Source organism: Dendronephthya gigantea, unplaced genomic scaffold, assembly GCF_004324835.1.
Source record: "Dendronephthya gigantea isolate DGI-Jeju-01 unplaced genomic scaffold, DenGig_1.0 000254F, whole genome shotgun sequence".
NCBI classification, from domain to species: Eukaryota; Metazoa; Cnidaria; class Anthozoa; order Malacalcyonacea; family Nephtheidae; genus Dendronephthya; species Dendronephthya gigantea.
In genome coordinates, this window is record NW_021163264.1 from 1 (window position 1) to 205,096 (window position 205,096).

Consider the following 205,096-nt stretch of genomic DNA (forward strand, 5'->3'; position numbering starts at 1 on the left):
ATAACGTTGCAAAGACTTCGCAACCAGCAAAGGTGGATAGTAACAAACATCTAATGATCTAACAACTCAGTATTCAACATCAGTACATCAGTAAAGCACGTTTACATCGTCGCTGCGACCACTGACTAGGAACCTAGGCATATTGTTGCACTATTTCTGGATCACACCGTCTCCGAAATACATATTGATATTAGTTGAAGGTGAAGTTACTCACCAGGAGTGCTTTGCAACTTTTTTTATACTTGGTCGGGCCGCTGGGTCCATGCTAAATAATTTTCTCATTAGGTCTTGCAAATCTACAGATAAAAAATTCGAATACAAAATCCTGGATGGCTTTGTCGTATATATGAGAAAAACGAAAAAACAACAAGCAAGATTTAAATGAATTTAGCAACAACGGTTGGTGTGATTGATATGCATTCCAACTTCAAAAGGGAATTCGGGAATATATGTATGAATGCTGATCTCTATATTTTCCGGCTTTCTCTAACCTGTTATAATTTCATGAATTTAACTCACCTTCAGATAAATCATCCAGTTTTGGCGGTCCTGATATAACATCTGCAAATGTTGTGTAATCCGTAAAAGCTGGTTCGCCGTGCAACATTTCATATATCATGACTCCAATAGACCGCACAGCTTCCTTGCAAGGATCATACAATTCATGCAGAATGTATTCTGGAGGCATATTGTATGGAGTGCCTGAGGGAATAAAACATGTACAATGCAATTAACCAGTCTTTTTGAATGGAATAAAACTACTAAGCAATGACCGGAAAAGTTGAAATTTAAGAAAATGAGAAATATTACTGGGGTTGATAGTTTTACAACAGATTAAACCTGACTAAAATTAAAGCCAGTATTATGAAACCTGAAAAAGTAAATTCTCACAGGTTCGATCAAGGATTTTTAACAATGTAGATGATGAATTGCTACCTTGGAAGAGAAATTGGAAAGACAAATTTGTTTTATGATAACAAAATCTCACGCTAAAGGTGCATGGGAACGGAATTTGGTGATTAAAACTCAGACAACAGAGATAACAACCTCGTACCCAGGGTCTTTTTACCTCCGCTCCAAGGTCCACGCTGGTACAAGGTTGCAGAGGTAAATTATTCATGACATTCCAGGAAAGTTTACTCACCACAGAAAGCGTCAACTAGGTTGCCAGGTTTATTATAGCCTGCAAATCCAAAATCAAGCAACTTGATTTCACCAGTATCAAAATCATAAAGGATGTTCTCCAATTTCAGATCACGATGAACGATGTTCTTCTTGGACATCGCCAATACAACGTTGACCAACTTCTTCATGCATTGTTGAGTTTCATCCTCGGTGAAGAAACCTCCAACGTCCCACATGAGGCTTCGGAGATCTTTGCAATGAGTCGGTCTTTCGCAAATGATCACAAATTCCTCAGATGATAAAAACTGATAATGATAGAACTTGATGACATTTGGATGATCTTTCATCTTCTTCAGGAAATACACTTCACTTGGTACATCACCGAGGTCTTTATCCTGTTAAAGAACAATTGTAGGAGAATTCGATACCGTTGTTTAGCAAACGAAGGACAATTGTTCGATAGGGTGTCCTAGTACAGTACCCGCTTCTGTCCGCTGTTTCAAAAGTGGAGGTGCACAATGCGAAAATGATTACTTTTCTTCATGCTACACAAATCTTTGATACGATCAAAGAACCATTGCTGATTTCACGAAATTTTAGGTAACTTAATTTAATTTTGAAATTCAGACTGGAAATTAGATACCTCTTTGATTCAAAATGGTAATTCAACGTCGTCATGAGTGGAAACGGCTAACAAAATTAATCATTTAATATGTTTGCAACACTCAATTTTCACGGACTGTAAGCTATATCATCTCCTATGCTCAAAACTTCAACCTCGTGGAGTTTCTACGACCTTACTGTAACTCACCTTGCGATACTCACGAACCGTTTTATAATCTATAAATTTCAGGGCGACCTAAAAGAAGAAAAAAATTAACCACTTACATCGATGGTTTTCCTGAAAAATTCAACGGTATGGCTGACAACTAGTAAGATTTGGGCATTTTACTTCATCTCAGAAGCATGGAGGGCAATATGGCAAATAATGCCGAGGAATGTTTGTTTTAGGAAGGAGAGACATTTTGTAAGAATTACCGGTGTTTTTTTGGTTCCTTTTATGGCATAACCCTTGAAAACTCCACCAAATCCACCTTCGCCAATCAAGCCATTTTCGATATAGTAGTATGTCACACCTGAAAGTCAAAAGCAATTGCTTGTTAATACAACTAAATAACTAAAGAAATATGTAAAGTAAAATGGATTTTAGAATAAAAAAACAAATGCTAAAAAAATAGGTTCGTGATTTCTATAACGTTAGAATCGACTTGCCTTTTGACTTGCAAACTTCAACAAGGTTTTCCCCATCGACAACTCTAGTGACGCGTGGCACATTTGAAGGTTGGGAAGGTTTGACTTGGCTTTCTTTCATGATTTTCCACTTGATGAGTTTTTCTTTCAAAATGTTACGCTTTCTCTTCACGTCATAGATGCTTGGAAATATAAATTGAAAAATTTTTTGTGTGTAATGGGAATATTTTAACAAATACAGCTGTTGTTAACTTGTTTGTTTACTTTACGGACTGCATGTAGCTACACCATCTTAAATTATCAATAAATACCGCGCCTACCTTTCATTTGTGCTATCTGGAACTGCAGATGAGCAAGATTGAAGCTATAAACATAAAGAATATCGTTATGAGTTAGTGAGTTGACTTGTGCTTATTGTGTTTCTATTTAATTGCATTAATATCAAAATGTTATTGAACAAAAATTTGTTAGAATCAAAAGTACTGAAGTTTGCCGATCTTTCATTGTTATTTTTGAGATAAATTTAATCTTCAAAAAGAGTTTTGGAATGTAAGCTGCTCATTTCTTACCATTTGTTGAGACGATTGTGAGATTTGGAAGAGTTCACCGGCAGAATGTTGGTTTCCACTGTGTATTAATGAAAATGAAGAATGTTTAGTTAAAGAATGAAAGATGAAGAATATCGCATTTAGAAATTGCTGCCCTATTTTTTACTACCTAATTTTTCGGTACAAACATGAAGCTAAATATTTGTCGACGTATATAATAGAGGGTGCCCAGAAATATTGCGCTAAGTTAAAGATAGGCGCAAACAGGGGCGTGTTTTAAATTTTGATCGAGGCTGGCGCACACTTAGCAATTTTCCGCGGCCCTTGGATGACCCCACTAAATCCGCCTTAGAAAACGCATCATAAAACCCTCAAACTATAGCACTTTGAAAGACTGAAATCTTAGATAAATAAAATCTTACCAATCCCAGGAATACTCCATGTCAAAGAAGCGTAAAAACTGAAATAGTAAATAGTAAAAAGTCTGGTTAAGTGGAGAGTTGAACTGACTTCTCAAACTCAAACAGCAAAGACGCGCCTTTGAAATAATAACATGTGTTATTTCAATATCTCATAACCATACTACTTCCTAGAATATTTATGCACGGATTTTACAACATCAACTAGAGTAATTTCCTTTGTTTCAAATCATGAATTATATCAGGAAAAATTAGAATACAACCTAAAATTATGCAACTGTTTAGGTGATCAATATACGTGATAAAAAAGCAAACTTATTTTTCAATTTATAATAAAAAGTTCTTTACCTCAGAATACTCCGAGATTTGAGACGCGTTTACGTAATCAAATGAACACTGGACACTACCAGCACTAAAAATGATATTTTGTATTAATGTAGGGGACTTGAAGTGGTAAAAGTCTGTAACCTCACCAAATAAAAGAACAGGTTTATATATTCAGAAGGTAAATCAATTACGTTTATTTACGTCTTATATTACGTAATATATTAAGTTTTACTCATGCATCCCAAATTCAAGCCAGGAATAGTCGAGAAAAAAGTTGTCATACGTTGCCTTGTTAGAATTCAAACCTACGCCTTTGCGTGCCGACATTACCATCGTAAATAACACTAACACGTTGCTCCTATGAGCTACATCAGCTATGAGAAAGATCATTGCAAAGGCATCATAAAGGAGAAGGTTTGATTTCTGCGGAAGGCCACTTCTCACAGGCATCGGAAAGTTTGCTAAATTTTTTCTCCTACTGACACTAGAACAAGTTCAGCATAAACTTAACATCTCCCCCTTGCGTTGAAAAATGAGGGTAGCTAAATGGGTAAGAAGCGCTTGTATGGTTTGTCGTGACGCAAGGAATACCTTTTTATTATTATACTTTATAATAAAATATTACGTATTATTATCATCCTTATTTTTTCGTATCACAGATTAATAATATTTCCCCAAAATGAAGACAAACACGTGTCAATATAATAAAACATCCTTATGTTATAGCTAGACGCAATGTAAATAAAGATCATACCTCAGAGATCTCTCAAACGTTTCTTCTTCAAACGAAAATACTGATTCCTCCTGTGAAAATTAGAACGTTTATAAGCTTATTAAAGTACTGCTTTAATTCCCGATTACAATTCATTCTTACACAGAACCGTCCACAAAAGAAAAACACTAATTCATACCTTATAGGAGATCCGAGAATCATTAGAATTCATATTCCTGGACAGAGGGGAAAGAAAAAATGCGTGAATAATGTTAAAAAGTTTTAAACAAAAATTCCCTTAAAGATCGAAGCGCAGTCTTAAACGTTTAGAGAGTGAGAAACACGCAGAACGCAATTCTAGGCCATTCATACGCCTAAATGTAAAAATGTTATACAAAAATTCTTATTACAAAGCCGTATATATACAAGATGTATGAGAGTATTTTTAAACTTTGGCTTATTCATGCACCGTTTAAGCTAAACGCCTTTCGAACAACCGCTACCAGAAAGTTTGCCAAATTTTTTGTCCTACTGACACAAAAAAAATTCCATCTAACATCTCCCCTTGCGTTGAAAGATGAGGGTAGCTAAATGAGTAAGAAGCACTTGTATGGTTTGTCGTGACGCAAGGAATACCTTTTTATTATTATACTTTATAATAAAATATTACGTATTATTATCATCGTTATTTTTTCGTATCACAGATGAATAATATTTGCCCAAAATGAAGACAAACACGTGTCAATATAATAAAACATCCTTATGTTATAGCTAGACGCAATGTAAATAAAGATCATACCTCAGAGATCTCTCAAACGTTTCTTCTTCAAACGAAAATACTGATTCCTCATGTGAAAATTAGAACGTTTATATAAGCTTATTAAAGTACTGCTTTAATTCCCGATTTCCAATTCATCCCTAAAATCACAGAACCGTCCACAAAAGAAAATAACTAATTCATACCTTATAGGAGATCCGAGAATCATTAGAATTGATATTCCTGGACAGAGGGGAAAGAAAAAATGCATGAATAATGTTAAAAGTTTTAAACGTTTAGAGAGTGAGGCCCCAAAACACGCAGAACCCAATTCTAGGCCATTCATACGCCTAAATGTAAAGATGTTACACAAAAATTCTTATTACAAAGCCGTGAATTGACGTGGAACGGGCGTTTGGATTTACGCGCGCGTTTTTATTTGCGCGTGCATTTACTTTGTTCGTTCCGCTGAACTGCCGTGTTTAAGTATAATTTTGATTTCCATTTTTTAAATCTCAAAACCAGTTTACGTTGTCGATTTCGACGGTGAACTAAATTCTCTTCCTTCCGAAACACAAGCGGAACTGTGTAAACACTTCTCTCTCCTTATATTTTATAAATTAAGCCACTTAATAATACGCAAAATGAATTAAAACAAAAAATATATGCGAACCACAATTATTTTTACACTAAACAATAAAATCTTAAATATACTTACATATTTTCTCGATAATTTCAATCTAGAATATTGAACAGCAATATAACAACGCTTTTGAAAACAATTTGCAACGAACTAACTTCGCGAAATGTGAACCTCTCGAAAAATTTCGACAAGTGAGCGGTCCTTTGTTGACGTAGATAATTAATACTTTTGCGCCCACGAGTTTTGGTGAGCAAGCGAGACATTGAGTCAGCGTTCGCGATTACGTCGTAATATGGAAAATGTTATAGTATAAATAAGTACATATAATTATTCTATGTAAGTACATATTTATGCTGAAGTATGCAATCTACAATCTTGTGGTAATGTACAACGATTTCTTAAGCCTCGTTGACTCTCATTTACACCAGAGCGTTCGAAAAGTGCCTATAACATACTCAGTGATTCCCTCTTCAAAGGCGAGTTATTTTGAGCCATTTAAGCCGAACATCAGATTTACAGTCCTGTTCGTCGTTTTACATTAGGCCAAGAGTTGTTAAATTCAAAATTATAATGTATCTTCAGAATGTGTGCAAGGAAGAAGTTCTGTTTTAAAACATTCGGCGGGTTAATTGAACTTACTCAAGAAACCTTTTGCTCAGATTTCATATTTTTAGCTTTAGGAACCATCTACAGGTCTGTACTAATTGTGGTATTTTCTTCCGAAGAAAATGGGCTTTAAAAGCAGTCAAATCGAAGAGTTGAGTCAAATACCTTTGCAACAATTAAATAATTGTACGGCATGAATACAATGTCAGCGTTTTTCCTTTGTTTTCGTGACATGAAATAAGGACAGCGACTATAAAAATAATAAATATATAAAAACGATCAGGCTCAAAACGACTTAACAAAACGCATGCAACAAAATGCAGGCCCGTTCCAGACGTCGCACTTTTTATTTTGCGAATTGAAAGCAAAAACAGACTATAAGACTCTAGGTTCCGAATATGAATAGTTTGACGTCTGCGTACGGGCCTTATTATAGTTAATTAAAAGAAGACGGGTGTGATATTAAGCGCCTTTCTTGACTTATTCTTGGACCATATAAATTCATCACTCTACTTAGATTGACAGGACACAAGTTAGTGGGGAAAGCCCGTAAATTTAAAGTGTCTATTTGCAAGGGAATACCAAACAATCTCTGACGATACTGTATACGCCAATGGCAATGGCCGAATAACCAAATAAAACATTTTTAGTGGTAGTACCTCGTTCAAGCATATTATAGTAATGACACGTCTTTGATAACACTTTAGTACGGCACAAATGCCTCTGGAAATAGTAAAAAGAATGGGGATTACTACCTTATTTTAGGGCGGTTATACCAACTATGCACCCTTACTGTAGATAGTAAATTACTCAGTTTATCGACCGTGCAAGAAAATGGGTACATGGTATGTATTTGAGCCACATAACTCCAACGAAGTCATTTACACTTGCCTTTGCCGTGTGCGTTTCTTGTTCAAGAACCTGGGGATGAATGCACAGCTGGTCACGTGAACCTAGCACGCATACTTTGGGTCTGAAACAAAAATCAACAGAAAACGTCAATTTGAAATTTTCCTCACAGTTAAATCTTAGTTTCCCAGTTGAACTCAGCACTCAGGGCTTCATGTTTAATCGTGTGACCCTGCGTTGTTTTTGCGCTGGGGTTTTACAGTAAACTGACTGATTTCAATCAGGTTAAAATTTCAGGCTGTGAATGCCGGGCTGAATTCAACCGCAAGCCAGTTGAAATTTGAAAATGTTTTATATAATATGAGCGGCGTATATAATTAACTTACTTGTAAACCGTATTCTTCAGCTCATTTACGACTTGTGTAAGTTGTGAATGGGTTCTTGATGTGTAGATGATTTTTGGTACTGAATACTCGGGAGCTTATAAAGAGAAAAGTGATACAGTAGGAAGCTTCTCTAACATTTAATTAAGACGGTTAGAATATTTAGCTGAATGTGAGCTAGATAAGCAGGATATGCTCACATCCAAATAATCAAAGAAACAATAGCTACGCGTTTTTTATTACAGGACCAAATTATAAGCGCTGTAAAACACAATTGCTCATACTACATCATTTCTGTTGCTTGGTCATGTGATGAAAAAACGTGCAGCAATTGGTTCTTTGATTATTTATAGTATCTAGCTCGCATTCTGATTGGTTCCTGAGTTCGCTAGAGTTGCTCCATTTTGGCGCGAAATCGTAACATTCGCATTGTAGAACCGCCGTTGAGAAGTATATCTGGAAAATGTTTACTATTTTTCGCTTGGTAAGAAATATAATATCAATATTACAGTTTCAACTGGGTTCGCTATTTTTACATTTTTTAGCCCGTTGTTTTATTGAAAATGTGGAATATTCCTAAACAGGTTAAAAATTCTAATTATTGAAAATGGCAACAAAATCTAAAAGCAACACATACGCCATTTTTCAGGTAAACATAATTTCATCAGATTATATGAAGATTCATGAAGATGTTGTTTTGAAATTGTGTTTTTTCTAACCTTTTACAGTAAGTTGTGTCTTGTTATTAAGGGCAAAAATCACAATGTAAACAAAGTTATACGAAAGTTGAATGACTTCAGAAACCTGTTGCGCTTGGAATTTTCGTTAAAAATCGTTCCGTGTATCAATTTCGAGACTTATTATGGGCTGTACAGAAAAATACCTGAACTATAGTTCCCGCTACTTTATTTTCATAAAAACTAGACTAAATGCCCTTATGGACTTTATGCCCAGATAATAGGCAATATATATGCGTTCAAATCAGACTCACATTTTACAATAGTTTACCTTCACTTCACTTTACATTTACGGATTTTACCTTCACTTTCTTCTGACATCCAGCAGCAGCATGCCCAAGTTTCTTCTAAATCATCACAAACTGGCCACTTGCTTTATTTTCTTGAACCTTATACTCAGTTGCAAGCGAGCCACAAATGTGCTCCAGGCCAGTGTGCACAAAGTAAACATAATGTCTTTCCAGTTCCTGTTGGTGATTCTAAGATACCATTTTTACCCTGAAAAGGTAGGAGTTATTGGGAGAAAGCTGGCTATTGTGTATAAGTATGGGGTGTATGGTGGGGTGAGCCACATATAAACCCACCTAGTTGTAAATATTACAACACCTAAAAGAAAAAAATCCACAGGTTTTTTAGTAATTGTTGATATCCCTTAACACCTGATGATATTGATCATTAATTATATTTTAGCAACATTTAGACACAAAACTTGATGCAAATAAAAATCATTATATTTCGGGGAATTAATCGCCAGATAATGTGCTGCTATAATTTTCAATTTTTCATTCTTGCGGCAACTGTCAGGTAAAATTCTTTTGTTTGTACCAAAGTTGAAATGATAGAAATTAGAGACCTGGATGTACAAGACATTAAGGGGCTGTTTACATGAGCCCTACAGGAAGGGAGGGCTAGCCAACCTGTAGGGCTGTTTTTCACCTCTGTTTACATGCAAAATTCTAACCCCACATCTACGGCTGAGTCTGGACGGCACATTTTGGCACCAAAAACAAAATGGCTGGCACCAAAAAAAACACAAAATTGTTATTTCACTATTTATTTAAAATATCTTTACTTTCCTAATGATTTTTCAACAGTACCCTGTTATGCCTCGAAAATTAATGAAGAAAGCTGGAACCGTCAAATAGTGTCATCGCTGACGTCAAATCTTTGCTAGCTGCCCTGTTACGTTTACATGGAAAATTTCTAGCCTACCAGGGTGAGATCTCGCCTGGTAGGGTTGGCCTCCTCTAATGAAAACAAAATTTTTCTTAGTATGGATTCATAGTAGCATGAGCTATCGCGTTGGTAGGGCTAGCTAGCCTTCCCTATAGGGCTCATGTAAAAGCCCTCAAGTGATTTTTAAAAATATACATTGGCTGGTAATCTGAAGATTTTTGTGTGAGTTAGTGCACAGGAAAAAATTGAAATGCATTTTAAGATTTTGGTGCTTTCTTTCTAATTGATTAATGATTAACAAAGACTAAATTTATTGCAAAAATATTCTGGAATGGATCGAGATTAATAATAGCTGATATTCATGGAAATTTTGATCATCTTCTGCAACTGTTCACGCTATACCCTTTTTAAAATGCAGGAACAAAACGTGTTATTTGTGACTTTATATCACCAAGAGTACTGTACTGTCTGTACTACATAAACATTGAGTCAAAATGCATTAATCAAGAGTCAAGAGATTAAAGAGAATAGGAATGCATCAGTGTCGATGTGTCAGCGATCAAAGACTAACAAGAATCGTACCGACTCATAATCATCTGAGACAAGGTCTATGTTATTAAACACTATCAAAATTCAAAACAAAATAATTATAAAATGTAGGCGAACCAACCTCTTGCAAACATTCAATAACTTTGCTCATGTAGTTTACTTGCAGTCGTAAGGCTTGTATGGGAAATCAATTTCGACTCCCGTACCTTGAATCACTGCATGGTTGAACGGTGATCTAAAATACTACATTTTGTGCAAAAGTATCGCCTTAAAATTCTACAAAGTAACAAAAGCAAACGATCAGAGCAAATGCTTATTTTTTTCACAATTGCGCCATTTGTCTTCGTTAGTACTCAGTCTCTCAGGACGGCACTGAACTCATGCTTAACAGGTTGGTTGAATAACTTGTAAATAGCGGTAAAGTCTGTAATCTAAGAGCTAAAAGCTAGCTAAACTCCACTGAACTGAAATAGATCTTATGCATAATGGCGTATCAAGCCAGCAGAGAATTCTGTTTTAGTAGTCACTGCGAAAATTCAAACTTACAATGCTATCATATAATGATATATATCATAATTTCAGCACTTAACAACTATTTACAATGATGTTTGCAATTGATCTTATACAAACATTTGCACAGCCTGTTCTCTAAACTAGTTTAATAATGCTCCTTTACTCTCCTGCAATCACAGTCACCATTGGTCTATAATGGCCTAGAGACTTTCAGCAGATACTCTAGACGATACATAGGTTATTGTCGACACTTTCTGGTTGATCAAGCAGCTCTCGCCAGTGGCTGCCACGTGGTATGTTAACTTTTCCGGAATGGTGCAGGTCAGGTGAATTTCCAACTTCGATTGATCGACCATTGAAGGAGGAGAGTACAAAAAGAGCAATTGGACTAGCATGATTGACCAATTACCGAGAAACATGAATAAGTCATAGCTGTATAAGTTCAGAGCATTAGCTAGTTCTTCAACACTGCTTGCAAATATGTTCTTCCTACTGGCCACCATGAGATGTCTTATTTGATGGAGAATGGTAACAGGAATATTAGCTTGGCGTCGTGGCTCCGGGTTCGCGAAAACGGAGCTGGCTCCGAGTTCGCGAAACCGTTTCATACAAACCGATGTGGCCGCTCGCTTTTATAGAAATGTTAAGAACATGGCCGAAATGAGAAGTTTTATTCATTTAGTTTGCTCGCAATAGCTCCGTAAAGTTGGCTAATTTTTGCACAAAGTTGATGGTCAGCGGCATGGGCGACGGCAAGGCTTTAAAAAGTTCGATTTACTAGCTTAGTTTTGTAAAAACCAAAAGATGGATTCGAGAGAAAGCTTATGAGAATATCTCTAGCTGCGAAATCACGACAGCAACTTGTTTAAAGTCTAGCATTTGATCATGCACGTACCCGTGATATAAATGTAATCCCTTCGCGAAGGCAACTAACCCGGTTGCAAATTTTGTTTTTCCACATAGGTTTTTCCACATATGATCAATGTCAATGTAAATGTCATATGATCAATATAACATTTGATCATATGACATTTACATTGACAATTGATCATATGACATTTACAGTTCAAAAACCTATGTGGAAAAACGCAGTAACCGGGCTAGTTGCCTTCGCGAAGGGATCCGGATTAAAATTTATGTCACGGGTGCGTGCATGAAATCAGACGGCTACAGAAGTTGCCTGTCGTGTTTTCGCAAGCTAGAAGGTTAGAAGTATAAGGATATTCTCATAAGCTGTCTCTCGAATGGCCATCTTTGAGTTTTTACAAAACTCGTCGTAAAGCTAGTAAATCGAACTTTTATAAAGCTGCCGCTGACCAGTCAACTTTGCGCCAACTTTAAAAAAAGCCAACTTTACGGAGCTACTAAATAAGACTCTCATTTTCGGCCATGTTCTTAAGAATATATATAAAAAAGAAAAATTAAGGCCTTTTTAAATTTTTCGATTTCCAAAGCGAAGCGGCCACATCGGCTTGTATGAAAACTAACCACTCCAGCTCCGTTTTCGCGAACCCGGAGCCACAAGCCTGGAGCTGAATATCCTGTCATCAGAATGGTAACTACTGGTCGCAATGGCTGGCCGGCTCATCGACAGTGATCGGCCATTCCTGTAATTTTCTTCCATAGACGTCTCCAACAATTCCTGACTGTTTATCTGGGATTGGTTCGATGACTGGCCAACAGATGACTGGCCACTGATTGTTGGCGATTTGCTTCCAGCTCTTTGGTGAAGAGCCTGGAATGACGTTTGTTTGGCCATGGCGACGGCAGAGACGTCGTACGAACCACGACGTCTGTGGAAAATACGACGGAAAAAGGATGACAGTCGTTCAGTAAATGAACGCTTTACTCGCAACCTTAAAGAGAAAAAACATAATTTCTATAATTGTTGCTATAGACCCCTAATCCTGATGATTTGAAGAATATTGTCATGCTAATAGACACAGCAAAACAACTTTCACAACAACACAGCCTTGTTTCAAAGCGTAAACGATTAGACAGAATTTATACAGAATTCAATATCTCATAAAGCGTAAACGATTAGACAGAAATAACGTTGCAAAGACTTCGCAACCAGCAAAGGTGGATAGTAACAAACATCTAATGATCTAACAACTCAGTATTCAACATCAGTACATCAGTAAAGCACGTTTACATCGTCGCTGCGACCACTGACTAGGAACCTAGGCATATTGTTGCACTATTTCGGATCACACCGTCTCCGAAATACATATTGATTAGTTAAAGGTGAAGTTACTCACCAGGAGTGCTTTGCAACTTTCTTTATACTTGGTCGGGCCGCTGGGTCCATGCTAAATAATTTTCTCATTAGGTCTTGCAAATCTACAAATAAAAAATTGGAATACAAATCCTGGATGGCCTTGTCATATATATGAGAAAAACGAAAAAACAACAAGCAAGATTTAAATATTCTTAGCAACAACGTTTGTGTGATTGATAAGCATTCCAACTTCAAAAGGGAATTCGGGAATATATGTATGAATGCTGATCTCTATATTTTCCGGCTTTCTCTAACCTGTTATTATTTCATGAATTTAACTCACCTTCAGATAAATCATCCAGTTTTGGCGGTCCTGAGATAACATCTGCAAATGTTGTGTAATCCGTAAAAGCTGGTTCGCCGTGCAACATTTCATATATCATGACTCCAATAGACCGCACAGCTTCCTTGCAAGGATCATACAATTCATGCAGAATGTATTCTGGAGGCATATTGTATGGAGTGCCTGAGGGAATAAAACATGTACAATGCAATTAACCAGTCTTTTTGAATGGAATAAAACTACTAAGCAATGACCGGAAAAGTTGAAATTTAAGAAAATGAGAAATATTACTGGGGTTGATAGTTTTACAACAGATTAAACCTGACTAAAATTAAAGCCAGTATTTTGAAACCTGAAAAAGTAAATTCTCACAGGTTCGATCAAGGATTTTAACAATGTAGCTGATGAATTGCTACTTTGGAAGAGAAATTGGAAAGACAAATTTTTTTATGATAACAAAATCTCACGCTAAAGGTGCATGGGAACGTAATTTGGTGATTAAAACTCAGACAACAGAGATAACAACCTCGTACCCAGGGTCTTTTTACCTCCGCTCCAAGGCCCACGCTGGTACGAGGTTGCAGAGGTAAATTATTCATGACATTCCAGGAAAGTTTACTCACCACAGAATGCGTCAACTAGGTTGCCAGGTTTATTATAGCCTGCAAATCCAAAATCAAGCAACTTGATTTCACCAGTATCAAAATCATAAAGGATGTTCTCCAATTTCAGATCACGATGAACGATGTTCTTCTTGGACATCGCCAATACAACGTTGACCAACTTCTTCATGCATTGTTGAGTTTCATCCTCGGTGAAGAAACCTCCAACGTCCCACATGAGGCTTCGGAGATCTTTGCAATGAGTCGGTCTTTCGCAAATGATCACAAATTCCTCAGATGATAAAGACTGATAATGATAGAACTTGATGACATTTGGATGATCTTTCATCTTCTTCAGGAAATACACTTCACTTGGTACATCACCGAGGTCTTTATCCTGTTAAAGAACAATTGTAGGAGAATTCGATATCGTTGTTTAGCAAACGAATGACAATTGTTCGATAGGGTGTCCTAGTACAGTACCCGCTTCTATCCGCTGTCTCAAAAGTGGAGGTGCACAATGCGAAAATGATTACTTTTCTTAATTCATGCTACACAAATCTTTGATACGATCAAAGAACCATTGCTGATTTCACGAAATTTTAGGTAACTTAATTTAATTTTGAAATTCAGACTGGAAATAAGATACCTCTTTGATTCAAAATGGCAATTCAACGTCGTCATGAGTGCAAACGGCTAACAAAATTAATCATTTAATATGTTTGCAACACTCAATTTTCACGGACTGTAAGCTATATCATCTCCTATCCCAAAACTTCAACCTCGTGGAGTTTCACGACCTTACTTTACTCACCTTGCTATACTCACGAACCGTTTTATACTTTACAAATTTCAGGGCGACCTAAGAGTAGAAAAAAATTAACCGCTTACATCGATGGTTTTCCTGAAAAATTCAACGGTATGGCTAACAACTAGTAAGATTTGGGCATTTTACTTCATCTCAGAAGCATGGAGGGCAATATGGCAAATAATGCCGAGGAATGTTTGTTTTAGGAAGGAGAGACATTTTGTAAGAATTACCGGTGTTTTTTTGGTTCCTTTTATGGCATAACCCTTGAAAACTCCACCAAATCCACCTTCGCCAATCAAGCCATTTTCGATATAGTATGTCACACCTGAAAGTCAAAAGCAATTGCTTGTTAATACAACTAAATAACTAAAGAAATATGTAAAGTAAAATGGATTTTAGAATAAAAAAACAAATGCTAAAAAAATAGGTTCGTGATTTCTATAACGTTAGAATCGACTTGCCTTTTGACTTGCAAACTTCAACAAGGTTTTCCCCATCGACAACTCTAGTGACGCGTGGCACATTTGAAGGTTGGGAAGGTTTGACTTGGCTTTCTTTCATGATTTTCCACTTGATGAGTTTTTCTTTCAAAATGTTACGCTTTCTCTTCACGTCATAGATGCTTGGGAATATAAATTGAAAATTTTTTTAATAGATCTAAATTGAGGAGTGTAATGGGAATATTTTAATAAATACAGCTGTTGTTAACTTGTTTGTTTACTTTACGGACTGCATGTAGCTACACCATCTTAAATTATCAATAAATACCGCGCCTACCTTTCATTTGTGCTATCAGGAAACTGGCAGTTGAGCAAGATTGAAGCTATAAACATAAAGAATATCGTTATGGGTTAGTGAGTTGACTTGTGCTTATTGTGTTTCTATTTTATTGCATTAATATCAAAATATTATTGAACAAAAATTTGTTAGAATCAAAAGTACTGAAGTTTGCCGATCTTTCATTGTTATTTTTGAGATAAATTTAATCTTCAAAAAGAGTTTTGGATTGTAAGCTGCTCATTTCTTACCATTTGTTGAGACGACTGTGAGATTTGGAAGAGTTCACCGGCAGAATGTTGGTTTCCACTGTGTATTAATGAAAATGAAGAATATTTAGTTAAAGAATGAAAGATGAAGAATATCGCATTTAGAAATTGCTGCCCTATTTTTTACCACCTAATTGTCGGTACAAACATGAAGCTAAATATTTGTCGACGTATATAATAGAGGGTGCCCAGAAATATTGCGCTAAGTTAAAGATAGGCGCAAACAGGGGCGTGTTTTAAATTTTGGTCGAGGCTGGCGCACACTTAGCAATTTTCCGCGGCCCTTGGATGACCCCACTAAATTCGGCTTAGAAAACGCATCATAAAACCCTCAAACTATAGCACTTTGAAAGACTGAAATCTTAGATAAATAAAATCTTACCAATCCCAGGAATACTCCATGTCAAAGAAGCGTAAAAACTGAAATAGTAAATAGTAAAAAGTCTGGTTAAGTGGAGAGTTGAACTGACTTCTCAAACTCAAACAGCAAAGACGCACCTTTGAAATAATAACATGTGTTATTGCAATATCTCATAACCATACTACTTCCTAGAATATTTATGCACGGATTTTACAACATCAACTAGAGTAATTTCCTTTGTTTCAAATCATGAATTATATCAGGAAAAATTAGAATACAACCTAAAATTATGCAACTGTTTAGGAGATCAATATACACGTGATAAAAAAGCAAACTTATTTTTCAATTGATAATAAAAAATTCTTTACCTCAGAATACTCCGAGATTTGAGACGCGTTTACGTAATCAAATGAACACTGGACACTACCAGCACTAAAAACGATATTTTGTATTAATGTAGGGGACTTGAAGTGGTAAAAGTCTGTAACCTCACCAAATAAAAGAACAGGTTTATATATTCAGAAGGTAAATCAATTACGTTTACTTAGGTCTTATATTACGTAATATGTTAAGTTTTACTCATGCATCCCAAATTCAAGCCAGGAATAGTCGAGAAAAAAGTTGTCAGGTATCGTTGCCTTGTTAGAATTCAAACCTACGCCTTTGCGATGCCGACATTACCATCGTAAATACACACTAACAACGCTCGCTCCTATGAGCTACCCGTGTAGCTTAAAAAAAAGATCATTGCACCGGCATCATAAAGGAGAAGGTTTGATTTCTGCGGAAGGCCACTTCTCAAAGGCATCGGAAAGTTTGCTAAATTTTTTCTCCTACTGACACTAGAATAAGTTCAGCATAAACTTAACATCTCCCCCTTGCGTTGAAAGATGAGGGTAGCTAAATGGGTGAGAAGCGCTTGTATGGTTTGTCGTGACGCAAGGAATACCTTTTTATTATTGTACTTTATAATAAAATATTACGTATTATTATCATCGTTATTTTTTCGTATCACAGATGAATAATATTTGCCCAAAATGAAGACAAACACGTGTCAATATAATAAAACATCCTTATGTTATAGCTAGACGCAATGTAAATAAAGATCTTACCTCAAAGATCTCTCAAACGTTTCTTCTTCAAACGAAAATACTGATTCCTCCTGTGAAAATTAGAACGTTTATAAGCTTATTAAAGTACTGCTTTAATTCCCGATTTCCAATTCATTCTTAAAATCACAGAACCGTCCACAAAAGAAAAACACTAATTCATACCTTATAGGAGATCCGAGAATCATTAGAATTCATATTCCTGGACAGAGGGGAAAGAAAAAATGCGTGAATAATGTTAAAAAGTTTTAAACAAAAATTCCCTTGAAGATCGAAGCGCAGTCTTAAACATTTAGAGAGCGAGAAACACGCAGAACCCAATTCTAGGCCATTCATACGCCTAAATGTAAAAATGTTATACAAAAATTTTTATTACAAAGCCGTATACAAGATGTATGAGAGTATTTTTAAACTTTGGCTTATTCATGCACCGTTTGAGCTAAACGCCTTTCGAACAACCGCTCCCAGAAAGTTTGCTAAATTTTTTGTCCTACTGACAGAAAAAAAATTCCATATAAACTTAACATCTCCCCTTGCGTTGAAAGATGAGGGTAGCTAAATGAGTAAGAAGCGCTTGTATGGTTTGTCGTGACGCAAGGAATACCTTTTTATTATTATACTTTTTAATAAAATATTACGTATTATTATCATCGTTATTTTTTCGTATCACAGATGAATAATATTTGCCCAAAATGAAGACAAACACGTGTCAATATAATAAAACATCCTTATGTTATAGCTAGACGCAATGTAAATAAAGATCATACCTCAGAGATCTCTCAAACGTTTCTTCTTCAAACGAAAATACTGATTCCTCCTGTGAAAATTAGAACGTTTATAAGCTTATTAAAGTACTGCTTTAATTCCCGATTTCCAATTCATTCTTAAAATCACAGAACCGTCCACAAAAGAAAATAACTAATTCATACCTTATAGGAAATCCGAGAATCATTAGAATTCATATTCCTGGACAGAGGGGAAAGAAAAAATGCGTGAATAATGTTAAAAAGTTTTAAACAAAAATTCCCTTAAAGATCGAAGCGCAGTCTTAAACATTTAGAGAGCGAGAAACACGCAGAACCCAATTCTAGGCCATTCATACGCCTAAATTTTAAAAATGTTATACAAAAATTCTTATTACAAAGCCGTATACAAGATGTATGAGAGTATTTTTAAACTTGGCTTATTCATGCACCGTTTAAGCTAAACGGCTTTCGAACAACCGCTCCCAGAAAGTTTGCTAAATTTTTTGTCCTACTGACACAAAAAAAATTCCACATAAACTTAACATCTCCCCCTTGCGTTGTAAGATGAGGGTAGCTAAATGAGTAAGAAGCGCCTGTATGGTTTGTCATGACACAAGGAATACCTTTTTATTATTATACTTTTTAATAAAATATTACGTATTATTCTCATCGTTATTTTTTCGTATCACAGATGAATAATATTCGCCCAAAATGAAGACAAACACGTGTAAATATAATAAAACATCCTTATGTTATAGCTAGACGCCATGTAAATAAAAATCACACCTCAGAGATCTCTCAAACGTTTCTTCCTCAAACGAAAATACTGATTCCTCCTGTGAAAATTAGAACGTTTATAAGCTTATTAAAGTACTGCTTTAATTCCCGATTTCCAATTCATTCTTAAAATCACAGAACCGTCCACAATAGAAAATAACTAATTCATACCTTATAGGAGATCCGAGAATCATTAGAATTCATATTCCTGGACAGAGGGGAAAGAAAAAATGCGTGAATAATGTTAAAAAGTTTTAAACAAAAATTCCCTTAAAGATCGAAGCGCAGTCTTAAACGTTTAGAGAGTGAGAAACACGCAGAACCCAATTCTAGGCCATTCATACGCCTAAATGTAAAAATGTTATACAAAAATTCTTATTACAAAGCCGTATACAAGATGTATGAGAGTATTTTTAAACTTTGGCTTATTCATGCACCGTTTAAGCTAAACGCCTTTCGAACAACCGCTACCAGAAAGTTTGCCAAATTTTTTGTCCTACTGACACAAAAAAATTCCATGTAAACTTAACATCTCCCCCTTGCGTTGAAAGATGAGGTTAGCTAAATGAGTAAGAAGCGCTTGTATGGTTTGTCGTGACGCAAGGAATACCTTTTTATTATTATACTTTATAATAAAATATTACGTATTATTATCATCGTTAATTTTCGTATCACAGATGAATAATATTTCCCCAAAATGAAGACAAACACGTGTCAATATAATAAAACATCCTTATGCTATAGCTAGACGCCATGTAAATAAAGATCATACCTCAGAGATCTCTCAAACGTTTCTTCTTCAAACGAAAATACTGATTCCTCCTGTGAAAATTAGAACGTTTACAAGCTTATTAAAGTACTGCTTTAATTCCCGATTACCAATTCATTCTTAAAATCACAGAGCCGTCCACAAGAGAAAAACACTAATTCATACCTTATAGGAGATCCGAGAATCATTAGAATTGATATTCCTGGACAGAGGGGAAAGAAAAAATGCATGAATAATGTTGAAAGTTTTAAACGTTTAGAGAGTGAGGCCCCCAAAACACGCAGAACCCAATTCTAGGCCATTCATACGCTAAATGTAAAGATGTTACACAAAAATTCTTATTACAAAGCCGTGAATTGACGTGGAACGGGCGTTTGGATTTACGCGCGCGTTTTTATTTGCGCGTGCATTTACTTTGTTCGTTCCGCTGAACTGCGGTGTTTAAGTATAATTTTGATTTCCATTTCTTAAATCAAATCTCAAAACCAGTTTACTTTGTCGATTTCGACGGTGAACTAAATTCTCTTCCTTCCGAAACACAAGCGGAACTGTGTAAACACTTTTCTCTCTTTATATTTTATAAATTAAGCCACTTAATAATACGCAAAATGAATTAAAACAAAAAATATATGCGAACCACAATTATTTTTACACTAAACAATAAAATCTTAAATATACTTACATATTTTCTCGATAATTTCAATGTAGAATATTGAACAGCAATATAACAACGCCTTTGAAAACAATTTGCAACGAACTAACTTCGCGAAATGTGAACCTCTCGAAAAATTTCGACAAGTGAGCGGTCCTTTGTTGACGTAGATAATTAATACTTTTGCGCCCGCGAGTTTTAATGAGCAAGCGAGACACTGAGTCAGCGTTCGCGATTATTTCGTAATATGGAAAATGTATAGTATAAATAAGTACCTATAATTATTTTATGTAAGTACATATTTATGCTGAAGTATGCAATCTACAATCTTGTGGTAATGTACAACGATTTCTTAAGCCTCGTTGACTCTCATTTACACCAGAGTGTTCAAAAAGTGCCTATAATATACGTAGTGATTCTTTCTTCAAAGGTGATTTATCTTGAGCCATTTTAGCCGAACATCAGATTTACAGTCCTGTTCGTCGTTTTACATTACGCCACGAGTTGTTAAATTCAAAATTATAATGTATCTTCAGAATGTGTGCAAGGAAAAAGTTCTGTTTTAAAACATTCGGCGGTTTAATTGAACTTACTCAAGAAACCTTTTGCTCAGATTTCATATTTTTAGCTTTAGGAACCTATCTACAGGTCTGTACCAATTGTGGCATCATTGCGATTTTTGGCTGTGCTCTTTTTCCGGAAGAACTTTAGCAGTTGTTGTCTTGTAGAAGCGAGGTCTGCAAGGTTGCTTGCTACAATCATGCAACAACTAAGTCTTCCATACTCAAAAGATCCACAGAAAATTTCTGTGTGATGATCTTTGAAAGGAGGTATTTTATTCTTTATACATAAAGAACATCCCCTTACAATATTGTGTGCTTCGTCGAAGATGATAATACTCTTTGAAATATCAATGTCGTTTGATTGTCATGACTATATTAAAGAGGAAAACTTTGTTGGATATATTTAATATATCTTGACCAATTCAGCTGAATGAGCTATCCCTACAGATACAGGCTCGATGCTAGGGGGGAGGGGATGGTAGGTATACGAAGATACTGATCTCTTACGTTCAAAAGAATGCATGCAGGCTTATGGATTCAAAAATACATACCAAGCAACTCGCGGTAAATATTTAAAACCGCTTCTTTTCACGAGAGTGAATTTTTTTAGGCGGAAAATCGGCTTTAAAAGCAGTCAAATCGAAGAGTCGAGTCAAATACCTTTGTATCGATTAAATAATTGTACGGCATGAATACAATGTCAGCATTTTTCACAAATGGAATTTTTCACAGATGAAATAAGGACAGCGACTATAAAAATAATAAATATATCAAAACGATCAGGCTCAAAATGACTTACACGAACTTGTCGCATTTATTGTCACCTTTCTTTCTTCCCAAGTCGAACAAGATCCTCAATATCCAAAATCTCCGATGCCAACTCTTTTGTACAGGAATCATCTACAACAAGAGATACAGAAATTAACAATAAGTTCCTGTTTAAATGAGCTTGTTAGGCATGCAATAAAATGCAGGCCCGTTCTAGACGTCGGACTTTTTATGTGCCGAATTGAATGCAAAAACAGACTAAAGACTCTAGGTTCCGAACATGAATGGACCATATAAATTCATCACTCTAGTTAGATTGACAGGGGAAAGCCCTCAAATTTAAAGTGTCTATTTGCAAGGGAAATACCAAACAATCTCTGACGATACTGTATTCGCCAATGGCAATGGCCGAATAGCCAAATAAAAACACTTCTTAGTGGTAGTACCTTGTTCAAGCATATTATAGTAATGACACGTCTTTGATAACACTTTCGTACGGCAAAAATGCCTGTAAAAATAGTAAAAACAACCTTCATGAACTGTGGGGATTATTTTAAGGGCAAAATATCCCGAGCGTGGTTATACTACACCTATGCACCTATACTGTAGATAGTGAATTATTCAGTTTATCGACCTGGCAAGAAAATGGGTATATGGTATGTATTTCAGCTACAAGCCTGTTTACCAACGAAGTCATTTATACTTGCCTTGGCCGTGTGTGTTTCTTGTTCAGGAACCTGGGGATGAATGCACAGCTGGTCACGTGATCCTAGCACGCATACTTTCGGTCTGAAACAAAAATAAATAGAAAACGTCAATTTCAAATTTTCCTCACAGTTAAATCTTAGTTTCCCGGTTGAACTCAGCACTCAGGGCTTCATGTTAATCGTGTTACCCTGCGTTGTTTTTGCGCTCGGGTTTGAGGCTGTGAATGCCGGGCTTAATTCAACCTCAAGCCAGTTGAAATTTGAAAATGCCTTATATCATATGAGCCGCGAGTATAATTAACTTACTTGTAAACTGTACTCTTCAGTTCATTTACGACTTGTGTAAGTTGTGAATGAGTTCTTGATGTGTAGATGATTTTTGGGATTAAATATTCGGGAGATTAATAGAGAAAAAATATATCAGGAAGCTTCTCGGTTAGAATATTTAGCTGAATGTGAGCTAGATAAGCAGGATATGCTCACATCCAAATAATCAAAGAAACAATAGCTATACGCGTTTATAAATATATTATTATAAATATGGCGGTGAATATATTATTGTGAAGTGATAAAAAATATTATAAACGAGTACATTTTAGAAGACAAACATGTTGACCTATGGCAAAATTATCTTGTTTATTTGACGTCAGATCGTTTGATAAAAGGCTATATAAAGGCTCATTGCAGAAATCTTAAAGAATATAAAGCAAACAAGTAAGAAAATCTTTGAAATTACATTGTACTTTCTGAGCGCATGTAAAACGCAATTGCTCATACTACATCATTTCTGTTGTTTGGTCATGCGATGAAAAAACGTGCAGCTATTGGTTCTTTGATTAATTATAGCGTCTAGCCCGCATTCTGATTGGTTCCTGAGGTCGCTACAGTTTCTCCATTTTGGCGCGAAATCGTAACATTCGCATTTTAGATCCGCCGTTGAGAAGTATATCAGCAAAATGTTTACTATTTTTCGCTTGGTAAGAAATATAATATCAATATTACAATTTCATCTGGGTTCCTCTTCACCATTTTTACATTTTTTAGCCCTTTGTTTCATTGAAAATGTGGAATATTCCTAAACAAGTTCGAAATTCTAATTATTGAAAATGGCAACAAAATCTAAAAGCAACACATACGCCATTTTTCAGGTAAACATAATTTCATCAGATTATATGAAGATTCATGAAGATGTTTTTTTGAAATTGTGTTTTTCCTAACCTTTTACAGTAAGTTGTGGCGTGTTATTAAGGGCAAAAATCACAATGTAAACAAAGTTATACGAAAGTTGAATGACTTCAGAAACCTGTTGCGCTTGGAATTTTCGCTAAAAATCGTTCCGTGTGTCAATTTCGACTGTATATTATAGGCTGTACAGTAGGGTACCTGAACTATAGATCTCGCTACTTTACTTTCATAAAAACTTGACCAAATGCCCTTATGGACTTTATGCCCAGATAATAGGCAATATATATGCGTTCAAATCAGACTCAGATTTTACAATAGTTAAACTTCACTTCACTTTACATTTACCTTCACTTTCTTCTGACATCCAGCCATCAGCAGCTTGCCCAAGGTTTCTTTCTAAATCATCACAAAACTGGCCACTTGCTTTATTTTCTTGAACCTTCATACTCAATTGCAAGCGAGCCACAAATGTGTCTCTCCAGGCCAGTGTTGCACAAAGTAAACATAATGTCTTTCCAGTTCCTGTTGGTGATTCTAAGATACCATTTTTACCCTAAAAATGCTAAGATGTTATTGTCTGCAGAAAGCTGGCTATTTATGTTATAATGTATGGGGGTGGTATGGTGGGGGTGAGCTACACATAACACCTCCCCACCTAGTCGTTTTAGTAATTGTTGATAACTTGACTCATATATTTTAAATGACAAACCCAAAAATAATTTACATTAAGCAAACAAACCCTTAACACCTGATGATATATTGATCATTAATTATACTTTAGCAACATTTAGTACAATTTGTACAAAACTTTAAAGATGGACGAGCAAAGGTAAGATATAACAAAAGACAAATAAAATAGTAGACACAAAACTTGATACAAATAAAAATCAATATATTTAGGTGAATTGCCAGATAATGGGTTGCTATAATTTTCAAGTTTTCATTCTTGTGGCTAACTGTCAGGTAAAATTCTTTTGTTTGTACCAAAGTCGAAATGATGGAGATTAGCGATGAGATTAGCTAATGATTTTTCAACAACATACCCTGTTGTTGCTTCGAAAAATAATGAAGAAAGCTGGAACCGTCAAATAGTGTCATCGCTGACATCAAATCTTTAGCTAGCTGGCCCTGTTAGGTTTACATGGAAAATTTCTAGCCCTACCAGGTGAGATCTTGGGTAGGCAATAGCAAGATCTAGCCTGGTAGGGTTGGCCCTCCTCTAATGTAAACAAAATTGTTCTTTAGTATGGATTCATAGTAGCATGAGCTATCTCGCTTGGTAGGGCTAGCTAGCCCTCCCTATAGCGCTCATGTAAACAGCCCTCAAGTGATTTTTTAAAAATTTACATTGGCTGGTAAATCTCAAGATTTTTGTGTGAGTTAGTGCACCAGGAAGCAAAGTTGTGCAATGCAGACATTTTAAGATCTTGGTCCTTTCTTTTCTAATTAATTAATGATTAACAAAGACTAAATTTATTGTAAAAATATTTCTGGAATGGATCCAGATTAATAATAGCTGATATTGATGGAAATTTTTTGATCATCTTCTGCAACTGTTCACGCTATACCCTTTTTAAAAATGCAGGAACAAAACGTGTTATTTGAGAGTTTATATCACCAAGAGTACTGTACTACATAAACATTGAATCAAAATGCAAATCAACATATAAGAGAATAGGAATGCATCAGTGTCGATGTGTCAGCGATCAGAGACTAACAAGAATCGTACCGACTCTCATAATCATCTCAGACAAGGTCTATGTTATTAAACACCATCAAAATTCAAAACAAAATAATTATAAAATGTAGGCAAACCAACCTCTTGCAAACATTCAATAACTTTGCTCATGTAGTTTACTTGGCAGTCGTAAGGCTTGTATGGGAAATCAATTTCGACTCCCCGTACCTTGATCACTGGCATGGTTGAACGGTGAATCTAAAATACTACATTTTGTTGCAAAAGTATTCGCCTTAATTAAATTCTACAAAGTAACAAAAGCAAACGATCATGAGCAAATGCTTATTTTTTTCACAATTTGCGCCATTTGTCTTCGTTAGTACTCAGTCTTCTCAGGACGGGCACTGAACTCATGCTTAACCAGGATGGTTGAATTTAGAGCTAAAAGCTAGCTGAAACTCGAGTAAACCTGAAATAGATCTTATGCATAATAACGTATCAAGCCGTGACGCCTGCACAGAATTCTTGTTTTAAGTAGTCACTGCGAAAAATTCAAACTTACAATTTCATTCAAACTTCATATAATGATATATATTCATAACTTCATGCACTTGACAACTATTTACAATGATGTTTGCAATTGATCTTATACAAACATTTGCACAGCCTGTTCTCTAAACCAGTTTAATAATGCTCCTTTACTCTCCTGCAATCACAGTCAGACCATTGGTCTTATAATGGCCTAGAGACTTCTCAGCAGAATACTCTCAGACGATTCATAGGTAATTGTCGACACTTTCTGGTTGATCAAAGCAGCTCTCTGCCAGTGACTGTCACAATCATGGTGATGTTAACTTTCTCCGGAATGGTGCAGGTCAGGTGAATTTCCAACTTCGATTGATCGACCACTGAAGGAGGAGAGTACCAAAACGAACAATTGGCACTAGGATGATTGACCAATTACCGAGAACATGAATAAGTTCATAGCTGTATAAGTTCAGAGCATTAGCTTAGTTCGTCAACACTGCTCGCAAATATGTTCTTCCTACTGGCCACCAATGAGATGTTTTATTTGATGGCAGAATGGTATGACAGGATATTCAGCTTGGCGTTCGTGGCTCCGGGTTAGCGAAAACGGAGCTGGCTCCGGGTTCGCGAACCGGTTTCATACAAACCGATGTGGCCGCTTCGCTTTCAATGGTAATCGAAAAATTTAAAAAGGCTATTTTTCTTTGTTATATTGTTAAGAACATGGCCGAAAATGAGAGTTTTATTTCATTTAGTTTGCTCGCAATAGCTCCGTAAAGTTGGCTAATTTTTGCACAAAGTTGACTGGTCAGCGGCATGGGCGACGGCAAGGCTTTATAAAAGTTCGATTTACTAGCTTAGTTTTTGTAAAAACCAAAAGATGGCGATTCGAGAGAAAGCTTATGAGAATATCTTCTAGCTTGCGAAATCACGACAAGCAACTTGTTTAAAGTCTAGCAATTTGATTTCATGCACGTACCCGTGATATAAATGTAATCCCTTCGCGAAGGCAACTAACCCGGTTTCTGCAAATTTTTGTTTTTCCACATAGGTTTTTCCACATATGATCAATGTCAATGTAAATGTCATATGATCAATATAACATTTGATCATATGACATTTACATTGACATTGATCATATGACATTTACAGTTCAATAAACCTATGTGGAAAAACGCAGTAACCGGGCTAGTTGCCTTCGCGAAGGGATCCGGATTAAAATTTATGTCACGGGTGCGTGCATGAAATCAGACGGCTACAGAAGTTGCCTGTCGTGTTTTCGCAAGCTAGAAGGTTAGAAGTATAAGGATTCTCATAAGCTGTCTCTCGAATGGCCATCTTTGAGTTTTTACAAAAACTCGTCGTAAAGCTAGTAAATCGAACTTTTATAAAGCAGCCGCTGACCAGTCAACTTTGCGCCAGCTTTAAAAAAAGCCAACTTTACGGAGCTACTAAATAAGACTCTCATTTTCGGCCATGTTCTTAAGAATATATATAAAAAAGAAAAATTAAGGCCTTTTTAAATTTTTCGATTTCCAAAGCGAAGCGGCCACATCGGCTTGTATGAAAACTAATCACTCCAGCTCCGTTTTCGCGAACCCGGAGCCACAAGCCTGGAGCTGAATATCCTGTCATCAGAATGGTAACTACTGGTCGCAATGGCTGGCCGGCTCATCGACAGTGAACGGCCATTCCTGGTAATTTTCTTCCATGGACGTCTCCAACAATTCCTGACTGTTTATCTGGGATTGGTTCGATGACTGGCCAACAGATGACTGGCCAACAGATGACTGGCCACTGATTGTTGGCGATTTGCTTCCAGCTGTTTGGTGAAGAGCCTGGAATGACGTTTGTTTGGCCATGGCCACGGCAGAGACGTCGTACGAACCACGACGTCTGTGGAAAATACGACGGAAAAAGGATGACAGTCGTTCAGTATATGAACGCTTTACTCGCAACCTTAAAGAGAAAAAAACATAATTTCTATAATTGTTGCCATAGACCCCTAATCCTGATGATTTGAAGAATATTGTCATGCTAATAGACACAGCAAAACAACTTTCACAACTACACAGCCTTGTTTCAAAATGTAAACGATTAGACAGAATTAGAAATAACGTTGCAAAGGCTTCGCAACCAGCAAAGGTGGATAGTAACCAACATCAAATGCATGATTTAACAACTCAGTATTCAACATCAGTACATCAGTAAAGCACGTTTACATCGTCGCTGCGACCACTGACTAGGAACCTAGGCATATTGTTGCACTATTTCGGGATCACACCGTCTCCGAAATACATATTGATATTAGTTGAAGGTGAAGTTACTCACCAGGAGTGCTTTGCAACTTTTTTTATACTTGGTCGGGCCGCTGGGTCCATGCTAAATAATTTTCTCATTAGGTCTTGCAAATCTACAGATAAAAAATTCGAATACAAAATCCTGGATGGCCTTGTCGTATATATGAGAAAAACGAAAAAACAACAAGCAAGATTTAAATATTCTTAGCAACAACGGTTGGTGTAATTGATATGCATTCCAACTTCAAAAGGGAATTCGGGAATATATGTATGAATGCTGATCTCTATATTTTCCGGCTTTCTCTAACCTGTTATAATTTCATGAATTTAACTCACCTTCAGATAAATCATCCAGTTTTGGCGGTCCTGAGATAACATCTGCAAATGTTGTGTAATCCGTAAAAGCTGGTTCGCCGTGCAACATTTCATATATCATGACTCCAATAGACCGCACAGCTTCCTTGCAAGGATCATACAATTCATGCAGAATGTATTCTGGAGGCATATTGTATGGAGTGCCTGAGGGAATAAAACATGTACAATGAAATTAACCAGTCTTTGAATGGAATAAAACTACTAAGCAATGACAAACGACGGAAAAGTTGAAATTTAAGAAAATGAGAAATATTACTGGGGTTGATAGTTTTACAACAGATTAAACCTGACTAAAATTAAAGCCAGTATTTTGAAACCTGAGAAAGTAAATTCTCACAGGTTTGATCAAGGATTTTTAACAATGTAGCTGATGAATTGCTACTTTGGAAGAGAAATTCGAAAGACAAATTTGTTTTATGATAACAAAATCTCACGCTAAAGGTGCATGGGAACGGAATTTGGTGATTAAAACTCAGACAACAGAGATAACAACCTCGTACCCAGGGCCTTTTTACCTCCGCTCCAAGGCCCACGCTGGTACGAGGTTGCAGAGGTAAATTATTCATGACATTCCAGGAAAGTTTACTCACCACAGAATGCGTCAACTAGGTTGCCAGGTTTATGATACCCTGCAAATCCAAAATCAAGCAACTTGATTTCACCAGTATCAAAATCATAAAGGATGTTCTCCAATTTCAGATCACGATGAACGATGTTCTTCTTGGACATCGCCAATACAACGTTGACCAACTTCTTCATGCATTGTTGAGTTTCATCCTCGGTGAAGAAACCTCCAACGTCCCACATGAGGCTTCGGAGATCTTTGCAATGAGTCGGTCTTTCGCAAATGATCACAAATTCCTCAGATGATAAAAACTGATAATGATAGAACTTGATGACATTTGGATGATCTTTCATCTTCTTCAGGAAATACACTTCACTTGGTACATCACCGAGGTCTTTATCCTGTTAAAGAACAATTGTAGGAGAATTCGATATCGTTGTTTAGCAAACGAATGACAACTGTTCGATAGGGTGTCCTAGTACAGTACCCGCTTCTGTCCGCTGTTTCAAAAGTGATGGTGGACAATGCGAAAATGATTACTTTTCTTCATGCTACACAAATCTTTGATACAATCAAAGAACCATTGCTGATTTCACGAAATTTTAGGTAACTTAAATTAATTTTGAAATTCAGCCTGGAAATTAGATACCTCTTTGATTCAAAATGGTAATTCAATATCGTCATGAGTGGAAACGGCTAACAAAATTAATCATTTAATATGTTTGCAACACTCAATTTTCACGGACTGTAAGCTATATCATCTCCTATGCCCATAACGTCAACCTCGCGGAGTTTCAACGACCTTACTGTTACTCACCTTGCGATACTCACGAACCGTTTTATACTTTACAAATTTCAGGGCGACCTAAGAGTAGAAAAAAATTAACCGCTTACATCGATGGTTTTCCTGAAAAATTCAACGGTATGGCTGACAACTAGTAAGATTTGGGCATTTTACTTCATCTCAGAAGCATGGAGGGCATAATGGCAAATAATGCCGAGGATTGTTTGCTTTTGGAAGGAGAGACATTTTGTAAGAATTACCGGTGTTTTTTTGGTTCCTTTTATGGCATAACCCTTGAAAACTCCACCAAATCCACCTTCGCCAATCAAGCCATTTTCGATAAAGTAGTATGTCACACCTGAAAGTCAAAAGCAATTGCTTGTTAATACAACTAAATAACTAAAGAAATATGTAAAGTAAAATGGATTTTAGAATAAAAAAACAAATGCTAAAAAAATAGGTTCGTGATTTCTATAACGTTAGAATCGACTTGCCTTTTGACTTGCAAACTTCAACAAGGTTTTCCCCATCGACAACTCTAGTGACGCGTGGCACATTTGAAGGTTGGGAAGGTTTGACTTGGCTTTCTTTCATGATTTTCCACTTGATGAGTTTTTCTTTCAAAATGTTACGCTTTCTCTTCACGTCATAGATGCTTGGGAATATAAATTGAAAATTTTTTTAATATATCTAAATTGAGGAGTGTAATGGGAATATTTTAATAAATACAGCTGTTGTTAACTTGTTTGTTTACTTTACGGACTGCATGTAGCTACACCATCTTAAATTATCAATAAATACCGCGCCTACCTTTCATTTGTGCTATCTGGAAATGCAGTTGAGCAAGATTGAAGCTATAAACATAAAGAATATCGTTATGGATTAGTGAGTTGACTTGTGCTTATTGTGTTTCTATTTAATTGCATTAATATCAAAATATTATTGAACAAAAACTTTTTAGAATCAAAAGTACTGAAGTTTGCCGATCTTTCATTGTTATTTTGAGATAAATTTAATCTTCAAAAAGAGTTTTGGATTGTAAGTGCTCATTTCTTACCATTTGTTGAGACGACTGTGAGATTTGGAAGAGTTCACCGGCAGAATGTTGGTTTCCACTGTGCATTAATGAAAATAAAGAATATTTAGTTAAAAATGAAAGATGAAGAATATCGCATTTAGAAATTGCTGCCCTATTTTTTACCACCTAATTGTCGGTACAAACATGAAGCTACATATTTGTCGACGTATATAATAGAGGGTGCCCAGAAATATTGCGCTAAGTTAAGATAGGCGCAAACAGGGGCGTGTTTTAAATTTTGGTCGAGGCTGGCGCACACTTAGCAATTTTCCGCGGCCCTTGGATGACCCCACTAAATTCGGCTTAGAAAACGCATCATAAAACCCTCAAACTATAGCACTTTGAAAGACTGAAATCTTAGATAAATAAAATCTTACCAATCCCAGGAATACTCCATGTCAAAGAAGCGTAAAAACTGAAATAGTAAATAGTAAAAAGTCTGGTTAAGTGGAGAGTTGAACTGACTTCTCAAACTCAAACAGCAAAGACGCGCCTTTGAAATAATAACATGTGTTATTTCAATATCTCATAACCATACTACTTCCTAGAATATTTATGCACGGATTTTACAACATCAACTAGAGTAATTTCCTTTGTTTCAAATCATGAATTATATCAGGAAAAATTAGAATACAACCTAAAATTATGCAACTGTTTAGGAGATCAATATACACGTGATAAAAAAGCAAACTTATTTTTCAATTGATAATAAAAAATTCTTTACCTCAGAATACTCCGAGATTTGAGACGCGTTTACGTAATCAAATGAACACTGGACACTACCAGCACTAAAAACGATATTTTGTATTAATGTAGGGGACTTGAAGTGGTAAAAGTCTGTAACCTCACCAAATAAAAGAACAGGTTTATATATTCGGAAGGTAAATCAATTACGTTTATTTAAGTCTTATATTACGTAATATATTAAGTTTTACTAATGCATCCCAAATTCAAGCCAGGAATAGTCGAGGAAAAAGTTGTCAGGTATCGTTGCCTTGTTAGAATTCAAACCTACGCCTTTGCGATGCCGACATTATTATTATCATCGTTATTTTTTCGTATCACAGATGAATAATATTTCCCCAAAATAAAGACAAACACGTGTCAATATAATAAAACATCCTTATGTTATAGCTAGACGCAATGTAAATAAAGATCACACCTCAGAGATCTCTCAAACGTTTCTTCTTCAAACGAAAATACTGATTCCTCCTGTGAAAATTAGAACGTTTATAAGCTTAATAAAGTATTGCTTTAATTCCCGATTTCCAATTCATTCTTAAAATCACAGAGCCGTCCACAAAAGAAAAACACTAATTCATACCTTATAGGAGATCCGAGAATCATTAGAATTGATATTCCTGGACAGAGGGGAAAGAAAAAATGCATTAATAATGTTAAAAGTTTTAAACAAAAATTCCCTTAAAGATCGAAGCGCAGTCTTAAACATTTAGACAGCGAGAAACACGCAGAATCCAATTCTAGGCCATTCATACGCCTAAATGTAAAAATGTTATACAAAATTCTTATTACAAAGCCGTATACAAGATGTATGAGAGTATTTTTAAACTTTGGCTTATTCATGCACCGTTTGAGCTAAACGCCTTTCGAACAACCGCTCCCAGAAAGTTTGCTAAATTTTTGTCCTACTGACAGAAAAAAAATTCCATATAAACTAAACATCTCCCCCTTGCGTTGAAAGATGAGGGTAGCTAAATGAGTAAGAAGCACTTGTATGGTTTGTCGTGACGCAAGGAATACCTTTTTATTATTATACTTTATAATAATATTACGTATTATTATCATCGTTATTTTTTCGTATCACAGATGAATAATATTTGCCCAAAATGAAGACAAACACGTGTTAATATAATAAAACATCCTTATGTTATAGCTAGACGCAATGTAAATAAAGATCATACCTGAGGGATCTCTCAAACGTTTCTTCAAACGAAAATACTGATTCCTCCTGTGAAAATTAGAACGTTTATAAGCTTAATAAAGTATTGCTTTAATTCCCGATTTCCAAATCATTCTTAAAATCACAGAACCGTCCACAAAAGAAAAACACTAATTCATACCTTATAGGAGATCCGAGAATCATTAGAATTGATATTCCTGGACAGAGGGAAAGAAAAAATGCATGAATAATGTTAAAAGTTTTAAACAAAAATTCCCTTAAAGATCGAAGCGCAGTCTTAAACATTTAGAGAGCGAGAAACACGCAGAATCCAATTCTAGGCCATTCATACGCCTAAATGTAAAAATGTTATACAAAAATTCTTATTACAAAGCCGTATACAAGATGTATGAGAGTATTTTTAAACTTTGGCTTATTCATGCACCGTTTGAGCTAAACGCCTTTCGAACAACCGCTCCCAGAAAGTTTGCTAAATTTTTTGTCCTACTGACAGAAAAAAAAATTCCATATAAACTAAACATCTCCCCCTTGCGTTGAAAGATGAGGGTAGCTAAATGAGTAAGAAGCACTTGTATGGTTTGTCGTGACGCAAGGAATACCTTTTTTATTATACTTTATAATAAAATATTACGTATTATTATCATCGTTAATTTTCGTATCACAGATGAATAATATTTCCCCAAAATGAAGACAAACACGTGTCAGTATAATAAAACATCCTTATGCTATAGCTAGACGCCATGTAAATAAAGATCATACCTCAGAGATCTCTCAAACGTTTCTTCTTCAAACGAAAATACTGATTCCTCCTGTGAAAATTAGAACGTTTATAAGCTTATTAAAGTACTGCTTTAATTCCCGATTTCCAATTCATTCTTAAAATCACAGAGCCACAAAAGAAAACTAATTCATACCTTATAGGAGATCCGAGAATCATTAGAATTGATATTCCTGGACAGAGGGGAAAGAAAAAATGCATGAATAATGTTGAAAGTTTTAAACGTTTAGAGAGTGAGGCCCCCAAAACACGCAGAACCCAATTCTAGGCCATTCATACGCAAATGTAAAGATGTTACACAAAAATTCTTATTACAAAGCCGTGAATTGACGTGGAACGGGCGTTTGGATTTACGCGCGCGTTTTTATTTGCGCGTGCATTTACTTTGTTCGTTCCGCTGAACTGCGGTGTTTAAGTATAATTTTGATTTCCATTTCTTAAATCAAATCTCAAAACCAGTTTACGTTGTCGATTTCGACGGTGAACTAAATTCTTTCCTTCCGAAACACAAGCGGAACTGTGTAAACACTTTCTCTCTTTATATTTATAAATTAAGCTTAATAATACGCAAAATGAATTAAAACAAAAAATATATGTAACCACAATTATTTTTACACTAAACAATAAAATCTTAAATATACTTACATATTTTCTCGATAATTTCAATGTAGAATATTGAACAGCAATATAACAACGCCTTTGAAAACAATTTGCAACGAACTAACTTCGCGAAATGTGAACCTCTCGAAAAATTTCGACAAGTGAGCGGTCCTTTGTTGACGTAGATAATTAATACTTTTGCGCCCGCGAGTTTTGGTGAGCAAGCGAGACACTGAGTCAGCGTTCGCGATTACCTCGTAATATGGAAAATGTATAGTATAAATAAGTACCTATAATTATTTTATGTAAGTACATATTTATGCTGAAGTATGCAATCTACAATCTTGTGGTAATGTACAACGATTTCTTAAGCCTCGTTGACTCTCATTTACACCAGAGTGTTCAAAAAGTGCCTATAATATACGTAGTGATTCTTTCTTCAAAGGTGATTTATCTTGAGCCATTTTAGCCGAACATCAGATTTACAGTCCTGTTCGTCGTTTTACATTACGCCACGAGTTGTTAAATTCAAAATTATAATGTATCTTCAGAATGTGTGCAAGGAAAAAGTTCTGTTTTAAAACATTCGGCGGTTTAATTGAACTTACTCAAGAAACCTTTGCTCAGATTTCATATTTTTAGCTTTAGGAACCTATCTACAGGTCTGTACCAATTGTGGCATCATTGCGATTTTTGGCTGTGCTCTTTTTCCGGAAGAACTTTAGCAGTTGTTGTCTTGTAGAAGCGAGGTCTGCAAGGTTGCTTGCTACAATCATGCAACAACTAAGTCTTCCATACTCAAAAGATCCACAGAAAATTTCTGTGTGATGATCTTTGAAAGGAGGTATTTTATTCTTTATACATAAAGAACATCCCCTTACAATATTGTGTGCTTCGTCGAAGATGATAATACTCTTTGAAATATCAATGTCGTTTGATTGCATGACTATATTAAAGAGGAAAACTTTGTTGGATATATTTAATATATCTTGACCAATTCAGCTGAATGAGCTATCCCTACAGATACAGGCTCGATGCTAGGGGGGAGGGGATGGTAGGTATACGAAGATACTGATCTCTTACGTTCAAAAGAATGCATGCAGGCTTATGGATTCAAAAATACATACCAAGCAACTCGCGGTAAATATTTAAAAACCGCTTCTTTTCACGAGAGTGAATTTTTTTAGGCGGAAAATCGGCTTTAAAAGCAGTCAAATCGAAGAGTCGAGTCAAATACCTTTGTATCGATTAAATAATTGTACGGCATGAATACAATGTCAGCATTTTTCACAAATGGAATTTTTCACAGATGAAATAAGGACAGCGACTATAAAAATAATAAATATATCAAAACGATCAGGCTCAAAATGACTTACACGAACTTGTCGCATTTATTGTCACCTTTCTTTCTTCCCAAGTCGAACAAGATCCTCAATATCCAAAATCTCCGATGCCAACTCTTACAGGAATCATCTACACACAAGAGATACAGAAATTAACAATAAGTTCCTGTTTAAATGAGCTTGTTAGGCATGCAATAAAATGCAGGCCCGTTCTAGACGTCGGACTTTTTATGTGCCGAATTGAATGCAAAAACAGACTAAAGACTCTAGGTTCCGAACATGAATGGACCATATAAATTCATCACTCTAGTTAGATTGACAGGGGAAAGCCCTCAAATTTAAAGTGTCTATTTGCAAGGGAAATACCAAACAATCTCTGACGATACTGTATTCGCCAATGGCAATGGCCGAATAGCCAAATAAAAACACTTCTTAGTGGTAGTACCTTGTTCAAGCATATTATAGTAATGACACGTCTTTGATAACACTTTCGTACGGCAAAAATGCCTGTAAAAATAAAAAAACCTTCATGAACTGTGGGGATTATTTTAAGGGCAAAATATCCCGAGCGTGGTTATACTACTACCTATGCACCTATACTGTAGATAGTGAATTATTCAGTTTATCGACCTGGCAAGAAAATGGGTATATGGTATGTATTTCAGCTACAAGCCTGTTTACCAACGAAGTCATTTATACTTGCCTTGGCCGTGTGTGTTTCTTGTTCAGGAACCTGGGGATGAATGCACAGCTGGTCACGTGATCCTAGCACGCATACTTTCGGTCTGAAACAAAAATAAATAGAAAACGTCAATTTCAAATTTTCCTCACAGTTAAATCTTAGTTTCCCGGTTGAACTCAGCACTCAGGGCTTCATGTTAATCGTGTTACCCTGCGTTGTTTTTGCGCTCGGGTTTGAGGCTGTGAATGCCGGGCTTAATTCAACCTCAAGCCAGTTGAAATTTGAAAATGCCTTATATCATATGAGCCGCGAGTATAATTAACTTACTTGTAAACTGTACTCTTCAGTTCATTTACGACTTGTGTAAGTTGTGAATGAGTTCTTGATGTGTAGATGATTTTTGGGATTAAATATTCGGGAGATTAATAGAGAAAAAATATATCAGGAAGCTTCTCGGTTAGAATATTTAGCTGAATGTGAGCTAGATAAGCAGGATATGCTCACATCCAAATAATCAAAGAAACAATAGCTATACGCGTTTATAAATATATTATTATAAATATGGCGGTGAATATATTATTGTGAAGTGATAAAAAATATTATGAACGAGTACATTTTAAAAGACAAACAGGTTGACCTATGGCAAAATTATCTTGTTTATTTGACGTCAGATCGTTTGATAAAAGGCTATATAAAGGCTCATTGCAGAAATCTTAAAGAATATAAAGCAAACAAGTAAGAAAATCTTTGAAATTGTACTTTCTGAGCGCATGTAAAACACAATTGCTTTACTACATCATTTCTGTTGTTTGGTCATGCGATGAAAAAACGTGCAGCTATTGGTTCTTTGATTAATTATAGCGTCTAGCCCGCATTCTGATTGGTTCCTGAGGTCGCTACAGTTTCTCCATTTTGGCGCGAAATCGTAACATTCGCATTTTAGATCCGCCGTTGAGAAGTATATCAGCAAAATGTTTACTATTTTTCGCTTGGTAAGAAATATAATATCAATATTACAGTTTCAACCGGGTTCCTCTTCACCATTTTTACATTTTAGCCCTTTGTTTTATTGAAAATGTGGAATATTCCTAAACAAGTTCGAAATTCTAATTATTGAAAATGGCAACAAAATCTAAAAGCAACACATACGCCATTTTTCAGGTAAACATAATTTCATCAGATTATATGAAGATTCATGAAGATGTTGTTTTGAAATTGTGTTTTTTCTAACCTTTTACAGTAAGTTGTGTCTTGTTATTAAGGGCAAAAATCACAATGTAAACAAAGTTATACGAAAGTTGAATGACTTCAGAAACCTGTTGCGCTTGGAATTTTCGTTAAAAATCGTTCCGTGTATCAATTTCGAGACTTAATTATAGGCTGACAGAAGATACCTGAACTATAGATCTCGCTACTTTATTTTCATAAAAACTAGACTAAATGCCCTTATGGACTTTATGCCCAGATAATAGGCAATATATATGCGTTCAAATCAGACTCACATTTTACAATAGTTTACCTTCACTTCACTTTACATTTACGGATTTTACCTTCACTTTCTTCTGACATCCAGCCATCAGCAGCATGCCCAAGGTTTCTTTCTAAATCATCACAAAACTGGCCACTTGCTTTATTTTCTTGAACCTTCATACTCAGTTGCAAGCGAGCTACAAATGTGTCTCTCCAGGCCAGTGTTGCACAAAGTAAACATAATGTTTTTCCAGTTCCTGTTGGTGATTCTAAGATACCATTTTTACCCTAAAAATGCTAGGATGTTATTGTCTGCAGAAAGCTGGCTATTTGTGTTATAATGTATGGGGTGTATGGTGGGGTGAGCCACAATTAGGCAGGGTGGGGGTGAGACATATATAACACTAAAAGAAAAAAATACACAGCTTTTTAGTAATTGTTGATAACTTGACTCATATATTAATGACAAACCCAAAAATAATTTACATTAATGCAAACCAACCCTTAACACCTAATTATATTTTAGCAACATTTAGTACAAAACTTTGAACTTTAAAGATGGAGGAGCAAAGGTAAGATATTATAACACAAAACAAATAAAATAGTTAAATAGTAGACACAAAAATTGATACAAATAAAAATCATATTTGTGTGAATTAATTGCCAGATAATGTGCTGCTACAATTTTCAAGTTTTCATTCTTGTGGCTAACTGTCAGGTAAAATTCTTTTGTTTGTACCAAAGTCGAAATGATGGAAATTAAAGACATTAAAGGGCTGTTTACCTGAGCCCTAGCGGAAGGGAAGGCTAGCCCAACCTGTAGGGCTGTTTTTCACCTCTGTTTACATGAAAAATTTTAGCCCCACATCTAGGGCTGAGTCTGGATGGCACATTTTGGCACTAAAAACCAAAATGGCTGGCAAAAAAAACACAAAATTATTATTTTCATTATTTCATTTAAAATATCTTTACTTTTCCTGATGATTTTTCAACAGTATACTCTGTTATTGCTTCGAAAAATTAATGAAGAAAGCTGGAACCGTCAAATAGTGTCATCGCTGATGTCAAATCTTTAGCTATAGCTGGCCCTGTTACGTTTACATGGAAAATTTCCAGCCCTACCAGGCAAGATCTCGGGTAGTCAATAACGAGATCTCGCCTGGTAGGGCGCTGGCCCTCCTCTAATGAAAACAAAATTTTTCTTTAGTATGGATTCATAGTAGCACGAGCTATCTCGCTTGGTAGGGCTAGCTAGCCTTCCCTATAGGGCTCATGTAAACAGCCCTCAAGTGATTTTTTAAAAATATACATTGGCTGGTAAATCTGAAGATTTTTGTGTGGGTTAGTGCGCCAGGAAGCAAAATTGTGAAATGCAGACATTTTAAGATTTTGGTCCTTTCTTTTCTAATTGATTAATGATTAACAAAGACTAAATTTATTGTAAAAATATTTCTGGAATGGATCCAGATTAATAATAGCTGATATTGATGGAAATTTTTTGATAATCTTCTGCAACTGTTCATGCTATACCCTTTTTAAAATACAGGAACAAAACGTGTTATTTGTGAGTTTATATCACCAAGAGTACTGTACTAGTACTACATAAACATTGAGTTAAAATGCAAATCAACAGATAAGAGAATAGGAATGCATCAGAGCCGATGTCTCAGCAATCAGAGACTAACAAGAATTGTACACAAGACTCTCATAATCATCTCAGACAAGGACTATGTTAAACACCATCAAAATTCGAAACAAAATAAAATGTAAGCCAAGTACCAACCTCTTGCAAACATTCAATCACTTTGCTCATATAGTTTACTTGGCAGTCGTAAGGCTTGTATGGGAAATCAATTTCGACTCCCCGTACCTTGATCACTGGCATGGTTGAACGGTGAGTCTAAAATACTACATTTTGTTGCAAAAGTATTCGCCTTTAAATTCTACAAAGTAACAAAAGCAAACGATCATGAGCAAATGCTTATTTTTTTCACAATTTGCGCCATTTGTCTTCGTTAGTCCTCAGTCTTCTCAGGACGGGCACTGAACTCATGCTTAACCTGGATGGTTGAATAACTTGGCAGCTTAAACTCGAGTAAACCTGAAATAGATCTTATGCATAATGACGTAACAAGCCGTGACGCCTGCAGAGAATTCTTGTTTTAGTAGTCACTGCGAAAAATTCAAACTTACATGTATCTACTGATATATATTCATAATTTCATGCACTTAACAACTATTTACAATGATGTTTGCAATTGATCTTATACAAACATTTGCACAGCCTGTTCTCTAAACTAGTTTAATAATGCTCCTTTACTCTCCTGCAATCACAGTCAGACCATTGGTCTTATAATGGCCGAGAGTTCTCAGCAGAATACTCTCAGACGGTTCATAGGTAATTGTCGACACTTGCCGTAACTTTCTGGTTGATCAAAGCAGCTCTCTGCCAGTGGCTTCCACATGGTGATGTTAACTTTCTCCGGAATGGTGCAGGTCAGGTGAATTTCTAACTTCGATTGATCATTGAAGAGGAGAGTACCAAAAAGAGCAATTGGCACTAGGATGATTGACCAATTACCGAGAACATGAATAAGTTCATAGCTGTATAAGTTCAGAGCATTAGCTTAGTTCGTCAACACTGCTCGCAAATATGTTCTTCCTACTGGCCACCAATGAGATGTCTTATTTGATGGCAGAATGGTATGACAGGATATTCAGCTTGGCGTTCGTGGCTCCGGGTTCGCGAAAACGGAGCTGGCTCCGAGTTCGCGAACCGGTTTCATACAAACCGATGTGGCCGCTTCGCTTTTAATACAATATTGTTAAGAACATGGCCGAAAATGAGAGTTTTATTTCATTTAGTTTGCTCGCAATAGCTCCGTAAAGTTGGCTAATTTTTGCACAAAGTTGACTGGTCAGCGGCATGGGCGACGGCAAGGGTTTATAAAAGTTCGATTTACTAGCTTAGTTTTTGTAAAAACCAAAAGATGGCGATTCGAGAGAAAGCTTATGAGAATATCTTCTAGCTTGCGAAATCACGACAGGCAACTTGTTTAAAGTCTAGCAATTTGATTTCATGCACGTACCCGTAATATAATTGTAATCCCTTCGCGAAGGCAACTAACCCGGTTTCTGCAAATTCTTGTTTTTCCACATAGGTTTTTCCACATATGATCAATGTCAATGTAAATGTCATATGATCAATATAACATTTGATCATATGACATTTACATTGACATTGATCATATGACATTTACAGTTCAATAAACCTTTGTGGAAAAACGCAGTAACCGGGCTAGTTGCCTTCGCGAAGGGATCCGGATTAATTTTATGTCACGGGTGCGTGCATGAAATCAGACTTTACAGAAGTTGCCTGTCGTGTTTTCGCAAGCTTGAAGGTTAGAAGTATTAGGATATTCTCATAAGCTGTCTCTCGAATGGCCATCTTTGAGTTTTTACAAAAACTCGTCGTAAAGCTAGTAAATCGAACTTTTATAAAGCTGCCGCTGACCAGTCAACTTTGCACCAACTTTAAAAAAAGCCAACTTTACGGAGCTACTAAATAAGACTCTCATTTTCGGCCATGTTCTTAAGAATATATATAAAAAAGAAAAATTAAGGCCTTTTTAAATTTTTTCGATTTCCAAAGCGAAGCGGCCACATCGGCTTGTATGAAAACTAACCACTCCAGCTCCGTTTTCGCGAACCCGGAGCCACAAACCTGGAGCTGAATATCCTGTCATCAGAATGGTAACTACTGGTCGCAATGGCTGGCCGGCTCATCGACAGTGATCGGCCATTCCTGGTAATTTTCTTCCATAGACGTCTCCAACAATTCCTGACTGTTCATCTGGGATTGGTTTGATGACTGGCCAACAGATGACTGGCCACTGATTGTTGGTGATTTGCTTCCAGGTGATTGGTGAAGAGCCTGGAATGACGTTTGTTTTGCCATCACCACGGCAGAGACGTCGTACGAACCACAACGTCTGTGGAAAATACGACGGAAAAAGGATGACAGTCGTTCAGTGAATGAACGCTTTACTCGCAACCTTGAAGAGATAAACATTTCTTAATTGTTGCTATAGAGGCCTAATCCTGATGATTTGAAGAATATAGTCATGCTAATAGACACAGCAAAAAAACTTTCACAACTACACAGCCTTGTTTCAAAATGTAAACGATTAGACAGAATTAGAAATAACGTTGCAAAGGCTTTGCAACCAGCAAAGGTTGATAGTAACAACATCAAATGATTCAACAACTCAGTACTCAACATTAGTAAAGCACGTTTACATCGTCGCAGGGACCACTGACCAGGAACCTAGGCGTATTGTTGCACTATTTCGGGATAACACCGTCTCCGAAATACATATTGATATTAGTTGAAGGTGAAGTTACTCACCAGGAGTGCTTTGCAACCTTTTTTATACTTGGTCGGGCCGCTGGGTCCATGCTAAATAATTTTCTCATTAGGTCTTGCAAATCTACAGATAAAAAATTCGAATACAAAATCCTGGATGGCCTTGTCATATATATGAGAAAAACGAAAAACAACAAGCAAGATTTAAATATTCTTAGCAACAACGGTTGGTGTGATTGATATGCATTCCAACTTCAAAAGGGAATTCGGGAATATATGTATGAATGCTGATCTCTATTTTTCCGGCTTTCTCTAACCTGTTATAATTTCATGAATTTAACTCACCTTCAGATAAATCATCCAGTTTTGGCGGTCCTGATATAACATCTGCAAATGTTGTGTAATCCGTAAAAGCTGGTTCGCCGTGCAACATTTCATATATCATGACTCCAATAGACCGCACAGCTTCCTTGCAAGGATCATACAATTCATGCAGAATATATTCCGGAGGCATATTGTATGGAGTGCCTGAAGGAATATACATGTACAATGAAATTAACCAGTCTTTTTGAATGGAATAAAACTACTAAGCAATGACCGGAAAAGTTGAAATTTAAGAAAATGAGAAATATTACTGGGGTTGATAGTTTTACAACAGATTAAACCTGACTAAAATTAAAGCCAGTATTTTGAAACCTGAAAAAGTAAATTCTCACAGGTTCGATCAAGGATTTTTAACAATGTAGCTGATGAATTGCTACTTTGGAAGAGAAATTGGAAAGACAAATTTGTTTTATGATAACAAAATCTCACGCTAAAGGTGCATGGGAACGGAATTTGGTGATTAAAACTCAGACAACAGAGATAACAACCTCGTACCCAGGGTCTTTTTACCTCCGCTCCAAGGCCCACGCTGGTACGAGGTTGCAGAGGTAAATTATTCATGACATTCCAGGAAAGTTTACTCACCACAGAAAGTGTCAACTAGGTTGCCAGGTTTATTATAGCCCGCAAATCCAAAATCAAGCAACTTGATTTCACCAGTATCGAAATCATAAAGGATGTTCTCCAATTTCAGATCACGATGAACGATGTTCTTCTTGGACATCGCCAATACAACGTTGACCAACTTCTTCATGCATTGTTGAGTTTCATCCTCGGTGAAGAAACCTCCTACGTCCCACATGAGGCTTCGGAGATCTTTGCAATGAGTCGGTCTTTCGCAAATGATCACAAATTCCTCAGATGATAAAGACTGATAATGATAGAACTTGATGACATTTGGATGATCTTTCATCTTCTTCAGGAAATACACTTCACTTGGTACATCACCGAGGTCTTTATCCTGTTAAAGAACAATTGTAGGAGAATTCGATACCGTTGTTTAGCAAACGAAGGACAACTGTTCGATAGGGTGTCCTAGTACAGTACCCGTTTCTGTCCGCTGTTTCAAAAGTGGAGGTGGACAATGCGAAAATGATTACTTTTCTTCATGCTACACAAATCTTTGATACAATCAAAGAACCATTGCTGATTTCACGAAATTTTAGGTAACTTAAATTAATTTTGAAATTCAGCCTGGAAATTAGATACCTCTTTGATTCAAAATGGTAATTCAACGTCGTCATGAGTGGAAACGGCTAACAAAATTAATCATTTAATATGTTTGCAACACTCAATTTTCACGGACTGTTGCTATATCATCTCCTATGCCCAAAACTTCAACCTCGTGGAGTTTCAACGACCTTACTGTTACTCACCTTGCGATACTCACGAACCGTTTTATACTTTACAAATTTCAGGGCGACCTAAGAGAAGAAAAAAATTAACCGCTTACATCGATGGTTTTCCTGAAAAATTCAACGGTATGGCTGACAACTAGTAAGATTTGGGCATTTTACTTCATCTCAGAAGCATGGAGGGCAATATGGCAAATAATGCCGAGGAATGTTTGTTTTAGGAAGGAGAGACATTTTGTAAGAATTACCGGTGTTTTTTTGGTTCCTTTTATGGCATAACCCTTGAAAACTCCACCAAATCCACCTTCGCCAATCAAGCCATTTTCGATATAGTAGTATGTCACACCTGAAAGTCAAAAGCAATTGCTTGTTAATACAACTAAATAACTAAAGAAATATGTAAAGTAAAATGGATTTTAGAATAAAAAAACAAATGCTAAAAAAATAGGTTCGTGATTTCTATAACGTTAGAATCGACTTGCCTTTTGACTTGCAAACTTCAACAAGGTTTTCCCCATCGACAACTCTAGTGACGCGTGGCACATTTGAAGGTTGGGAAGGTTTGACTTGGCTTTCTTTCATGATTTTCCACTTGATGAGTTTTTCTTTCAAAATGTTACGCTTTCTCTTCACGTCATAGATGCTTGGGAATATAAATTGAAAATTTTTTTAATAGATCTAAATTGAGGAGTGTAATGGGAATATTTTAATAAATACAGCTGTTGTTAACTTGTTTGTTTACTTTACGGACTGCATGTAGCTACACCATCTTAAATTATCAATAAATACCGCGCCTACCTTTCATTTGTGCTATCTGGAACTGCAGTTGAGCAAGATTGAAGCTATAAACATAAAGAATATCGTTATGGGTTAGTGAGTTGACTTGTGCTTATTGTGTTTCTATTTAATTGCATTAATATCAAAATATTATTGAACAAAAATTTGTTAGAATCAAAAGTACTGAAGTTTGCCGATCTTTCATTGTTATTTTTGAGATAAATTTAATCTTCAAAAAGAGTTTTGGATTGTAAGCTGCTCATTTCTTACCATTTGTTGAGACGATTGTGAGATTTGGAAGAGTTCACCGGCAGAATGTTGGTTTCCACTGTGTATTAATGAAAATGAAGAATATTTAGTTAAAGAATGAAAGATGAAGAATATCGCATTTAGAAATTGCTGCCTATTTTTTACCACCTAATTGTCGGTACAAACATGAAGCTAAATATTTGTCGACGTATATAATAGAGGGTGCCCAGAAATATTGCGCTAAGTTAAAGATAGGCGCAAACAGGGGCGTGTTTTAAATTTTGGTCGAGGCTGTTTTCAGCAATTTTCCGCGGCCCTTGGATGACCCCACTAAATTCGGCTTAGAAAACGCATCATAAAACCCTCAAACTATAGCACTTTGAAAGACTGAAATCTTAGATAAATAAAATCTTACCAATCCCAGGAATACTCCATGTCAAAGAAGCGTAAAAACTGAAATAGTAAATAGTAAAAAGTCTGGTTAAGTGGAGAGTTGAACTGACTTCTCAAACTCAAACAGCAAAGACGCGCCTTTGAAATAATAACATGTGTCATTTCAATATCTCATAACCATACTACTTCCTAGAATATTTATGCACGGATTTTACAACATCAACTAGAGTAATTTCCTTTGTTTCAAATCATGAATTATATTAGGAAAAATTAGAATACAACCTACAATTATGCAACTGTTTAGGAGATCAATATACATGAAAAAAGCAAACTTATTTTTCAATTGATAATAAAAAATTCTTTACCTCAGAATACTCCGAGATTTGAGACGCGTTTACGTAATCAAATGAACACTGGACACTACCAGCACTAAAAACGATATTTTGTATTAATGTAGGGGACTTGAAGTGGTAAAAGTCTGTAACCTCACCAAATAAAAGAACAGGTTTATATATTCGGAAGGTAAATCAATTACGTTTATTTAAGTCTTATATTACGTAATATATTAAGTTTTACTAATGCATCCCAAATTCAAGCCAGGAATAGTCGAGGAAAAAGTTGTCAGGTATCGTTGCCTTGTTAGAATTCAAACCTACGCCTTTGCGATGCCGACATTATTATTATCATCGTTATTTTTTCGTATCACAGATGAATAATATTTCCCCAAAATAAAGACAAACACGTGTCAATATAATAAAACATCCTTATGTTATAGCTAGACGCAATGTAAATAAAGATCACACCTCAGAGATCTCTCAAACGTTTCTTCTTCAAACGAAATACTGATTCCTCCTGTGAAAATTAGAACGTTTATAAGCTTAATAAAGTATTGCTTTAATTCCCGATTTCCAATTCATTCTTAAAATCACAGAGCCGTCCACAAAAGAAAAACACTAATTCATACCTTATAGGAGATCCGAGAATCATTAGAATTGATATTCCTGGACAGAGGGGAAAGAAAAAATGCATTAATAATGTTAAAAGTTTTAAACAAAAATTCCCTTAAAGATCGAAGCGCAGTCTTAAACATTTAGAGAGCGAGAAACACGCAGAATCCAATTCTAGGCCATTCATACGCCTAAATGTAAAAATGTTATACAAAAATTCTTATTACAAAGCCGTATACAAGATGTATGAGAGTATTTTTAAACTTTGGCTTATTCATGCACCGTTTGAGCTAAACGCCTTTCGAACAACCGCTCCCAGAAAGTTTGCTAAATTTTTTGTCCTACTGACAGAAAAAAAATTCCATATAAACTAAACATCTCCCCCTTGCGTTGAAAGATGAGGGTAGCTAAATGAGTAAGAAGCACTTGTATGGTTTGTCGTGACGCAAGGAATACCTTTTTATTATTATACTTTATAATAAAATATTACGTATTATTATCATCGTTATTTTTTCGTATCACAGATGAATAATATTTGCCCAAAATGAAGACAAACACGTGTTAATATAATAAAACATCCTTATGTTATAGCTAGACGCAATGTAAATAAAGATCATACCTGAGGGATCTCTCAAACGTTTCTTCTTCAAACGAAAATACTGATTCCTCCTGTGAAAATTAGAACGTTTATAAGCTTAATAAAGTATTGCTTTAATTCCCGATTTCCAAATCATTCTTAAAATCACAGAACCGTCCACAAAAGAAAAACACTAATTCATACCTTATAGGAGATCCGAGAATCATTAGAATTGATATTCCTGGACAGAGGGGAAAGAAAAAATGCATGAATAATGTTAAAAGTTTTAAACAAAAATTCCCTTAAAGATCGAAGCGCAGTCTTAAACATTTAGAGAGCGAGAAACACGCAGAATCCAATTCTAGGCCATTCATACGCCTAAATGTAAAAATGTTATACAAAAATTCTTATTACAAAGCCGTATACAAGATGTATGAGAGTATTTTTAAACTTTGGCTTATTCATGCACCGTTTGAGCTAAACGCCTTTCGAACAACCGCTCCCAGAAAGTTTGCTAAATTTTTTGTCCTACTGACAGAAAAAAAAATTCCATATAAACTAAACATCTCCCCCTTGCGTTGAAAGATGAGGGTAGCTAAATGAGTAAGAAGCACTTGTATGGTTTGTCGTGACGCAAGGAATACCTTTTTATTATTATACTTTATAATAAAATATTACGTATTATTATCATCGTTAATTTTCGTATCACAGATGAATAATATTTCCCCAAAATGAAGACAAACACGTGTCAGTATAATAAAACATCCTTATGCTATAGCTAGACGCCATGTAAATAAAGATCATACCTCAGAGATCTCTCAAACGTTTCTTCTTCAAACGAAAATACTGATTCCTCCTGTGAAAATTAGAACGTTTATAAGCTTAATAAAGTACTGCTTTAATTCCCGATTTCCAATTCATTCTTAAAATCACAGAGCCGTCCACAAAAGAAAACTAATTCATACCTTATAGGAGATCCGAGAATCATTAGAATTGATATTCCTGGACAGAGGGGAAAGAAAAAATGCATGAATAATGTTGAAAGTTTTAAACGTTTAGAGAGTGAGGCCCCCAAAACACGCAGAACCCAATTCTAGGCCATTCATACGCCAAAATGTAAAGATGTTACACAAAAATTCTATTACAAAGCCGTGAATTGACGTGGAACGGGCGTTTGGATTTACGCGCGCGTTTTTATTTGCGCGTGCATTTACTTTGTTCGTTCCGCTGAACTGCGGTGTTTAAGTATAATTTTGATTTCCATTTCTTAAATCAAATCTCAAAACCAGTTTACGTTGTCGATTTCGACGGTGAACTAAATTCTCTTCCTTCCGAAACACAAGCGGAACTGTGTAAACACTTTTCTCTCTTTATATTTTATAAATTAAGCCACTTAATAATACGAAAAATAAATTAAAACAAAAAATGTATGTAAACCACAATTATTTTTACACTAAACAATAAAATCTTAAATATACTTACATATTTTCTCGATAATTTCAATGTAGAATATTGAACAGCAATATAACAACGCCTTTGAAAACAATTTGCAACGAACTAACTTCGCGAAATGTGAACCTCTCGAAAAATTTCGACAAGTGAGCGGTCCTTTGTTGACGTAGATAATTAATACTTTTGCGCCCGCGAGTTTTGGTGAGCAAGCGAGACACTGAGTCAGCGTTCGCGATTACCTCGTAATATGGAAAATGTATAGTATAAATAAGTACCTATAATTATTTTATGTAAGTACATATTTATGCTGAAGTATGCAATCTACAATCTTGTGGTAATGTACAACGATTTCTTAAGCCTCGTTGACTCTCATTTACACCAGAGTGTTCAAAAAGTGCCTATAATATACGTAGTGATTCTTTCTTCAAAGGTGATTTATCTTGAGCCATTTTAGCCGAACATCAGATTTACAGTCCTGTTCGTCGTTTTACATTACGCCACGAGTTGTTAAATTCAAAATTATAATGTATCTTCAGAATGTGTGCAAGGAAAAAGTTCTGTTTTAAAACATTCGGCGGTTTAATTGAACTTACTCAAGAAACCTTTTGCTCAGATTTCATATTTTTAGCTTTAGGAACCTATCTACAGGTCTGTACCAATTGTGGCATCATTGCGATTTTTGGCTGTGCTCTTTTTCCGGAAGAACTTTAGCAGTTGTTGTCTTGTAGAAGCGAGGTCTGCAAGGTTGCTTGCTACAATCATGCAACAACTAAGTCTTCCATACTCAAAAGATCCACAGAAAATTTCTGTGTGATGATCTTTGAAAGGAGGTATTTTATTCTTTATACATAAAGAACATCCCCTTACAATATTGTGTGCTTCGTCGAAGATGATAATACTCTTTGAAATATCAATGTCGTTTGATTGTCATGACTATATTAAAGAGGAAAACTTTGTTGGATATATTTAATATATCTTGACCAATTCAGCTGAATGAGCTATCCCTACAGATACAGGCTCGATGCTAGGGGGGGGGGATGGTAGGTATACGAAGATACTGATCTCTTACGTTCAAAAGAATGCATGCAGGCTTATGGATTCAAAAATACATACCAAGCAACTCGCGGTAAATATTTAAAACCGCTTCTTTTCACGAGAGTGAATTTTTTTAGGCGGAAAATCGGCTTTAAAAGCAGTCAAATCGAAGAGTCGAGTCAAATACCTTTGTATCGATTAAATAATTGTACGGCATGAATACAATGTCAGCATTTTTCACAAATGGAATTTTTCACAGATGAAATAAGGACAGCGACTATAAAAATAATAAATATATCAAAACGATCAGGCTCAAAATGACTTACACGAACTTGTCGCATTTATTGTCACCTTTCTTTCTTCCCAAGTCGAACAAGATCCTCAATATCCAAAATCTCCGATGCCAACTCTTTTGTACAGGAATCATCTACAACAAGAGATACAGAAATTAACAATAAGTTCCTGTTTAAATGAGCTTGTTAGGCATGCAATAAAATGCAGGCCCGTTCTAGACGTCGGACTTTTTATGTGCCGAATTGAATGCAAAAACAGACTAAAGACTCTAGGTTCCGAACATGAATGGACCATATAAATTCATCACTCTAGTTAGATTGACAGGGGAAAGCCCTCAAATTTAAAGTGTCTATTTGCAAGGGAAATACCAAACAATCTCTGACGATACTGTATTCGCCAATGGCAATGGCCGAATAGCCAAATAAAAACACTTCTTAGTGGTAGTACCTTGTTCAAGCATATTATAGTAATGACACGTCTTTGATAACACTTTCGTACGGCAAAAATGCCTGTAAAAATAGTAAAAACAACCTTCATGAACTGTGGGGATTATTTTAAGGGCAAAATATCCCGAGCGTGGTTATACTACTACCTATGCACCTATACTGTAGATAGTGAATTATTCAGTTTATCGACCTGGCAAGAAAATGGGTATATGGTATGTATTTCAGCTACAAGCCTGTTTACCAACGAAGTCATTTATACTTGCCTTGGCCGTGTGTGTTTCTTGTTCAGGAACCTGGGGATGAATGCACAGCTGGTCACGTGATCCTAGCACGCATACTTTCGGTCTGAAACAAAAATAAATAGAAAACGTCAATTTCAAATTTTCCTCACAGTTAAATCTTAGTTTCCCGGTTGAACTCAGCACTCAGGGCTTCATGTTAATCGTGTTACCCTGCGTTGTTTTTGCGCTCGGGTTTGAGGCTGTGAATGCCGGGCTTAATTCAACCTCAAGCCAGTTGAAATTTGAAAATGCCTTATATCATATGAGCCGCGAGTATAATTAACTTACTTGTAAACTGTACTCTTCAGTTCATTTACGACTTGTGTAAGTTGTGAATGAGTTCTTGATGTGTAGATGATTTTTGGGATTAAATATTCGGGAGATTAATAGAGAAAAAATATATCAGGAAGCTTCTCGGTTAGAATATTTAGCTGAATGTGAGCTAGATAAGCAGGATATGCTCACATCCAAATAATCAAAGAAACAATAGCTATACGCGTTTATAAATATATTATTATAAATATGGCGGTGAATATATTATTGTGAAGTGATAAAAAATATTATGAACGAGTACATTTTAAAAGACAAACAGGTTGACCTATGGCAAAATTATCTTGTTTATTTGACGTCAGATCGTTTGATAAAAGGCTATATAAAGGCTCATTGCAGAAATCTTAAAGAATATAAAGAAAACAAGTAAGAAAATCTTTGAAATTACATTGTACTTTCTGAGCGCATGTAAAACACAATTGCTCATACTACATCATTTCTGTTGTTTGGTCATGCGATGAAAAAACGTGCAGCTATTGGTTCTTTGATTAATTATAGCGTCTAGCCCGCATTCTGATTGGTTCCTGAGGTCGCTACAGTTTCTCCATTTTGGCGCGAAATCGTAACATTCGCATTTTAGATCCGCCGTTGAGAAGTATATCAGCAAAATGTTTACTATTTTTCGCTTAGTAAGAAATATAATATCAATATTACAGTTTCAACCGGGTTCCTCTTCACCATTTTTACATTTTTTAGCCCTTTGTTTTATTGAAAATGTGGAATATTCCTAAACAAGTTCGAAATTCTAATTATTGAAAATGGCAACAAAATCTAAAAGCAACACATACGCCATTTTTCAGGTAAACATAATTTCATCAGATTATATGAAGATTCATGAAGATGTTGTTTTGAAATTGTGTTTTTTCTAACCTTTTACAGTAAGTTGTGTCTTGTTATTAAGGGCAAAAATCACAATGTAAACAAAGTTATACGAAAGTTGAATGACTTCAGAAACCTGTTGCGCTTGGAATTTTCGTTAAAAATCGTTCCGTGTATCAATTTCGAGACTTATTATGGGCTGTACAGAAGGATACCTGAACTATAGTTCCCGCTACTTTATTTTCATAAAAACTAGACTAAATGCCCTTATGGACTTTATGCCCAGATAATAGGCAATATATATGCGTTCAAATCAGACTCACATTTTACAATAGTTTACCTTCACTTCACTTTACATTTACGGATTTTACCTTCACTTTCTTCTGACATCCAGCCATCAGCAGCATGCCCAAGGTTTCTTTCTAAATCATCACAAAACTGGCCACTTGCTTTATTTTCTTGAACCTTCATACTCAGTTGCAAGCGAGCCACAAATGTGTCTCTCCAGGCCAGTGTTGCACAAAGTAAACATAATGTCTTTCCAGTTCCTGTTGGTGATTCTAAGATACCATTTTTACCCTAAAAATGCTAGGATGTTATTGTCTGCAGAAAGCTGGCTATTTGTGTTATAATGTATGGCGGTGTATGGTGGGGTGAGCCACAATTAGGCAGGGTGTGAGACATATATAACACTAAAAGAAAAAAATACACAGCTTTTTAGTAATTGTTGATAACTTGACTCATATATTAATGACAAACCCAAAAATAATTTACATTAATACAAACCAACCCTTAACACCTAATTATATTTAGCAACATTTAGTACAATTTGAACTTTAAAGATGGAGAGCAAAGGTAAGATATAAAAAAAACAAATAAAATAGTAGAGTACACAAAACTTGATACAAATAAAAATCATATTTGGTGAATTGCCAGATAATGTGCTGCTAATTTTCAAGTTTTCATTCTTGTGGCTAACTGTCAGGTAAAATTCTTTTGTTTGTACCAAAGTCGAAATGATGGAAATTAAAGACATTAAAGGGCTGTTTACCTGAGCCCTACGGAGGGAGGCTAGCCCAACCTGTAGGGCTGTTTTTCACCTCTGTTTACATGCAAAATTCTAGCCCCACATCTACGGCTGAGTCTGGATGGCACAATTTGGCACTAAAAACCAAAATGGCTGGCAAAAAAACCCCACAAAATTGTTATTTTCATTATTTCATTTAAAATATCTTTACTTTTCCTGATGATTTTTCAACAGTATACCTGTTATTGCTTCGAAAAATTAATGAAGAAAGCTGGAACCGTCAAATAGTGTCATCGCTGATGTCAAATCTTTAGCTAGCTGGCCCTGTTACGTTTACATGGAAAATTTCCAGCCCTACCAGGCAGATCTCGGTAGTCAATAACAGATCTCGCCTGGTAGGGCTGGCCCTCCTCTAATGAAAACAAAATTTTTCTTTAGTATGGATTTATAGTAGCACGAGCTATCTTGCTTGGTAGGGCTAGCTAGCCTTCCCTATAGGGCTCATGTAAACAGCCCTCAGGTGATTTTTTAAAAATATACATTGGCTGGTAAATCTGAAGATTTTGGTGTGGGTTAGTGCACCAGGAAGCAAAGTTGTAGAATGCAGACATTTTAAGATTTTGGTCCTTTCTTTTCTAATTGATTAATGGTTAACAAAGACTAAATTTATTGTAAAAATATTTCTGGAATGGATCCAGATTAATAATAGCTGATATTGATGGAAATTTTTTGATATCTTCTGCAACTGTTCATGCTATACCCTTTTTAAAATGCAGGAACAAAACGTGTTATTTGTGAGTTTATATCACCAAGAGTACTGTACTAGTACTACATAAACATTGAGTTAAAATGCAAATCAACAGATAAGAGAATAGGAATGCATCAGAGCGATGTCTCAGCATCAGAGACTAACAAGAATTGTACACAAGACTCTCATAATCATCTCAGACAAGGACTATGTTAAACACCATCAAAATTCGAAACAAAATAAAATGTAGGCGACCAACCTCTTGCAAACATTCAATCACTTTGCTCATATAGTTTACTTGGCAGTCGTAAGGCTTGTATGGGAAATCAATTTCGACTCCCCGTACCTTGATCACTGGCATGGTTGAACGGTGAGTCTAAAATACTACATTTTGTTGCAAAAGTATTCGCCTTTAAATTCTACAAAGTAACAAAAGCAAACGATCATGAGCAAATGCTTATTTTTTTCACAATTTGCGCCATTTGTCTTCGTTAGTCCTCAGTCTTCTCAGGACGGGCACTGAACTCATGCTTAACCTGGATGGTTGAATAACTTGGCAGCTTAAACTCGAGTAAACCTGAAATAGATCTTATGCATAATGACGTAACAAGCCGTGACGCCTGCAGAGAATTCTTGTTTTAGTAGTCACTGCGAAAAATTCAAACTTACAATGCTATCATATACTGATATATATTCATAATTTCATGCACTTAACAACTATTTACAATGATGTTTGCAATTGATCTTATACAAACATTTGCACAGCCTGTTCTCTAAACTAGTTTAATAATGCTCCTTTACTCTCCTGCAATCACAGTCAGACCATTGGTCTTATAATGGCCGAGAGACTTCTCAGCAGAATACTCTCAGACGGTTCATAGGTAATTGTCGACACTTGCCGTAACTTTCTGGTTGATCAAAGCAGCTCTCTGCCAGTGGCTTCCACATGGTGATGTTAACTTTCTCCGGAATGGTGCAGGTCAGGTGAATTTCTAACTTCGATTGATCGACCATTGAAGGAGGAGAGTACCAAAAAGAGCAATTGGCACTAGGATGATTGACCAATTACCGAGAACATGAATAAGTTCATAGCTGTATAAGTTCAGAGCATTAGCTTAGTTCGTCAACACTGCTCGCAAATATGTTCTTCCTACTGGCCACCAATGAGATGTCTTATTTGATGGCAGAATGGTATGACAGGATATTCAGCTTGGCGTTCGTGGCTCCGGGTTCGCGAAAACGGAGCTGGCTCCGAGTTCGCGAACCGGTTTCATACAAACCGATGTGGCCGCTTCGCTTTTAATACAATATTGTTAAGAACATGGCCGAAAATGAGAGTTTTATTTCATTTAGTTTGCTCGCAATAGCTCCGTAAAGTTGGCTAATTTTTGCACAAAGTTGACTGGTCAGCGGCATGGGCGACGGCAAGGGTTTATAAAAGTTCGATTTACTAGCTTAGTTTTTGTAAAAACCAAAAGATGGCGATTCGAGAGAAAGCTTATGAGAATATCTTCTAGCTTGCGAAATCACGACAAGCAACTTGTTTAAAGTCTAGCAATTTGATTTCATGCACGTACCCGTATATAATTGTAATCCCTTCGCGAAGGCAACTAACCCGGTTTCTGCAAATTCTTGTTTTTCCACATAGGTTTTTCCACATATGATCAATGTCAATGTAAATGTCATATGATCAATATAACATTTGATCATATGACATTTACATTGACATTCATCATATGACATTTACAGTTCAATAAACCTATGTGGAAAAACGCAGTAACCGGGCTAGTTGCCTTCGCGAAGGGATCCGGATTAAATTTATGTCACGGGTGCGTGCATGAAATCAGACTTTACAGAAGTTGCCTGTCGTGTTTTCGCAAGCTTGAAGGTTAGAAGTATAAGGATATTCTCATAAGCTGTCTCTCGAATGCCCATCTTTGAGTTTTTACAAAAACTCGTCGTAAAGCTAGTAAATCGAACTTTTATATAGCTGCCGCTGACCAGTCAACTTTGCGCCAACTTTAAAAAAAGCCAACTTTACGGAGCTACTAAATAAGACTCTCATTTTCGGCCATGTTCTTAAGAATATATATAAAAAAGAAAAATTAAGGCCTTTTTAAATTTTTCGATTTCCAAAGCGAAGCGGCCACATCGGCTTGTATGAAAACTAACCACTCCAGCTCCGTTTTCGCGAACCCGGAGCCACAAGCCTGGAGCTGAATATCCTGTCATCAGAATGGTAACTACTGGTCGCAATGGCTGGCCGGCTCATCGACAGTGATCGGCCATTCCTGGTAATTTTCTTCCATAGACGTCTCCAACAATTCCTGACTGTTCATCTGGGATTGGTTTGATGACTGGCCAACAGATGACTGGCCACTGATTGTTGGTGATTTGCTTCCAGGTGATTGGTGAAGAGCCTGGAATGACGTTTGTTTTGCCATCACGGCAGAGACGTCGTACGAACCACAACGTCTGTGGAAAATACGACGGAAAAAGGATGACAGTCGTTCAGTGAATGAACGCTTTACTCGCAACCTTGAAGAGAATAAAACATAATTTCTTAATTGTTGCTATAGAGGCCTAATCCTGATGATTTGAAGAATATAGTCATGCTAATAGACACAGCAAAAAAACTTTCACAACTACACAGCCTTGTTTCAAAATGTAAACGATTAGACAGAATTAGAAATAACGTTGCAAAGGCTTTGCAACCAGCAAAGGTTGGATAGTAACAACATCAAATGATTCAACAACTCAGTACTCAACATTAGTAAAGCACGTTTACATCGTCGCAGGGACCACTGACCAGGAACCTAGGCGTATTGTTGCACTATTTCGGGATAACACCGTCTCCGAAATACATATTGATATTAGTTGAAGGTGAAGTTACTCACCAGGAGTGCTTTGCAACCTTTTTTATACTTGGTCGGGCCGCTGGGTCCATGCTAAATAATTTTCTCATTAGGTTTTGCAAATCTACAGATAAAAAATTCGAATACAAAATCCTGGATGGCCTTGTCATATATAGGAAAAACGAAAAAAACAAGCAAGATTTAAATATTCTTAGCAACAACGGTTGGTGTGATTGATATGCATTCCAACTTCAAAAGGGAATTCGGGAATATATGTATGAATGCTGATCTCTATATTTTTCGGCTTTCTCTAACCTGTTATAATTTCATGAATTTAACTCACCTTCAGATAAATCATCCAGTTTTGGCGGTCCTGATATAACATCTGCAAATGTTGTGTAATCCGTAAAAGCTGGTTCGCCGTGCAACATTTCATATATCATGACTCCAATAGACCGCACAGCTTCCTTGCAAGGATCATACAATTCATGCAGAATGTATTCTGGAGGCATATTGTATGGAGTGCCTGAGGGAATAAAACATGTACAATGCAATTAACCAGTCTTTTTGAATGGAATAAAACTACTAAGCAATGACCGGAAAAGTTGAAATTTAAGAAAATGAGAAATATTACTGGGGTTGATAGTTTTACAACAGATTAAACCTGACTAAAATTAAAGCCAGTATTTTGAAACCTGAAAAAGTAAATTCTCACAGGTTCGATCAAGGATTTTTAACAATGTAGCTGATGAATTGCTACTTTGGAAGAGAAATTGGAAAGACAAATTTGTTTTATGATAACAAAATCTCACGCTAAAGGTGCATGGGAACGGAATTTGGTGATTAAAACTCAGACAACAGAGATAACAACCTCGTACCCAGGGTCTTTTTACCTCCGCTCCAAGGCCCACGCTGGTACGAGGTTGCAGAGGTAAATTATTCATGACATTCCAGGAAAGTTTACTCACCACAGAAAGTGTCAACTAGGTTGCCAGGTTTATTATAGCCCGCAAATCCAAAATCAAGCAACTTGATTTCACCAGTATCAAAATCATAAAGGATGTTCTCCAATTTCAGATCACGATGAACGATGTTCTTCTTGGACATCGCCAATACAACGTTGACCAACTTCTTCATGCATTGTTGAGTTTCATCCTCGGTGAAGAAACCTCCTACGTCCCACATGAGGCTTCGGAGATCTTTGCAATGAGTCGGTCTTTCGCAAATGATCACAAATTCCTCAGATGATAAAGACTGATAATGATAGAACTTGATGACATTTGGATGATCTTTCATCTTCTTCAGGAAATACACTTCACTTGGTACATCACCGAGGTCTTTATCCTGTTAAAGAACAATTGTAGGAGAATTCGATATCGTTGTTTAGCAAACGAATGACAACTGTTCGATAGGGTGTCCTAGTACAGTACCCGCTTCTGTCCGCTGTTTCAAAAGTGGGGTGGACAATGTGAAAATGATTACTTTTCTTCAGGCTACACAAATCTTTGATACAATCAAAGAACCATTGCTGATTTCACGAAATTTTAGGTAACTTAAATTAATTTTGAAATTCAGCCTGGAAATTAGATACCTCTTTGATTCAAAATGGTAATTCAACGTCGTCATGAGTGGAAACGGCTAACAAAATTAATCATTTAATATGTTTGCAACACTCAATTTTCACGGACTGTATGCTATATCATCTCCTATGCCCAAAACTTCAACCTCGCGGAGTTTCAACGTCTTTACTGTTACTCACCTTGCGATACTCACGAACCGTTTTATACTTTACAAATTTCAGGGCGACCTAAGAGAAGAAAAAAATTAACCGCTTACATCGATGGTTTTCCTGAAAAATTCAACGGTATGGATGACAACTAGTAAGATTTGGGCATTTTACTTCATCTCAGAAGCATGGAGGGCAATATGGCAAATAATGCCGAGGAATGTTTGTTTTTAGAAGGACAGACATTGTGTGAGAATTACCGGTGTTTTTTTAGTTCCTTTTATGGCATAACCCTTGAAAACTCCACCAAATCCACCTTCGCCAATCAAGCCATTTTCGATATAGTAGTATGTCACACCTGAAAGTCAAAAGCAATTGCTTGTTAATACAACTAAATAACTAAAGAAATATGTAAAGTAAAATGGATTTTAGAATAAAAAAACAAATGCTAAAAAAATAGGTTCGTGATTTCTATAACGTTAGAATCGACTTGCCTTTTGACTTGCAAACTTCAACAAGGTTTTCCCCATCGACAACTCTAGTGACGCGTGGCACATTTGAAGGTTGGGAAGGTTTGACTTGGCTTTCTTTCATGATTTTCCACTTGATGAGTTTTTCTTTCAAAATGTTACGCTTTCTCTTCACGTCATAGATGCTTGGGAATATAAATTGAAAATTTTTTTAATAGATCTAAAATTGAAGAGTGTAATGGGAATATTTTAATAAATACAGCTGTTGTTAACTTGTTTGTTTACTTTACGGACTGCATGTAGCTACACCATCTTAAATTATCAATAAATACCGCGCCTACCTTTCATTTGTGCTATCAGGAACTGCAGTTGAGCAAGATTGAAGCTATAAACATAAGGAATATCGTTATGGGTTAGTGAGTTGACTTGTGCTTATTGTGTTTCTATTTAATTGTATTAATATCAAAATATTATTGAACAAAAATTTGTTAGAATCAAAAGTACTGAAGTTTGCCGATCTTTCATTGTTATTTTTGAGATAAATTTAATCTTCAAAAAGAGTTTTGGATTGTAAGCTGCTCATTTCTTACCATTTGTTGAGACGACTGTGAGATTTGGAAGAGTTCACCGGCAGAATGTTGGTTTCCACTGTGTATTAATGAAAATGAAGAATATTTAGTTAAAGAATGAAAGATGAAGAATATCGCATTTAGAAATTGCTGCCCTATTTTTTACCACCTAATTGTCGGTACAAACATGAAGCTAAATATTTGTCGACGTATATAATAGAGGGTGCCCAGAAATATTGCGCTAAGTTAAAGATAGGCGCAAACAGGGGCGTGTTTTAAATTTTGGTCGAGGCTGGCGCACACTTAGCAATTTTCCGCGGCCCTTGGATGACCCCACTAAATTCGGCTTAGAAAACGCATCATAAAACCCTCAAACTATAGCACTTTGAAAGACTGAAATCTTAGATAAATAAAATCTTACCAATCCCAGGAATACTCCATGTCAAAGAAGCGTAAAAACTGAAATAGTAAATAGTAAAAAGTCTGGTTAAGTGGAGAGTTGAACTGACTTCTCAAACTCAAACAGCAAAGACGCGCCTTTGAAATAATAACATGTGTTATTTCAATATCTCATAACCATACTACTTCCTAGAATATTTATGCACGGATTTTACAACATCAACTAGAGTAATTTCCTTTGTTTCAAATCATGAATTATATCAGGAAAAATTAGAATACCACCTAAAATTATGCAACCGTTTAGGAGATCAATATACACGTGATAAAAAAGCAAACTTATTTTTCAATTGATAATAAAAAATTCTTTACCTCAGAATACTCCGAGATTTGAGACGCGTTTACGTAATCAAATGAACACTGGACACTACCAGCACTAAAAACGATATTTTGTATTAATGTAGGGGACTTGAAGTGGTAAAAGTCTGTAACCTCACCAAATAAAAGAACAGGTTTATATATTCGGAAGGTAAATTAATTACGTTTATTTACGTCTTATATTACGTAATATATTAAGTTTTACTCATGCATCCCAAATTCAAGCCAGGAATAGTCGAGGAAAAAGTTGTCAGGTATCGTTGCCTTGTTAGAATTCAAACCTACGCCTTTGCGATGCCGACATTTATTATCATCGTTATTTTTTCGTATCACAGATGAATAATATTTCCCCAAAATAAAGACAAACACGTGTCAATATAATAAACATCCTTATGTTATAGCTAGACGCAATGTAAATAAAGATCACACCTCAGAGATCTCTCAAACGTTTCTTCTTCAAACGAAAATACTGATTCCTCCTGTGAAAATTAGAACGTTTATAAGCTTAATAAAGTATTGCTTTAATTCCCGATTTCCAATTCATTCTTAAAATCACAGAGCCGTCCACAAAAGAAAAACACTAATTCATACCTTATAGGAGATCTGAGAATCATTAGAATTGATATTCCTGGACAGAGGGGAAAGAAAAAATGCATTAATAATGTTAAAAGTTTTAAACAAAAATTCCCTTAAAGATCGAAGCGCAGTCTTAAACATTTAGAGAGCGAGAAACACGCAGAATCCAATTCTAGGCCATTCATACGCCTAAATGTAAAAATGTTATACAAAATTCTTATTACAAAGCCGTATACAAGATGTATGAGAGTATTTTTAAACTTTGGCTTATTCATGCACCGTTTGAGCTAAACGCCTTTCGAACAACCGCTCCCAGAAAGTTTGCTAAATTTTTGTCCTACTGACAGAAAAAAAATTCCATATAAACTAAACATCTCCCCCTTGCGTTGAAAGATGAGGGTAGCTAAATGAGTAAGAAGCACTTGTATGGTTTGTCGTGACGCAAGGAATACCTTTTTATTATTATACTTTATAATAAAATATTACGTATTATTATCATCGTTATTTTTTCGTATCACAGATGAATAATATTTGCCCAAAATGAAGACAAACACGTGTTATATAATAAAACATCCTTATGTTATAGCTAGACGCAATGTAAATAAAGATCATACCTGAGGGATCTCTCAAACGTTTCTTCTTCAAACGAAAATACTGATTCCTCCTGTGAAAATTAGAACGTTTATAAGCTTAATAAAGTATTGCTTTAATTCCCGATTTCCAAATCATTCTTAAAATCACAGAACCGTCCACAAAAGAAAAACACTAATTCATACCTTATAGGAGATCCGAGAATCATTAGAATTGATATTCCTGGACAGAGGGGAAAGAAAAAATGCATGAATAATGTTAAAAGTTTTAAACAAAAATTCCCTTAAAGATCGAAGCGCAGTCTTAAACATTTAGAGAGCGAGAAACACGCAGAATCCAATTCTAGGCCATTCATACGCCTAAATGTAAAAATGTTACACAAAAATTCTTATTACAAAGCCGTATACAAGATGTATGAGAGTATTTTTAAACTTTGGCTTATTCATGCACCGTTTGAGCTAAACGCCTTTCGAACAACCGCTCCCAGAAAGTTTGCTAAATTTTTTGTCCTACTGACAGAAAAAAAAATTCCATATAAACTAAACATCTCCCCCTTGCGTTGAAAGATGAGGGTAGCTAAATGAGTAAGAAGCACTTGTATGGTTTGTCGTGACGCAAGGAATACCTTTTTATTATTATACTTTATAATAAAATATTACGTATTATTATCATCGTTAATTTTCGTATCACAGATGAATAATATTTCCCCAAAATGAAGACAAACACGTGTCAGTATAATAAAACATCCTTATGCTATAGCTAGACGCCATGTAAATAAAGATCATACCTCAGAGATCTCTCAAACGTTTCTTCTTCAAACGAAAATACTGATTCCTCCTGTGAAAATTAGAACGTTTATAAGCTTATAAAGTACTGCTTTAATTCCCGATTTCCAATTCATTCTTAAAATCACAGAAGCCGTCCACAAAAGAAAATAACTAATTCATACCTTATAGGAGATCCGAGAATCATTAGAATTGATATTCCTGGACAGAGGGGAAAGAAAAAATGCATGAATAATGTTGAAAGTTTTAAACGTTTAGAGAGTGAGGCCCCCAAAACACGCAGAACCCAATTCTAGGCCATTCATACGCCAAAATGTAAAGATGTTACACAAAAATTCTTATTACAAAGCCGTGAATTGACGTGGAACGGGCGTTTGGATTTACGCGCGCGTTTTTATTTGCGCGTGCATTTACTTTGTTCGTTCCGCTGAACTGCGGTGTTTAAGTATAATTTTGATTTCCATTTCTTAAATCAAATCTCAAAACCAGTTTACGTTGTCGATTTCGACGGTGAACTAAATTCTCTTCCTTCCGAAAGACAAGTGGAACTGTGTAAACACTTCTCTCTCTTTATATTTTATAAATTAAGCCACTTAATAATACGCAAAATGAATTAAAACAAAAAATGTATGTAAACCACAATTATTTTTACACTAAACAATAAAATCTTAAATATACTTACATATTTTCTCGATAATTTCAATGTAGAATATTGAACAGCAATATAACAACGCTTTTGAAAACAATTTGCAACGAACTAACTTCGCGAAATGTGAACCTCTCGAAAAATTTCGACAAGTGAGCGGTCCTTTGTTGACGTAGATAATTAATACTTTTGCGCCCGCGAGTTTTGGTGAGCAAGCGAGACACTGAGTCAGCGTTCGCGATTACCTCGTAATATGGAAAATGTTATAGTATAAATAAGTACCTATAATTATTTTATGTAAGTACATATTTATGCTGAAGTGCAATCTACAATCTTGTGGTAATGTACAACGATTTCTTAAGCCTCGTTGACTCTCATTTACACCAGAGTGTTCAAAAAGTGCCTATAATATACGTAGTGATTCTTTCTTCAAAGGTGATTTATCTTGAGCCATTTTAGCCGAACATCAGATTTAAAGTCCTGTTCGTCGTTTTACATTACGCCACGAGTTGTTAAATTTAAAATTATAATGTATCTTCAGAATGTGTGCAAGGAAAAAGTTCTGTTTTAAAACATTCGGCGGTTTAATTGAACTTACTCAAAAAACCTTTTGCTCAGATTTCATATTTTTAGCTTTAGGAACCTATCTACAGGTCTGTACTAATTGTGGCATCATTGCGATTTTTGGCTGTGCTCTTTTTCCGGAAGAACTTTAGCAGTTGTTGTCTTGTAGAAGCGAGGTCTGCAAGGTTGCTTGCTACAATCATGCAACAACTAAGTCTTCCATACTCAAAAGATCCACAGAAAATTTCTGTGTGATGATCTTTGAAAGGAGGTATTTTATTCTTTATACATAAAGAACATCCCCTTACAATATTGTGTGCTTCGTCGAAGATGATAATACTCTTTGAAATATCAATGTCGTTTGATTGTCATGACTATATTAAAGAGGAAAACTTTGTTGGATATATTTAATATATCTTGACCAATTCAGCTGAATGAGCTATCCCTACAGATACAGGCTTGATGCTAGGGGGGAGGGGATGGTAGGTATACGAAGATACTGATCTCTTACGTTCAAAAGAATGCATGCAGGCTTATGGATTCAAAAATACATACCAAGCAACTCGCGGTAAATATTTAAAACCGCTTCTTTTCACGAGAGTGAATTTTTTTAGGCGGAAAATCGGCTTTAAAAGCAGTCAAATCGAAGAGTCGAGTCAAATACCTTTGTATCGATTAAATAATTGTACGGCATGAATACAATGTCAGCATTTTTCACAAATGGAATTTTTCACAGATGAAATAAGGACAGCGACTATAAAAATAATAAATATATCAAAACGATCAGGCTCAAAATGACTTACACGAACTTGTCGCATTTATTGTCACCTTTCTTTCTTCCCAAGTCGAACAAGATCCTCAATATCCAAAATCTCCGATGCCAACTCTTTTGTACAGGAATCATCTACAACAAGAGATACAGAAATTAACAATAAGTTCCTGTTTAAATGAGCTTGTTAGGCATGCAATAAAATGCAGGCCCGTTCTAGACGTCGGACTTTTTATGTGCCGAATTGAATGCAAAAACAGACTAAAGACTCTAGGTTCCGAACATGAATGGACCATATAAATTCATCACTCTAGTTAGATTGACAGGGGAAAGCCCTCAAATTTAAAGTGTCTATTTGCAAGGGAAATACCAAACAATCTCTGACGATACTGTATTCGCCAATGGCAATGGCCGAATAGCCAAATAAAAACACTTCTTAGTGGTAGTACCTTGTTCAAGCATATTATAGTAATGACACGTCTTTGATAACACTTTCGTACGGCAAAAATGCCTGTAAAAATAGTAAAAACAACCTTCATGAACTGTGGGGATTATTTTAAGGGCAAAATATCCCGAGCGTGGTTATACTACTACCTATGCACCTATACTGTAGATAGTGAATTATTCAGTTTATCGACCTGGCAAGAAAATGGGTATATGGTATGTATTTCAGCTACAAGCCTGTTTACCAACGAAGTCATTTATACTTGCCTTGGCCGTGTGTGTTTCTTGTTCAGGAACCTGGGGATGAATGCACAGCTGGTCACGTGATCCTAGCACGCATACTTTCGGTCTGAAACAAAAATAAATAGAAAACGCCAATTTCAAATTTTCCTCACAGTTAAATCTTAGTTTCCCGGTTGAACTCAGCACTCAGGGCTTCATGTTAATCGTGTTACCCTGCGTTGTTTTTGCGCTCGGGTTTGAGGCTGTGAATGCCGGGCTTAATTCAACCTCAAGCCAGTTGAAATTTGAAAATGCCTTATATCATATGAGCCGCGAGTATAATTAACTTACTTGTAAACTGTACTCTTCAGTTCATTTACGACTTGTGTAAGTTGTGAATGAGTTCTTGATGTGTAGATGATTTTTGGGATTAAATATTCGGGAGATTAATAGAGAAAAAATATATCAGGAAGCTTCTCGGTTAGAATATTTAGCTGAATGTGAGCTAGATAAGCAGGATATGCTCACATCCAAATAATCAAAGAAACAATAGCTACGCGTTTATAAATATATTATTATAAATATGGCGGTGAATATATTATTGTGAAGTGATAAAAAATATTATGAACGAGTACATTTTAAAAGACAAACAGGTTGACCTATGGCAAAATTATCTTGTTTATTTGACGTCAGATCGTTTGATAAAAGGCTATATAAAGGCTCATTGCAGAAATCTTAAAGAATATAAAGCAAACAAGTAAGAAAATCTTTGAAATTACATTGTACTTTCTGAGCGCATGTAAAACACAATTGCTCATACTACATCATTTCTGTTGTTTGGTCATGTGATGAAAAAACGCGGAACTATTGGTTCTTTTGATTAATTATAGTGTCTAGCTCGCATTCTGATTGGTTCCTGAGGTCGCTACAGTTTCTCCATTTTGGCGCGAAATCGTAACATTCGCATTTTAGATCCGCCGTTGAGAAGTATATCAGCAAAATGTTTACTATTTTTCGCTTGGTAAGAAATATAATATCAATATTACAATTTCATCTGGGTTCCTTCGCCATTTTTACATTTTTTAGCCCGTTGTTTTATTGAAAATGTGGAATATTCCTAAACAAGTTCGAAATTCTAATTATTGAAAATGGCAACAAAATCTAAAAGCAACACATACGCCATTTTTCAGGTAAACATAATTTCATCAGATTATATGAAGATTCATGAAGATGTTGTTTTGAAATTGTGTTTTTTCTAACCTTTTACAGTAAGTTGTGTCTTGTTATTAAGGGCAAAAATCACAATGTAAACAAAGTTATACGAAAGTTAAATGACTTCAGAAACCCGTTGCGCTTGCAATTTTCGTTAAAAATCGTTCCGTGTATCAATTTCGAGACTTAAATTATAGGCTGAACAGAAGAATACCTGAACTATAGATCTCGCTACTTTATTTTCATAAAAAACTTGACCAAATGCCCTTATGGACTTTATGCCCAGATAATAGGCAATATATATGCGTTCAAATCAGACTCACATTTTACAATAGTTTACCTTCACTTCACTTTACATTTACGGATTTTACCTTCACTTTCTTCTGACATCCAGCCATCAGCAGCATGGTTTCTTTCTAAATCATCACAAAACTGGCCACTTGCTTTATTTTCTTGAACCTTCATACTCAGTTGCAAGCGAGCCACAAATGTGTCTCTCCAGGCCAGTGTTGCACAAAGTAAACATAATGTCTTTCCAGTTCCTGTTGGTGATTCTAAGATACCATTTTTACCCTGAAAATGGTAGGATGTTATTGTCTGGAGAAAGCTGGCTATTGGTGTTATAATGTATGGGGGTGGTATGGTGGGGGTGAGCCACATATAACACCTCCCCACCTAGTTGTAAATATTACAACACCTAAAAGAAAAAAATCCACAGGTTTTTTAGTAATTGTTGATATCCCTTAACACCTGATGATATTGATCATTAATTATATTTTAGCAACATTTAGTACAAAACTTTGAACTTTAAAGATGGAGGAGCAAAGGTAAGATATTATAACACAAGACAAATAAAATAGTAGACACAAAACTTGATACAAATAAAAATCATTATATTTCGGGGAATTAATCGCCAGATAATGTGCTGCTATAATTTTCAATTTTTCATTCTTGCGGCAACTGTCAGGTAAAATTCTTTTGTTTGTACCAAAGTCGAAATGATAGAAATTAGAGACCTGGATGTACAAGACATTAAGGGGCTGTTTACATGAGCCCTACAGGAAGGGAGGGCTAGCCCAACCTGTAGGGCTGTTTTTCACCTCTGTTTACATGCAAAATTCTAACCCCACATCTACGGCTGAGTCTGGACGGCACATTTTGGCACCAAAAACAAAATGGCTGGCACCAAAAAAAACACAAAATTGTTATTTTCACTATTTCATTTAAAATATCTTTACTTTTCCTAATGATTTTTCAACAGTATACCCTGTTATTGCCTCGAAAAATTAATGAAGAAAGCTGGAACCGTCAAATAGTGTCATCGCTGACGTCAAATCTTTTGCTAGCTGGCCTTGTTACGTTTACATAGAAAATTTCTAGCCCTACCAGGTGAGATCTCACCTGGTAGGGTTGGCCCTCCTCTAATGAAAACAACATTTTTCTTTAGTATGGATTCATAGTAGCATGAGCTATCGCGCTTGGTAGGGCTAGCTAGCCTTCCCTATAGGGCTCATGTAAACAGCCCTCAAGTGATTTTTTAAAAATATACATTGGCTGGTAAATCTGAAGATTTTTGTGTGGGTTAGTGCACCAGGAAGCAAAATTGTGAAATGCAGACATTTTAAGATTTTGGTCCTTTCTTTTCTAATTGATTAATGATTAACAAAGCCTAAATTTATTGTAAAAATATTTCTGGAATGGATCCAGATTAATAATAGCTGATATTGATGGAAATTTTTTGATCATCTTCTGCAACTGTTCATGCTATACCCTTTTTAAAATGCAGCAACAAAACGTGTTAATTGTGAGTTTATATCACCAGAACTACTGAACTACATAAACATTGAGTTAAAATGCAAATCAACAGATAAGAGAATAGGAATGCATCAGAGCCGATGTCTCAGCAAATTATCAGAGACTAACAAGAATTGTACACAAGACTCTCATAATCATCTCAGACAAGGTCTATGTTAAACACCATCAAAATTCGAAACAAAATAAAATGTAAGCCAAGTACCAACCTCTTGCAAACATTCAATCACTTTGCTCATGTAGTTTACTTGGCAGTCGTAAGGCTTGTATGGGAAATCAATTTCGACTCCCCGTACCTTGATCACTGGCATGGTTGAACGGTGAATCTAAAATACTACATTTTGTTGGAAAAGTATTCGACTTTAAATTCTACAAAGTAACAAAAGCAAACGACCATGAGCAAATGCTTATTTTTTCACAATTTGCGCCATTTGTCTTCGTTAGTACTCAGTCTTCTCAGGACGGGCACTGAACTCATGCTTAACCAGGATGGTTGAATAACTTGTAAAATAGCGGTAAAGTCTGTAATCTAAGAGCTAAAAGCTAGCTGAAACTCGAGTAAACCTGAAATAGATCTTATGCATAATAACGTATCAAGCCGTGACGCCTGCACAGAATTCTTGTTTTAAGTAGTCACTGCGAAAAATTCAAACTTACAATTTCATTCAAACTTCATATAATGATATATATTCATAACTTCATGCACTTGACAACTATTTACAATGATGTTTGCAATTGATCTTATACAAACATTTGCACAGCCTGTTCTCTAAACCAGTTTAATAATGCTCCTTTACTCTCCTGCAATTACAGTCAGACCATTGGTCTTATAATGGCCGAGAGACTTCTCAGCAGAATACTCTCAGACGATTCATAGGTAATTGTCGACACTTTCTGGTTGATCAAAGCAGCTCTCTGCCAGTGGCTGCCACAATCATGGTGATGTTAACTTTCTCCGGAATGGTGCAGGTCAGGTGAATTTCCAACTTCGATTGATCGACCATTGAAGGAGGAGAGTACCAAAAAGAACAATTGGCACTAGGATGATTGACCAATTACCGAGAACATGAATAAGTTCATAGCTGTATAAGTTCAGAGCATTAGCTTAGTTCGTCAACACTGCTCGCAAATATGTTCTTCCTACTGGCCACCAATGAGATGTCTTATTTGATGGCAGAATGGTATGACAGGATATTCAGCTTGGCGTTCGTGGCTCCGGGTTCGCGAAAACGGAGCTGGCTCCGAGTTCGCGAACCGGTTTCATACAAACCGATGTGGCCGCTTCGCTTTTAATGGAATATTGTTAAGAACATGGCCGAAAATGAGAGTTTTATTTCATTTAGTTTGCTCGCAATAGCTCCGTAAAGTTGGCTAATTTTTGCACAAAGTTGACTGGTCAGCGGCATGGGCGACGGCAAGGCTTTATAAAAGTTCGATTTACTAGCTTAGTTTTTGTAAAAACCAAAAGATGGCGATTCGAGAGAAAGCTTATGAGAATATCTTCTAGCTTGCGAAATCACGACAAGCAACTTGTTTAAAGTCTAGCAATTTGATTTCATGCACGTACCCGTGATATAAATGTAATCCCTTCGCGAAGGCAACTAACCCGGTTTCTGCAAATTTTTGTTTTTCCACATAGGTTTTTCCACATATGATCAATGTCAATGTAAATGTCATATGATCAATATAACATTTGATCATATGACATTTACATTGACATTGATCATATGACATTTACAGTTCAATAAACCTATGTGGAAAAACGCAGTAACCGGGCTAGTTGCCTTCGCGAAGGGATCCGGATTAAAATTTATGTCACGGGTGCGTGCATGAAATCAGACGGCCACAGAAGTTGCCTGTCGTGTTTTCGCAAGCTAGAAGGTTAGAAGTATAAGGATATTCTCATAAGCTGTCTCTCGAATGGCCATCTTTGAGTTTTTACAAAAACTCGTCGTAAAGCTAGTAAATCGAACTTTTATAAAGCTGCCGCTGACCAGTCAACTTTGCGCCAACTTTAAAAAAAGCCAACTTTACGGAGCTACTAAATAAGACTCTCATTTTCGGCCATGTTCTTAAGAATATATAAAAAAGAAAAATTAAGGCCTTTTTAAATTTTTCGATTTCCAAAGCGAAGCGGCCACATCGGCTTGTATGAAAACTAACCACTCCAGCTCCATTTTCGCGAACCCGGAGCCACAAGCCTGGAGCTGAATATCCTGTCATCAGAATGTTAACTACTGGTCGCAATGGCTGGCCAGCTCATCGACAGTGATCGGCCATTCCTGGTAATTTTCTTCCATAGACGTCTCCAACAATTCCTGACTGTTTATCTGGGATTGGTTCGATGACTGGCCAACAGATGACTGGCCACTGATTGTTGGCGATTTGCTTCCAGCTGTTTGGTGAAGAGCCTGGAATGACGTTTGTTTGGCCATGGCCACGGCAGAGACGTCGTACGAACCACGACGTCTGTGGAAAATACGACGGAAAAAGGATGACAGTCGTTCAGTAAATGAACGCTTTACTCGCAACCTTAAAGAGAAAAACATAATTTCTATAATTGTTGCTATAGACCCCTAATCCTGATGATTTGAAGAATAGTCATGCTATCTAATAGACACAGCAAAACAACTTTCACAACAACACAGCCTTGTTTCAAAGCGTAAACGATTAGACAGAATTTATACAGAATTCAATATCTCATAAAGCGTAAACGATTAGACAGAAATAACGTTGGTGGATAGTAACAAACATCTAATGATCTAACAACTCAGTATTCAACATCAGTACATCAGTAAAGCACGTTTACATCGTCGCTGCGACCACTGACTAGGAACCTAGGCATATTGTTGCACTATTTCGGGATCACACCGTCTCCGAAATACATATTGATATTAGTTGAAGGTGAAGTTACTCACCAGGAGTGCTTTGCAACTTTTTTTATACTTGGTCGGGCCGCTGGGTCCATGCTAAATAATTTTCTCATTAGGTCTTGCAAATCTACAGATAAAAAATTCGAATACAAAATCCTGGATGGCCTTGTCGTATATATGAGAAAAACGAAAAAACAACAAGCAAGATTTAAATATTCTTAGCAACAACGGTTGGTGTGATTGATATGCATTCCAACTTCAAAAGGGAATTCGGGAATATATGTATGAATGCTGATCTCTATATTTTCCGGCTTTCTCTAACCTGTTATAATTTCATGAATTTAACTCACCTTCAGATAAATCATCCAGTTTTGGCGGTCCTGATATAACATCTGCAAATGTTGTGTAATCCGTAAAAGCTGGTTCGCCGTGCAACATTTCATATATCATGACTCCAATAGACCGCACAGCTTCCTTGCAAGGATCATACAATTCATGCAGAATGTATTCTGGAGGCATATTGTATGGAGTGCCTGAGGGAATAAAACATGTACAATGCAATTAACCAGTGTTTTTTTGAATGGAATAAAACTACTAAGCAATGACAGGAAAAGTTGAAATTTAAGAAAATGAGAAATATTACTGGGGTTGATAGTTTTACAACAGATTAAACCTGACTAAAATTAAAGCCAGTATTTTGAAACCTGAAAAAGTAAATTCTCACAGGTTCGATCAAGGATTTTTAACAATGTAGCTGATGAATTGCTACTTTGGAAGAGAAATTAAAAAAATTTGTTTTATGATAACAAAATCTCACGCTAAAGGTGCATGGGAACGGAATTTGGTGATTAAAACTCAGACAACAGAGATAACAACCTCGTACCCAGGGTCTTTTTACCTCCGCTCCAAGGCCCACGCTGGTACGAGGTTGCAGAGGTAAATTATTCATGACATTCCAGGAAAGTTTACTCACCACAGAAAGCGTCAACTAGGTTGCCAGGTTTATTATAGCTCGCAAATCCAAAATCAAGCAACTTGATTTCACCAGTATCAAAATCATAAAGGATGTTCTCCAATTTCAGATCACGATGAACGATGTTCTTCTTGGACATCGCCAATACAACGTTGACCAACTTCTTCATGCATTGTTGAGTTTCATCCTCGGTGAAGAAACCTCCTACGTCCCACATGAGGCTTCGGAGATCTTTGCAATGAGTCGGTCTTTCGCAAATGATCACAAATTCCTCAGATGATAAAGACTGATAATGATAGAACTTGATGACATTTGGATGATCTTTCATCTTCTTCAGGAAATACACTTCACTTGGTACATCACCGAGGTCTTTATCCTGTTAAAGAACAATTGTAGGAGAATTCGATATCGTTGTTTAGCAAACGAATGACAATTGTTCGATAGGGTGTCCTAGTACAGTACCCGCTTCTATCCGCTGTTTCAAAAGTGGAGGTGCACAATGCGAAAATGATTACTTTTCTTCATGCTACACAAATCTTTGATACGATCAAAGAACCATTGCTGATTTCACGAAATTTTAGGTAACTTAATTTAATTTTGAAATTCAGACTGGAAATTAGATACCTCTTTGATTCAAAATGGCAATTCAACGTCGTCATGAGTGCAAACGGCTAACAAAATTAATCATTTAATATGTTTGCAACACTCAATTTTCACGGACTGTAAGCTATATCATCTCCTATGCCCAAAACTTCAACCTCGTGGAGTTTCAACGACCTTACTGTTACTCACCTTGCGATACTCACGAACCGTTTTATACTTTACAAATTTCAGGGCGACCTAAGAGTAGAAAAAAATTAACCGCTTACATCGATGGTTTTCCTGAAAAATTCAACGGTATGGCTGACAACTAGTAAGATTTGGGCATTTTACTTCATCTCAGAAGCATGGAGGGCAATATGGCAAAAATGCCGAGGAATGTTTGTTTTGGAAGGAGAGACATTTTGTAAGAATTACCGGTGTTTTTTTGGTTCCTTTTATGGCATAACCCTTGAAAACTCCACCAAATCCACCTTCGCCAATCAAGCCATTTTCGATATAGTAGTATGTCACACCTGAAAGTCAAAAGCAATTGCTTGTTAATACAACTAAATAACTAAAGAAATATGTAAAGTAAAATGGATTTTAGAATAAAAAAACAAATGCTAAAAAAATAGGTTCGTGATTTCTATAACGTTAGAATCGACTTGCCTTTTGACTTGCAAACTTCAACAAGGTTTTCCCCATCGACAACTCTAGTGACGCGTGGCACATTTGAAGGTTGGGAAGGTTTGACTTGGCTTTCTTTCATGATTTTCCACTTGATGAGTTTTTCTTTCAAAATGTTACGCTTTCTCTTCACGTCATAGATGCTTGGGAATATAAATTGAAAATTTTTTTAATAGATCTAATTGAGTGTAATGGGAATATTTTAATAAATACAGCTGTTGTTAACTTGTTTGTTTACTTTACGGACTGCATGTAGCTACACCATCTAAATTATCAATAAATACCGCGCCTACCTTTCATTTGTGCTATCTGGAAATGCAGTTGAGCAAGATTGAAGCTATAAACATAAAGAATATCGTTATGGGTTAGTGAGTTGACTTGTGCTTATTGTGTTTCTATTTAATTGCATTAATATCAAAATATTATTGAACAAAAATTTGTTAGAATCAAAAGTACTGAAGTTTGCCGATCTTTCATTTTATTTTTGAGATAAATTTAATCTTCAAAAAGAGTTTTGGATTGTAAGCTGCTCATTTCTTACCATTTGTTGAGACGACTGTGAGATTTGGAAGAGTTCACCGGCAGAATGTTGGTTTCCACTGTGTATTAATGAAAATGAAGAATATTTAGTTAAAGAATGAAAGATGAAGAATATCGCATTTAGAAATTGCTGCCCTATTTTTTACACCTAATTGTCGGTACAAACATGAAGCTAAATATTTGTCGACGTATATAATAGAGGGTGCCCAGAAATATTGCGCTAAGTTAAAGATAGGCGCAAACAGGGGCGTGTTTTAAATTTTGGTCGAGGCTGGCGCGCACACTTAGCAATTTTCCGCGGCCCTTGGATGACCCCACTAAATTCGGCTTAGAAAACGCATCATAAAACCCTCAAACTATAGCACTTTGAAAGACTGAAATCTTAGATAAATAAAATCTTACCAATCCCAGGAATACTCCATGTCAAAGAAGCGTAAAAACTGAAATAGTAAATAGTAAAAAGTCTGGTTAAGTGGAGAGTTGAACTGACTTCTCAAACTCAAACAGCAAAGACGCGCCTTTGAAATAATAACATGTGTTATTTCAATATCTCATAACCATACTACTTCCTAGAATATTTATGCACGGATTTTACAACATCAACTAGAGTAATTTCCTTTGTTTCAAATCATGAATTATATCAGGAAAAATTAGAATACAACCTAAAATTATGCAACTGTTTAGGAGATCAATATACACGTGATAAAAAAGCAAACTTATTTTTCAATTGATAATAAAAAATTCTTTACCTCAGAATACTCCGAGATTTGAGACGCGTTTACGTAATCAAATGAACACTGGACACTACCAGCACTAAAAACGATATTTTGTATTAATGTAGGGGACTTGAAGTGGTAAAAGTCTGTAACCTCACCAAATAAAAGAACAGGTTTATATATTCAGAAGGTAAATCAATTACGTTTATTTAGTCTTATATTACGTAATATATTAAGTTTTACTCATGCATCCCAAATTCAAGCCAGGAATAGTCGAGAAAAAGTTGTCAGGTATCGTTGCCTTGTTAGAATTCAAACCTACGCCTTTGCGATGCCGACATTACCATCGTAAATACACACTAACAACGCTCGCTCCTATGAGCTACCCGTGTAGCTAAAAGATCATTGCAGGCATCATAAAGGAGAAGGTTTGATTTCTGCGGAAGGCCACTTCTCAAGGCATCGGAAAGTTTGTTTTTTCTCCTACTGACACTAGAACAAGTTCAGCATAAACTTAACATCTCCCCCTTGCGTTGAAAGATGAGGTAGCTAAATGAGTAAGAAGCGCTTGTATGGTTTGTCGTGACGCAAGGAATACCTTTTTATTATTATACTTTATAATAAAATATTACGTATTATTATCATCTTATTTTTTCGTATCACAGATTAATAATATTTCCCCAAAATGAAGACAAACACGTGTCAATATAATAAAACATCCTTATGTTATAGCTAGACGCAATGTAAATAAATATCATACCTCAGAGATCTCTCAAACGTTTCTTCTTCAAACGAAAATACTGATTCCTCCTGTGAAAATTAGAACGTTTATAAGCTTATTAAAGTACTGCTTTAATTCCCGATTTCCAATTCATTCTTAAAATCACAGAACCGTCCACAAAAGAAAAACACTAATTCATACCTTATAGGAGATCCGAGAATCATTAGAATTCATATTCCTGGACAGAGGGGAAAGAAAAAATGCATGAATAATGTTAAAAAGTTTTAAACAAAAATTCCCTTAAAAATCGAAGCGCAGTCTTAAACGTTTAGAGAGTGAGAAACATGCAGAACGCAATTCTAGGCCATTCATACGCCTAAATATGAAGATTTTACACAAAAATTCTTATTACAAAGCCGTATACAAGATGTATGAGAGAATTTTTAAACTTTGGCTTATTCATGCACCGTTTAAGCTAAACGCCTTTCGAACAACCGCTACCAGAAAGTTTGCTAAATTTTTTGTCCTACTGACACAAAAAAAAATTCCATGTAAACTTAACATCTCCCCTTGCGTTGAAAGATGAGGGTAGCTAAATGAGTAAGAAGCGCTTGTATGGTTTGTCGTGACGCAAGGAATACCTTTTTATTATTATACTTTATAATAAAATATTACGTATTATTATCATCGTTATTTTTTCGTATCACAGATGAATAATATTTGCCCAAAATGAAGACAAACACGTGTCAATATAATAAAACATCCTTATGTTATAGCTAGACGCAATGTAAATAAAGATCATACCTCAGAGATCTCTGAAACGTTTCTTCTTCAAACGAAAATACTGATTCCTCCTGTGAAAATTAGAACGTTTATAAGCTTATTAAAGCACTGCTTTAATTCCCGATTTCCAATTCATTCTTAAAATCACAGAGCCGTCCACAAAAGAAAATAACTAATTCATACCTTATAGGAGATCCGAGAATCATTAGAATTGATATTCCTGGATAGAAGGGAAAGAAAAAATGCATGATTAATGTTAAAAAGTTTTAAACAAAAATTCCCTTAAATATCGAAGCGCAGTCTTAAACGTTTAGAGAGTGAGAAACACGCAGAACCCAATTCTAGGTCATTCATACGCCTAAATGTGAAGATGTTACTTAAAAATTCTTATTGCAAAGCCATGAATTGACGTGGAACGGGCGTTTGGATTTGCGCGCGCGTTTTATTTGCGCATGCATTTACTTTGTTCGTTGCGCTGAGCTGCCGTATTTTAGTATAATCTTGATTTCCAGTTCTCAAATCAAATCTCAAAACCAGTTTACGTCGTCGCTTTCGACGGTGAACTAAATTCTCTTCCTTCCGAAACTCAAGCGGAACTGTGTAAACACTTCTCTCTGTTTATATTTTATAAATTAAGCCACTTAATAATACGCAAAATGAATTAAAACAAAAAATGTATGTAAACCACAATTATTTTTACACTAAACAATATAATCTTTAATATACTTACATATTTTCTCGATAATTTCAATGTAGAATATTGAACAGCAATATAACAACGCCTTTGAAAACAATTTGCAACGAACTAACTTCGCGAAATGTGAACCTCTCGAAAAATTTCGACAAGTGAGCGGTCCTTTGTTGACGTAGATAATTAATACTTTTGCGCCCGCGAGTTTTGGTGAGCAAGCGAGACATCGAGTCAGCGTTCGTGAATATTGAGAATGTATATTGAAAATGTTATAATATAAATAAGTAGGCTACATGTAATTATGTTGTGTAATTAGGTACATGCTAAAGTATGCAACTTAAAATCTTGCGGTAATGTACAACGATTTCTTAAGCCTTGTTGACTCTTATTTACACCAGAGCGTTCGAAAAGTGCCTATAACATACTCAGTGATTCCCTCTTCAAAGGCGAGTTATCTTGACCCGTTTTAGCCGAACATCAGATTTAAAGTCTTGTTCGTCGTTTCACATTAGGCCAAGTTAAAATGATTTAAAAATTTAGAGCTATAGAGTTGTTAAATTCAAAATTATAATGCATCTTCAGAATGTGTGCTAGGAAGAAGTTCTGTTTTAAAACATTCGGCGGGTTATATAAACTTAGTCAAGGAACCTTTTTCTCAGATTTCATATGGTTGGATTTAGGAACCTATCTACAGGTCTGTACCAATTGTGGCATCGTCTAAGTTATTTTGCTGTGACTTTTCATTCGTGAGTAGGTTCATTTCAAGATTGCGATTTTTGCCCGTGCTCTTTTTCCTGAAGAACTTTAGCAGTTGTTGTCTTGTAGAAGCACGTAAAATAACGAAAAAGATAAACACGAACGTTCCTTGAAGTGAGTTGAAAATGCAAAACAAATACTGGAACAGGAGTTTAGCATCATCAATGGCGAGAATGCCAAAAAGCCAAGTCAAACCAAGCAAGACCATGATCGCTATTCCTTGTCTAGCTTGCTGAAAACCCGATGTTTTGCGGTCAGAAGTAACTTTGGTACCGGAAGTAAGCAATGAATACATGATAAGGCAGAACGCCACTGTATTACCAACAAATATCACAACGGCTGGAGTGAAAAATGCTATAATGAATGGCAAGCCTTGTAGTCGACAGCTATAAAAAGGTAAGAGAGAATTTTTCAATATCAGTTGCTTTATTTGGTGCATACAGATCGATAAAAAGGAAACTATTAAATGTTACAAATTGCTTCTATTTAAAAATAAAATTGAAACAAGTTTTTGGCTTACTAATTTTTGTCGCCATATTTATCCAAAGCTACCACCATTGTAATCGCCACGATGACAGCAGGGGCGCCTGAAATGCAAATATGTCAAAGTATTATACCATTAAATATGCCAATGGACGACATGCACCATTTTTAGTACGACACCACTAAATTAATTTATACAAGTAGCGCATAGATTTGAAATCGGGGTTAATAGACCTTTTCAGCTTGATGCAAATTAACCCATTTCAGATGTTGTGATCATAGAATAGCCAATAAAATAATGTTGTTGTTTGGGTCTGCCTTACTTCATCTAAGGAATAACTTGTACTTCTTAAAAGTCGAGAAGTGCGTTTTTTGCTATTACATCTTTTTGCTATTACTTTTATTTCCCAGAATTTCTATTATTTCAGTCTATGATTAAAGTGAAGCCATTGAGCAATATATACAAAAAAACTCGTTATCTGTGGCATTTCTAATTTTCCCCTACCGGTTATAAATATTTCGGACAAAAACTTACCCCAGGCAAATAAACAGCACCTCATCATGAACTTTGAAGGCGACGAATAAGGAAACACTTTAACAAAAGCTAGATACATATTAAACCCTTCCACGGCCATCCACAAGAATGCTGCTAACAAGAAGTAATGCAAGGCGACTGCCACTGCTCGACAGCCAGATACTGGTGACGTTTTGGGCAACTCGGTATACACCAGGAATACAATTAACAGCAACGACAAAGTAATACAGAAATTTAGCAAAATCTGGCTTGGAATTTTTGTGCGGAGTTCTCTAAATTAACAATAAAAGGTGATAACGGTCATAAGGTGAAAATTAATATAATTATGGCTGTTGTTCCTATGCCAATTTTCTTTGCCTCTCGCGACAAAGAAATTAAGAAATAATTTCACACAGTGCATGTGGGTTCTGTAATGGATCAATTCCAATTTTGGTAAATTTTGTACAAATTCGTGTTTAATACTACTTTATACAAAATTTGCCACAGGAATGGTCCATTGACTGGTATATTTGTAGATTTCTACTAGTATTTGGGGACTGGTATATTTGTAGATTTCTACTAGTATTTTGGCATCAAGAAACGAATGCAACTGTGACTTTAGTGGAAAAGTGTTTATTATAGACTGGTTTAGATAAATAAAAACATATTATTTGATACATCACTTATGGTCGCAGTTGTCACTGTTACCTAAAATGGCCGAGAGAATGGTAGAATTTCTACAACCAAGACAAAACATCTTCTAAGCGTGAAAAAGAACGAGGTCATAATATAAGGGCATAGCTATATCACCTGTTTAATTATTGACAGTACCTGAATAGCAGTATCGTGATTATCGTCAACACCAGTCCAACCAATGACAGCGCACATCCAATAGTAACTGGACTCACTAAGTATTTGGTCATGTGAAGTGTAGGCCCCCACTGGGGGACTAATATCCTGTAAGGATGGAGAAGAACGACTTTCGGTAAAAACTGGTATTTCGTGTTTTATTAGACAAACATGACTGTATCTTGTGTTTTGAATGGGTCGAATCGATGACTTACCATTAACATCGCAAAGTTGGTGAAATGGTTACAGTTACAAAGTACTCTGCCATCTTTAAGGACTCTTTCAAACCAACAACCTTCTTGTGACCAATTTTGAAGACTAAAATCCCAGTAAGAGCACAAAGTAGTATTTGTGTCTCCTGGAAAGGTTCTCTGGAAAGGGATTTTAACAGGCGTCTTCAAATTTGCAACTGGAGTCCTCTTAACGCTCCCAGCAATAACAAAGCTATTCAAACGTCTCGTGGTTTCTGCTAAAGTTGCTTTAAAAAATTTTGCTTCTTTATAAAAGACAAAAAAAAATGTCTTGTTTTCTGAACTCAATGTATTTGTTGATTCATCGAATATTGTTTGTGGAATCACGAGTGATGTCGTTGAAGTGCACTGGAAACATGCATCAAATTTGATTGACGTGTTAATGTTCTCCAAGGACACCTTTTCTGTTCTCCTTACCATCCCAGAAAACGTTATTCCGTTAAACTTTTGCGGTTGTAGTGCTTGCAGATTAATAGCATAATTTCTTTTAACTTTTTTGAATTTGCCTTCTTCATCAAGGGGCAAAGTCTCCGCGAAATCATTCAAAGCTCTGACGATCCTGAAAAGTAACAAAAACGTGGTTTGCCAACTACGAACGGGGATATTTTTCAAACTCTTTCTTATTTTGCAACCAAATTTTCCTGTCTCAGTCACTCATTTAGGATACTTTTTCAGGTGTACCGATGAATTTTTCTGCAGCTTCAAATTTATTTTAAAAATAATATCTCAGGTTGAAGGAGGAGACAAACATTCAACAAAACCTTCCTAAACCTATGGAGGACACCTACACCATAAGCTCAATGCGTCTTAAGTTACAACTTTCCAGTCTTTTTTTCAGGTTTGATAAAATTTATTACCCGTACAGAAATGTATGCTGCATACATGAATTAACGATAATTTGAATGATTTGTCTACCTTGAAGAAGCATTGTGTTCTTGTTGACTTTGAAACACATCTTCCTCTCTATTATCCAAGACATTGTCTACTGTCGTGAGAAAATCGTCAGAAACCTAGGAATTTGCAAACCCAAAACAATTGGACAGTTAAATAAATTTAATATTTTTTACAAAGGCGATTGTTGAAAGTTCTGGCCTCTGATTGGTCGAGATTATTACCTAAGCGGATTTTTAACATCTCAGCGAATAATTATTATATTAAAAACTTATCCTAAAGTAAATATTAAGTTTTTAAACTAAAATAAAACATAAGCAATTTCTATTGTCAATGCTTCGAATATGTGATAGCTAGTTTAAAAAAAAGCACTATCGAAAGGGGAAGTAATGTGCATAAACTTGGAATTACGTAATATGTAACTCATAAAATTGCATATATTGACAATAAAATCTGAAATAACAAACCTGGCTAGATTTCTGTTTGACCTTAACAATTTTCTGTAGTATCGTAGCGATGTTGCTAATGTCCCCAGATTGAAGAGTCTTTTCAGGATTAACGAAGGAAAGATTTCTCACTTCCTGGGTGACATTTACCACGTTTTCTAAATCGACAACTTCCTAGAACAAACAACAATTTAACTACAGCTAATCAAAACATCAGCCTATCAACGTTCAAAGAAGAATCAAACTTTTATTATGTAGTTCCTATAGTCGGCTGCCTTCACAGTAAATTCAAAAGAGTCAAAGCTACCCATTCAATCCACATATTTGGGAATAGCTTTAAACCAGTTATGAATACACAGGGATATCTTTAAATATATTTAAACTATAGTATCAATTTTTATAGTGAATTTTTTTAAAGATCAAGAGGAAACACTAATGGCATCAATATTTGAATATGCTGGAAAGACTCGAAAATACACGCTGCGGATTAAATACCTGTGACAATTGAAAGAGATCTCTGCTTCGCTTGTTTTTATATTGGCAACTACTTGCCACAATCCCACCCCAGATACTTCCACCCTTGGTTTGGTTTGAATGCAAACATTCCCGACTTGCAGTGGACTCGTTGTTATAAGGACAAGCAAGTTTAGAAACTTTTCCAACCGGAGTTTCAGGCCATTTGAAAATGCCATACACTTCATGTGTACCATCTTCGACACTAGGACAAGGACCTTTAAACGAATACAGTCAAATCAGGTTTTAGGAACACCACGCGTATTTGTTATCTCCAAAACTTCCAGATATGAAATTAGGATGTTTAAAAATTTCTTTCCCACTGATATTTCACCTGTGTTAGTACATTCTACTCCAACGCCTTCTGAATGGTTGCAATTATGGTTTCCCCATCCTTTGTGAGAGCAACTTGTTATATTTTGCTCTTCCCCAGTGCAACCAACTTCAGACAGCCAAATTTGACCAGAACCAGAGGGAACCTGGTGACTTCGAATACTTTTAACAGCATATCTATAACCAAGTTGACGACATACAACCATAGCATCTTTTATATCCCATCCATTACCACAAATTCTTCCCCATTGTCCATTGTAGAATACTTCAACACGACCAGTACCATTTTCACTCAATGGTCCTTGTAATCTCAATGAAACAGGCTTACCTACAAAAATTTACGTAAAAATTATGAAAGGGTTCTAAGAAGTCACAAGCCGGTATTTGTCGCGATATTTGTTATCTCTAAAACTTCCAGATATGGAATTAAGATGTGTAAACGTTTCTTTTCCACCGACATTTCACCTGTGTTAGAACATTCTACTCCAACGCCTTCTGAATTGTTGCAATTATGGTTTCCCCATCCTTTGTGAGAGCAACTTGTTATATTTTGCTCTTCCCCAGTGCAACCAACTTCAGACAGCCAAATTTGACTAGAACCAGAGGGAACCTGGTGACTTCGAATAGTTTTAACAGCATATCTATAACCGAGTTGACGACATACAACCATAGCATCTTTCATATCCCATCCATTACCACAAATTCTTCCCCATTGTCCATTGTAGAATACTTCAACACGACCAGTACCATTTCCACTCAATGGTCCTTGTAATCTCAGTGAAACAGGCTTACCTAAAAGAATTTACGTAGAAATTATGAAAGGGTTCTAAGAAGTCACAAACCAGCATTTGTCGGGAAGAGATTTTCCAAGGTAATTATTTTCGAGGATTACAGCGAATTCTCACAATACTTTTTATCCAAATGACCGTATTTAATACATTTTCCTATAATCATAACTGTATACAGCCAGCCTTAGAACAATTCCTCCTATGTTAATATATTGATATTCATTCACTGCGGAAAAAATCAATTTCTATAGGTATCTACAAATGCAAAACAAGTTGTGAAGTTTCGTTACATTGCTTCAAAATCAACTAATTTCGGACATTAACTTGTAAAATTGTCCGTATAAATTATTGTCACGTTTTGAACTAAATCGTCGTCACAGTTGATTTAAATATTGGGCAATTTGTTTCAGGTTCCGGCACAAATTCGCTGTGAAGTTTAAATATTGCATATCACTTGAACGCCGCGAATTTGCACTGCGAATAAACTTTGTATAAATATTTTCGATAAATAAAAGATTCGCGAAATCACCAATTTAGACTATGACTATATCTAGAAATAATAATCCTTAAAGTTTTTACTTGTGTTTGTGCATTCCACTCCAGCGTCTTTCGAATGGTCGCAATTGTGAGATCCCCATCCTTTGTGGAAACAACTTGTGATATTTCGCTCTTTTCCAGTACAATTGACGTTGTCCAACCATATCCGTCCAGTACCAGAAGGAACCTGGCGACTTGGAAGGGTTCTTACAGCATATTTATAACCAAGTTGACGACATACAACCCTAGCATCTCTTTTGTCCCAGCCATCATCACAGATTGTTCCCCATTGTCCATTATAGAATACTTCAACACGACCAGTGCCATTTGCACTTGATGTTCCTTGCAACCTCAGTAGAACTCTCTTACGAGGTGGAACTTTAAAATAAATGCATACAAATATCTGAGATCAGGTATTATTTTTATTATTAGTAGTAGTAATAATTATGTCTACCTAATTTCTATTTAATAAGAAATGAAATAAAAAGACCAATGATTAAAATATATCAATTAGTCCCTCCGCGGGTAATTAGAATTAATTAGAATTAATTAGAATTAATGAATAAATAATCAGAATGAATTTATATTAGCCAATTATTTTATTTGGATTACCTTTGTCTGTTGTATTACATTCCACGCCAGCGTCTTTAACATGATCGCATTTGTGGATTCCCCATCCGCGATGTATACATCGTGTTATATTATCTTCTTCTCCATTACAGTCGATGTCATCCAACCAAATACGTCCAGATCCAGGTTGCACCTCCTCCCTTTGAAGAGATCTGACGGCGTCAGAATAACCAAGTTGACGACATGCAACCCTAGCATCTCTAAAATCCCATTTATCATCACAGATTGTTCCCCAGGTTCCATTGTAGAGTACTTCAACCCGACCGGTGCCATTTGCACTCGATGGTCCTCGTAACCTCAGTGATACAGGCTCATCTAAAAGAACGTGAAAAGATTTAATAAAGTTCATGCTTGTTTTACGTAAATCGAATCATGCAAAATGTAGATCAACCATATCTCTTTCGTACGAAATTTACTATTAATTTATACCAGGTGTGCGGCATTCGACTCCAGCATCTTCCAAATGTGAACAAGGATGAACCCCCCATCCTCGATGAGTGCAACTTGTTATATTCCGCTCTTCCCCTGTACAAAAAACGTTGATTAACCATATCTTCCCGGAACCAGAAGGAACTTCGCTTCTTTTAAGAGGCCTAACAGCATCTGGATAGCCAAGTTGACGACATACAACTCTTGCATCCCTGAAATCCCATCCATAATCACAGATTGCACCCCAGGTTTCATTGTAGAATACTTCAATACGACCGGTACCTTTTGCACTCAGTGGCCCTCGCAACCTCAGCAAAACAGGTTTGTCTGCAAAGACAAACAAGAGTCAGATGTTTGAGCATGGTGATTCAAGGCTAACAATAGTTAAAAACAACGAGCTCTTTCCAACAATGATAAATTCTGTATGAAGTACAGTTGTGTCAAGTAAAGAGGCAAGAAAGAACAGAGTTTGAAGTTTTACCTGTTCTACTGCATTCAACTCCGGCGTCTTCATGATGTGAGCAACCATGAACTCTCCACCCGCTGTGAGGGCAACTTGTTATGTTCCGTTCTGACCCAATGCAGTCCACCTCATTTAACCATATTGGTCCAGAACCATGAGGAACCTGGTGCCCTTGAAGAGCACGAACGGCATCGACATAGCCAAGTTGACGACAAACAACTCTGGCATCTCTGAAATCCCATTCAACATCACAGATTGTTCCCCATTGTCTATTGTGGAATACTTCAACACGACCAGTGCCAATGGTGCTTAATGGTCCTTGCAATCTTAGTGAAGCAAAACTACCTGCAAGAATTTAAAAATAACAATTAACGTCAAGTTATTTTTACCGAATTTTCTTTTCCAACAATGAGATACGAGCCACTAATACAACGTTGAACAATATCTTAAACATTTTAAAAATTGTTCAAAAAATTTAAGGAATAGAAGTCTGGAATTTTTGGGCGAAATTCAAAAGTTTATGATTGTCTTGAAATCAGTGACACAGGCTCATCTAAAAGAACGTGAAAGAATATGAAAAGATTTAATAAAGTTCATGCTAGTTTTATGTAAAGCAATCATGCAAAATGTAGATCAACAATATTGTTTCTGTACGAAATAGACTATCATTTTATACCGGAAGTGCGGCATTCGACTCCAGCATCTTCCAAATGTGAACAAGGATGAACGCCCCAGCCTCGATGAGTACAACTTGTTATATTCCGCTCTTCCCCTGTACAAAAGACGTTGATCAACCATATCTTCCCGGAACCAGAAGGAACTTCGGCTCTTTTAAGAACCCTAACAGCATCTGGATAGCCAAGTTGACGACATACAACCCTTGCATCCCTGAAATCCCAGCCATAATCACAGATTGCACCCCAGGTTTCATTGTAGAATACTTCAATACGACCAGTACCTCTTGCACTCAGTGGCCCTTGCAACCTCAGCAAAACAGGTTTGTCTGAAAGGACGAACAACAGTCAGATGTTTGAGCATAGTTGTTCAAGGCTAACAATAGTTAAAAACAACGAGCTGTTTCCGACAATAATAAATTCTGCATGAAGTACAATTGTGTTAAGTGAACTGCATGCCTTACACATTACAAAATAGGCGAGAAAGAACAGAATTTGAAGTTTTAATTACCTGTTGTACTGCATTCAACTCCAGCGTCTTCATGATGTAAGCAACCATGAACTCCCCACCCGCTATGAGGACAACTTGTTATGTTCCCTTCTGACCCAATACAGTCCACCTCATTTAACCATGTTGGTCCAGAACCATGAGGAATCTGGTGCCCTTGAAGAGCACGAACGGCGTCGACATAGCCAAGTTGATGACACACAACTCTGGCATCTCTGAAATCCCATTCAACATCACAGATTGTTCCCCATTGTCCACTATGGAATACTTCAACACGACCAGTACCAACGGCGCTTAATGGTCCTTGCAATCTTAGTGAAGCAAGACTACCTGCAAGAATTTAAAAACAACAATTAACGTCAAGTTATTTTTACCGAATTTTCTTTTCCAACAATGAGATACGAGCCGCTAATACAACGTTGAACAATATCTTAATCTCAATTCTTTAAAGAATAGAAGTCCGCAGTTTTGAAGCGAAGTTCAAAAGCTTATGATTGTTTTGAAATCAGTTTATTTAGAAAAAAAAACTGTGTGTGCAGTTAATAATGACCAATTTGAAAACGGAAATGAAGACCAATTTTCACCCGGACTGTTTTTCGTTAGTGGAAATGACTACGACTAAATATACACCAGCTTCGAAAGAACACCGAAACATGGATATAAATATAAATTTCTACCAATATTTTTACCAGTGCTACCTACATTCTACCCAAACATCTTTTGAATGATCGCAACCATGTTTCCCCCAGCCTGGATGAATACATCTTGCTATATTTTCTTCGCTTCCAGTACAATCGACGTCTTCTAACCATACACGTCCAGAGCCAGACGGAATCTTCCAACCCTTAAGAGATCTGACAGCATCTGGATAACCTAGTTGACGACACACAACTCTAGCGTCTCTCATATCCCATCCCTTATCACAGATTGTTCCCCATTGTCTGTCGTAGAGTACTTCAACACGACCTGTACCTTTTTCACTTTTTGGTCCTTGTAACCTTATTGTTACCGGCTTACTTGCTAGAAATAACAGGAATATGTGGTTTGGTTGTAAATAGAAAGTTTTGTAGAAGCAGAAAAAAAGTAACTGGATTATGTGAGTGAAAAGAGCTTGTGTACTAGATAAGCCTGGTTTCCATGCAGTAGTAGTTGTCGCGAACACATCAAGGTGGCTGATTCACATGAGTTCCAATGAAGAAAAAAAGCCTGTATTTACTTAATTTATCGATATCAAGCTGAAAATTGGAGTGACATACGATGTGGATGAGTGATTTACCACAAATGCAAAAATGTGGAGAGGGAAGTTTCACAATCATCCTCAAAATTAATTTACCTATAACAAGAGTTCGTGAAATCGATGGGAATATTAGTCACTGGCAGAGATCAAAATAAATGTACCAAATTTATATCAAACTAATTTAAGCATTTGCTACTAACCACTGCCTTTTAAAGGCAAACAAAGATATCGTGACAAGTTAATCCGGTATGGTGCAAACAGGACCTCTGTGTTCAACGAAGGCATATAGGCTGTTCTCTTCTTACCTGTGTTACTGCAATTCACTCCAGCGTCTTCGTGATGCCCGCAATTATTTTTTCCCCATCCAGAATGACCACATCTCGATATATTTTCTTCTCTACCGGTACAGTTGACTTCATCTAACCATATACGTCCTGAACCGTCAATAAGCTGGTGGCCTTCAAAAGATGCGGCAGCATCCAGGTACCCAAGTTGACGACATGCAACCCTTGCGTCCCTCATGTCCCAACGATCATCGCAGATTGTCCCCCATTGTCCATTGTAGAACACTTCAACACGACCAGTACCATTTGCACTCAACGGTCCTTGCAACCTCAATGAACCAGTCTCAACTGCAAAAACTTGGGAAATTACCCACGTGTAAGTTGTTAAAGCTTTTTCCCAAATAACAGCGATGCTTTATAAAGAAAGTATTATAATTTCTTCCTACCTTTGCAACGACGTAACACAAGATTTATACTGAGAAATGCGACCATTATGAAATCAATGCTCGTCATCTTGTAGACTGGTAAAGAGTAAAATATAAATGCATGTTAGTTGCATGGAGCAGACACCGCAGGAATTCTATATTAAGGATAAATTGTAGGATAAATTACGACATAATCATCTACAGACTACAGACACAACTGAAAGCTGACTTTCAAAATGGCTGCGACTTTTTTTGTCAAAGTGACAGAAGAAGAAATGAGTAAAATCAGAAAAGATCCTGCCAGTACGTAAGGGAAAAAATAAGCCTTGACTTTTTTTTGAGATACAAAAGTACGTTGTAGAACGCCACTTACCACTGACACTAATCGCTTAAAACTTTTTTTAGATTGCTGAAAAATTGTATGTCGCCATATTTGTTTGCATGCAGGTACGTTAAGTTGTGTAAGGCCGTGTCTACACGATGACGGAGGAATTTGAAAACACAAAAATATTTATCTGTTAAAATATTTATCCGCGTCCACACGTAAACACAAAAACGATCCGAAAACGCTAAAGTTATTTGATCCCGCAATACACCTTCATGTTTTCCACCCGCGTGTCACAGGTTGGATGTCGAATTCAAAGCAGAAATCTACCAAATCCAAAGTGAAACACAAGAATGAGGACTTGGACAGTTGACAGCCCGAACTTATAAATATTGTTGTTGAGTGCTATTAAATGCATATCGTTTATAAGATATTGTGTATAACCATACTCGGAAATTTTGGACATGTTTCTCTCGTAAAATACTTCCGCAAATGCTAAAAGAATTGGCGAAGATTTTACTCACCATGAAAATAAACGAAATAAGACTTATTTGAGGCTAATATAGCAATATAAAGTTGAGCATATGCCACAAGACGTGAAACGTCATCGTTTCCAAATTTATCCGGCAAAGCTGCATGTCCACACGTATCCGCTCAGCTGTCGTTTTCAAATTCTTCCACTCTGGAGAGCGTTTTCAGATTCTTCCGTTTTCAGTGGACGAAAACACAGAATACGTGTGGACGGTACGCGTAACCGTGGGAATATTCTTGCGTTTTCAAATTCTTCCGGCGTCGTGCGGACGGGCCTAAAAAAACGCGGCCTTCGTTGCGTCACACATTAAAATAAAGTTTATGCAATATGAAAACGGTCATGACGTTCAATCGTTTGTCAGAAAACGACAACTTTAAACAAAATTAATGACACTTACATCTGTACAATATATTATCTCTTCCCATGAACTGTCATGCATTAAAAGGAATTAAAGTAAATTACTTTTTAGTGGAGGTGAATCGCGCATACAAATTATCTTATACTGAGCTCATCAGAGATAGCTCATCATTACATATCAGATTAACACTTTGAAAATAACGGCACTCATTTACTTAAACCGTAGACTATCAGTCGAGTCTTTTTAAGCGGACGCAATATATAGTAATCATAGCAATATCACACTAATGATTACGACAAATATGCACATCAAAAGTATGAAACTATACATGTAATGCATTCTGTATTGTTTGAAATAATATACTCTTGCCATTGCGTCGATTTAAAATAATGTATTTATTCACAACCAGAAATTCAGGACATTATTTACCATAAAAGTTCATAATGCCCGATAGTGCCAGGATTTCGCAATCAAGATGGCTGCCTTGCTCTAATAGAATTATATAAAGCACGAGACAAAATTTGAAATTAAAGCAACTTCGGTCCAACATATAGCAGTTGCGAAGCTTGATTTAAGACGGGCAAAAACTGTTATGACATTTTTTCATATTTTATATTACCTTTAACAGGTTCCCCAGTAATGTCATTTCAGCAACTATAACTATGATATATACTTGCAATATATGTCATAACAGAACTGAGTTTCTCTCCATTTTAAATCAATATATATGACCGAAGTTGCTTTAATTTCAAATTTTGTCTCGTGCCTTATATAATTCTAAAATAACAAGGCAGTCATCTTTGATTGCGAAATCCTGGCATATTATGAACTTTTATGCTAATTAATCTCCGGAATTTCTGGTTATGTACTTTGCGATTTCTCAAAAGAATGCATGACACGATTTCTCAGCTCTTGCATAGATGAGTATGTTTTCAAATGGCTTCCCGACATTTCATATAAGGAAATACCCTGATCAAGTATAGGAAAAGATGTGCAATGATATTGTTCAACCGTACAGCCTCGCCAATTTGGAAAAATGAATAATTACTCCGCCTGCGTATGCGCAGCGGAGTCTTAAAATGCCATGGTCTTTTTTCCTTTTTGTCGTTTTGGGCGACAGAAGTTGGCATTTCTACAGGTAACCCAAAACATTTTGACCGAGAAGCCCTGGGTTACACGGTCCACGGATGAATTAGGTACATCAGTTGGCATGCAGGCGGAGTGAACGCCTTGAGCAGGCGTCTTGTTCATACTATAATGACAGACGGTATGTACACATTATTGTACGTTCCTGCCTTTGGTTTAAACGTTTTTTTGTCATGAAGTTGGCACCTTTGGATGAAATTGGATACCACATATCAGTTTTGAAACCACGGAGTAGTTGAAAATTCAAACGGGCTATAAAATTGCGAACTATTCATCTAAGTTATAATTAAGTTGATGACGAATAGAATTGCATTCACATTGTTTGCATTGCGAAACAAGTTGACTGTTAATTATCACCGTGTTATTCCGACAGGTAGTGGTGGAGTCACGGTATAATTTAAACGTAAATACCGATGTATAATTACCGTGAAATTAGGTTGACCGAATTGATTCTCAAGCTTATAAATCTGAAAGCTCATGTGCACTCCAAGAGCCGCGACTTGCATAAAACCACTCAGTCAGTAGCTAACTATATAAGTAGCTATGGTCATAAATAAATAGCTGGAAGTGGGGATATTATACAGAAAAAAGTATGGTCGAAAATGTGATTGCAGGGCAACCTTGTCTTACATTATTTTCAAATCATATTGTTCGAGTGATTTCCATTCAGGACATGATAAGCCTAAAAGTCTTACCTAACAAGGAATAGCTGGTCATCGACACTGAATAGTAGCTTCAAAATACAAGAGTTAATAAAGCATTCCTTGCTCAAATTCCAATTACAAAATTGCCCGCGTACTGTTTGTAAAAAAGTATCGAATTACGTACTTTATTCCCAAACCAAGCTCCAGCTTTGAATCACGAGAGTTGGGACAACGTAACGAGATACTATCCAACACGTAAACTCTCTGAGGTCTTGTCTCTGGTTCGTACTTCGAATTTTGTTCCCGTCGGATCCATGCCAACTGCTAAGGTAATCTGATATCACATGAAGAGCCTCGTTATATACTTCATTATCATCTCATTAGCTATTGTCCCTCTTGTGACTGAAGTGCTAGGTCTGTGAAGGGCTGAGAAACTGCCCTGGCCTACAGTCATATTCGAACATGATTTCGTCGCATGAAAATAGTTTATCGACGCTTGGTCGCTTTGGCCTGTTTAGTCGTGGCCTACCAACATAGATGACCACGGTTTTCAGGGCAGAAACTAGCAGACGTTTGTTTGAACAACGAAATTCTAAGTGATGCGTAGGCCTGGATTAAGTCTGTAGTATCACCGTTGTTTATTAAAGACACGCCTCAAAAGATTACCATAATTATGCATGACAAAGATCACTTTCCAATGGCACGGTCTGATAATCTTCCGTCATCCTGCTGTTATTAAAGAATTCCGTACACTAGCTCCTTCTAGGAAAGCGATGCTCACGCCGTGCAATTCTTAAGGTCGACACGGCAGACCGGACGCGATGCGGCAACGCGACGCGAATTCCCAGTTTTCAAGAAGCACATAAGTTAATTTTTGGAAGCAAAATTTTGAATTGATGGACGCCAGAGTAGTCAAAATGTACTATCTTTAAGTGATGTTCAAGAATATAATAACAGTTTAAAATTTATTTGCTTTTGGTAAATGAAAGGCCGCGTTGCCAAATCGCGTCCGGTGTGTGTGGGCTTTTAGCTGATTTTCATATTTGAAAATAGACCTGTTTCGTTGACTGCTGTGTTAATATATCAGTCATTATCGATAATTATCCTGCACGGTTTTCTAAAGATCTACATATCTTTTGTCACAACTACAAATACTATAACAATATAATGATGCTTTATTGTTCATTAATCACTGTCCGTGAATAAAATTTTCCCTCCCGCTTCGCTAAAATTAAACGAAGCGTGGGGTTACTTTGAGGTATTGAAATTACTACATAACATGATCCTTGCAGTCGTGTAGTCATTCCGTCAATAGCATACGCTAGCTTATTTTGTTTTATATACTCATTTCAATACCTCAAAATCATCTCACTTTTTTTATCCCACACTTTTTAGAGATATCTCTAACTTTCAAAAGTTTTGAAAGAAAACATTCGTTAAATCCCGAACATTACATTGTTTGATTAATTATACAAGACTGAAAACGTCGGGGTTTTTTATTACGTGTATGTCGGACGTTTTTTCTATAGGATGGGATATCAGACTGAGAGTTTGACATTTTGTTTGAAGATATTGAAGCTGAGTTTTCGTTTGCAGACGGTTAGTACAAGTCTATGACGTGCATGGGTGTCAATCAAACCGTTGATTGAGCGTCGATGTTAATCGGCCAAGTTCATATATTCAGCTATGCCTGGCTATCCTTTTCTTGAGAACAATATTTCACCATTAATAGAAATCAGTCTGGCATTAGAGAAAAATTAATATGGTCAATTAACGTTCGATTGACGCCAATGATGACGAATGAATATTGTGTTGTCAATAATTGAATGCTTTCTGTGTTCACTTTTGCTTCTGGCGGCATCTCATCCGCAAACTTTCCCCTGACTTGTGATAGCCCACATCACAAGAGAGATGCCTATCACAAACTTGCTTCAAAATTGTGTTTTAAGTAAACAAAAAAAACCCTGAATGATAATAATAAAAAACATGCGACGTGTACAGCACGTAGCCAGACCTCTCTTGAAATGGGTATATGTGTCGATTTCATAGTACAGCTGGATGCTTTGCTATTCAGTTAAATGTGTGGATCGGAGAGTTTTGAAGTACTCCGCTAAGAACACCTTTCATTTTTAAGAGATATTATATCTTCTTATGATATTTTTGTCGGTTTATATATTGCTATACTTCCTGTCTTATCGTAGTTTGTCCATCCATTTCCTAATTATTATTGTCATGTTAATATATTTTCATGTCATGTCTTTATATATTTTCATGTCATGTCAATTATTTTCCTTCGTCGCAAGTGTGTTTTGGCGCGAAATATACTAGCATTTGAAAACTCACCGTCGTCCCCAGGGCCTAACTCTGTGAGAGCAACGGAGCCAGGCCCTGGGGACGAGGATGTTGAAAACTGAAATGCTCATTTGAACCCAAGACTTGACTGGATGCGACGCTCATTGAAGAGCGTATGTGACCGTATTTATCTACGTCAAAGTTTTGTCTCCCAAGAGTTGTGGTGCACCACTCGAAATCTTTGGCGAATTTTCCGATGGCGCGATTTGATTTCGCTCGCATGATACAGCAATTCATCCAAGAGGAACAAATAAACCACTCTTTTGATGCTGTTCGATTAAGTTTAGTTTTAATTGGGGTGAGAATATATTTAATACATGTAGATTCTGGTTGATTTTAACAATATCGCTGAACTTCTATACTTTTTAAAGTACGACGTGCTTCTGAATGTCGAACAAGATTTAGCAGGTTCTCAACACTTCTATACTTTTAAAACACGGTGTGTTGTCTGAATATCAAACAACATTTAGGTTCGCAAGGCTTCTAAATCAATGAGTATAAACTGCAGTGTTTATATTCACAAGCTTTATCTTCAAGGGACGTGCGGCACGCCGGAGTTGACGCCAGAGCAGGCGTCTTGTTTAATATTAGATTTTTTAGCCAATCACTGCTTTTACCCGAAGCATCTATTGCGAAACCAAAAAAGCGGATAATTTCACCGCATTTTTAAAAGTCAGAGTTTAAACGAGATTTATCAAATAAAATCTCTTTTGGCAAAGAAATATTGATAGTTTTAGAGTGGTGGCGCCTGATAATTTTGTCTTGCTTTTCTATTATGGTGGTGTTCATTGACTCTGAAAACAATGAATTTTTAAAGGAATGAATAATGATCATAACTAAAATTTTCATAGCATGACTACAGCGTGATTATAGTGGCTGCTCCACTCACATTATTGGGAGAAATTTAAGAATTTATTGGGAGAAACGGTTTCATAATCGCCAAAAATCCAACGAAAGTGATAACAGAAGAGCAGAAGTACATTGAGTACTCTTTATATCAACTTTAATAAACACTGATACTTTAATTAAAAACTACATAATTATTTGTAATATGTTTTTTAATTCACCAGACAAATATGCACGCACACGCCGCACATATAGGTTTTGTTAAACATAGTAGAACTACTTAACTGTATATTAAAAGGGTCATAAAAAAGCCGTTTCACGTTCGATTTGAAATAGCTTTCTTATGATAGTTTTAGCCCCTTTTCATTTACAGTGTTATAATTATTATAGCCTAAACCGCAGCGCCATTTCGCATCTAAGTCCCACCAAAGAAAAAAAAGCTTATACCTATACTAAATACAGGATATCTAAACTTACAACAGGTAAAATTTATTCTTACGTTTTATCAACCTCGTGCCCAGGACCTTCTCGTAGTAAGGAAGTAGAAGGGCCTGGGAAAGGCTGCCCACGTGACCCTATTTTTTTGGGGAATTCGGTGAATTCCAGGGCTTTTCCTTCCCCCTACGATAAGGCCTAGGTACGAGGTTGACGTTTTTTTATGACGTTTTCCAGGAAAATGGTTACACGTTTGCAACAGTGTTACGTGTATGAGGTATGAGAGAACGCTCCTCTTTCATCTGCTTTAGTTGAAGATCGCGACGTTGGACTTGTGTCTTTTTCCGAGCAAACTTTCGAAGTTGTTGTCTTGTACCAGTGGGTAAAATAACAAAGAAGATAAACACAAACAGGCCTTGAAGTGAGTTGAAAATGGCAAACAAATACTGAAATACGACTTTAGTATCGTCAATCGCAAGGATGCCAAAAAGCCAGGTCAAGCCAAGAAGAACCATAATCGCAATTCCTTGTTTAGCTTGCTGAAAACCCGATGTTTTGCGGTCAGAGGTAACTCTCGTACCGGAAGTGAGCAATGACCGAATGATGAAGCAAAAGGCAACGATATTACCAGTGAAGATCACAACAGCTGGAGCGAGAAATGCCACAATGAATGGCAAGCCTTGCAGTCGACAACTAAAAGAATAAACAATTCCCATATAACCTTTCCATTATGTTCTTCCTATGATTGCTAACTTTGAATTGAATTAAAGAAACTTCGTTATTCTGAATATTGTCAGTGGTCGCGGAAAAATCGATGAATTATCGGCTAGCATTCATATATTCCTGTTAACAAACCGTAACGGAGAGAGCAACTGGACACAATAATATATGACAATATACGTTAACGAGAATACTCATTTCAAGTCTACTTACTAATTATTGTCCCCATATTCATCCATGGCAACCACCATTGTAATTGCTACTATTATACCAGGAGTTCCTAAAATGTACCAGGCATTATTAGGACTATTTAAGACAAATAATAATAATTATTATATAACAGTTTAAAAGCAAAACAATACAATTGTCTTACTAAAGACTTTACTCAGTCTTTGCATTATTGCAAAACAATTGCTGTAAACAAAACTTTTTATGTTCATTGAGACAACGTGTTATTAAATTTTGAAACGTTTTGTAAGTTATTTACAAAGTCACATCATGTAATTTATATCTTTCAAATAACATGTATATAACGTGTGTTCTGACTTGTCGAAACCCATGTTTGGATCAGGCCATACAAACACAGAAATTGATTTCCTTATTGAAATCAAAAATAGAACACTACCTTTATGTTGCTATTTTATAAAACAATCACTTAATGATTTCCCGCGTTTGGACGGCCTGATCCAAACACTTGGCAATGTTGCCTGAGTTAGGAAAAGCTCGCAATATCACTCGTCTTCGGCTGTTGTTTCGCGCGCTTTTCTTACAACTCTCGCAACATTCCTGCGTGTTTTGATCAGGGACATGTCGCAGCACTCGAAGGCTTTCGTCCAATTGGATAATAATTTTCTATGCTTTTTAAAGAACGAAGCTATGCTATTGGTTGAAACAGAAACTGTATTGTAATGTTCAGCCTATGAAAATCATTCTTGCAAGGAGCTGCGACACTACTCTTTGATCAAGCCATCCAAACACGGAAACCACTACGTAACTGTTTAATACAAGCTCTTCCATTTCCTCGTTATAATATATTTACTAAGACGTACCCCAGGCAAATAAACAGCACTTCAGCATGAACTTGAATTGAGACGAATAAGAAAATACTTTAACAAAAGCCAGATACATATTAAACCCTTCCACAGCCATCCACAAAAACGCTGCTAACAAGAAGTAATGCAAGGCGACTGCCGCTGCTCGACAGCCGAACACCGGCAATGTTTTTGGCAACTCGGCAGAAACCAGGAAAACAATCAGCATTAATGCCAACGCGATGCAGAAGTTTAACAAAATCTGGCTTGGAATTTTCGTTCGGAGTTCTCTAAACAGGGGAAGTGAAAGTTTATTAATTTAAAGAGTATTAGTTGTCTTTATTCAGTGTCTTATTTGAATTAGCTTTTAGAATTATGATGAAGTTCCATATCAGATTTTCGTATCGTGTTTTATTTATGAAATATTTCACTAAAATTAGCTAACTGTCCGCCATCTTGGATTATCACGGATATGCATTATACGTCACATGTGGGATCACGTCATCAACATTTTTCTACATAGTTTGGAATATACTAAATAAAAGTAAAATACAAGTTATACAACTCATTAACCATGTTATTGTTCAGGGGCCGGTTGTTCGAAAGGTGTTTAGCTTAAACGGTGGATAAGTTCAAAATGGAAAACCAAATTATCTATTCATTGAACAACTGAGCTGAAATATTTCGATGTAAATAGTTTAATTGTCAATGAAAGTGCGTATTAAATGCATAAGATGCAGGTTCAGTCATTCGCAAGATCTATGAGAGTATTTTTAAACTTTGGCTTATCCCCAGGTTTATGCAAAAAATGTTTCCTTTCTCGTGACGTGTCTATTGTATTTTAGCCAAACGTACCAATGGCATTTTTTTAAAAGACTGCCATTGGTTTATCTGTGGAAAATACAATAGATATGTGATGAGAAAGCGACATTTTTTGGCATAAATCTACCTCAACATAGTTAATGAGTTGTATTGTAGTCTGATGCGGTCTCCAATCATGTATATTCTATTAACTGTGCACAAACATTCACCAAAGTAACTAGGCTTGAAAGTAAACTTGAAAAAGATCCCATAGACCAAGTCTGCATACTTATTCTATTCGCTAGAAGTAATTCTAAGCCAGCTTGTGACGTAATCAAAACTGTAGTTAATGAGGCTAGAAAGTAATCCAAGATGGCGGACAGTTAGTCACAATATGACAAAATTAATGTGAAATAGAACTTTATCATAATTTTTAAAATTACTTCAAAGAAGACATTAATGCCCATACGTTGTAATGATCAAAAGGAAAGATTGTGTGAAGCGACAATTCTTAATGGCAAGTAATAGTTTACATTACCTCAATATTGTAATCGTAATAATTGTCAAGATGAGACCAAGCAATGAAAGCGCGCAACCAATAGTGCTAACTACACTAAGTATTCTGTCATGTGTCGTGGCCTCTGCAGGTGGGCTGATGTCCTAAAATGTAGAAAAAATCAAAATATTCAGTTCAATATTTACAAGAACTCTGATAAAGAAATAATTCAATGCCTTTTCTCACTCACTTCATGCACTCACAACTGATTACCTATTATTGGTTACGTTATATCTCTTTAAAAACTAATTTTATTACTTACTTCATATTGAAGGTTTTATTATCTTCCTGTCTCGTTCCAAAAATTTTTTCTATTCATTTCGCAAATGCAGGGATCGAAAAAATTCTAAACGCTCTAAACTCTAATACGTTTTTTTTTGGAGCAATCGCTCCTTTTTTCATATCTTGCACATTGTGACGACTTACCATCAGCATTGCAAAATTGGTAAAATGGTTACAGTTACAAAGTACTCTGCCATCTTTAAGGACTCTTTCAAACCAACAACCAACTTGTGACCAATCCTGAAGACTGAATTCCCAGTAAGAACACAAAGTACTGTTCAAGTCCCCGGGAGAAATGCTCTGAAAAGCGATTTTCACAGGTACCTTTAAATCTACAACTGATACGTCCTTAATATCCACAGAAATTACGAAACTATTCAAACGGCTCAAGGTGTTTTCATTCGTAGTGAAGAAGTTTGTTTCTTTATAAAAGATAAAAATGAATGTGCAGTTTCCTGAACAGTTTGTAACAGCTATTTCGTCGAATATCGTTCGTGGAATAATTAGCGAGGTTGATAAATAACTTGGAAGACTGGCGCTGGATTCGACTGAAATGCTGTTTTCTCCAAAAGACTTTACTTCACGTTTCCAATTAATCCCAGTCCCAGAAAACGTTATCCCGCTAAAGTTTTGTTGTTGTATAGCTTGAAGATTAAGAGCGTAATTCTTTTTGACTTTTTTAAACGTGCCGTTCGGATGAAGGACTAAATTATGAGCAAATTCATTCAAAGCTCGGACGATCCTGCAATCCCCAAAAAAATTAACATAGAAAATTAGAAATGTGCCATGTTATTTCTCTTCAAGAGCGAAAGGGCAAGAATTTCGCGCGATGAAATTAATGTCGTCTTTTATTCGAAGAATTCACCCATGATATTGTCTATCTACAGTTACAGAATTGAACTTTCAGTAAAGGAACATTGTCCCTGCTTGCCACATTTTTACAAAAAAATTAAAGAAAAAATGTGTTTAAATGTGTTTCCACACATTGGCTACAAACAGCTCGAAACGGATTCGTTTCTTAGTTTTTTTTCTTGGTTCTTAGTTCTTATTTTAGTGCATGTGAATCTAATTTTTTGACGCCGAATTAGTGCAGAGAAGGCTAAATTTACCAAAACGACACTGCAAAAAGTAAGAAAAATGCAAGGAAAAAGTTTGAAGCCCATTTGAAGTCTTGGAATTGCCAACTTTCAGCGACAAAAAGTTTGAAATTTGAATATAACTATATGAGGTGATGGACAAACTCACGGATTCGCGCTTCAGAAAATTCTTCAAAGTTAAATAAGACCAGAAATATTCCTGCAAAATTGCAACCGTTTTTTATTGATATATCTACCTGGAAGAGGAATTGTGTTGCCGTTCACTTTGGATGATATCTTCACCCTTATTACTTAGGACATTGTCTACTGTCGTAAGGAAATCTTCAGAAATCTGTAAAATATATGCAAAATATAATACAATTCGACAGTTTGCATTCGTATGAAAGAGAGCATATCCTAAGAGGAAAATCTTGACCCAATCAAGACGAAAAAAACTCTATAGGTCTGTTCACACGATCCAATTTTGTTGGATCCAATTCACTTCTGATTGATGTTTAATAGCCTGTTGACTTGCAATGAATATAGTCCGCAAATCCACTGAAGCTAATTTGGTATTGCTTTATCGATAATACATACATCCCATAATTATACGTCAAAAGTGAATTTCATCCAACAAAATTAGATCGTGTGAACAGACGTTAAAAGATTAAACTTATACGAATAGGGATTAAATTTGACTACTAAACTTCGAATATATCATTCTCTAATTCCTATTCTGTCATCTCAATTTATTTAAAGATAGCCAGACGCACACCGGAGCTATGAGCTGAGCTTAAGGTCACTCGTGACGGTTGGCGTAAGCAGGTTTCTCTAGTCTGCGGTGGCGATTTGAGCCCTTTCCCGCACGCGTTCCATCTGCGCCAGATATTCAACATGTTCAATTTTTATTTGGAGTTTGTGTTGTTTTACTTTTTATCAAATTGCCGGTTGGTAAAGAAATGTATGAAGTAACAAACCTCGTTAGATTTCTGTTTGACTGCCACAATTTTCTCTAATGTTTTTGCGATATTGGTAATTTCTTCAGCTTGAGAAGTTCCAATCTTCTCGGGATCAACAACAGACAATTCCTTCAGTTGTTCGGTGGCAGTAACCACGTTTCCGGTATTGATATCTTTCTAAACATAAATTCCAGCATTCAATGACTCAGGAGTCGATGCTTCTAATCTAATTGGGCGCAGTAATTTCAAATGAAAAGTGAATGAACACAAGACAGGCAATTAGGGGAAAGATAGATAGTACATACGTCGTTTTAATTTGGCACCCTTTTGTGGCTAAGAAAAGTAACATGTAGAAAAATATCATGCAGTTTAGATTTCATATTTACAGAATTAAGTTATTCTTAATCGCTTATAATCCACGTTATTTTGCCGACGTTTAACTACCTGTGACAATTGAAACAGATCTTTGCTTCGTTTGTTTTGAAATTTGCAACTACTTGCCACAATCCCACTCCAGATGCTTCCACTCTTGGTTCGATTTGAATACAAACATTCACGACTAGCGGTGGACTTGTCGTTGTAAGGACAAGGAAGTGTTGCACTTTTTCCGACTGGTGTTTCAGGCCATTTGAAAATGCCAAATGCTTCGAGTGTGCCGACTATATCGCTAGGACAAGGACCTTTAAAAAGACAAAGTGGGGAAAACTGTATCAAAATAGTCATACAATATTAGAGTATAAGATATCATATCTCATTCACTCGCAATGTGTTCTACAGAAAATCTGAAACGATGTTACCGGGAGCAAAAACTGTTTTCAAATACTGTGAACCAAGGCATGAACGAAAAACTCGGTTTGTCGTATCCGTACTTTATATACCACCCAGGTCAATATTTTACAAGAACATTGTCAGATATACGGGATGTCGTCTCTGAGAAACAGTAAATTCAAAATTCAAATCAGCAGCTACAATTGATTGTGTTTACTTGATTGTTGTGATTTCCTTGACACTATGCATTTACACTATACACCGGATTCTTATGATCACAATATCTGTTCAAGTTGCTTTACGGTATCTCTGCACGCAAAAAATTTTGATTTGATCATGTGAAAGCAGTCATATTATCATACTTTTCGGGTCAAACTCGCTTGATGTCATGAAATGTGAAATCAAAATGTACAGTCGTAAAATTGTAAAACAGTCAAGAGATTTAGACCGATATTTAAAACGTTTTGCTAAAACACCTATAATAACGAAATTATTACAAAAAGTGAAATTATCAGCACACGTGCACGCATGCTATACCTGTGTTAGTGCATTCAATTCCAACGTCTTCCAAATGCACGCAACTATGGTTTCCCCATCCATTGTGAGAGCAACTTGTTATATTTCGCTCTCTTCCATTGCAAGCAACGTCGTTCAACCATATACGCTCAGAACCAGGAAGAGCCTGCCTCCAATGAAAATGTCTGATGGCATATTTATAACCCAGTTGACGACATACAACTGTAGTATCTCTCATATCCCATTCATTATTACAGATCGTTCCCCATTGACCATTGTAGAATACTTCAACACGACCAGTACCTTTTGCACTATTTGGTCCTTGTAACCTAACTGAAACAGGGTTACCTGAAAGAACGTAAAATATATAAAGGTATATTTGGCGGATATAGCAGTTTTTACGATAAATAAACGATAACATTTTTCTCGTACCGAGTGCCAGTAAATTGACTGTATCATAAACTTAGCCTGGACGAGGTATTCGGCACGGAAAAACATTTGAAGTATATATTATTAAAAAACATTGAAGTTTCAGTTGGTGATTGGTAATAAATCGGTAGCGGAAAACAGATATTTCGTAACTTCACCTGTTTTACTACATTCTACTCCAGCATCTTTCGAATGATCGCAATTATTTATTCCCCATTCGGAACGAGAACATCTTGATATATTCTCTTCTTTTCCTGTACATCTGACGTTAGCTAACCATATCTGTCCAGAACCTGATGGAACCTGCCCCCCTTGAAGAGATCTGACGGCATCTGAATAACCAAGTTGACGACATACAACCTTAGCGTCTCTAAAATCCCATCCATCATCACAGATTGTTCCCCATAGTCCATTGTAAAATACTTCTACTCGACCAGTACCATTTTCACTTGAAGGCCCTTGTAATCTCACCGAGACATTTGAAGCTTTAAAAAGAGAAAAAGTATTCGAGTACGCAGATATAATGATAGAAATTAAAATAGGTATAAAAACGTTTCATGACCAACTAAACGTCATTGGCAGTTCAAGCCGATGGAAAAAAATGCAAATGCTTCCAACGATTTAAAATGTTCAAAGTGGGGAAAACTGTATCAAAATAGTGATATACAATATTATAGTACAAGATATCATATCTTATTCACTCGCAATGTATTCTATAATTATAAGCTGTGGTATAGAAAATCTGAGACGATATTACCCGGAGCAAAAGCTGTTTTCAAATACTATGAACCAAGTCATGAACAAAACACTCTGTTCGTACTGTCCATTGATTGTTGTGATTTCCTTGACCCATGCATTTACACTACACACCGGAGTCTTATGATCACGATATCTGTTTAAGTTGCTTAACGGTATCTCTTTCCGCAGAAATATTTCATTTGATCATGTGAAAGCAGTAATATTATCATACTTTTGGGGTCAAACTCGCTTGATGTCATGAAATGTGAAATCAAACAGTACACTCGTAAAATTGTAGAATAGGGAAGAGAGTTTGGACCGATATTTAAGACGTCTTGCTAAAACACCTGTAATAACGAAATTATTACAAAAAGTGAAACTATCAGCACACTCATGCTATACCTGTGTTAGTGCATTCAATTCCAACGTCTTGCGAATGCACGCAACTATGATTTCCCCATCCATTGTGAGAGCAACTTGTTATATTTCGCTCTCTTCCATTGCAAGCAACGTCGTCCAACCATATACGCTCAGAACCAGGAAGATCCTGCCTCCAATGAAAATGTCTGACGGCATATTGATAACCCAGTTGACGACATACAACCCTAGTATCTCTCATATCCCATTCATTATTACAGATCGTTCCCCATTGGCCATTGTGGAATACTTCAACACGACCAATACCTTTTGCACTCTTTGGTCCTTGTAACCTAACTGAAACTAGCATACCTAAAAGAACGTAAAATATATTAAGGTATATTTGCCGGATATAGCAGTTTTTCCGATTAATGAAGGATAATATTTTTCTCGTACAGAGTGGCAGTAAACTTGCTATAGCATTAATTTAGCCTGGACGAGGTATTTGACACGGAAAAACATTTCAAGTATATATTATTAAAAAACATCGAAGTTTCAGTTGGTGATTTGCAATAAATCGGTAGCGGAAAACAGATATTTCGTAACTTCACCTGTTTTACTACATTCTACTCCAGCATCTTTCGAATGATCACAATTATTGATTCCCCATTCGGAATGAAACATGTTGATATATTTTTTCTTTTCCTGTACATCTGACGTCAGCTAACCATATTTGTCCAGAACCTGATGGAACCTGCCCCCTTGAAGAGATCTGACGGCATCTGGATAACCAAGTTGACGACATAAAACCTTAGCGTCTCTAAAATCCCATCCATCATCACAGATTGTTCCCCATAGTCCATTGTAAAATACTTCTACTCGACCAGTACCATTTTCACTTGAAGGCCCTTGTAATCTCACCGACACATTTGAAGCTTTAAAAAGGGAAAAACCATTCGAGTGCGCAGATATAATTATAGAAATTAAAATAATGATAGAAATTAAAATAGGTATAAAACGTTTCATGACCAACTAAACGTCATTGGCAGTTCAAGCCGATGGAAAAAAATGCAAATGCTTCCAACGATTTAAAATGTTCAAAGTGGGGAAAACTGTATCAAAATAGTGATATACAATATTATAGTACAAGATATCATATCTTATTCACTCGCAATGTATTCTATAATTATAAGCTGTGGTATAGAAAATCTGAGACGATATTACCCGGAGCAAAAGCTGTTTTCAAATACTATGAACCAAGGCATGAACAAAACACTCTGTTCGTACTGTCCATTGATTGTTGTGATTTCCTTGACCCATGCATTTACACTACACACCGGGGTCTTATGATCACGATATCTGTTTAAGTTGCTTAACGGTATCTCTTTCCGCAGAAATATTTCATTTGATCATGTGAAAGCAGTAATATTATCATACTTTTGGGGTCAAACTCGCTTGATGTCATGAAATGTGAAATCAAACAGTACACTCGTAAAATTGTAGAATAGGGAAGAGAGTTTGGACCGATATTTAAGACGTCTTGCTAAAACACCTGTAATAACGAAATTATTACAAAAAGTGAAACTATCAGCACACTCATGCTATACCTGTGTTAGTGCATTCAATTCCAACGTCTTGCGAATGCACGCAACTATGATTTCCCCATCCATTGTGAGAGCAACTTGTTATATTTCGCTCTCTTCCATTGCAAGCAACGTCGTCCAACCATATACGCTCAGAACCAGGAAGATCCTGCCTCCAATGAAAATGTCTGACGGCATATTGATAACCCAGTTGACGACATACAACCCTAGTATCTCTCATATCCCATTCATTATTACAGATCGTTCCCCATTGGCCATTGTGGAATACTTCAACACGACCAATACCTTTTGCACTTTTTGGTCCTTGTAACCTAACTGAAACAAGCATACCTAAAAGAACGTAAAATATATTAAGGTATATTTGCCGGATATAGCAGTTTTTCCGATTAATGAAGGATAATATTTTTCTCGTACAGAGTGGCAGTAAACTTGCTATAGCATTAATTTAGCCTGGACGAGGTATTTGACACGGAAAAACATTTCAAGTATATATTATTAAAAAACATCGAAGTTTCAGTTGGTGATTGGCAATAAATAGGTAGCGAAAACAGATATTTCGTATAACTTCACCTGTTTTACTACATTCTACTCCAGCATCTTTCGAATGATCACAATTATTGATTCCCCATTCGGAATGAAAACATGTTGATATATTTTTTTCTTTTCCTGTACATCTGACGTCAGCTAACCATATTTGTCCAGAACCTGATGGAACCTGCCCCCTTGAAGAGATCTGACGGCATCTGGATAACCAAGTTGACGACATAAAACCTTAGCGTCTCTAAAATCCCATCCATCATCACAGATTGTTCCCCATAGTCCATTGTAAAATACTTCTACTCGACCAGTACCATTTTCACTTGAAGGCCCTTGTAATCTCACCGACACATTTGAAGCTTTAAAAAGGGAAAAACCATTCGAGTGCGCAGATATAATTATAGAAATTAAAATAATGATAGAAATTAAAATAGGTATAAAAACGTTTCATGACCAACTAAACGTCATTGGCAGTTCAAGCCGATGGAAAAAAATGCAAATGCTTCCAACGATTTAAAATGTTCAAAGTGGGGAAAACTGTATCAAAATAGTGATATACAATATTATAGTACAAGATATCATATCTTATTCACTCGCAATGTATTCTATAATTATAAGCTGTGGTATAGAAAATCTGAGACGATATTACCCGGAGCAAAAGCTGTTTTCAAATACTATGAACCAAGGCATGAACAAAACACTCTGTTCGTACTGTCCATTGATTGTTGTGATTTCCTTGACCCATGCATTTACACTACACACCGGGTCTTATGATCACGATATCTGTTTAAGTTGCTTAACGGTATCTCTTTCCGCAGAAATATTTCATTTGATCATGTGAAAGCAGTAATATTATCATACTTTTGGGGTCAAACTCGCTTGATGTCATGAAATGTGAAATCAAACAGTACACTCGTAAAATTGTAGAATAGGGAAGAGAGTTTGGACCGATATTTAAGACGTCTTGCTAAAACACCTGTAATAACGAAATTATTACAAAAAGTGAAACTATCAGCACACTCATGCTATACCTGTGTTAGTGCATTCAATTCCAACGTCTTGCGAATGCACGCAACTATGATTTCCCCATCCATTGTGAGAGCAACTTGTTATATTTCGCTCTCTTCCATTGCAAGCAACGTCGTCCAACCATATACGCTCAGAACCAGGAAGATCCTGCCTCCAATGAAAATGTCTGACGGCATATTGATAACCCAGTTGACGACATACAACCCTAGTATGTCTCATATCCCATTCATTATTACAGATCGTTCCCCATTGGCCATTGTGGAATACTTCAACACGACCAATACCTTTTGCACTTTTTGGTCCTTGTAACCTAACTGAAACAAGCATACCTAAAAGAACGTAAAATATATTAAGGTATATTTGCCGGATATAGCAGTTTTTCCGATTAATGAAGGATAATATTTTTCTCGTACAGAGTGGCAGTAAACTGCTATAGCATTAATTTAGCCTGGACGAGGTATTTGACACGGAAAAACATTTCAAGTATATATTATTAAAAAACATCGAAGTTTCAGTTGGTGATTGGCAATAAATAGGTAGCGAAAAACAGATATTTCGTATAACTTCACCTGTTTTACTACATTCTACTCCAGCATCTTTCGAATGATCACAATTATTGATTCCCCATTCGGAATGAAAACATGTTGATATATTTTTTCTTTTCCTGTACATCTGACGTCAGCTAACCATATTTGTCCAGAACCTGATGGAACCTGCCCCCCTTGAAGAGATCTGACGGCATCTGGATAACCAAGTTGACGACATAAAACCTTAGCGTCTCTAAAATCCCATCCATCATCACAGATTGTTCCCCATAGTCCATTGTAAAATACTTCTACTCGACCAGTACCATTTTCACTTGAAGGCCCTTGTAATCTCACCGACACATTTGAAGCTTTAAAAAGGGAAAAACCATTCGAGTGCGCAGATATAATTATAGAAATTAAAATAATGATAGAAATTAAAATAGGTATAAAAACGTTTCATGACCAACTAAACGTCATTGGCAGTTCAAGCCGATGGAAAAAAATGCAAATGCTTCCAACGATTTAAAATGTTCAAAGTGGGGAAAACTGTATCAAAATAGTGATATACAATATTATAGTACAAGATATCATATCTTATTCACTCGCAATGTATTCTATAATTATAAGCTGTGGTATAGAAAATCTGAGACGATATTACCCGGAAAAAAACCTGTTTTCAAATACTATGAACCAAGGCATGAACAAAACACTCTGTTCGTACTGTCCATTGATTGTTGTGATTTCCTTGACCCATGCATTTACACTACACACCGGAGTCTTATGATCACGATATCTGTTTAAGTTGCTTAACGGTATCTCTTTCCGCAGAAATATTTCATTTGATCATGTGAAAGCAGTAATATTATCATACTTTTGGGGTCAAACTCGCTTGATGTCATGAAATGTGAAATCAAACAGTACACTCGTAAAATTGTAGAATAGGGAAGAGAGTTTGGACCGATATTTAAGACGTCTTGCTAAAACACCTGTAATAACGAAATTATTACAAAAAGTGAAACTATCAGCACACTCATGCTATACCTGTGTTAGTGCATTCAATTCCAACGTCTTGCGAATGCACGCAACTATGATTTCCCCATCCATTGTGAGAGCAACTTGTTATATTTCGCTCTCTTCCATTGCAAGCAACGTCGTCCAACCATATACGCTCAGAACCAGGAAGATCCTGCCTCCAATGAAAATGTCTGACGGCATATTGATAACCCAGTTGACGACATACAACCCTAGTATCTCTCATATCCCATTCATTATTACAGATCGTTCCCCATTGGCCATTGTGGAATACTTCAACACGACCAATACCTTTTGCACTTTTTGGTCCTTGTAACCTAACTGAAACAAGCATACCTAAAAGAACGTAAAATATATTAAGGTATATTTGCCGGATATAGCAGTTTTTCCGATTAATGAAGGATAATATTTTTCTCGTACAGAGTGGCAGTAAACTGCTATAGCATAAATTTAGCCTGGACGAGGTATTTGACACGGAAAAACATTTCAAGTATATATTATTAAAAAACATCGAAGTTTCAGTTGGTGATTGGCAATAAATAGGTAGCGAAAAACAGATATTTCGTATAACTTCACCTGTTTTACTACATTCTACTCCAGCATCTTTCGAATGATCACAATTATTGATTCCCCATTCGGAATGAAAACATGTTGATATATTTTTTTCTTTTCCTGTACATCTGACGTCAGCTAACCATATTTGTCCAGAACCTGATGGAACCTGCCCCCTTGAAGAGATCTGACGGCATCTGGATAACCAAGTTGACGACATAAAACCTTAGCGTCTCTAAAATCCCATCCATCATCACAGATTGTTCCCCATAGTCCATTGTAAAATACTTCTACTCGACCAGTACCATTTTCACTTGAAGGCCCTTGTAATCTCACCGACACATTTGAAGCTTTAAAAAGGGAAAAACCATTCGAATGCGCAGATATAATTATAGAAATTAAAATAATGATAGAAATTAAAATAGGTATAAAAACGTTTCATGACCAACTAAACGTCATTGCCAGTTCAAGCCGATGGAAAAAAATGCAAATGCTTCCAACGATTTAAAATGTTCAAAGTGGGGAAAACTGTATCAAAATAGTGATATACAATATTATAGTACCAGATATCATATCTTATTCACTCGCAATGTATTCTATAATTATAAGCTGTGGTATAGAAAATCTGAGACGATATTACCCGGAGCAAAAGCTGTTTTCAAATACTATGAACCAAGGCATGAACAAAACACTCTGTTCGTACTGTCCATTGATTGTTGTGATTTCCTTGACCCATGCATTACACTACACACCGGAGTCTTATGATCACGATATCTGTTTAAGTTGCTTAACGGTATCTCTTTCCGCAGAAATATTTCATTTGATCATGTGAAAGCAGTAATATTATCATACTTTTGGGGTCAAACTCGCTTGATGTCATGAAATGTGAAATCAAACAGTACACTCGTAAAATTGTAGAATAGGGAAGAGAGTTTGGACCGATATTTAAGACGTCTTGCTAAAACACCTGTAATAACGAAATTATTACAAAAAGTGAAACTATCAGCACACTCATGCTATACCTGTGTTAGTGCATTCAATTCCAACGTCTTGCGAATGCACGCAACTATGATTTCCCCATCCATTGTGAGAGCAACTTGTTATATTTCGCTTCTCTTCCATTGCAAGCAACGTCGTCCAACCATATACGCTCAGAACCAGGAAGATCCTGCCTCCAATGAAAATGTCTGACGGCATATTGATAACCCAGTTGACGACATACAACCCTAGTATCTCTCATATCCCATTCATTATTACAGATCGTTCCCCATTGGCCATTGTGGAATACTTCAACACGACCAATACCTTTTGCACTTTTTGGTCCTTGTAACCTAACTGAAACAAGCATACCTAAAGAACGTAAAATATATTAAGGTATATTTGCCGGATATAGCAGTTTCCGATTAATGAAGGATAATATTTTCTCGTACAGAGTGGCAGTAAACTGCTATAGCATAAATTTAGCCTGGACGAGGTATTTGACACGGAAAAACATTTCAAGTATATATTATTAAAAAACATCGAAGTTTCAGTTGGTGATTGGCAATAAATAGGTAGCGAAAAACAGATATTTCGTATAACTTCACCTGTTTTACTACATTCTACTCCAGCATCTTTCGAATGATCACAATTATTGATTCCCCATTCGGAATGAAAACATGTTGATATATTTTTTTCTTTTCCTGTACATCTGACGTCAGCTAACCATATTTGTCCAGAACCTGATGGAACCTGCCCCCTTGAAGAGATCTGACGGCATCTGGATAACCAAGTTGACGACATAAAACCTTAGCGTCTCTAAAATCCCATCCATCATCACAGATTGTTCCCCATAGTCCATTGTAAAATACTTCTACTCGACCAGTACCATTTTCACTTGAAGGCCCTTGTAATCTCACCGACACATTTGAAGCTTTAAAAAGGGAAAAACCATTCGAGTGCGCAGATATAATGATAAATAGAAATGATAAAATTAAAATAATGATAGAATTAAAATAATGATAGAATTAAAATAGGTATAAAAACGTTTCATGACCAACTAAACGTCATTGGCAGTTCAAGCCGATGGAAAAAAATGCAAATGCTTCCAACGATTTAAAATGTCAAAGTGGGGAAAACTGTATCAAAATAGTGATATACAATATTATAGTACAAGATATCATATCTTATTCACTCGCAATGTATTCTATAATTATAAGCTGTGGTATAGAAAATCTGAGACGATATTACCCGGAGCAAAAGCTGTTTTCAAATACTATGAACCAAGGCATGAACAAAACACTCTGTTCGTACTGTCCATTGATTGTTGTGATTTCCTTGACCCATGCATTTACACTACACACCGGAGTCTTATGATCACGATATCTGTTTAAGTTGCTTAACGGTATCTCTTTCCGCAGAAATATTTCATTTGATCATGTGAAAGCAGTAATATTATCATACTTTTGGGTCAAACTCGCTTGATGTCATGAAATGTGAAATCAAACAGTACACTCGTAAAATTGTAGAATAGGGAAGAGAGTTTGGACCGATATTTAAGACGTCTTGCTAAAACACCTGTAATAACGAAATTATTACAAAAAGTGAAACTATCAGCACACTCATGCTATATACCTGTGTTAGTGCATTCAATTCCAACGTCTTGCGAATGCACGCAACTATGATTTCCCCATCCATTGTGAGAGCAACTTGTTATATTTCGCTCTCTTCCATTGCAAGCAACGTCGTCCAACCATATACGCTCAGAACCAGGAAGATCCTGCCTCCAATGAAAATGTCTGACGGCATATTGATAACCCAGTTGACGACATACAACCCTAGTATCTCTCATATCCCATTCATTATTACAGATCGTTCCCCATTGGCCATTGTGGAATACTTCAACACGACCAATACCTTTTGCACTCTTTGGTCCTTGTAACCTAACTGAAACAAGCATACCTAAAAGAACGTAAAATATATTAAGGTATATTTGCCGGATATAGCAGTTTTTCCGATTAATGAAGGATAATATTTTTCTCGTACAGAGTGGCAGTAAACTTGCTATAGCATTAAATTTAGCCTGGACGAGGTATTTGACACGGAAAAACATTTCAAGTATATATTATTAAAAAACATCGAAGTTTCAGTTGGTGATTGGCAATAAATAGGTAGCGAAAAACAGATATTTCGTATACTTCACCTGTTTACTACATTCTACTCCAGCATCTTTCGAATGATCACAATTATTGATTCCCCATTCGGAATGAAAACATGTTGATATATTTTTTTCTTTTCCTGTACATCTGACGTCAGCTAACCATATTTGTCCAGAACCTGATGGAACCTGCCCCCTTGAAGAGATCTGACGGCATCTGGATAACCAAGTTGACGACATAAAACCTTAGCGTCTCTAAAATCCCATCCATCATCACAGATTGTTCCCCATAGTCCATTGTAAAATACTTCTACTCGACCAGTACCATTTTCACTTGAAGGCCCTTGTAATCTCACCGACACATTTGAAGCTTTAAAAAGGGAAAAACCATTCGAGTGCGCAGATATAATTATAGAAATTAAAATAATGATAGAAATTAAAATAGGTATAAAAAGTTTCATGACCAACTAAACGTCATTGGCAGTTCAAGCCGATGGAAAAAAATGCAAATGCTTCCAACGATTTAAAATGTTCAAAGTGGGGAAAACTGTATCAAAATAGTGATATACAATATTATAGTACAAGATATCATATCTTATTCACTCGCAATGTATTCTATAATTATAAGCTGTGGTATAGAAAATCTGAGACGATATTACCCGGAGCAAAAAGCTGTTTTCAAATACTATGAACCAAGGCATGAACAAAACTCTGTTCGTACTGTCCATTGATTGTTGTGATTTCCTTGACCCATGCATTTACACTACACACCGGAGTCTTATGATCACGATATCTGTTTAAGTTGCTTAACGGATCTCTTTCCGCAGAAATATTTCATTTGATCATGTGAGCAGTAATATTATCATACTTTTGGGTCAAACTCGCTTGATGTCATGAAATGTGAAATCAAACAGTACACTCGTAAATTGTAGAATAGGGAAGAGAGTTTGGACCGATATTTAAGACGTCTTGCTAAAACAACCTGTAATAACGAAATTATTACAAAAAGTGAAACTATCAGCACACTCATGCTATACCTGTGTTAGTGCATTCAATTCCAACGTCTTGCGAATGCACGCAACTATGATTTCCCATCCATTGTGAGAGCAACTTGTTATATTTCGCTCTCTTCCATTGCAAGCAACGTCGTCCAACCATATACGCTCAGAACCAGGAAGATCCTGCCTCCAATGAAAATGTCTGACGGCATATTGATAACCCGTTGACGACATACAACCCTAGTATCTCTCATATCCCATTCATTATTACAGATCGTTCCCCATTGGCCATTGTGGAATACTTCAACACGACCATACCTTTTGCACTCTTTGGTCCTTGTAACCTAACTGAAACAAGCATACCTAAAGAACGTAAAATATATTAAGGTATATTTGCCGGATATAGCAGTTTTTCCGATTAATAAGGATAATGTTTTTCTCGTACAGAGTGGCAGTAAAACTTGCTATAGCATAAATTTAGCCTGGACGAGGTATTTGACACGGAAAAACATTTCAAGTATATATTATTAAAAAACATCGAAGTTTCAGTTGGTGATTGGCAATAAATAGGTAGCGAAAAACAGATATTTCGTATAACTTCACCTGTTTTACTACATTCTACTCCAGCATCTTTCGAATGATCACAATTATTGATTCCCATCGGAATGAACATGTTGATATATTTTTTTCTTTTCCTGTACATCTGACGTCAGCTAACCATATTTGTCCAGAACCTGATGGAACCTGCCCCCCTTGAAGAGATCTGACGGCATCTGGATAACCAAGTTGACGACATAAAACCTTAGCGTCTCTAAAATCCCATCCATCATCACAGATTGTTCCCCATAGTCCATTGTAAAATACTTCTACTCGACCAGTACCATTTTTACTTGAAGGTCCTTGTAATCTCACCGACACATTTGAAGCTGTAAAAAGGGAAAAACCATTCGAGTACGCAGATATAATGATAGAAATTAAAATAATGATAGAAATTAAAATAATGATAGAATTAAATTGATAGAAATTAAAATAGGTATAAAATGAGAACGTCATTGGCAGTTCAAGCCGATGGAAAAAAATGCAAATGCTTCCAACGATTTAAATGGGAAAACTGATCAAATAGTGATCAAAATAGTGATATACAATATTATAGTACAAGATATCATATCTTATTCACTCGCAATGTATTCTATAATTATAAGCTTTGGTATAGGATATCTTAAACGATGTAACCGGGAACAAAAATTCGTCTCAAATACTATGAACCAAGCCATAAACAACAAACTCTGATAGTCGTATCCGTACTTTACATATACCACCCAGGTGAATATTTAACAAGAACATTTTCAGCTTTTGGGGTCAAACTCGATTGATGTCATGAAATGTGAAATCAAACAGTAGAGTCGTAAAATTGTAGAACATGCAAGAGAGTTTAGATTTGTATTAAGACGTCTTGCTATATAACGAAATTATTGAAAAAAGTGAAATTATCAGTACACGCATGCTATACCTGTGTTAGTGCATTCTATTCCAACGTCTTGCGAATGCACGCAATTATGGTTTCCCCATCCATTGTGAGAGCAACTTATTATATTTCGCTCTTCTCCATTGCAAGTAACGTCGTCCAACCATATGCGCTCAGAACCAGGAAGATCCTGCCTCCAATGAAAATGTCTGACGGCATATTGATAACCCAGTTGACGACATACAACCCTAGTATCTCTCATATCCCATTCATTATCACAGATAGTTCCCCATTGACCATTGTAGAACACTTCAACACGACCAATACCTTTTGCACTATTTGGTCCTTGTAACCTAACTGAAACAAGCATACCTGAAAGAACGTAAAATATATAAAGGTATATTTGTCGGATCTAGCAAATTTTACGATAAATAAACGATAATATTTTTCTCGTACCGAGTGCCAGTAAATTGACTGTAGCATAAACTTAGTCTGGACGAGGTATTTGACACGGAAAAACATTTGAAGTATATATTATTAAAAAACATTGAAGTTTCAGTTGGTGATTGGCAATAAATCGATAGCGGAAAACAGATATTTCGTAACTTCACCTGTTTTACTACATTCTACTCCAGCATCTTTCGAATGATCGCAATTATTGATTCCCCATTCGGAACGAGAACATCTTGATATATTCTCTTCTTCTCCTGTACATCTGACGTCATCTAACCATATTTGTCCAGAACCTGAAGGAACCTCCCTCCCTTGAAGTGATCTGATTGCATCTGAATAACCAAGTTGACGACATACAACCCTAGCGTCTCTAAAATCCCATCCATCATCACATATTGTTCCCCAAGTTTCATCGTAGAATACCTCAACACGACCTAGACCACTTTCACTTGAAGGCCCTCGTAATCTGATCGACACATTTGTAGCTGTAGAAAGGAAAGCCAGTTATATTTGTTGCTCTTTTGTGTCGCCAGCTCGCTTGCTAGGTTTTTATCCAATGAAAATGCCTTCATGTAAAATTATTTACAAGCACTAGCTATAGAAGTGATCTGGATTTTTGCGATGTGTGGGAATTGCAAATGAAAAAATGTCAGGGTGGCTGATGTGATAGAATGTTTCTGTGAGTGTGCAGGCAACAACGACGGATTTGAATACAGGAAAAAAGTTAGATTTAAGTCCGAACTATTTCTTATCGGTGAAAATGACTTGTTCACGACAATAACGACAAATTTGAAAACAGGCTTATGTCGAGACTTGTGTCCCACATTTCATTATTTTGCCTTTGTCTTTCCTTAGGCTTCGTTCCCATTATCACGTAATATTCGCGAAGAAGTCGTTTTCACCGATGGGGACTAGTCCGATGTAAAACTGTCTTCATTTCCTGAATTCTTACCAGACATTGTTGACTGAGCACGGGTAGCAATATTCTATTACATCACGACGTGTTACGAAAAATACAATTCAATGTAAACCAGACTTTATGCTTATGCTTACGTCGCAACAAAAAATTTCTCCTTTATTTGGGCAAGATTAGGGTCTATCACCCGTGTAAATAATTTGTCAAGAGTCATTTTAAACATTTTTAGTTATTTTCGGCCATTGTATTGTAGAGTAAACGCATATAAAAATGGGTATACTCGCACTAATTTTTTTCGTACTGAAAAGAAACATCGAAGTTTCAGTTGGTGATTGGTAATAAATCTATAGCGGAAAGCAAATGTTATGTAACTTCACCTGTCTTACTACATTCTACTCCAGCATCGATCCAATGACTGCAATAATAATTACTAATTCCCCATCCGAGATGTGAGCATTTTGATATAACCTTTTCTTTTCCTGTACAACCGACGTCTTCTAACCATATTCGTCCTGAACCTGATGGAACTTGCTCCCTCTGAAGAGTTCCGACGGCATCTAGATACCCAAGTTGACGACATACAACCCTAGCATCTCTAAAATCCCATCCATTATCGCAGATTGTTCCCCATACTCCATTGTAGGATACCTCAACACGACCAATACCATTTTCACTTAAAGGTCCTTGTATTCTGACGGACACATTTATAGCTGCAAAAAGGCAAAAACTACTTGAATACGCAGTCAATGAGAGAAAATTTAGGTACAAGAGAAGGTTTGAGTGACTTTCGTAAAAAATAGCATAAGCATAATATATTATATGAAACATTCCGGCTGATATATGAGAAAAAAATATATTGTGATCCCCTCACAGTTTCGCCACAGAATAAAAAACATGCATCAAGTAGACCGTTAATTTTGGCGTTCTTGAAGTCGAATAATACGATACTAGTCACCATCTTGGCTACTGCGAATAGTTTTTTTACAAAAAGCCTTTATATGAAAGAGAACACGCAGAAGAGAGCAGTTAACTTATAATTTTAGATATAGCTTTCATGTTCGCTAAGTCCAGTCAAATTTGGAATACATGCATGGAAACGCATTTGAGGCAAAACTACAACGGGAACAGAATCAAGATTATCAAGAGCATAATGATTGTTCTATACGGCCAAAGCTTAAGCCACAAACGCATTATTTGAATACTAATTAATGTTTTAAGAATGAAATTTAAGAAAACTTGGTAGTTTTGTGGAGTATAGCCAGTGTTATCAGTCGTGGTATCAATGAAATTGTTGCTTGATAACTTTCACATGTCACTTATCAGCTCTCTCAATATAAACCGGCGACATTGGTCTTGGACTACTAATAGACTCTTTAGGCATTCAATTGGGAAAGATGAAAACACAAACACCAAATTTCATTAAAAAATGGACAATGAATCAATATAGTAAGCACATATTTTTGGAAACTTCACCTGTTTTTATACATTCTACTCCAGCATCTTTCGAATGATAGCAGTTATTTATTCCCCATCCGCGATGAGAACATCTTGATATATTCTTTTCTTTTCCTTTACAAGTGACTTCATCTAACCATATTTGTCCAGAACCTGAGGGAACCTGCCCCCCTTTAAGTGATCTGATCGCATCTGAATAACCAAGTTGACGACATACAACCCTAGCGTCTCTAAAATCCCATCCATCATCACATATTGTTCCCCAAGTTTCATCGTAGAATACCTCAACACGACCTAGACCACTTTCACTTGAAGGCCCTTGCAATCTGATGGACACATTTGTAGCTGTAGAAAGGAAAGCCAGTTATATTTGTAGCTCCTTTGTCTCGCCAGCTCGCTCGCTAGGTTTTTATCCAATGAAAATGCCTTCAGGTAAAATTATATGCAAGCACTAGAAGTGATCTTGCGAGTGGGTTTTTGCGATGTGTGGGATTTGCAAATGAAAAAATTTCAGGGTGGCTGATGTGATAGAATGTTTCTGTGAGCGTGCAGGCAACAACGACGGATTTGAATACAGGAAAAAAGTTAGATTTAAGTCCGAACTATTTCTTATCGGTGAAAATGACTTGTTCACGACAATAATGACAAATTTGAAAACAGGCTTATGTCGAGACTTGTGTCCCACATTTCATTATTTTGCCTTTGTCTTTCCTTAGGCTTCGTTCCCATTATGACGTAATCGTCGTAAAGAAGTCGTTTTCACCGATGGGAACTAGTCCGATGTAAAACTGTCTTCATTTCCTGACTTCTTACCAGACATTGTTGACTGAGCACGGGTAACAATATTCTATTACATCATGACGTGTTATGAAAAATACAATTAAATGGAAACCAGACTTTATGCTTATGCTTACGCCGCAACAGAAAATCAGGATTTGACATTTCTTTTTGATTTGGGCAAGATTAAGGTCTACCACCCTTGTGAATAATTTGTCAAGAGTCATATCAAACATTTCCCGCCATTTCTGGCCATTGTATTGTAGCCGAGTAAACGCGGATAAAGATGGGTATACTGACACAATTTTTTTCTCGTACTGAGTGCCAGTAAATTGACTGTAGCATAAATTTAGCCTGGAAGAGGTATTTGGCATGGAAAAACATTTGAAGTATATATTATTAAAAAACATCGAAGTTTCAGTTGGTGATTGGCAATAAATCGGTAGCGGAAAACAGATATTTCGTAACTTCACCTGTTTTACTACATTCTACTCCAGCATCGTTCGAATGATAGCAGTTATTTATTCCCCATCCCCGATGAGAACATCTTGATATATTCTCTTCTTTTCCTGTACATCTGACGTCAGCTAACCATATTTGTCCAGAACCTGAGGGAACCTCCCTTTTTTGAAGTGATCTGATTGCATCTGAGTAACCAAGTTGACGACATACAACCCTTGCGTCTCTAAAATCCCATCCATAATCACAGATTGTTCCCCAAGTTTCATCGTAGAATACCTCAACACGACCTAGACCACTTTCACTTGAAGGCCCTCGTAATCTGATCGACACATTTGTAGCTGTAGAAAGGAAAGCCAGTTATATTTGTAGCTCTTTTGTCTCGCCAGCTCGCTTGCAAGGTTTTTATCCAATGAAAATGCCTTTAGGTAAATTATATGCAAGCACTAGCAGTGATCTTGCGAGTGGGTTTTTGCGATGTGTGGGATTTGCAATTGAAAAAATGTCAGGATGGCTGATGTGATAGAATGTTTCTGTGAGTGTGCAGGCAACAACGACGGATTTGAATACAGGAAAAAACTTAGATTTAAGTCCAGACTATTTCTTGTCAGTGAAAATGACTTGTTCACGACAATTACAACAAAATTGAAAACAGGTTTATGTCGAGACTTCAGACTTGTGCCCCACATTTCATTATTTTGCCTTTGTCATTCCTTAGGCTTGTTCCCATTATGACGTAAATGTCGTAAAGAAGTCGTTTTCACCGATGGGAACTAGTCCGATGTAAAACTGTCTTCATTTCCTGAATTCTTACCAGACATTGTTGACTGAGCACGGGTAGCAATATTCTATTACATCACGACGTGTTACGAAAAATACAATTCAATGGAAACCGGACTTTATGCCTATGCTTACGTCGCAACAGAAAATTTTCCCTTTATTTGGTCAAGATTAGGGTCTATCACTCTTGTGAATAATTTTTCAAGAGTCATATTAGACATTTTTAGCTATTTTCGACCATTGTATTGTAGAGTAAACGCAGATAAAAATGGGTATACTCGCACTAATTTTTTTTGTACCGAAAAAAAACATCGAAGTTTCAGTTGGTGATTGGTAATAAATCCATAGCGGAAAGCAGGTGTTTTGTAACTTCACCTGTTTTACTACATTCTACTCCAGCATCTTTCCAATGACTGCAATAATTAATTCCCCATCCGAGATGTAAGCATCTTGATATAACCTTTTCTTTTCCTGTACATCTGACGTCAGCTAACCACATTTGTCCAGAACCTGATGGAACCTGCTCCCGTTGAAGAGAACTGACGGCATCTGGATAACCAAGTTGACGACATACAACCCTAGCGTCTCTAAAATCCCATCCATGATCACAGATTGTACCCCATTGTCCATTGTAAAATACCTCAACACGACCAGTACCACTTTCACTCGAAGGCCCTTGTAATCTGACGGACACATTTACGGCTGTAAAAAGGCAAAAACTACTTGAATACGCAGTCAATGAGAGAAAATATAGGCACAAGAGAAGGTTTTAGTGACTTTTGTATAAAATAGCATACGCATAAGAGATTAAACATTCCGGCTGATATATGAGAAAAAAATATATTGTGATCCCCTCACAGTGTGGCTACAGAATAACAAACATGCATCACGTAGACCGTTAATTTTCGCGTTCTTGAAGTCGAATAATACGATACTAGTCACCATCTTGACAAGTGCAAATAGTTTTTTTACAAAAAGCCTTTATATGAAAGAGAACACGCAGAAGAGAGCAGTTAACTTATAATTCTAAATATAACCTTTATGTTCGCTAAGTCCAGTCAAATTTGGAATACATGGAAACGCATTTGAGGCAAAACTACAACAGGAACAGAATCAAGACTATCAAGAGCATAATGATTGTTCTATATGGCCAAAGCTTAAGTCACAAAAGCATTATTTGAATATTAATTAAATGTGTTAAGAATGAAATTAAAAAAAACTTGGTAGTTTTGTGGAGCATAACCAGTGTTATCAGTCGTGGTATCAATGAAATTGTTGCTTGAGAATTTTCACATGTCACTTGTCAGCTTTCTCAATTCAAACTGGCGACATTGGACTTGCACTACTACAGCATTTGCATGTCATTTAAAGAAAAGAGAAGAACATTAAAATGTTTGGTATTTCAATAGCGCTGAAAGAACTACAATAGCGCTAATTTAACATCAATTGTATTAGTGCGGAAGTTCAACAACACGGCCTTATTATATATTCCGTAAAATTGCGTTAACTTATTGATCATTAACATTTTCGGAACAACAATAGCAATAAATCAAACGACATTTAGCATAGAGAAATATTCATTAATGTAAAGGTGTAGAAAGTAAATATTAGAATTCGCATTCTATCATATTTGTCTGTTCACACAACAGCAATATCAGTATGTGCAGTAAGTTTTATCCCTGGATGTGTTCTCTTTCAAGTAGGTCTGCATGCGTAAGTCTGTCCCATGCTGTACCTTTCGCAAATGGTTAGGCAGTGCACATTCCGTTCAGCAGTTCAGCTATCAAATTTTTTTTTTGAAATTCAACGTTTTGAAGTGAACAAATTCTTCTCATCTTCTCATTTGTACCTTTATAACTATCTTTTGTTTGTAAATTATGTATACATAATAGAACGCAGATGAGAGAACTTGGGGTAAATAAGTATTACTCAGTTACGCTAAATGTTGTTTGATCTATTGCTATTGTTGTTTCGAAAATGTTAATGATCAATAAGTTAACGCAATTGTTCTTCGTTTCGTTCTATTGATTTTCACTTTACGGAATATATAATAAGGCGTTGTTGTTGAACTTTCGCACTACCACAATTGATTTTCAGTCAGCGCTATTGTAGTTCTTTCAGCGGTATTGAAATACCAATAACTTTAATGTTCTTCTCATTTCTTTAAATGACATGCAAATGCTGTAATAGACTCTTTAGGCATTCAATTGGGAAAGATAAAAACATGCATGATTCTTCCGACAATTCAACAAACACTAAATTTTCATTTAAAAATGGGCAATTAATCAATATAGTAAGCAGATATTTTTGGAAACTTCACCTGTTTTTATACATTCCACTCCAGCATCTTGCGAATGATAGCAGTTATTTATTCCCCACCCGCGATGAGAACATCTTGATATATTCTCTTCTTTTCCTGAACATCTAACGTCAGTTAACCATATTTGTCCAGAACCTGAGGGAACCTCCCACCCTTGAAGTGATCTGATTGCATCTGAATAACCAAGTTGACGACATACAACCCTAGCGTCTCTAAAATCCCATCCATAACCACAGATTGTTCCCCAAGTTTCATCGTAGAATACCTCAACACGACCTAGACCACTTTCACTTGAAGGCCCTCGTAATCTGATCGACACATTTGTAGCTGTAGAAAGCAAAGCCGGTTATATTTGTAGCTCTTTTGTCTCGCCAACTTGCTTGCTAGGTTTTTATCCAATGAAAATGCCTTTAGGTAAAATTATATGCAAGCACTAGAAGTGATCTTGCGACTGCGATGTGTGGGATTTGCAAATGAAAAAATGTCAGGGTGGTTGATGTGATAGAATGTTTCTGTGAATATGGAGGCAACAACGACGGATTTGAATACAGGGAAAAACTTTAAGTCCGGGCTTTTTCTTTCGGTGAAAATGACTTGCTCACGACAATCAGGAAAAAATTCAAACAGGCTTATGTCGAGACTTGTGTCCTACATTTCATTATTTTGCATTTGTCTTTTCTTAGGCTTCGTTCCCATTATGACGTAATTGTCGCGAAGAAGTCGTTTTCACCGATGGGAACTAGTCCGATGTAAAACTGTCTTCATTTCCTGAATTCTTACCAGACATTGTTGACTGAGCACGGGTAGCAATATTCTATTACATTATGACGTGTCACGAAAAATACAATTCAATGTAAACCAGACTTTATGCTTATGCTTACGTCGCAACAAAAAATTTCTCCTTAATTTGGGCAAGATTAGGGTCTATCACCCGTGTAAATAATTTGTCAAGAGTCATATTAGACATTTTTAGCTATTTTTGGCCAGTGTATTGTAGAGTAAACGCATATAAAAATGGGTATACTCGGACTAAGTTTTTTTGTACCGAAAAAAAACATCGAAGTTTCAGTTGGTGATTGGTAATAAATCCATAGCGGAAAGCAGATGTTTTGTAACTTCACCTGTTTTACTACATTCTACTCCAGCATCTTTCCAATGACTGCAAAAATTAATTCCCCATCCAAAATGTGAGCATCTTGATATAACCTTTTCTTTTCCTGTACATCTGACGTCAGCTAACCATATTTGTCCAGAACCTGATGGAACCTGCTCACGTTGAAGAGAACTGACGGCATCTGGATAACCAAGTTGACGACATACAACCTTAGCGTCTCTAAAATCCCATTCATCATCACAGATTGTACCCCATATTCCATTGTAAAATACTTCTACTCGACCAGTACCATTTTCACTTAAAGGCCCTTGTAATCTGACGGACACATTTATAGCTGTAGAAAGACAAAAACTACTTGAATACGTAGTCAATGAGAGAAAATATAGGTACAAGAGAAGGTTTCAGTGACTTTCGTATAAAATAGCATAAGCATAAGAGATCAAACATTCCGGCTGATATATATAAAAAAAATATTGTGATCCCCTCACAGTTTCGCCACAGAATGACAAACACGCATCACGTAGACCGTTAATTTCGCGTTTTTGAAGTCGAATAATACGATACTAGTCACCATCTTGACAAGTGCGAATAGTTTTTTTACAAAAAGCCTTTATATGAAAGAGAACACGCAGAAGAGAGCAGTTAACTTATAATTTTTGATATAACCTTCATGTTCGCTAAGTCCTGCCAAATTTGGAATACATGGAAACGCAGTTTGAAGGAAAACTACAACAGGAACAGAATGAAAACTATCAAGAGAATAATTATTGTTCTATATGGCCAAAGCTTAAGCCCAAGTGCAGGATATGAATATTAATTAATGTTTTAAGAATGAAATTAAAGAAAACTTGGTAGTTTTGTGGAGCATAGCCAGTGTTATCAGTCGTGGTATCAATGAAATTGTTGCTTGATAACTTTCACATGTCACTTGTGTATCAGCTCTCTCAATTTAAACCGGCGACATTGGACTTGGACTACTAATAGACACCTTAGGCATTTAATTGTGCAATTAATGATTGCATATTTCAATTTGCCCAGCCAATAAGCGCTATACTATAGCAATCAACTAAACGTGAATGTATAGGGAAGATGAAAACATGTATGATTCTTCCGACGATTCAACAAACACTGCATTTTCATTTTAAAATGGGCAATGAAGTAATCTTTATATAGTAATCAATATAGTAATCTTTTGTGAATTCTCCCACTTATAATCTTTCGAGGTATTTAGCTAGAATATTGTCTTCTACTGTTGGGAATACTGTCTACACAGTAAAAAACTCTACTCATTTTGCGGAATTTATTAGAGGTGAAACTCTAAACGCAGGCTCGTATCGTTTGATGTCGTTTCCTTGTTTACCAAAATCCCTGTCAATCTTGCCATCAAAGTTGCTGAAAAAAGACTCACAGAAGATGTTTCTTTATCACAAAGAACATTGTTACTTGTGGAAGATATAATCGATCTTTTATCCTTTTGTCTGAATACGACTTTTTTTTTTGACGACCAGCAGGTTTTTGGGACAGCGATGCGATCCCCGGTCTCGGCAGTAATTGCTAATCTAGTAATGGAAGATGTCGAGCAAAGAGCTTTTACCTCTAGTACGGTTAAACCTTTGTTTTGGAAACGATATGTTGACGATGTGGCCTCTGTGGTTAACAAAAATGAGATCGATAATTTGTTGAAACATTTGAATTCTAACATTTGAGCCATCAATTCAACTCAGGAAAGTTGGATTTTTTGCATACTTATGTTCATAGAAATATCGAAAGGCAGTTAGAAACTGATGTTTACCGTAAACCTACACATACGGACAAATATGTATCCTTCTACTCACACCATCCAAAAAGTCATAAAAAGTCTGTTGCAAAAGCTTTGTTTCAAAAAGCTGAATCGTTAACATCCAATCGCGTTGCTAGGGACAACGAGCGTGATTATGTCCTCAGTGTACTGAGAGAGAACAATTATCCACGAAACTTTTTCCCTTCCCGACTAGATGCAATTCCTCAGAGGGTGATTCCTCAAAAACAGGTTTTGCTATAGTTCCATACATTCAGGGAATTGCAGAACCAATCAGGAGGATCCTGAATAATTGTGGTATAAAAATTGCCTTAAAACCCTTTCAGACACTGGGACATATTTTTGCGAAACGCAAGGATCGCGTAGCGACTAAACAGAAAACTTATGCTGTATACTCAATACCATGTAGTGATTGCAGTAAGAATATCTAGGTGAAACAAAACGCCAATTAGGCACACGTTTAAAAGAACATCAAAAAGCCGTTTCGAACTTAGACAGTTCAAAATCAGCCTTGGTGGAACACGTGTGTCTAACTAACCATAACATTGCGTGGAACGATTCAAAAGTCATTACCACTAATGATAGTTGCCGTGAACTCATTAACTCAATTCGTTATTCATTTCTTCTCAAATTGATTGTTTTAACGGTATGTGAACATGAATATATGAATATGTCCACCTCACTTATCGATGCAGGGACGCCACTGAAGCGATGTATACAATAATGATTGCTGGCATGCTGCATAAGCCTTCCCGGCCCACGTTAAGCACTTCCTCTTCTTATAGGAACGTAATATCGGGGACTTTGGAGAAAGCTTACAAAAGTTTTTGAATATTTTCTAAATTAATCTCGGAACATGCAGTGAAATAATTACTTGTATACAACCGTCTACACGATGCCAAAGAATTTGAAAACGGCAGAATATTTTACGTTAAAATGTTTATGCCAACAAATATTTTATACTAAAAAGTCGATTGGGAATCAATCAAATAAAACCCCTCTACGAGGGAACGTGGGTTCATGGACGGGATTTTAAACGCTACGCGTCATGTCGTCGTTTTCATATCCTTTTCAAATTTATTGCACAAAGCTGTTTTCGCGTATCTGCTCAGTGGTTTTCAAATTCCGCAAGTACAACACCCTCGGCATGCTTTACAACAAGCCTTCTTAACTGCAACAGTCACGTCAAATAAAAAGAACTCTATAATTATTATGTGAACAGGAGCGATAATTCCGGCGGCCCTTTGTTGAAGCCAATCTTGCACCGAATTGAAGAAATTTTAGTCTAGTCTTTTAAGTAACACTCTTTAATTTACTTTCTTGTCATTTTTATTATTAATTTGTTTGCCTTCTGATGTTGTATATTTCGTTCAAAACAACGTGCTTTCGTTTTACTTTTATTGAAGTATACTGTTTATTTCATGAAAGCGAAACAATTACGAAGCCAAACATCTACAGCCTACCATGCACATAATCTGTTTCCATTATTTTGGTGCGAATTTTAAGCAAACATGGATGACAAAGAAAATCCTTCTCTCCATAATCGCCTTCGATATTAACAATTCTTAAAAGTGGAACTTTAACATCGCCTACAAACTGCGCATCTACAATGTCCGTATAGATATACATTGAAGAGAATCCGGCATTTATATCCGCTACAAAAGGGCTTGTCGTTTTCTTTTTGATCACGATGTCTTCGCTAAACCCCAGCGTCGCAGCTATGTCACCAGTCATCCACACCCAAGCCCCGTGTTTAACATCAACGCTTAATTACTTTGCGAGTGTTACGATTATAAGTGAATTTTATTTTTGTTTGACATTCCTTAGTCATGGATGCATTCATCGCTTTAACAAGGTCTGCGACGGTTGCAAAATGCGCGTCGTTTAGTTTTAGCAAACCAGTTTCATGCTTGTCCACATGATAAATAAATGACTGTTGCACTTCCTGTCTTAGTGTACTCCATGTGTGTGGGTAATGAAGTCCGGCCAGCACGACCTCCCACTGCCCGGGTAGAACGATCATTTCAGCTATTTTTACCCGAAAATTTGCAATAGTATTACTTGGAAAATACCTCATAGAACTATTAATTGGCAAGTTGAGATGAAACTGTGTTGTCATGATGAACGCTTATATAGACACAAATGATGTTGAGCTCAATGATAGCCCTATTTTATTTATATATCTTTTACACTTTCTGCTGCCATCCATGAATTAAACTTCTCTGGGTATCCTAACCATTTTACATAATATTCTTTACGTTTATTACGTATGCGTGATCTAAGTTTTTGTTCCACTCTATAAAAATCACTGTCTATCTTGTTGACTTTCTGCAATTCTTGTTCGTAGAATGTTCCGTGTAACTCATCGTTATCGTAGTCAGCAATTCTGTAGACAGGCGGTCGTCGAGGTATGCGTTTCGTTACGGTAAATACTTCTTCAGTCCAATTTGGTAGGTAGCCTTTCCTGAACGTTCTTCTTGCCTTGCTGATCCGAAACTGATCGCCAACATCAAACTTATGGGTTTTTCGGGTTCTTCCCCATAAAGTTTTTGCCATAGAGCGCTTTCGTTAGTTTCGTTCACGTCTACTGGTCTCATGCCAATACTGCGATGCCTCGATGATCCATAATAACTTAATCTGCCTCCCACTCTTCGTCCATAGCTGCTACTATAACACGATTACGCTTGAAACGAAATTGAACTGGCTTGTGAAGAGTGTACGTATCTTGAGTTCTCAACCATGCTCGTATTTTATTCCGTGATATTTGATACTTGCCATCGTTTCTAACAGCACGATAAAGGGCGTCTACGCCACCAAAACTTACTGGACTTTCTGGGCTGTAATACAGGTTGCTCAGATATTTTTCGGCCATCAACGTAAGAGGCCTGAATTACAATACTGCTCCCGCAACAGGCGGAAATGCACGTATTTTGCGAAAAAAATTTCTGATTGAGATTTCAGGGAGCGCCTTACCACAGCAAGTCATCCTCTCGCCACAAAGGTTTCAGCGAAGTGAATGTCCTGAGGTTTACAAACTGATATATAAAGCTAATAACGTGTAGTGTGATATATAACAAATAGTAACTCACTAATATTACGTATCACTAATATCAACTAATGACGTCATGATGCATATATAAACTAAGTGTATTGACATTAAAGGGTATTATTGTTCGAGACATAATTGCACATAACGTACATGAAAATGTTGAAACAATCGCCCATTTTTTGCTTGGTTGTGCTTTTGGAACGCTTATATTCCGGAAAGATAGAATACAATACCTAACATTGCGCCGTATACATTTCTCGCTTTCGCAGTTTAAGTGTATGCAAGCTAAATTATAGGCACGAAGTCGACCAAAGTTTGAAACAATTATTTCTTTGTATAGCTGTTCGTAATCACGACAATCACCTCGCAATATACCCCCATGGTTTAAAAGGATGGTGTTTACATGAAACTTTAAAGTTTCTTTCTCGATTTAAACATGATTTTGCTGCAGCTCGTCAACAATCACGTCGAAACCATTCATTGTACACGACGAAGGTCCAAATGAATACGGACAAGCAAGCCGCGTGATATTTATTTTATGCAATGCATTTATTGAGCTTAAAAATTGTACAGACGGCTGCGAAATTAACTGGATGAGTGAAGGGCTTTTCAGAGAGAAACATGCAACATATTGCGGGACTGCTTGTCTCGTGCGGGAATTTTTTAGTCCCTAAAGCTCTGGATGTGTGAAGGGCTTTTCAAAGAGAAACATACAACATATTGCCATTTTTAAACGATCAACGATCAGCATTGTCCTAAAGATGATTGCAGAAAAAAATGTAAAAAAACATTCTGCTAAAATCATGATAACAAGTAAAACAAAATCATAGGTACACACACGTACACCAACACATACACACATTATGTAATATTTTCGCTCATATTCTTTTTTAAATTTGATGGTTCTTAAAAGAATCGTTTTTTTTTTGTTTTTCTTAATTCTGTTTTCGAACTCTAGGACATTTCTTTTAATATGTCTCTGATTAGATCCCCATCCTTTCCAGGTAGATTTCTGTTGTTGAATTCTACCAGTATTTCAGCGTGTCTCTCGAAGACATACTGGTAGAACTCACGGAGCCTCTCCAGCTTCGCGTTTCTTTCTTTTTCCTGCTCTTCTTTTCTCCATCGATAGCGTTTGAAGCGGTTCATCTCGGACATATAGCCGTTATAGTGAATAATACCTTGAGGTACGACTTATATAATACTCATTCTAACAATATGTGCGGTTTTAGGCGGGATGAAATTCTATGTGTGCGCACGTGTTCCGAGGCGATCACCAAAACATGTTAGCGACATGCCGACAGTTGATAATTACGCGTAGGTGCAGCGCACACCGTAGCGCTCACAAATTACCTTTTGTAAACAATATGTATCATAGAATTTTAGCTCAATTTCGAACATGAGTACATGAGAACATTCCTCTGCACCAGGGACGCTGGGGGACTAAAAAAGTCCCCAAAGGGACTTATAACAGTAACAGAATAAATTATTATACAAGGCTTCATTTGATAATATGCTTCGAGACCTGTTCCATTTGTGGATTAGTAAAACTCTCCAATCATCTAGCTAATGTTCACAAACTCGCGAGTTATCAAAGACAATCATATCTCGTGCGTGCCAAGAAAATGCCAACTGACATGGAAACAGTCTTACTGATAATAAATAAACTGATCAAAACACACATGCGATCATTTTCATGATGTATTCTATACAGTTAACACATCCTTTCGGCCTCTTGGTCTCTGGTAGTACAAAGTCAGGCAAAACTACATTTGTGAAAAAACTTTTGAGTCATGCAGATGTCATTATAGACAAACCTCCAGAAAACATTGTTTATTTTTATTCTGAGTAGAGATACATGCATGCATGCCGCCTATGCAACCCCTCGCCATTTTAAACGTAGCAAAATATTTCGTGCGCTACCCAGACCTAACTTTCTACGCTAATATTATGAAATAACTCGTGCAAATTTTTCGGAAACAAAGACAGTCGTGAAGGTGAACAGAAATCACCTGTTTGCCTGCTGCATTATACGTTGCAGTTTAAGTGAGTGTTAAACTTTTCTATAGCTAAACCTTCAAAACATCAAAACAGCATAAATAATTATAATAACCATACAAGCACTAAACGTCGAATGTTGTTTTTCGATTATTTATTTTTTTCAATGATTTTAGCAAATATATAAGCTACAAAGTGATATTTATTTTATCAAAACTCTGCAGTACACTTTTGAGAACTCTTTTTAAAGTTTAAGCGATGATGTAAGGCCTTAAACGATCCTGTTAGCTCCTTGTAAAACGACATACCAAGTCAAAATAACAATGAATTCTTACCGCAAACACTGAATAAGTAAAATATAGACACCTACCACTTCAAAGATTATAAACTACGATTTGTTCCTATTTCACCAACTGTTTCTGTGCTGTGATGATCTTTAAATCCTTTTATTATTGTTTTAATATTTGACTCCATGATTTCATTTTATATTTTTAAAAAATAGTTTGCAAAATGACGGTTAAAAAATATAAAATGCTGACGCTCTCATGCATCCTCTCTTTTTATCTTAGCCAATCAGCAAGTTGTAGACGACCGTTCTTTCTTCGTTTAAATTTCGCGCATGCGCGCAACTACCATGACCATTAAACGTCCATGACATTTGGGCAACGTAATTTATATCGTGAAAAATTTGTTTCAACATGGAAAAGAACACCGAACCATTTCCTTAAATGCAAGTTATTTGTGTCTGACCAAAAATGATGAAATTCGATTACGATCCGGTATCTTTCCGCCAGATACTCATTATGTCTATCAACCAAAAGTATAAACGTGCGATGTGCTTGTGGATTTGGCTCATTTGACCATGTCTGCTTGCATGAAAAGGAACTCCGAACTTCTGAAAGTATTAGCCAAGTGTAAACCCGAACTGAGAAAAGCTATTTTAAAAGCAACCGAAGACGATCTACTGGAAGCTATAAGACAGTGTCTTTTGAACGTCTGATTTGATACAATTAAACTGAAACCAAAAACAGCGAAAAAGATTACACCACACTCCAAACATATAAAATTTGCAGCTGACAAACGAAATCCTATTGCAAAAAGAAGAGCACGTCTTGTCCAGAAAGGGGAGGCCTTCCTACCGCTTCTACTCACTTCAGTTTTGGGACAATTGGCTAACTTTCTATAAATGGAACACGTCAGAAGATTGGTCCTTGTACCCGAACATATGGTTGAACAACGAAAGAAACCTTTCGTACCACCTTTGACTGCACAAGTAGGTGAAATTGACTCCGAGATGGAAGAGCTACTTCAACGCCAAGACATTCCCGTTGATGAGAGTGCGAAATTGTACGATCAGTCCCTACAACGATACTTAAATTTTTACGACAATCTTTACGACTTTCTTCTTCATCTGTGACTGAAGATGAAGAAGAAAAATCCCAGAGATAAAGGATGATGACGAGATTGAATCAGACATACTGGATAGTATTCCAGCTACAATGAAATCTAGAGCACGTCAGTTGGTGAAGAAACTTAAAGCAAACAAAGATGTCGTAGGATGGAATGAACAAGGTCAAATGATGTTAAAAGGAAGACTAGTACCCGGAACAAATATCGTCGATTTGGTCAACGATTCATTGCGTCAGAGGAAAAACTTTAATCCACAAGGCTGGGAGCTATTTTCGAACATTGTTGGGACATTTAAACGTACCCGAAGGCATTATCAGAAACGAAAATCGCTTAGGACTTGTTCGGGAATATAAAACTAAAGGACTTTCTGATCATGTCCCCCAACCCTCACCCAAACCACATCTTACGCCGATGCAGCAAGAACGCAAGAAAACGTGTACAGGGCTGGATTACTCTGCAATAGGCCAACTCTCTGAATGTGAGGAAAGTGATCTTGGTTAAAAGGATTCTCTGGTACGATTTTCCATTCGAAAAAGCCACAAGACTTTTCTCTGTCGTTTGGGCAGCAGAAGAACAGACGGCCTTGATTTTCTCTCTCCTTTTTAACTTTTCGCACACAGCAGTTTAACCCGTGCTGATACTTCGGTTTCGGGAGCTTTCGCTGTCACGCCATTGCCAAAAGTTACACGGATTTTTACGATCGCAGCAAACAAAGAACGCGGTCTCTAAAAGTTACGTTTAGTTAGATCCTTTACAACTTTCATCTTGGTCGATCTTTGGTGAGTGTCACACAGCGGATGAATCGCGCAATTCGCCCTCCACATCATCATAGCCGTATCAAAGAGCGAACGATCTTGTTCAGGGCAAAATAATTCAAAACATTTAGGGTTGTTGTTGTTACAAACCCAAAACTTTCCTTTCTTGGTAGAGATTGCGGTCGCAGGCACTCCATGTAAGCACTCCATTGCTGTGTTTTCTCGGGCAAATTCTGTTCGATGTGCGATATTTATGTGCAAGCTACTCTTTGTTTGGAGGCGAACATGTTCAGGTTCGTCCTGTCATTAAAACCCATTACAGGTAATGCATGTATAAACGCGTTTGAACAAAGTCATCAACTGACAATGTGTTCAGTCATATATTTAATTTTGCCAACCTTAATTAATGACCCTTGCCATTGTCCTCTACCATAAGCTATATGAAATCCCCGTTTAAAACCTTGTCGCTTAGAGAAAATCGGTTGAAAGGGATAATCAAGTTGCAGAGAGAGAATTGCAAACAAACGCCGGTACACTTATTACCCCATGTAGGGCTACATCTGCGACGTTTTCCGTAGCGCACCCCTGTAGCGCTACAATTGTGACGTTTTCCGTAGCGCACACTGTAGCGCTACACCTGTGACGTTTTGTAATTTATCTATATATGCATGATGGAAATTGAATTAGGTTACAGTCATATATAAAAGATCAACGAACTTACATTTTGGTAAATCAAAATCAAAATGTCTCTCAAAGATATTGTCGCAATCATTGATAGGACGGATACCTTATCGGTGAAAACTTTTTATGTAAGGAGCTGGGTGTTTTAAAAGTTGGTGACGTCTTTGCAAACTCCTTCTTTTTTGACATTGGTCTGCGATGGAGTAATTTAACGCTAAAGGAGAAACGGACATGTAGTTACGTGCAAAAACACATCCACAAGCTCCCCTTTGACGTACCTGCCGGAGTTGATGCTTTGCCAATATCGGAGTTGGAGAAAATTGTTGCACTCCTTTACCGCCGTTTAAGAAAAAACGAACACTCTACAATTGCGTATTAAGGCGGGCACTACGAGAAGGATCTCCTTGCAAACCTGAACATTCCCTCCATCAATTTGGAGTGTTTTGGATGCCCGAAAGCGCAACTACTGATAAAAAATCTACTATGGCCGGGGACCTGCGGGAAGCATTTGGCAGCCGACGCATATCAACATTGTCCTAAAGTTGAAGTAGAAGCGTACGGGTTATGGCTGGAGAGACAAATGTAATAACAAACAAAAATAAAAAACCTGTTCCCTTATAAACCAATGAAAATAATTTGGCAATCGTGTATTCGTTATGGACATATTGAAACATGGTACGAGGAAATAAAAATTAAAGTATAAACTAACGGTGGAGAAGCATCGCACAACAAACGAACTTTTAAAATAAACAGTCCTAATGCTATGGGAAGGAACATACCATATTAAAGTGTTGACATACTAAATGTGTATAACCTGAAAAATAAAATATTTTTCTCGCAAATCCTTACTGTGTACTTAATTACGGTTTAAACGTCATACTCTCACCCTGCGTGGAGACCACGCATATCTTCGGGAAAATCCGACAGATTTCGACGTCCCGCGTGGGGATCACGCGTTGCGTGATTTTGTTGCTATATGGGGGGGGGGGTAATCTACTACCTTCTCCTCAATCGATAGATGATTTTTTTAGTTCTATATGTTGCAAATTCACTATGATATTTACTTAAAAATGCATGTGATTTATTTATTACTCGATATTATACCTGAGAAGCGGTCTAATCCTTAGAATGTTGCCCAAAACGGAAACTGGTTACAGTGATTTAGAGGCTGTTTACATGAACCCGGTTACCCGAGAATCAACGAAGAGTGAGAGGACTTTGAGGTATTGAAATAAATCTTTATGACACCAAACAAGCACATGCTATTGTTGTGGTGATTATACGACTGCCAGGATCATGTTATCTGCTCATTTCAATACCTCAAAATCATCTCACGCTTCGCTGAATCTCGGGTAACCGGGCTCATGTAAACAGTCCCTTAGTTCACATTTCTAGGATCATTTTGATACACTTAGCTTCAAAATCGAGGCTTCATACGATTTGTGTTGATTTTTTACATAAACATTCGAATTCATAATCTGCATGATGAGTTATCGCTCACGGCAAAAATTTCACAATAATAAAAAGGTAAATCTCGGGCAAAAAAAACGAAAAACTGACCTTTGGTCCTATTTTACGTCAGAAATAGATGTTATCACAGATGCTGCAATATTTAATTGAAAGTTTATGGATAATGTGTATTCTTCACTTCAAATGTTGTATATAACAACTGCCTAAAATAGACAAAAACTCTCCACCATGCAGGAAAAGAAAATAAATATTTGTTGAAGAAAGAGGTTTGCAAATGCGATACTAAAAGCATTTTTAATTTTTGTTTTAAATTGCTTAGAAATTCCTGGATTGATTAGGGTGTCGAAATTTGGCATTAAAGCTAAGTTAGTCTCTTTTGGAAACAAATTTGGAGCCGAAAGGAATTTTATTGTTTAATATGATGCGGTCCTAATCTTATTAAGCGAGGTTTCTATTTTATCGTAATTGTCGTGAACGAGTCATCTTCACCGATGAGAAATAGTCGTTGCGTAAATTTGTCGTAAATTTGTCTTTATTTATCTATTGAAAGTAGAAACGCATAATTGCACATAAATAGAAATATTTCATCACATCAGCCACCATGACATGTTTACGACACTTACGATTTCATGGAACAAAACATTAGGCATGGTTCACTCTTGATCTAAGAATCGGTAACAGACAATTTAGGTAACTTCACCTGTTTTACTACATTCAACTCCAGCATCTTCCGAATGATCGCAGTCATGAATTCCCCATCCGCGATGAGAACATCTTAATATATTCTTTTCTTCTCCCTCACATCTGAGGTCATCTAACCATATTTGTCCAGAACCTGAGGGAAACTCCCACCATTGAAGTGATCTGATTGCATCTGAATAACCAAGTTGACGACATACAACCCTAGCGTCTCTAAAATCCCATCCATGTTGACAGATTGTTCCCCAAGTTTCATTGTAAAATACCTCAACACGACCTAGACCACTTTCACTTGAAGGCCCTCGTAATCTGATCGACACATTTGTAGCTGTAGAAAGGAAAGCCAGTTATATTTGTAATTATTTTGTTTCGCCAGCTCCCTTGCTAGGTTTTTATCCAATGAAAATGCCTTTAGGTAAAATTATATGCAAGCACTAGCAGTGATCTTGCGAGTGGGTTTTTGCGATGTGTGGGATTTACAAATGAAAAAATGTCAGGGTGGCTGATGTGATAGAATGTTTCTGTGAGTGTGCAGGCAACAACGACGGATTTAAATACAGGAAAAAACTTAGATTTAAGTCCGGACTATTTCTTATCGGTGGAAATGACTTGTTCACGACAATTACGACAAAATTCAAAACAGGCTTTTGTCGAGACTTGTGTTACGAAATGGGCATATATAATGTAATTTAGTATTATTAAGAAATAGAAGGTCAATATAGATGAGGAAATTACTTGGAGAACATGTCACATAAAATGAAGTGTAAAGTAAATATTATTATGAGCCTTCGGAATCACAAAATTACTTTTCCTGTCATAAGGTGACAGCCCATGGGATTTCCTCCGAAACAATAGTATGTCGTACAAAGTACAAGTGTCACGACTCAAGAACATAAGTTCTAGGCGGATACTAGTTTATGTCAATCATTTCTTTGTTATATTTTGCTCGGTTAAGCACTTGAAGCCTTACGTCACTAAAAGCTTAATTCGATGAAATTATTTGTAAAATAGTTTATAAGTTGAGATACGGTTCACAGAGTAATAAGTTGATAATTGTACTTTAAGTTAATGATAAATATTTTAAGTTGTGAACAAGTTTTAACAGTAATTGATTAAGTAGAAGACCAACTTGACTAGTGCGTCACCGGCCTTAAGTAAACAAAGTATGAAAGCTGGACCGAGCTTCTAACGCCAACCCACACTTACAACCTACAACGCTGATTGGATTGTGTGAATCACACCACCTTGCACAGGGCGTCTTCAAGATCCCCTCAAATTTTATTATAAAAGGAGGCGCACAGCAACAGAACATTGAGTGGACTAAACACGAGAGTGGACTAAACACGAGAGTGGACTAAAAGCAATGGACTAGTGGAGTGAAAAGCATATGAAACGTTGGAGAAGCTCAACCTGACAGAACAGACAGCCAAGACGAGAACAGAAAACAACGAGGTCCGAAAGGACGAAGAAGCGAAGATAAGAGAAGAACGTAGAAAGAAGAGAACATTACTGAACTTTAGTAAAACCTTGTAAAAGATCTCCTACCTCGCGCATAAAAAAACCAACTACATAACAATAGCAATCAATTAAACGTGAATGTATGGGGAAGATGAAAACATGCATAATTCTTCGGATGATTCAACAAACGCTAAATTTTCATTTAAAAATGGGCAGTGAATCAATATAGTGAGCAGATATTTTTGGAAACTTCACCTACAAAAACACGAATTGAAGAATTGCATGTCTGCAAACCGAATCCGGGCCGACGATTCGTTGCATCATAACGTGCAATGTATTGTCAAAAAGTTTTTCTTATTTTCTACGAGAGGTAGGTGGTCTTTCACAATAGGTTAACTAAAGTTCATTAATGTGCTCTTCTTGATTCGTTCTTCTCTTCTCTTTAAATATTCGTCGTTGCTGTTGTTGTCTTTGGTCGTCGGTTCTGTAAAAGTTGAGCTTCTCTAACGCTTCATATTGGGGTGTTGTGCGCGCCCTTTTATAGTAACGGTTGAGGGAATCTTGCTCACGTCATCAACCAAAGTGGGCTGATCCTTATCCAACCAATCAGCGTTGTAAGTTAGAAATGTGGGTTGGTTTTAGAAGCTCGTTCCAGCTCTCCTATTTTGTTTGTTTAAGGCGTTGTTGCACTAGTCGAGTTGGTCTTCTGTTCAATCGATCAATACTTAAAATGTTCACAACTTAAAATATTTATCATCAACAACAAGTAAAATTAACAAACAATACCTCTGTGAACAATATCTTTCAACTTAAACTATTTTAACTCTTATTTTACCGAATTGAACTTCTGATGACGTAATCTATTACATGCTCGACCGCGAAACATTTTTAACATAATTGATTGACATAACAGCTTGCATTGCCTACAGCATGCACATTTTTTTAAAAAAATGCGACAATTAAGATAAGTGATGACTTATTAAGACTCTTTATCCAGGTACTAGTTCTGAGAGGATTATAAATATTTTCACTTTTTTACTTATTTAATCAAACGATATGTCATACATGAAAGGGAAAGGCGATTAATGTTTGCTAATGGGCCGAAAATTATATTTACTCAGGCGTCTTGTGGCAAAAATCATTCACTAATCCCTGTCATGCAATTGATATTCCTATTTTTTACAGCTATTTTTATATGCATAGCTATCTCTATAAACACAATAAAGCCTTGCGTAACAGTATTGATAACAGGTATTGATAACATAAATTATGTTGTATTTAGCGCTCTAGAAGTGAAGCGGATTACTTCCGATTTCTAAATAAGGCCGAAACTTATACATCAGACAAGTCGATATTGTAATTGATGAATCGTTTGTGCCTTGTCTGGCCGTCTTAATCGTGCGTGCCAACGGGCGTTTACATAACAAGACGCCCGCTAGGCATTAAAGCTGCCTCGTGTTTATAGCGGTGGCATTTTGATCTCTGTTATTTTCACGAGACAGGAAGTCTTCAGGAAATCAGGAAATACAAAAGAGCGATTCGTTTGTCAGATTAGCCTGCGGATCAGCCCTTCTTTGGATTGCAACCCGCAGGCTAGTAAGCGCGCAATGCATTTAGACTCAATAAGAAAGGAAAATAATAATATCTACGGCAAAACTATATGAACTGGCGTCATTCTGACGCAGCTAATAACTATTTTTTTGCAGACCGGATACCTGTTTATTTGCAGACCGGATACCTGTCAGACATGCTTCGTATACGCCATAAATTTTTAAACTAAAAAAGGATATGAAATGTTCGACCGGATATTCTGAAAAAGCACATGGAATATAAATAACATTATATATATAACATGCGGTCTTTTTAACAAAACGAAAAGCGCAGATCATTGACGGGGCATTAGTCTTGGCCAACTTTAACAATATAACTGAGGGGAGAAGGCGAACCTCCAGTTGTTTAAGACTTGTGCTTTGACAATGATCCCTCTTCACAACTTCTGCATTTCTAAATATCAACTTCCTTTTTGTTTACTGATGTGCCCTTCCCCTACTAAAGTTTCTTAAAAAGGCTCCGTGCTCGCTATCGCGAAGACCTCACTTAAGGCCTATTTAGATGCAATTATCATTCTGACGAATGCAAAGGAGGACAAATGCCACTATATTCACTTAATTCTGTTAAGGGCGGAATTTAAAGTGTTACGTTTGCATGACTGTGCCGGTACATGTTTATACGACACTATCTGCATGTCTAACGGTCGCCGTAAATCCTGGCGTATCGCCGAGTCTGAAGCTAAATCTTTTGAGCGCAAACCTGAAGTCTGACTTGATAGCTGTCCGTATAGAAAATTAACAAATTTCCGAAAGCTAATGGTAAAATTTGACTTGGACGCTAGAATCATTTGATTCTCAGAGGACTTGATATTTCATTGTTTTAAATATTTTTCCTTGTCCTTGTTTTCTTGACCGTGTGTCCTAATGCAATACTAGCTACTTACTAACTAACTGAGTTTAAGGTCTGTAAAGGCGCATGCATTTACATGATGCGATTTGTTGTAAACGATTCGTACCCAGGCGTATATGAACGAAATGCCGAGCTTATGACTATCCACATTAATTTCGCGTTCAACTCGACGCAGTTAACCGAAGTTCTATACCTCCCAATATTATAATCATTTTTGTACTCATTTTGTATAGTATATGTATGGTATATAATGTTGGCCGCCCATACCCTAACGGAAGTAGCCTACTTATACCAATATGAACATGATGAAATATTACGACTTATAACTTCATACAAGTCTATTGAATGTGGAATTTTTCATAACATTAATAAATATGAATCTTTTTACCTTTGCACTGCCAAGGCAAACGTTTGGCAGCAAATATAACGATAGTTATGAAGACGTAACTCAGCATGGCTTTAAAGTTGGCTTCACGCAACGAGGAGGAAGCGATGCAGTGGCGTCGCCTGTTTTGTAAGTGGCAGGACTTATTCATATATTCGTGTTTTACATTATTCATTTCTTTTCAAATTGATTGTTTGTACGGTATGTGAACATGAATATATGAATATTTCCACCCCACTTATCGATGCTGGGACGCCACTGAAGCGATGTATAGAATAATGATTGCTAGCATGCTGCATAAGCCTTCCCGATCCGCGTGAAGCACTTCCTCTTCTTAGTAGCGTAATATCATGGACTTTGGAAAAAGCTTACAAAAGTTTATGAATATTTTCTAAATTTAATCTCGGAAGAGGCAGCGAAATAATTATTTGCATAACTATAAGGACTCGTCTACACGATGCCAAAGAATTTGAAAACGGAAGAATATTTTACCTTAAAATATTTATGTCAACAAATATTTAATGTTAAAAAGTCGATTGGGAATCAATTAAATAAATACCCCTCTATACGAGGGAACGTGGGTCCATGCACGGGATTTTAAACGCCACGCGTCATGTCGTCGTTTTCATATCCTTTCAAATTTATTTTGCAAAGCCGTTCTCGCGTATCCGCTCAGTGGTTTACAAATTCCGCAGGTACAACACCCTCGGCATGCTTTACAACAAACCTTCTTAACTGCAACAGTCACGTCAATTAAAGAGAACTCTATATTATGTGAACAGGAGCGATAATTCCAGCGGCCCTTTGTTGAAGCCAATCTTGGACACATATTTGCCGGCGTATTTCAAACATTTCGCTTTACATCAACGCCAATATCAGTATATTTAAAGTAATGTAGCTAAATAAGACTGTGGTAGAAAAAACACTGTAACACTGTGACTACATCAGTCCTATCGTCCCAAAAAAAATTGTCGCGAGGGGGCAAATTTTCTGCCTATAATGCGCCAAGCGTTTTTGCCAAAGAACTTGTTTTAAAACCAGCAGATAATGATACAGAATAAAACTGCTTAAAAAACACTTCATAATTCATCAACATGCAATCATTAAACTCGTAAAGTAAGCCGGCACAACGTTATGAAAGGCTTGTGGGCAACAAAAGAAGTCATATTGTGTATAGATGTAAAAAAGTCGTATGTTAAACTTTGAAAATCTTAGTCGAATAAAGGGTGAAGTTTCAGCCACGATATGTTTTAGGGATCAACTTAAATTTTTTGAACATTTTAAATATTACTACATAAAATATTAGATTTTAAACTTACCTTTATTTAGTGATGGGGGCAGCAAACGGATTGCAGTTATCAACGTTTGAAATTTTATCAAAAAACACGGCGTTTACAGCGAAGGCATTATATTGACCACAATTTCTCCACAACAATGGCTTTAATCTCGAATGAACAAAAAAGATATAGCCAAAATATGAATTTATTAATAAATTGCCTAAATTTATTCTCGCAAGAAAAAAAGCATCTCGAATTAAAATGTATATTTTTCCCAATTTTCTCAAAAACCTTCTCGAGACCCAGGCTACTTCCTCATCACACGTCGATCAGCGCGCGATAAGCGTGTTGCACCGTCCTATCTATAACTATAAGCGCAAATAAATAGAAATATTCCATCATGCACATCAGCCACCGTGACATGTTTACGACACTTACGATTTCATGGAACAAAGCATTAGGCATGGTTCACACTTGATCTAAGAATCGGGGATCCATTGTAATTTTTTCTAACAGACAAAAAATTTTGCGCACCAGTGCATGACCGCAGACAAACAGAATCCAAGATGTCTTCAAGAAGTGTGAACCAGGCTTAAACGCTCTATTATCTTTATTAGTAGTGAAGAATCCCTTTGCGCTTTCAAATTCGCTGATTCGTCTTTTGTGGAGAAAAACTCGGATTCTCGTGGACGGAAGTATGCCTCTCTATATTTCCCAGTTTTGACGTTTTCAAATTATTCGAATACGTTAGGACTGGTGGTAAATCAGCGGAGGTTTAAACATGAATTTCTTCTCGAGGTGTAATACCTTGACCTTACAGATTGACTGCGCTAGATGGACTGCGCCTAAAGACAATTTAGACAATTGTGCCGCTGGAATATGATGACAAGCCTCAAATTCTATGGAGCAAAGTCTTTTACGTTGTTAACCAATGTGGATATTAATGAATATTATATGTGTTATCGTTTTTTATACACTATGTACTAGTGAACATACCTCTGCATGGGAAAAACAGTTCATTATCCATCAGTTCATTTGGAAAACCAAAACCACAAATATTTGTGGCCCCTGTTAAAAAAAAAGCTGGTTAGGATTATGTAATTTATGTAAATGTTATTTTTTAAACATTTTGCCTTTTTTTATTCATTCTTTGAAGCACCAGCTACCTTAATCGGTGAACAAGGAATGTACAAAAAGTATCAAACAACATTGTCTGCTGTTTTGAATTTAACAAAAATTAATTCTTCAGCTTATAAGAAAAAATAATTTACCTGCACAATCTTTGCAACTGTTGTCTTGTACCAGATGGTAAGAATAATAACAAGGAAGATAATAACAAAGAAGACAATTATTCGGGGCAAAAATTCGGTGCAAAGTTCCTCGCTTTTTTTTTGACATTTCCGATCCATTAGGATACAACAATAACTAGATTTGACAGTCAACGACTGCTCAACTTACCGTAAATTGGCCATTTTTCGAAAGAAAAGCTTTTCTGTGCTCATATCTCAAAAGATTGATTTTGAAACGCAAAAAAATTGCTTGCAAACGCTTATAAAGCCTTTACTATAAGAACGGTAAGACTTTTTCGCGCGTAATCCTAACTTAAACAAAATTCACACGATATTTCTCTAGCAGTGGTAAATATCGCTGTGAGACTGCCCAAATTTGGGTAGTGCGCTGACTGCGCTATTATTAGCTAACGTCAAACGTAATATCGAACCGTGTTTACAAAATTCTAATCAATTTCTAGAAAATAGTAATTGTTAGCCAATCAGAGTGGATCAACAACAGACAAGCAACAGATCATTTTGTCAACCATGCAGAACAGTGAAATGTTACATGCACTGATTATCCGTGAATAAATGTCAATCTTTTTCATTCAAATATATAGTTTCCGAAATTTGGACAAACCGTATAGATATCCCAATCATGCAGATACAGGGTTTCCAAAAATATGGACACCACTATATATGTCGCGCATCTAGATTTTTGTGCCGACTGTCATGGTTACATTTCAAAAAACTGTGCACTGTACAGTTTTTTGTGAAGCGAGTTTTATCATTCGTACTTTTAAAGACATTTTTCAAATTGAAAAACTAATAAGCTTTAGCAAAAATGGCAGCGACTCAATACAACATTTAGACAAAATTTTGTTTTACCTTTTGTACCACATTTCATACCAGTGTCTTCGTTGTGCTTGCAATTATTGTTTCTCGAGAGTCCATGTGAACAATTTGCCTTATTAGGTTCTCTTCCAGTGCAAGCGACATAGCCTATATGGGGAGATTAGGAAAGAGTATAACAGCGTTTTCTTTGGAAAAACACGCGCTTTTTTCGTTTGGAAATTAATCGAAAAAACGTTCTTTTGATGCTGTTCGATTAGATTAATTTAGGTTTAGTTGGAGTATATAAGAATATATTTAATACATGTAGATTCTGGTTCTGATTTAATAATATCGCTGCTATTTCGCCGTTTGAGGGTGTGGTCGTGTATGGCGCGTTGACACGTCGCACACGATAGAAGAATACGATCAAACACAACACGAACCATTTACATTAATTCGCGCGCGAATTTTAACACGCTAATTTAAGTTCTAGGTTATAATAATATGAACAAACGCTTTTAATATAAGCGCGAATTCCAAAGTGAAAGTCATGTACCTATGTAGAAATATTCCACATGACATGCATTTTTCAACTTCTATACTTTAAAGTTTTTAATGTACGATGTGTTTCTGAATGTCGAATAACATTTATGTTTAGTAGCTTTATACTCAAGACTGGCGAGTTAACGCCAGAGCAGGCGCGCCATGTTATTTTAAGAAACTGACTTGTAAAGGCAAAAAAAATATGAAATTTAAGAAGGTGTGCGAATTATTATTAAGTTGAAAACTAAATATATTGGTTGCAAGAAACTGCGCTAATTTAATTTCTTCTATTGCAGAAAGCCTTTGTGAAGTTATGTTCAGGGTCGTCGCCAAAGCGCTTTATACTGCGTGACAGATCGATTTCCATCGAAAGCAATCGTTTAAACGAGTATATATATGAACAGGAATTTATTTTTAAGAATCTTGAGGCATCTTTGGTTCACTCTAATCATTTCGTGGTGATTAGAGTGAACCAAAATGATCGCAATTCGTGAAAATATGCATCAGAAGTACATTTCGATTTTTCCATGTTTTTGTTTATCTCACCTTCTGAACTGCATTCCACTCCAGCGTCATGAATGTGTCGACAATATTTATTTCCCCAAGCTTCATGTAAACAACTTGTTATATTTTGTTCGTTTCCTTTGCAACCAACGTTAGACAACCATATTTGCCCAGAACCAGGAGGAACCTGTCCACGACGAAGTGGCCTAGCAGCATTTTTATAACCAAGTTGACGACACGCAACTCGGGCATCACTCAAATCCCATCCAACATCACAGATTGTTCCCCACTGTCCATAGTAAAATACTTCAACACGGCCAATACCATTTTCACTCAATGGTCCTTGTAACCTCAATAAAACACTGGCAGGCTTACCTAAGAAAACATGAAAGAATATCGAGACTAATAAAATATTCTGATTCTGCATACTCAGATTAGATAGGCATTACTTTATAAGTAGCCTACGGTTGCTGAGAAGTAAGCACGAAGAGCGATATTGATAGTTTTTTAATGACCACAAAAGGTGGGGACAGCAAAAACCAAGATGGGGCTAGGCGGGCAGTATGCCTCTTGATAAGGTTCATAATAAACATTATGTGCAAGATTTTCTGGCATTATTGATAGACAATTTCGATAGGCAAGATCACATACAAATTTTTTGCACTATTGGCACATATAACAATGATTCACTTCATTTTCTCAGAATGGCCTCAAAATTTTACCAATGGGGAGGGGGGCGGGGGTGGAATTTAACAATGAATGGATAGTGATCGGATATTTCTTTTTGTATCTCCATCTGTCTTACCACATTCTACTCCAGCATCATCGGAATGACTACAATTAATAATTCCCCATCCACGATGAGAACATCTTGCTATATTCTCTTCTTTTCCTGTACAACTGATGTCATCTAACCATATTTGTCCAGAACCTGATGGAACCTGTCTCTTTTGAAGAGGTCTGACGGCATCAGGATAACCAAGTTGACGACATACAACTTTAGCATCTCTGAAATCCCATCCATCATCACAGATTGTTCCCCAGGTTCCATTGTAGAACACCTCAACACGACCAGTACCATTTTCACTTGAAGACCCTTGTAATCTGATCGACACATTTGTAGCTATAAATGCCAAAAACTATTTGCTACTACAGGCTATTGCAGAAAATAAGCACTATGAAGAGTTGGTTAGACAAATGTCTTACCACAACCTATAAATTCAAATACGTTTAAATTTCAAGCTGTTGAAGTACAGTATATTGCTTATTGGGGGAGGGTGGTTCCAGACATATAGCTAGTTAAATATAGCGTCATCAGGAACTTAGGCTGATAGGCCTACTCCCCAAGAATATTTAGAGTAAAAGTAAAAGTAGTAGACTAAATTTTAGTAGACTAAAAGTTTAGAGTACAGCAGATGGAATTACCTTCGTTTTTTCGCATGAGATTTTTTACAATTTCAAATTAGAATATTAATTACAGAATTAGATTCCTGGATTCCTGGATGAAAAGTACGCAAGAATTTGCTATTCCTTCTTAACGAAAAGAGGAATATACGTCAAACAATAGAGTAATTCTATTCCTGTTGTATTTTAATGGAATTCAACGCTTCCCCTTCCGGGCGCTCTTGCGAAACAATTTAGGCGTATCAATTCCAAAGCTTATAACCCTGACTGCAACAACAAAACGCACAAAAAGATATAAAATAAAAAATGAGCTTTGTTCATGATTTTTACCTGTCACATTCTCTGTGTCAGGTAAGCTATCAAAATAATGATTCGCGATGTTGGACTCAGACAACTGATAAATATTTCGGGTATTCATGTAGCAAGAAATGTTTGCATATTTCAATTTTACCAGCCAATCATCACTATAGGTACTATAACGATTCCCTGTTCAAGATGGAAGCACGCAAATGCTTCCAACGATTCAACAAACATTACATTGAAGTTTCATTTTAAAAATAAGCAATTAAGGTATTATTTATTATTAATAGGAAAGAGAGAAGACGCCAATAGAAAGACAATTTTGGTAACTTCACCTGTTTTACTACATTCAACTCCAGCATCTTCCGAATGATCGCAATCATCAATTCCCCATCCGTGATGATAACATCTTGATATATTCTCTTCTTTTCCTTTACAACTGACGTCATCTAACCATATTTGTCCAGAACCTGAGGGAACCTCACCTCCTTGAAGAGATCTGATTGCATCTGAGTAACCAAGTTGACGACATACAACCCTAGCATCTCTAAAATCCCATCCATCATCACAGATTGTTCCCCAAGTTTCATTGTAGAATACCTCAACACGACCTAGACCACTTTCACTTGAAGGCCCTCGTAATCTGACCGACACATTTGTAGCTGTAGAAAGGCAAAAACTACTTGAGAACGTAGGCAATCTCAGAAAATAAGTATAAAAGCAGGAAATACTTGATATTCTAGGAAATTGTATTTGAAACTCTTTTGTCTTGCCTTAGCTTGTTTGAAATCTTTTTCTATATGCTTGTGCGTAAAGCCATTTAAACTTTTAACATTTCAACAAAAAGGAATTTCGTTTTAAACTAATTGGCATATTTGTATACATTTTCCAGGCAAGACCAGTTATATTTGTAGCTCTTTTGTCTCGCCAGCTCGCTTGCTAGGTTTTTATCCAATGAAAATGCATTTAGGTAAAATTATATGCAAGCACTAGCAGTGATCCTGCGAGTGGGTTTTTGCGATGAGTGGGATTTGCAATTGAAAAAATGTCAGTGTGGCTGATGTGATAGAATGTTTCTGTGAGTGTGCAGGAAACAACGACGGATTTGAATACAGAAGAAAACTTAAGTCCGGACTATTTCTCATCGGTGAAGACTTGTTTACGACAACTGCGACAAAATTCAAAACAACTAGGCTTATGTCGAGACTGGGGTCCCCTTTTCATTATTTTGCCTTTGTCTTCCTTAGGCCTCGTTCCCATTATGACGTAATTGTCGTGAAGAAGTCGTTTTCACCGATGGTAACTAGTCCGATGTAAAACTATCTTCATTTCGTGAATTCTTACCAGTCATTGTTGGCTGAGCACGGGTAGCAATATTCTATTACATCATGACGTGTAACGAAAAATACAATTAAATGGAAACCAAGATCTATGCTTATGCTTACGCCGCAACAGAAAATCAAGATTTGACATTTCCGCTTGATTTGGGCAAGATTAAGGTCTATCAAACTTGTGAATAATTTGTGAAGAGTCAAATGAAACATTTTCAGCTATTTTTGCCATTGTATTGTAGAGTAAACGAAGACAAAGATGGGTATACTGGCACCAATTTTTTTCGTACCGAGTGCCAGTAAATTTACTGTAGCGTAAACTTAGCCTGGACGAGATATTTGGCACGGAAAAACATTTGAAGTGCAAATGCAGCAACAGGATTATTTTATATATTATAGAAGAACATCGAAGTTTCAGTTGGTGTATGGCAATAAATCAATAGCGGGAAGCATATATTTTGTAACTTCACCTGTTTTACTACATTCTACTCCAGCATCTTTCGAATGACCGCAATTATTGATTCCCAATTCGGAATGAGAACATCCTGATATATTCTCTTCTTTTCCTGTACATCTGACGTCAGCCAACCATATTTGTCCAGATCCTGATGGAACCTGACCCCCTTGAAGAGAACTGACGGCATCTGGATAACCAAGTTGACGACATACAACCCTAGCGTCTCTAAAATCCCATCCATCATCACAGATTGTTCCCCATAGTCTATTGTAAAATACTTCAACTCGACCAGTACCATTTTCACTTGAAGGCCCTTGTAATCTCACTGACACACTTGAAGCTGTAAAAAGGGAAAAACCATTCGAGTACGCAGATATATTGATAGAAGTTAAAATAGGTTTAAAAAAGTTTTATGACCAACTAAACGTGATTGGCTGTTCGAGCCGATGGAAGCAAATGCAAATGCTTCCAACGATTTAAACATTGGAGTTTCAGTTGAAGACGTGCAATGAATAGAAGATAGGGAAAATATGAAAAATCAGCGATACAAAGATTGTGAGTCGTGGTTTCCAATTCTGTGTGTTACGTTTTCCTAAATATTCAAAGAAAATACTTTTTATTAAGAATTCATAACAACATATTTTTTGGTAACTTCACCTGTTTTAATACATTCTACTCCCGCATCTTCCGAATGAGTGCAATAATTAATTCCCCATCCGCGATGTGAGCATCTTGATATAACCTTTTCTTTTCCTGTACAACTGACGTCTTCTAACCATATTTGTCCTGAACCATTTGGTGGAACTTGCTCTCTTTGAAGAATTCTGACGGCATCTAGATGTCCAAGTTGACGACATACAACCCTAGCATCTCTAAAATCCCATCCATAATCACAGATTGTTCCCCATAGTCCATGATAGAATACCTCAACACGACCAGTACCATTTTCACTTAAGGGCCCTTGTAATCTGACCGACAGATTTGTAGCTGTAAAAAGGCAAAAACTACTTGGGTACCAGTCAATGAGAGAAACTATAGGTACAAGAGAAGGTATGGCTTGAGCCACAAACGCAGGATTTGAATATTAATCAAATGTTTTAAGAATGAAATTAAAGAAAACTTGGTAGTTTTGCGGAGCATAGCCAGTGTTATCAGTTGTGGTGTCAATGAAATTGCTGCTTGAGAACTTTCACATGTCACTTGTCAGCTCTCTCAATTTAAACCGGCGACATTGGACTTGGACAACTAATAGACACTTTAGGCATTCAATTGTGCAATTAATAATTGCATATTTCAATTTGCCCAGCCAATCAGCGCTATACTATGGCAATCAACTAAACGTGTCTGTATGGGGAAGATGAAAACATGCAGATTCTTCCAACGATTCAACAAACATTAAATTTTCATTTAAAAATGTGCAATGAATCAGTATAGTAAGCAGATATTTTTGGAAATTTCACCTGATTTTATACACTCTACTCCAGCATCTTCCGAATGAGTGCAATCATGAATTCCCCATCCGTGATGATAACATTTTGATATACTATTTTCAACTCCGAAACAACCAACACCATCTAACCATATTTGTCCAGAACCTGAAGGAACCTGCCCCCCTTCAAGAAATCTGACGGCATCTAAATAACCAAGTTGACGACATACAACCTTGGCATCTTTAAAATCCCATCCATCATCACAGATTGTTCCCCAAGTTCCATTGTAGAAGACTTCAACACGGCCAGTACCGTTTTCACTCGAAGGTCCTTTTAATCTGACCGGCACATCTAAAGCTGTGGAAAGGCAAAAGGTAATTGAGTACGCAAAAAATTACCTAAAGAGTATAAGACAAGAAAGTTAGTATTTAAATACCTGTCAAATTCTTTGTGCATCTAGCTATCACAATAATGGTTCGCGATGTTGAACTTAGACTACTAATAAAAACTTCGGGTATTCATGTAGCGACAAATGTCTGCATATTTCCAATTTTACCAGCCAATCAGCACTATAGCTACCATAACGATTAGCTGTTCAAGATGGAAGCACGCAAATGCTTCCAACGATTCAACAAACATTGAAAGGTATTATTTATTATTTAATAGGACGAAAGAGAGAAGACGTCAATAGAAAGACAATTTTGGTAACTTCACCTGTTTTACTACATTAAACTCCACTGACCGTCCATTTAAACTTTTGACATTTAAACAACAAGGAGGAATTTCGTTTAAAACTATAATTGGCATATTTTTTTACATTTTTAGGCAAAACCAGTTATATTTGTAGCTCTTTTGTCTCGCCAGCTCGCTTGCTAGGTTTTTATCCAATGAAAATGCCTTTAGGTAAAATTTAGATTTAAATACGCCGGTGGCTGCAGGCAATTCTGACTAGTACAACGGCAGGAATGGAGGCCGCCCATTGGACAAGGACTACAATGCCATGGCAAAGTTTTGACCTACAAAAACAGGAATTGAAGAATTGCATGTCTGCAAACCGAATCCGACAAAGCGTTGCATCATAACGTGTAAGGTATTGATAACATAATCAATATGCGCTCTAGAAGTGAAGTGGATTACTTCCGATTTCTAAACAAGGCAACTTATACAAGTCGATATTGTGACTGATAAATCGTCTACGCCTTGTCTGGCCGTCTTAAGCCGGTTTTCCACTAGCGATGTTTTTCGCGCGAAACGACGTTTTACTTTTTTTTCAGAGCTCTCAACTGCAACCATCTGGAACAAATTGCTCAAATACAAAGGAATAAAGTCGCTTCGCGCGAAAAATATCGCTTGTGGAAAACCGGCTTTAATCGTACGTGTGAACGGGCGTTTATATAACAGGATGCGAGAAGGTGAGCCTCCAGTTGGTAGTAGTATTGCATTAGGGCATCGAGAATGAAATGGTTCTGGCGTCAAAATCAAATTTTACCATTAGCTTTCGGAAATTCGTTAATCCTCTATACGGACAGCTATCAATTCAGACTTCAGGGTTGCGGCCAAAAGATTTAGCTGCAGACTCGGCGATGCGCCAGGATTTACGTCGACGACTTTTAGACGTGCAGATAGTGTCGAAATGCCGAGCTTATGACTATCCAGATTAATTTAGCGTCCAACTCGACGCAGTTAACCGAAGTTTCTATACCTCCCATTATTGTAAGGCATCATTTTAGTACTCACTTTGTATAGTATATATAATGCTGACGTTCGATACCCTAACGGAAGTATTTATGCCGATATAAACATGATTACATATTACAACTTATAACTTCATACAGGTCAATTTTTCATGAAATTAATAAATATGAGTCTTTTTACCTTTGCACTGCCAAGGCAAGTGTTTCACAGCAAATATAACGATAGTTATGAAGACGTAACTCAGCATGGCTTTAAAGTTGGGCTTCACGCAACGAGGAGGAAGTGATTGCTGGCATACTCAATGTTTTAATATACGTTAAAGGCCTTCCCAGCCCTTGTTAAGCACTTCCTCTTTTTAGGAGCGTAATATATATCTTGGACTTCTGGAAAAGCCTACAAAAGTCACAAGTTTCATAGTCTATAGTTACACTTTCGGAATGACTATACAACACTCGTGCAATCACGCGCTTGCGTGTAAATAAGGGGAATATTTCGTGGAACAATTTAGTCAACAATATTTCAAATGCACTTTTCAGTCAAAGCTTTTCCAGTCAAACATTTTACGATTCGACTACATTCTATAAATATTTAAAAAATATGCCAAATTCGACTGACGTGCAGGAATTTAATGACTTTTAATAACATATATTCCGTTCCGTGAATATTTTCTAAATTTCATCTCATGCGGGGGGAACATGCTGCGAAATAATTATTTGCATAACTATAAGGACCCGTCTACACGATGCCAAAGAATTCGAAAACGGAAGAATATTTTACGTTAAAATATTTATGTCATCAAAGCATTTGCTGATCATTTACGTAGAAAGGGAAATCATTAGAATGATTTCTATTTCAATTATGCGTTTTTAATTTTCAAAAGAGGCAACTCACATTTAAATGTACTAGTACGTAACTAGTACGTAAAATAAGTAACAACACCTAATTATGTGTCCCATTTGATAAAAATCGATACCGCGCGCGCGCGAAACGAATTTCAATAACATTTATTGAAAACTCAATAAGCATTGTTGCACAGACAATACAATTAAACCAAAATACATTTACACGAAATAGTCATTAACACACTGTTCACATACATTCTGTTGATCAATCTAATATCTATCTTTTAACGGAATGTTTTCTTATTCACACCAGAAGACTATTTTACGTTTGATTTTAACTCTGTATTTGTTCTCTTGCACGCTAAACATCTAGGTAAGTGCCCTTGCATTAGCTTGTGCCAGGGCAACGCATTTTCCAACTGTGATGAATTTGTTTTCGGTATTCTTCCAATGGCAATGGCAGAATAATTCCGTTAAAATGGCAGAATAATTTAATTTTTAACGACAAAGATAGATATAAGATTGATCAACAGAATGTATGCGAACAGTGTGTTAATGACTATTTTGTTTAAATCTATTTTGGTTTCTTTGTATCGTTTGTGCAACAATGCTAATTGTGTTTTCAATAAATGCATTACCAGAAATTTGCGACATGATAATTTGCATTTATACTAATTTGCATTTAACTTTCAGCATAATGGCCTTCAACTTTTACTATTAAATACATATAGTAAATACACAAAACCTTAAAATGTCGTTGCCCTAGAACTTGCCCACTGTTTGCCGACCTCTGGGTCAATGGAACAGCCGTTTCCCAACGTTTTAATGATCGAATTACTTACCTTAGGTATTTCTACGTTCGGCCAACTGATTGTGAACAAATGTGTATATAGCCTTCGTATTGTTCAAGTTCCTGATAAGACTGATAATATTTCTTAAAGTGATTGCAGTGAAAATCCGAGCCGTACAGAAAAGTTTATACACAAATACGAAAGACAATATCTTTAACAACTTTTTTTGGTATATTACACGTCAATTCATCAACTACCTGAATCGAAATATTCGAATCAATGTGAGCGATTTTATAAGTTCGTTGACAGAACACGGACGAAACTTTCAGCAATATATTTTTAAATTTGGCAGATTACAGAAATGCCTAGGCAAAAAAATTCGGCCACCAAAACGTTTATAAACAGCTGCTCTACCGATCTAGAGGTCGGCAAACAGTAGGCAAGGTCTAGGTCAACGGCATTTTTAAGTTTTGTATATTTACTATATATATTTTATAGTAAATGTTGAAGGCCATTATGCTGAAAGTTAAATGCAAATTAGTATACATGCAAACTATCATGTCGCAAATTTCTGGTAATGGTTATTGAAATTCGTTTCGCGCTATCGATTTTCATTAAATGGAATACATTAAATGCATGGTGTTGTTATTGATTTTACGTACTAGTACAATTGACTGCGCAATTGAAACAAAAACTGGTTAGAATGATTTAGTTCACATTTCTAGGATCATTTTGATATACTTAGCTTCAAAATCGAGGCTTCAGACGATTTGTGTTGATTTTTCATAAACATTCATAATCTACATAATGAATTATCGCATCGCTCACGGCAAGCATTTCACAATAATAAAAAGAAAAATTTCAGGCAAAAAAACTGACCCTTTGGTCCTATTTTACGTCAGGAATCGATGCTATCAAAGATGCTCCAATATTTAATTGAAAGGTGATAGATGATGTGCGGGAACTTATATTGCATGTATTTATATATTTTTTTTTAACCTGGCAGCAGCGTGGTAGCGTATTCGTCCCTTCAAATATGGTATATAACAACTGCCTAAAATAGACAAAAATACTCTCGACCATGCAGAAAGAGAAAATAAATATTTGTTGAAGAAAGAGGCGTGCAATTGCGATACTAAAAGCGTTTTTTCATTTTTGTTTCAAATTGCTTAGAAATTCCTGGATTGATTAGGGTGTCTAAATTCATCAGCACCATAGCTAAGTTAGTTAGCCTATTTTTGAAACAAATTTGGAGCCGAAAGGAATTTTATTGATTAATATTATGCGGTCCTAATCTTATTAAGCGAGGTTTCTATTTTATCGTAATTGTCGTGAACGAGTCATCTTCACCGATGAGAATTAGTCCGGTTGTACATTTGTCTTTATTTCTCTATTCAAAATAGAAACGCATAATTGCAAATAAATAGATTTCATCATGCACAACAGCCACCATGACATGTTTACGACACTTACGACTTAATGGAACCAAGCATTAGGCACGGTTCACACTTGATCTAAAAATCGGGGATCCATTGTATTTTTTTCTCACAGACAAAGGATTTTGCCTACCAGTGCATGACCTCAGACAAACAGAATCCAAGATTCTTGCGACAATTGTGAACCAGGCTTAAACGTTCTGTTATCTTTATTAATAGTCAAGAATCCCTTTGCGCTTTCAAATTCGCTGATTCGTCTTTTGTGGAGAAAAAGCTGGATTCTCGTAGACGGAAGTGGCCCTCTCTATATTTACCTGTTTTGACGTTTTCAAATTATTCGAATACTTTAGGACTGGTACGGTAAATCACCGGAGGTTTAAACATAAATTTCTTCTCAAGATTTAATACCGTGACCTTATATTAAGCTACAGATGGACTACACCTAAAATTACTACAATATGCTCATTTGTTTGCATATCTAATTTCTTTAGACAATTGTGCCGCTAGAATATGATTACATGCCTCAAATTCCATGGAGCAAACGTCTTTTACGTTGTTAACCAATGTGGGTATTAATGAATATTATGTGTTGTCATTTTCTATACACTATATGTACAAGTGAACATACCTCTGCATGGGGAAAACAGTTCATTATCAATCAGTTCATTTGGAAAACCAAAACCACAAATTTTTGTGACCCCTGTTAAAAACAAAGCTGGTTAGGACTATGTAATTCATGTAAATGTTATTTTTTAAAGGTTTTGCCTTCTTTTATTCATTCTTTGAAGCACCAGCTACCATCATCGGTGAACAAGGAATGTACAAAAAGTATCAAGCAGCATTGTCTGCTGTTTTGAATTTAACAAAAATTAATTTTTCAGCTTATAAGAAAAAAAAATCTACCTGCACAATCTTTGCAACTGTTGTCTTGTACCAGATGGTAAGAATAATAACAAGGAAGATAATAACAAAGAAGACAATTATTCGGTGCAAATATTCGGTGCAAAGTTCCTCGCTTTTTTTTGAAATTTTATCCATTAGGATACAACAATAACTAAATTTGACAGTCAACGACTGCTCAACTTACCATAAGTTCGCCTTTTTTAATTTCGAAAGAAAAGATTTCTGTGCTCATATCCCAAAAGATTTGAAAGTTTTGAAACACAAAAAAATTGCCTGCAAACGTCTATAGAGACTTTACTATAAGAACGGTAAGACTTTTTCGCGCGTAATCCTAACTTACACAAAATTCACACGATATTTCTCTAGCAAAGGTAAATATTGCCATGAGACTACCCAAACTTGGGTAGTGCGATGACTGCGTTGTTATTAGCTAGCGTCAAACCTAACATCGAATCGTGTTTACAAAATCCTAATCAATTTGTAGAAAATAGTAATTGTTAGCCAAACAGAGTAGATGAACTACAGACAAGCAATAGATCATATCATCAACCATGAAGAACTGTAAAATGTTACATGCACTGATTATCCGTAAATAAACGTCAATCTTTTTCATTCGAATATATACCAGTTTCCAAAGCTTGGGCAAACCATATAGATCTCCCATTCAGATATAGGGTTTCCAAAAATATGGACACCACCATATATGTCGCGCATCTAGATTTTTGTGCCGACTGTCATGGTTACATTTCAAAAAACTGTGCACTGTACAGCTTTTTGTGAAGCGAGTTTTATCATTCGTACTTTTAAAGACATTTTTCAAATTGAAAAACTAACAAGCTTTAGCAAAAATGGCAGCGACTCATTACAACATTTAGACAAAATTTTGTTTTACCTTTTGTACCACATTTCACACCAGTGTCTTCGTTGTGCTTGCAATTATTATTTCTCGAAGGTCCATGTGAACAATTTGCCTTGTTAGGTTCTCTTCCAGTGCAAGGGACATAGCCTATATTGGGAGATAGGAAAGAGTATAACAGCATTTTCTTTGGAAAAACAAGCGCTTTTTTCGTTTGGAAATTAATCGAATAAACCGCTCTTTTGATGCTTTTCGATTAGATTAATTTAGGTTTAGCTGGAGTATATAAGAATAAATTTAATACATGTGGATTCTGGTTCTGATTTAATAATATCGCTGCTATTTCGCCGTTTGAAGATGTGGTCGTGTATGGCGCGTTGACACGTTGCACACGATTGAAGAATACGATGAAACACAACACGAACCATTTACATTAATTCGCGCGGAATTTTAACACGCTAATTTAAGCTCTAGGTTATAATAATATGAACAAACGCTTTTAATATAAGCGCGAAATCCAAAGTGAAAGTCATGTACCTATGTAGAAATATTCCACCTGACATGCATTTTTCAACTTCTATACTTTAAAGTTTTTAATCTACGATGTGCTACAAATTTTTATTAAGTTGAAAACTAAATATATTGGTTGCGCGAAACCGCGCTAATTTAATTTCTTCTCTGCAGAAAGCCTTTGTGAAGTTATGTTCAGGGTCGTCGCCAAAGCGCTTTATACTGCGTGACAGATCGATTTCCATCGAAAGCAATCGTTTAAACGAGTATATGAACATGAATTTTTTTTTAAGAATCTTGAGGCATCTTTGGTTCATTCTAATCATTTCGTGGTGATAAGCGTCAGGAGTACATTTCAATCTTTCAATGTTTTTGTTTATCTCACCTTCTGAGCTGCATTCAACTCCAGCGTCATGAATGTGTGTACAATATTTATTTCCCCAAGCTTCATGTAAACAACTTGTTATATTTTGTTCGTTTCCTTTGCAACCAACGTTAGACAACCATATTTGCCCAGAACCAGGAGGAACCTGTCCACGACGAAGTGGCCTAGCAGCATTTTTATAACCAAGTTGACGACATACAACCCTGGCATCACTCAAATCCCATCCAACATCACAGATTGTTCCCCATTGTCCATAGTAAGAAACTTCAACACGGCCAATACCATTTTCACTCAATGGTCCTTGTAACCTCAATAAAACACTGGCAGGCTTACCTAAGAAAACATGAAAGAATATCGAGACTAATAAAATATTCTGATTCTGTATACTCAGATTAGATAGGCATTACTTTATAAGTAGCCTACGGTTGCTGAGAAGTAAACACGAAGAGCGATACTGATAGTTTTTTAACGACCACAGAAGGTGGGGCCAGCAAAAACCAAGGTGGGGCTAGGCCGGCAGTATGCCTCTTGATAAGGTTCATAATAAACATTATGTGCAAGATTTTCTGGCATTAATGATGGACAATTTCGATAGGCAAGATCACATACAGATTTTTTACATTATTAGCATATATAACAATGATTCACATCATTTTCTCAAAATGGGCTCAAAATTTAGCAATGAGAAGGGGGGCGGGGGTTGAATTTAGCAATGAATGGATAGTAAGCGGTTATTTCTTCTTGTATCTCCATCTGTATTACCACATTCTACTCCAGCATCATCGGAATGATTGCAATTATTAATTCCCCATCCACGATGAGAACATCTTGCTATATTCTCTTCATTTCCTGTACAACTGATGTCATCTAACCATATTTGTCCAGAAGCTGATGGAACCTGTCTGCCTTGAGGAGGTCTGACGGCATCAGGATAACCAAGTTCACGACAAACAACTTTAGCATCTCTAAAATCCCATCCAGCTTTACAGACTGTCCCCCAGGTTCCATTGTAGAATACCTCGACACGACCAGTACCATTTTCACTTGAAGGTCCTTGTAATCTGATCGACACATTTGTAGCTATAAAAAGCCAAAAGCTATTTGAGAACGAAGGCTATAGCAGAAAATAAGCATTATGAAGAGTTAGATAGACAAATGTCTTACCACACCCTATATACAATTAAAATCAAATACGTTTAAATTTCAAGCTGTTGTAGTACAGTATTACTTATTGAGGAAGGGTGGTTCTTCGCTGCTAGGGTGGTTAACGCTGCTAAGCCTACTCCCCAAGAATATTTAGAGCAAAAGTAATAGACTAAATTTTAGTAAACTAGAGTACAGCAGATTGGATATCCTTCGTTTTTCCGGATGAGATTTTTTACAATTTCAAATGAGAATATTAATTACAGGATTAAATTTCTCAAATTAAAAATTACTCAAGAATTTGCTATTCCTTTATTAAGAAAAGAGGAATATAAGTCAAAGAAAAGAGTAATTCTATTCCTGCAGTATTTTTAGGGACTTCAACGCTCCCCTTCCGCGCGCTTTTGCGAGACAACTAAAGCGTATCAATTCCATAGCTTATTACCCTGACTGCAACAACAGAACGTACAAAAAGATACAAAATAAAAAGATGAGCTTTGTTCATGATTTTTACCTGTCACATTCTTATGTCAGGTAAGCTATCACAATAATGATTCGCGATGTTGGACTCAGACAGCTGATAAATACTTCGGGTAACATTTGTTATTTTTGCATATTTCAATTTTACCAGCCAATCATCATTATAGTTACTATAACGATTCGCTGTTCAAGGTGGAAGAACGCAAATGCTTCCAACGAATCAACAAATATTGAAGTTTCAGTTGGGAAATAGGCCATGAAGGTAGTATTTATTATTCAATAGGAAAGAGAGAAGACGACAATAGAAAGACAATTTTGGTTACTTCACCTGTTTCACTACATTCAACTCCAGCATCTTCCGAATGATCGCAATCATTAATTCCCCACCCGGGATGAGAACATCTTGATATATTCTCTTCTTTCCCTTTACAACTGACGTCATCTAACCATATTTGCCCAGAACCTGAGGGAAACTCACCCCCTTGAAGAGATCTGATTGCATCTGAGTAACCAAGTTGACGACATATAACCCTAGCATCTCTAAAATCCCATCCATCATCACAGATTGTTCCCCATAGTCCATTGTAGAATACTTCAACACGACCAATACCATTTTTACTTGAAGGCCCTCGTAATCTGATCGACACATTTGTAGCTGTAGAAAGGCAAAAAAAAACTTATGAACATAGGCAATCTCATAAAATATACGATATTCTATGAAATAATTATATTTGGAACCTTTTTTGTCTTGCATTGGCTTAGGTTTCAAATATTTTGCTTATGCTTGTGTGTAAAGCTATTTAAACTTTTAACATTTAAACTCCTTTTCCACTCGCAATATCCAGCTCGCCAGCTCGCTTGCTTAGCTTTTATCCAATGAAAATGGGCATGTAATAAGATACGTAAAATAGGTGAAATTTAGTTATTTGCAAGTACAATTCAGTAAGCTTGCGAGTGGGTTTTTGCGATGTGTGGGATTTGCAATTGAAAAAATGTAAGGGTGGCTGATGTGATAGAATATCTCTATTAGTCGAGCTATTTAACACGCAAAAACATTTGAAGTGCAAGCACAGCAACAGGATTATATTATATAATATCATTATAAGTTTAGGTTGGTGATTGGCAATAAATCGATAGCGGAAAACAGATATTTTGTAACTTCACCTGTTTTACTACATTCTACTCCAGCATCTTTCGAATGATCACAATTATTGATTCCCCATTCGGAACGAGAACAACTTGATATATTCTCTTCCTTTCCTGTACATCTGATGTCAGTTAACCATATTTGTCCAGAACCTGATGGAACCTGCCCCCCTTGATAAGATCTTACGGCATCTGGATAACCAAGTTGACGACATACAACCTTAGCGTCTCTAAAATCCCATCCATCGTCACAGATTGTTCCCCATAGTCCATTGTAAAATACTTCTACTCGACCAGTACCATTTTCACTTGAAGGCCCTTGTAATCTCAACGACACACTTGAAGCTGTAAAAAGGAAAAACCATTCGAGTACGCAGATATAATGACAGAAATTGAAATAGGTATGAAAACGTTTCATGACCAACTAAACGTCATTGGCAGTTCAAGCCGATAAAAAAATGCGAATGCTTCCAACGATTTAAAAGCCTTGAAGTTTTAGTTGAAGATTAGCAATGAATAGAAAATAAGAAAAAATAGGAAAAATAAGCGATACAAAGATTGTGAGTCGTAGTTTACAATTTTGTGTGCTCCATTTCTGTGTTTTCCTAAAAATTCCGAAAAAATTATTTTTATTAAGGATTCATGCTAAGGTATTTTTAGATAACTTCACCTGTTTTAATACATTCTACTCCAGCATCTTCCGAATGAGTGCAATAATTAATTCCCCATCCGGGATGTGAGCATCTTGATATAACCTTTTCTTTTCCTGTACATCTGACGTCTTCCAACCATATTTGTCCTGAACCTGATGGAACCTGCCCCCCTTGAAGAGATCTGACGGCATCTAGATAACCAAGTTGACGACACACGACCCTAGCATCTCTAAAATCCCATCTATAATCGCATATTGTTCCCCATACTCCATTGTAGGATACCTCTGTAAGGCCCTTGTATTCTGACGGACACATTTGTAGCTTTAAAAAGGCAAAAACTACTTGAATAAGCAGTCAATGAGAGAAAATATAGGTACAAGAGAAGGTTTCAGTGACTTTGGTGTAAAATAGCATAAGCATGAGAGATTACGTAGACCGTTAATTTTGGCGTTGTGCGAATAGATCTTTTACAAAAAGCCTTTATATGAAGGAGAACACGCAAAAGAGAGCAGTTGACTTATAATTTTAAATAGCTTTCATGTTCGCTAAGTCCAGCCAAATTTGGAATACATGAAAACCTATTTGGGGCAAAACTACAACAGGAACAGAATCAAGACTATCATGAGCATAAGGATTGTTCTATATGGCCAAATCTTGAGCTAAAAACGCAGGATTTGAATATTAATTAATGATTTAAGAATGAAATTAAAGAAAACTTGGTAGTTTTGTGGAGCATAGCCAGTGTTATCAGTTGTGGTATCAATAAAATTGTTGCTTGAGAACTTTCACATGTCACTTGTCAGATCTCTCAATTTAAACCGGCGACATTGAACTTGGACTACTAATAATTTTTATACACTTTAGGCATTTCATTGTGCAATTAATGTTTGCATATTTCAATTTGCCCAGCCAATAAGCACTATACTATAGCAATCAAATAAACGTGAATGCATGGTAAAGATGAAAACTTTTCCGAAGAAAAAATTCTTCCGACGATTCAACAAATATTCAATTTTCATTAAAACTGTGCAATGCATCAATATAGTAAGCAGATATTTTTGGAAACTTCACCTGTTTTTATACATTCTACTCCAGAATCTTCCGAATGATAGCAGTTATTTATTCCCCATCCGCGATGAGAACAGCTTGATATGCTATTTTCAGTTCCTAAACAACTAACACCATCTAACCATATTCGTCCAGAACCTGAAGGAACCTGCCCCCCTTCAAGAAATTTTGCGGCATCCAGATAACCAAGTTGACGACATACAACCTTAGCATCTTTAAAATCCCATCCATCATCGCAGATTGTTCCCCAAGTTCCATTGTAGAAAACTTCAACACGACCAGTACCGTTTTCACTCGAAGGTCCTTGTAATCTGACCGGCACATTTAAAGCTGTGGAAAGGCAAAAGCTAATTGAGTACGCGAAAAATTACCTAAAGAGTATAAAAAGAAAGTTCTCGACCCTCGTTCTCGTGTTATTCCACATTTAATTGTTCAAATGAAAAATTTTTATCACTCATTTTTAAGGTGGTTTTAAACTTAAAGCAATAATGTTGTGACGTGATTATCCAAAAGGTTCATTTGGTACATTCATATTAGCTTTAGCTATTTTCAACTATTATATTTTTAGCGCTGGTGAAAATGGGTATACCGGTATTAATTTTTACCGTGGCAATAAATTAACGATAGTGTAAAGCTGCCATGGAACTAGAAGCGTTATTTTGCTTTGACACAACAAAATATTTGAAATGCAGCCAGACGATCATACATCACAAAGATCCCTTTTGCAAGAATTTTGACGAGAGAGAATATTTTTCACGCACATCGCCAATTTCCGCGTTTTTAAAGCTAAATACACCGGTGGCTGCTGCCCATTCTAACTAGTACAACGGCAGGAATGGAGGCCGCCCATTGGACAAGGACTACAACAAAAACGAGAGCATAAAAATTGTTGCTTGCTATGGCGAAGTTTTCGCCTACAAAAACAAGAATTGAAGAATTGCATGTCTGCAAACTGAATCCATACAACCAAATACAAAATTATGTTGTATTTAGCGCTCTAGAAGTGAAGTGGATTAGTTCCGATTTCTAATAAGGAAACTTGTGTATCAGACAAGTCGATATTGTAACTGATGAATCGTCTACGCCTTGTCTGACCGTCTTAATCGCGTTTATATAACAGGATGCTCGCTAGGCATTAAAGCTACCTCGCGTCTAGCGATGTATTTGATCTCTGTGTAATCTTCACGGGTCAGAAAGTCTTCAGGATGTCAGGAAATACAAAATAGCGATTTGTTCGTCAGATTAGCCTGCGGATCAGCCCTTCTTTGGGGTTACAACCGCAAACTAGCAACTTTCTGTTGAATAGGTCCTTTTTGTTTAATGTGCTATCGCCAAGATCTCAGTTTGACATTCTACCTTAAGGCTTATTTAGATGCAATTATCATTCTGACGGATGCAAAGGAGGACAAATGCCACTATATTAATATAATTCTGTTTAGGGTGGAATTTAAAGTGTCACGTTTGCATGTGCCGGTGCATGTTCATACGTTCACATACGCCAGGGTATATGAATCGTATGCAACAAATCGCATAGTGTAAATGCATTGGCCTTTAAAAACCTTACACTCAGTTAGTTAGTAAGTAGCTAGTATCGCATTAGGACACACGGTCAAGAAAACAAGGACAAGGAAAAAGACTTAAAACAATGAAATATCAAGTCCACCGAGAATGAAATGGTTCTGGCGTCCAAATCAAATTTTACCATTAGCTTTCGGAAATTCGTTCATTTTCTACACGCGGACAGCTATCAAGTCAGACTTCAGGTTTGCGCTCAAAAGATTTAGCTTCAAACTCGGCGATACGCCAGGATTTACGGCGACTTTTAGACATGCAGATAGTGTCGAACTGCCGAGCTTATGACTATCCAGATTAATCTGGCGTCCAACTCGACGCATGCAGTTAACCGAAGTTCTATACCTCTCAATATTATAATCATTTTTGTACTCACTTTGTATAGTATATAATGTTGACGTTCAATACCCTAACGGAAGTATTTATGTCGATATGAACATGATTACATATTACAACTTAAACTTCATACTGGTCGATTGAATGTGGAATTTTTCATAAAGGAAATAAATATGAGTTTTTTTTACCTTTGCACTGCCAAGGCAAGTGTTTCGCAGCAAATATAACGATAGTTATGAAGACGTAATTCCTCATGGCTTTAAAGCTGGCTTAACGCAATAAGCAGGAAGTGGTGTATAAAATAATGACTGCTGGCATGCTGCATGTTTTAATATCCTTATAAGCCTTCCCGGCCCGTGTTAAGTACTTCCTCTTTTTAGGAGCGTAATATATATCTTGGACTTCTGGAAAAGCCTGACAAAATTAAGTCACAAGTTTCATAGTCTATAGTCTACACTTTCCAAATGACTACACAACACTCCCGCAATAATGCGTTTGCGTGTAAATAAATAAGGGAATATTTCGTCCAACAATTCAGTCAACAATATTTCAAATGCACTTTTCCAATCGACGTCAAAGCTTTTACGATCCAGTCAATATTTTACGATTCGACTACATTTTATATTTCAAAAATATCCCGAATTCGCCGGACAAGCAGTGGCCTTTGCAAAAAATGCAGAAAATATGTTCCGTTCGTGAATATTTTCTAAATTTCATCTCATTCGGGGGGAACATGCAGCGAAATAACCGTCTGCACGATGCTAAAAAATTTGGAACGGAAGAATATTTTTACGTTAAACAATTTATGTCAGCAAATATTTTATGTTAAAATGTCGATTGGGAATCAAATAAATAAATACCCCTCTACGAGGGAACGTGGGTCCATGGACGGGATTTTAAACGCCACGCGTCATGCCGTCGTTTTCATATCCTTTTCAAATCTATTTGGCAAAGCCGTTCTCGCGTATCCGCTCAGTGGTTTTCAAATTCCGGAAATACAACACCCTCGGCATGCTTTACAACAAGCCTTCTTAACTGCAACAGTCACGTCAATTAAAGAGAACTCTAAATTATGTGAACGCGGAAGCGATAATTCCGGCGGCCTTTTGTTGAAGCCAATCTTGGACCGAATTGAAGGAATTTTAGTCCAATCTTTTAAATAACACTCTTTAATTTACTTTCTTGTCATTTTTATTAGTAGTTTGTTTGTCTTCTGATGTTGTATATTTCGTTCAAAACAACGTGCTTTCGTTTTACTTTTATTGAAGTATACTGCTTAATTTCATGAAAGCGAAACAATTTTGCATAATAAGATGTTTGCATAATAAAAATTCACCATATTGTGCCGTCACATAAAACAAAATTATTTTGTCGGAACCTTTTGCTTTTCGACTTGGTATATAATACAGCCATATCTTCCAATAAACATTCTTGACTTTCACATTATTATTTGGCGGTGTATTTGACACATTTCACTTTACATCAACGCCAATATCAGTAATGACAGTATATTTAAAGTAATGTAGCTAAATGAGAATGTGGTAGACAAAACACTGTAAATGCTCAGTCTTGAAACCTTTTAATGACTGTTAAAGAAATCCATTTTAATAAAAAGCATTTAACTCTTTATTATTTAAGAAATGCTTCTTTAAGGCGATTTCCAAACATCTACACCTACCATGCACATAATCTATTTCCCCACATAATCTATTTCCATTATTTTGGTGTGAAATCAATCTGTTATCGCAACTTCAATTTGTAATAACTAGATTATTGAATTCCACCTCAAATTCAAATATATTCGAAAAAAATATAAGTGTGTTTGAAGTGTGTATAATTCCACTCGAAATTGAGATCCTTCTACGATTTATTTATTATTAGATATTATACCTCAAAGCGGCCTAATCCTTAGAATATAGTCCAAAATGCAAACGGAAACTGGTTACAGTGATTTAGTTCACATTTCTAGAATCATTTTGATATATCTTACTTCAGAATCGAGGCTTTAGACGATTTGTGTTAATTTTTTACATAAACATTTATAATCTGCATGATGTATTAACACATCGCTCACGCAAGCATTAATTTCAAAATAATAAAAAGACTCAACAAAATGTCGGGCAAAAAAGCCGAAAAACTGCTCCTTGCTCCAACTTTACGTGAGAAATCGATTTTTGGTGTCAAATAAACCATAGGGAGTGGGCATTACATACTTTTGTCACATTTTTGAACCGCGTGACAACATTCTGAGCTCGAGCAAACACTAAGCACGCGCTTAGCAACGCTCAGCGCTTATCTTATAAATGTTATAATGACTATTTCTCCGATTCTTTTGCACATCCTAATCCAAAAAAACCTCAGAATTATAACAAAATAATAATACGTAAAATTTAGACAGTCTAAAAATAGCAGAGAACAGTAGAGGTACTGGTATTCCAGTATCTTTAGCCGAAATACTTGCAGAGATATTCAATGTTAGACAAGGGTCCCTTCTATGACCCCAGACGACCAAGAAATTCCTAGATATAGGGTGTCTAAATTCATCCAAACTAAGTTAGTTTATGTTCTCCATATTTCATGAAAATCAAATTCAAGAAGGCTACATGTTTTAAAATAACCACCTTGACCTGAACAATCTATGTAAAGTGAAACGGCAACTTGGTCGCTATCCTTGAAACAAATTTGAATCCAAAATGAGATATTTCATTTTATGTCTTACTATTTGGCGGTATCATTTTTACATTCTATTGTTCTTATTAATATTGGGTTTATACCTTCTAAATATCGTCATATTTCATTCATTCATGCGATGTGCTTTCGTTTTTCTGCAAATAAGTTATTAATTTCGCTCAGACTTATCGAAAATGTAATCGAAACCATATTGTAATGATAATTTGGTATATTGGACGACGACCGTAAATAAAAGCATTTTGTCTGAATGGCCAGAGTCATAGTGTGTTCAAAAGGTATAACTGAATGTTAGATGATTGGGTGCATTGAGTGGCATTGGCCTCTCATTCAGAATTTATATAGTGTGTTTTTCTTAGAAACACGGGTGGAAGATTGGTTAACAAGTGCGAAGAGAAAAGGGGATTAAAATTGTTTTCACAAACAAAGCAATCATATTATTGAAGTCTCAGTTGGTAAGTCGTTGCTCATTCATTGTCATTGACCGTACTTTACGTCTTAAGTCGATTACCTTGTCGGGCGATGTTGGAAGCGTCGTAGGAAAGTATTTCTAATCAGTATTGTATACGTCCTCCTGGTCTATGCATGGGTCTTCCAAAATTCTGCAAGCAATATAGTAACCGAAGAAAGACGTACGAATGAGATCGCGTGTGCTCCCACGCCTCGGCATTATACCTTTTGGGCAGTGGAGCTTGATTTATTATTTAGTCCAAAGATATAACATTCTCATGATGAGTTGGATTAAGGCATGGAAGTATTTAACAGCGTCAAAATACCTTCTTAGAACAGCTTGTCATAGTGTGACGCCGCACGACTCATTCGGAATTTTTTGAGGGTGGGTCGTTTGCCGTGGGTTGAAAACCTACCATTTTCATGCAGGATATTAGCTGTTATGGGGAGTTCGCTTTTAACGGCCAAAATGGCTATATCGGTCATATTTTGAGAGTAGTTTTTACGGTTTAAAGGAAAACGACCAACCATTAGAACAATCTTCATGCGGGCTTGTCGGAACCATTTAGAAAAAGGGCGTGGTCTCAACTTGCAGCAAATTTTCTTCCTTCTTATAATTATATATCCCATATTGGTAGCCTTCAGCGACACAAATTTCAACAAGGAATAATCCACGGCCAAGACAATGACTTGCACATGATTATGACCATGGCCTGCACTTGACCATGGCCATGACCTGCACATATAAAGAGAGCATGGTTTAAACGAACGGCTTAGAATACAAGTCTTTTTTAGCTATTTTAACCAGTAAATTTATAATTTTAAACTTTTAATCTTAGATTTTAACTTTCGTAGACGTAGCAAGATGTCCAAAGTATATATATTATTTGTAAATAGCTAAAAAAAAATTATAGCCTAATTTTGTAAAGTTACACGTCTGGAGCCGGTTGTTCAAAAGCCGATTAGCTTAATCCAAGGTTAACTCAAATTTTCATATCAATTTTTTTAAATCCTTGTTTATGAAGTTGAACATGATTTTTCATAAATATTTTGTGCACCAATAGAAGTCTTATTTTGTAAAATCTTGAAACACACAGCGGTGCAGAAGCATACAAACCAAGACAGCGGAGTAAAATTTAACCCAGGGTTAGCGCTAACCCAGCTTTGAACAACCGGCCCCAGATGTAACTATTTTTTATAAAGACTTAATAATAATAATAGTAATACTGACCATGAACGTGACCATGACCATGAATTTCACTTGACTATGAAACTGATGTTTTACTTTTTTTCTTCAAGTTCTTGCAGACAAAATGGCATGCAGCTCAAAGACGCCCTCGAGAAGTAGAGATGACGGTCAGTATAGAACAAATTACATCAGCCTATAAAAGCAGCAATTTAGAATTGAAACTGTTTGTAGCTGGATATATGTAGGTTGCAAATTCTATATTGTACCGTAGTCGGCACAGAAATCAGTTTTGTAACGTTATTTCTCAATTATATAAATATATTTCTTGATTTAAATCTGGTGGCAATGCTTGTCCTAGTCACTGACCTCGATGCATGCATGAATAGTCGGTACAGTCGTACAATCTTATAACATGACAAGGTATACGCAGATCTCACGCGGAAACTTTCCTCAACGTGACCCTGAAAACCGAAGTATCAAAGTACATTCAAATACATACAGACTAGAATTCTTTCGAAAACAATTCGCGGGTTCATGCAATTTGTGGGACTTTTGGACCAGGAACTGGTCCCTAAACGCTGCTAATCTTTTTCTTCTCCTTCTTGTTGTTATTAGGGAGCTTTAGCAGTGACTACGAGTACGACTACGAGTACGAGATTTGTCATTCTCGCGCGTTGTTTGCTGACGCCATTAGCCAAAACTCGTAGTCGTTGGGCTTTCGAGTACGAAGTTTATCAAAAAACTCGTACTCAAATGCCCGGCGACTACGAGTTTTGCCTGATAGCGTAAGCAAACAACGCGCGAGAATGACGAATCTCGTACTCGTAGTCGTACTCGTAGTCACTGCTAAAGCTCCCTATTGTTGTTGTTAGGGGGCGACGCTCTTTAAAAAAACCCTAAGGCTCTAACATTATACTTGTTTGATCGGATTGAAACTTGGCACAAATATTATAAGCAATATTCCGCATCGATTGATGGCGTTCGAATTTTTACTTTTGACGTATGAAGCAAGTTACAAGCAATTCTTGCTTATATTTGCAGCAAATAATGTATACATATCATTAATATTCAGCCTATATACAGGGTGAGTAAAAAAAAACTGACACCTTTGAAATTCAAATTAGTCGCATAGCGGATTTAATGTGACAAAAGTTGCTTAAAATATTTCGTAGGTATACGAAGCATATCATATCAATGAACCTAAAACATAAAGTTTGTTCCCATTGGGAGTTAAAATGCATTCTAAGCTCTGTAAATACAAAAGAACAGTTTTATCAAATCGTTTTTGTTAATTGTACATGGGAATTGTCATATTCCAGCCATAAGTTCGTAGCTAATTTGAATTTCAAAGGTGTCAGTTTTTTTTACTCACCCTGTATAAGTAAACGCTAACGATTAGAAATACATTGTCCTCTCCATTGTTAGAAAGCTGCTCACGAATGTGGACGACTAATTATGATTAATTATAAGCCTTATTTGTTTATCAAGTCATAATCTTGGACCTCTTGAGCGTTTAACGATTTTCACAAGATCGAAACTCGATCACGCAGTTCCTGGTCCACTATACAGTAGTACGATCGTACTTGTTTAATTACGTGTTGGCTTCCACACCGAATTGCAACGCACTTGCTATTATTTACGCCTACTTGTGCCTTATTTTTTGTTTTCCATGCACGTGCTTTGTCTATATTTGCCATGCTACTGTCCTCAAAAAACTTTTTGTAAATCCTGTCTTTAAAACTTTTATATCCTGTTAAGATTGATTCCTCCCTCCCTGGTGGTTGCCAATTTGAAGTAAATTTACTTTAATTGTGAAAACCTTGAAAAAAGCGACTGTATAATAACGTGTTGATGCAATCTTTGCTTCAATCTGTGGGATCACCCGACCAGAAATTAAATACAACATGGCGAGAGGCATTAAAGGCGCATATATAATGAGTCTTATTCGCACAATCAAAACGCGAGAAATATACAAGAAAAACACGGCTTACCTTACTTGTCCATTCGTGTTTGATATTCTCTCAACAAGTTTGTATAAAGTTTTCAACAATCTCACAAGGAGGCAAAATAAGACACATTTTAAATGAGCTGGTTCCAAATGTTATTGAAATTGTACAACAACGTTGAGTGACAAGTTTAAGTGCTATAGTATCGTCATTTTACAACCGTTTTCGTATTCAAAAGTCTTGTTAGTCCGAACAGATTATCAACCCGATATGTGTAAAAAATACGCGACGTTCTGTAGCTTAAAAGAATTTTAAATGGCATTGAGGAAACAGATTTTTTCTCGTAGCCAGTCTGAAGGCCTACTCCTGGTTATGCTAATATTTTTGTGTTTATTCACCGCGAAAACAATCAATTTCTAAAGAAATGAATAATTATGATAACTTTGCTTAAGTTGTTGAAATTCTATCGTCTGCCTGGCTACACCGCTGCGCAAAACATTTAGCTGATTTTATTTCTTGTTATGCAATGTGATTTGATATGAATGATATACTTGTTTTTTCTTAAGCAAAACCTAGCAAGGTTACGTCATTCTCGCGTGCGCCCGCAAACTAATAATACAAAAACCGCTGACTGTATCAAATTTCTGGCCAGGTTTCAAATTATAAAAGATATATATATATATATATATATATATATATATATATATATATATATATATATATATATATATATATAAAATAGCAGGCAAGATTGCATGAAATAAATTAATTAGCTATAATTGCAATTAGCAATGTCAATGTTCAATTTACTAGGTTTCAGGCAATTTTTGCCATGGCTGAACGGGGGAAGGTCATATTTACAAGCAAAACAGCAAGGTAAATATCATAGAGTATACTTAGAACAATGCGGGTAGAACTTTGATGAATTTCAAAAAAATTAGTACTTCACATTGCAGTTTAATGTGAACTTTCTTCAAGCCCTGCAGTATTTTTCGACAGCAGGGTTTTATTCTCAAAAAGAATATATTTATTTTCTATATAGTTATTCCATTCTGTTCAATAAGTTAATAGTTCAGTAAATAACCTTGTAGGTACACCACGTCGATAACGTAACACTGCAAAGCTTTCGGTTCGTTAAACGGGTCTTCTTCAGTGCAATACTTATGTGGTGTACCTACAAGCTAATTTACTTATCGATATCACCATGCAAACTTAAAAGAATATTATTAAGTTAATAGTTCCTTGCCCTGCTAGTTAGGCTTTGGCGAATCACCATCCTGTTATTTCTGTCGGCCGATCTGTATAAGTATTTACAATGGCGAGTGCGTAGCACGAGCCATTGTAAATCCCATACAGATCGAGTATTTTAACGTGCTTGTGAAATTAATAAATTAAGCTTAATGCATATTAGGGATGTGTGTAACAAAGTTATGAAGTTATTAATTAACAAAGTTATTATCTAACAATTCTTGAGACCTTTATGGAGAATTACAGAAGTATACATGTGACCAAAATACTGCGCAATGATTGCAAGTTAGACTCATTAATTATTCATGATTTCACAATTAACAATAATAATCTTAATTTTCTCTCAATAGACTTTCGAACGGTAATCTTTCCAGGAATGTTGGGCGAACAAAATAAAGCTACGGTCGAGGTAATGAAATTGTTATGCACTTAGTTGATGGTGTTCGTCCAGTTACTTCAATTACCCATAACAAAAAAATCTTCGCTGTGTTAAATTTTCACGCCATTAGGAGTTTTTCTTGATATCTTTTTTCAACCGATCATTCTTAAAGCCCGTAATGCATTCTGGTAAAATGTACATGCCGCCATCTTTTTCGTTACGGTCAATTGTAAAACACGTTCTGCTGAAAGATATCTTTTTATTCGTGTCAATGAAAAGAAATTCGTTTCACTAAAAGGCAGCTCTTTTAAAACAATTAATGCTTCATTTTTTAGCACACAAGTGCCGAATTGGTTGCAATGGCGAAACAAGCTTTGTCTAGAGCGGAGCTAGATATTGCTGAAAAACACTGTTCTCAAGCCGTACGAAAGCAAATACTAGAGAACAGGTCGACTGAGGTGAGCTGGCAGCCACATTTCTGCCTAGGGGAAGTCTTGGAGACGAAAGCAGCGAAAATTACTGGAAATTCTTTAGAAAAGCAGAGACTTCTTCTTCAAGCAGGGGCGCTGTACAACTTCGTGAAGAACTGCATAAAGAAAGGTCGTGCCGGCACGGATTGCTTGATTGAGACAATGAAGGCGGTGTCTAAACGACTGCTGGGTATTGAAAACAACTTAGTTTTATCAGCTGAAGGAGACCCACTTCGATGTGATTTTGACTCAGAACTTGACAAGAAGGAGCTGGAGGAACTACGAGACGAGGCGAAAGAATATTTGGAATCGTTGAAACAGAAAAGCTCAGCCTACGATAGCCAAGAGCACGAAAAGCCGGAGAAGAAATTTGTTGAACGGGCATCGGAAATTAGAAAGTTATGTAAAAGAATATCATCAAGAGTGAAACGTTTCCTGAGCAGAGTTATCAGTCAATGCGTCCAGGTGTTAGGAGATCCGCCATGCGACTACGAAGTTGTTGTTCTGGGGTCTTTGGCGCGAGACGAAATGACGCCATACTCCGATCTTGAATGGGCCATATTGATAAGCTCAGAAGAAGTGAAATGCAAAGTGTTCTTTCGTAATTTAACGAACTTGGTTCACTTACAGGTAAGTAAATGAATCCCATTTCATTGTCGGTATGAAAACTGTAGGCTTTTAGCGTAGAAACGTGGCTAGGAATCATCTATAAGGTAAGGCTCAATGGGTAAAGCTAACATCTGTTAAAAGGGCATTCAATTAATGACCCTACTTTATGTTATCCTCTGATAATTTTGTATGTCTAACGTCATGCAGGATGTACAACTAAAGGGGAAACATGAATAATAAATCATTGATCAAATGAACTTGTTCCAGTCCATTTGCAGTATACTAGCTCAGCTGGATACTTCATTGAAAAGCATTTAGGATGAGTCTTTGGCATACCCGCATGGGTACAGTCAACCAGTCAAGATGTCCATTCACAATAATGTTTCTAACCTTAGACTGCTTTTCCCGCAGATAATCAACCTCGGAGAAACTATTCTACCAAGCATGGGTATCAAAGCATTGAGCGGTGAATGGTTTTACGACAATGTAACACCGAGGGGCATATCCTTCGACGGATTCCTTCCACAGGCTTGCAAGACACCGTTGGGAAACATTAAAGATTTCGAATTAATTCATTGCCCGGCCAAAATGGCAGAGTTCCAGAGCGACTCTTGGTGTCAAAAAAATCCAAATCTTGCAGATATTCTGTTAACCGTTGCTCCACTAGAATCGAATGGGGAAACGAAATTGATCGAGCAATACAGAGCACAGCTGGAAAAATATTTGTGTTCGCCGTGTGATCTTAGTAATTGCCATGACAACTATATTTCTAACGGGAATCCTCCATGTCGTGGGGTGTGTAGAGGAATGGCTGGACTTCGAAAGGATTTTTCCCGCTATGAAAAGATGTTACCCAGCGTTGACAAGATGCATGAAGACGGCAAACTGTACGATGTTAAAAAGGAGATTTATCGTTTAGTGGATCGTGTGTTTGCAGGTCTTGCATCATTCTTCGGGATCAGGGTGAATGGGGCATTCAAGATTCTCGACGAGCTGGAAAGAAATGGGATAATCACATCTGCAGGCCGGGAAAATTTAGCCAGTGCAGCAGGCATTGCTCTCGAACTCAGAATAAAAACGTACCTTGAAGCCGGAAAACAGGGAGAGTTGGTCATTGCAAACACCATTGATAAAGATGAGGCAAATGTAAGCAATTTTGAGACGTTTTATTGTTTGCTGAATGAAGAAGAACTGTTTCACATTTTCTTCGTTGCAACGCCTTTGTACAAAGCTATTCGACAATGCTGTATATTGGATAGAAACATTTCAAGTTCATTTGCAGAACAGACGTTTTTTGACTGCTCTCCCGCCGTTAGGGGTCATGTTTATAGTCGTATCTTGAAGTACGAGAAAGCTCTTGAGTGTTACGAAAGGGCACTGGAAGAAAACCCCGACGATGTAGAGATGCAACTTCGCACATTTTATTATAAACTGGAATTGGACAGGAGTGCGGAAATGGCTCTCCACGTAGAGAAACAACTTGAAGCTTTAGTTCGTAGATTGTGCAAGAAGCATGGCCTTCCAGAAGGAAATGTCGATCAAAATGGGCACTTCGTTCCGCCGATAGACATTATTTCACTGCAAAATGAACAAGTTAAAAGATGGGAATTACTGATGGTCTTGGAACAATTGCGCCTCTTCCACGTTTCCCAAGGAAATTTAGAAGTGGCTCAACACATTTCCGATCATTGTACGATCGTCGGTCAGTCCGCGGACTTGCCGACTTACTTCAGCCTTATGCGAATGACTGATCAGCAAGTAAACCGGGAAGAATTGGAAAAACTTGTTGCTTATCTCGGGATGCTTGTAGAGGAAGAGGGCATTTCCACTCAGAGCGTTGCATTGTTAAACGAGCTCGGTAGATTATTGATTGATCAAGAGAATCTTCAGCAAGCTTACCAGTGTTTACAACGAGCACTCGCGATGGAACGTACTCTTTTCGTTTCTAACTACAACCCACAAACCAAGATAACGTTAACTTTGCTTGGAATAATCACATCAAAACTAGGCCTTTACCAGGAAGGTAAAGTTTACTACGAAGAGCTTCTTCAATTACGTAAGTCCCTGAAGGGTGAAAGCGACGAAAAATTGATCGAAAATCAAATGATGGTAGGAGTCCTTTGCCTCCACACCAACCACAATGAGGAAGCTATTTCGTATTTCAAGGACGTTTTAGCACTTTTAAAAAGAGACAGTTTAAAGCGAGAGTCCTTTTTGGAATGCATAACTCATGGCATGCTAGCGATTGCCTGGAACGGTTTAAATGAGTCAGAAAAAGCGCTGAACTCCTCGATGTTTGCGCAAGAGTGTTTAAAGAAAATAACTAACTTGGACATAAAAGTGCCTCTAACCTGTGCTGCTGCTGCCGATAACATTCTCATGTTTGGAAGACACGAAGATGCGGTGCTTCTGATAAAAAGGAGCCTCGAGGACCCCAATTCCGAGCTTAAAGCGCGCCACAAAGCCCAGTATCTTAAATTTCTCGGAAAAATTTACCTTCAACAAGGTCTTCCTTTACAAGCAGAGCCCTTCTATAGGGAGGCTCTGGACTGTTTTCTTGTCGATAATGAAAATACGTGCGAAATTGTCGAGTCCTTGTTACAGCTTTGCAGCATAATTTTTGGAAAAGGTGATTCAACAGAGGTGAAAAGTTTGTTGAGAGAAGGATGGAAGTATGCCTCAAAAGTCACCGGAGACAGACAATCATGCGACTATATAAGGAGGATTGGGATGCTTTGGGTCTCTCTGGGTGACGTCGATCATGCCCTTGCGTTTTATGAGGAGGTACTAGCCAACTACAAGAAGTCGAGTGCCCTAGTGAATGCTGCATTATTCGAATCCGAGCTGCACATTAACGTTGGGGATATGACAAATTTATACTTCAGTTCATTGGATTCCGATGTCCCGTCGTCCTCAGAGAAGACACAGAATTCTCGGCGGGTTCACTATGACCGTGCTGAAGAGGTTCTCCAACACCAAATCTCACTTGGGAATGTAAATGGCATGGTCGCTTTCATGTTGGTCTTCCTGGCATCAAAATATAGTTTATTTGATTTTTTCAAGGAAGAAGAGAAACTCTTGCTTGAAGCATTGGAGATATGCAAAAGTATTGATGTTGATACACGTGAAGTTGAGGCTGCCGCCCTGACCGCACTTTCGGATACAAAATGGCATTCTGGGGATCACCTCTCCTCTTTCAGTTTGCTGGAACGCTCGTTGAGAATTGAGATGGAATTGAATGAATCAGGTACAAACTATTCGCACATCCCAGACCTACTTCTCAGACTAACTCGGTTACATATAAATGTAAAAGACAATACGCTGTTAGGAGAAATAACCGAGCGTGTTCTGGATTTTGTTGACCTGGTTGAATACCAGGATTTCCCTAAGGAAAATGCAGGGATGTGCCTATGGTCAGCATTCGTTCTGTATGCGTCCTTGGACAAATTGTTACATGCGTACAGTGCTCTTGAACGCGCAAATGAATTTTTCAATGCAGCCGAGCGGTAAAGTACTGCGAAGAATGAATTGCAAGCGGCGTTTGCAGAACGCCTTTTCACATTCTACCCCTATTCCAGGCATACTCAAGAGTTGATTTCCAAAGACCTAGCACCTTTAATTTTCCCTGGGGCTTCAGACCAGCTTGTCGAAGCAGTATCGTCAGTTGTTTCACGCTCTGATGACGCTAAAATAACAGCAAGAGAAACGAGTTCATGCGAAGCGAAACAGTTTTCCGCAAACTCAAGCATCGGACGCATTGTGCATAAAGTAACAACAAAGCTGTTTCAGTTTTTACCCTCAGATGATGGAAACTCGGATATCGATACATCGCTTTTCGATTTTTGCGAAGAAATTTTTGCAACAGAAAAACAGAACATAATGGCAAAGAAAAAAAAGCAATCAAAAAGAATGCAGAATTTCGAAGAGAGAATAGATAGGTTGCACAAGCTGGCTGAGAATGTAAATAGCGATTTAAAGACTGGAAATATTTTGCAGGCATCCAGATCCATTCGTGGACGTTTAAAGCCATTTGTCGTGTCTCTCTTCCAAAATAACTGCCCAGAGAATATCGATCCTGCTGAATATTTGTTCAATGAAGCACTCGAGACGAAGAAAAGCCACGGATCAATGATGATGTTGGTGTACCTACATCTCGCCGACTCCTTTCCCTCTCAACCACAAACTAGAGCTAAAATTTCTAAAAGGCGAGGGGATTGCAATATGTCTGAGAGAAATTATCGCGCGGCAGCCCTATGTTTTGTCGACGCAGCTGATTTTTATGCTAAGGCAAACACACCTTGTGTCCAAACAGAACATTTGGAAGTTTTGACAGAATTAGCGAGAAGTCACATGCTCTGCGATGATTATAAAGCTGCTTGGAAGACCTGTCAAGAGGGCATGCATTTGTTTGGCGCTTCGGTATCGAAAGAAGACAAATTTCTGCCCCTTCAGACGAAGTTGTTTTCACAAGCTGCGCAATGTTTGATGAGTTTAGCAACTGCAGATCACGAACTTGAAGAAGTGGTTTCCATCTGCAAACGAGGACTTGTGTGTATCGAGATGCTACACTATAGGACGCCGACAAAAGAATTGATGGTAAAATATGTGAAGTTGAATTATAAACTTCAACGATGTTTAGTTACAGCTCTTTCCCGTTTAAACAAGGTAGACGAGTCGCGAAAAATAGCGCATGAGATTGTTGAATCTCTTGAAGATATGGCTGGTGTTCTCAATAAAGAAGCAAACTTTAACGATTCTTATCAGATCTTGGTTACAGCACTTAGCCTTCTAAAGAAGGTAGACAAGTCCCAAAAAATAGCCGCCGATGTGATTGACGAGCTTCCTGAAGATATACTTGAAGATATAGCTGGCGTTCTCAATGAAGATGAAGATGTGAACGATATTGATCTGGATGCTGATAATTTAAATACATGTTGTTGCCTCTATTCCTGGATAGGACAGATTCAAATATTGTCTGGAGACAACAATGCTGCCCTAATATGGTTAACAAAGTCACTTTCGGAATTCTTAGCGTCGGGGGTCCCGGATACAATCTCCATGGAGCAGGAATTCCTGGAATTGTTATGCGCAATCACGGTAGCGAAGGTTCATTTCACACAGTCGAATGTCACAGCATTTGAAGAAACGATAGAACTCTGCATGCAGATATTACTGAAAAATACAGATGGCTTGAATATGCTTCCCAGATTTTTCGAGATTGTGGCAAAACTTTACGTTGAACGTGGAAGAGAGGAGGCAGCGGTTATGCTACACGAGAGAGCGCTGAGTGTCGTAGATTGCACTGGAAATGTTTCGGATGTGAAGAAAGCTCGCGATGCGATAACAACTAGGCTTGGACATTGTCACAGACGCCAGTCCATAAAAAGTACGGGAAAAGGCACCGTCGAGGAGAGAAACCTAGCTGAGAAATTTTATCAACTTGGTTTAGACAGTGCAGAAAACATTCCTCTTAAAATAAGCTACGTCGGCCTTCTCTATGATCAGGAGTGTTTTGAAGAACCCGAAAAAGTGCTGAGAGGGATAATTTCAGAGAATGATGAACTTTGGGATATTCAAATTTCCTTCTCGTATTCCTCGCGCATCTTATGCAGTCCAGGCATAAAGAGATACATCGAAGACCACGGTGAATGCGTGACAACGGCTGGGATTTTAGCTTACAATTTACTGGTGCACGTTTGTGTCGCTTTGGGGAGGAAGAAGGAAGCAGTGGCCACTTGTAAAAAGTTATCAGAGAAAGGAGAGGAGGTCGAAATATTTGTCAAGAGTTCTTCGGTAATGAAGTATGTTTTGGGTTCCTGTCAAAAAGCGTTAGCAACCCTTATTGACGATCAACGTTCCTTGAAACTCCAGAATAGCAGTTTTCCGCTGTCTCAGAGCGATCTTGATATACTGTACAGCAAGCTTGATGAGTGGACACCTACCCCGGACCAAAGTGAGAAGACATCAGTCGAGTGGTTGTCGGACGAGCTCGATGGATCTCTTTGTTGTGATATCGATTCACCCACCCCTCCCTTTGTTAGTTTGTCCACCGGTTCAAAGGGTGACACGGAGGAAGATCTAAATGTTGATGTTCTCGAGATGATTCATGCTGAAGAAGGAATTTTTGACAAACCATTTGTGACACAAAAGGCTATTCTTAAACGGTGGACAATTGGAGACTTTTATAACGTTTACGAAACATTAGGAACGATTCTGTCTGCACGAGGAAAGTTAGATGGCGCAATTGAATGTTATGAATATTGTTTGGGCATGGACGAAGATTACAGCCACGGTAAAGATTTGGTGGCAGCCGTTGCTGAGCTTTATCAGGTAAAAGCGATGAGAGCTCTAAACGAGGTCAAGGCGTTGTACACAAGGTGGATGAGGGAAGCCGAAGAGTGTTTTAATAAACTTCGCCTGAAAGAAGAAAAAATGGATTCTTTTGTTGCGAGAGCCTTTGGTTCGTTTCTTTGCAGACAGGGACGTTTTGCAGAAGCTATCTCCCAATTTCAAAATATTTTGGATGAGAAATCTGAGACGAAGGTCACGCTTACGTCCGTAGACAATTTGTTGATTAGCGTTTATCTTCAACGTGAAGTAGAAGCCAGAGGCAAACTGATCTTACCATTGGAGATTCTCGTTTATCATGAAATGGTTTCTGCGTTCTTGAAATTGAATAAAGTCGACAATGCACAACAATCAGTACAGCAAATGGAGGAGCAGGTAAAACGGTATCGATCAGCGCCAGAATATGCTCTAATCCTTTCTGTCTTAGGATACACTCACAACGATGTTGGAAATACGAGAAAAGCGAAAGACATTTTCCTTTCTGTTCTCCAGATTATTCCAGGTCACAAACCCGTGATTGATGCCCTAGAAACTTGTCACTAATCTCAAACAATCACGTTTACCATCCAAGATACAAGCACGCGCGACTCATTTGAGCCCACCAACGAAAGATTACAATGAAATGACGACAATATATATATGTTATTGTCCCACACCGGCTGCGAGGTCCGGATGAGGGGAAACCGTGCAAAAATTCACGATAAATTTTGTTGTAATTTTTTTTCGTTTGAATCATACGCATTACATAATTAATTTTGCATACTTATAATATAGGGCGAGAAAAATTGTCATGATTACGCACACTTTTTTTTAGACTACTTTTGTTTAAATATGGTATAAAGCTTCATTATAACAACACTTTAATATAGATCAGTTCCATAAGATAGCGACTATGTTTGACGCTGTAAATACGCTTTGGTAACTGTAATATTTGTTGGATATCTTAAAACGTATGAAGTAAAAATATATATCACGGGTAGTAAATTTCATAAAACCTGTTGGAAATCAGTATTTGTGCCACATGACCAGAAAATTTTCGTTGTGTACATGCATGCAAATTATGTTACAGGCGTAAATTATCATGTAAATTATGGCGCATCATGTAAATTATGTCATAGGCGTAATACTGAATAATTTCACGCGGCGTTTTGCGCGGGACTACACGCACCTGTCCGAAACATTTCAAAATATCGGAAGCCGTCACGGCTATCTTTAAAAGGGAAGACGGGAATCGGTGCATAATTCATAAATCTAGCTTACTGATTACGGTTAAAATATTTGAAAAGGAAGCAAGATTTGAAAAATTGTTAAAAAAGATGGATAGACAGTACCATTTAAATTTATAATGTACGTACCATAACCATCGACAGCAAATTTTAGTTTTTGAATATTTTCTAAATTTAATCTCATTCGGGTGGAACATGTAGCGAAATAAATATTTGTATAACCGTAATTAAGGACCCGTCTACACGATGCCAAAGAATTTGAAAACGGAAGAATATTTTACGTTAAAATATTTATGTCAGCAAATATTTTATGTTAAAATATCGATTGGGAATCAATTAAATAAATACCCCTGTATACAAGGAAACGTGGGTCCATGGACGGGATTTTAAACGCCACGCGTCATGTCGTCGTTTTCATATCCTTTTCAAATTTATTGGGCAAAGCCGTTCTCGCGTATCCGCTCAGTGGTTTACAAATTCCGCAGGTACAACACCCTCGGAATGCTTTACAACAAGCCTTCTTAACTGCAACCGTCACGAAAATTACATGCAAAGACTCTGTGTTATGTGAAAAGAAGGGATAATTCCGGCGGCCCTTTGTTGAAGCCAATCCTGGACCAAATTGAAGGAATTTTAGTGTAATCTTTTAACACTCTTTAGTTTACTTTTATTGGTAGTTTGTTTGCCTTTTGATGTTGCATATTTCGTTCAAAACAACGTGCTTTCGTTTACTGAGTATACTGTTTAATTTCATGAAAGCGAAACAATTTTGCATAATAAGATGTTTGCATAATAAGAATTCGCCATATTGTGCCGTCACATAAAACAAAATTATTTTGTCGGAGCCTTTTGCCTTTACGACTTGGTATAATACAGCCATATCTTCAAATAAACATTCTTAAAACTTTCACATTATTATTTGGCGGCGTATTTGACACATTTCACTTTACATCAACGCCAGTATCATTATATTTAAAGTAATGTAGCTATAAATGAGATTGTGGTAGACAAAACATTGTAAATGCTTTGTCTTGAAACATTTTATAATGACTGTATGTTAAATCAATCCATTTTAGCAAAAAGCATTTAACTCTTTATTATGCAGGAAATGCTTCTTTAAAGGGATTTCCAAAAATCTACACTTACCATGCACATAATCTATTTCCCCACATAATCTATTTCCATTATTTTGGTGTGAAATCAATCTGTTATCACAACTTCAATTTGTCATCACTAGATTATTGAATTCCACCTCAAATTCAAATATCTTCGAAAAAAATATACTTCGCCAAAGCCTGAGCAATTATAGATAATAAAATTAATTAAGCAAACATGGAGGACAAAGAAAATTCTTCTCTGAAAGAGAAAATAAATATTTGTTGAAGAAAGAGGCCTGCAAATACGATAGTGAAAGTAATTTGTATTTTTGTTTTAAAACTGATCAGATGACGTTTAAAAGTGGTCGGCTCAGTTTTAATGTGCGTTTCCTGCGCGAATACTTGACCGATTTTAATAAAAATTGAACCATTTTAAAGAGGAAATTGTCCTCAATAGATAGATTTTTTTAGTTCTGTATGCAAATTCACTATAATATTTACTTTAAAATGCATGCGATTTATTTATTATGATTTTGGGCACTTCACTCGATGTAGGTAAATTCTAGAGGTTTAAAGGATTCTAATTTCGAGTCGAATTATACACATTTCAAATTCAAGCCAGGAACAGTTGATGGAAAAATGAGTCATTTATAGGTCCTCCGTCAGGAATCCGGAACCTACGCTTTTGCGATGCCGCCGCAATGCTCTTGCCATGCACTGAGCTACATGCAGGGTAGTTTACAAGAGCAAACGTGGTTAATGTGTATAGAATGGCAATGCCGGGAATTGGTGAGGGTAAATCGATTATGATTTTTGGCACTTCACTCCATGCAGGTAAATTCTAGAGGTTTAAATAAAGGATCTTAATTTCGAGTGGAATTATACACACTTCAAAGTCAAGTGTGTTTGAAGTGTGTATAATTCCACTCGAAATTAAGATCCTTTAAACCTCCACGATTTATGTATTATTAGATATTATAACTCAAAGCGTTGTGCCCAAAAGGCAAACGGAAACTGGTTACAGTGATTTAGATCACATTTCTAGGATCATTTTGATATATCTAGCTTCAAAATCGAAGCTTTAGACGATATGCGTTGATTTTTTACATAAACATTCATAATCTGCATGATGTATTATCGCATCGCTCACGGCAAGCATTTCACAATAATAAACAGATTTAACAAAATGTCAGGGAAAAAAAGCGGAAAAACTGACCTCTTTGGTCCAATTTTACGTCAGGAATCGATTTTTGCGGTCGAATAGACCTTAGGGAGTGGTGCATCACAGACTTTTGTCACATTTTTGAACTGCGTGACAATACGGATTCTGAACAAGCAATAAGCACGCGCTTAGCAACGCTCAACAAGGCTCATCGCTTAGATCTTAAAATGGCTATTTCTCCGATTCTTTTGCACATCTTAATCCAAAAAAAACTCAGAATTATAACACAAGAATAAAAACGTAAAATTTAGACAGTCTGAGGACAACAGAGAACGAAAAAATAAAAAAACAAGGAATTACGAAAAGTATACGGTTGCCATGGGTGAGTAATTTGAGATGACAATGCAACCTAGTATTTTGAATTATATTACAAATGTGGCTTTTAACTATCTGCTGATTTAAATATACTATTTGTATGAACTCTTCAAGCGCTATCGTTTGGTGGTATTCCGGTATCTTTAGCCGAAATACTTGCAAAAGATATTCTATGTTAAGCAAGGGTCGCTTCTATGACCCCAAACGACCAAATGGAAAAGAGATAAATTTTTAAAAATTGCCAAGAAATTCCTAGAAATTAGGGTGTCTAAATTCATCCGAATTGAGTTAGTTTATGTTCCGCATATGTCGTCAAACACAAATTCAAGAAGGCTACATGTTTTGGTATAACAACCTTGACTTGAACAATCTATGTTAAGTGAAACGGCAACTCGGTCGCTATCCTTGAAACAAATTTGAAGCCAAAATGAAATATTTCATTTTATGTCTTACTATTTTGCGGTATCATTTTTACATTCTATTATTCTCATTAATATTGGCTTTATACCTTCTAAATATCGTCATAATTCATTCATTCATGCAATGTGCTTTCGTTTTTCTGCCAATAAGTTATTAATTTCACTCAGACTTATCGAAAATGAAATCGAAACCATATTGTAATGATAATTTGGTATATTGCATGGGTGACGACCGTAAATAAAAGTATTTTGTCCGAATGGCCAGAATCATAGTGTGTTCAAAAGGTATAACTGAATGTTAGATGATTGGGTGCATTGAGTGGCATTAGCCTCTCATTCAGAATTTATATAATGTGTTTTTCTTAGAAACACGGGTAGAAGATTGTTTAACAAGTGCGAAGAGAAAAGGGGATAAAAGTTGTTTTCACAAACAAAGCAATCATATTATTGAAGTCTCAGTTGGTAAGTCGTTACTCATTCATTGTCATTGACCGTACTTTACGTCTTAAGTCGATTACCTTGTCGCAAGAGGTTGGAATAGTTGTAGAAAGTATTTCTAATCAGTATTGTGTAGACAGTATAGTCCTCTTAGTCTATGGTCTTATAAGATCCTTTAAACCTCTACGATATATTTATTATTACATATTATATCAAAGCGGTCTAATCCTTAGAATGTTGCCCAAAAGGCAAACGGAAACTGGTTACAGTGATTTAGTTCACATTTCTAGGATCATTTTGATATATCTAGCTTCAAAATCGAGGCTTTAGACGATATGCGTTGATTTGTTACATAAACATTCATAATCTGCATGATATATTATCGCATCGCTCACGGCAACGCTCATCGTTAAGATCTTATAATGGGCATTTCTCCGATTCTTTTGCACATCCTAATCCAAAAAAAGCTCAGAATTATGACAGAATAGTAATATGTAAAATTTAGACAGTCTAAACACAACAGAAAACAACAGAGAATTAAAAACAAGGAATTCGAAAAGTATGCGGTTGCCATGGGTGAGTGGTTTGAGATAACGACGCGACCTAGTATTTTGACTTATACTACAAGTGCGGCTTATCAGTAAGATGTGACTATCTGCTGATTTTGATGTGTTATTTATATGACCTCTTCAAGTAAGGGTCCCTTCCATGACCCCATAAGTCCAAATGGAAAAGTGATATATTACATTGCCAAGAAATTCCTAGAGATTAGGGTGTCTAAATTCATCCGAACTGAGTTAGTTTATATTCCGCATACGTCATGAAAATGAAATTCAAGAAGGGTACGTGTTTTGGTATAACAACCTTGACTTGAACAATCTATGTTAAGTGAAACGGCAACTCGGTCGCTATCCTTGAAACAAATTGAAGCCAAAATTAAATATTTTATTTTATGTCTTAATATTTGGCGGTATCATTTTTACATTCCATTACTCTTATGGATATTGGGGTTTATACCTTCTAAATATCGTCATATTTCATTCACTCATGCAATGTGCTTTCGTTTTTCTGCGAATAAGTTATTAATTTCACTCAGACCTATCGAAAATGAAATCGAAACCATATTGTAATGATAGTTTGGTATATTGCGTGACGACTGTAAATAAAAGCATTTTGTCCGAATGGCCAGAATCATTGTGTGTTCAAAAGGTATAACTGAATGTTAGATGATTGGGTACATTGAGTGGCATTGGCCTCTCATTCAGAATTTATATAGTGTGTTTTTTTTAGAAACGCCGGTAGAAGATTGTTTAACAAGTGCGAAGGGAAAAGGGGATTAAAGTTGTTTTCACAAACGAAGCAATCATATTGTTGAAGTCTCGGTTGGTAAGTCGTTACTCATTCATTGTCATTGACCGTACTTTACGTCTTGAGTCGATTACCTTGTCGGGCGATGTTGGAATTGTTGTAGGAAAGTATTTCTAATCAGTATTGTACAGTCCTCTTAGTCTATGGGTCTTCCAAATTCTGAAGCAATACAGAAACCGAAGAAAGACGTACTAATGAGATCGCGTATGCTCCTACGCCTCGGCATATACCTTTAGGACAGTGGAGCTTGATTTATTATTATAGTCCACAAGTTACAACATTCTCATGATGAGTTGGATTAAGGCATGGAAGTATTTATCAGCATCAAAATACCTTTTTAGAACAGCTTGTCATAGTGTGACGTAGCACCACTCAATCGAAATTTTTTAAGGGTGGGTCGTTTGCCGTGGGTTGAAAACCTACCATTTTCATGCCGGATATTAGCTGTTATGGGGACTTCGCTTTTAACGGCCAAAATGGCTAAATCGGTCATATTTTGAGGGTAGTTTTTTCGGTGTAAAGGAAAATACCCAATGTATTGCATGTTACACATCCAGTTAGTGACCTTTAAAACAATCTACATGCATGCGGGCTTGCCGGAACCATTTAGAAAAAAGGGCGTGGTCCCAACTTGCAGCACATTTTCTTCCTTCAGCGAAACAAATTTCAACAAGGAATAATCCATGGCCTTGACCATGACTTGCACATGACTATGACCATGGCTTGCACTTGACCATGGCTATGACTTGCACATGACTATGGCCATGACCTGTACATGACTATGACCATGACTTGCACATGATTATGACCATGGCTTGCACATGACTATGAACATGACTTGCACATGACTATGACTATGAATTGCACATGACTATGACCATGAATTGCACATGACTATGACCATGACCATGACCATGACCATGACCTGTACATGACTATGACCATGACCTAAACATGACTATGACCATGACCTGCACATGACTATGACCATGACTTGCACATGACTATGATCATGGCCTGCACTTGACCATGGCCATGACCTGCATATATGAAGACAGAATGGTTTAAACGAACGGCTTAAAATAGATGTCTTTTTGACTATTTTAGCCAGTAAATTAATAAGTCTTAACTATCAGTCAGATTATTATTTGTAAACAGTCAAAAAAAATTATTGCTTGATTTTGTACAGTTACACGTCTGGGGCCGGTTGTTCAAAAACCGGTTAGCTTAACCCAGGGTTAACTCAAATTTTCACATCAATATTTCTATGAAATTGAACATGTTTTTTTCATTAATTTTTTGTGGATCAGTAGAAGTCTTCTTTTGTGAAATCTTGAAACAAACAGCGGTGCAGAAGCATATAAACCAATACAGCGGCGTAAAATTTAACCCAGGGTTAGCGCTAACCCAGCTTTGAACAACCGGCCCCAGATGTAACTATTTTTTATAAAGACTTAAAAATAATAATAGTAATACTGACCATGAACGTGACCATGACCATGATTTGCACATGACTATGAAACTGGTGTTTTACTTTTTTTCTTCAAATTCTTGCAGACAAAATGGCATGCAGCTCAAAGACACCCTCGAGAAGTAGAGATGACGGTCAGTATAGAGCAAATAACATTAGCCTATAAAAGCATCAATTTAGAATTGAAACTGTTTGTAGCAGGATATACGAAGCTTGCAAATTCTATATTGTACCGTAGGCGGCACAGAAATCAGTTTGGTAACGTTATTTATCAATTATGTAAATACATTTTTTGATTTAAATCTGGCGGTAATGCTTGTCCTAGTCACTGACCTCGATGCATGCATGAATAGTCGGTACAGTCGTACAATCTTATAACATGACAAAGTATACGCAGATCTCACGCGGAAAATTTGCTCAACGTGACCCTGAAAACCGAAGTATCAAAGTACATTTAAATACATACTAGAATTCTTTCAAAAGCAATTCGCGGGTTTATGCAATTTGTGGGATTTTTTAATTACGTGTTAGATTCCACACAGAATTGCAACGCACTTAATATTATTTACGCCTACTTGTGCCTTATTTTTCGTTTTCAGTGCACGTGCTTTGTCTATATATGTGTTGTTATAAAAGTCATGTAAGCTACTGTCCTCAAAGAACTTTTTGCGTTCGACGAAGGAGAACGCTTCCTAGCCGTGTCATATCGAGATTTGCGATGTCTGATTTGCCTCGTTCTGATGTGTCGCCATAGTAACTGGAGACCATGTGCTCGCTCTACTTTGACAGCCATCACTGTTGTTAAATTACTCATTTTGCGGGTAACCTTTTGTATCACATACGCTGTGATCGAGCCTGTGACCTTATAATGTTAACATTGTCTTTAAAACTTTTATATCCTGTTAAGACTGAACCCTCCCTCCCTGGTGGTAGTTAATTTGAAGTAAATTTACCTTAATTGTGAAATCCCTGAAAAAACCCAATGACGTGTTGATGCAATCTTTGCTTCAATCTGTTGGATCACCCGACCAGAAATTAAATACAACATGGCGAGAGGCATTAAAGGCGCATATACAATGAGGCTTATTCGCACAGTCAAAACGCGAGAAATATACAAGAAAAACACGGCTTACCTTACTTGCCTATTCGTGTTTGATATTCTCTCACCAAGTTTTCAACAATTTTCACAAGAAGGCAAGATAAGACCTATTTCAAATAGCTGGTTCCATATGTTATTGAAATTGTACAACAACGTTGAGTGACAAGACTTAGTTTAGGTCCGTATAATATCGTCATATTACAACCTTTTTCGTGTCCAAAAGTCTTGTTAGTCCGAATAATGATCAACCCGATATGTGTAAAAAATACGCAACGTTCTGTAACTTAAACTGGTTTCAAATGGCGTTACAGATTTTTCTCGTAGCTAATCTGAAGGCCTACTCCTGGTTATGCTAATATTTTTGCGTTTGTTCACTCGGAAAACAATCAATTTCTAAAGGAATGAATAATTATGATAACTTTGCTTTAATTGTTAAAATTCTATCGTCTGGCTGGCTACACCACTGCGCAAAACATTTAGCATTTTATTTCTTGTTATGCAATGTGATTTGATATGAATGATATACTTGTAAATTACTTTTTTCTTAAGCAAAACCTAGCAAGGTTACGTCATTCTCGCGTGCGCCCGCAATCTAATAATACAACAACCGCTGACTGTATCAAATTTCTGGCCAGGTTTCAAATTATATAAGAGAAATTTATAAAATAGCAGGCAAGATTGCATGGAATCAATTAATTAGCTATAATTGCAATTAGGAATGTCAATGTTCAATTTACTAGGTTTCAGGCAACTGTTGCCATGGTTGAACGGGGGAAGGTCATATTTACAAGCAAAACAGCAAGGTATATATCATAGAGTATACTTAAAGCAATGCGGGTAGAAATTTGATGAATTTCCAAAAAATTAGCACTTCACATTGTAGTTTAATGTGAACTTTGTTCAAGCCCTGCAGTATTTTTCGACAGCAAGTTTTTATTCTCAAAAAGAATATATTTATTTTCTATATAGTTATTCCATTCTGTTCAATAAGTTAATAGTTAAGTAAATTAGCTTGTAGGTACACCACGTCGATATGTAACACTGCAAAGCTTTCGGTTCGTATTTTAACGTGCTTGTGAAATTAACAAATTAAGCTTAATGCATATTAGGACATGTGTGTAACAAAGTTATGAAGTTACTAATTAACAAAATTATTAATTAACAATTAATGAGACCTTTATGGAGAATTACAGATGTATACATGTGACCAAAATACTGCGCAATGATTGCAATGATTGCAATTATTCATGAATTTCACAATTAATAATAATAATCTTAATTTTCTCTCAATAGACTTTCGAACAGTAATCTTTCCAGGAATGCTGGGCGAACAAAATAAAGCTGCCGTCGAGGTAATGAAATTGTTATGCATTTAGTTGATGGTGTTCGTCCAGCTACTTCAATTACCCATAACAAAAAAATGGCGGATGTACATTTTACCAGAATGCATTGCGCTCGGAAATGGTTTAAAAAAGCGAACTGACGTCTTTTAAAGGACAAACATAAAACAGAAAGTTATTTTCTTCGCTGTGTTAAAATTTCACGTCATTAAGAGTTTTTCTTGCCATCTTTTTTCAATCAATCGTTCTTAATGCCTGCAATGCATTCTGGTAAAATGTACATGCCGCCACGAATTTCAAAAAAATTAGTACTTCACATTGTAGTCAGGGGCGAAACTATTACATTTTAATGTGAACTTTGATCAAGCTCTGCAGTATTTTGTACATGCCGCCATCTTTTTCGTTACGGTCAATTGTAAAACACGTTATGCTGAAAGATATCTTTTTATTCGTCGAAATAAAAAGAAATTCGTTTCACTAAAAGGCAGCGTTTTTAAAACAATTAATGCTTCATTTTTTAGCACACAAGTGCTGAATTGGTTGCAATGGCGAAACAAGCTTTGTCTAGAGCGGAGCTAGATATTGCTGAAAAACACTGTTCTCAAGCCGTACGAAAGCAAATTCTAGAGAACAGGTCGAAAGAGGTGAGCTGGGAACCACATTTCTGCTTAGGGGAAGTCCTGGAAACGAAAGCAGCGAAAATTAACGGTAATTCTTTAGAAAAGCAGAGACTTCTTCTTCAAGCAGGGTCGCTGTACAACTTCGTGAAGAACTGCATAAAGAAAGGTCGTGCCGGCAAGGATTGCTTGATTGAGACAACGAAGGCGGTATCTAAACGATTGCTGAGTATCCAAAACAACTTAGTGTTATCAGCTGAAGGAGATCCACTTCGATGTGATTTTGACTCAGAACTTGACAAGAAGGAGGTGGAGGAACTACGAAACGAGGCGAAAGAATATTTGGAATCGTTAAAGCAGAAAAGGTCAGCCTACGATAGCCAAGAGCACGAAAAACCGGAGAAGACCAACAAATTTATTGAACGGGCATCGGAGATTAGGAAATTATGCGAAGGAATATCATCAAAAGTGAAACGGTTCCTGAGCAGAGTTATCAGTCAATGCGTCCAGGTGTTAGGAGATCCGCCATGCAACTACGAAGTTGTTGTTCTGGGGTCTTTGGCGCGAGAGGAAATGACGCCATACTCCGATCTTGAATGGGCCATATTGATAAGTTCAGAAGAAGTGAAATGCAAAGTGTTCTTTCGTAATTTAACGAACTTGGTTCACTTACAGGTAAGTAAATGAATCCCATTTCATTGTCGGTATGAAAACTGTAGGCTTTTAGCGTGGCAACGTGGCTAGGAATAATCTATAAGGTAAGGCTCAATGGGTGAAGCTAAAATCCGTCAAAGGGCATTCAATTAATGACCCTACTTTATGTTATCCTCTGATAATTTTGTATGTCTAACGTCAGGATGTACACCTAAAGGGGAAACATAAATAATAAATCATTGATCAAATGAACTTGTTCCAGTCCATTTGCAGTATACTAGCTCAGCTGGATACTTCCATGAAAAGCATTTAGGATGAGTCTTTGGCATACCCGCATGGGTACAGTCAACCAGTCAAGATGTCCATTCACAATAATGTTTCTAACCTTAGACTGCTTTTTCCGCAGATAATCAACCTCGGGGAAACTATTCTACCAAGCATGGGTATCAAAGCATTGAGCGGTGAATGGTTCTACGACAATGTAACACCGAGGGGATATCCTTCGACGGATTCCTTCCACAGGCATGCAAGACACCGTTGGGAAACATGAAAGATTTCGAGTTGATTCATTGCCCGGCCAAAATGGCAGAGTTCCAGAGCGACTCTTGGTGTCAAAAAAATCCAAATCTTGCAGATATTCTGTTAACCGTTGCTCCACTAGAATCGAATGGGGAAACGAAATTGATCGAGCAATACAGAGCACAGCTGGAAAAATATTTGTGTTCTCCGTGTGATCTTAGTAATTGCCATGACAACCATATTTCTAACGGGAATCCTCCATGTCGTGGAGTGTGTAGAGGAATGGCTGGACTTCGAAAGGATTTTTCCCGCTATGAAAAGATGTTACCCAGCATTTACAATGTGCAAGACGGCAAACTGTACGATGTTAAAAAGGAGATTTATCGCTTAGTGGATCGTGTGTTGCAGGTCTTGCATCATTCTTTGGGATCAGGATGAATGGGGCATTCAAGATTCTCGATGAGTTGGAAAGAAATGAGATAATCACATCTGCAGGCCGGGAAAATTTAGCCAGTGCAGCAGGCATTGCTCTCGAACTGAGAATAAAAACATACCTTGAAGCCGGAAAACAGGGAGAGCTAGTCATTGCAAACACCATTGATAAAGATGAGGCAATTGCAAGCAATTTTGAAACGTTTTATTGTTTGCTGAATGAAGAAGAACTGTTTCACATTTTCTTCGTTGCAACGCCTTTGTACAAAGCTATTCGACAATGCTGTATATTGGACGGAAACAATTCAAGTTCGTTTGCGGAACAGACGTTTTTTGACTGCTCTCCCGCAGTTAGGGGTCATGTTTATAGTCGTATCTTGAAGTACGAGAAAGCTCTTGAGTGTTACGAAAAAGCACTGGAAGAAAACCCCGAAGATGTGGAAATGCAACTTCGCAGACTTTCGTTTCAGATGGAATTGGACAGTAGTGCGGAAATGGCTCTGTGCGTAGAGAAACAACTTGAAGCTTTAACTCGTAGACTGTGCAAGAAGCATGGCCTTCCAGAAGGGAATGTCGATCAAAATGGGCACTTCGTTCCGCCGATCAACATTATTTTACTGCAAAATGAACCAGATAGCAGATTGGAATTACTGAAGGTCTTGGAACATTTGCGCCTCTTCCACCTTTCCCAAGGAAATTTGGAAGTGGCTCGACACATTTCTGATCATTGTGCGATCGTCGATCAGTCCGAGAACTTTCCGACTTACTTTAGCCCTATGCGAATGACTCATCGGCAAATAAATCGAGAGGAGTCGGAAAAACTGGTTGCTTATCTCGGAATGGTTGTAGAGGAAGAAGGGATTTCCATCCAGAGCATTGCATTTTTAAACGAGCTCGGTGGATTATTGATTAATCAAGGGAATTTTCAGCAAGCTTACCAGTGTTTACAACGAGCACTCGCGATGGAACGTACTTTTTTCATTTCTAACTACAACCCACAAACCAAGATGACGTTAACTTTGCTTGGAATAATCACATTAAAACTAGGCCTGTACCAGGAAGGTAAAGTTTACTACGAGGAGCTTCTTCAATTACGCAAGTCCCTGAATGGTGAAAGCGGCGAAAAATTGATTAATATCGAAGATCAAATGATGGTAGGAATCCTCTGCCTCCACACCAACCACAATGAGGAAGCTATTTCCTATTTCAAGGACGTTTTAGCACTTTTAAAAAGTGACAGTTTCAAGCGAGAGCCTTTTTTGGAATGCACAACTCATGCCATGCTAGCGATTGCCTGGAACGCTTTAAATGAGTCAGAAAAGGCGCTGAACTCTTCGATGGTTGCGCAAGAGTGTTTAAAGAGGATAACTAACTTGGACATAAAAGTGCCTCTAACCTGTGGTGTTGCTGCCGATAACCTTTTCATGTTTGGAAGACACGAGGATGCGGTACTTCTGATAAAAAGGAGCCTCGAGGACCCCAATTCCGAGCTTAAAGCGCGCCACAAAGCTCAGTATCTTAAAATTCTCGGACAATTTTACGTTCAACAAGGTCTTCCTTTACAAGCAGAGCCCTTCTATAGGGAGGCTCTGGACTGTTTCCTGGTCGATAATGAGAACACGTGCGCAATTGTTGAGTGCTTGTTACAGCTTTGCATGATAATGTTTGAAAAGGAGGATTCAAAAGAGGTGAAAAGTTTGTTGAAAGAAGCATGGAAGCATACCTCAAAAGTCACCGGAGACATCCAATCATGCGACTATATAAGGAGGATTGGGATGCTTTGGGTCAATCTGGAAGACGTCGATCATGCCCTTGCGTTTTATGAGGAGGCACTAGCCAACTACAAGAAGTCGAGTGCCCTATTGAATGCTCCATTATTCGAAGCCGAGCTGCACATTAACGTTGGGGATATGACAAATTTATACTTCAATTCAATAGATGTCCCGTTGTCCTCAGAAAAGACACAGAATTCTCGACGGGTTCACTATGACCGGGCTAAAGAGGTTCTCCAACATCAAATCTCACTTGGGTATGTAGATAGCATGGTCGTTTCAATGTTGGTCTTCCTGGCGTCAAAATATAGTTTATTTGATTTTGTCAAGGAAAAAGAGAAACTCTTGCTTGAAGCATTGGAAATGTGCAAAAGTATCAAAGTTGATACACATGAAGTTGACGTTGCCGCCCTGACCGCACTTTCAGATACAAATGCGTCCTTGGAAGAATTGGGAAAGGCGTACATTGCTCTCGAACGCGCAAATAAACTTTTCAATGCAGCCGAAAGGGAAAGTACTGCGAACAATAATATGCAAACGAGGGCGTTTGAAGAACGCCTTTTCATGCATACTCAAGAGTGGATCGCCGAAGAATTAGCACCTTTAGCTTTCCCTGGGGCTACAGACCAGCTTGTTGAAGCAGTATCGTCAGTTGTTACACGCTCTAATGACGCTAAAATAACAGCAAAAAAGGGAGAAACGAGTTCACGCAAAGCAAAACCGATGGCTGCAGACTCCAGCTTCGCACGCGTTGTGCATAATGTAACAACGAAGCTGTTTGAGTTTTTACCGTCTGATGATGGAAGCTTGGATTTCGATACATTGCTTTTCGATTTTTGCGAAGAAATTGCAACAGAATCACAGAACATCACTGCAAGGAAAAAAAAGCAATCAAAAAGAATCCAGAATTTTGAAGAGAGAATGGATAAGTTGCACAAGCTGGCTGAGAATGTAAATAGCAATTTAAAGACTGGAAATACTTTGCAGGCATCCAGAACCATTCGTGGACGTTTAAAGCCATTTGTCGTGTCTCTCTTCCAAAATAACTGCCCAGAGAATATCGATCCTGCTGAATATTTGTTCAATGAAGCACTCGAGACGAAAAAAAGCCACGGATCAATGATGATGTTGGTGTATCTACATCTCGCCGACTCCTTTCCCTCTCAACCACAAACTAAAGCTAAAATTTCTAAAATGCGAGGGGATTGCAATATGTTTGAGAGAAATTATCGCACGGCAGCCCTATGTTTTGTCGACGCAGCTGATTTTTATGCTGAGGCAAAAACACCTTGTGTCCAAACAGAACATTTGGAAGTTTTGACAGAATTAGCGAGAAGTCATATGCTCTGCGATGATTATAAAGCTGCTTGGAAGACCTGTCAAGAGGGCATGCATTTGTTTGGCGCTTCTGTATCGAAAGAAGAGAACTTTCTGCCCCTTCAGACGAAGTTGTTTTCACAAGCTGCCCAATGTTTGATGAGTTTAGCAACTGCAGATCACGAACTTGAAGAAGTGGTTTCCATCAGCAAACGAGGACTTGTGTGTATCGAGATGCTGCACTGCAGCACGCGGCCAAAAGAATTGGTAAAATATGTGAAGTTGAATTATAAACTTCGACGATGTTTAGTTACAGCTCTTTTCCGTTTAAACAAAGTAGATGAGTCGCGAAAAATAGCGCATGAGATTGTTGAATCTCTTGAAGATATGGCTGACGCCCTCAATAAAGAAGCAGAGGTGAACGATACTAACCCGATCTTGGTTACAGCACTTACTCTTTTAAACAAGGTAGACGAGCCCCCCAAAATAGCCGATGTGATTGATGAGCCTCCTGAAGATATACTTGAAGATATAGCTGGCGTTCTAAATGAAGATGCAGTTGTGAACGACACTGTTCTGGATGGTGATAATTTAAATATACGTTGTTGTCTTTATTCCTGGATTGGACAGATTCAAATATCGTCAGGAGACAACAATGCTGCCCTAATATGGTTAACAAAGTCACTTTCGAAATTCTTAGCATCGGGGCTCCCAGATACCATCTCCATGGAGCAGGAATTCCTGGAATTGTTAGACGCAATCACGGTAGCGAAGGTTCATCTCACACAGTCGAATGTCACAGCATTTGAAGAAACGATAGAACTCTGCATGCAGATATTACTGAAAAATACAGATGGCTTGAATATGCTTCCCAGATTTTTCGAGATTGTGGCAAAACTTTACGTTGACCGTGGAAGAGAGGAGGCAGCGGTTATGCTACACGAAAGAGCGCTGAGTGTCGTAGAGTGCACTGGAAATTTTTCGGATGTAAAGAAAGCTCGCGATGCGATAACAACTAGGCTTGGACATTGTCACAGACGCCAGTCCATAAAAAATACGGGAAAAGGCACCGTCGAGGAGAGAAACCTAGCTGAAAAATTTTATCAACTTGGTTTAGACAGTGCAGAAAACATTCCTCTTAAAATAAGCTACGTAGGCCTTCTCTATGATCAGGAGTGTTTTGAAGAAGCCGACAAAGTGCTGAGGGGGATAATTTCAGAGAATGATGAACTTTGGGATATTCAAATTTCCTTCTCGTATTCCTCGCGCATCTTATGCAGTCCCGGCATAAAGAGATACATCGAAGACCACGGTGAATGCGTGACAACGGCGGGGATTTTGGCTTACAATTTACTGGTGCACGTCTGTGTCGCATTGGGGAGGAAGAAGGAAGCAGTGGCCACTTGCAAAAAGTTATCAGAGAAAGGAGAGGAGGTCGAAGTATTTGTCAAGAGTTCTTCGGTAATGAAGTACGTTTTAGGTTCCTGTGAAAAAGCGTTAGCAACCCTTATTGACGATCAATGTTCCTTGAAGCTCAAGAATACTACTTTTCCGCTCTCCGATAGCGATCTTGATATACTGTACAGCAAGCTTGATGAGTGGACACCTGCCCTGGACCAAAGCGAGAAGACATCAGTCGAGTGGTTGTCGGGCGAGCTCGATGGATCTCTTTGTTGTGATATCGATTCACCCACCCCTCCCTCAGTTAGTTTGTCCACCGGTTCAAAGGGTGACACGGAGGAGGTGCTGGAAGATCTAAATGTTGATTTTCTCGAGATGATTCATGCTGAAGAAGGAATTTTTGACAAACCATTTGTCACACAAAAAGCCATTCTTAAACGGTGGAGAATTGGAGAATTTTATTACGTTTACGAAACATTAGGAACGCTTCTGTCTGCACGAGGAAGGTTAGATGGCGCAATTGAATGTTATGAATATTGTTTGGGCATGGACAAAGATTACAGTCACGGTAAAGATTTGGTGGCAGCCGTTGCTGAGCTTTATCAGGTGAAAGCGATGACAGCTCTAAACGAAGACAAGGCGTTGTACACAAGGTGGATGAGAGAAGCCGAAGAGTGTTTTAATAAACTTCGCCTGAAAGAAGAAAAAATGGATTCTTTTGTTGCGAGAGCCTTTGGTTCGTTCCTTTGCAGACAGGGACGTTTTGCAGAAGCTATCTCCCAATTTCAAAATATTTTGGATGAGAAATCTGAGACGAAGGTCACGCTTACGTCCGTAGACAATTTGTTGATTAGCGTTTATCTTCAACGTGAAGTAGAAGCCAGAGGCAAACTGATCTTACCTTTGGAGATTCTCGTTTATCATGAAATGGTTCCTGCGTTCTTGAAATTGAATAAAGTCGACAATGCACAACAATCAGTACAGCAAATGGAGGAGCAGGTAAAACGGTATCGATCAGCGCCAGAATATGCTCTTATCCTTTCTGTCTTAGGATACACTCACAACGATGTTGGAAATACGAGAAAAGCGAAAGACATTTTCCTTTCTGTTCTCCAGATTATTCCAGGTCATAAGCCTGTGATTGATGCGCTGGAAACTTGACACTAATCTCAAACAATCACGTTTACCATCTAAGATACAAGCACGCGCGACTCATTTGAAAGATTACAATGAAATGACGAAAAATGTAGGTCAATGTGCCACACCGGCTGCGAGGTCGGATGAGGGGAAACGGGGCAAAAAAATCACCAGAAGATTTGTAAGAGTAAGAGTGGCTTCAAAAGTGGATAAAATTGAATTGATAAATTTCGTTGCAATTTTTTGTCGTTTGAATCATATGGATTACATCATTAATTTTGCAAATTTAAAATAGGGCGAGAAACATTGTCATTGATTACGCACACTTATTTTAGACGCTTTTGTTTAAATATGGTATAAAGCTTCATTATAGCAACACTTTAATATAGATCAGTTCCATAAGATAGCGACTATGTTTGACGCTGTAAATACGCTTTGGTAACTGCAATATTTGTTGGATATCTTAAAACGTATGAAGTAAAAATATATATCACGGGTAGTAAATTTCATAAAACCTGTTGGAAATCAGTATTTGTGCCACATGACCAGAAAATTTTCGTTGTGTACATGCATGTAAATTATGTCATAGGCGTAATACTGAATAATTTCACGCGGCGTTTTGCGCGGGACTACACGCACCTGTCCGAAATATTTCAAAATGTCGGAAGCCGTCATGGCTATCTTTAAAAGGGAAGACGGGGAATCGGCGCATAATTCATAAATCTAGCTTACTGATTACGGTTAAAATATTTGAAAAGGAAGCAAGATTTGAAAAATTGTTAAAAAAAATGGATAGACAGTACCATTTAAATTCATAATGTACGTACCATAACCATCGACAGCAAATTTTAGTTTTTCAATATTTTCTAAATTTAATCTCATTCGGGTGGAACATGCAGCGAAATGAATATTTGTATAACCGTAATTAAGGACCCGTCTACACGATGCCAAAGAATTTGAAAACCGAAGAATATTTAACGTTAAAATATTTATGTCAGCAAATATTTTATGTTAAAATATCGATTGGGAATCAATTAAATAAATACCCCTCTATACGAGGGAACGTGGGTGCATAGGCGGGATTTTAAACGCCACGCGTCATGTCGTCGTTTTCATATCTTTTTCAAATTTATTGGGCAAAGCCGTTCTCGCGTATCCGCTCAGTGGTTCTCAAATTCCGCAGGTGCAACACACTTGGCATGCTTTACAACAAGTCTTCTTAACTGCAACCGTCACGAAAATTACATGCAAAGACTCTGTGTTATGTGAAAAGGAGGGATAATTCCGGCGGCCCTTTGTTGAAGCCAATCCTGGACCAAATTGAAGGAATTTTAGTGTAATCTTTTAACACTCTTTAGTTTACTTTTATTGGTAGTGTGTTTGCCTTTTGATGTTGCATATTTCGTTCAAAACAACGTGCTTTCGTTTACTGAGTATACTGTTTAATTTCATGAAAGCGAAACAATTTTGCATAATAAGACGTTTGCATAATAAGAATTCGCCATATTGCGCCGTCACATAAAACAAAATTATTTTGTCGGAGCCTTTTGCCTTTACGACTTGGTATAATACAGCCATATCTTCAAATAAACATTCTTAAAACTTTCACATTATTATTTGGCGGCGTATTTGACACATTTCACTTTACATCAACGCCAATATCATTATATTTAAAGTAATGTAGCTATAAATGAGATTGTGGTAGACAAAACATTGTAAATTCTTTGTCTTGAAACATTTTATAATGACTGTATGTTAAAGCAATCCATTTTAGCAAAAAGCATTTAACTCTTTATTATGTAGGAAATGCTTCTTTAAAGGGATTTCCAAAAATCTACACTTACCATGCACATAATCTATTTCCCCACATAATCTATTTCTATTATTTTGGTGTGAAATCAATCTGTTATCACAACTTCAATTTGTAATCACTAGATTATTGAATTCCACCTCAAATTCAAATATATTCGAAAAAAATATACTTCGCCAAAGCCTGAGCAATTATAGTTAATAAATTAAGCAAACATGGAGGACAAAGAAAATTCTTCTCTGAAAGAGAAAATAAATATTTGTTGAAGAAAGAGGCCTGCAAATACGATAGTGAAAGTAATTTGTATTTTTGTTTTAAAACTCTTTTCCGGCTGATCAGATGACGTTTAAAAGTGGTCGGCTCAGTTTTAATATGCGTCTCCTGCGCGAATACTTGACCGATTTTAATAAAAATTGAACCATTTTAAAGAGGAAATTGTCCTCAATAGATAGATTTTTTTAGTTCTGTATGCAAATTCACTATAATATTTACTTTAAAATGCATGCGATTCATTTATTATGATTTTGGGCACTTCACTCGATGTAGGTAAATTCTAGAGGTTTAAAGGATCCTAATTTCGAGTCGAATTATACACATTTCAAATTCAAGCCAGGAACAGTTGATGGAAAAATGAGTCAACTATAGGTCCTACGGCAGGAATCCGGAACCTACGCTTTTGCGATGCCGCCGCAATGCTCTTGCCACTGAGCTACATGTAGGGTAGCTGACAAGAGCAAACGTGGTTAATGTGTATAGGATGGCAATGCCGGGAATTGGCGAGGGTAAATCGATTATGATTTTTGGCACTTCACTCCATGCAGGTAAATTCTAGAGGTTTAAATAAAGGATCTTAATTTCGAGTGGAATTATACACACTTCAAAGTCAAGTGTGTTTGAAGTGTGTATAATTCCACTCGAAATTAAGATCCTTTAAACCTCTACGATTTATTTATTATTAGATATTATAACTCAAAGCATTGTGCCCAAAAGGAAACGGAAACTGGTTACAGTGATTTAGTTCACATTTCTAGGATCATTTTGATATATCTAGCTTCAAAATCGAGGCTTTAGACGATATGCGTTGATTTTTTACATAGACATTCATAATCTGCATGATGTATTATCGCATCGCTCACGGCAAGCATTTCACAATAATAAACAGATTCAACAAAATGTCGGGGAAAAAAAGCGGAAAAACTGACCCCTTTGGTCCAATTTTACGTCAGGAATCGATTTTTGCGGTCAAATAGACCTTAGGAAGTGGTGCATCACAGACTTTTGTCACATTTTTGAACTGCGTGACAATACGGATTCTGAACAAGCACTAAGCACGCGCTTAGCAACGCTCAACAAGGCTCATCGCTTAGACCTTAAAATGGCTATTTCTACGATTTTTTGGACATCTTAATCCAAAAAAAACTCTGAATTATAACAGAAGAATAAAAACGTAAAATTTGGACAGTCTGAGGACAACAGAGAACGAAAAAAAAAAAAAAAGGAATTACGAAAAGTATACGGTTGCCATGGGTGAGTAATTTGAGATGACAATGCAACCTAGTATTTTGAATTATATTACAAATGTGGCTTTTAACTATCTGCTGATTTAAATATACTATTTGTATGAACTCTTCAAGCGCTATCGTTTGGTGGTATTCCGGTATCTTTAGCCGAAATACTTGCAGAAGATATTCTATGTTAAGCAAGGGTCCCTTCTATGACCCCAAACGACCAAATGGAAAAGAGATAAATTTTTAAAAATTGCCAAGAAATTCCTAGAAATTAGGGTGTCTAAATTCATCCGAATTGAGTTAGTTTATGTTCCGCATATGTCATGAAAATGAAATTCAAGAAGGCTACATGTTTTGGTATAACAACCTTGACTTGAACAATCTATGTTAAGTGAAACGGCAACTCGGTCGCTATCCTTGAAACAAATTTGAAGCCAAAATGAAATATTTCATTTTATGTCTTACTATTTTGCGGTATCATTTTTACATTCTATTATTCTCATTAATATTGGCTTTATACCTTCTAAATATCGTCATAATTCATTCATTCATGCAATGTGCTTTCGTTTTTCTGCCAATAAGTTATTAATTTCACTCAGACTTATCGAAAATGAATTCGAAACCATATTTTAATGATAATTTGGTATATTGCATGGGTGACGACCGTAAATAAAAGTATTTTGTCCGAATGGCCAGAATCATAGTGTGTTCAAAAGGTATAACTGAATGTTAGATGATTGGGTGCATTGAGTGGCATTAGCCTCTCATTCAGAATTTATATAATGTGTTTTTCTTAGAAACACGGGTAGAAGATTGTTTAACAAGTGCGAAGAGAAAAGGGGATAAAAGTTGTTTTCACAAACAAAGCAATCATATTATTGAAGTCTCAGTTGGTAAGTCGTTACTCATTCATTGTCATTGACCGTACTTTACGTCTTAAGTCGATTACCTTGTCGCAAGAGGTTGGAATCGTTGTAGAAAGTATTTCTAATCAGTATTGTGTAGACAGTATAGTCCTCTTAGTCTATGGTCTTATAAGATCCTTTAAACCTCTACGATATATTTATTATTACATATTATACCTCAAAGCGGTCTAATCCTTAGAATGTTGCCCAAAAGGCAAACGGAAACTGGTTACAGTGATTTAGTTCACATTTCTAGGATCATTTTGATATATCTAGCTTCAAAATCGAGGCTTTAGACGATATGCGTTGATTTGTTACATAAACATTCATAATCTGCATGATATATTATCGCATCGCTCACGGCAACGCTCATCGTTAAGATCTTATAATGGGCATTTCTCCGATTCTTTTGCACATCCTAATCCAAAAAAAGCTCAGAATTATGACAGAATAGTAATATGTAAAATTTAGACAGTCTAAAGACAACAGAGAACAACAGAGAATTAAAAACAAGGAATTCGAAAAGTATGCGGTTGCCATGGGTGAGTGGTTTGAGATAACGACGCGACCTAGTATTTTGACTTATACTACAAGTGCGGCTTATCAGTAAGATGTGACTATCTGCTGATTTTGATGTGTTATTTATATGACCTCTTCAAGTAGGTCCCTTCCATGACCCCATAAGTCCAAATGGAAAAGTGATATATTACATTGCCAAGAAATTCCTAGAGATTAGGGTGTCTAAATTCATCCGAACTGAGTTAGTTTATATTCCGCATACGTCATGAAAATGAAATTCAAGAAGGGTACGTGGTATAACAACCTTGACTTGAACAATCTATGTTAAGTGAAACGGCAACTCGGTCGCTATCCTTGAAACAAATTGAAGCCAAAATTAAATATTTTATTTTATGTCTTAATATTTGGCGGTATCATTTTTACATTCCATTACTCTTATGGATATTGGGTTTATACCTTCTAAATATCGTCATATTTCATTCATTCATGCAATGTGCTTTCGTTTTTCTGCGAATAAGTTATTAATTTCACTCAGACCTATCGAAAATGAAATCGAAACCATATTGTAATGATAGTTTGGTATATTGCGTGACGACTGTAAATAAAAGCATTTTGTCCGAATGGCCAGAATCATTGTGTGTTCAAAAGGTATAACTGAATGTTAGATGATTGGGTACATTGAGTGGCATTGGCCTCTCATTCAGAATTTATATAGTGTGTTTTTTTTAGAAACGCCGGTAAGATTGTTTAACAAGTGCGAAGGGAAAAGGGGATTAAAGTTGTTTTCACAAACGAAGCAATCATATTGTTGAAGTCTCGGTTGGTAAGTCGTTACTCATTCATTGTCATTGACCGTACTTTACGTCTTGAGTCGATTACCTTGTCGGGCGATGTTGGAATTGTTGTAGGAAAGTATTTCTAATCAGTATTGTACAGTCCTCTTAGTCTATGGGTCTTCCAAATTCTGAAGCAATACAGAAACCGAAGAAAGACGTACTAATGAGATCGCGTATGCTCCTACGCCTCGGCATATACCTTTAGGACAGTGGAGCTTGATTTATTATTATAGTCCACAAGTTACAACATTCTCATGATGAGTTGGATTAAGGCATGGAAGTATTTATCAGCATCAAAATACCTTTTTAGAACAGCTTGTCATAGTGTGACGTAGCACACCACTCAATCGAAATTTTTTAAGGGTGGGTCGTTTGCCGTTGGGTTGAAAACCTACCATTTTCATGCCGGATATTAGCTGTTATGGGGACTTCGCTTTTAACGGCCAAAATGGCTAAATCGGTCATATTTTGAGGGTAGTTTTTTCGGTGTAAAGGAAAATACCCAATGTATTGCATGTTACACATCCAGTTAGTGACCTTTAAAACAATCTACATGCATGCGGGCTTGCCGGAACCATTTAGAAAAAAGGGCGTGGTCCCAACTTGCAGCACATTTTCTTCCTTCAGCGAAACAAATTTCAACAAGGAATAATCCATGGCCTTGACCATGACTTGCACATGACTATGACCATGGCTTGCACTTGACCATGGCTATGACTTGCACATGACTATGGCCATGACCTGTACATGACTATGACCATGACTTGCACATGACTATGACCATGGCTTGCACATGACTATGACATGACTTGCACATGACTATGACTATGAATTGCACATGACTATGACCATGAATTGCACATGACTATGACCATGACCATGACCATGACCTGTACATGACTATGACCATGACCTGCACATGACTATGACCATGACCTGCACATGACTATGACCATGACTTGCACATGACTATGATCATGGCCTGCACTTGACCATGGCCATGACCTGCATATATGAAGACAGAATGGTTTAAACGAACGGCTTAAAATAGATGTCTTTTTGACTATTTTAGCCAGTAAATTAATAAGTCTTAACTATCAGTCAGATTATTATTTGTAAACAGTCAAAAAAAATTATTGCTTGATTTTGTACAGTTACACGTCTGGGGCCGGTTGTTCAAAAGCCGGTTAGCTTAACCCAGGGTTAACTCAAATTTTCACATCAATATTTCTATGAAATTGAACATGTTTTTTTCATTAATATTTTGTGGATCAGTAGAAGTCTTCTTTTGTGAAATCTTGAAACAAACAGCGGTGCAGAAGCATATAAACCAAAACAGCGGAGTAAAATTTAACCCAGGGTTAGCGCTAACCCAGCTTTGAACAACCGGCCCCAGATGTAACTATTTTTTATAAAGACTTAAAAATAATAATAGTAATACTGACCATGAACGTGACCATGACCATGATTTGCACATGACTATGAAACTGGTGTTTTACTTTTTTTCTTCAAATTCTTGCAGACAAAATGGCATGCAGCTCAAAGACACCCTCGAGAAGTAGAGATGACGGTCAGTATAGAGCAAATAACATTAGCCTATAAAAGCATCAATTTAGAATTGAAACTGTTTGTAGCAGGATATACGAAGCTTGCAAATTCTATATTGTACCGTAGGCGGCACAGAAATCAGTTTGGTAACGTTATTTATCAATTATGTAAATACATTTTCGATTTAAATCTGGCTAATGCTTGTCCTAGTCACTGACCTCGATGCATGCATGAATAGTCGGTACAGTCGTACAATCTTATAACATGACAAAGTATACGCAGATCTCACGCGGAAAATTTGCTCAACGTGACCCTGAAAACCGAAGTATCAAAGTACATTCAAATACATACTAGAATTCTTTCAAAAGCAATTCGCGGGTTTATGCAATTTGTGGGATTTTTTAATTACGTGTTAGATTCCACACAGAATTGCAACGCACTTATATTATTTACGCCTACTTGTGCCTTATTTTTCGTTTTCAGTGCACGTGCTTTGTCTATATATGTGTTGTTATAAAAGTCATGTAAGCTACTGTCCTCAAAGAACTTTTTGCGTTCGAAGAAGGAGAACGCTTCCTAGCCGTGTCATATCGAGATTTGCGATGTCAGATTTGCCTCGTTCTGATGTGTCGCCATAGTAACTGGAGACCATGTGCTCGCTCTACTTTGACAGCCATCACTGTTGTTAAATTACTCATTTTGCGGGTAACCTTTTGTATCACATACGCTGTGATCGAGCCTGTGACCTTATAATGTTAACATTTTTGTTAATGATCGTTAACCGAAATCAACACATTTCGAACGCACATCACTAATCTGTGATTACTGCTAGTTGTAAATCCTGTCTTTAAAACTTTTATATCCTGTTAGGACTGACCCTCCCTCCCTGGTGGTAGTTAATTTGAAGTAAATTTACCTTAATTGTGAAATCCCTGAAAAAACCCACTGACGTGTTGATGCAATCTTTGCTTCAATCTGTTGGATCACCCGACCAGAAATTAAATACAACATGGCGAGAGGCATTAAAGGCGCATATACAATGAGGCTTATTCGCACAGTCAAAACGCGAGAAATATACAAGAAAAACACGGCTTACCTTACTTGCCCATTCGTGTTTGATATTCTCTCACCAAGTTTTCAACAATTTTCACAAGGAGGCAAGATAAGACCTATTTCAAATAGCTGGTTCCATATGTTATTGAAATTGTACAACAACGTTGAGTGACAAGTTTAGGTCCGTATAATATCGTCATATTACAACCTTTTCGTGTCCAAAAGTCTTGTTAGTCCGAATAATGATCAACCCGATATGTGTAAAAAATACGCAACGTTCTGTAACTTAAACTGGTTTCAAATGGCGTTACAGATTTTTCTCGTAGCTAATCTGAAGGCCTACTCCTGGTTATGCTAATATTTTTGTGTTTGTTCACTCGGAAAACAATCAATTTCTAAAGGAATGAATAATTATGATAACTTTGCTTTAATTGTTAAAATTCTATCGTCTGGCTGGCTACACCACTGCGCAAAACATTTAGCATTTTATTTCTTGTTATGCAATGTGATTTGATATGAATGATATACTTGTAAATTACTTTTTTCTTAAGCAAAACCTAGCAAGGTTACGTCATTCTCGCGTGCGCCCGCAATCTAATAATACAACAACCGCTGACTGTATCAAATTTCTGGCCAGGTTTCAAATTATATAAGAGAAATTTATAAAATAGCAGGCAAGATTGCATGGAATCAATTAATTAGCTATAATTGCAATTAGGAATGTCAATGTTCAATTTACTAGGTTTCAGGCAACTGTTGCCATGGTTGAACGGGGGAAGGTCATATTTACAAGCAAAACAGCAAGGTAAATATCATAGAGTATACTTAAACAATGCGGGTAGAATTTGATGAATTTCAAAAAATTAGCACTTCACATTGTAGTTTAATGTGAACTTTGTTCAACCCTGCAGTATTTTTCGACAGCAAGGTTTTATTCTCAAAAAGAATATATTTATTTTCTATATAGTTATTCCATTCTGTTCAATAAGTTAATAGTTAAGTAAATTAGCTTGTAGGTACACCACGTCGATATGTAACACTGCAAAGCTTTCGGTTCGTATTTTAACGTGCTTGTGAAATTAACAAATTAAGCTTAATGCATATTAGGACATGTGTGTAACAAAGTTATGAAGTTACTAATTAACAAAATTATTATTAACAATTAATGAGACCTTTATGGAGAATTACAGATGTATACATGTGACCAAAATACTGCGCAATGATTGCAAGTTAGACTCATTAATTATTCATGAATTTCACAATTAATAATAATAATCTTAATTTTCTCTCAATAGACTTTCGAACAGTAATCTTTCCAGGAATGCTGGGCGAACAAAATAAAGCTGCCGTCGAGGTAATGAAATTGTTATGCATTTAGTTGATGGTGTTCGTCCAGCTACTTCAATTACCCATAACAAAAAAATGGCGGATGTACTTTTACCAGAATGCATTGCGCTCGGAAATGGTTTAAAAAAGCGCTGACGTCTTTTAAAGGACAAACATAAAACAGGAAGTTATTTTCTTCGCTGTGTTAAAATTTCACGTCATTAAGAGTTTTTCTTGCCATCTTTTTTCAATCAATCGTTCTTAATGCCTGCAATGCATTCTGGTAAAATGTACATGCCGCCACGAATTTCAAAAAAATTAGTACTTCACATTGTAGTCAGGGGCGAAACTATTACATTTAATGTGAACTTTGATCAAGCTCTGCAGTATTTTGAACATGCCGCCATCTTTTTCGTTACGGTCAATTGTAAAACACGTTCTGCTGAAAGATATCTTTTTATTCGTCGAAATAAAAAGAAATTCGTTTCACTAAAAGGCAGCGTTTTTAAAACAATTAATGCTTCATTTTTTAGCACACAAGTGCCGAATTGGTTGCAATGGCGAAACAAGCTTTGTCTAGAGCGGAGCTAGATATTGCTGAAAAACACTGTTCTCAAGCCGTACGAAAGCAAATACTAGAGAACAGGTCGACTGAGGTGAGCTGGCAGCCACATTTCTGCCTAGGGGAAGTCTTGGAGACGAAAGCAGCGAAAATTACTGGGAATTCTTTAGAAAAGCAGAGACTTCTTCTTCAAGCAGGGGCGCTGTACAACTTCGTGAAGAACTGCATAAAGAAAGGTCGTGCCGGCACGGATTGCTTGATTGAGACAATGAAGCGGTGTCTAAACGACTGCTGGGTATTGAAAACAACTTAGTGTTATCAGCTGAAGGAGATCCACTTCGATGTGATTTTGACTCAGAACTTGACAAGAAGGAGCTGGAGGAACTACGAGACGAGGCGAAAGAATATTTGGAATCGTTGAAACAGAAAAGGTCAGCCTACGATAGCCAAGAGCACGAAAAGCCGGAGAAGAAATTTGTTGAACGGGCATCGGAAATTAGGAAGTTATGTGAAAGAATATCATCAAGAGTGAAACGTTTCCTGAGCAGAGTTATCAGTCAATGCGTCCAGGTGTTAGGAGATCCGCCATGCGACTACGAAGTTGTTGTTCTGGGGTCTTTGGCCCGAGACGAAATGACGCCATACTCCGATCTTGAATGGGCCATATTGATAAGTTCAGAGGAAGTGAAATGCAAAGTGTTCTTTCGTAATTTAACGAACTTGGTTCACTTACAGGTAAGTAAATGAATCCCATTTCATTGTCGGTATAAAAACTGTAGGCTTTTAGCGTGGCAACGTGGCTAGGGATATTTTATGAGGTAGGGCTCGCTTTGATAATTTTGCATGTCTAACGTCAGGATGTACACCTAAAGGGGAAACGTAAATTTGTGTTTAAATCTAATAAATCATTGATCAATTTGAACTTCAAATCTCCTCCAGTCAATTTGCAGTATACTAGATCAGGTGGATACTTCCTTGAAAAGCATTTAGGATGAGTCTTTGGCATACCAGCAAGGGTACAGTCAACCTCCTAGCCAAAATCCATCTGTCTTAATGGATCACTCGCATAATAGACCAACTTTTGACTCAAGCAAAAAAAACTGCCAAGTTTGGCTGCGAAATATTGTAAAGTGTACCGAAGATATAGCCAAGCGAACTTGTATACTCTTAGCCGAAAGAGTGTAATTAAATTAATTACACATTTTCGCCCGTAATACAGAAGTGTACAAAAATTGATTACTTCACACACTTTACATGGCTATATTTTCCGTACTACCCGACATTTTGCAGCCAAACTTGGCAATTATGCTAATTCCAATATGCCCTTCCCTTCTTAGCTGTGGTGATTTTTTCCCTTCTTGTTACCTACTTGAAAAGTTGGTCTATCATTCTGCAAGATATGCAATGTATCTAACCTAAGACTGCTTTTCCCGCAGATAATCAACCTCGGGGAAACTATTCTACCAAGCATGGGTATCAAAGCATTGAGCGGTGAATGGTTTTACGACAATGTAACACCGAGGGGGATATCCTTTGACGGATTCCTTCCACAGGCATGCAAGACTCCGTTGGGAAACATAAAAGATTTCGAGTTAATTCATTGCCCGGCTAAAATGGCAGAGTTCCAGAGCGACTCTTGGTGTCAAAAAAATCCAAATCTTGCAGATATTCTGTTAACTGTTGCTCCACTAGAATCGAATGGGCAAACAAAATTGATCGAGGAATACAGAGCACAGCTGGAAAAATATTTGTGTTCTCGTGTGATCTTAGTAATTGCCATGACAACTATATTTCTACCGGGAATCCTCCATGTCGTGGGGTGTGTAGAGGAATGGCTGGACTTCGAAAGGATTTTTCGCGCTATGAAAAGATGTTACCCAGCATTGACAAGATGCATGAAGACGGCAAACTGTACGATGTTAAAAAGGAGATTTATCGTTTAGTGGATCGTGTGTTTGCAGGTCTTGCATCATTCTTCGGGATCAGGGTGAACGGGGCATTCAAGATTCTCGATGAGCTTGAAAGGAACGGGATAATCACATCTGCAGGCCGGGAAAATTTAGCCAGTGCAGCA

General features: G+C 36.8%; 10 protein-coding genes and 11 long non-coding RNA genes across 26 annotated transcripts; 2 read left to right on the forward strand and 19 right to left on the reverse strand.

Moving 5' to 3' along the window:
- Positions 1 to 214: 214 nt before the first annotated feature.
- LOC114540907 (serine/threonine-protein kinase pim-2-like) lies at positions 215 to 5,648 on the reverse strand (the record flags this gene model as incomplete). Its single annotated transcript, XM_028560905.1, has 14 exons — positions 5,346 to 5,648; positions 5,182 to 5,221; positions 4,582 to 4,618; positions 4,425 to 4,474; positions 3,692 to 3,755; positions 3,347 to 3,384; positions 2,946 to 3,003; positions 2,697 to 2,740; positions 2,398 to 2,558; positions 2,164 to 2,261; positions 1,937 to 1,984; positions 1,145 to 1,520; positions 520 to 702; positions 215 to 296 (listed from the first exon to the last, which is right to left on the reverse strand). Coding segments are annotated over exons 3-14 (1,235 nt in total), but the record flags the coding sequence as incomplete, so codon positions are not given.
- A 1,631-nt stretch (positions 5,649 to 7,279) lies between these two features.
- Positions 7,280 to 8,683, reverse strand: LOC114540906. The gene is made up of 3 exons (XR_003689154.1): positions 8,660 to 8,683; positions 7,624 to 7,717; positions 7,280 to 7,361 (listed from the first exon to the last, which is right to left on the reverse strand). It is a non-coding gene; the product is annotated as an uncharacterized LOC114540906 (long non-coding RNA).
- A 3,395-nt stretch (positions 8,684 to 12,078) lies between these two features.
- On the reverse strand, positions 12,079 to 74,775 carry LOC114540912. The gene is made up of 28 exons (XM_028560908.1): positions 74,749 to 74,775; positions 74,146 to 74,182; positions 73,984 to 74,033; positions 61,348 to 61,384; positions 61,186 to 61,235; positions 60,584 to 60,620; positions 60,422 to 60,471; positions 59,823 to 59,859; positions 59,661 to 59,710; positions 47,371 to 47,407; positions 47,212 to 47,261; positions 46,610 to 46,646; positions 46,448 to 46,497; positions 45,846 to 45,882; positions 33,244 to 33,293; positions 32,645 to 32,681; positions 31,726 to 31,775; positions 31,288 to 31,351; positions 30,941 to 30,978; positions 30,543 to 30,600; positions 30,296 to 30,339; positions 29,980 to 30,140; positions 29,746 to 29,843; positions 29,519 to 29,566; positions 28,727 to 29,102; positions 28,098 to 28,280; positions 27,793 to 27,874; positions 12,079 to 12,451 (listed from the first exon to the last, which is right to left on the reverse strand). Exons 2-28 carry the CDS (start codon positions 74,176 to 74,178, stop codon positions 12,079 to 12,081), a joined length of 2,217 nt encoding a protein of 738 aa, XP_028416709.1. The 5' UTR covers positions 74,179 to 74,182; positions 74,749 to 74,775.
- Positions 16,369 to 21,873, reverse strand: LOC114540898. 2 transcript variants are annotated; one of them, XR_003689146.1, is made up of 7 exons: positions 21,810 to 21,873; positions 21,420 to 21,495; positions 21,256 to 21,345; positions 20,900 to 20,965; positions 19,546 to 19,582; positions 17,856 to 17,905; positions 16,369 to 16,411 (listed from the first exon to the last, which is right to left on the reverse strand). It is a non-coding gene; the product is annotated as an uncharacterized LOC114540898 (long non-coding RNA). The 2 variants fall into 2 exon arrangements; XR_003689145.1 differs by lacking the exons at positions 16,369 to 16,411; positions 17,856 to 17,905; positions 19,546 to 19,582 and having other exon boundaries at positions 19,589 to 20,965.
- LOC114540902 lies at positions 22,068 to 25,303 on the reverse strand. Of its 2 annotated transcripts, XR_003689150.1 has the most exons (4): positions 25,075 to 25,303; positions 23,601 to 23,808; positions 22,377 to 22,430; positions 22,068 to 22,152 (listed from the first exon to the last, which is right to left on the reverse strand). It is a non-coding gene; the product is annotated as an uncharacterized LOC114540902 (long non-coding RNA). The 2 variants fall into 2 exon arrangements; XR_003689149.1 differs by lacking the exon at positions 22,377 to 22,430.
- LOC114540903 lies at positions 35,100 to 35,324 on the reverse strand. Its single transcript, XR_003689151.1, has 2 exons — positions 35,264 to 35,324; positions 35,100 to 35,189 (listed from the first exon to the last, which is right to left on the reverse strand). It is a non-coding gene; the product is annotated as an uncharacterized LOC114540903 (long non-coding RNA).
- Positions 35,906 to 39,371, reverse strand: LOC114540905. The gene is made up of 3 exons (XR_003689153.1): positions 39,141 to 39,371; positions 37,438 to 37,645; positions 35,906 to 35,990 (listed from the first exon to the last, which is right to left on the reverse strand). It is a non-coding gene; the product is annotated as an uncharacterized LOC114540905 (long non-coding RNA).
- LOC114540896 (serine/threonine-protein kinase pim-2-like) lies at positions 41,020 to 43,365 on the reverse strand. Its single transcript, XM_028560903.1, has 5 exons — positions 43,317 to 43,365; positions 42,693 to 43,068; positions 42,069 to 42,251; positions 41,766 to 41,847; positions 41,020 to 41,412 (listed from the first exon to the last, which is right to left on the reverse strand). The coding sequence occupies exons 2-5, from the start codon at positions 43,018 to 43,020 to the stop codon at positions 41,115 to 41,117; spliced, it is 891 nt and encodes a 296-aa protein (XP_028416704.1). The 5' UTR covers positions 43,021 to 43,068; positions 43,317 to 43,365; the 3' UTR covers positions 41,020 to 41,114.
- LOC114540901 lies at positions 47,840 to 49,697 on the reverse strand. The gene is made up of 4 exons (XR_003689148.1): positions 49,634 to 49,697; positions 49,244 to 49,319; positions 49,080 to 49,169; positions 47,840 to 48,790 (listed from the first exon to the last, which is right to left on the reverse strand). It is a non-coding gene; the product is annotated as an uncharacterized LOC114540901 (long non-coding RNA).
- Positions 49,893 to 53,327, reverse strand: LOC114540904. The gene is made up of 3 exons (XR_003689152.1): positions 53,097 to 53,327; positions 51,434 to 51,641; positions 49,893 to 49,977 (listed from the first exon to the last, which is right to left on the reverse strand). It is a non-coding gene; the product is annotated as an uncharacterized LOC114540904 (long non-coding RNA).
- LOC114540899 lies at positions 61,391 to 63,675 on the reverse strand. The gene is made up of 4 exons (XR_003689147.1): positions 63,612 to 63,675; positions 63,222 to 63,297; positions 63,058 to 63,147; positions 61,391 to 62,767 (listed from the first exon to the last, which is right to left on the reverse strand). It is a non-coding gene; the product is annotated as an uncharacterized LOC114540899 (long non-coding RNA).
- LOC114540897 (regulator of telomere elongation helicase 1 homolog) lies at positions 63,871 to 67,271 on the reverse strand. Of its 2 annotated transcripts, XM_028560904.1 has the most exons (4): positions 67,062 to 67,271; positions 65,412 to 65,613; positions 64,180 to 64,233; positions 63,871 to 63,955 (listed from the first exon to the last, which is right to left on the reverse strand). In XM_028560904.1, the coding sequence occupies exons 1-3, from the start codon at positions 67,161 to 67,163 to the stop codon at positions 64,205 to 64,207; spliced, it is 333 nt and encodes a 110-aa protein (XP_028416705.1). In that variant the 5' UTR covers positions 67,164 to 67,271; the 3' UTR covers positions 63,871 to 63,955; positions 64,180 to 64,204. The 2 variants fall into 2 exon arrangements, 1 of the variants encoding a protein (XP_028416705.1); XR_003689144.1 differs by lacking the exon at positions 64,180 to 64,233.
- Positions 74,776 to 77,272: 2,497 nt separating the features above from the next.
- On the reverse strand, positions 77,273 to 90,312 carry LOC114540914 (deleted in malignant brain tumors 1 protein-like). The gene is made up of 19 exons (XM_028560909.1): positions 89,619 to 90,312; positions 89,486 to 89,523; positions 86,451 to 86,525; positions 86,026 to 86,352; positions 85,186 to 85,503; positions 84,487 to 84,813; positions 83,978 to 84,304; positions 83,320 to 83,646; positions 82,839 to 83,165; positions 82,392 to 82,724; positions 81,822 to 82,157; positions 80,920 to 81,246; positions 80,456 to 80,782; positions 80,104 to 80,339; positions 79,630 to 79,782; positions 79,187 to 79,281; positions 78,236 to 78,830; positions 78,003 to 78,128; positions 77,273 to 77,464 (listed from the first exon to the last, which is right to left on the reverse strand). Exons 2-19 carry the CDS (start codon positions 89,505 to 89,507, stop codon positions 77,273 to 77,275), a joined length of 4,770 nt encoding a protein of 1,589 aa, XP_028416710.1. The 5' UTR covers positions 89,508 to 89,523; positions 89,619 to 90,312.
- A 2,546-nt stretch (positions 90,313 to 92,858) lies between these two features.
- Positions 92,859 to 106,764, reverse strand: LOC114540908 (adhesion G-protein coupled receptor G6-like). Of its 3 annotated transcripts, XM_028560907.1 has the most exons (14): positions 106,606 to 106,764; positions 106,039 to 106,365; positions 105,040 to 105,365; positions 104,473 to 104,799; positions 103,475 to 103,800; positions 99,798 to 100,124; positions 98,937 to 99,172; positions 98,511 to 98,669; positions 97,791 to 97,885; positions 96,602 to 97,199; positions 96,158 to 96,279; positions 94,837 to 95,108; positions 94,001 to 94,067; positions 92,859 to 93,760 (listed from the first exon to the last, which is right to left on the reverse strand). In XM_028560907.1, the coding sequence occupies exons 5-14, from the start codon at positions 103,668 to 103,670 to the stop codon at positions 93,313 to 93,315; spliced, it is 2,520 nt and encodes an 839-aa protein (XP_028416708.1). In that variant the 5' UTR covers positions 103,671 to 103,800; positions 104,473 to 104,799; positions 105,040 to 105,365; positions 106,039 to 106,365; positions 106,606 to 106,764; the 3' UTR covers positions 92,859 to 93,312. The 3 variants fall into 3 exon arrangements, 2 of the variants coding, with proteins under 2 accessions (XP_028416708.1, XP_028416707.1); XM_028560906.1 differs by lacking the exons at positions 103,475 to 103,800; positions 104,473 to 104,799; positions 105,040 to 105,365; positions 106,039 to 106,365; positions 106,606 to 106,764 and adding exons at positions 100,364 to 100,690; positions 101,346 to 101,672; positions 101,912 to 101,971; XR_003689155.1 differs by lacking the exons at positions 92,859 to 93,760; positions 94,001 to 94,067; positions 94,837 to 95,108; ... (8 more) ...; positions 106,039 to 106,365; positions 106,606 to 106,764 and adding exons at positions 102,198 to 102,235; positions 102,908 to 103,234 and having other exon boundaries at positions 103,475 to 103,567.
- A 129-nt stretch (positions 106,765 to 106,893) lies between these two features.
- LOC114540909 lies at positions 106,894 to 107,693 on the reverse strand. Its single transcript, XR_003689156.1, has 2 exons — positions 107,604 to 107,693; positions 106,894 to 106,931 (listed from the first exon to the last, which is right to left on the reverse strand). It is a non-coding gene; the product is annotated as an uncharacterized LOC114540909 (long non-coding RNA).
- Positions 107,694 to 108,455: 762 nt separating this feature from the next.
- Positions 108,456 to 109,517, reverse strand: LOC114540910. The gene is made up of 2 exons (XR_003689157.1): positions 109,195 to 109,517; positions 108,456 to 108,493 (listed from the first exon to the last, which is right to left on the reverse strand). It is a non-coding gene; the product is annotated as an uncharacterized LOC114540910 (long non-coding RNA).
- A 532-nt stretch (positions 109,518 to 110,049) lies between these two features.
- LOC114540911 lies at positions 110,050 to 110,810 on the reverse strand. Its single transcript, XR_003689158.1, has 2 exons — positions 110,755 to 110,810; positions 110,050 to 110,087 (listed from the first exon to the last, which is right to left on the reverse strand). It is a non-coding gene; the product is annotated as an uncharacterized LOC114540911 (long non-coding RNA).
- Positions 110,811 to 111,384: 574 nt separating this feature from the next.
- On the reverse strand, positions 111,385 to 148,093 carry LOC114540915 (deleted in malignant brain tumors 1 protein-like; the record flags this gene model as incomplete). The annotated part of the gene is made up of 15 exons (XM_028560910.1): positions 147,844 to 148,093; positions 145,999 to 146,325; positions 145,196 to 145,525; positions 144,552 to 144,878; positions 143,086 to 143,412; positions 132,316 to 132,642; positions 120,462 to 120,788; positions 119,341 to 119,667; positions 117,396 to 117,722; positions 116,255 to 116,581; positions 115,023 to 115,349; positions 113,927 to 114,259; positions 112,792 to 113,118; positions 112,226 to 112,552; positions 111,385 to 111,641 (listed from the first exon to the last, which is right to left on the reverse strand). Coding segments are annotated over exons 1-15 (4,584 nt in total), but the record flags the coding sequence as incomplete, so codon positions are not given.
- Positions 148,094 to 152,024: 3,931 nt separating this feature from the next.
- LOC114540916 (deleted in malignant brain tumors 1 protein-like) lies at positions 152,025 to 157,953 on the reverse strand. Its single transcript, XM_028560911.1, has 8 exons — positions 157,880 to 157,953; positions 156,826 to 157,129; positions 156,174 to 156,500; positions 155,338 to 155,664; positions 154,149 to 154,466; positions 153,387 to 153,719; positions 152,528 to 152,641; positions 152,025 to 152,104 (listed from the first exon to the last, which is right to left on the reverse strand). Exons 2-8 carry the CDS (start codon positions 157,121 to 157,123, stop codon positions 152,025 to 152,027), a joined length of 1,797 nt encoding a protein of 598 aa, XP_028416712.1. The 5' UTR covers positions 157,124 to 157,129; positions 157,880 to 157,953.
- Positions 157,954 to 179,767: 21,814 nt separating this feature from the next.
- LOC114540917 lies at positions 179,768 to 186,927 on the forward strand. The gene is made up of 7 exons (XM_028560913.1): positions 179,768 to 179,852; positions 181,119 to 181,214; positions 182,754 to 182,801; positions 184,507 to 184,569; positions 185,060 to 185,118; positions 185,628 to 186,398; positions 186,784 to 186,927. The coding sequence occupies exons 3-7, from the start codon at positions 182,759 to 182,761 to the stop codon at positions 186,925 to 186,927; spliced, it is 1,080 nt and encodes a 359-aa protein (XP_028416714.1). The 5' UTR covers positions 179,768 to 179,852; positions 181,119 to 181,214; positions 182,754 to 182,758.
- An 11,510-nt stretch (positions 186,928 to 198,437) lies between these two features.
- Positions 198,438 to 204,791, forward strand: LOC114540918 (the record flags this gene model as incomplete). Its single annotated transcript, XM_028560914.1, has 7 exons — positions 198,438 to 198,520; positions 200,056 to 200,103; positions 201,877 to 201,939; positions 202,430 to 202,488; positions 202,994 to 203,267; positions 203,336 to 203,757; positions 204,459 to 204,791. Coding segments are annotated over exons 2-7 (1,194 nt in total), but the record flags the coding sequence as incomplete, so codon positions are not given.
- Positions 204,792 to 205,096: the final 305 nt, after the last annotated feature.

Coding starts and splice junctions, on each gene's coding strand:
- LOC114540897 (XM_028560904.1), bottom strand. CDS start 67,163: ATGCCAGTGATCAAGGTACGGGGAGTCGAAATTGATTTCCCATACAAG. Junction 65,614..67,061: donor TGATTGAATGTTTGCAAGAG/GTTGGTACTTGG, acceptor TACCATTTTCAG/GGTAAAAATGGTATCTTAGA. Junction 64,234..65,411: donor GATGTCAGAAGAAAGTGAAG/GTAAAATCCGTA, acceptor CTACACATCAAG/AACTCATTCACAACTTACAC.
- LOC114540916 (XM_028560911.1), bottom strand. CDS start 157,123: ATGTGTCCGTCAGAATACAAGGGCCTTACAGAGGTATCCTACAATGGA. Junction 154,467..155,337: donor AGTTGAATGTAGTGAAACAG/GTGAAGTAACCA, acceptor GGCTTTTTATAG/CTACAAATGTGTCGATCAGA. Junction 153,720..154,148: donor TGATGCTGGAGTAGAATGTG/GTAATACAGATG, acceptor ATGTTTTCTTAG/GTAAGCCTGCCAGTGTTTTA.
- LOC114540912 (XM_028560908.1), bottom strand. CDS start 74,178: ATGAATTCTAATGATTCTCGGATCTCCTATAAG. Junction 47,262..47,370: donor ATTCTCGGATCTCCTATAAG/GTATGAATTAGT, acceptor TAATTTTCACAG/GAGGAATCAGTATTTTCGTT. Junction 29,567..29,745: donor AAGGAACCAAAAAAACACCG/GTAATTCTTACA, acceptor TTCTACTCTTAG/GTCGCCCTGAAATTTGTAAA.
- LOC114540896 (XM_028560903.1), bottom strand. CDS start 43,020: ATGAAAGATCATCCAAATGTCATCAAGTTCTATCATTATCAGTCTTTA. Junction 42,252..42,692: donor CCTAGTTGACACTTTCTGTG/GTGAGTAAACTT, acceptor ATATTCCTTCAG/GCACTCCATACAATATGCCT. Junction 41,848..42,068: donor ACTGGATGATTTATCTGAAG/GTGAGTTAAATT, acceptor TTTTATCTGTAG/ATTTGCAAGACCTAATGAGA.
- LOC114540914 (XM_028560909.1), bottom strand. CDS start 89,507: ATGACCAGCTATTCCTTGTTAG. Junction 83,647..83,977: donor AGTCGAATGCCGCACTTCCG/GTATAAAATGAT, acceptor AAATTCTTGCAG/GTAGTTTTGCTTCACTAAGA. Junction 78,129..78,235: donor CCAACTTTGCGATGTTAATG/GTAAGTCATCGA, acceptor CCATCCTTACAG/GATATTAGTCCCCCAGTGGG.
- LOC114540917 (XM_028560913.1), top strand. CDS start 182,759: ATGGCATGCAGCTCAAAGACACCCTCGAGAAGTAGAGATGACG. Junction 184,570..185,059: donor TTTACAAGCAAAACAGCAAG/GTATATATCATA, acceptor TTCTCTCAATAG/ACTTTCGAACAGTAATCTTT. Junction 186,399..186,783: donor CGAACTTGGTTCACTTACAG/GTAAGTAAATGA, acceptor CTTTTTCCGCAG/ATAATCAACCTCGGGGAAAC.
- LOC114540908 (XM_028560906.1), bottom strand. CDS start 101,670: ATGCTAGTTTCAGTTAGGTTACAAGGACCAAAGAGTGCAAAAGGTATT. Junction 98,670..98,936: donor ATCTGTTTCAATTGTCACAG/GTAGTTAAACGT, acceptor ATTTATGTTTAG/AAAGATATCAATACCGGAAA. Junction 96,280..96,601: donor CCAATTTTGCAATGCTGATG/GTAAGTCGTCAC, acceptor TCTACATTTTAG/GACATCAGCCCACCTGCAGA.